The sequence below is a fragment of the Artemia franciscana genome, chromosome 21, assembly GCF_032884065.1.
Source record: "Artemia franciscana chromosome 21, ASM3288406v1, whole genome shotgun sequence".
Taxonomy (NCBI): Eukaryota; Metazoa; Arthropoda; class Branchiopoda; order Anostraca; family Artemiidae; genus Artemia; species Artemia franciscana.
The window spans coordinates 22738979-23027336 of record NC_088883.1 but is presented as its reverse complement, the minus strand read 5'-3'; the positions used below and the strand labels follow the sequence as shown (position 1 = coordinate 23027336).

The 288358-nt window shown below is 35.1% G+C and overlaps 5 protein-coding genes across 6 annotated transcripts in view; 2 read left to right on the top strand and 3 right to left on the bottom strand.

The window, feature by feature from the left end:
- LOC136040986 (WD repeat-containing protein 70-like) overlaps window positions 1-35495 on the bottom strand; it is a gene marked incomplete at its 3' end in the record, with an annotated part of 52694 nt that extends 17199 nt beyond the window's left edge. The window contains 6 exon segments of the mRNA XM_065725471.1: window positions 647-827; window positions 18151-18311; window positions 24243-24312; window positions 26379-26572; window positions 31940-32416; window positions 35466-35495. Of these exon segments, the coding sequence (XP_065581543.1) occupies window positions 647-827; window positions 18151-18311; window positions 24243-24312; window positions 26379-26572; window positions 31940-32416; window positions 35466-35480 (1098 nt within the window).
- Window positions 35496-45437: 9942 nt separating this feature from the next.
- On the top strand, window positions 45438-59236 carry LOC136041043 (V-type proton ATPase subunit F-like). The gene is made up of 5 exons (XM_065725575.1): window positions 45438-45597; window positions 52744-52825; window positions 54022-54104; window positions 57245-57367; window positions 59129-59236. The coding sequence occupies exons 1-5, from the start codon at window positions 45550-45552 to the stop codon at window positions 59147-59149; spliced, it is 357 nt and encodes a 118-aa protein (XP_065581647.1). The 5' UTR covers window positions 45438-45549; the 3' UTR covers window positions 59150-59236.
- Window positions 59237-74477: 15241 nt separating this feature from the next.
- On the bottom strand, window positions 74478-102464 carry LOC136040944 (YY1-associated factor 2-like). Its single transcript, XM_065725385.1, has 4 exons — window positions 102352-102464; window positions 99664-99792; window positions 95078-95200; window positions 74478-79265 (listed from the first exon to the last, which is right to left on the bottom strand). Exons 1-4 carry the CDS (start codon window positions 102375-102377, stop codon window positions 79058-79060), a joined length of 486 nt encoding a protein of 161 aa, XP_065581457.1. The 5' UTR covers window positions 102378-102464; the 3' UTR covers window positions 74478-79057.
- A 3950-nt stretch (window positions 102465-106414) lies between these two features.
- LOC136040559 (histone-lysine N-methyltransferase 2C-like) lies at window positions 106415-280363 on the bottom strand. 2 transcript variants are annotated; one of them, XM_065724776.1, is made up of 40 exons: window positions 280218-280363; window positions 267648-267858; window positions 263562-263690; window positions 260590-260739; window positions 249929-250041; window positions 243777-244025; window positions 241999-242118; window positions 233389-233555; window positions 230428-230615; window positions 227049-227197; window positions 223240-223328; window positions 220318-220557; window positions 210389-210586; window positions 207724-207905; window positions 204179-204343; window positions 201096-201250; window positions 198408-198584; window positions 194719-194904; window positions 192855-193177; window positions 188934-189062; window positions 183699-183894; window positions 181923-182065; window positions 178911-179013; window positions 175745-175877; window positions 173847-174076; window positions 170918-171051; window positions 161368-161598; window positions 156167-156401; window positions 152255-152402; window positions 149873-150035; window positions 144592-144825; window positions 141295-141582; window positions 140077-140235; window positions 136880-137725; window positions 131834-132098; window positions 122723-126478; window positions 118162-118590; window positions 112357-113149; window positions 109694-110006; window positions 106415-107056 (listed from the first exon to the last, which is right to left on the bottom strand). In XM_065724776.1, exons 1-40 carry the CDS (start codon window positions 280282-280284, stop codon window positions 106964-106966), a joined length of 12279 nt encoding a protein of 4092 aa, XP_065580848.1. In that variant the 5' UTR covers window positions 280285-280363; the 3' UTR covers window positions 106415-106963. The 2 variants fall into 2 exon arrangements, with proteins under 2 accessions (XP_065580848.1, XP_065580849.1); XM_065724777.1 differs by lacking the exons at window positions 106415-107056; window positions 109694-110006 and adding an exon at window positions 111742-111781.
- LOC136040560 (ankyrin repeat domain-containing protein 13C-like) lies at window positions 259214-260628 on the top strand. The gene has a single exon (XM_065724778.1). The coding sequence runs from the start codon at window positions 259234-259236 to the stop codon at window positions 260536-260538; it is 1305 nt and encodes a 434-aa protein (XP_065580850.1). The 5' UTR covers window positions 259214-259233; the 3' UTR covers window positions 260539-260628.
- Window positions 280364-288358: the final 7995 nt, after the last annotated feature.

Sequence of the window (288358 nt, the reverse complement as noted above, 5' to 3'; positions counted from 1 at the left end):
CGGAATTTTCATCAAATGATCATAATCGGATATACACAATAGCAGCACCAGGGTTTAAAACTGGTTCTGCTATTGTTAGCAGCCAGTGCTATTTCATTAGCACTGGTGCTGCTGATGAAAATCCGTATTACCAATTTTTTTTCCTCTTTGTAATGGTATCAAGAATAGAAAATCATTTTCGAACCTTACAGCTTTCCTAAATAATCCGCGGATAAATTCTGCCTCGAGGTTCTCACAATTGTAAGAATCTGATTTACACGTGTTTTTCACAAATAAAACACGTATTTAAGTATTAAGAAAGTCTATTAGGCGAACAAAGATGAGGCAGGGGGGATAAGATCTCTCTCTCAACCTTACTCCCTAGCTTAGCAACACTGTACAGCCAATTACAGACGTAATTAGCTAGACTTTCAATTAAACCTTTTGAATTTCCTTTTTTTGCCATTCCTCCTCGCCTACATTTTCTTTTAGCTAAAATGCGGTTTTACTAAAACAGAAAAAAGAAATCAGAAATTAGTATATCCAGAACAGAGTTTCTCGTTCTGCGAATTAATCTAATTCTCTGTAACAAGTCCAGAATTATTTCTTTCTATCACTATTATGGTAAAACTCATGGCCTTATTTAGAAGATAATTTGTAGACTTACATAATTTTTTCTATGATCCCACATATGGATTGATCCGTCCTGACACCCACAGGCAACTAGGTTTCCATCTCTGCTATAATTACAGATATTGGGAGCAATTCGTAGTCCACTCTGTGATCTAGCCTTAATCACATGCTTTTGTGTCCTGTCTGCAGATTCAATCTCCCAAATACGGCAAGTTCTAAACAGTAACGAACACAACATTAGTTTAACAAATTAGTTTTGCAAAACCGGATTTTGCAGATAGGCAAATGTCTTGTGTTTGTGTTACTTAACCTAAATTTAACTCAATCACAGCCCATTACAACCTATCCAATTTATTTTGTTAGGATGACTTCACCCAATTTCTTAATCAGAATTGTTCTGTAGAGCCGGTTAGCGCTGGTGTTTCAGGGAATTTTGCAAGTTTAACTAGTCGAACACCTTGTCCTTCACTTGCCACTTCTCAAACTTTTATTCCATGTATAACTTCCATCTCTTAAAAGTTTGCCAAATTTCGCAAATGTATTCCTATGACTATTCTATGCATTTTGAGTTCAGAACTGAGAAACTACATCCTACCACATATAAATTACTATCTCTTTTTCTTTCTCTTTCTTTGTCTCTCCCTCTCTCTCTCTTTCTCTTTCTCCCTACTTCCAGGAGAAACACAAGCTGTTCCAAAGTATATCTTGCATCTCTTTAGAATACACAAACAAAGTTAAGCAATCTACAAATTTTCTGATGTTAGAAATCTTTCCATTTCTACGTAACGCGTGTTTGACGCTTGATAGTTAAGAAATTTTTACGTAACGCAAAAATTAAGTAAATAGTTTAATTGTGTTTCTAATGAAATGATTCAATAGACAATTCCTATAATAAGTGTCTGAAGAATTATATATATATATATATATATATATATACTAGCTGTTGGGGTGGCGCTTCGCGCCACCCCAACACCTAGTTGGTGGGGGCGCTTCGCGCCCCCCCAAGCCCCCCCGCGCGCGTAAGTCGTTACGCGCCATATTAGTTACGCGCCATTGTAGTTGTGTCCCTATGTCCCACCTGTGAATATAGATAGATATATATATATATATATATATATATATATATATATATATATATATATATATATACATATGTATATATATATATATATATATATATATATATATATATATATATATATATATATATATATATATATATATATATATATATATATATATATATATATGTTTTTAACTACGTAAAACTTGCGAATATACAACATTCTTTGCTGTCCCATTGTCTGTGCATATAAATAGATTGTCAGGTTTACCGACTCTTGAACATGCAACATATATTGGTCCATGGGAAAACAATCCGTATTCAGATCTATACCTCATGATTCTAATGATTTCCTTGAGCTTTGTTGATGGTGATTGCTAATCGGCCATTCCCTGAGTCGCCATCGTCATTTATATATCCCCCTGTGCACCCCGGCGTCCCCTTTGTAGTTATGTCCCTGTGTCCCGGTCGTCATTTATATTCCCTGTGTCCCGGTCGTCATTTGTGTCCCGGTGTTCCAGTCTGTGATTTCTCTTTGAGTGTCCCGGGCGTCATTTATATTCCTTGTGTCCCGGTATCCCGGTCGTCATTTATATCCCCCTGTGCCCCCCGGCGTCCCCATTGTAGTTGTGTCCCTGTGTCCCGGTCGTCATTTATATTCCCTGTGTCCCGGTCGTCATTTGTATCCCGGTGTCCCGGTCTGTATATACATTCGTTTTTTAGTTTTGTTTTTCTCCTTTATTTTTTTCCTTTTTTCTTTTTTTTCTTTTTTAGTTTATTTAGATTTTTAGATTTTTTAGTTTTTTTATTAGTTTTTAGTTTTTTTGTAGTTTTTACCATTTTTTTAGTTTTTTTAGTTTTTTTTTTTTACTTATGTCCTGGTCGTCATTTATACTCCCTGTGTCCCGGTCGTCATTTGTGTCTCGGTGCTTTGTTGATTGCTAATTTATATTATATTTATATTTATATTTTTTATATTTATTAATATTTTTTTAGTTTTCTTTTTCTCTTATTTTTCAGTTTTTTCCTTTTTTTTAGTTTTTTCTTTTTTAGTTTTTTGTTTTTTTTTGTTTTTTACCTTTTTTTAGTTTTTTTAGTTTTTTTAGTTTTTTAGCTTTTTTAGCTTTTTTATTAGTTTTTAGTTTTTTTTTAGTTTTTGCCTTTTTTTAGTTTTTTCAGTTTTTTTTAGTTTTTAGTTTTTTACCTTTTTTTTAGTTTTTTTTAGTTTTTTAGCTTTTTTAGTTTTTTTTCTTTTTAGTTTTTTTTGTAGTTTTTACCTTTTTTAGTTTTTTTTCTTCTTTTGTATTAGTGTGAAATAATTCAGACGTCATATGCGGACAAACACGACGTCACTCGACAGACAGACAGACAGACATAACCCACAAACAACTTATTTTTATATATATTTATTCATATTTTTTTAGTTTTCTTTTTCTCTTTTATTTTTCAGTTTTTTCCTTTTTTTTAGTTTTTTTCTTTTTTAGTTTTTAGTTTTTTTTAGTTTTTTACCTTTTTTTAGTTTTTTTTTAGTTTTTTTAGTTTTTTAGCTTTTTTAGTTTTTTTATTAGTTTTTATTTTTTTTGTAGTTTTTGCCTTTTTTTATTTTTTTCAGTTTTTTTTAGTTATTAGATTTTTACCTTTTTTTAGTTTTTTTTAGTTTTTTAGCTTTTTTAGTTTTTTTTTTCTTTTTAGTTTTTTTTTGTAGTTTTTACCTTTTTTAGTTTTTTTCTTCTTTTGTATTAGTGTGAAATAATTCAGACGTCATATGCGGACAAACATGACGTCACCTGATCCATCCACAGATCCACACACAGACAACTTATTTTTATATATATAGATATATATATATATATATATATATATATATATATATATATATAATCTGATAAGGTATTTATAATATAAATATAGTATTTAAATAAATATAGTATTAAATAAATATAGTATATAATGTAAATATAGTATAATATAGTATTTATAATATAAGGATAACGTAACGCGTGTTTGACGCTTGATAGTTAAGAATTTTTTACGTAACGCAAAAATTAAGTAAATAGTTTAATTTTGTTTCTAATGAAATGATTTAATAGACAATTCCTATAATAAGTGTCTGAAGAATTTTATATATATATATATATATATATATATATATATATATATATATATATATATATATATATATATATATATATATATATATATATATATATATATATATATATATATATATATATATATATATATATATATATATATATATATATATATATATATATATATATATATATAATGAAAAGAGAAATCACCAATGCAACAGCACAAACAAACAAAAAAAAGAAAGAAAAAAAAGAGAGAGACAGAAGGAGAAAAGGAAGACTGTTTTCCTAAATTAGTGATTAATATAGACAAGCACTTGAATGAGGCCTTAACCCTACTCATCCATACAATCACATAGGTCAAACAGCATAGCCACACACAATCAACCATAAAGAATAATCCATGGACAGGCAGTCATGTCGTCAATAAGTATAAGTCGTCATTTACCAAACAATAGAAAAAATAATATAGACAAATAATTCAGAGGCAACACCCAAAATAAGGGCTCATCAGGAAAATACACTGGCCTATATAGGGTTTCGCCACTCTAAATTCTCTACCCAGCACAGTGTTGTGGCTACCACAGAATATCCATGGCATCCCCGCGTCAGGTATCACCCCCAAAATACATGCCTATGAAAGAAAAAAAAACAGCAAATGTAAAACAACCAAGTAAAACCAAAACAAGCTTATCCTGTTAATATATCCCTCCCTTTAGCAACAATAGGTAAACTAAATATTATAAATTTTACCAAATCACAAATATTAACACATTGCAAAAAACCTGAATAAACTAAACAATTATAGAATTCATCTTTACCATGTGGCTAATTTTTAAGAAAATCCGCTCAATTAGAAACACAATTCAAAATAAATGGCGCTGCGACAACATTTCTCGAACCTCCGAAATTAGTTGAAAATTTCTTTAAGTATTTCTAGATAATTCTTTTGATATTTATTTAAAAGTTCGTTATAATGAAAACTAAATTTTTTAAATTGCCAAGTTAATTTATTTGCAGAAAAACCTCGTGATATCAATTTAGTTAATAAATAGTGAATTGATTAATAAAATAAAATTAAAAGTATTAAATAATTAAATGGGTGTGGGAGGGGGTCTAATTGTCTTCCAACTTTTTTTGTTACTTAAAAAGGCCATTAGAACTTAAATTTTATTTATGAACGTTCTTATTATATGTAAATATACGTAACTTACAAATTAACTTACGTAATGAACTTCAATATTCGTATATTTTTATTTCGTATATGAGAATGGTTTGCCTCCTCGTCAATACCTCACTCTTTACACTGAAGTTTGAATTTTGTTCCAATTCTTTAAGAATGACCCTCGAATCACAAAAGCCGTTTAATTGGAATAAAACGCTCTATTGAAAAAAAAATAAAAATTCTTTAGCGTAAAAAGCAAGGAATTGAGGAGGGGAAGAATCATCTCAAATTCGCAATAATTTCTGTTCATTTTAAGTTTTAATGTTACTTCTTACTTTAAGTTGAAAAACTTGTTTTTTAATATAATCCTCCTTGGCTTTCTAAATAACGGTGGAAAATTCAGCCCCCCCGTCATGGAAATTCTCTTCCCCAATGATAAATTTCTCCATGGAAAGAGTCTCTATCGTCACAATTTCCCCCCAGACCCCGTCCCCCACCACCAGGAAAAATCCTCCCTGAAAACGTCAGTATACATCCCAATGACCAATGCTATATGTAAACAATGGGTAAAGTTCATAACTTGCAGCCCTTCCCCCGGGGACTGCAGAGGATTAAGTCGTACTCAAAGACATGGTTATTAAATTTTTCGACTATCTCAAAATGGCTATCTCAAAATTTTGATCTGGTAAGTTTGGGAAAAAATGAGCGTGGGAGGGGGCCTAATTGCCCTCGAATTTTCGGTCACTTTAAAGGGCACTAACACTTTCAGTTTCACTTAAAATAAGCCCTCTTGTGACATTCTAGGACCTAAATAATTTCTTAGACCACACTGCTTTTCCATTTACGAAACAAATAATTGAAGAAAAACGGGTTTAATTTTTTTATAATAAAGCAGTGACAACAAAATAAAATAAAAACTACACTTTAACTAACAAAAAATAAAAATACTCCGAATATTTCGGCCCCACCTCCGGGAGCCTTTCTCAACGGGAAAAAAAAACAAAAAAGGAGAAAATTACAACAATTTAAGACTATTTTTAAGACATTATAAAATTACCACGACAACTAAACCAAACTAAAAATATAAACAATCAAATATAAAAGAAACAAGAACTCACATTTTAAAACAAACACTCCCGCACTTGACTGTAACTTTAGAAAAAAACTGCAATAATTGTTTCATTTGGCACTTTCCTCTGCCACAATCGCTGTATAAATGGGGATCTATCAAAAATGAAAAATATAAATACTTGTAACAATACGAAAAAGAGGTCACCCAACCCCCAAATCCAATCAAAATCTTACAGGTTAATGAAACACAATTATGAATTATAAATTGAATGGATTTTTTCATTTGCTATTTTAGCTGCCGTCCGTTGACTTCTTACAGCATTGACCATGCTTTGACCTCCGTTCGCAAGGTTATTACTTGTTTCAGGACAATTATGCAAATCAATACTCATTGAAGTTTTTGACTGGTCTTTAATTAAACTATTATAAATTGAATTTATTTTAAATTCTCCCTCATCTCTATTTATACTAATACCCCCATAGATAATCTTTTTTATTTCTATAATTTCTCTGAAACTTTGTAAAAGTCCTACAGACTTATCAATAATTTTTGTCTGATCAAATAAAATACTATGATGAGGAAAATTATACACGTGACCAGCTATAGCGGATTCAAAAGTATCAGGTTTTTTATTTTGTCTTAGCGAGCAATCTATCGCATATTTGTGTTGTTGTAGCCTATTTTTTAAATTCTGCTGTGTTCTACCTACATAAAATTTACCACAAGAGCATGGAATTTTGTATACCCCCCTGTTGTATATTTCTTGGAACTTTATCTTTTCCGTTATTTAGCCATGAGCTTATATTTTGTCCTGATTTAAAAGCTGTTTTTATATTATGTTTTTTTAATTCTTTCCTTAATTTCTGTGACAACCTTGGGATATAAGGCAAAGTTATGTAATTTGGTTTTTGATTTGATTCATTTTCTTTTAATTTTACAGGTTCCAGTAACTTTTTTTTCCTTTTTTCAATTATTTGAGAAACCATATTTTCGGGATATCCATTTCCTACTAGAATATCCTTAATAAAAATTAATTCACTACTAATGTATTCTGGTGAAGCTAAATTTAACACTCTATCCACTAAAGAAATAACTACCCCCCTTTTTACTTGGATCGGGTGATTTGATGTGAAAGACAAATAGCGGTTGTTATTAGTTGGTTTGCGGTAAATTGAAAACACTAGTTTATTATTCTTTCTATGGATCCAAATATCCAGAAACGGTAATTTTTTCTCTGTTTCATTTTCAATTGTAAAAACTAATTCCCCTCCCAAATTATTTAAATGTTCCAGAAAACCTTCAATTTGTGCTTCCCCATAATTCCAAATAACTAATACATCATCCATATATCTGCCCCAAAATTTTGGTTTTAAAACATATGTATCAATAGCTAAATTTTCTATATACTCCACATAAATATTAGCTAACAGTTGAAATAATTAGTATACCTGCTAGTTATTTTAATTAGATTTAATATAGTTTCTATCTCAATCCCTGCAGACAATTCTTCCATTTCACTTTTATGCACATCAAGTTTTTTTGATAAAACAAAAACAGATTTATCGAAAGGTATATATGTATACATTGACTTTATATCAAAACTAAAAAGTCTAGAATCACTTGATATTTCAATATTTTTAAGTTTGTTTTTTAAAAATACCGAGTTTTTTATATAAGACTTTTGGAGATATAGTAAAGGTTTAAGCGTCTTTGCTACCCATTTTTCAATTTTTTCTGTTGGTGGGTTCCTTGTTGACACTATAGGTCTTAGTGGAATTCTGTTTTATGTATTTTTGGCAAACCATATATTCTTGGGCAAACCGATCCTCTTGGAAAGAACTTATAGTACATCTGTGGTGTGATATTTTGATTATTTTTAAGGTCTTCTAAGTCCTTTGTTAATTTTGCAACATAAGATTCGGTTGGGTCTGAGTTAAGTTCTTTATATGTTGAAATATCCTTTAGAATTGTTTCTATTTTATTATCATAATCGTCTTTTTCTAGGATTACTATCGTATTACTTTTATCTGCTTTCGTTATTATTAGAGAATCATCTTTTTTTAATTCTTTCAAAATTTTTGTATCTTTGTTTTTAAGGTTTTCTTGAAAATTGCCAAAATCTTTTAAAATATTTACGACTCCCAGTCTTAAATCATCCACATTTTTAACATCTTTTGAAAACATATGAATCCCTGTCTCAATCTTTGAAATTATTTCTTCTACCGGTACTTTTTTAGGAGATAGTCCAAATTTTATACCTTTTTCAAGGATTTTCTTTTGTTCTTTGGTTAACTCCTTTTTGCCTAGATTAATCACACCTGGTCCTGGGAAATGTTTAGATTTATACGTTGAAATATATTGTTTTTCATATTCCCTTTTTAATTGCAAAAATTTTTGGTTTAATCTTTCCCTTGATAACCTTAAAACGTGTTCAAAAGAATTTTTGAAAATTGATATAATTTGTTGGAAATCATACGTATTAAGAAACCCACAAAGTATATTTTTTAAGAAATCTATTTCTTTTACAATCTGTGATCTTTGAAAACGTTTATCCTTCAATACATGGTTTAAATTTAGTAAATTTACCTTTCTCGTGTGACTAGTCTCATTAAATGTATTTAAATGATACTTAAAACGAAATGATTTTGGAATGATTTTGTTTATTTTGCACTTTTCTAAAAACTTTTGTTGTGTAATTATATTGGCATGCTTTTTTTGCTAAATTCAAAATACTAAAACTGAATTGGTCTTTTGCCACCCGTAGGCTTGACGTAAATAATTTCTTAGACCACACTGCTTTTTCATTTACGAAACAAATAATTGAAGAAAAAACGGGTTTAATTTTTTTACAATAAAGCAGTGACAACAAAATAAAATAAAACCTATACTTTAACTAACAAAAAATAAAAATACTCCGAATATTTCGGCCCCACCTCCGGGAGCCTTTCTCAACGGGAAAAAAAAACAAAAAAGGAGAAAATTACAACAATTTAAGACTATTTTTAAGACATTATAAAAATACCACGACAACTAAACCAAACTAAAAATATAAACAATCAAATATAAAAGAAACAAGAACTCACATTTTGAAACAAACACTCCCGCACTTGACTGTAACTTTAGAAAAAAACTGCAATAATTGTTTCTATTGGCACTTTCCTCTGCCACAATCGCTGTATAAATGGGGATCTATCAAAAATGAAAAATATAAATACTTGTAACAATACGAAAAAGAGGTCACCCAACCCCCAAATCCAATTTGGGACAAAATAAAAAACCTGATACTTTTGAATCCGCTATAGCTGGTCACGTGTATAATTTTCCTCATCATAGTATTTTATTTGATCAGACAAAAATTATTGATAAGTCTGTAGGACTTTTACAAAGTTTCAGAGAAATTATAGAAATAAAAAAGATTATCTATGGGGGTATTAGTATAAATAGAGATGAGGGGGAATTTAAAATAAATTCAATTTATAATAGTTTAATTAAAGACCAGTCAAAAACTTCAATGAGTATTGATTTGCATAATTGTCCTGAAACAAGTAATAACCTTGCGAACGGAGGTCAAAGCATGGTCAATGCTGTAAGAAGTCAACGGACGGCAGCTAAAATAGCAAATGAAAAAATCCATTCAATTTATAATTCATAATTGTGTTTCATTAACCTGTAAGATTTTGATTGGATTTGGGGGTTGGGTGACCTCTTTTTCGTATTGTTACAAGTATTTATATTTTTCATTTTTGATAGATCCCCATTTATACAGCGATTGTGGCAGAGGAAAGTGCCAATAGAAACAATTATTGCAGTTTTTTTCTAAAGTTACAGTCAAGTGCGGGAGTGTTTGTTTCAAAATGTGAGTTCTTGTTTCTTTTATATTTGATTGTTTATATTTTTAGTTTGGTTTAGTTGTCGTGGTATTTTTATAATGTCTTAAAAATAGTCTTAAATTGTTGTAATTTTCTCCTTTTTTGTTTTTTTTTTTTCCGTTGAGAAAGACTCCCGGAGGTGGGGCCGAAATATTCGGAGTATTTTTATTTTTTGTTAGTTAAAGTGTAGTTTTTATTTTATTTTGTTGTCACTGCTTTATTATAAAAAAATTAAACCCGTTTTTTCTTCAATTATTTGTTTCGTAAATGGAAAAGCAGTGTGGTCTAAGAAATTATTTACGTCAAGCCTACGGGTGGCAAAAGACCAATTCAGTTTTAGTATTTTTGAATTTAGCAAAAAAACATGCCAATATAATTACACAACAAAAGTTTTTAGAAAAGTGCAAAATAAACAAAATCATTCCAAAATCATTTCGTTTTAAGTATCATTTAGATACATTTAATGAGACTAGTCACACGAGAAAGGTAAATTTACTAAATTTAAACCTTGTATTGAAGGATAAACGTTTTCAAAGATCACAGATTGTAAAAGAAATAGATTTCTTAAAAAATATACTTTGTGGGTTTCTTAATACGTATGATTTCCAACAAATTATATCAATTTTCAAAAATTCTTTTGAACACGTTTTAAGGTTATCAAGGGAAAGATTAAACCAAAAAATTTTGCAATTAAAAAGGGAATATGAAAAACAAAATATTTCAACGTATAAATCTAAACATTTCCCAGGACCAGGTGTGATTAATCTAAGCAAAAAGGAGTTAACCAAAGAACAAAAGAAGATCCTTGAAAAAGGTATAAAATTTGGACTATCTCCTAAAAAAGTACCGGTAGAAGAAATAATTTCAAAGATTGAGACAGGGATTCATATGTTTTCAAAAGATGTTAAAAATGTGGATGATTTAAGACTGGGAGTCGTAAATATTTTAAAAGATTTTGGCAATTTTCAAGAAAACCTTAAAAACAAAGATACAAAAATTTTGAAAGAATTAAAAAAAGATGATTCTCTAATAATAACGAAAACAGATAAAAGTAATACGATAGTAATCCTGGAAAAAGATGATTATGATAATAAAATAGAAACAATTCTAAAGGATATTTCAACATATTAAGAACTTAACTCAGACCCAACCGAATCTTATGTTGCAAAATTAAGAAAGGACTTAGAAGACCTTAAAAATAATCAAAATATCACACCACAGATGTACTATAAGTTCTTTCCAAGGGGATCGGTTTGCCCAAGAATATATGGTTTGCCAAAAATACATAAAACAGACATTCCTCTAAGACCTATAGTGTCAACAAGGAACTCACCAACAGAAAAAATTGAAAAATGGGTAGCAAAGACGCTTAAACCTTTATTATATCTCCAAAAGTCTTATATAAAAAACTCAGTATTTTTAAAAAATAAACTTAAAAATATTGAAATATCAAGTGATTCTAGACTTTTTAGTTTTGATATAAAGTCAATGTATACATATATACCTTTCGATAAATCTGTTTTTGTTTTATCAAAAAAACTTGATGTGCATAAAAGTGAAATGGAAGAATTGTCTGCAGGGATTGAGATAGAAACTATATTAAATCTAATTAAAATAACTAGCAGGTATACTAATTATTTCAAATTTAGAGACAATTTTTACCATCAAGTTAGAGGATTAGCAATGGGAGGACCCTAAGTCCACTGTTAGCTAATATTTATGTGGAGTATATAGAAAATTTAGCTATTGATATATATTTTTTTAAACCAAAATTTTGGGGCAGATATATGGATGATGTATTAGTTATTTGGAATTATGGGGAAGCACAAATTGAAGGTTTTCTGGAACATTTAAATAATTTGGGAGGGGAATTAGTTTTTACAATTGAAAATAAAACAGAGAAAAAATTACCGTTTCTGGATATTTGGATCCATAGAAAGAATAATAAACTAGTATTTTCAATTTACCGTAAACCAACTAATAACAACCGCTATTTGTCTTTCACATCAAATCACCCGATCCAAGTAAAAAGGGGGGTAGTTATTTCTTTAGTGGATAGAGTGTTAAATTTAGCTTCACCAGAATACATTAGTAGTGAATTAATTTTTATTAAGGATATTCTAGTAGGAAATGGATATCCCGAAAATATGATTTCTCAAATAATTGAAAAAAGGAAAAAAAAGTTACTGGAACCTGTAAAATTAGAAGAAAATGAATCAAATCAAAAACCAAATTACATAACTTTGCCTTATATCCCAAGGTTGTCACAGAAATTAAGGAAAGAATTAAAAAAACATAATATAAAAACAGCTTTTAAATCAGGACAAAATATAAGCTCATGGCTAAATAACGGAAAAGATAAAGTTCCAAGAAATATACAACAGGGGGTATACAAAATTCCATGCTCTTGTGGTAAATTTTATGTAGGTAGAACACAGCAGAATTTAAAAAATAGGCTACAACAACACAAATATGCGATAGATTGCTCGCTAAGACAAAATAAAAAACCTGATACTTTTGAATCCGCTATAGCTGGTCACGTGTATAATTTTCCTCATCATAGTATTTTATTTGATCAGACAAAAATTATTGATAAGTCTGTAGGACTTTTACAAAGTTTCAGAGAAATTATAGAAATAAAAAAGATTATCTATGGGGGTATTAGTATAAATAGAGATGAGGGGGAATTTAAAATAAATTCAATTTATAATAGTTTAATTAAAGACCAGTCAAAAACTTCAATGAGTATTGATTTGCATAATTGTCCTGAAACAAGTAATAACCTTGCGAACGGAGGTCAAAGCATGGTCAATGCTGTAAGAAGTCAACGGACGGCAGCTAAAATAGCAAATGAAAAAATCCATTCAATTTATAATTCATAATTGTGTTTCATTAACCTGTAAGATTTTGATTGGATTTGGGGGTTGGGTGACCTCTTTTTCGTATTGTTACAAGTATTTATATTTTTCATTTTTGATAGATCCCCATTTATACAGCGATTGTGGCAGAGGAAAGTGCCAATAGAAACAATTATTGCAGTTTTTTTCTAAAGTTACAGTCAAGTGCGGGAGTGTTTGTTTTAAAATGTGAGTTCTTGTTTCTTTTATATTTGATTGTTTATATTTTTAGTTTGGTTTAGTTGTCGAGGTATTTTTATAATGTCTTAAAAATAGTCTTAAATTGTTGTAATTTTCTCCTTTTTTTTTTCGTTGAGAAAGGCTCCCGGAGGTGGGGCCGAAATATTCGGAGTATTTTTATTTTTTGTTAGTTAAAGTGTAGTTTTTATTTTATTTTGTTGTCACTGTTTTATTATAAAAAAATTAAACCCGTTTTTTCTTCAATTATTTGTTTCATTCTAGGACCGCTGAGTTGACACAAACATCTCTGAGAAAAAAAAAATAAACACACATCCGTGATCTTTCTTCTGGCAAAAAGAAATACAAAATTCCATATTTTTGCAGATAGGGGCTTGAAACTTCTACAGTTGGGTTCTGTGATGCACTGAATCTGATGGTTTAATCTTTATTAAGATTCTATGACTTTTAGGGATTGTCTCCCCCTTTTTCAAAAATAAGGAAAATTTTCTCAGGCTCGCGACTAAACTTGACGAAAATTATATATTTAAAATCAGAACAAAATTACAATTCTTTTGATGCATATATTGTTATCAAAATTCCGTTTTTTAGAGTTTTGGTTACTATTGAGCCGGGTCTCTCCTTACTACAGTTCGTTACCGTGAACTGTTTAATAAAGATAAAAGACATTACTCTTGCATGAAGCCTTATCAGCCAGACTAATTAAGGCCCACTTTGGACACAAGCATGGTGAGATGACCATCATCGTATTCCAGACGCTAACCAACGATTCTGACGATACAACCAAGGAAGAGTCCTACTCAGCTCTAACTAGATGTCTTACGACAAAGTGTCCACACGATATAACTCTTCTTCTCGGTGACTTCAATGTCTCAGTGCGTAATGATATGGGTGTTTGAAATGGCACAATTGTTCCTGTATCACCCTACCCACTTAATGATAATGGCCTTCGCCTGCTTGAACTATGCTGTTCCCACGACCTTGTTATCGCAAATACCTACTTTCATCGCAAAACGATCCACCAGTACACGTGGTATGGTAATGACGGTTGCACAAAGAAGATGATCAACCACGTCATTATTTCTAACCGCTGGAGATCATCGTTGAAAACCCGTAGGACTTACAGATCAGCAGAGCTCAGGAATGCAGATCACAGGCTTGTGTGCTGAAGTTCATCTTCACCTCCAAGCAAAACAACCGAAAAGAAAGCCAATCACGGCAGATATTGGGAAATTTATGAAGCCAGATACTCACCCAAAGTATAGAGTATCGAGGTATCAAAACACTTCGAGCTCCTTAGCACAATTAGTACCAGCAAAGGTGTCAGAAAGTATTTTAAATCGCAGACAAGCAAAGCAGTACAACTGGTGCTTGGTGGGAGACGTTTTCCAAAGCAATCGTGGTTAACTAACGAAGCGCTGCAGGTCATAGAGCAAAGACGAAGGGCGAGACTCATTGGGTACATTGCCACTTACCGAAGGCTTAATAGGGCGCGGAACAGACTCATTCACTGGAGCCAAACTCAGTTCGTTGCCAGGAAAGCTGATGAAGTGAAACTAGCTACAAAAAAGAAAGACATGGGTAGCCTGTACAAACATCTCCGAGATCCAAAAGATTACAAAACTCCCACTTTGGGAAGTGTCCTGTTCAGGGATGGGACACTTCATTGTGACGAAGGTTCCCGTCTTGATCAGTGGAAGGACAACTTCTGCTCGCTCCTAGATAATGCCATCCCGTCTGTCCGTCCAAATGTTAGTCTCACCTAGTCTAGCAGTCAAAGAAACGTAGCAGCTGTTCCCCCAGATGAGCCCTTCAGCGCCTTAAAATCAAAAATGTAGTTGAAAGACTAATACAATTATAAAGCTACTGGTATCTGTGACTTGAATTTCGAACTGTTGAAATATGCAGGCCCTACAATTCTTCTGTTCCTCCCCACTCTGTTCTCAATAATCTGGCATACTCAGATAACCCCCGAAAACTTTTCTCATTGGTTTTGTTGGATCGCTGTCGGAATGCTATTCGTAGGATTTGGCAACCGGAGCAAGCTCTTTTTATGTCGGGCCGTTCAAGCATAGAATAGATTTCAATGTTCGACAGATAATAGAGAAGGATACGGGGTTCTGACGTAAATCTCTTCTTGCCATCGTCAACTTCCGTGCTATGTTCGATTCAGTAAACCAATAACCTCTTTTTCGGTTTCTAGAATCAACTAGCCTCTCTTAGAAATAATGCACGCTCTTCAAAGCTCTACACCATGGTACAGAAAGCTGAGTTCAAGTCAAGACCCGGCGCAGCCCGTTTTTCCCGAATCGCAACAGGAGTGTGTCAAAGATGTGCAATGGCCCCAGAGCTCTTCAATGCCATCACAGGCTACATTATAAAAAAAGGCAACTTCACGTCTCAGTTTTGGGCTCAAGTTTGGGAATCGTATCATGTTAGATGTTGACTTTGCGATGACCTTGCCATCCTAGCAGACTCCATAGATCAGTTGCTGTAAGCGATTCTGATCTTACGAGAAGAGGCCGCAAGCGTAGGACTGCAGATAAACTGGGATAAAACAAAAATTATGGCTATAGATCTGTCTTCTCTTACTGTTTAATTTTCAATTTGCCTAAACAGAGCAGCTAGCACTAAAGTTGGCCAAACGTTCACCTACCCGAGCTCTACAATTTCCTCACATGGATCGCTTCTCCCCGAGTTGCAAGAAAGGATATCCAAAGCTTCTTGAGCCATGGATAGGTTGAACCGCCATCTTTGGCGACAATTAAACATCAGTCGTTCAACAAAACTGCGGATTTTTAACGCTCTCATCGGTTCTGTATTGCTTTACGGCACCGAAACATGGCATGTACCTACCGCAACACTAAAGGCCATCAATATATTCCACACGAAGAGCCTGGGACGTATCGAAGGTCTAAGGTAGTTTGATTTCATGAGTAATGAGAAGCTACAGCAGCTCACTAAGCAGTCTCAGTTTTCTACCCAAGCAGATGAGCGTACCTTACGATGGTTCCTTAGATGAGCGTACCTTACACCTACTGCGAATGCCCTTGCACTTATCCGTAAAGATGATCTTTGACTTAGACTTTACGGAAACCGTTCGAAAGCGGTCCCGCGGCCGACTGAATAAGCGATACTCTGACAGTCTGTTTGAGTTTCTGACGATGGCAAACATCAGACCGAGCGAAGCACAAACGCTCACACTAGACCGAAGCGGATGGATGAGTTAGACGTTATTCCCTACGCCGAACGGCGCCCAGCAGGAAACCTAAGTCAGTAAGTAAGTAACATGCTACCAGCAGCATTGGCGAGAAGTTGGCCCTCGTCAACAATTATTAGTTTTAGGCTTGCATTGTCTTTGAGCACTATCATCACTGGAAATTTTACTCTGGTATATCAACCCTTATGACATTTAGACTTATTTGGTACTCCAAAGAAATTTAGTCTTTCACTGGCACAACAACGCTCGCGTACATTTTCAACGATGTCACCGTTAATGTTTGTTTCGCAATTCAAATATTTGTCCTTGTCAGCGCCCAATGCTACGACAACTCTATCATGTAAACACACCTTATTGAAATATTTCATCTCTACTTTTTAAAATAAGATGCATGTATTTATCCTTCCACAACACAATTCATATTGATCGAAAATATACAATGAACCAATTAAAGTCGATGACACAGAGTGCCACGGGGAACAGCTGTCCAAAACAAAATCTAAAACCATGTTTACCAAAGATTGCATGTCAATTAAGACATGAAAAAAGGTAGAAATTTCTATGTTCAAAAATAGTTAGAGGGGAGGGCAAAAAAGCTGGGGGCATTAGGGCTCTTGGAGGGGGACACGGAGACCCGAGTTCAAGCGCAAGCTCAATAATGGAAAACCTATGTGTTCAGGCCCACTACATTTCAAAAAGGATACCTGGCTGGCAGTAGTAATAAAAATTATTGGAATCAGAATAAGTGTCATTGACTTGTGAAAGAACCAGTGTGCCCGGTACTGTTAGAGTATGAAAAAGAATATACAATCATCTCAAATCACTGTGGCATGCATATTCTCAGAATGATACCGAAATGATTTACCATCAAAAGAACCAATGTGCCTGGTACCATTAGAGTACAAAAAAGATTATGTCTACCTAGCAATCATCTCAAATCACTGTGTTATTCGTATGTTTGGAATGATTCCAAAAACGTCACCCGGAGTCAATCCACTGATAGCATATGCCAAATATCTAACTTCAATGGAGAAATCAATTACGCAATTAACTTGCTACAATATAGTGACGCTTAACCGCGGTTGTCTAGCGCCTAAAACAAATGAATTGATTACCTAGAATGTATTTCTAGGGACATAATAGCATCAATGACTTGTTGGCTCGGTTGACTAAAGCACTGTTCTTTTGACATAGGGTATCTCGGGTCTCATGTTCAATTCCTACAGAAGTTGAAATTTCATAAATTCATTAAAAAATAGCTTAGAAGCTATAAAAAATGTGTTTTTGGAAAAGAAACCATGTCCCCATCTATAACTGTAGTTAACAGTAGCACCATTTATGATTTTGATTATATAGATGGCAGCACTGAGGGAATTACTATTCTGTGTGGTCTTATAAAAACAAGGTCCGATACCGAGGATCGAAGGGCTAGGGCTGCCATATGATTGGTTTACCTCATGCTACTGTTTTTATACAGAAGAAATCGTTTATGGAAAAACAGTTGGAAAATTTTTAAATAGAAGACGAACACAACATTAGCTATATATAATACAGCCAACTAGAAAGATAAATCAACATATATGAACTTAACTATTTTGAAGTTCCTATCCAATTTAATAAATGATTCACTGAGCGTATTATTGGATGAAGGGTATATTAGTAATAAAAAAAAATCGAGGTGGTTACAACAACTACCACTGAAACGCTTAACAATATTATGTTTTTCAACTCAATCATGGTAATAAATACAATGTTAAAAACACTGAAAGCCCCTGAACCTGTTGTTAATTAAATTTGATCAATACTGCAAATCGTAATGTATTTTTTTTTGTGTGTGTGTGTGTGTGTAAACCAAGCTAACTGTGCTAACTGATAGAAGTTTCAAAAAAGAAATATCAATCCATATTAGGATATACCCACAAAAAAACACATGCTAAGAATAACTAAGAAATACCCACCCGTCTAAAGAGCAAGTAAGAAACTCCGATTTATTCCTTGGATGCCATGCACCTGCACTTAAGCCCGATACATGCCCTGTTGTCTTTCTCATATCTGTTAGGTATGGGTCACCTTTCTTGCATTCAACTACCTCTATACCATCCCGATCATAAATTTTGGCCTGAAAAAAGTGGGGTCAAATATCTTTATCGAACTTAAAATAGTAACTAATACTGGTAATTATAATAGTAACTTAATAGTAACTATATAACTCTAACAGTAACTATATAATAGTAGTTAGCTAATAACTTAATAGTAACTATAATAATAGTTATTATAATAGTAACTTATAATAGTAACTTAATAGTAACTATATAACTCTAACAGTAACTATATAATAGTAGTTAGCTAATAACTTAATAGTAACTATATAATAGTAGTTAGCTAATAACTTAATAGTAACTATAATAATAGTTATTATAATACTAACTTATAATAGTAGCTTAATAGTAACTATATAGTAGTAGTTAGCTAATAACTTAATAGTAACTATAATAATAGTTATTATAATAGTAATTATAATAGTAACTATAATAATAGTTATTATAATAGTACCTTATAATAGTAACTGCGAGGAAGATCTAATAATAAAAGTAGGGACCGATTCAGATCTCTGCAAGATTTATGGAAGCAATTAAAGAACAACGAACTAAAGAACAAAGAACTGGAAGGAATTAAAAGATCAAAATAAACTATAAAAAGAACTACATGCGGATAAATAAGATTTGAAGTAGGCAAGAGTCTAGATGAAGAGCATTTCAAAGCATTCCAGAGCCTCAAGCTTACACAGTTTTAACCCAATAGTATCAAACTATGTTAAGAGATTTGGGATTTAAATTCTTTTCGCTGTATATTGCAATTGTGAAACTCCAACTTATGAATAAACATGTTAGAGCTTTGATTCCCAACGTGGGGTGTAGGTTCCACCAGAGGGGTATGGCAATATTTTGGTGGGTCATAAACAGGACGTGCACCCTTTGAATGACTATGCTTTTAGCTGACTATAATTCACAAAAAAAAAACATTTTTTAAGTGAATCACTTCACGTTCAGATGCATTTGAAGAGAAAGGAAGCTACCTGAAAGTTTTATAGACAATATTTTACATTAGTATAAAATAAGCCTACAGGACAACCCGAAAAAAATAGTATGGATTTCCAAGCTTACTTCAGCTAAATACACATAAAATCTTGAATAACAAAATTGAAATATTACGAGGATTTTAGAAATACCAAAGTGAGGCTTGGTCCAAAATCGGTTGGGAATCGCAGGATTAGGGGAACGACTTAATGAGTTGTTTAAAAGACTATTTAATAACATTATATACTAATATTAAAAGAAAAATTCACTGACAGCGATATCTCTCTGTTACGTCATATTCAAACAACAATATCTGGAGAATAATTATTTAAGACTGAAATTGACGAAAGATAAAAAGTACCTTTAATGACATCATTTTAACAATGTTTTACCTACTTTTGGGAGATTTGCACCCCGAATGGAGGTGAGATTAACTTGAGCGAATAAACGAAAAACTTTTACTTTTAAAAGTAAAAGGTTAAAAGTAAAAGTTTATTCAAATACTTTTAAAAGTAAAATTTCACTTTTTTTGTTGAAACATATACTTTTTTTTACCTATCTACAAGACATACAAGTATGGGGGGTGTCTTCGCTAAAAACCACATCCAAAAAATAATCCAGTTCTCTAATCTAGTACTTCTTAAGACTAAGTTTCCTATAATATGGCAGGCTTACTACCCAATAAAAAGCTGCTCAGTTATATGCCTAGTTCCCTCCATAGTTTTCCCACAACATCACTCCCTAAAACAATATCCACAGAAAAGCCGATATATTCTTTTTACTTATAATAAGACAATTCTTTCTTAATTAAATTCAGAAAATTTAATTTTCTAAAACAATCACTCCCTAAAACAATATCCACAGAAAAGCCGATATATTCTTTTTACTTATAATAAGACAATTCTTTCTTAATTAAATTCAGAAAATTTCTATTTATTGGATTGTCAAAGTTGCTTCCAGCATAACTGCTGGAAAATTTTACAGGGAATGTTTAAATATTCTCAAGATATGCTACTAAGAAAAAAATACTAATACGCAACTTTTACTTAGTTAATAACTAAAAGATATAACGACCGAAAAGTCATAAATAACCCTTATCCCCGTAGATGATGAGAGGGGGAGTACGAAAAATCAAAGGATCACATCACAGCACTATCTACAGTCATGACAGATTATTACCAAGGCACTATTCTTTATAAATAGAACTCGACAAGGCGTAATAACAGCATTATACTGAAAATTACAACTGAACAATACTACAACATGTAAATCCTTTTTTTTTCTAGTCAACAAAACAAAAGGTATGTAAATCAAGCAACAGGCTGTTGTAATGATTTTATCACAGCCAAAGAAATTCTGGAAAAAAAAGTAAAAACTTGTCCATTATAATACATTACAAGTAGAAACGACTGTTAAAAGAAAAGAACCCGATTCAGCACCTTTGCTCCTCTTTCTAAGTAGAATTAGGTACACTAAATGGTATAATAATTCTAAAAAATTCTAGTCAATAAATCAAAAAACAAGAGAAAATATTCCAAAAAATAGGTTGCTATAATGATTTTATCACAGGCAAAGAAATTCTGGAAAAAAGGTTAAAAACTTGCCCATTATAATACATTATAAGTGGAAACAACTATATTAAAAGAAAAGAACCCTAAGAAGAAAAGAACAGAAACATTTATCAATCCTTTGCTCCTCTTTCTAAGTAGAATTAGGTATACTAAATGGTAAATTAATTCTACAAAATTCTGGTGAGTAAATCAACAAACAAGGGAAAATATTCCAAAAAAGAGGTTGCTATAATGATTTTATCACAGGCAAAGAAATTCTGGAAAAAAGGTTAAAAACTTACCCATTATAATACATTATAAGTGGAAACAACTATATTAAAAGAAAAGAACCCTAAGAAGAAAAGAACAGAAACATTTATCAATCCTTTGCTCCTCTTTCTAAGTAGAATTAGGTATACTAAATGGTAAATTAATTCTACAAAATTCTGGTGAATAAATCAAAAAACAAGGGAAAATATTCCAAAAAAGAGGTTGCTATAATGATTTTATCACAGGCAAAGAAATTCTGGAAAAAAGGTTAAAAACTTACCCATTATAATACATTATAAGTGGAAACAACTATATTAAAAGAAAAGAACCCTAAGAAGAAAAGAACAGAAACATTTATCAATCCTTTGCTCCTCTTTCTAAGTAGAATTAGGTATACTAAATGGTAAATTAATTCTACAAAATTCTGGTGAATAAATCAAAAAACAAGGGAAAATATTCCAAAAAAGAGGTTGCTATAATGATTTTATCACAGGCAAAGAAATTCTGGAAAAAAGTTTAAAAACTTACCCATTATAATACATTATAAGTGGAAACAACTATATTAAAAGAAAAGAACCCTAAGAAGAAAAGAACAGAAACATTTATCAATCCTTTGCTCCTCTTTCTAAGTAGAATTAGGTATACTAAATGGTAAATTAATTCTACAAAATTCTGGTGAATAAATCAAAAAACAAGGGAAAATATTCCAAAAAAGAGGTTGCTATAATGATTTTATCACAGGCAAAGAAATTCTGGAAAAAAGGTTAAAAACTTGCCCATTATAATACATTATAAGTGGAAACAACTATATTAAAAGAAAAGAACCCTAAGAAGAAAAGAACAGAAACATTTATCAATCCTTTGCTCCTCTTTCTAAGTAGAATTAGGTATACTAAATGGTAAATTAATTTTACAAAATTCTGGTGAGTAAATCAACAAACAAGGGAAAATATTCCAAAAAAGAGGTTGCTATAATGATTTTATCACAGGCAAAGATATTCTGGAAAAAAAGTTAAAAACTTACCCATTATAATACATTATAAGTGGAAACAACTATATTAAAAGAAAAGAACCCTAAGAAGAAAAGAACAGAAACATTTATCAATCCTTTGCTCCTCTTTCTAAGTAGAATTAGGTATACTAAATGGTAAATTAATTCTACAAAATTCTGGTGAATAAATCAAAAAACAAGGGAAAATATTCCAAAAAAGAGGTTGCTATAATGATTTTATCACAGGCAAAGAAATTCTGGAAAAAAAGGTTAAAAACTTACCCATTATAATACATTATAAGTGGAAACAACTATATTAAAAGAAAAGAACCCTAAGAAGAAAAGAACAGAAACATTTATCAATCCTTTGCTCCTCTTTCTAAGTAGAATTAGGTATACTAAATGGTAAATTAATTCTACAAAATTCTGGTGAATAAATCAAAAAACAAGGGAAAATATTCCAAAAAAGAGGTTGCTATAATGATTTTATCACAGGCAAAGAAATTCTGGAAAAAAGGTTAAAAACTTACCCATTATAATACATTATAAGTGGAAACAACTATATTAAAAGAAAAGAACCCTAAGAAGAAAAGAACAGAAACATTTATCAATCCTTTGCTCCTCTTTCTAAGTAGAATTAGGTATACTAAATGGTAAATTAATTCTACAAAATTCTGGTGAGTAAATCAAAAAACAAGGGAAAATATTCCAAAAAAGAGGTTGCTATAATGATTTTATCACAGGCAAAGAAATTCTGGAAAAAAGGTTAAAAACTTGCCCATTATAATACATTATCAGTGGAAACAACTATATTAAAAGAAAAGAACCCTAAGAAGAAAAGAACAGAAACATTTATCAATCCTTTGCTCCTCTTTCTAAGTAGAATTAGGTATACTAAATGGTAAATTAATTCTACAAAATTCTGGTGAATAAATCAAAAACAAGATCAAATACATCAAACAATAAGTTGTTATATTGATATTTTCATAGCCAAAGAAGTTTTAAGAAAAGGAAGAGTGTTTTACCGAATGCTGCAAATTAAACAAAAATAAACATCACTATAATAAAAAAAATCAACAAAATAACTTACAACGTACATTATTAGTAATTCGTTCTTTCTTTTTCAACATAGAAATTAATTAGGAATATTAAAATCTTAATTTTTAACAAATAAAGCAATAACAAAAAAGATACGAAGCCACAGGTTCTTGAACTTATTTTGCACAAATCAAAGACACTTCTAGAAGGAGATAAACGATTTTTTCCAATGTTTTATATTAAATGAAAATATTAAAAGATTAATAATTTCACTAATAATAATAATAATATATTAGTAATATTGCGATGGATATAGATGTATTAATATTAAGATTTCCAGCAATATTACGCATAAAATTACAAAAAAATGATTAAAAAGAAAGGAGCCCTATCCAGCACAAGACACCATTATCAACCCTTTGCTCCTCCTTCTAAGTTAAATTAGGTATACTAAATGGTATATTAATTCTAAAAAAATCTAGTCAATGAATCAAAACAACAGAAAATATATTAAACAACAGGCTATTATATTGACTTGTTCACATCCAGAGAAATTTTCTGAAAAAAAGGAATATTTTACCGACTGCTGCGCATTAAACAAAAAATACGTTAGTTTAATAAAAAAAATAAAAAATAATCAGCTTACCACGTACAAAATTATTAACAAGTTCTTCCATTTTCAACATAGTTAGGGATTAGTTCTATTAAATACTTAATTTTATATATATAGCAAAAAACACAAAATATGAAGCCACGCATTCTTGAATTTATTGTGTATTAACCATAGGCATATCCAGAAAAAGAAAAAAATTTTGCATTGAATAAAATTGAATGATTTGAAAATGAAATAAAATTGAATGATTTGAAAATTAAATAAAATTTCAATTCTACTGCACTGAGTGATTCAATGAATGGTTGCATTTTTTCACATTGACTGATTTTGCATTTAACATTAAATGAAAACAAATGACTTTGATAAGAAAAAGAGTCGATTCACCATGTTAACTCAAGCATGGAAGAAGTGAGTGCGTAGCTGTACTGGTTTGAGGTGGCTTGATGGTGCGGTGACTTGTAAGTAACAGTAGTAGTAAATCAAGCATTAGAAAATACAAGTTTCTTATTACCTGTGCACTGCCAGCTACTATGAGGACAGAGTCACCAGTGCTTGAATATTTCACATCGTTAATTGGATGGCTGAAAACATAGAAAGGGATCAATTTTATTTTTCAAGATTATTTTCATTTTTTTCCAATATTTTTTTTAGATTATTTTAGATTATTATTTTTTTTACGTTATGTTATTTATTTTATTTATTATGTTATTTATTTATTTGCTACTTATTTATTTATATGTTATGTTATTTATTTTATGTTATTTATTTTTTATGTTTATTTTATGTAATATTTCAATATTATTTTTTCAGATTATTTTAGATTATTTTTATTTTCAAAGACCACTCATTAATATTAGAAATGTCCTGATTAAGAGCAAACTAAATAAAGCATATATATGCGTGTATGCCGGGGGAAAGGTTGCAAATCCACCATTATAGCTTTTTCAGTGCCTACCCCACACCACGAGATTGTTTTTCGCAATATCATAGAATATGCAAAATAGAGATATCCGGACCCACAGAGGCTGTTTAAATTAATAAGTCCTGACTAACTGGAAAATCACTTACCATCACCTCTGTCAAATTTTACAATTTGTGAACTATGTTATGCATAAATATGGTTAAATGTATTTCTTCATACAAAGTACTGGATTAACGTTTCCAAATCTTTTTGCCAGACTCACACCCTTTTAACCTTATGGCACGGTCACACGCTGACTGGAGAACCGGGTAGAGTATTTTGAGTTAGTTTTAACTATATACAAATGATAGTCATTTGACTGAGTACAGTATATTTGAGCATAGTATTTTGAATACATGTACAGTATCGGGCAATTATTTAGAAATTTTTCCTAAAATCAATTCTAGAAATATTCATTTTTGGAAATACCACGTTTTAGCAATCTATCGGAAGATTTCGAATCTATAGGGTCCGTTGCCAATCTTTGCAGTGAACCAGTGCAAAATTTTTAGAAATGTCAGATATGGCCTTTCGTTTTGAACATGAAGAAAAACGCTTCCAAAAAAAGTTTGTTGAATGGTTAGTTACCCGACTTGGCCAGCGAGTGCTATTATGCGCAATGTCTATTTAAGAGTTCAAAATTCCGACCTCCTCTCTGAGATATGACTTTGATAAATTAATATATTTAATCCGAAAATGCTTCAAATATTCCTTTTGAATCTTTGCATTATTCAAAATTAATTTTATTCGTTTCAAAGAAAGAATAATGTGGCCCTGTTATGGGGTGTAGCAAGCGAGAACTATTGGCATGAACAATGCGGGATAGAAATTAATTAAAAGATTTAGTAAAGACAAAAAGAGAAATAAAAATATAAAAAGGAACTTTTCGGAAAACGTCAATCCATGTTTAACTTTCTCGCTCACCGGTATTCTAAAGCCCTTTCGGTATCTTGTATTTACTTTTATTATTCATTATTATATTTATCACTTCTACATCAGATTTCTCTCTTTTGACGAAATCGCTCGATAAACGTGTTTTTACGATAGCTTTCTAAAAAATAGAAGGTCTATATTAATTAAGAATCATCTACGGCTTGTTAGTACTTCTCTACAGTATGGCCAATGTTCGGTGTTCTGTGGCCAGTATGGACATTGGGTGTATATACTGTTAAGTACCTGGCACAATGAATATGGATACAAGATTTCAAAATTTCAGAGAACATTGTCAAATACGAGAACTGAAGAAAAGGAGAAAGAAAACTCCTCTCTGAATGAATATTTACAAATCTTCCTATCTAGCTATCATGATTAATTTAGGAGAGTGGATACTTGATTGTTAGTTTGTTAAGATGAAGTATTTCATAATTATTGTAGATCAAAACTGACATAAACTACACAGAATCGACTTAACATCTATCACAGGAGTAGCCAAATTAAGTTGGTCTTTTAATTCCAGAGTTCAGGCCAGCAGCCCATGTGCCCTCAACAGACATTTAAACGAAAACCAACAGCATTACCCAAAGAATAAATTTGTTTTGACCCCCTAAGACACGGTGAGCCTTTGACTCATATCAGACGTAAATATTACTACTGCTACTACTAACAACTCACCGCAGCACCAATTCTTAAAATCTTATAATGCAGTAATAGCTTTTATTTCTATAAATCAAACTCAGTGAGACTTACCATTCACAAGGTCTTAACGTTCTAAAAGCTTTCAATGATGAGTCCATCCCCATAAAATCCCAATATGAAATATCATAGTCAATTGATCCAGACACTAATCTTGATCCGGCTGGGTCGACTCCAATTGCACTCACTGCTTTTGTTCCATGTTGTAAAGGTATTTCTTGAGATAATGGCAAACGATCCCCAATTGTCTACACAAAATAAAATTATAATAATAAACAATCATAGGTGACCTAGCTGTTGAACGCCAAAACAGCATCTTTGGAAAAAAAAAAGGTCTGCAACATGACTAGAAAGTATATAAAATATGGTAACTTTGGTATCAATTAAAACCACATTCTATTCACTTTCCAAATATTTGTTTGAAAAAGGTAATATTGCTTCTCTTAGAAAGAGGTGGTAAACCCTTTCCTTGAATTTCTGTCTTAAGGTGTCTTACCGTAATTTCTGTCTTTAGGTAAAAAATAATATGAAAAAAACTTCGTTTTCTTAAAGAGTTAAAGAGGCTGCGTCCCAAAGTCGAACCTTAAAACGTACAGGAATTAGAAGAGGCAGTTGGGGGGCTGCCGCCCCCCAAACCCCCAGCTTTTAAAGACTCTTTTGGACAGGTTTTTTTTTTGTGGGGGGACTTCATTGTTACTAATTACTAGTTTCGGCGCAATGGTTCTCCTGTCCTCTTGTGTTTAACATTTTTCGAAGTTATTCCATTATTCATTCATTTCAATTTTTTGTTAATTAAAAGAGGGCCTTTCCGAAGCCAAGAGCGGGGGGTTAGCAAAAAAACAAAAAACCTGTACAAAAGAGTCTTTAAAAGCTGGGGGTTTGGGGGGCGGCAGCCCCCCAACTGCCTCTTCTAATTCCTGTACGTTTTAAGGTTCGACTTTGGGACGCAGCCTCTTTAACTCTTTAAGAAAACGAAGTTTTTTTCATATTATTTCTGTACGTTTTTCTACAATCCATGGTGGATGTAATTTAATAATTCCTGTACTCCTCGTACAGGAGTACTCCTCGTACAGGAATTAGGAGAGGAACCCCCCCCCCCCGCTTTTAAATCATTGTATAAAATAGAAAAAAAATAGATAGAATGACCGAAATGTTTCTTTTGCTCATAAGAAGCTAATATTCTGTTATCTCTCAAATGATAAGCTGTCCAGGTGTTATCAAAATTTTTTTGATGTTGTGAAAAAAAACCGCCCGTAAGGGACTTGAACCCTTGACCCGAGGATTAAAAGTCTCACGCTCTACCAACTGAGCTAATAACTTGCATGTGTGTAAATATAACTTCTCAATAGCTTTTAAAAATTTCAAATTAACATGGGCTCTTATGGAGAGAAATCCGTTAATTAAATAGCTAATGGGTGGTTTCTGGAAAACAGGGAAGGAGTTATCGGATCAAGCTGAAATTTCGCGGATAAGCTCCTGGGCCGTAGGGGACCTTAACTTGTGAATTTCAGCCCGATCGGACAACGTTAAAAGGGGTGGGGGGGGGGGGGGGGGGGGTTGGAGGGTCGAAACTTTCGGGGGGTTAAGATTTTCCTACGAAACTTTCATGGGCACTTACTCGGAGAATTCCGCATCGAATGAGTCTTCGTACACCCAGATCCGATGTCGGATGTGACCTGTAGGCGTCTAGGAAAAAAAAGTAAATGAATTTTAAGTGGCTATGCGTGGTTTCTGGAAAACAGGGAAGGAGTTATCGGATCAAGCTGAAATTTCGCGGATAAGCTCCTGGGCCCTAGGGGACCTTAACTTGTGAATTTCAGCCCGATCGGACAACGTTAAAGGGGGGCTTGGGTTGACAGGTCGAAACTTTCGGCCAGATTTTCCCCATGAAGAAAAAGTTGGAGGGGGATGAAATTTTGCAGGTTTCTTAGTTGGAGCTCGGGCTACGAAATGCATCCCTCCCCATCCGTCTGCGACCACTGGAACCGAAGATCGCTTAACATTGTCGTGTGTCGCCTCTTTATAGAGGCACGAGTGTGCCTCCTTGATGACGCACAGATAAGCTTTTGGCCAGATTTCAAAATGTAGTTTTGAGCTTTTGAACCCTCAAAAATATACCTCTAAGGACAACATAATGTGTGAGATAAATTCTAATACATGAATTTAAACAAAGACTACATCCATCCTGACTGCTTCTAAGAGTACAATTTCTAGGGTTACTCCTTAGACCAGGACTATCCTTAAATTAGCTTTTGATTTGAAACTATTCCTAGCACAACTGCTTCTAACTAAACTGTGTCAATCGTAATTGTTGTAATCACGCCTATTCACTTGAACTTATACCATGACTACTTGCACCATCACAAGGGCTCTCCCTCATTATTCTAATAGAGAGGTTATCGGATCACAGGTCCTCAATCGACAAGGAAATGGGGATACACCAAAGGTTGATTCCGCCTTTGCTCAACACTTCCATGGTAACCTACACCACTTCATTTTATGTGATAACACGTCCGTTATTGTCCCTCTTAAAGTGCTCATGTAAGTTTTCAGGGAGGTAGTTGAAGTAAAAATAAGCACCTTCACCAATGGGTTGCCCTCAGTAGATGCACTGGAGAAACCTATCCAAGCCCCACTTATAATGAACTTACTCATTCCAATTGTTTTTATATCCATTCACGAAATCATTTTGCAACCTAACAGAATCCCTGAAAATACCATTACTGGTAAGAAATTAGCTTTTAAGAAGGCTCTACATAAATTAAAAGATTGAAATGCCATTCAGTACAGTATCTTTTATACATTTACCCTTTCATCGTTGCTTTGAGAGGTTCTTCCTAATTTAGTTTTAGCGTTCGTTTTTAAGTCTGGTTTTATATTATCATTTGGATTTTATCGGTATTTTCTTCTTTATTATTGTGCGCTGCAGTTCTGAAGGTCAAGCGGAGGTCTTGACCAAAATATTTGCACTGTCCTCTTCGTTTTCTTCACTGGTTGTTATTATTTTCCTTTCTCTCTTCTTTATGTTTTTTTTTGTCTTGTGATCAAATTAGACAGCACCCGCGCGCACTTTCACCCCGTCAGGGGCTTATTACGGTCCCAGGCGACACCAAGGCACCATTTGGTATTGGATCAAAATGTAAAGGCGGCCATATTAATAAAACGTATCAAGCCCTAAAAAATATACTTCTGAGCACAAACAGCGACTACTCCCAGTCCTTTAAGACCCTTATTCAGTAGCTTTGACTTGACACTAGTTCTAGAATAACTGCTTCTGCCATAGCTCCTAGAATCAGCATTCCTCAACAACGACTATTCATTACAACTCATACCGTGACTAAGGCTGTCACAAATGGTACTAACGTGCCATCTATGGTACGTTCCAGTGCTAATTATATGTTATGGCACTTTCTGTCTAGGTCAAAAATGAACATTACTGAAAAAGCAACAATCCACATTTACTTTTGATTAGCTTAGCAGCATATATCATGATTATCCATGATAACAGCCTTATAAAGTTTGAGTGCACTTCAGAAAAGTTGCATGATCCTGGCTTTTAAAGTGACTTGGAAAATGTTGGTCAACATTTAATGGCATATTAGTACCATTAGCAAGAACTTACAGAAAATGATACCTTTTGTTTTAGTTATTGTTTCATTTTTACTACTATATTCAACACAAATCCAGAATAAATATCTCCATTTCGATTTTTGAGCCACATCAAAATAAAAAAAAAAGTGGAAATTTGTTTCTTGTAGACAACAGTTGCTCATAATTAAAAATTTTGATCATTCATCTACTTAAAAATGGCCAAAAGTTGGTAACCATTTATCTTTCATAATCTAAACTAACGCTTTGTTGATCAATGTGTCCATCTATTAGCCTCTTCTAAAATATTAGAATCTTTTCTATGTCTATCCTGACAAATTCAGTTTTTTCCATAATGGTGAGTATATATTTTCTCTGGATTATTAGCCATTTTTTTCTTGGATGAATTTTGTTCTTACTACTGCTTTCGAATACGGTGTCTTTTAATGAAAAAACAATACATTTTTCACACTTTGATGAAACAAAAATGTATCTTGGTGGCAGTCCTGATCATCAAAGCTCCAATCCCAACAACTCTAGTCACTACTATTCAGTACAACAGCTATGAGAAGCAAAAGTTGTCAGTTTATTTTTAGAAATCAATTAAGTTCTACTAGTCTAACAAGCATCTAGTTTTCATTGATGTTTTCTTTCTTTTAAATCCATTCCTTTCAAGCATATAGGACAAACAATTGGATACACAAAATTTCAGTTCAAGGAATCTATTTAATTTCTAACCCAATTTAAATAAATTTAATTAGTTGTTTAATTTTGAAAAAAGCTATTTAATTTTGAGTTGGGCAGTCTGAACAACAACAAAAAACCCTAATTTTACATTTTATAACCAGTTCAATTTTACTAATAAGAACTTTGAAAGTTAGTAGAATTTAGGCAGTATTGAAATTTGGTCAAGAACTTCTTTTGTTTCTGGCCAGATTTCACAAAATCTACTAATCGCTTAGTTAGAAATCCTACTATTTCGCTCATATCGCAACTATTTTCCGGCTCCACAGTGTCCTTATAAATTCTGAAAGGGAAAAAAACTGGAAAATAAAGTATAAGCACAAGTGGAATTAGAATGAATTCTTGTCTGTCGTCTTTCTGTTGTACATCTCAAGTGCTTAGCGCATATCCTTTTTTCTTTTTTTTTACACACATAAGTGCTGTCTGGTGCTGAACAATCATGATTGTTTTCCATTTTTTTTTGTGTATCTTGTTTTAGTTCCGTAACAACCTTTCCTGGCCTAGTTTTACTAGTAATCTTTGCTATTCCTATTACTATTTTTTGATCGTTTACACTCTCATTTGGTTTTCTCATGAAATCCTGTGAGTTTTTTCCTGTCTCTATTAACGGTTTAACAGCAGCATTTGAATAGCTGAATTATATATTTTAATTTTTGTGAAATAAAAAAGAACTGAGTAATTGAGAATGAAAGCCAAAAGCAAAAAGCATGGGGATATAGAACAGACTGTAGGAAGATAACAACTAGTAAAAACAATAGTTGAATCATACAAGTTTTATATCTACCTTTGAGTATGGATAAATAAATGGATGACTCAAAAAGCATTAATTATCAATCCAAGAATTATTTAATTCTTTTTTCTTTTGCGAAAATACATCCAGTTTTGTAAAAGAGAAGAAAAAAAGGCATATTAAAGACTTTAAAGGAATTTTAGAACCTTTAGAAAAACAAGAACTATCTTGAGATTGTCAGTAATAAATGTTGTGTTCTACTCATTCCACCTTCCTCCGTATTTTGTGGCTTATCACAAAGATGAATTTAGTATGGTAAGTTTAATCTACATGTTGTTTATCGTTTCTTTTACTTTTTTGAAGGAATAAGGCTATTGGATTTACTCTGAGAAAGTTATAGCTTCTAGCATTTGCTTATTTTTTCAAAAATGAAATAGAACACATATTTTCCACTAGAAAAACTTCGAATAACCAACAAAAGGAACATGGAAAACCAGAATAAAATTTCGATTTAAATTGCAGCTACTACTAGGAATCTATTTTAAATTACTACCTCTTTGTCTTCTTCTTCCTCAGAAGAAGCTTCATCTTCTACTCTGCTAATTCCACTGGCGGCTGAAAAGCCAGGAGGCAGTGGAGGACCTATTTCAACATCAGATAACTCAGCTTCTTCTTCTTTAAAGCCAGAGGGAAAGGGGGTTCCAATGTTTTCTCCTTCCTCATCATTATTATCTTCTGTGTTTTCTTTTTCAGCCGTTTTCATTTCTGCAATTGACTCACGAGCTTGAGTAACAAGCTCATCAATGTCAAACTGTTTTGCCTTTTTATCCAAAGAAAAAGAGCTTGATGGAGTTTCTGTGTTTTTAGACTCTGAAGTTTCTACCTCAGCTTTTCCAAATGAACCAAACCCTATAGCGTCAGATGGGACTGTTGAACTTGGATGCTCTTTTTCAGGCTCTGTTTCATCATTCACCAATTTTGGCAAGGATATTTTGCCAAATTGAATTGGCTTCCCTTTTTTCAACATTTCCTTCAAAAAAAAAATTAAGTTAAATAAAAGTTAATTAAGTTAAATTAAGTTAATTACGTTAAATTAATTAATTAATTAACTTTAAATTAAGTTAATTGAAAGTTAAATTAAGTTAATTAAGCAAAATAAAAATTAAAAATAAAATCAATAAAAAGATTACTACACCAAGAATGCTTCATAAATAGCTATCACTAAATGGCATCAAAAAATCCTCAAAAAGGTTAAGGTGTCAAGGGGATTTTTTGACAAAATATAAAAAACAACATAATAACAATTAGCAAACATACCTAAAAAACAGGGTAAAATACGTTATTGCACAAGCGTTTTTTAAATCAGGGGATTGCGCTCCAACACCACCACTGCAAACTGATACCACTGGTAGGCTACTACAATCCTTATTCAGCATCTGACATATTTTACGGACCCCATGATATTCTTTGAACAGCTATGAAGAGGTTGGTAATCCTACCTACTGAAGTTGCGCATGATATACTCTTCAAGAAGTTAAGTATCCCTTTGAGGATTGTTTAGCACCTTTTGTGATGGCTTATACAGGGTAAATGACGATTTTTTGGGCTTGAAGGTCATGGTATGTATGGAGAATTCTTATCTGCTGTACAGGCTAGCCAGCTAACATTCTTAACAAACAACCAGAGAAAACAAACTTAAAAGGTCCTTTTGTTTCAAATACATGAATTGTGCTTAAATATAGGTAGTACTTGAAATGTGATACTTTATTTGAAGTCCAATGGTTTATTTTTGAAGCTTTTTTTAATTAGATTTGCTCCTGTAAGAACAGTTGGCATGCATATAGAAGCTTTTTCAGGGCAGAAGGAGCAAATTTGAAAGAAAAAGCCTGAAATAGCTACTACAGAATAAATATAGCTACTAAAAATAGCTACTATAGCTAATGTAGAAGCTTTTTAGGGGAGGGGAGAAACAAGAGCCAAGAGCTCATATGGCACTTGTGACGAGGTCGGAAGAGCCAAGAGCCAGTAGCTTCTTCTCACCAAGTTTCAATATGATCTCTCCACTCTAGGCGTTTTCCAAAATCTCTAGTTTCCCCCTCCAACTTCCCCCAATGTCACCGGATCCAGTCGGGATTTAAAATAAGAGCTCCAAGACACAAGATCCTTCTAAATGTCAAATTCCATTAAGATCTGATAACGCGTTCGTAAGTTAGAAATATCTCATTTTTTCGATGCCCTTTACCTTGGCTGCTTGGATTGGTCTTGTCATATTTCAAGCTCTAGATTGTTCATTATCACCTGTGTATTTACATGTATCATGTTGTCCTCTTGATCTTGTCCTATTTGATGGTTCAAAATAGCCCCAAATTTTTTGGGGAAAATTGGTATCTTGGGATATTCTCGCATAAAAAAACGATCTAGATAGGTCAGCAGTCTGAGAAAATTCATTAAGAGCATCATTAATTTTGGAAAAATTAGCTTCATTAATCAAATATCTTTGAACAGATTTAGTACGAAAAGACATTAAATTGCCAAAAGAGCAAAAAACAGGTAGTTGCAAAAATATTTGTATATATTTTAACAAGGGACTACAACAATTCAAAAACCTTAAAAAATAAAACCAGAAGTTTGAAGCTTAGTAGAAATTGGTGTTCGAAATTGGACCTGCTTTAATAATCAAATATCTTTGAAAAGAGTCAGTATGAAAAGACATTAAATTGTGTAAACAGCAAAAAACTGGTAATTACAAAAATAAACTTATTATATAAACTTCAAAAAAAATGTTGATAGTGCATGAGCAATAATTTTAATGTTTTCATTCAAACTAGAAAATGCCTGACAATTCTATTTTTTTTTTTTTATTAGATAAAATCCACTTGCTGCATGATTAAGCTTACAGGTTTGAATGCAACCAGTTACATAATGTCAGTAGGAATGACCAAGAACAAGATTTGCAATTATTACAAATGATGATTTAAAAAAAAAACATCATTATTGAACTCCAGTTTACATAATAACTTTAGCATTTCTTAACTGAACTTAAAATTGTTTTCGACTTTTTTTATGTCTGAAAAAGACATTGCTTATACTTATAAGAAAAGAAATTCAGTAATGATGTTTTTCTAACAACAATTTCTACTAAGCTTCAAACTTTTGGGTTTCTTTTTTAATGTTTTAGAATTGTTGATACCCTTGTCAAATATCAAATAAATCATTTGTAATAATTACAAATTTTTATTTTTTCTGCCTTCCTACTGACATTATGTAACTGGTTGCGTTCAAACCTGTAAGTTAATCATGTAGCAAGTGGATTTTATCTAACAAAAAATAAACTTATTTTAGAATTGTCAGGCATTTTTCTAGTTTGAATTGAAACATTAAAATTATTGCTCATGCACCATAAATATTTTTTGAAGTTTATATAATTATAGTTTATTATTATACAATTACCTGCTTTTTTCTCTTTCAACAATTTAATGTGTTTTCATACTAAATCTGTTCAAAGATATTTGATTATTGAAGCTAATTTTTCCAAAATTAAGGCTCTTAACGAATTTCCTCAGACTTCTGACCTATCTAGATCTTTTTTTTTATGCAAGAACATCACAAGATACAAATTTTCCGAAAAAAAAATATTGAGCTGTTTTGAACCATCAAATAAGAGAAGATCAAGAGGACAACATGACAAATGTAAATTCACAGGTGAAAATGAACAATCTAGAGCATCAAATATGACAAGACCAATCCAAGCAGCCAAGGTAAAGGAAATGAAAATGAAGAATAAAAAAATATGTGGTTAGAATACTTTCAAAAACAACAATAACAATGAGTCAAAACTAAATTGAAGAACAAAGAAGCAAGAAACAAAGAATTGTGCAATTAGATGACAAGCAACAGCAATTATCAGAAAGTTAAAAATTAAAATGGAGAAGAAAGAAATATTATATTAGAAGAATAATGCCATTGCAATCTTTGACACCAACAAACTTTGGTGCCAAATTATGTACAAGTCTAATGCATTAAACTACGCAAGTGCTGATTAAAAGTCATTGGGACACTTCAAGGTTGAATGTACTCACTGTGGAGTTGTCCATTCTCCCAAGGTAAAAGTAGTCAACAAAGGTGATTCATCTAGAGGTTGTTGCTTGCTTAGTCAAATTGCATTGCAAACTCAGCAATTTTCCAATGAGTTGTTTTCCGAATAGATCACTTGCTCTTTAAAGAGTCCCAAAAACGAATCCAAAACTTTGACAATCAATAGTTGTAATGTTTTCTGCTTCAAAGTAGCTGGACAAATTTATCAAAAAAATCAATTTAGCAGCAAATTGATCACAAACCCCTGAAGGTTATTTTGAACCATATTTATATAGCCAAATATACTTTTTAGACCCCAATAAAGCTGTTGCATAATTCCTAGCATATCCTTTAAATTATGGGATTTCTTGGAAGAAATATTGCAAGACCCAGACAACTATGCCAAAGGTTGCATGAAAATGCAAGAAGTGGAGGAAAGTATACATCAACCTGCTGATTCACTGCAACAACAGTCTTATTTAGAAGACAAGCAACAACAAGAATCGAGTATATAAAAGCCTGCAGTGTAGCCATGTGCTGAGGACTGGTGATGAAGCAATCAGTCTCCTGGTATATCCAGGTATATTATTTAAGCCTATATCTGACACTATCAGGAGAGTGCATTGTCAGATTAGCAAATATAATGGAAATAAATTTGGTGGTTTGCCTCTTCAGATGGAAACACTATAAAACTAAAAAAATACTTCAAAACAATTCTACAATGTATTCTATAATACTTATTCACACATGATTCTTATAAGCAAATCACTTTACTCTTACTCATTATGGTAAAATATAAAGCCCAAATTACATTCTCTACAAATTTTTTGAAAAATGTTACACAGATAAAAGTAGTACCATTAGATTACTTATTTTATACTATTTCTAAATATCATCTTCACTTTTCCAGCATTAACCCCCCCCTCCTTGTGGTCCTATATATAGCATCAACAATATATTTGTACTTTGACTGATCAGGTGATACATTATTAGTTCTTTCGCAAAACAGGTTTTTTATTTCAAATGGATATAATTTAATATAATGAAGCTACAAGGAAATGTGATTATTGGTGGTAACTTTAATCTCCCAAATCTTCAATGGGTTGATGGATTTGCTTTTTCTGAAGATGGTTTAATAAAATTATTCCTGGAGTGCCTGTTTCATCATTCTTTGTACCTGGCAGTTAATTTCTCAACAAGATTTAGAAATGGTCAGAACCACTTGCTGCTTGATCTTCTACTAGCCAAAGACCAAGAGTCTATAATAAGTACTGACCCCCTACCACCATTTGGTGCTAGTGACCACATTGCAATAAGTTGCAGTTTTAGACTGAATCCCCAGACTAGAATTTTAAGAACACATGTACACTGATTACATTCTACTTTGTCATGAACTGACTCAATGTGATTGGTCTTTCATTAAGAATACAGATGTTGGAAAGTCATGCTCAACTATGAAAAGAATACTATTGAAAGCTTTTGAAAATCACTCTTCTATAAAATGGAAAAGAAAACCAAAAACCCTCCCATATATTCCAAAACAAGTTAAAAGGGCTAGGAACAGAAAAAAAGAAATGCTGGAAACTATACATAAAGAATCAAAACCAGGCAGGCTATCACATGAAATATAAGCAGGTACATAACAAGCTGAGAAGTCTCATCTGAAGGACCATTGACAAATATAAGGAATCAGTGGCAGCTGCAACAACAAAAAAAAACAATCCTAAGAAATTTAGGAGGTGTACATCATAGAGTAAGCCAAGAAGGCATTCTGTCACTCAACTTGTACAAGATGGCTCAAAAATCTAAAACCTGAGGGCAATAACTAATGCACTAATTAAGTAGTTCATCTCAGCATCCCTAGCTGCAGGTAGTAGTCCACTTCCAGAGCCCCCACATTATAGAATTTTAAAAAGTAAGCCACCCATTAATATTACCAGAGTAGATGTAGAGACTCAAATAAAGAAGATTAACCCTAATAAATGAACAGGACCAGACAGAGTACTTCCCACCCAGATTTCAAAGCAGATGTATGCAGTATTATTTGATCCTTTCACCCTACTATTCCAAAAACCCCTAAATACAAAATCTATCCCACAAGATTGAAAGAACACTTATATAATATATATATATATATATATATATATATATATATATATATATATATATATATATATATATATATATATATATCTTTTCAAAACAGATGCAGCAGGGATGAAGCCAGCAAATATCAACCACATAGTCTTACTTCATGAGTGGGGAAACTCCTTGAAGGCATAGTAAACTCAGCCATTGTAGAACATCTAAATATGAATAAGCTAATGTAGCCTTGCCAACCTGGCTTTTGTCCTAGTCAATCAATTGACACAAACCTCATTGAAATTTGCGAGCATGTCAAAAAACTTATGGACAAAGGATCTCTTGTTAACATGATATTATTAAATTTAGCAAAACTTTTGATAAAAATGCCACAGGAGACTTAACTGTAAAATCCATGCCATAGGCCTCCATGATGAAGTCATAAATTCGAAAATGTCATTTCTCACTAACAGGAAGCAGATAGTAAAAGTATTTGGGGATGGTGGATTCATTTTCCTCTCTGAAGCAGCAGATATAGAAAGTGGGATACTTCAAGGTATGTTTTTGGGCCTAACTTTATTTAATATTTATATAAATGATGCATCTTCAGTCATAAAAAAAAATTTGCTTAAATGTGGATGATTACAAAAAAATGGTCTAATTTATGACCCCAAAGTACCAATGACCTCTAAGCAGATCTCAACACTCTTAATGTCAGCAAAAACCAGGCAGCTAGAATTTAATATCCCTAAATGCAACATCATGCATACACTTTGGAGCAAATAACCCCTAGAGACACTACTTTATGGACTCCAATGATGGTACCCAAACAGTCACTACAAAAGGACCTGGCAGTCTTGATTGATTCAAGTTACACATGTAAGCCTGTCATTGCCAAAGCTAATAAAACTTTTGGAATAATACAGATAATGTTCTGCTGTAGATTCTCAGTAGTGATTTCTCCACTTCTATAAGGCCTGATCCAACCTAAATTAGAATTTGGGATGTCCATTACTAAGCCAGTTAACAAGCAAGATCAATTGATTCTACAATCTGGTGCAGTGGTGAGTAACAAAATGCATAAGGGGTTTCCAAAACTTGGCATATCCTAACAGGCTCCAAAGACTAAAAAAACCTACTATTACATACCAGTGTTGGCATAAAGATGTATTAACAGCATGTAAACTGATTTGTAACTAAGACTTTATCATAAACATATTCTAGATGGACAATTTTTCAAGAACAAGATCTGAATCTTAACCAAATGAATCTTAACTGAACAAGTCCCTGAATCTTAACCGAAAATGTGCTAATAATAGGCTGCAAAACAAATTTTTTTTCTAACTATGTGAATGGCCTATTACATTAATTCACACTTCAGAGCAAATTAGTTGTGAGAACTGTGATGCTCCGTAGTTGATGATGGTGATAGATCTGGTTGCTGTGCTAAGGTCAAGCAACAAACCATAGGGACTAGAGAGTGCTAGAGAGATGCAATTTAAGCCCACTTGGTAACAGTGATCACATGGTAGGTATGGTTCAAGGACCATTCTCCAGCGATTTAGAGTTGGCACCACCACACAACAAAAACTTCAGATAGAGTGTGTGAGATGGTTGGGTATGACAAGCCACATCATCCTCCAAGCTAACTCTCTATTGTCTTCCACAACTGTTATGGTAGTGAGGGCTGGGAGGGGTTTTCCCACTGGAATCTCCATGGTTTGGCCTCCTATTCCTAGTCAAACCTCTTTTTGAATTCCTTGAGCGAGGTTGCAGAGACTGTCTCTTGGCTTAGTTGGTTCTAAATGTTCACCACTTTCTGGCTGAAAAGATATAGTTGGACTTTGGTGTTAATGCTGGATTTGAACAGCTTTTTGGAAAGTCCTCGTGTTTGCTTTTGGTGGGGAGAGAAAGTGAACAGCTTCTGATCTGCTTGCTGGAGGTACCTGTAGGTGAGCAGCATGTCATTACGCCTATGCTGAAAAACAAGTGTTGGGAGGTTAACAGATTGTAATCTTCTGCAGTAGGGCTGACTGCATAAACTGTCAATGCCTTTGGTGGCTATAGAACTCTCTCAGCCAAAATATAGTCATATCTCATAGTACTAATGCCTTTAAGTCAGCTGTTGATAAAGATTGGTGTGGCAAGTCATGGTTCACAATTTTGAATGCACCCAATGAGCTGAGTCATAATCATCATATACTGGTGTCTTCAGGATTTGTCCTTATTGCTGGAAAGGGTGATTTAATTTAGGCTAGTTTCACCTAGGCTAAGTGAAACTATGTGTCATGTATTATCAGCTCTGGAGCTTCAACAAGGAGTAGTTGTAGCTAACACATTTTCTATGCAGCCCTGCTACACTTTGTCCTCAACTCCCCTTAATAGGCTAAAGTATGGCCTAAGTTATGTAGCCTATTTGCAATGTTGGCCTATTCTACTACCCATCACTTTTTTTCTGGTTCTTGTTTAGTTACAGTTGATTCAGCTTATACAACATAGGTTGAAACAAGAGATAAATATTGGGAGAATAGATGTGAAATATATAATTTCAGAACATGTAAGCAACAATTAGCCTATTCTGCATGTTAGTCCATGAAGTGTGAATTGTTTTCTTAACATGTTTCCTTCTCTAAAGGTTATTCTCGTGGCATACAGCATTTATTTTTACAGTATTAATTTTAGAGAAGGAATCTCTAATCATAATCATCCAATTGTTTAGGCATAGGCGTACATCAGGCTACTAGCCTATTCATTATTTTATCTATATCAGAACTTTAATATTAAAGCCACAAGTAAACAAGAGAATTCATCATGGTACAGTTAAAAATTTGCATTTGCTGAAAAAAGTCTTTCTGGACTACTTAAGAAAGAATGTTAAGTTTGCTTAATTACTTCACTGTCAGTATTAGAAGAAAACTAAACATGCTTCGAAGATTCAAATTTTTATAATTAACATTGCCACAGCAATCTTTACTACCCAGGACAATAAAGGTAAAAAGAATAAAAGACATGTGCGCTACATTATGCTATTTATTTCCATTCTGCCCATAGGTAAAAGGTGTGGAGGTACTTTTTGTCATTCTTTTATGTTAAAAATTAGTAACTACGGATTAATGGTAAAATCAAACAGCCGAGTTCGTTAGAAAACATATTTTTGTCTCTCTACCTAGGACAATAAATAGTGTTAGCTGCCAGAAAACATTTTTCGCAATCTCAATAAACCTTCCATATTTTATTGCTTTTTTTGCCTTGTCTTTTTTACATCTTCAATAGTAGCCATCTCAAACAATAATAGATAGTCAAAAGATATTTTTCTCGCACGTAATTCTTAAAATAAAAACAAAAGATAACCGGATAGTCTTGACTAACTAATAAAGTCATAAGAGAGCAATACAAATTAAAGTATTTTGAAAATTCTTTAGGAACTAGCAAAAGTAGCTTGGAGATATTAGCTCGAGAATCATCCCTGCTGCTGCAAACAAGAAACCTGTACTGTCTATACAAACCATCGAAGTTGAGGGTCTTAATGTTTTTCTGAGGCATTGTAGATTTTACAGAGGAAAACGGAAAGTGTTGATTTTTCAAAATCCTGTGACCGGCAGAGTTGGAAATGATTTTTCCAAGTCAAGCAATAACAAGCAGTTTTTTATAGGAATAAAAACGTAATAAGAACAAAGAACCAAGAGATTTTTCACTAATCGACCAAAAGTGAAACGACGCTTCTTCAAATTTGCAAAATTTGTCCACAGCGCGATTAACCTCAATTTTGTTTGCTTTTTCAGCTTGGATGCTAATGATCAATTCAAAATTCAATATTTTTTTGCTAATCTTCGTTTAAATTGATGCAACACAATTGAATATGTACGATGTCTGAATGACATTGCTTGTCTTGATACAAGTTTGTTTATACATCCTGAAATTGCAAGTGCAATTGTGAAAGCATTACGTCTCAGAGGGGAAAATGATATATGCCAATGTCCTTTGTTTGGTCTTGTTTTTGATGGATACAAATAAAATATTATAATAGAAAACTAACCTGATTCTGTGGATGCTTGAATTATTCAGGCCTTTCTTATTTTGACTAAATTTTCGTAGACGCTAAATTTTTGCCTGGGGGGCAAGCATCAAGCCAGGGGGAAGTGGGTCTGGGGGAAACTTGCCCCCTGTCCCACAGGAAATTAAACGGAGATCACACGAAACGGAGATCAGCACCGCTGGTTTGGACCTTAAGGGTCTAGTGCCATCATGCTTACTTGCTTGCCATCATGCTTACATCATACTTACATCATGCTTACTTAAGACGAATTGAAATTAAATAAACGGTCATAGCAAGCAAACAAAATAGGTACTAATATAAATGAATGAACAAATCTTAAAACAAGTACAGCTCGAATTGAATATGCAAATCAAGTTTAAAACGAAGTATATAGAACTATACAGTGAAAACGTGTTTAATCAGCTTTACAATGAATATAAAGATATTGGGCTTTCCTTCAATGTTGAAAAAACTGTGTTGTAGCTTACAATTTTCAAGAGACAAATGGTCTTTGTCCCTTTCTCAAAAATTTGTTTACCTGGAATGCATATTGGAAAAAAAATATGAAAGAAACTGTGAAATTATCCCTTGAAAATTTGAAGAAAAAACTGAGAATTGCTTATGCTTCAATTGCATCTGATATTAAACACATAGATAAGTTAAATCTTGCGAAAATTTGTAATAGCCTAGTTGTACCTCATCTCCTTTCTCTTTGTCTGGTTTGGCAGTTTTTTAGTGAACCTCTGAAACTATCTGTTCGTAGAGTATTTTTTCGTTGTGCTAAATTCCTTATCTGTTACCCTCCTTGGACTAAAAATAGTTGCTTAACGATTAAATACCATTTAGATTCACCTATATGCGTTATTGATAACAGGCTACATGATTTTCGTTCTTCTATGTCGATAGTATCTCATCCATGGTCAGCATTATTTATTTAACTGTTTGTTGGGTTTGATTCGTATTTATTTGTAGCTTTTCTTTTCTTTTTTTCTCTTATTACTCCATCTTATGGGCGTCTCGCCCTCTTTTTTGTAGATGAATTATAAATAAATTGATTGATAACTATCGTTACTGTAATATACAATCTAAAGGTTTAGCTTTGATAGGTTTTGGAAAAGGATAATAATTAACTTTAGCGAATAAATGCCACTTTTTTTGTTAAAACCATCTTGTTCGGCATCATCTATCATCAATTATTAGTAAATACTAAATTTTTACAGATAAGACCTAACGTTGGTTTTGATTTCAACTCCCAAAGGGTGACTGAAGACAAAGATTTCTTAAAAAAGAAATATGATCTAATCAGAATGCATTATAATCATATGGTAGTTCACATCCCAATCTTTGGTGAAAAAAAAAGAGGACACATGGGCTAATAATCGTGCGTCTCTATTGCATGGACAACGCTATAGCGTTGCCTTTAGTAAAGGCCATAAGGCTCTAATGTTTTATTATTTATTTATCTGTTTTTTTCCAGAGGCACTTCATATGGAGGGGGGTCGTATGAACTTTGATTTCTTTACCCTCTTGGAAGATATAGCAAGAATTTACAATATTTAAAATAGCCTCTCCTTAGCTGAAGATGATTATTATCGGCTGAAAACTGGAAAGATTCAAAATAACAGATGATGCCTTATTAAGAACAAGAAGGGTCTGAATTTATGCTTTCTTTTTGAAGTGTTGGTACAGGGCAACAATAATTCTTGAAGTTAAATAGCACATTTACGCAACAGATTTCCATGGAGGAGACTTTTCAGCTTGAAGCATGTCGTAAAAGTGATTATCACAGTAAAAATCTTTCTTAATAAAATCTTCATAATTGAACTGACCAAAGATTCCTTGTTAAAGGGGCTAACATATTCATCCAATAAGCCGAATTACAAATCATAACTACAGACAAAATGTATGTAATACAAACGTCGAACTAAATAGTTTTTTCGTGCCAATACATTTATTTGGTGTTTTGCGCTTGTCTATCCATAGTTTTTCAGGCCCCGAGCACGCAGTAACGTCATCAGCTACAGACAAAAGGCATCCGGAATAGGGCTTCCACTTTTCTGTTTCAATTTTCCCTTTTTTTATATCAATTTTCCCTAAAATTCCTTGTCTTTAGATCTGATTTCTCCTTATTTTTCTCCCAAGAAAAAAGAGATATTTTGCCTTAGATTTGCATACAATCTACACGAAAAACGTAACGTAGAATCAAAGTGTTATTTTTTACTTCAGATAATGATATACATAAAATGATTTACACTATCGAGAACGCATAAAAAAGCTCAAGTAAGTGTCATCTCCAGCACTTCATCGCACGTAGCGTTTGCTTTCGTCTTGAATCGAATAAGTGAGACTAGTGTAACGTTCTCGAAACTATTTCGAATGTCTGTTTTGATTAATTTCAGGAGACTAAACAAACGCTCAGCTGGTACAGTGCTAAAGGGTAACGAAAAGATCATTGATATGCACTTTCGCAATTCTGGGTACTTGATTTCCCCAATGCGAGTCTTCAGACTAAGTATCTTCATCCAGTACTGCCCAACTGACAGGTCTTCAACTTGAGTGTCTCCCAAATAAAGCTCAATGACATTGGGCATTACCTGAGATCCCCATTCTATGTCAGTGTTTTGGACGCAACACTTTTCTGTTAGAACAGGAAGTCTCGCGAATAGTGGCCTTAGAGATTTTGGCTTCAAATTTCTTACACTCCTTGGTTTAACCGATGCCAAAATCTCATAAATTTCGTCTTCAAACTTGAAACGGTCTCGAACCTGATTCATTAGACTATATAATAGTTTCGACACGACCGGTAAAAAAGATAAATATTATCACTTGGCCTTTGAGCTTCTACGAGTTCTTGCATTGAATCGGTTGCAGCTATTCCCACATATGTCTGGTTTAAAGGCAGTTACTCACTTGAAAGGTAAGGATTCATTTGGTGAACAAACCAACACTGTAAAAATAGTCTAGTTCTATGAAGTTAGACGCAACATCATTCAAGTTTGCTGACACTTCCCTTTAGGGAATGCAGAAGTGGAAGCTCAGATTGAAAAACTGTATTGAGTTCATTAGAGAGGCCAAGAGAGTAGTCCATAAATTCAAGGTATGGCTTTGTCAACTAGCTTTGTAATGTTGACAAGATAAGGTCATTGGTTATAGTTGGGTCGTCAGATGTGGTTTCTATGAAATAATCAGTAGGAGCAACCCGGTGCTCAATAAGCCTCTTTATGCAGGCTTGAAGGGATAATCGACGGGTCTGTCCTAGTGAAAAAAATTGGGAGGGCTTTGCATCCAAAGAACTATTGAAATTCTGCATACTTATCTCGCCTGGAAGCACTCCTGGAAAAAGCGGGCATACATATTTCGTGCCAAGTCTTCTAGTGTCTGGAGAGGTGACAAGCATGCATAGGATGAACATGAGTGAATAAAATGGCACGAGCATTTCATATTCATGATATGAGGCACGATGGCTTTCATTAGTGCTTAAGCAGATTTATTGGCTCCAAACATAACGTTTAGCAGTATCTGCACAAAATCCAGCAATATTTTGCTAGGGAATCGAGCTTTTTTCAATGACTTGTTTGATGCAGTGACTTGTCCTTACTTTACCTCAGGTTTCCCTGAAAATCCTTACTTTACCCCAGATTCTCCCTATATTCAAAACAAATATCCCTCAAAAAAGTGATTTCTCCCTAAAAGTGGAAGCCCTGATCCGGATACCCAACCCTTTCTTAACATTGAAAGATTGGACTGTTAGGCATCTGGTTCATATACCTTTTGTCTGTGATCTTAACTTACGTCTCCACGTTTTCTTGTAAAAAGTTTGTTTCTAGACTCTCCCAAATTTCGATATGATTTCGCAGTATTGACACATTTTTTTTTCTAATACTACAAAAACGTTAATCACAAGTTCAAGTTCTAAATAGGTTATTTTTGGTGTTTTGAGAATCTCCAGAAAGAACAATCTTCTTCAAAAGATGGCTACAGTTGCTAGAGGAAGATTAATTGCAGTTATTGGGGATGAGGTAAAATTGGTAGAAAGAACGCTTGTTTGGTTAGGTTAAACGGTGGCTTAAGACAAACATGTTGTTAATTCCTCCATTCAGTTATCTTTCTAAATATAATAATTGGTGTCATTGCACTTACATATCTGCCCCCTATCTTTTATGGGGCTAGATATAGGTCTAGATTGGGGGCTATTGAGAAGGAAACATGTTTAAAAAACTATTCTTACTTCATAATATGTTATGCAGAATAATTGTAGCAAACACATTTTGCTTGCAGGCCTGCTAGACTTTACCCTCTTCCCCACTAGTGAGTAAATATTTAATCAAAATTAGCCTATTTATTTGCTATGCATTTTGCCACTTGTCACCTGTTTTCTGGATCTTTTTTGTTGTGGTTGTTTAATTTACTGGTCATGGGTTGAAACAAGAAAGACACATTGGGTGAATGAAAGGGAAATATCTAACTTTGGCTATATGTTTGTACTTTAGGGAGGTAGTAAAGTATAGCAGAGATATATCAAGAATGCATTAGCTATAATTATTCTGCATACTATGAAGTAAAAAGAATTATCTTAACAGGCTTTTATCACATAGCCACTAAACTAGACCTACACCCAGTAAAATTTCCACAGTTTGTATAATTTTCTTACCAATAAAGTGAACATAATAGCCTACTTGATGCCTTATGTTCTTCAATAATATAATAATTGCTTCCACTGCAAATTCAAATTTAAGCACTTTTTAAGCTCTTAAAAATGATGAATTTTCAACTAAAGTATGAGTAGCCTATCACTTATTTTTCTACAAAATAATACTATGTTTTCTCAGTGCTGTTTTCTTGGTTGTTCTTGACAAAATAATACTACATTTTCTCACTGCTAAAATTATTTATAATAAGGTTAGGTCAAAAAGTGCTTAAATTGGAATTTGCACCTAGAAGCAACTATTATATTTGTAAAGAACATAAAAATAGGCATCAAGTGGTATGTTCACTTTTATAGCCTATGAACTGCAAAAAAATTACCTTTCACCCTAGTATTGTGTAGCCTTGGCTTATATTCAAAACTAGGCCAATGCTGGTACTTTTTTCAAATTGGCTTTGTTTAGTGTTATGAAGCAAGTGCAGATGAGGAATCAGGATAAATTTGGCTGATAGAATTAAGAAGATAGCTTTTGTCCATCTTTGGAAGTAGCCCAGTTCAGGAAAGTGAATAAAACTCTCATAGAGCCTTAATCATACCTTTGAACCTCCATGCCTCTCCTCTTCATACAGCATTGACTATTGATGACCATTTAGAATCTTTGTTTTAAAAGTGAAACATGGAGAAATAGACATAAGGGCTACTACTGAAATGAGATACAAGGAAATTGTTTTAGCCTTATATCTTTGCTCAGTCCTCATTTAGCCTGTGCCTATTAGGTATTAAAGATCAGAGAATCAATTTCTTTAACTTAAAGGAAAAGACTTGATATTATCTAAAATTCTGCTGAAATAACAGAAACTATATCTTCAAAAACTTGTGCCAGTGAAAAAGAGACCAAAAACCCAAAGTTGAAGTAAAATGTTGTTTGTTTTCTTTTGTCAAAATTTAGATGGATTTAGACCTGTCATCTATGTAATCTTCTAAGCTTTGGAAATAAGGAAAGGGTAAAGATTGGATTAGCTTGATAGCAACTTTCCCAGGTATATTTTAGACCATAGATTCAGACCTAGCTACTTTTCCTAACCTTTTCATCACCTAACCTGGCTACTTTCCATGATTACATGAAGCCCATCAACTAGAACTTTATCAATTTGAATGACTCTCAAAATGGTCTTAAGTGGAGTTTATGAGAGTTTGTTGCTTTAAGGTTAAGAAAAAATATCTTTCAGAACTAATTAATAAAAAGTAATTTATTAACATTCTGAAGTGCTCAACTGTTCACTATATAATTAGTTTAATTGATTTCATTTTAAAACATCTAAACAAGCCTAGGAAAGGGATAAATTTGATTGTAATATATCTGAAAAATCTTTGATTTTGTTTATCCCAAGATTCTACTGAAAAATCTGACAAAGATACATATTCCTGAATATCTTATTGATATTTAAACAGTTTTTTTTTTAGATAAACTAGAAACAAATTTTAAAAATAATTTTCCCTCTATTTGCCAGTTTTAAGCAGTGTTTTACAAGGAACAGTGATTGGTTTCTTATGCTTTGTCCTCATGATCAATGAAATAGCTACTGGGCTAGACAAAAGATAGAAGTATGCCCATGATTAGGTCTGGCTGATGAGATCCAGTGTATTTTGGCTGAACAGATCTCAAAGGTGTACCCTAATCATAGAAAAATATATATAGATGGATCTGTCCAGAGGAAGAGAGATGGAGTAGGAGCGTGTATCCCATCCCTGAATTTGAATATCTATTCTCTGCTCCCATTTGGGATATTCTATTTTATTTGCTTAATTATGTGCCATTCACCTGGCCCTGGATGCACTTCTAAATTATAACATAGAATCTGAAAATATACTCTGTCTCTCTGACTGCAAATCAGCATTACTATTGCTCCAAAATATTAATAGAATTACCAATGACAAGGATTCATATAATATTAGAAGACAACTTCTTAATCTTAAGACTAATGGCAATCAGATTTATTTCCAACATGTTCCAAGTCATAAAGGCATCAAATATAATGATATGGCTGATTCTTTAGCAGCAGAGGCTTCCATGTTAATCCCTTGTCCTTCCTCTGACCTCAATTCACAAGATATTATCAGGCAAAGATCCAGTGTTAATTACAGTATATTAATTATCCCTGTTTCATACTAGATTAAATACTGTGCTATATTACTGGCTGAAATCAGGTGCCTTTCTTCTAAATAGCTTGTTATTTAATTGGAAGCTACATCATTACCCTTTATGCTGAGTCTGCTTCTCAATTGATGAAACAATTCGGCATTTATTATTTGATTGCCAGGTTCTGAGTGAGGAGACTATTTATCTAAAGCTTTTGTGCTCCTTGGTTAAGATTCCAAATACTTATACAGTTATCCTGAATTCTAACCTGTCCTGGGATATTGATCATAAGATATTTAAGGCATCTATTGATATCTTAAAGAAGAGAAAAACTGTTTAGTGATTATTAAAGAATGAAGATGTCAATTTAAAATAGATGATTTACTTATAGATTTTGATTATGCAGGAATGAGTAGGAAGAGCCATATTGGTACTGGCCAGCCTAGTGGCCTCAAACTGCTGGGGACAGGTAGCTCAGGTACCTGCACTTCCCATAATCAATAATAGTGTATTATTGTATATAATAGTGTATATTTGTTGTTTGCTGACTGGAGGAGAATAGTGATTCCCGTGGCTAGTCTGTCCAATGAAGGAGTCAAAGAAGTGAAAGGACTTGATGATAGTCCAAATACTTCTACAATTTTTTGAACTAGAACTGAAGTATGACAAATAAAAATAATGAAGAAAAGGGGAATTTTTGAATAATCTACCTATATTCCAAGTATAGGCAGAATATGTGGCAGAATAACCTACAGTATTTGTTTTACAATTTTCTCTTTTTTTTCATGTTTCCACAAAACTTGTTTCCTGGTCAATTTAAAAATTTGCTGCCATAAGTCCCTGGGCAAAGGGGATTAATGAGCAAAAGTAACTATGCAAAGGATTGTTTCCTTCTCTAGGAAAGAGGGCTCCAAAAAACGGCAAATTTTTCATTTGTCTGAAATTTATATGAAACATTAAGATAATGGAACCCCTATGGGGAAGGAGAATGAATGAAAATATTACTTCCTCTAAAAATGGCGAGAAAAGTGTCAAAAAACATGTTTCCACCCCCAATAAATAGAAAGGGCTATCTTAGAAACCATGGCTTCAATAGCTAATTCAGTTGAAAGTTGGATGTTCTGGTGCCCTTTCTTAAGACCAAAAGCTACTGGAGAGCAATCAGCCTTCATTCAGTTTGTTTTCTGCTATTTAGCAGAACCCTTATGATATTGAATCAAAATTTGAGACATTATTTTGTTCAAAATGTTTGCCTCTGAAGCTGATATCACACCCACATTCCCAGTATAAAACTTTATCTTAACCTTCTATGATAACTCAACCCCCCAGAAACATGAAAAAATAATAAATTGTGAAAATAAATAAATAATATAAGCCAGATGATCTATGGGACAACAGGGGTTGGCAACCTTTTTTTGGCTAAATTAGTAAAAATGAGGTACTTGTATCTTACAAATGGGTCAAATCTTAAAAAAATGTGATGTCTAGAAGGATCTTGTGCTTTAGAATTCTCATTTTAAATCCCAACCAGATCCAGTAACATTGAAGGGGGGGGGGGAACTGGAATTCTTGGAAAACTTGAAAATTGAAGTATCTCATGAATGGGTGATCTGATCTGAATGAAACTAGATATATAGAAGAATCTTATATCTCAGATGCTCCAATTTCAATTTGAATTGGATCCAGGGACATATAGGGTTGGAAGGGGAAACAGAAATCTTGGAAAAACGCTTAGAGCAGAGAAATTGGGATGAAACTTGATGGGAAGAATAACCACAAGTTATAGATTTGAGATTGACATAATTGGTATGGATCTGTTCTCTTTGGGGGAGCTGGGGGTTGTTAATTTGAAAAATTGAGTTATTTTTAACTTAAGAATGGGTGACTGGATCTTAATGAAATTTGATAATTAGAAGGAACTCATGTCTCAGAGCTCTTATCTCAAATCCTGACCAGATCGGTTGACATTGGGGAGAGTGTGAGGAGGAAACCAGAAATCTAGGAAAGCACTTATAAATGTTGTAGATATGTGATTGATGTAACTGGACTGGATCTGCTCTCTTTGGGGGAGTTAGGTGGTGGGGTTCAGTGCTTTGGCGAGTTTGGTGCTTCTGGATGTGCTAGGATGATGAAAATTAGTAGGTGTGTCAGGGAGCTGCACAAATTGACTTGATAAAGTTGTTTTCCCTGATCTGACCATCTGGGGGGTTGAAGGGAGAGGAAAAATTAGAAAAATTGATGTATTTTTAACTTACAAGTAGGCAATCAGATCTTAATGAATTTTGATATTTTGAAGGACCTCGTGACTCAGAGCTCTTATTTCAAATCCTGACCGGCATTAAGCCTGTGATTTTCCTTTTAAAGCAATCTATTGATTCTTAGAATTTTGCTAGAGCTCATACAATATGAGCTCTTGGCTCTTCTGACCTTATCACAAGTGCCACATGAGCTCTTAGCTCTTGTTTTACATTGTTTTCATGTTCTTTCTTGCCATTAGAAAACTTTTCATAACCGCATGCAACACTGAAAGAAAAATGGAAGTGATGCTAAAGGTCCCTTTTGGTCCAAAATTTTCAAACTTATGAGCCAAGCCCTTGACAACCCTAATTTGAAGCTTGTGGCTATTTGACAGACTTATAATTTATAGCTGGATTTTCATGTATGTGCTGATATTTGAGAGATTTGAAGTTTGAATTACATGGCTTGTTTACTTTCCAATTTTTAAACACATACAGAAATTGAGGGATTTCTATCTATTTGCTGGTTACTGTGTGTTTCTAATGAGAACTGTTTAATTAATTCTAGTTTTATTTTTGAATTCATTCTTATTTTGTACCAGTCCCTTTTCTACTCTGACACAGAAAGGGGTTCAACCTTCTGTGTTATGTATATATGTATAAATAAATACATTTGTGCAAATAGACGTCTTGGAGCTTCTAAAACAAACCTCGCCACAGTACTTCGATTCAATTTGTTTATAACATGTCAAAACAAAAAAGGGCACAGAGCCCCTAAATGATGGAAAACAACAGAAGGGGGAAAAGGAGAAAATAAAAGAAAACTGTTACACTAAAGAAATTAGCTCCCTGCAACACCAATCTGCATCAGCCTAAGCTACAGATGGTCCACCTTTACTCCTATCTATTCTAAGCTTTTCTTTTTTACTTGCCTGTGTGGTTTCAAGGTTTCTTTATATTCTTTCTTATGACCTCTTCCACAAAACCTAATCTTTTGCAATCGTCCATCCTTTGTCTGCAATGCATGACATATAATCTTTCTTTCATTATCAAACAGTTTGTGGTAACAAATCAAACAGTTTGTGGCAATGAACTGTAGTAAGGAGCGACCCAGCTCAATAGTAACCAAAACTCTAAAAAACGGAGTTTTGATACCAATAGTTATATCAAAAGAGAGTCGCATTTTAGTGCTGATTTTAAATATATAAGTTTTATCAAGAATAGTTTTACCCATCAAAAGTTACGAGCCTGAGAAAATTTGCCTCATTTTGGAAAATAGGGGAAAACACCCCCTAAAAGTCATACAATCTTAACGAAAATCACGCCATCAGATTCAGCATATCAGAGAACCTAATTGTAGAAGTTTCAAACTCCTATCTACAAAAATGTGGAATTTTGCATTTTTTGCCAGAACACAGATCATGGATGCGTGTTTATTTGTTTTTTGTTTTGTTATTTTTCCCAGGGGTGATTGTATTGACTGAGTGGTGCTAGAATGTCGCGAGAGGGCTCATTCTCAACGAAAATTAAAAGTTCTAGTGCCCTTTTTAAGTGACCAAAAAAATTGGAGAGCACCTAGGCCCCCTCCCACTCTCATTTTTTCCCAACACCCAAAATTCTGGGATCTCTTTACACTAAAGTTTCTTACTGTTTTGAAAAGTAGAGTTAAAAGAAAGAGTCAAACTTTAACGTAAAGAGCAAGGCATTGGGGAGGAAAAGCCCCTTTCATAAATGGAGTAATTTCTGTTCATTTAAGTTTTAATGTTGCTCCTTACTTTCATATAAACAAAAATTGTTTTTTTTTATTTAATAGCCATAGAAAGCAAGATCAAAGCAGCTTTTTCATACACCTTAATGTTTGATGTACAGTGAGTCATTCTACCAAAAAGCAGGTTTTAAAGAGACACTTTTTAGAAAATAGTTGTAAAGAAGCAGGAAATAAATACACTGGAACCTTTTAAAGCTCTAATGTTAAAGAAATCATATATAGGATTTATTCTGCTTTTTTTTTCTAGAGTTGCTGCCCAGAGTATTCAAACTAGCCATAGATTATTTTACATGTAGGCCTAATTGCCTTTATACAAAGTTGGGAGTGATAATGAACTGTTAAGAGTTTTCTCTTTTTAGTTTTTATTCTTTCTAGGACACTTGTGTTGGATTCTTGCTTGGAGGGATTGGAGAAATGAATAAACATAGACAACCAAATTATATGGTAGTTAATAAAAGTATGTCTCTTTACTACATATATAGTTTCACTGAAAATTCTAGTTTATCCATCACATTTTGCTTTTTTCAGTGTCATTGTTTGTATTTTTTTTTCTTTTTGTAAATATTAATTAAGATTCATTTGCATTTCGTGGTTTAAATTCTAATTTACTGTTGAAATGTGATAAAAGTTAGCTGTCAAAGGTTTCCCTATTTTCCTGCCTATTGTTTGTTCTTGCCTTGGCTTCTATTTTTGTTTCATAAGCTGTTGAGTAGAGAGAGGAGAAGCAGGGACCAAGATTTTTCCTGGGTGGGTAAGAATGCAGAATTCCTTTATAATTAATTCATTTTCCTGATATTTTCAAGTTCTCGAAGGATTTGTGGCTTTACAAAGCTGAGGAAGACATGGTTCTCTGGCCATCTCTAAAGTGGCGTTGCTGTGTTTTTTTTTATATACTGGAGCAATATTGATTACTTCTTCATGCTTGATTAGATGAAATAGTCCTTGATAACAAAACCATTATTATTATTTTTTTAGAGATAGCTTAGCCATAATAAGCAACATCTTGGGAATTTCAATTAACATACCAAGCCTATCTCGTCAGCATTGTTTACCTGGCTGGGGTCTTCCGAAAACCCCTGATTTTTTTTTTTTTTTTTTTCTCAAATATTTATTCTGCAAGATTGTTCAAAATACTTTTTTTTGTTGGTTGCCTGGAGATGCACTTCAATTAAAAAACTACTGTGAGTAATTTCAAAGCACCCACTCACATACCAAGCCTATTTTGTCAACGTTGTAACCCCTTTTTGTTATTTCCTAACTATTTGTCTGCAAGATGGTTCAAAATACGTTTTTGGGGGTCTGGAGATATATTACTTTATGTACAAAACAAAATGTCTGTTCATGTTCTGTAAAAAAATAAAAATAAATGAAAACTTTTGTAACGTTGTGTACCAAGCGGGGTCCAGGGGGAACCCTGAGTACTTTATATTTTTAACGATTTTTGAAAGAATGTAATTTATGCATATTTATGAAATTTTGATGGTTACCTTATCCAAGAGGAATTGAAAATCTAGGTTAAACTGATTTCCATAATGTCGGCGGAATCACCAAAACCCAACCTTTGGGTTCCTCCGGGGACCCTCCCCCCTTTGGTATTCTTTGGTAAAGGTGCAGTTGCAACCTAGTGTATCATATCATTTTTTTTTTTTTTAGGTACAAGTATAAACGATATCGAAGAATGTTTCAAACGTTTTGTCAAGCGGGATGACATTGATATAATTCTAATCAACCAAAATGTAAGTCCAATCATGTATATGTATTGAAAAATTAAACACTCCTTAAGGAGGAAGAGAAAGAAAATTCATATTTTATATTTTGCAGTGCACAAAATTTTGTTTATCATGTAAACACAAAAAGTGAAATCTGATAGATATTATACATTTTTATGTATATTTTACTTCGTTTTTTTGTGGTGGCCACAAAACTCTCCGCTACTCATCTGCTAATTTTTAGTTTGTGCTTGTTGTTTTATGCTTTATACTTTTTGTGGTTTTTGTTTTATACTATAATAATTTTCATGCAAGCCACTTGCAACAGAAAATGAAAAAAAAATTTTAATTACATGCAAAAACTAGCTGAAACCTCAAATAAATTTTTGATCTACACGAAAGTGTTTTGTTCCAACAGGAGATACTCTGTGCTGTCAGGTTATCAAAATATCACGCCTGCAATATGTTGGGATGGCTTTGGGAATAAAGTTGGATGTATCACGGGGTGCTTGGAGCAACAAGTGACTTGATTGACACGGATTTTGAACAAGATTTGACACGGATTTTTTTACACGGATTTTTTTTACACGGATTTTTGATTGAAAAATTTTGACACGGAGGGGGTTCCACTGCAGTGCACCCAACCAGTTAACATATTAAACATCTTGTTATTTGCATGACAGTCCACATTTTTGGTTTGTAGGTTGAAGTGACTAAAATTATAATATGAACATCCTTAAACTGCAATATAAGTTTTAATTAGGACTTCAGTTTTAGCTGATATTTTAGGCTAATTTTAAACGCTCCGAGCGTTTTAGGTGAGTTTTAAACGATCAAAGCATTTTACTACTGCTACTTCTAACCACTCACCAAAGCACAAAGCCGCCTGAGGCCAACAGCTACGCACGCTCCTCCTCGATCCCAGTTTATTCAAAGGCTCCCTCTTTACATCCTCCTACGTAGTTCCTATTTCCTTTAAATCTTTCTTTATGACATCCTCTCACCCCAACTATGGACGACCTGCTTTCCGTTTAGCCCTAGGTGGTTGGCTGAAAAGGAAAATCTTCGGCAATATGTCATCTTTTATCCGCAGAACCTGCCCTAGTCATGTCAACCTTTTTTTTATTATAGCCCTGAAAAGCGGAATTGAACCAAACTTTTCGTACAGCCTACTGTTTAAAATATGGCCAAAGAAATTTGACAATTTCTTCCATTCCTTCAGGATTGATCTCAATGATTTATTCTGATGTAAGAAAATATTACAGAATAACCTTAAATTACAAATTGGCTGACAGAAGAAAGAAGGAAACGTAGAATTAAACTTAATGGGAAGTATATTAAAGATAAGAAAAAAAATTAGACGAGGAATTAATTTTAAATGAGAAGTTTAAAGAACTTTGGAATTATGGGAAGACAGGATCAGCTTAGCACCAATGGATTTTTTAAGCCTGCTAAACAAAATCCTGGGTATTTTGGGCATCCTAGGTATTCCCCAAGTATCTTGGTTTTCAGTAATATAATGTCATTTTGCAATGTAAGTAGTCATGAAAAAATATTCTTTCATTTTCCCAGAATTTTCCCTGGGTTTTTACCCAGAGTTGGGGTGTATTTAGGCATCAGCAATGGTTTAGAATTCTAGAAAGACCAACATTGAATACTATAGTTCTGTATTATGAAAGGTGCTGATAATGTGGACCAGGCTGATTTCTTTAAGCTTAGTCATTACTCAGCCACTCAACAAAAATTGTATAAACTGTATTAGCTGCAAGTGCACAAGAAAATAGGTCAATGTAGCATTATTAACCGAGCAACAAAACTTCGGAATGAATTACCTGATACCATAGTTTCTGCGCAAACGGTGCAAACATAGAGTGGTCTCGTTGAAACTGAGTTCTATCAAAAGCAGTTTTAGGAATATAGTCAGTTATATAGTTGTTTTTACTTAAGAATATGTTTTGTTTTTTATTTTTTGTTTTGTGTTTGCAGTGTTGCTGTTGAGCTGTCATTTCTTGTGTTTGTATTGCGACAAGCCTATGGCTTTCTCCTGTTTTGAATCAAACAAATAATGATTTAATTTGGGCTATATATTTGCAAATTTAGGGGGTGGGGGTTAAGCTACCTAACCTAACCCCCATCCTCCTAATAAGCAAATATATAGCCCAAATTATTCAAATTCAATGCATTCTGTCACCCGTCATTTGTCTTCATGGCTATGGAACCCGTTTCTGAGATCTTACAGTCAGCAAACTTCATGAATGTTGCGTGTTAAAAATCACTTGTGAAAAAATCTTAAGCTTTTTCGATCCGATATCATCTTCAAGAATAGGTTCAATGCACCCTTAATACCTGAGTCTTGGGGAGTCTTTACCAGTCCAAAAAAGGTGCTTTAGGCCAGACGTAAGACCTCGACAAAAATCAGTCTGCATAGCATCCGTGCGAGCTGTATTACTGTACGCCTGTGAGACATGGCCACTAAAGCCTGAAGAGACTAGAGCTCTGAACGCATTCTATCACCACTGCTTTAGCTTTATAATCCAAATCAAAATTATCCGCTGTATTTTGATCTGTGAGCTCTACTACTGTACGCCTGCGAGACATGGCGGCTCAAGACTGAGGAGGTTAGAGCTCTGAACGTGTTCGATAACCACTGCCTTCCCAATATACTCCGAATCAACAGATGGTCTAGAATTTCCAATAGCGAAGTAAGGAGCCCCTGTGGTAAGGCTGAAGAGCTATCCTTTGGCGTCGCCTCAAACTCCTCGGTCATACCTTGCGTCGCCCCAAAGGTACGATACGTCGAGACGTTCTTATATGCCAGCCAATACCATCCTGAAGACGACATCGAAGAGGACAAAAAACACATATTTGGTAGAAATTCAAAGAGGACCTTGAACGATGGGGAGACTTCTGGAGGCATAGTAGGAGATGTGACAGAGACTGGCTGAAGGTCGCTTGAGAAGCTGCAGCCGACAAATTAATTCCTAAGCCCATTTTGCTGGGCAGGTCAGTTTCTTCTTCTGGTTCCCGTCGAAAGTAAGTAATACCTGTCTCCATTGGAGCTTAGGCCGTTTGGACACCTATATAACTTTTCTCTGTGGTTGAGATAAATAGACGTTTTCAAATATCAAGTATCCAAATCTATTAAGTAGAAAAAGATTCTATTTCAGGTAGCAGAAATGATACGATATGTAATAGATGCTCATACTGAGCCAATTCCAGCAGTATTGGAAATTCCTTCTAAAGATCACCCATATGATGCATCAAAAGATTCGATATTGCGAAGAGCCAAGGTACTTCTTTTTGTTTTTAGCTTCGATTTGCTTATAGTGTGTATGATATAGATGAGGAATTCTCAATGGAGGAATTTCATAAACTCGGAAGTCTAGGAGAGATCTGCAAGTAAGATTGATCCACCATTAACTAGGGGGAAACCACGTAAACTAAGATGAAAGATGTATACTATATGTTGTCCAAAAATTATTGAGACTTGCCATTTATATTACTAGTTGCGCAAATTCCGTTTATGAACTTATCCAAAACAAATATGCTGCAAGGTTTACCTCTGCTCAGACAAGAAATTTGGATTGACCTTAAGGAAGTAATCCTTGTCAAACAATTTGGGTTTTAATTCGGTTGCGGCTAAAAATAAATCTGTGACAAGACTTTCATCTTCCTTCAGGTCGTTATGTACATTCGGTTCACGTATCTTTGACAAAAAAAAATCGATTTTTGCTTCAAAATTCAATGTTTTTGAATTAGAAATTTTAGCCTCAGTTTTCTTTTGCTGTTGCTCAAACTTTTCGAAAAAGCTAAAGAGCTTAACTTTTTTCCTATGCCAATAAGTACTTTATAAAAGTTTGTCGAAGAAATTTTTGAATGACTTAACACACTTAACTGGTGCTTTGTTAGTGGACTATGATGGTTTCAAGACTATTTAGTACCAAGGATATCAAACTGATAAAACTTTTTGCCCGCTGGACTTATCTTAGGTATAAAAAATGTTTTGACAAATATTTTCATGTGAGACACATCATGCAATTGCATTTTATACGTCTATATTTTCTATTTGGCCATATAAGAGAAAAAGCGCTATTTTCAATGTAGCACATGCTACAGTGCTACACATGAAAATAGCGCTTTCGTGTTAAAGGTGGCAACCCTGTTGACTAGACCAGAAATTGTTCCAGGGGGGCAGAAGGATTCTTTATTTTTGCGTCCTAAATGCTTATAATCTATGATATGAGTTCTTTTTCAATGACCTTCTTTTTTTCACCGCGCTAAATTTCTTTTTCTTGGCAAATAAGTACTTTATGATAGTTAGTGAAAGAACTTTTTGAATGACTTAACTCACTTAGATGGTGCTGTGTGAGTGGACTATTAGGGTTTCACGGTTATTTAAGTACCAGGGATATCAATATAATGCGATTTTTTGCCCCATCTTAGCTCTTTTCTTCATCCCCCAAAAACCGCGCCTTTCTAAGATTTTTTCTTTTTATTGTTCGAAAATTATGAAGTTTAGGGCAGTCCCGAATTTTTGTCAGCGTTGCCACGTTGGACTGTAAAATAAATGAGCAAAATTAGTGAAATTTGACGACACTTTTCGTCACTAAAAATTCAAACGTTAATAGCCTCCTGATTCTCAAAACAACCAAACCTTCAAAGCAAAGTTGCATCTTCTTAAGCTCTTTCGCGCCGTATGTTTTCAGCTTTGTTTTTTTAATTCTTCATCCACGTCTCTAACAATTCGGCACCTGCTACTTCCAAAAACTGTATAGTTGTGTATGGAGCTTTTCTCCGTTCTTAATTGTTTTAAGGCCCATTTGCAAGGATACTGTACTAATACTGAGATTTAACTAGCGCTAATTTGACCCTTTTGGAATTTTTTCATTAATTTTTTAGCCAGTAAGAAATACTATGAGAAATCTGATTGGCTCAATTTTGCACTCACTAGATCTGAGTATTAATTAAACCTCATTGTGATAGACCCTATACATAATTTAAGCTATTGCTGTTATTATTAATTAATGCGTTTTTTTTGTTTTTTTTTAAAGGGTGTCTATAGTGCTGAGTGAAGTTCATCAAAGAAGATTCTTGTTTTGAAAATTCATCGTTCTATTATTTTGTTTTATTGGTGTTTAATAAAAAAATCCATCGTTTAATTATTTTTTACCTATTTCATGGTTTAAGTTATATTTCAAAAAATACTTTATTGAATTTTAATTCGGACAGTGGGGTTGGGAGGGCTGAAGGGATCTGGTCCATTATGCCTCCAATAATACAGACTGAACCATCCCTATGTGATCCCGTTTCGAACAAGACGGAATATGCCTATCTCTTTGAAAAAAGAGATGGCGGTGAGTTTAAAGGACAACAAGGATTGGATCCATACATCCGAACATACCTATTGAAAATCACTGTCCGTCTTCAAATTAAACAAGGTGCTTCCCCCCTGCATTTCTGCAATGAAGTTGGCAACGGGCCATTAAATTGGCAATAAGGGCCATTGGCGTGAATTAGGTGAGGGGCCGTGACTTGCTGAAATATTGAAAATGGTACAAATCCTGAATGCATTTTCGTATGAAAAACAGGTGTCATGTATATCAGCTCGTCAGAGATTTTTGATAAACATTGAAAAGATCTTGTCTATTCTGGTTATAAGTTTATTTTCTTGCCTCGGTCTTACTTTCTCAAGAGAAAAGTATCCTTTTACATAGCTATACAGTGCTTTGATATATAATGGTTTTATCCAGCATTATATGTAGCTTTCCAAAGAGATCTCATATCCATCATTCCGGTCTGAGGACCGAACTTTCCGTAGAAACTACAGAAACTAGACCTAAAATACTTCCAAATAGTAAACGAAAATCGGTGGCCGACAAAATACAAGGAGACAAATCCAAATTATTCCAAGCGCAACACAATACAGGGAAAATTTAAATTAGCTTCTAAAAATTAGTTGCCAATTTAGACATGTGATTGGCTTCTAAGTTTTTAGCTAATTCGGCGAAGCCCATTCTAGAATTAATTTTTAAAGCTTTTTCCACAAAACGGGTTTTTCAAAGAAAAGGAAAAAGGAAAGAAAGGGAAATAAGGTCAAATAATCTTCCAAGCGTAAAACTACCACAAATGAAACCCAAAACGAACAGAAATTACAATAAATAACCGAGACAAACTAATAACGAGCAAAAATTAACATGAGTAGTGCAGACAGCCCCCATGCCTTCTCAAGAGCAGAACATAATTTGCACTTTAATGAAAGCAAAATAATATGTTTAAATGTTTTCACTTTTTTGACTTTAATAAATAAAAAAATATTGAAACTTATGGAATAAATATCACAATATGTATATTAAACTGACAATCCACGTTTATCGTTTTTTTTTTGTATAATGCAAATTATGTTCTGTATATGAATGCTTATGAACAGTGCTCGATCATTATTGTTCACTTTAATTTTATACATCCTCAAGCTGACTAAAAAAAAAAAAAAAAAATATAATCTCATTCCAAAAAGTTCTTTCTGTGCTCTTTGACAACTTGTATACTCTTACACTCTTTTTTTATTTAAGTTGTAAGAGCAGAAGTAGTAATAATACTAGCCCGAAAATTTCAACTTAATACCCCCTATCGTTCAGATATGCACACAGTGCCTTTTGATTTATTTATAAAAAAAATTAGGGCCGATTACATAATTGTGGGGAGGGGGGGTTCAGATATCCAATATCCTAGAGACATAGTTACTGGACCATTCTACGATGCTGAATAAAATGACTGTCTTCAAATTTTGATTCGATGTGTATGGAAAATAAATGGGCTTGGGAGGAGTGTTGCTTGCCCTCCAATCTCTTTTGACTCTTAAAAATGACACTAGAACTTTTTTATTTAGTTCAACGTCCACCTAAATATTCCTTGAAAGCTTCCCTTTAATACTCTTAGCTTGTGTAGTAGCTGTAGTTGCATCAGCATTAGTAGCAGTATGCGCATAGCACCTTTAGTTTCTTCAACATCCCCTTCAACAGACGCTGAAAGTTTAAACTTAATACCATGAACCATTGCTGAAGCATTTCTGATACGTCGTCTTAACAACCTGTGTAGACATAGTTTCGATTTAATTCCATACAGTTTCAATATCTCCAAATTTTTGCCTCATTACCCTTAGTTTTGGTAGTACCAGTAGAAGTAGTGATAGTAGTAGCAGTAGTGTGAGTAGAATCAGTAGCAATAGGGTGTAAATATTTTCTCTTGGTTAATTAACATCCCCCACAACAAGACCTGTTAGTTTCAACTTCACACACTAAACTGTTTCAAAAATATTGCTGTTACACCCTTTTGACAACCCGCATACAGACGGCGTATTGTGATTAAGTTTACCCCCCCCCCCAAAAAAAAAACCTTCATACTCTTCACCTTCATACTCTTACGCATAGTTGTAATAGTAGTCATAGTAGTAGTATCGTATTCAGCGCTATACAACGCTGCCTAAGCAAAGAGCGATGTGGACAACAAGTATTATTATTTTTTTTTTTAGACCAGGGCACTTCGTATAGAAGGAGTTGTCGAAGAAACTCCTAAAAGAGCTCATTTGATTGGAAATTGAAGGGGCTAATGCGCTTTTTAATAGTCAAATGTGATTGAAGGCCAGCCAACCCCCCTATCACGCCTATCATTTACCCAAACACATCCAGTCGAAATTTCGAGACAGTCATTTTGCTTCAGCATAGTTGTAAGGTCCGGAAATTATGTCTTTGAGGATGATACCCCACCACAGCCCTCAGGGCAAGAGTTGTAAGTTATGCCCTAGGGGCATACAAGGTTTTTTTAAAGGGTGGTCGTATAAGCTTCAGAGGGGCTTATTGGATTGGTAATCAGAAGTCCTAGTTCCCTTTTTAAGTGTAAAACTGATTGGAGGGCAGATAATCCCCCCCCAAACGCCGTATTTTCCCGAAATGTCTGATAGAAATTTTGAGGTGGCCATTTGTTGCCGTAGAAACTTCAGAAAGGGCTCATACGGTTGGATAGGCATTACCACTCTGTAACAGCTGGAAATATCACTGAAACTTTTAAAGGAGCTAATTCGATTGAATGTCCAAAAAATATATTATCATTATCGTTAAGTAACCTACCTGTCGTACTAAAAATAATGTAATTTGTTTTAGATGCGTTAACTGCTAGGGAACTACCAACCGTTAAACTGTGCAAACGTTCAAGTGCTAAATTAGCCTTGTGTACAACCTGCACCAAACAACTACCAATTACGGTTATCGCAGTGTCGTCCGCGAAAGAGGTCAGCGCCTCCTCTCCAACATGTGAAGTCTAGGAATTAACATAAATAAGATAAAATAGAGGTCCCAGCACGGAACCTTGAGGCACTCCACACTTAACACCGAACTCTCTGCTTAACATATCTGATAAAGCAACTTTGATAGTGCGGCCATGCAAGTACGATAAAAACCACTTTACACAAGTACTACCTAACCCAAGCCCGCTTAGTCTACTTAGAAGAGTATTAAATTCAACAGTGTGAAAAGCCTTACGGAAATCTACAAAAACAGCGAAAGAAACCATATTATTTTCATGTGCATTATCAACAAAATTTAAAAGATGGTGCACCGCATGACTAGTGGAATGTTTACTTCTGAAACCAAACTGGCCATCATACAATATTTTCTTCGAATCAAAAAAAAATCATACCATCGCTTATAAATAACTTTTTCATAAATTTCACTAAATAAATGTAAAATGGAAGTCGGTCGCCAGTTACAGGGGTCCGAGGGATCCCCACCTTCATGTAAAAGTATGATTTTAGACTGTTTCAGTTCCGATGGTAAAATGTCCTTTAACAATTGACAGATGAATTAAATAAACCTGTACCGGCAAAAGATACACCGACACAAAATTAACAGCCTTTAGGTTCAATCCATCTACACCGGAAGAATTTGATTTAAGACCACAAACAATTTTTTCAACATCTTCAACAGTACATTGTACAAATTCAAACCCATCCTGCATGCTTAAAGGATGTGTGTTAATATTGTAGGCACCGCCACCTCTAGACACTTCATTCCGCATATCACTACAAATCTTCAAAAAATAGTCACCCATGTAATTTGCTATTTCCAAATTATCATCAATAACTCTATTCTTAGCTTTTAATCAGGTTATACTCGTATATTTTTTTTCACACCCTATCACTTTACGGACAATTCCCCAAGTATCTTTTATATTACCTTCCTCACTCTTCAAACCGTTTAACTAATACTCATTCTTTGCATTTCCTCTTGATTTATTTACGTAATTTCTCAACTCTTTAAACTCATTTAAAATCACTTCAGATGGGTTATCAAGGTGATTGTCAACCTGACAATACAATTTATTTCTCTGGCGTATTAAACTCAAAATTTCATCACTAATCCATGGCTTTCTCGGTTTAGCTTTCTTACGATTAATTTCTTTCAATGGGCAATTTTTCTCAAACACAGGGTAAAGGATATCTGAAAAAATATTAAAAGCTTTTGAAGCATCATCCTATTCACTGTAAACCACCTCCCAATCCAACGAACTAACTTCATTTTTAAATTTAGCCAGATTAACTTCTTCCATGTCACGCTCAAGAATTTTATTTTTTCTTTTAATTTTACATTCTGATTACTTCTGCAACGAACAAAGAAGCGGAAAGTGGTCTGAACCAGAATGGGTTAAATACGTCACACGTGCTATCTTCCACGAAAACTTAACTGACAAAAACATTATCAATCAAAGTTGCAGAATGGTCCGTTAATCGGGATGAGATAGAATTTAACAGGAAAAGACCAAATGAAAGCATGACATTAAGGAAATCCAACTTATTGCCTTAAAGATATAATAAATCAAAGTTAAAGTCACTCACGATTAACATTTTATCAAAATTTTGAATTTTTTCAGAAATTAGGATTTCAAATTCGTCTCGGAAAAAATCCAGGCTAGCACTAGGGGATCTATACACCGATGAAATAAGAAGTGGATCATTATTACTTGTCACTATTTCAATAGCAAAAGTTTCAATCTTAGCTTTAATTCATAAAGACAAATCTTCCCTTACTTTAAATTTTCACATCATCCTTGATTATAAATGCTAAACCTCCTCTTCCTATCGCTGACCAGCTCTTGGAAATAAGTGTGTAACCTGGAAAATTGAGTAACGAAGCAGGACACTGTTGATTAATAAATGATTCACAAGTACCTATCACTTACACCTCACTGTTAAGTTTGTTAATTATATCAACTACATCTTCATTTGAAGTAGTTAAACGGCAATTCCAGTTGAGAGTCTGGAATCTGGACAGCATAACGGGCGCACTCACATCATCTACTGCAACATATTTGCTAAGCCTTGCAGACTGTTTATCCAAAAATTCCGACCGGCTACCAACATAACTCGATGAAATGTTATCTAACGAAAAACGATTGTTTTCTAACTGTGGTAGTCGCGAAAACATTCATAAATAAATCATCCTACTTTCTACTGAAGAACTATGACTATGAAAGAATATAAATACTAAAGAACACATTTGTAACTACTATAATGAAAAAAAAACATTCAGATTAGATGTCATCAAAATCGGCGTGACAGAGTGTCAGTTCCAGATCGAGCGAAAATACAGCCGTCATCGGACCATACGTTATGGTTACCTAACCTATCACGAGCCAGTTGCAGTATTTCCCGTCGCTTCTTCGTTAAAAATTATGGATTTTGGGGGGAGGGGTTGCCCTCCAGACACTTTTGACTATTAAAAAGAGAACTAGCCCTTTCAATTTCCAATCAAATGAACCCCTTTTGAATTTTTTGTGACAACTCCTTCTATACAAAGTGCCTTAGTCTATCAAAAAATAAATAATACATCGTAATTCAAATGTTATCCTTTTCTGTCAAAAAGGATTGTTTTGGTTTTGTAACAACAAAAAACTAGAGACACCTTACCTTAGACCTTAGATCCTCCTGTGCCTCCAGAGGCGCCCAGGGCATCAACGAGAAGCTGCCAGCCATCCCTCATGTGCGCCGCAGCAAGGACAACTTCCCACGCCGGTTGAAGGGAAGCATTTATGTTTCGCAGGTCCGTCTGATAGGTGAGCCGCAGTGTATTGCGCGGCCTGTCTCTTCTTCTTCTTCCTTCTGGTTGCCTCTGGAACATCGCTTTCGGGATCCGGGAATCGTCCATACGAAGTACATGCCCCAAGTATTTCCACTGACGTCTCCTAATGATATCTGTCACTATGGATTGTCCCGTCATCCGTCTCACCTTCTCATTAGATATTTTTTGTGACCAATGGATGTTTAGTATTCTCCGGAGACATATATTCTCGAAAGCTAGAATTCGCCTTTCTTGCGTGTTATTCAGATGCCAGGTTTCGGAAGCATATAACAGGACGGGGATGACGTTGCTATTGAATAGACGAAGCTTGAGTCGGAGGGAGAAATTCTGCGACCTCCATATCGGTTTCAGTCTATTGAATGTGCCGGAGGCCTGCCCAATGCGGCATGATGTATCTTTTTCAGTTGATCCCGTATTTTACACTGTGCTCCCGAGATATTTAAATTCTAGAACCTGCTCAATGTCCTGGTTATCGCATCTCAGGTGTAGAGGCGAATCGGTTACTGCCATACTTTTTGTTTTATCAGCGTTGATTCTTAGTCCCATAAGTCGGCCTCTGCCACGTGCATCTTCTAGAAATTTTTGTAGTCTTTGTTTACGGGACTCAATAAGCGTGATATCGTCGGCAAAGTCTAGATCATTAATTTGGTGTTCTACGTTTAATTGTATGCTTCTGGTGCCAGTGTTACGGAGCAGATGGTCAATGGCTAACGCAAACAGGAAAGGTGACAAGACACAGCCTTGTTTAACACCGGAAAGGACACGAAAGTATCTTGTCCTTCCTTCTGTTGTTTTAACACAGCATTCAGATTCTTCGTATAGAGCCATTATTAACTTCTCAGGGCTATTAACTTCTCAGGGATCCCATAAAAGGTTAGTAGTTTCCATAGAGTCTCCCGATGCAGCGAGTCAAAGGCCTTTTCAAAGTCTATAAATGCCATGTACAATTTATTTTGCCATTCTCGGCTATCATCAATTAACATCCTTAGTGTGAAGATCAAATCGGTACCCGAACGTCCTGGTCTAAAACCATGTTGCTTTTCTCTCAAGTACTTGTCAAGTGGACTCTGTATTCTGTGAAGGATTATTAGTGAAAGAAGTTTGCCATGTGTGGATGAGAGACTAATACCTCTCCAATTCCCAGGTATTGTCTTATCGCCTTTTTTGAAGAGTTTTATGAGTGTGCTGCGCCTCCAATCTGTTGGTACTTTTTGTGTCATCCAAATTTTTCGGAACAAGGACAGCCATATAGATATGCATGAACTGATTGATGCCTTTATCAACTCCGCCGTGATACGGTCTTCGCCTGGTGCCTTGCCGTTTTTTAATTTCTTTGCGGCTGTTAGTAATTCGTCAAGAGTCGGGGGTTCTGTATTGATGTCAAGCTTGAGGAAAGCTATAGAGGGTACAACTAGAAGCTCATCAGGCGGTGGTCTATTCAAAAGCTGTTCAAAATGGTTGGCCCATGTTTCATCAATAGCCGATCGCTTGGTGATGAGAACGCCATCAGGATTTCTTACAGGTCCATCTTGAATCGGTTTCTTGCCTATTATTTCATTCGTTAGTTTATAAAGGGTCCTCGAGTCTCCTCTCTTCGCTGCATCTTCGGCTTGTGTTATTTTTTGCTCAATGTAGTTTCTCTTATCTGTCCATGCACTTTTCTTGATTTCTTTGTTGATCCTCCTATAATCATTTTGTTTGTGTATTTGTACACTTGGTACATGGGCATCCAGGAGTGGATGCCCATGTACCAAGTGGGAGACAGGTGGGATAAAAATTAAACTTTACAAATTTCCTGCGTAAAGTGCTGGCTAGATGAAAGACATGGTAATAGGACCGTACTACATAATGATCATACTACATATGACCGAAGTTAATCACTTTATAACTTAATTTAACGAATGTTGATCTGTAGATCTATATGAACTGTTTTCTTGGATAATACAATGTATTGGACTTGTGTAATTTGAGCTATATATTTGCATATCAGTAGGGAGGGGGGTAAAATATTTGGACAGCGTGAAGCTAGAAAACAATCCTCACTTCACTGTAGCTAACACATTTTGCATCCAGCCCCGCTATACTTTACCCCCAATCCCCTAATTTGCAAATTCATAGCTTAAATTATATAAGTCAAATGTATTCTGTCACCCATCACTTATCTTTGTTGCTACGAAACCAGTTTTCTCAGACCTTACATTCAGATCAAGAACTTAAGCGTGTTCTGAATAATTAACAAGTATAATAGCTTAAAACTTGATTTTCGCTTTCCTGCAAAATTACGTTAAAAACATACTTTCATTTTGAATGATGTTATATAAGATGGAAATCGCAAGCAATGCGAAGCATCATAACAGGCAAACTCTTGAGCGCAAGTAATTGACGCTGATTACGAATATCTTGGAAGCTTGCTCCAGATTTTTTTTTCCAACAGAGTGGCAACTCCAGCAACAGACTTTTCATGATTGCCAATGAAGCCTTGTAAGCGGCAAATTTATTGATCGCAACTAATCGACACTCGTTTCGAATTTATCTCAGAGGCCTGCTCTCGATTTTTTTTTCAGCTGAGTGGCAACTCTGGTTACAGTCTTTTCATGATTGCTTCATAAATTAACTAAAATTGCTAAAGTGGGCAACATCACTGTCTTGACAAGCAGTTCTCCCGTGAACATCTGTGTCTACTTGTATTGGAAAGAAGATTATTCATGCCCCTGGGACACCAAAAGGGCAGCTGTTTTTTTGGACTCTAATTTCCTTGAAACTTGTTTACATTATACAACTTTTTTATGAGGAGTCAGTAGTTGCTTTCGAGGCATTTTGTACTAGAATATTTTTTAGTAGTTATCGGAAGTTGAAAATTCTTGCGTAATTCTGCTTCAAACTGCACAAAGTGAGTATATAACCGGTAAAAAGTTAGCGATGGAAGAAGCGAGGCTAGTTGGAGAAGCCTGATGAACATAATTTCCAAAACAATTCACATTGAACAATGCTCTCGTACTTTTGCCTTACGCAAGATGCAACATGCATATATTACTGCTCACAAGTACTTTTCTGCTAAAAAGTTTGCGGGGTTAAGGGGCTTGGTTCACTCTACTGCTAATTATATCGACTGACCAATCCTTAAGTGATTGTGCTTACGAAAATATGGGAAATGCCCATCTTTCAGTGACAGAGTTAATGATGCGTTTGAGGGACAGTGAAGAAGGTCCACTTTGTGCATCCAATCAATTAAGTTTTCAAATAAACAAGGTCTTTCTTGCCTACATTTCTTCTAAACAATTCGCATTGAAGAATGTCTAAGTGCGGCTTCGACTTAACTCGTAATTTGCGTTGAATCAGGAAGTAGTTAGTTTTTTGCAACTATTGAGTGTTATTCAAACTCGTGTCATATCAGCTCGTCAAGGATTATTGATAAGTATTAAAAAGATATTATCTTTCCTTGTTCAAAAGTTAACTTTCTTATCATTGGTTTAACTTTCTTATACCACAAACAGAGCTTTCTACTCGGAGTCAAAACCGTAACTCTGCAAAGAAAGCTCGGCGGAAAAACTTTAGATGATCCTCTACAGCAGAGACCGTAAGTATAACAGTTCAAAATAGGGATGAAAACTTTTAATCGACAGTTAACAGATATGAAATTTTTTAACTGAATATTTCGAACACATACACAGTGTTCATCATCAGCAGTAAAACCTGCTGGAGTTTTACTGCTGATGATGGACACTGTATATGTGTTCGTAATATCCAGTTAAAAATTTTTTAAATGTGTTCACTGTCGATTAAAAGGTTTCATCCCTATTTTGAAGTGTAATACTTTCATCATGGAAAGGCAGTGTGGTCTTCGATGTTATTTAAGCATAGACCATAGAACTCCTCTTCAGTTCATACACTGTAGGCTCTAGATAAAACATGCAGAAACTATACTTTTTGGCCTCAGGCAAGTATTATATGTAGCTTTACAAAATGTAATATCACATTCATCAATTCGACCTGAGTCTCCGCTAAAACTGTGATACACTTTCATGTTACACACGCTGCACAATCAAAATTGAAGGCAAAGAAATGAGGTCAAAACCAAGACGTCCGCGTAAAACGATTCAGAGAAACTTTAAATTGGCTTCTTAAAAAACTTTAAAAACTAGTTCACTCTCAATAGCCAATTTGGATATGTAGTATGATTCCAAGTTATTGATAGATGGATTCTAGAATTTAGTCCATACGAAATCGATGTTAGGATTAAGTTGGGTTCTAAAACAGGTAAATAATGTGAAGAAATAACAAAAATTGGAATTCAAATCTGATTCTTTTCTAATAATTTTTCAACAACAAAAAACTTAAGATGAAAGATAAAAATTAACATGCACCAAGCATAGATAATTATCTGTATAAGTGTAAGCTTGATTAAGACTTGCTAGCACGATCCTATTTTGTAATTGAAGCTATATAACTTATCCAGATTTAATTACTAGCAATATATTTTAAATATTTGTCTGATTTAAACCACTAGAAGAAGAAACTATTCCCCAAAAAAGCTTGAATACTCAATTCTCATATAAATTACGAAAATGTTAGAAACAACCTTTAATTTTGGACACGGCAATAAAGAATGAAAGTCGTAAACAATACGAAGCATCACAAGTAGCTAATTTCTTGAATGATACTAATCGACGTTGGTTATGACTATCTTAGAAACCAGCTCTGAATTTTTTTTTTCAGCCGAGTGGCAACTCTGGCCACAGACTTTTTATGATTACCAATTATGCTATAAACAGTACATGCCACCTATGAGATAACCTTTAAGTTTTTGAGGATAATTTCATCGGCATTCGCTTTCTAGTTAGGAGGGGTGGGGCCCCTGCAATTTAGGACCTAATCTCATATTTCTTCTTTCGCTAATTGTAGAGCTTCTGTTTCTGTCGTAAGTTAAATTATGGCTGCAACTGGTACCAAAAATATCTAATTAAGATAGTCTAATTTCTTATAAACTAACATCGAGAGCGAAAAACATTGATCCATTCCTGAGGAAGTGTTGTCGGTCAGAACCAAGAAGTCGAGAGCCGATTACTCTTTAGAACGCTGATGCGTTTTTCACTGGTGACGGGTCAAAATATGGAGAAAATAAATTTGAACACTATGAGCTCCCCCCTCCCTCCCTACCTGTTTATAGTTTAGTCAACTTAAGTAATTTCGATTAGCAATTGGCATTATTTGTGAACTAAAAAAAGAGACCTTGCGTAGCAATGACCTAAAATTAAATAATAATTAACGTGTATCTAACAACGCAAGATATTTTAAATATCATCCCAATACCTAATTTTAGCCGTAAAACCATTCCCGAAAGTCTTGTTTACCCACGATAATTATAACGATCCTTTCTCGGAAGCATATCTCCCTACTACTCGTTGATCTACGTTGTAAAATATTTTCAACCCAACCCCCATGTTTCAATTTTTTTTCGCCACTGCAATGTTTTCTGCTATGATCCCTAACAACAAATATTGGATAAAGTCTAGGAGTTCCAAACAATAAGTACCAAGGCTATGTGTTATTTTTGCATGAATTAGCAGTAGTAACTAAAAGAATTGTTAGGTCAATCGATCATTGATGAGCAGTCCCCATAAGCCATGGAGAAAACTGAACATATTATTTGAATACAATATGTGCAAAGTGTTGCTGCATAAACAATACGTTATTGTGTGTGTGAATAGATCACTTTTCCATGCTTTTTTTCTTGTTATTATTTTATATTTGGTTTCTTCTGTTTTTACAGTTTATTCTTTCGCATCTTAGTAACTCGAAAATAAACTCTATAATGTTCCAATCAACACTTGGTGAAATAAGTATTTGTTCCAAATATTGCAATAGAGTTGAGCTCAACAGATTTTTTTTTTTCTCTTTTTTTAACAATAAAAATAATCTGGTCCTGTAGTGGTGCAGAGAAATTGATCTATGCTTGATAATACAGGAGTCAGAGTTGCAGCTGAATAGTTGCACTGCAAAGTTGCAGTTGAAGGGCTGTACTGCAGAGTTGCAGCTGAAGAGCTGTACTGCAGAGTTGCAGCTGAAGAGCTGTACTGCCGAGTTGCAGCTGAAGAGCTGTACTGCAGAGTTGAAGCTGAAGAGCTGTACTGCAGAGTTGTAGCTAAAGAGCTGTACTGCAGAGTTGCAGCTGAAGAGCTGTACTGCAGAGTTGCAGCTGAAGAGCTGTACTGCAGAGTTGCAGCTGAAGAGCTGTACTGTAGAGTTGCAGCTGAAGAGCTGTACTGCAGAGTTGCAGCTGAAGAGCTGTACTGCAGAGTTGAAGCTGAAGAGCTGTACTGCAGAGTTGCAGCTGAAGAGCTGTACTGCAGAGTGGCTGCTGAAGAGCTGTACTGCAGAATTGCAGCTAAACAGCTGTACTGCAGAGTTGCAGTGATACCCAGCTGAAGGACTTGAAACTCGATTTCAATGATGGGGTTATGCGAAAGCATCTTTATAACAATCCAAACAAAAAGACGACAAGAAATATGTATGTTATACCACTTTTAATTCTTTCAAAATCTGTAGATTTCCAATAAAACATCTTTCATAACTTACGACAAGTAAAAAAAAGGTAAATGCAATTAGTTTCAATTACACTATAAAAAGACATACATACAATTAGAATACGACATCTAAATAAATAAAAATATAAAACAATAATAAATCATAACAAAATATTGTTTTCGTCCAAAAACTATAGAATACAACATTTTTTTTTTATTTCGATTTGAACCTAACGTTTAATTATAATAAACTTAAGAACTTTCTTTATAATAACTTCAAAAAAATGGAACTAAACAAATTAAATCAGAAACTGTGTTCCACAAAGAGGTTGCAATTAGGAATTTCAAGACAGGGAAAAAACTCCCCAAAATAAATATAAAAATATCGTAATGGATACACTTTATTGAAAGCTTTAGCAAACTGTAAATCTAATTTCAAAGAAACGCCCGTTTCACGTACAAACAAAGAATCAACATACAAACCGAACAAGGAAATAAACCACCATAGCAATGCCTAATTCTGAAACCCTCCTTTCACATCTCTTTTTTTAAAAGAAGAGGAGAAGGGAAAGGAAAGAAGCGATAGTACAAAGTGCGTTTCAGCATGTTAGGTTTATTCTCTATAAGCCGTTCTAAAATTGAGTGTCGGAAATTAGTTTATACTTTTACGTTTGTACCTTCCCTTGCATAACCGCCAATCTATATAGATAAAAACGAATAGATGTCAGTCTCTCTTGTATGCATTCCTAGACTGTTCATCCAATCGCCAAGAAATGCAGAAGTTGTTTAATGAGCTCTTGCATAGGTTTAAAGCGTACCCCCAACCCAACGCCCTCTAAATCTTTTGAATACTTTTCACACAACAACGTCCAATGGTTAAGTTGATATCCTTATTTAATTTTTCAGATGCCTTTAAATTTAAAATACAATCGCTATTTAAACTAATAAGAGAGGTTCTTATCTTTACGAACCTCCAAATATGATTGTAACTAACAAGGACAATCGTTACTAGTGTTTGCAATAGATTTGGACAACCCGTGCTTCTCACATAGACAACTGTATATAGCGACTAAAAGCGTGGCAAAAACTTTCCGATCTATTCATGTACACATTAGACGAAAAAAAAATTAGTGAATATCCAAAAGCACACGAATAAATAAATAAATAGTTCTAAAATAAATAAATTTCAATGTGTTGTTGTGTCCTTGAATGTCCTTTCTTTTGAGATCGCAGCAGCGCGCAGAGTAAAGGATGCGTCATTAGACTTTGTCGTCCAGACCGGCGTTGCTGATCTCCGTTTCATGACTCTTCAGCCAGGAAGTGCGATGCGGGGTTGGGGGCAAGCTATCTTCCGCTTTTGCAAGCCCTTTCTGTTTACCTTCCCCATGTTTCTCTATGTACACCAGGAATGAAACCCTTCCCTTACAGACACATGTTTCCACGTCCAACACGCCAACCACTTGGTTATTATCTCTACTATTTGAATTATTACATTAAACAAAAGAAAGGTTGACGACCTACAAGTGCCAAATTATTTCCCAAAATATAAATAAGGATAACCCACATCATTTTGCTTTTGGGTTAATCCAAATTTCAGCTAATGGGAGGATAGATAAGCAATCGTAATTATCTCAGAAAAATTACATCCAGTAAAATGAGAGTTATACAAACTTCCTTAAAGTTACTCCTGCTGGGGAAAAAGCCAAGATTTAAAAATGATTTGCCATTTTCCTTGATTTAAATATCGCGGTTTTTTTGATAAGAAATTGGTTTGAAATCCTAAGTCAACACTGTCCTAACCATTATTTAACACAATGGCTAGACACATTCTGCCAGATTCATCAAACATTTTGAAAAATGCCATTCAAATCTTTTCTAATTCCATAAAGTTATTCCTTAACTCTTCACTATGATTGGTCAATCGTACAGAATGAGCTTAAAATTTGAGCATAACTCAACTCATCAAATTACGGTTGGGCTGCTGGCACGGTAGTCGTGCGATTTTCTCCACCCAGCTGTGTAATTACTGTGATGCTAATGATTGATGGATGTCACAATAATGCGGCACTGCATTAGGTGGATAATTAACTTTGTGGCGCTGTAACATGCTCATAGAAGACATAAGTTGTTAAATTTAATAAATTAAATTTAGTGGAAGTGAAAATGGTACATAATTTTATGTAGTACTAACTTTCGAATGCAGATTTCAGAGAGGAATTTTGAAATTTGACCTTTGATTCCTTCTTAGGCCATAATTAAGAGGGTAAATAGCGACGAAGACCACACCGCCTTTCCATAACAAACAAACACAACTTAGAAACAACAGAGAAATTTCCTCAAGACAGTGGTCTTCAGCACAAACCCCCATCCCAAATATATATATATATATATACATATATATATATATATATATATATACATAAACTTACATTAAAATGCGAATTTGGAAATGTTTTGAAACAGCCCTAACCTCCTTACTTCAACGAAGTTCAACCAGGATTGATAAATCAAATGATGTGAGATGATAGATTCATTTAAAAAATGATTAAATTCTAACTTTTAAAGCTAATTTTGCTTTTTTGGAAGCTTCTTAAAAGTTTTTTAAAAACATTTCTTGCTTATATATATATATATATATCTATACATATATGTATATATATATATATATATATATATATGTATATATATATATATATATATATATATATATATATATATATATATATATATATATATATATATATATATATATATATATGTATATATATATATATATATATATATATACAATTGTTTTTAAGTTGTGTTTGTTAATTAAAAGGGTAGAATTGTCTCTCTTATTTTTGTATTGGTTAAAAAATGGACTGTGTCCCATTTTTGTATATCCTTATTATCTTGTTATAGTGCAAAGGTTTATTTTGTCTCCAATATTTGAGTGACTACTAAGAAAAGCCCCATAAAACAAGAATTCCTCTACGAAGGGAAATACCTTTCCAGAGGCACTGATTTTGAAAGAGGAGGAATTAAGAGGATGGTCCTCTTACTCATCTTTTAGTGCTGGACATTGGACTTTCACCTATGTTCCCCGGTCTCCATTTGCCAGTCCAAAGTTTATTTTATCCCAGTTTTCCATATTATACCGGAGTTTTATGGCAAAAGACAGCACGGAATACGAACCTTTTCACCAAAATAAAAAATTTTCCCATAGAAATATTAAATTTGACTTTTGCTTTCCTTTGAAAAGACCAGAGGATGGTCTCTCATATTTTTTTTCGGAAGCGGACAGTAAAGTAAAAAGGTAAAGGATACGGCATTAGACTTTACAGTCCTTACCGGTGGTGCTGATCTCCGTTTCTTGGCCCTTCAGCCAGGAAGTGCAATGGGGGGTTGGGGGCCAGCCATCCTGTGCTTTCGCACACCCTTCCTGATTACCTTCCCCAGATTTCTCCAGGTACCCATTTAGAGCTGGGTCGACTCTGGCTAAGCTTACAGAGTCACACCACTGACCCCCGTCCCAAACCGAAGAATTGGGTACACTGGGATTCGAACCCGTGTCCTCTCATACAAAGGATCCCGAATCCAGCGCACCAACCCACTCGGCCAGGACAGTAAAGTGACTACTACAAAAACGGCTGTGCGCTTACAAGAGACGTTAGTATACTCGATACACACAGTTTTTTACGGAAATAGTACTTTTAATACAAAACCCTAAGCCCTATCATTGTGATTGAATAGAAATAGGTTAATAGTTGGGATATATCACTATCTGGACTATTTAAGAGAAAAAAACACTTGCAATAAATGAGAAATTCCTAAAAGATTGAAAGCCTTTAACAGCAGAGATTTTTGTAGCTTCCAAGCAGACATTACTAATATGGTTCGAAATGAAATTTTGCAGAATGAGGTTACAAAACCATATCGGGAAATGAGGCAGTGTATTCTCCCCACTGAAAAAGAGGAGACACTCAGATCTTTTTCGAGAAGAAGACAGAAGAGAGACATCAAAAAGAATACTTCGCTTACTAAAAATTCAGAAAATTATCTGAATTAATTCGTAGGCAAACTCGAGGTTCGTTCAATTTCAGTTGCAAATTAATCACATCAACACAAACAGAATAGAGTAAAGAGCATAATAAAATTTATTTAGGTGATTTCAATGATGTTTATTGAGCATTGTGCTATCGATTCTTATTATGTATTTTGACGCATTGGTTTGAGTGATGCACAGGAGAATTTCAATGGGAGAATTCGAAAAACACTTCTTCGATGAATTTAATTAAGTGTTCTTATAATTTTACTCATTTACTTGCTTTGTTATTTTTCACTTCTGAGCAACCACAAAATGTCCCCCCTACCATCTCTGTCCCAAAATAAATCACTAAATGCGTGCCAATATCTCATATTGGACTTGGTCGTATGGCTATATTTCATGATGCTTAGTGAGATTGATTTTTTTTTTTTTGACAAAAAAATGACGTTCCTTCAATTCTGACAAAACTATGTGACATTTTCTCAATTTTGACAAAAAATGTTATATTTTTTTTCAATTTTTGTGCCCTGAGTGCTTATAGCAGTTAAACATTGCCTATTGTGCGTGAGTACTAATGAAAGTACTTAAGCATGAATTTGAAACGTGGGCGCTTCGAAAAAGCTAAATTAAGTTTATTAGATGTCCTCCAGAGGAATTGTCTCAGGATGCCTTTAGAAATTCACTTGACTGATCATATATCAAATAATAAACTGTATGAAGGAGTTGGATGCTTCGAAAGGTAGAAAGAGATTTGTTAAATATTTTCCCGAGGAACTGTCAACGGGTAGTTTTCGATAGCCTTCTTATTTAACTGGCCATATGTCAAAGAGTAAGCTGTACAAAAAAGTAGTTTGACCCCATGTCCTGGGGCTATAATAACAGAAAGGTTAAGATGACTAGGACACGTTTTACGGATAAAAATGACCAATCACCAAATATTGTAGTTTTCGATAATCCATCAGGGCCCAAACAAAAAGCAGGTCGTCGCCAAATGCGAAGAAGTCATACGAAAGGAATTAAAGGAAACGGAAACTTCGTCGAAGGGGGGTAAACAGTCCAGCCTTGAATTGATTGGGGGAGGAGGAGCAGCGTGTCGAGCTGTGTTGGCCTTATGTGGCTTGGTGCCTCGGTGAGCTATTAGTAGTAGTAGTAGTAAAGCTTTGCTCGACCTCACTTCATATGCTTTGGAACGGGAGGGAGTAAAGAGTAAATCCTTGAATGGACTGGGAGTGAAGGTTACGTAACTATGCTCAACACACAGGATCTGCTCCCTCAGTGAACTGTTAGAAGTAGTAATAAAGCTTTGCTCGACCCCACTTCATATGCTTGGGAACGGGAGGGAGTAAAGAGTAAGGACTTGAATGGACTGAAAGCGGAGGAGGAGGTTACGCAACTGTGTTCACCACATAGGACTTGCTACCTCAGTGAGATGTTAGTAGTAGTCGTAAAGCTTTGCTCAACCTCACTTCATATACTTGGGAACGGGAGGGAGTAAAAACTTGAATAGACTGGGAGTGGAGGGGGTCACTCAACTGTGTTCACCACATAAGACTGGCTGCCTCAGTGAACTGTTAGTAGTAGTAATGAAGCTTTGCTCGACCTCTCTTCATATGCTTGGGAACGAGACGGACTAAAGAGTAAAGGCTTGAATTTACTGGGAGTGGAGGAGGAGGTTGCGTAACTGTGTTCACCACATAGGACTTACTGCCTCAGTGAACTGTCAGTAGTAGTAGTAAAGCTTTGCTCGTCCTCACTTCATATGCTTGAGAACAGGAGGGATTAAAGAGTAAAGGCTTGAATGTACTGGGCGTGGAGGAGTAGGTTATGTAACTGTGTTCACCACATAGGACTTGCTGCCTCAGTGAACTGTTAGTACTAGTATTAAAGCTTTGCTCGACCTCACCTCATATGCTTAGGGACGGGAGGGAGTAAAGAGCAAAGCCTTGAATGGACTGGGAGTGGAATGCGAGGTTACACAACTGTGTTCACCACATAGGACTTGCTGCCTCAGTGAGCTGTTAGTACCAGCAGTAGAGCTTTGCTTGACCTCACTTCATATGCTTGGGAATAGCAGGGTGTAAAGAGTAAAGCTTCGAACAAACTTGGGAGTAAACGGAGAGGGTGTGCAGCTGTGGTCACCTCATGTGGCTTTCTATCTAAGCGAGTTGTTAATAGTGTTAGTAAAGGTTTGCTCAATCTCAATTTATACGCTCATGCAGAAGTAATGTTGTAATTGAAACCGTAATAAGCTTCTTTTTTTTTACAGAGAGAAATCCTCACTTACTTTTTAACCTTTGTTTTTTAAATGCAAAATTGATATAGACTAATCCTGCCACAGATTTACAATTGTAATGGACCTGTAAGAATAACCAATATGGTTGTTAACCCGGTCTAGTATCAAACATCAACAATAAAATACAAAATTGCAACAACTGGACAACATATGTCATCAGCGTTGCCAATACGGTACCTTGTACCGTTTTTGGTACGATTTAGAGGCCGTGGTAGATTTGGAAATTTGTCGGTGCATTTTGGCTTTACTTGGTCCTTTCTGACTTGAACATTTGTTCAAGTTTCAATTTATATAAATTTTAGTTCTTGTTACGGCAAATGTTTTAGCTGTTGTTCAGATTGTAGAAATTAATCTTTTGTGGTACAATTTTAGTCATAAAACTGGAAAGTTTATTTCAAAGCACTGGCAGCGCTGTATGGTATATGTAAACATGATAATTCTCTCAAACCCTACGCAATGATCGTAAGGGAATACCCCTAAGGAAATAAAAAAAAAAAAAAAACTAAAAACGCACATTTTTTGTGTTTACAACCACACATGAAAACCTATAGGCCTACGTACTAGAGTCGGTAGTTTTATAAACCTAACTCCAGAAAAGCTTATAAAATTCCCCAAGACTTAGACCAGTATATTTTTCATCTTGAGGACATTCAATGACATCAAGATTCTCCTAGGTCTTATTTATCTTCTTCTTCGTTAAATAGTAAGCTTAAATTAAAAAAAAATCCTTAAAGCATTAAAAGGCTAAACAAAATGTGGGAATTAAAATCCTAAAAAAAATTAGCTAATTAGATTCTAGCATAACTTAAACTGATCACATGCATTAACACTATGGTTCACTTTATCATAAATAAATCGATAATTTATATCAAATCACAATCCATGGAGAGTTGTCAAAATGTCCCATCTAGATTAAGCACCAGAACAATATCACTCGGTAAATTACTGCACTTATCCAGATAGTTGTTGGCAGGATAAATTAAATTAAATAAGATACAAAAAAACTAAATATCATTAGTATCACTACTTGTATCAGAAAAATCTCCACTTGGTCCATCGGAATTCGCTCGACTACTACTCGAACGACTGGACGTGTCCGACTTTTCCTTTTTAAGTTTATACTCTGTTATTACAACTGTGACGTTATTCACTGTTATTTCCTTACTTTGGGCTGATTTCCTGTCGATATTTTTAAGCCGGGTTCTTGACTTTCTATAAGAACAAAACTTATTTTAGTGCATTTCTTAATAATACTTTATAAAATTGTATCCACAACATCTAGGTTATACAAAAGGCAGCTGAAGCCAACATTTATTAGAACTAGTTTTACAATCAAAGTCCAGTCGGTTTACCATCATTACAAGAGATTACACACTGTTTCCTTTCATGGCCGGGTAAACCAATTAAGAACTTTCAAGAAAGGTTTTTTTGGAGGAGAGGGGGGGGGAAAGAGACAATTTTTTCGTTTTTGTTATTCATGATAGTGTATAAGCTAGCAACTTCTTTCATTTTTCAGTAATCAGTCCTTGGGTACTAGGTAAAAAAATAATATTATATCGGATGGCCTTACCAGTTCCAGATCAGATATAAACATCAAGAAATGAAAAAGAAATTGTGGAGGGAAAAAACGAGGATATTCCCAGACAGTGAAAAAAAGGGCTTTAAAGAGAGAAAGGTTGTCCCGAACGAAAAGCAGATTGTCCCCGAATGAGGTGCGAGGAGCTAGTAAGGAAAGATTTAAGGGAATGAAAACTTCTTGGAAGGGTGTAAAGAAAGATTGGGATAGAGAAGGTTTGTTGGCATCACACGGCTTGGTGCTGCAGTGAGTTATTAGTAGCGGTAGGAGTAGTGAAAAAGGGAAGGATAAATATACAAATATTTCGGGCAAGACCCCTAATCGACCATCCTCAGAACAAAATAAAAACAAAAAGAGCCTAGAAAACGACCATTAAATTATAAAAGGCCCTCTCCATGCAACAGTGACAGAGCAGCTGGTGAGATCACCAGCAACGCTGAATATACATCAAATCACATTTTGACCTACACAACAAGAGTTTATGGTACACACTAGCTTTAAACACGGCGACATTATTTGCAAGCCTAGAAAACCGGTAGGAGGGGATAAATATCGGTAAGCTTTTCGTTCTCAAATCAAAAACTATGATAACTTTATAAGTTTCAACATTTTTTTATGTCTCTAAAGATAAATCTGGTGAAGAAAACCATTTTCAGGCTTTTATCGATTTTATATAATAAATAACATAATCAGTATTACTAATGCTCTTTTCACAATTTTGGCAATATTCATATGAACTTTCTCGTGATTGTTTGTTGTCTAATAGCACAGCCCCGCAAGCTATGCTTTTGCTGTTCTATTAATATGATATATCATTGTTTTGATGATAAAAGTTGTTCTACTACTAGTATATTTGTTCATCACAGCGACTGCGACACTACCCTTGAAAAAGTAAACCAACCCAAAAATTTCTAATTTTTTCAAACTCAAATCCTTAATCTTATATTATAAATATCTTCTATTTCATAATTTTAGATGGATCAAATGAAAGATTTGCTATCAAGCTTTGTTCCTTATTAAGCTCTGAGGGATCTTTGCTATCAAACTGACTCCCAGAACATGATGGTTTTAATAGTTCATATTTTGGCCGATATTGGCACCATGAGATTGCGTCCCATCTGTAGACCTTTACATAAACCACAGTTTATACTGGATCTTAATTGATCTGATTAATGGATCTTAATAGTGACCTTCAAAATGTCAGAGTTATTGCAAAGTATGACATAAAAAGATGAAAAATGATGCTAAGGATGATATTCACATCTAACAAAATCTTATACGTCAAGTCCTTGCAAAGAACTTCTACAAAACCTTTTCGGTGAACGTTCTCTTAAGAAAAAGAAAAAAATCACTTAGTTCTTGTCTAGTTTCACTGAAATGTTGATTCTAACTTTAGTGCGTTCTTCTTAAAAAAACAAGTCAATTGAACATTTTTTCAATTTTTTCATTTTTATTACTGATTAGGACCTTTCATGCAAAAGCTCTACCGTCAAATTTGGAAGAGATGACACTCTTATCAATGTGCAACCTATTTGGATTTGCTAGGCTGAATTAGCAAGTGTGCAATTTAAATATTCAGATGGCAGTGGGGTGTTTATTTTTAACAACAAGTTTCAATGTCTCTAATCATCTTAGACCGAATAATCTATGGATAATATTTAATAACGCCATATTCGCTAGCACATTATCGACGGTGTAGAGTCTCTGCACTGGAATTCAAGCATAATCTAATTTATTGATAGATTATGTAACTAACTAAAATAATTGTACTAACTGTAATTAATTATAAAACTTGAACATAAGTAATTCAAAAATATCTGATTTATTATAAACTAATAACTAATAAACTAAGACTAACTTGCGGTAATGAACTTAATAATGGTAGCAATCTCCCTCGTAGTAATGAATGCGATTGTGGTTTACTTTATCTATTGTTTCTGCTTTTGTTTTTTTTTTATATTTTTCTACAAAGCTCGCGAAACTGAATTTTGTAGTCGATAACGCGGTTTCGGGAATTAATAAAAAATAGTCTATTTAGACTAGAAAGAGCCAAAGCCAAGTAAATTCACCAGAAGAGCACAAACCTGAATTGTGCAAAAATTAACAAAAAGTCGTTGATTTTTTTCGGGTGTTGGGGGGAGTTTTCAACCAGTCCAACCCATACTGAGCACACTGGATCAAGCACGTACTCCCCCCTTGAATTTTCTTGGTGTACCGCCCACTTTTGACATACCAACTATTTTCTATTGTATACAGTCATCATTCGCTTGTTACTCAAAATGAATCCAATGGCTCAATCCGATCCAATCAGCCATTGTTTATTGCTGATTTCTACTGCTTTAAAATTTAATATTTCCTCTGAAAGTTTTTTGTACGTTTTTATCGTAGCAACGTACGATAAAAACGTACGCTTTTAACGTTACAACGTAAGAAAACAAATTTGCTATCAGTCGACATCTGAGATTAAGATTTAATGACTCAATCAATTGCATTTTCGAAATATATTTGCAACTTTTTTTTCATTGGAAAATACGTTGAGAAAGCATAAAAAACAGGCCAAAGTAGGACAATTTTACTATTGCATGCATGACGGTTAAACATATACAACATCATTTGATGATTTAGATTATAGATGTCAAAATCAATACGTGACTTTCAAATATTAAATGCATAACTGTCAAATACAAAATTAGCAAATATCATTAATGACTATCAAATATATAATGCATTGTTTGACGATTTAAATTATAGATGTCAAAATCAATACCGTAGAACGGGGTAGCTATGAACAAAATCAGTAACGAAAAATAAGCGCTCTCTTGCAGACAATAGTGGAATTATTTGACCGTACTTGTTACTAGATTATTCATAGATGGCATCTTAATCAGTTGGGAATACTTGCATTCAGATTAATACGAAACATTAGCTTTTCATTCTTAAAAGAATTTGAGCTATCCAAAATTGTTAAAAAGTCCTAAAAGTAAGTTACCCTTTTTTACTTATATAAACTAAACTAGGCCTTTTAATCTTAAGTTTTTCTATAGCCAAGGAGCCGGATGGTTAGGTTCTTAGGTTAAATCATTTACTCATCCCATGGATTCAAGATGGCAACAGTGTTCAATATTACCCGCAAATATTTTGTTTGTCCGGGGTAACTTTAATATTGATTTCAGTGTTCTATACTGGCCAATTGTTTAACTTTGAATTGAATTGAGGTTTACTCTGTTGTTTATACTTTCAGGAAACCCTTTTTATTCTTTTGATCCTAAGGAAGGCGCAAATCAAGCTCATATCTTTAGCTATTGTTAAAAATTTTGACCTTTTCCTAATACCTTCAGACTTACTTTTATTTCTTTTTGTGGGGAGAGGGGGAGTCATTTGACAATCAATAGAAGAGACAAAGGATCATAAAGTTGCTTATAGTTGCAAAATATGAAAAAGAAAAATACGATTTGCCTTCAAAAAAATATGAAAAATTAATTTAAGGCAATTTAATTTGGGTCTTTTATAATTTAATTTGATACATTCAAAATATGATGTTTTTTTTAAATATTATTTTCAGATAAGGCTCATGCCTTCTGCTTTATCGCTTAAGAGGTTTATTTATCAGGCCGCGGTTTATCACGCAATTTAGCAGAGTCAATACAGGGCAAGTGATATTATCTACGGGCACCCAAAATGGAAACAAAATTATAGAAATAATTTAATCCTTGGAACTGAGCCTATCAGTGGCAATGCTCTACCGGTGCCTGTTGTAAAGACCACAAGCCTTCATTGTGCAATTTTTTTTTCAGTCACTTAGTAGAGAAGCGATGGCCAAAAAACTGAGGAGGAGAGTCATTTGACTGGATTTTTTCATGTATTTTTTGCTTTGTTATTATTCGTTTTAAATTGATTTTTGATCAAGAATTTTTATACATGCCCAGAACGTATACAAAACCAGTGAATGCAATAAAGTATGCCAGCTATGATGAGGATGTGATGAAAAAAGCTCTGGAAGAAATAAAGAAAGGAGATCTAAGAATAAGAAAGGCTTCAGGGAAAGATGGGATTCCTTTGAGTACTCTTTCTCGCCGAATGAACAAAAAGCACAATAAAAAGGTGGGAAGACCAACTGCATTCCAACTGCAAGACCAACTGCATGGGAGATGATAGATGAAGCTATCATCTCCCATTTGTTTACATTTGCTGAGTGGGGGTTTCCTTCTGATCGGTTCGAGCTGAAACTCATAGTCAAAAGTTATCATTCAAAAGACAGTAAATTGCTTTAAGAACAATATACCTGGACAAGACTTTGTCAATTCTTTTCTAAATCGACATCGTTCAAAGCTTCGATTAAGAACCGTGGCGATCTACTCCAAAAAAAGAGCTTCTGTTCCATCTGATATGCTGAACGAACTGAACGAACTGCTTCCACCGTTTGTGTACTACAAAGCTAAAGGCATGTTTCGCCCTTGGCGTACAGGAGGCCCTAACGGAGCTAGGTATGCTGCATCTAAGTCAGTATGGTTTGAGAGAGAAATTTTTGAACAGCGTTTATGTCACTGGCACTCCCCCACCTAAAGAAAAGAGCAGGGAGGAAATTTTTTTTAGGTGACAATCTCTGTTCCCACTTTTCTCCTAAAGTGTTTAAAGTATGTAGAGAAAACAACATTCGCTTTGTATGCCTTCCATCATACGCAACAGATATACTGCAACCTCTTAATGTTGCATTTATTACTCCAATGAAAAGAGCGTGGGGGAAAATTCTTGATGATTACAAAATAGATAACCCAAAAGATACTTCAGTGAAAAAAAAAGCCAAATTCCCCCAGATTCTGAAGCTACTCCTGAAGGGGTAGCATCGAATGGAAAGAAAAATCTCAAGAATGACTTTGCCAAGTGTTTATCACGTACCAGAGACATCCAAGAAAATCCACTTCTCGCCCAGCAAACTCCACAAGAGGTTGTGAACAATGCCGCAAAGTTTTACTAGATGTCCTGCAAGTCCGCAGATTTGGAAAATCTTTAAGGAATGTCACGCGCAAACGTCTTAGCATAACACCAGGGAAAAGCATTCGGGATGCAGAAGATTCAAGTTCTGAGTCTGACATGACTGACGCATCAGGATGCTAGAGTGAGTCTGAAATTGAAGTTGATGAGTTGACGAGCTCTGGCCCTTCTAATCTGTCGAGCAAGGCAGCAGTCAATACGGGTTCAAAAATACACTAAAACCCGTGGATGGACGCTGGTTCATTGAAAAATTCTTTATGGGTCGTATTTATAAGCATTTTGTAGATTTAGAGGTAGATGCTCCTTCTTCTGACGACTTGCTAAACGTGATATGCCTGCGAAAAAACAAGGATGGATCCTTCTATTTTCCCAAGATGAAAAACTCAGCATTCATCCCTCCCGACCAGGTAGTGAAAGATCTTCCAGCCCCTCAACTCACTCACGGCGGAAAATTTTTATTGGATTATGACTTTGCTTATCTGATACTTCACTAATTTGACTTTTTGTTCGCCTTTTTATTTTAGAAGTAATGTTGTAGTTCTCTCAATAAACGATTTTGTTTTTCAAGTTTGATGCCATATGCCTTCCAACTCCTCCAACTCTTGTTCAATGTCTCCCGTCAAATTGTTTAGTATTTAAAGTTAAACACCCCATGAGGTGTTTTGGAGGTGAATGGAGTTCGTCCGGAATGAGGCAGACTCTGTCTGCTGACCACGTGCCTCTGGATATGGGATTTCTCCCCTAACTAAACACTCCGATCAGGACGGCCGCAACCTCATGTGGCGGGTGGAGCCCACCCCTGGAATCTCAGTACCTAGGTTTAACCTAGCTCTAATCAGATTCCAGGCCTAGGGTCGGTTGGGCTAGCGACCCTCCACCCGAAAATTAAGTGCTACGAAAAGTGACAATATAGCCTCGGACCCGGATTCCCTTTTAAGATCTCGACCATCGCGCGTCAATGGACATGCTGACGACGTCAGAAAGACTGATAGACTAAACCTTATGGACCAAAGGGGGCTACGAATAGCCACCTGGAATGTCTTGACTTTGAATGCACCTGCGTCAAAGAACCTACTCTCTGAAGAACTTCGCAAGAATAAAGTGTCAATTGCAGGTCTTACAGAAACACGTCTTACCGGAAGCGGAGAAGAGCGAATAGGGAACAGTGACTCATTGCTCTGGGCTGGAGGAAGCTCGAGAAGGAATGGTGTTGGCCTTGCACTAAATAGCCTTACAAGAAAGGTCTTACTTTTACACGAAGCTGTATCTGACAGATTAATGAAGGCCCGCTTTGGACACAAGCATGGCAAGATGACTGTGATCGTATGCTATGCCCCAACCAACGATTCTGATGATGCGACTAAGGAGGATTTCTACTCTGCTTTGTCCAGATGCCTTGCAATAGTACCCCCCGTGATATAACTGTTCTCCTTGGCGACTTTAATGCGACAGTGCGCGATGATACGGGTTTATGGCGTGGCACAGTTGGTCCTGTATCCCCCGACCCACTTAACGACAATGGGCTCCGCTTACTTGAACTGTGCCGATCTCACGACCTTTACATTGCAAACACCTACTTCCAACGCAAAACTATTCATCAGTACACGTGGTATAGTAATGACGGTCGTACAAAGAAGATGATTGACTACGTCATTACTTCCAAACGCTGGGGATCATTGGTGAAGAACTGCAGAACTTACAGATCAGCAGAGCTTGGAAACGCAGACCATAGGCTTGTGTGCGCCGATCTTCGGCTTCGCCTCCATGCACAACGATCGAAAAGAAAACCCGTCGCTGCAGATATTGGGAAACTAAAGGAACCAAATACTCGCCAGAAGTACAGTATCGAGATATCGAATCGCTTCGAGGCCCTTAGCTCACTTATAGCAGCGAAGATCTCTGGAAGCATTTTAAATTGCAGACCAGTGAAGCAGCACAACTAGTGCTTGGCAAGAGGAGTTATCCAAAGAAATCGTGGCTAACTAATGAAACACTGCAAGTCATAGAGCAAAGACGGAAGGCAAGACTTCTTGGGGACATGACCACATATCGGAGGCTCAATGGAGTGCGGAACAGACTCATTCACCGGGATAGAACCCAGTTTGTCGCAAGGAAAGCCGATGAAATTGAGCTAGCTGCAAAAAAAGAAAGACATGGGCAGCCTATTCAAGCATCTCCGAGACCTCACTAAAAATAAAACTCCCACCTTGGGACCCGTCCTGTCCAGGGATGGTGCACTTCTCTCTGACGAAGGTTCTTGTCTGGAGCGGTGGAAGGACCACTTCTGTTCGCTCCTCAACAATACTGGTCCGTCTGTGCCTCCTAATGATAGTCCCAGCCAACCTTGCAGTCAAAGACCTGGAACATATGTTCCTCCAGATGAGCCTTTCAGCCCCTCAGAAATTGGACATGCAGTAAAAAGACTCAAGAATAATAAAGCTGCTGGTATCTGTGGCTTAAACTCAGAGCTGCTAAAATATGGAGGTCCTGCAATGCTCCTGTTTCTACACACCCTGTTCTCTACAATCTGGCAAACAGAGATAATCCCCGAGGATTGGCGGAAGGGTGTCATCATCCCCTTATGGAAGAGAAAAGGCTCGAGAAGCGACTGCTCCAACTACCGGGGAATAACCCTACTGTCAGTCCCTGGCAAACTGTTTTCAATGATCCTGCTGGATCGATGTCGGAGCATCATTCGAAAAATCTAGCGACCGGAGCAAGCTGGTTTTATGTCGGATCGTTCAATCATTGAGCAGATTTTCACGATTCGACAAATAGTAGAGAAGACCACAGAGTTCCGACAGAAAGCATTTATTGCCTTTGTTGACTTCCGTGCTGCATTTGACTCAGTCGATCGAAAAGCTCTTTGGCAGATTCTAGAGTTGACTGGCCTACCCGAGAAATATTGCAGACTTCTCAAGGCGCTGCACCATGGGACGGAGAGCTGTGTACAAGTAAATGGTCGGCGCAGCCCGTTCTTTCAAATCACGACAGGGGTGCGCCAAGGATGTGCAGTGGCCCCAGAGCTCTTTAATGTCATCATAGATTACGTTATGACAAAAACCACTTCACGTCTCAGCTTTGGACTCAAATTCGGAGATCATACCATCACAGATGTCGATTTTGCCGATGACTTGGCCATTCTGGCGGACTCCATGGAGCAGCTGCTGGAAGCGCTCCGAATTCTGCGAAAAGAGGCTGCCAAAGTAGGACTGCATATAAACTGGAACAAAACTAAAATTATGGCCATAGACCCGTCTTCTCCTGCTGTTAACTCTCCAGTTAGCCTGGACAGCACCACTAGCATCGAGGTTGTTAAAGACTTCACCTACCTGGGCTCCGTAATTTCTTCAAATGGCTCACTTCTCCCCGAGCTGCAGGCAAGATTATCTAAAGCGTCTTCTGTCATGGGTAGACTGAATCGTCACCTATGGCGAAAACTAAATATCAGTCGCACAACGAAACTGCGGATCTTCAACGCTCTAGTCGGCTCTGTGATGCTTTACGGAGCTGAGACATGGCAAGCATCAGCTACAACCCTCAAGAAAATAGACGTATTTCATGCAAAGAGCCTGAGGAGGATTGAGGGCCTACGATGGTCCGACTTCGTCAGCAATGAAAAGCTTCTGCAGCTCACAAAGCAGTCTTGGTTTTCGACTCAAGCAGCCGAGCGAACCTTACGATGGTTCGGGCATCTGCTTCGAATGCCACCACATCTACCCGCAAAGATGATCTATGACTTCGACCTTATCAAAGTTGGTTGGAAGCGACCTCGCGGCCGACCGAAGAAACGTTGGTCCGACAGCCTGTCCGAGTTCTTGGCTATGGCAAACAACAGACAGGGCGAAGAGCCAATACTCGCCATAGACCGAAGCGGGTGGAGAAGGCAGACACCACTCTCTACGCCGAGCAGTGCCCAGCAGGAGACTTAGTCAAGTAAGTCACTCCATGAGGTAACTTTGAACACCATTTTAAGATTGGTGTTGCTCTCACAGCATGAAGACCAGCAGTTTCAGACAGTTGCCATTCGACTCAGAATGACATATTCCCCAAACACCAACAATAGTTTTGAGTAAATTCTGGTTTAAAAAAACATATAAAAATAACCTAGATTTTTCACAATTTTTGGTTCAGTTACCCTGTTCCACGCTACGTAATTTTCAAACATAAAATGCACGGATGTCATGCATTACTGTCAAATAAAAAATTCGTAAATTTCATGCATTACTATCAAATATAAAACACGCACAATAAGCATGACTCTCAAATATATCGCTTGACGATTTAGATTATAGATGTCAAAATTAATACGTGACTTTCAAATACAAAAAAACATGAACGTCATGCATGTCTATCAAATATAAAACACACAAAATTTATGCATGACTCTCAAATATATCATTTGATGATTTAGATTAAGGGCATCAAGATCAATGTGTGACTGTCAAATATAAAAATCGTAAATGTTGTGCGTGATTGTCAAACACAAAATGCTTGAATATCATGTGTGACTGTCAAATATGAATGCTTGAATGTCATGCATAACTGTCAAAAATAAAATTCGTGCTTGTCAAATATGCATGACCAGTCAAAATGTAAACAGCAAAGTTTATGAGGGCCACAATGAAATAGTGGCCCTCTATTTAGATTAGTGAAAATATGTTAACTTTCTTCTATTTAGATTACAAATATTAATAACAATAAATATACTAGCGTATAACATATTATATATAAAAATACAAAAAGTATACAGAGCAAGTAAAGCATTTATAAAATAAAAACAAACACCATATTTCTACTTCAATTCTGATTTACTTTTTCTTCCCTGACGCTGGATCTCTTTTCAATAGCCAAGTTTGTTCATTACTACTAATATACCTTTCACACACTGTACTTTAAGAGAAATGAAGCAAATTGTGAAGAAGAAAAAAGCGGATATTTGCAGCCAGTGAAATCACCAGTGTGGTTCAAAGAATTATATAACTTTTGGCTTGAGTGGGGACATCTACAGAAGTATCTCCTCGTACCAGTGCTTATATTCAAATATAGACATTATCTCATGTCCTAACTTTAATAAATAGCCCTCGACTTCCTGGCACACTGCCAAGAATACTATATTTGAGTCAGCTAAAAAGCGTCAATCGTTTGGTGCCTTCAGAAAAATTCTAAAACATTTTTTATTTTCTGGATTTTTTTTGTATGCCCTGGTATGGTGAATGTCTCTGGGTCAATTTGGAATTGACCCATATATGTTTGTATTATTGTTTGCCCAAGGTACTTAGCTCTGGCTTAGTTTTCGGCAGTGTCAGTGTGTATGCATTTTTTTTTTACTCTTATGTTTCTTCTGACTGCATTCCCAGCCATAGAGCTTTGCAAAGGGTATATGATGATGCATCTGCTTTCAGTGTTCAAGGTTATTGTTGAATTTTCGACGGTCGCATAAATCAACCTACCTAACTATCTAGTATTCCAAATTTTACAGGTTGATATCTGTAAAGTTCAGGCACACAAACTTCCTTGATTTTTTTTTTTATTTCTTTTAAGTCTAGATTACACTTACAAGATTACAAGTCAGTTTTTCGCCGATTTCTGCTTGCGAAGTAATATTATGCCCTGAAACTATGAAGCCTTGACTCTTCCCAAAAATTAAAGGAGCACCACCAGTCGCCACGGAAGACAACTTTAACAGTGGGAGATGACGCGGAAGCGCGTAAACATAACTAAAATCGTCCTTTTCACCGTAGTATCATCTACTGGGATAAATTTTTCGCAGTTCATGTAACTAACTTACCAATAAAGTGAACATACCACTCGATGCCTTTTTTATTTTCTTTACGAATATAATAATCGCTTCTACCGCACACTCAAATTTAGGCCCTTTTAGACCTAAACTAAGCAAACCTTATTATATATAATTTTAGCACTGACAAAACGTAGTATTGTTTTGTCGAAAACGATCAAGAAAACGGCGCTGAAAAACGTAATATTGTTTTGTCGAAAACGACCAAGAAAACGGGCGCTGAAAAACGTAGTATTGTTTTGTCGAAAACGATCAAGAAAACGGCGCTGAAAAACGTAGTATTGTTTTGTCGAAAACGATCAAGAAAACGGCGCTGAAAAATGTAGTATTGTTTTGTCGAAAACGATCAAGAAAACGGCGCTGAAAAACGTAGTATTATTTTGTCGAAAACGATCAAGAAAACGGCGCTGAAAAACGTAGTATTGTTTTGTCGAAAACGATCAAGAAAACGGCGCTGAAAAACGTAGCATTGTTTTGTCGAAAACGATCAAGAAAACGGCGCTGAAAAACGTAGTGTTGTTTTGTCGAAAACGATCAAGAAAACGGTGCTGAGAATACGTAGTATTATTTTGTCGAAAACGATCAAGAAAACGGCGCTGAAAAACGTAGTATTGTTTTGTCGAAAACGATCAAGAAAACGGCGCTGAAAAACGTAGTGTTGTTTTGTCGAAAACGATCAAGAAAACGGTGCTGAGAATACGTAGTATTATTTTGTCGAAAACGATCAAGAAAACGGCGCTGAAAAACGTAGTATTGTTTTGTCGAAAACGATCAAGAAAACGGCGCTGAAAAACGTAGTATTATTTTTCGAAAACGATCAAGAAAACGGCGCTGAAAAACGTAGTATTATTTTGTCGAAAACGATCAAGAAAACGGCGCTGAAAAACGTAGTATTATTTTGTCGAAAACGGCTCTGAAAAACGTAGTATTGTTTTGTCGAAAACGATCAAGAAAACGGCACTGAAAAACGTAGTATTTTTTGTCGAAAACGATCAAGAAAACGGCGCTGAAAAACGTAGTATTATTTTGTCGAAAACGATCAAGAAAACGGTGCTGAGAATACGTAGTATTATTTTGTCGAAAACGATCAAGAACACGGTGCTGAGAATACATAGTATTATTTTGTCGAAAACGATCAAGAAAACGGTGCTGAGAATACGTAGTATTATTTTGTCGAAAACGATCAAGAAAACGGTGCTGAGAATACATAGTATTATTTTGTCGAAAACGATCAAGAAGACGGTGCTGAGAATACGTAGTATTATTTTGTCGAAAACGATTAAGAAAACGGCGCTGAAAAACGTAGTATTATTTGTCGAAAACGATCAAGAAAACGGCGCTGAAAAACGTAGTATTATTTTGTCAAAAACGATCAAGAAAACGGCGCTGAAAAACGTAGTATTGTTTTGTCGAAAACGATCAAGAAAACGGCGCTGAAAAACGTAGTCGAAAACGATCAAAAAAATGGCGCTGAAAAACGTAGTATTGTTTTGTCGAAAACGATCAAGAAAACGGCGCTGAAAAACGTAGTATTGTTTTGTCGAAAATGATCAAGAAAACGGCTCTGAAAAACGTAGTATTATTTTGTCAAAAACGATCAAGAAAACGGTGCTGAGAATACGCAGTATTATTTTGTCGAAAACGATAAAGGAAACGGTGCTGAGAATACATAGTATTATTTTGTCGAAAACGATCAAGAAAACGGCGCTGAAAAACGTAGTATTATTTTGTCGAAAACGATCAAGAAAATGGCGCTGAAAAACGTAGTATTATTTTGTCGAAAACGATCAAGAAAACGGCGCTGAAAAACGTAGTATTATTTTGTCGAAAACGATCAAGAAAACGGTGCTGAGAACACGTAGAATTATTTTGTCGAAAACGATCAAGAAAACGGCGCTGAAAAACGTAGCATTATTTTGTCAAAAACGATCAAGAAAACGGCGCTGAAAAACGTAATATTATTTTGTCGAAAACGATCAAGAAAACGGCGCTGAATAACGTAGTATTATTTTGTCGAAAACGATCAAGAAAACGGCGCTGAAAAACGTAGCATTGTTTTGTCGAAAACGATCAAGAAAACGACGCCGAAAAACGTAGTATTGTTTTGTCGAAAACGATCAAGAAAACGGCGCTGAAAAACGTAGTATTATTTTGTCGAAAACGATCAAGAAAACGGTGCTGAGAATACGTAGTATTATTTTGTCGAAAACGATCAAGAAAACGGTGCTGAGAATACGTAGTATTATTTTGTCGAAAACGATCAAGAAAACGGCGCTGAAAAACGTAGTATTATTTTTCGAAAACGATAAAAAAAACGGCGCTGAAAAACGTAGTATTATTTTGTCGAAAACGATCAAGAAAACGGCGCTGAAAAACGTAGTATTATTTTTTCGAAAACGATCAAGAAAACGGCGCTGAAAAACGTAGTATTGTTTTGTCGAAAACGATCAAGAAAACGGCGCTGAAAAACGTAATATTATTTTGTCGAAAACGATCAAGAAAACGGCGCTGAAAAACGTAGTATTATTTTGTCGAAAACGATCAATAAAACGGTGCTGAGAATACGTAGTATTATTTTGTCGAAAACGATCAAGAAAACGGTGCTGAGAATACGTAGTATTATTTTGTCGAAAACGATCAAGAAAACGGTGCTGAGAATACGTAGTATTATTTTGTCGAAAACGATCAAGAAAACGGTGCTGAGAATACATAGTATTATTTTGTCGAAAACGATCAAGAAAACGGTGCTGAGAATACGTAGTATTATTTTGTCGAAAACGAGCAAGAAAACGGCGCTGAAAAACGTAGTATTATTTTGTCGAAAACGATCAAGAAAACGGCGCTGAAAAACGTAGTATTATTTTGTCAAAAACGATCAAGAAAATGGCGCTGAAAAACGTAGTATCGTTTTGTCGAAAACGATCAAGAAAACGGCCCTGAAAAACGTAGTATTATTTTGTCGAATACGATCAAGAAAACGGCGCTGAAAAACGTAGTATTGTTTTGTCGAAAACGATCAAGAAAACGGCGCTGAAAAACGTAGTATTGTTTTGTCTAAAACGATCAAGAAAACGGCGCTGAAAAACATAGTATTGTTTCGTCGAAAATGATCAAGAAAACAGCGCTGAAAAACGTAGTATTGTTTTTCCGAAAACGATCAAGAAAACGGCGCTGAAAAACGTAGTATTATTTTGTCGAAAACGATCGAGAAAACGGTGCTGAGAATACGTAGTATTATTTTGTCGAAAACGACCAAGAAAACGGTGCTGAGAATACGTAGTATTATTTTGTCGAAAACGAGCGATAACTCAAACTTTGTTTGAAGATTCGTCATTTTTAAGTGCTTAAAAAGTGCCTAAATTTGAATTTGCAGTAGAAGCGATTATTATATTTGTAAAGAACATAAAATAGGCATCAAGTGGTATGTTCACTTTATTGGTAAGTCAATTTTATGAACTACGAAAATTTTAACTCTACTGAATTTAACTCCATCAATTCTTCAAACGCACAGAAGTCTATATGACAAGAACACATACAAACACCTAACTATGAAATGCCTTTAATGTCGGGCTTCAACGAAATGCGATGGAAAGTATTTTCAAACTTGGTTATTTTCTTTTCATCTAATCACTTATACTTTCAGCCATGTCAATAATTCTTACGGTATGGTATTGCAGGAGAGCGAGATTGACTAAAGCAGCTTCATGTTTGCAGGACAGTATTTTGGCAGTCCCAATCAGGCATAATTTTTATAAATCATCTTCAGAAAAGAATTTGAATGCTTAGGAATAAGTTCTGACAAGATTTAACTTGTTTGCAGAGCTGCCTCGTTTTCTTGCTGGTTTTTAGAAAACAAAACTAGCTGTTTTTCAGCCCCCAGGTGAGTTCTTTCAACTTTTATTGTCTTAGGTACATAGCACTCGCCAAACTTGTAAAGGTAGTTCCTAAAAAAAGTAATCAATACTCCTCTCCACACTGGAGATGTAAAATTTGAGAATACGGCCCGTAGGTAACGAGTTTCATATCCCTGGTTTAAATTATGAGCAAATCCGGATTTTGGAAATTAACCCACGAACTTTTTGTTTCGGGTTCGAAAGAATATAGCCTTAAAGTTAGTGAGTGTTTATAGTTTTTTATTTTTGTAAAATTTGTTCCTGTCTTTTCTGAGGGTTCACCAAAGTGATGGCTATCATCATGTTCACAATCTTGTGGTCTCCAAAGTTAAAATTTGCCATTTTCTTTTTAGTTTTTGCAACAACTCGTGTAATTACCATCTGAAACACGAATATGCCCCTTCTCCCAACATTCAGAAACTGCCGTAAAAGGAACCCTGATATGCCCTGTTGTTTTCAAGCCTTCAATAGGCGAATTAACAGACCTTTTTTAAGGGAGTTATATACACCGTTTACTTATATTTTGAGCCCTTTCCTATATGGGTGAGCCAAGTCTGTGTGCCCTAAGCTTATACTCACTGGAGTTTAAAGAAAAGGTTACTACAAGGGGTATAAGAGGTTGAAAGGGGGGTTGCCTATCATTTTGGCAAAATTGCAATCATTCTTTATCATTTTCTTCTGTTGTTTGTATTAAGTTCCTGATTGATTTGCCAAGTGAACATATCCTACATGAAATATATATGTCAGTAGGTAAAATACTTACTGTTTTTTTGGAGCATGTGCTGTATCATCGAATCGTTTCGTCATACTATCTTTTTTAAAGTTTTTCGGTGGACTTGGACTATTAGACACGGTTTGGATTACTTGGGTGCTTGGCCTTGGTTTTCTAAAAAAGAGAGTATTAAAGAAAGAAACAGATATTACACTGAATCTCCAACCCTAAAACGTGCAGAAAAAAGGTCAATAGCTTATACGGATAAGGCTAGCCTACTTTCAATTAAAAAAAAATACTTGGCACGAAAAGTAATCACAAATTCTAAACACATTCGAAGAGGTGTCATCATTGCTCAAACATCCTCTTAGTCTCCTTCTGCTGCCAACTACAAGAGACCACAGTGAGCAGTCGCTCAAAGAAGGCTATGAAGACGTCCTGTAGAACACATCAACGAAGCTGCGTTATTTTCAATGGGGTTACCCACCTCTGCAGTTCATTCACAAGAGGAAACGATATCAGCAATTTGTTCCAATCCTTTCAATGACCTGAGGGAAATGGACCTCTGGAGCCTGAGCCTTATTTCACTTTAATGAGTTCACCCATTATAATAAGGTCATATTCGCCACCAAGTGAAATAATTTTAAGTCGAAGCGTGATTGGAAAGCATATAAGTAACAATTCACCTGTAATATGCATCATCAATGTCATTGTGGAGCCTATAAGGATATATCCTTAGATTGTTTTAAGCTGTAATTTAAAGCAGAAAAAATCAAAACAAAAGAAAAAATTTGATGTCTTTATTATCAGTAATAAGCAGTGATGGTGAAAATCCATCTTAAACCTATCAGAGGTTCAAGTTCATAGATGGACAACCCAGTGGTTCCCGCTTACAGAGCAGCTTGTAACAGACCTCGCTACACGAGCCGAACAAGTCTTAAAAATGCTCGATACAGGGCAAGGTGGAAATGCCTGATTCCCACCACAAGTACAAAGTAAATCAAATAAGCAACAAATAATTAATGTGGCTAAAATATAACATATTTCCTGGTTCTTAAATTTTATGTTTTCTGTGAAATTTTTGGTATTTTCCTTTTCTGCTCCTATTTTTACAATCAATCAACAAAAGACAACAAGTTTCCATAGCTGAGATTTAGCACTATCAATCTAATACTGCTACTACTACTGAATCACCCACTGCAGCACCAAGCCGCCTGAGGCCAACACAGCTACGCACGCTCCTCCTCCAACCTAAACTATTCAAGGCCTCCCTCTTCAATGTTCGGCAATCTGTCATCCTTCGTCCCCAGAAAATGGCCTAGCCATCTCAACCTTTCTTTCATTATAGCCCTAGAAAGCGAGATTGAACCACATTTTTCGTACAACCTACTGTTTGATCTATCAATCTACCAAATTATTTTTTTAAGTTTTGTGTATATGGTATTTTATATAGAAAATACGTTGGGTATTAGTTGACAATTGTTAAAAAGAGACTATTTTCCTATTTTCAATCAGTTTAAATCCTTCTCAGAGACAAAATCTAAGAAATTTCAAAATTGTGACTTGGTGAATTTACATATCTGAAGCTAATGAATCCAATAACATAAGCATCTTGTCATGTTAGCGCTAGTTACAGCTGCTGGCTTGTCAAAAAATTGCTTGCTTCAGAGGGAAGATATACTGTAACATATTGGCAGAACGAATGTTCTGAATTTAATGCAACATAAAATACAATCCAACTCTATTTTGTAAGTTTATTACATCACATAAAACCGCCTAAGTTACGTTGACTCTGAGGGCATAAAACACAAAAATATAAAATTACTTGATGGGCTACACAAGGACTGACGTAGTAATGTGAAGGCAACATCACAATAAATTCCAACCCCATATATTTTACTTATTTTACTACATCTTTGGCAAACACTCAAGTTCAGCACAGCCATAGAAACAAAATTCACATGGGTTCAAATCAACTGGCCTGGCAGGCCGACTGATGTATCTTGCAACGTAATGATATGAATAGAAAAAATCTCTTTCGAAATCTTTTTATGTTATATTCCTTCATGCTAACCTTGAAAGATTAGATTCTAGACTAAGCACTGTCCCTGTTTTACAACTGTTCTGTATACAAAGATGTCAAGTACACCCGCCGATAAAACCATATGGTTTCCAATCAGGTGATTTTCTGGGACGACTGGCTTTACTGCACATCAAGATCGTATGACTGAGATAAAATTGAATGAACTATCATATTTACCAATCAATCCAATTCAATGGTTGGTTGACCATTCCAATCAGTCGTCATCCAATCCAATGATTGGTTGGCCAATCCAATCAACCATTATGCAGACCAATCAATCCAATTCAATGGTTGGTTTAATAACCATTGATGGTGGAATTTTAATCCACCATCCAATCAATTCGACCATGACCCAATCAGACGTCAATGACAACGAATCACTCTCATTATACTTTAAAAAGTGTTACATCTTAAAATAGGATGCACCTAAGTATTATCAATCTTCAAACTACGTTTTATTGCATCCAGTGTAATGACATTGCGACTGGGACAATCCAAATGTGCTATGTTAAACAATACAACCATACGTTAGACCAGAAAGCCAAAAAATGCTTATCGTCTTTTTTGTCATAAACAAACAAATATTTATACATATAATTTTATTTAGCCATTTAAGGTGTAATTATAAATTATACCAAATATACCAGTTTCCAACTTCTCCGATTTGTGAGAAAAAGGATATAGCATATTTGAGAAAAATAAAACGAAAAATAGAACTGAAATAATCGGTAGAATGTGAGCTTAAACACCCAGGTTGTAAATATACACCTAAAACAAATTTAATCTAATTTATTCTGAAATACCCCAGCAAAATTACTAGGACATCATCATCATCATCAAGTGCAATTGTCCTTATATTTGCATCTCTTTGAAAACCTTTTTAAAAGAAGAGAATACTTAAGAAAGCATTATGTAGCAAAGAGTCTAAGTTTCTTTGAAATTCAGAATTCGAGAAATTTCACATTACTTATTTAATTAAGAACTCAATAAGTTAAATAAGAATGAATTCAGTGAAAAGCCTAAATCAATATTTTCTAGCACAAAGCACTGTAAAAATATGCAAGGTACACTTAAACCAGTAAATTTTCTTTTGAAAAATTTTCAAACGCATTGGTTAGGAAGAAAGATATAATTAATCTTAAAAGGCTGATTTAAGCTGCAAGGTAACAAAAATTTTCGAATTGGGATTAAGAAGTGTCACTTTCCCATGCATTTTTCTTCTTTCATACTTTTGTTTAAGATGGCTTCCAAACATCAGGATCGGGGGGGGGAATCAAGGTCTGGAGGGGAAACTGCCCCCTTCCAAATCAACTATGGGCTCTGTTTAAACACTATTAACTTAGAGCTGACTGCATAAGTTCATTCTGAAAATTATTTTATTTTCAAAATGTCTCAAACGACATGTTTACATTTCAGAGAAGTTCAAGGAGATGTTGTATAAACATAAAAGCACATTTTTGGAAAAAAAAGGGACAATTGGTATTTGTGCGCACTGACAATTTTTCGCCCTTCTATAAGAAAAACTGCTTTTTTTATGCAGAAAAAATTTGCCTACTAGGTTTTCTCAAAAGGGTTACTGCCAGAAAAAAGTACTACCCCTGGCAAGTGGCAATCCTGAAAAAGAAGCTGATGAGAGACTAAAAGGTAAAGGTTTTCATATTGGAGACCCATTCATTTTTTTACTCAAACTGAAGAGAAATTTCCAGACCTGCCAGAAACCACTCTGAAACATCTTAGCATACAACTACTAGAGTGTCAAGCAAACAGTCATTTTTTATCACCAATTATTTCTTGCAAAAGAAGTAATATGTGGACAATGTCCAAACAAGGGGAAAGCACAATTTTCAAATCATAAGCTTTAAGGCTTGAACAACTGATACAGTCCTGTGGTGGCGCAGTGGGTTTGACCTTAGCTTGGTAATACGGGACCCAGAGATCAAATCATGCTGCAGAAATGCACTGCAGGGCCAACACAGGGACCTTAGTAGTCAAGAAGCGTTGTTAGTCTGATACAATACAAACAACTGATACTATAATTAACTTTTTGATAATAAGCAAAAACTTATCATTTCAATTTTGTTTGTTAAATCTTTAAGTATTTGGAAAACAGCTGTTGCCTGTTTTCACAAAAAAAAAAACAGTCTTCTGTTTTTTGTTGATCTGTTCTATTTCATTGGAGCCCAGTTAATTTTATTTTGTTTCTTCCAAAAAACAGAACAGTACCTGTGCTTAATTGGGAACTCCCCCTCAAATTCTAAATTAATTTTTAAAGAATCTGGAAATTAAAAATTTCTTACAAAATTTCACTCTGTTTGAAATTTTTTTTTATTTACAAATTAACAGAATTTTCTCAAAATCTGTTCACTTACAGTAGAGCTAGCTTGCTCAAATCAATAGCCAGATCTAACAGCAAAGGCCATATCCTTTAACAGAAAATAAATGTGCAAAAAACAAAAATAGACAAAAAAGCCATATCCTTCGACAGAAAATAAATATGCAAAAAAATGTATTAGAAGGCTGAAAGGGTTAAAAAAGATAAACCAACAAGACTTACCTTGTCGAAGTTCCTTTCCTTCCATCACACATTAAACATTTAAAAGCTTCTGGTGTATTCTTGTAGGTACAAACACTGCAGTCCCAAGCATTGAAATCTTCATCATTTTTAGAAGGCCTTTTATTCTTTCTGAAAATGAATATGGCAAATAATCACAAATTTGTATTTTAAAGTATTTTAATATTTCAATTAACTTAATAGCTAAAAATGCTGAACATACCCCTGAAAATGTCTTTTAACACTCTTTTAGAACACACTTTTAGAACACACAAATAGCTACCAGTAAAATATTTATTCTGAGCCCATAAAAGTAGGTGGGTATGCATGGATTTGTTTTCAGCTGGGCCAAAAACAATAAAACATTTAATGGATAACCTGAAAAAGAGGCACCAAGAACTTTGGGAAATTTAGGACATTGGTAGGGAGGAGTACACACCACTGCATACATCCTTGCTTATAGGTGCTTTTGAATTAACATCTTGTTCCTCTATATTTCTTCCTTTTTGTGGCTAGTAGAAAAAAAAACATTCTCAAACAATTTTATTATCAAATGCCTGACAAAATCATGCTAACCAGTCACAATTCTTGTCACATTAAAAGAAAAGGCACTGGATATATAATAGTCACAGTCATAACAATCATCACATAAATTTATTTGCAACTCAACAAAAGATATTAACTAAATAACAAAATTCAAAATAACATAAACACTCAAATTGAAACCTAAAATATTTGAAATTCTGACTTCCTGAAAAAAATCAAATTAAAAAGCTTTAAAATCAACAATGAAAAAAGTATAATAAACTAAAACAAATATATATACAACTATTGATGAGAGAGTGTAGTATCAAAAATCTTGATAAAGATGAGAATGAAACTATTTGCATTATGCATATCTTAAGCTGTTACTGGTTGAATTTTAGGCACTGAATCAGCTACTTGTCACAGGAGTCATGGACATGAAGGGAGATGCTCAGGGGGGGAGGGAATTCACAAAGAAGTGGGTTTGCCAAAATATTAATATCAAACTTAAAGGCAATTCATCTTGGCATGTTGAAAGAGTTTCAATGAAAAAGTGTTTTAAAATGGAGCAATAAGGGATAATGGAGGATTTAGAAATGCTCAGAAAGGAAATGAAGTAGAAAGAAAAGCTCAGCACTGGATCCTTTCTAGGCAATCATTCTGATATGAAGTCAGGCAAAATGCACCATGTCTTCTTCTATAAACCAGAGTTGGGAGTTTCAGCTTGCACACCCTTGTAGGGTAAGGGAGTTCATTAAGTCCACCCACCATCTTAGTAGTTCTTCTCTGGACATCTTTGAGAATTTTTATATCTTATCTGAAAAAGGGGGATGCAAGGACCATGCATGTCTCAATCCTTGGCCAAACAAGTCCTTTATATAAAAGGCTCAAGATTTTAGAACAGGAGGAAATTGTTCTTTTTATGAGCCCTAGTGATGAGCTAGCTGATGCTACTGCCTTCTTTTCATGAGTGCTAGATTTGAGATGATTGTCAACAATTACTCCTAGGTCATGTTCTTCCAACACTGGAGAAAGGGACTGAACATAAAGAAAGTAAGTTGTATTGATGTTCTAGTGCCCAAAGTGTAAAACATGGCGTTTTCACATTGAAAGTGAGTAGCCAAGATCTTACCCACATGCTAAGGAGATCAAGGTCTTTCTGAAGTTGGAAAGCATCCTCAAGAGTGCTAGCTGAACCAATTAACTTAGAATCATCAGCCTCCTGCTTTTAAGGGTCTATTAGGGTCATCCTGCTTAAGGGTCTATTCTGCCAGACCCTACAGATTTGTTCTGGTTCAGGTTTTTCAGTCTAGTCTCTTTACTGACAGTAATTGGTAACATTGGTTTATCAACTTTATCTCAAGAAAACTTGGCCACCAGTGGTCTTCCTCTTCATATAGTATGTAGTTATGTTTGTTGATTGTATTCTCTTTTTTTGTTGGTTGTTTATTTTTTGCTTGCACTTTCTTGCATGTTTCTACTAGCTTTTTTCTTGTAGCAGCCTGTGTTAAATAAATCAATTATCTTGATCATTATTAATTATTATGGTCAATTGTAATATAATGGTCAAATAACAGGTCAAGGAAACTATTCACAAATAGCCTAGCCTATATCTAAACACCAACAGATGCAAAAGAACAGAGGAAAATGTTAACTAGGGCTATATATAGGATAACCAAGGGTAGAAGTGTAGTTGCAAATGAAATAATCAATATATTTAGACCTAGAAAGAGGCAACAAGTCTTGTGTTGAACTTAGATTCTAGGCCTATATCTGTATTAGTAATAGAATCTTGCATATATTTAAACCTTATAATTTTCATATATAACCCAGGGCCATATCTAGCCTCACAAGATTGGGAAAGGGGGAAGATTGTAGACTAGATACAACTAGGCTATAGGCTATCTGGAAAAAAGTGAACAGAAAATATAATGGTATGGGTTTTTGATTACTACAACGTTCCATTTAAAGGAGGCTTATCGGTTCAAAATACAAAATAGTCAAAGCAATTAGGCCTATATGAAGACACATTTGCTTTTGAAGTTGGCCCAGGCTAAGTCTACTAACTAGTCAAGGCTAATAGAATCATTCTTTAGCAAATGGATCAACCTAGAACAAAACTGGCTAAACCAGGTTTAAAAACACAACAACAAAATGGTATAAAACCTTTGTGACTGAGGACTTTTATCCATTAATTTTTAAATCAGTTGTGGGAAGAATCTTAACAGAGCTTTTTTGTTTTGCTTCTTCATTGAACATGAATTTACGTTATAGAGTTACATTCTGAATTTATGTTATCTATTAGAGCAAATCCACCAGTCGGCCTTATTCGTTATTAAAGATTTTGGCTTGACATCAGCCTAAACTATTTATCTAGATATCAAAGTTCCGAATGATCACTATTTTGCCCTTGTCGTTTCAAGTTCAATTGACCTGTTCTCTTACATAGTATTATATAATTATGTGAAAAAAATGTCTTCGGTGGATTCTTGGAATCAACTGGACGGACAAAATTACCAACTCATTCATTAGATAGAAGACTAAACAGCCACTCGTCATTGGTAAAATCATACCGAGGTGGTAGTGACATTTGGGTCACATGGTAATAATGGATAGCAATTGCCAATCCCATACTGTTTGATATTGGACTCCTCCCGCAGCAGAGGCGCCATTTGGGGGGGTTAGGGGTGGGCAAATGCCCACCCCAGATTTTCCAGGGGGGCCCAATCTTCCACCATAAAGGCCCTTTTCCGGCCATAATTATCCATTATGTCCAACATAATCCATTCTGTTCAAATGATTTGAACTAACTGCACGCCTATTAGCCAAAAGAGCGTAATTACCTGACGACCCTTGGGGTAATTACGCTATTTGCTATTAATCATTGTAAACTTTGAAAGTAGGTTAGATTCATAATAAAAGTCTCAAGTTCTGTCAAATACCCCATGCCCACCCCAAGATTTAGCCCAAATGGCGCCTCTGTCCCGCAGTCCAATGTCGGCCGGCACGGACGACAGAAAGCTACACTTGGGAGATGTCTTGAAAAAGATGTAACTCTCTCAAGAACATTCCTTGATGATTTTTGGCCAAAGACACAAGAAGGATCATCCTAAAGAGGCGTCGTTGCCACCTAATGCAATGATCGGAGTGGTAAGTCATAAGTCTAAGTAAATCTCACGTAGTTTTAAACGAGATGGCTAATTACATAAACAGTGCCGTTTTATGCAAATCACTACATACTGATTTGATTAACTCAATTTCAAAACGTTTGAGAATATTAATGAAGTGATCGCTATTCACGGTGAATACCGTCGAAGCAAATACTAAATAATGAACCGCGAATTCTCCGGAAATTCAAAGTGATAAACCTCAAAAAATCCAGCTAAACTTTTAGAAATCCTTTGAAAATCCCCAATCCCCTAAATGAAAAAGTTTAACACTAGAAGACCTGAAAATCCCTATTTTAGGACGCAAAAGCTTAAAGTGGAAGGATTAAAGCAAGTAGATAGTATAGTTAAATAGAGTAATCACATTTGTTTTAAAATGGGAGATAGCAAATCAAAAAGCATTTTTCCCAGCTGTTCTTGCCCAAAAAGTGTAAGGATATCGTATGTTTCCTGTGCAATATGCACTTGCCATCAATAATTATTTTTTCATATGCACTAAGGTGATAACAAGGACAAATATCTACTCATTGTTATGCAAAGCTTCCACTTTTTACGTTTTCCATGTTTTCATGTTTTCTTCAAATTTCCGAGAGAAAAATAAATTGTAAAAATTCTACCATTTCTTAACTTTCGATACTATTTCTTTAAAATTTGCATTCAGACATTCTATTAATATTACAGTCTACTTGCCAAGAGATCCAAAAGGCGTGGCATTTTGTATTGTTAGGTTATCGCCTGCGCTAAGAATTTTAAATAAATTGCTCTCACATTGACAATTCACCTATTAAGCTGACGCTTCCGTAATTTCCACAATGGAAGGTGTTGAACTTTTGAAAGATCTTGTATGCATTATTTGATTGTCTAAATAGGACCCGGGGTAACATTTTCTATAATATATTTTGGGAAGACTCTGGAGAAAGAAAAGAAATTCTTGAATGTAAAACGAATTTTATAGAAACATTGAGAACAGTTTTTAACAAAAAATCAGAGTAATGCTCTCAAACATATTGTCTTTAGTTCTTATGGTTTCGATGGATCTAGTGTGTTTTAAGTCTAATGTTGCTCTGGGAAAGCAAACAAATTTTACAGTATTTTCTTTTTCAGTCATAATTTTCAATTATATATGGTGAAGAGACAGGCCAAATCGAGACAGCTGACGCTAAAAATACAGAAAAAGTATCAAAGGGTATTTTTCTCCAAATATTTTTTGATTCAGTATTTAGAGGGGAACTACATATTTAAGACTAGTTAACTAAATGCTAGCCTCCAACATAATATGACCTGACATGACACTAGTTTATATGCAACAGTGTGCAGATTTTTGCCGTTTCAAACTGGAATCATTCACAGTTAAGAATCAACTATTATCAGTTGGGTAGTTATGAGTGAAAAAAAAAAAAAATGATGTAAACCAGCAAAATCGGAAAACTTTTCTATATAGTAAATGGCTACTTTTCTATATAGTAAATGGCTAAATGTAGGCATTGAAATGGAGGGGGAGGGGGCCATGCAGTTAAAAGAGAACAACTCTGAGAATTAAATAAATAAAAAGTTCTGTAGAATTTATTTTTTTGTAGTATTTCCTTCAGAGGGTGACATTAACTCTACTCTGGTCTTTTTTCTTTATTAAGATAAATACGCTTGGACCTGTAAAGCCAACTGATACAGTTTGAGATAAATGTTGTAGTTGCAAAAAAAAACTTTTCTTTTTCGCTGCCTTTTCTTAGAGATTACACCTCCGAATTACGATAGGACGAGGCTATTTTGTGTGAAGTAAGAGCTGTTATAAGACTGAAGCTAACAATATATCTTAGTTTTCAAGCAATGAACTAACACAAATTGGCTCGGAACAAAACGTTAATCTACGAAATCTATTCCGTAATATCCTAACGTATGTGTTGTGAATACAGAAGTAGTACTGCTTTATGGTTTTATTTTGAATATAGTACAGCTTGGGTGGTAAAAAAGAATCACTTACTACATAATCACAATTTTTTTCTTTCTTCAGCCCAGAGTTTACATCTCTGAATTACAATAGGCAAAAGTTATTTTATCTCAATGAGCAGATATTTCAAACAGAGCGGGGTAACAAACTACAACTAAAGAACGACATGTGTCAATGGTAGCCGAAACCTTAGAAAATGCAATTTTGATAATAATCATTGTACCAAAAGAATCACTTCTTGGAATCCTTCCTGGATTTGGAATCTATTGTCCGAAGGACGTCGGTTCGAATCCTAGTGTATCCAAGTATTTGGTTTGGGATAGGGGTCAGAGGCGTGACTCGGTAAACTCAGCCAGAGTCCATCCAGCTATAAATGGGTACCTGAAGAAATCTGGGAAGGTAAACGGAAAGGGTGTGAAAAAGCACAGGATGGCAGGCCCCCATCCCCCATTGCAGTTCCTGACTGAAAGGCCTTGAGACGGAGATCAGCACCGCCAGTTTTAAACTTTAAAGGTCTAGTGCCGTATCCTTTACCTTACCTTAAATCACTTCTTTACGGTAATGCCATATGTATTGAATTCATTAAATTGAAGTTATAAATTAAAGGCTACTGGCCAAAGAAAATTTACACAGTTTCAGAGACGAGGGGGGTGAGGAAACTCTAAAAGGGGTTCCAATAGCTGCATAATTGCAAGTTATTTTCACTTGAAAGTTACACTTCAGAATTACACCAGGAAGAACTAACTTTATAAAAAAGACGTGTTGTTTCAAACAGTGTGGGGTAACAAATTATAGCTAAGGAACGACATGTGCCAACGGTGACCGAAACTCTAAAAAATAGAATACATAATCTTAAAGAGCTAGATAACAATGAATATATCAAAGGAGTCACTTTTTTTATAGTGATCCCAAAGGTATAAAATTCATTAGATTCAAATTATTCGTGAAAAGCTACGAGCCTAAAAAACTTGCGTGATTTGAGAAAAGTGGAGAAATACCCCCTAAAAAGGGTTTCAAATTCCTATATGCAAAAACAGGGAATTTGCCCTTTTCCCCAGTGGTTAAGTCATTTTCTCAATAATTTCCAGTTCACTCCCTAGTCTTTCAAAGAAACAGATATATGATGAATTTTATTTTAAAGGAAACAACATATTAATAAAAAGACTGACAACAGCACTGCTTAGACGATAATAAAGATTACATGAAAAAAAAAGAAAAAAAAAGACATACACACATCTCACTAAATAATGAAAACTTTCTATCTACTTTTTATCATCAACACTTCAATCCTTAGAGCATAAATTGACTTATTTAAGCAAACAAATTAAACAATCGAATATACAAAAAATCTGAATAAATAGTGAAAAAGACAAATCGAGATAACTCTTAAACCTTAAATTCTGAAAAAAAAACTCTTATTTCTAGAAAAGTTTCTGCTGTTTGCCATAGCCAGCAAGACCATTACTGATTGAAGCTAAAGCCACACAATGAAGGATATGAGAAGCACAATCCTTATTTCTTATCTAAGGATATCTCAGTCACAATTCTATTACTGTGAAAATTTGCGTCATATGCAAAACAAATAAAACCATATTTTCTTTTTCAATAGTCCAACATTTTGAGGCCACGTTAACACTACAATACAATCAATTTTGTATTATGATTATCAGTTCATCCACTTGCGACAATTAGGTGCTCCACACAAACATGGGATTTTGTCTTTATTATCTTCCAAGTCAAATTTGTAGTCATAAGCCAACTGTAAAAATAAAAATAAAATAACGTTCGTGAGGAAGAGAAATTCACACAAAGAAATGAAGCGAGGATCAATGTAATGGTTAAAAGCTGATCTGCAATCAAAAAAGATAAAGCTAAGGTAAAAATACGGCGCTTCTCTCCGTTTCATGGCCCTTCAGCCAGAAAGTGCAATGGGGGGTTGGGGACAGGCCATCCTGTGCTTTAGCACTCGCGTCCTCAAAAATAGCTAAAAAGATACCACGCAGGAATCTTAAAAAAACAAATCGCGAATATCCCATTCAAATTCAATACAAATACAATGAACAAGTCTTGAGCGATTTTCTAATTTGACAGAAGTGACAGGATGACACGAGAGAAAGAAAAAAGGAGAGAGAGAGAGATAGAGAGAGAGAGAGAGAGAGAGAGAGAGAGAGAGAGAGAGAGAGAGAGAGAGAGAGAGAGAGAGAGAGAGAGAGAGAGAGAGAGAGAGGGAGAGAACATTTTAAAAGGTGGATACTAATTTCAAATGCTAGACTTTTTCGAAAGTGAATCATAATAAATATTTTTCATTGATTAGTGAAATAAAAATAATAAGAGGCTGTAAGGAATCGGTAAACCATATTCATTCGTACGACATTATAAGATGTTATCTAAAACTGATTGGACATGTGAATCAATTCTCTTTCCTCCAGTAAATAAAAAAAAAAAAAAAAAAAAAAAAAAAAAAAAAAAAAAAAAAAAAAAAAAAAAAAAAAAAAAAAAAAAAAAAAAAAAAAAAAAAAAAAAGTTAAAAATCATGTCTCTCCAGACAAATCAGTCTGAGCTGCCGACAGAAACCAGAGTTGCAGACGAAAAAACACGCATTAAAAGTATAAGTGAATGGTGGCTTAGCAATGCGGGTTATTAAACATTAATTGAAGCTTGCAGAAACCACATCGCTAGAAAAATTTTGCGAATAAAAAAAAAAAACAAAAAAAACAAAAAACAACGTACTGATATACGATTGATAACCCACGAGAAAGTCAAATAGCCAATTTCTAAATATTCATACATACTAAATGTATGTTATAAATTCAATTTATAAAATTGAATATTAATATTATTATATTTTTATGTCTGAGAATAATTATGGGAATAATCTTGGGGGATTATGAGAACAATCTTGATTATAAAAGAGAGATAAGTTCTATCACCAATGTTTTTATAAACATTAATCATATTTTATAAATATCAAATATTTATGCACATAAATATTTTAAATGCAAGGAACATGTCTTCGACTAGTTGAAGAATTAGAAAAGATGGTAGCGCAGAAGAGCAGTTTTCCTATCCGTTTCACGAATGCGGGGAAAGATGCATAGCATTAGTAGATAATACTTTTTCAGGCACAAATTACTGTTCATACAGTCTTTTAAACCTATTTTTGTCAAAATTAAATGTGGTAATAGTTACCAGTTATTACAAGACAAATTGTTTAAAATCTGGGGCATGGATACGAAATACAAAATGAAATTCATTGTTTTGAAGGAAACTCTAACTGATACATGAGAAAAATATTCGACAAACTCATCTCTTAAATGAACAATACACATGAAAGTATTCGCGAAGTGAAGATTATATACATATATTTGCTGGCTTTTCATACTGAAGTTTTGTCAAAGATATTTGATTATTAAAGCAAGTCCAATTTCTAACAGCGATTTCTATTAAGCTTCAAACTTTTGGTTTGATTTTTTTAAGATTTTGAATTGTTGTAATCCCCTGTCAAAATAGAGAATCATCATTTGTAATAATTGCAAATTTTCATTTTTGGGGCCTTTCTACGGACGTTATATAACTGGATACGTTCAAACCTGTGAGCTAATCACGTAAAGAGTTGATTTTTATCAAACAAAAAAACAAAATAATTTTAAATTTTCAGGTATTCTTCTTGTTTGTATTAAGACATTAAAATTATTGCACAGGCACCGCAAATATTTTTTTCAGTTCACATAATAGCTGTAGCAATTCTGAGCTGAACTTTACAAAATGTTTAAACTTTTTTTATGTCTTAAAAAGACATTGCTTATGCTTATAAGAAAAGAAATTTGGTAATGGTGTTACTAATTTTGACACTTTTTCGCATTTTATTAACTTCAGTCAATTTAGCAATCACCTTTACTTTAGCTGCCTGTATTGGTTTTGTCGCAAATGATGTCCAGGTTGTCGGTTTTCACATTCTATCACGTTTGATAGTTCAGGTGTTGGTTCCAAAGAATCATTTATAGCAACTGCTATTTTCGTTTCTATGCCTTCCAACAGACATTATATTTTAAAAATAACTGATGCGTTGGAAACTGAACAATCTTACTTATACTATACATGACACCATATAAGAAAATACTTATATGATGTCATAAGAAATGCTTATATGAAGTACTAACATAGTACAGAACGTCATAGGCAAATACCAAAATTAAGGCTCTTAACGAATTATCTCAGACTTCAGACCTATGTAGATCGTTTTTATGCGAGAATATTCCAAGACACCAATTTTCCCAAAAAACATGGAGCCGTTTTTCTAGAAAAAAAATATATAAATACATATATATATATATATATATATATATATATATATATATATATATATATATATATATAATAAATAAAAAAAACCTACCTCTTCCCCTTTCGAAATTCGCCTATTGGCAAAAATAATTATTTTCATCTCTCTGTCCACCTCAACTAGTTCGGTAGTACAATTAGGGTTGCAAGAATGGTTGATAAACCTGGCTAAACCTCCAGTCACACTGGCATCAACAACACGATCATCATCAATGCGGAACATATAAATCCCACGGTTATGTTCTTCATAGCGTTTCTCACGAAGTTCAGCCACAGGGTTCCTTATTATTTCTCCTATGTACTCGATGATCATTGTGTGTTTCTCGATGTCCCGCAAAGCACATAAGCCGAGACCTTGAATCTTTGAACTGAAAAGGAATAGCAATTGTACAATTACCAAAAAAGAAAATTAAAAGAATAACATTTTTTGTGTCCAAATAGGGATATACCCGTTCACCCTTAGATAGGAATGCACTCCTCAAATCTAGACTTTGAATTCTCGATTTATTTTGACTAAAAAAAAGAATAGCAATTGTACAATTACCGAAAAAAGAAAAAAAAAGAACAGGACGTTTTGTGTCAAAATAGGGATGTATTCCCTGAATTTTAAATAGGAGTACGTCCCTTAAATTTAGACCTTAAGTCTTTGAACTGAAAAAGGATAGCAATTGTACAATTATCGAAAATAGAAAGACAAATAAACAACGCGTTTTGTTTCCAAATAAGGCTGTATCCCTTCAATCTTAAATAGGAGCGAACTCCTTGAATCTAGACCATGCGTCTTTGAGCTGAAAAAGAATAGCAATTGTCCATTCAGCAAAAAAAAAGAAATGGAAAAAACAACAGGTTTTATATTCCAAAGAAATACATTTTGAATCTCAAACAGGGATATACCAACTGAACGATTAATTATGAAAATTTTTTTCCCCTGTTCGCAGAAATGGTAAGCTTTCACAATAAAATCTTTTTTTCCCCTTAACATGCATACACAAAAGAATTCTCATTTTTATAACTCAACAGTTAATAACCAAAAGCTGGTTTTATTTTTGAATGCGCAATAGTAAATTTTTTATTAAACAGTATAATATATACTTTTGTGAAATATATATTAGACAACTTAATATATTTCAAATTACACAGCCAAGTTAATCAACAATCAATGTCAAAATTACAAAAATTTCCGAGGACATTTAAAAAATATTTTCCAAGAGTCGTGAGATATTTGAAAAAATAACTTGCTTGTTTTTCTTTATAGAAAGAGAGAGAGAAAGCAAAAAAAAAAACGAATAGAAAGAGAAAAAAGCGTTGTTTATCTTCCTCGTTTAGATCTTGTCACAAACTGATGAAGTTACCTGCCTATTAAATGTCAGGTTAGATAATTCTTAAGGTTTGGGGGAGGGGGAGCAATACCGCTAGCTAAGGATAGATTAGTTAAAGTAGCATTTTAGAGAAATGAAACGTGATAATAGGACCGAATTTGGCCTAGACGCAGAAAAGAACTAGGCTCTGTGGTTAAGGATTTAAAGATAGAACTCCAAGAGCAAGAGATACAGTTTTCCGCAGACGGGTAGGACCAGTTATGACAGTTACTGGAGATGGCAGACCTTGAAGCGTTGAACTGAAGAAAAACAACAATATCCCATTGCCGAAAAAGGAAAAGAGCTTGATGTTGCAATAGAATAGATTCCACAAATCTTTGGACTAAAAAAGAATGGCAATGATCCAAACATCGAAAAAAAAAGCAAAGAAAAGAAAATTTATCCCAAAATAGATACATACCCGTTAAATCTTTAATTGCCTCTTGAATCTAAACATTGAATCTTTGAACTGAGAAAGAAAAATCGTGAAATTACAAAGAAAAGAAAAGAAAAATATGTTTATGTAAAATTTGGGATATGCACCTTAAACACTGTGACACAAACTCATGAAAACGTCGGAAGAAAAGGAGTAAAATGTATAGTTCAAAATCTATCGACGGGCAATTTCTTTTTTTTTCTGTATTTTTTTTTTTTTATCGACGTAAATACAACAAAAAAAAGTGTTTTACAATGAAAGAACAAAAAAAGTGCTCGAAAACAAGGGGGAGGGGCAAGACCCGCTTCCATTGGCACCACCTCTTCAATAAAGATCTTGAATCTTTGAACTATAATTAGCAACTGTCAAATTAAGGAAAAAAGAAAAACAGAACATGTTTTATGATTAAATTGCGATATTCCACTAAGTCAATGCAACCATAATATAAAAAGGAAAAAGAATACCAGATAAATTTTCCAAGGATTATGGGAGTGACGATTTAAAAAGCTTAATTGGAAGGTCCAATAATCCAAAACTGCACGCCATCATATATTTTCGATAATTTTATTCAGGAGAGTCCTTGGCCAAAAGCAAGTGGAAATATTCTAAAATGATCACCGGACTGAAGATGTCTCAATGTCCTCATCGACCTGATTCCCTTACAAAATCACACTTGAGTAAAAAAGAATAATAAAATAAAATAAAAAAATAGCCGTGCTAGATGAAAACACCTGTTCACCGGACTGAAGAAATGTCCTCATCGACCTGATTCCCATATAAAATCACACTTGAGAAAAAAAAAAGAAAAAAAAAGAACAGAAAAATACCGTGCTAGAAAACACCTGATCACCGGACTGAAGAGATGATTCCTTTACAAAATCACACTTGAGTAAAAAGGACTAAAGAAAGGAAATAAAAAATTACCGTGCTAGAAAAACCAGCGATCGACCTTCACTCTTCATTTTCTTATACTGAGAGCTCTTTGAATGAAGAAACTGCTTGGAATAAGGGGACTCGGATGCTGGCAGAGAAGTGAGGGCAAACTGAGATCGAACGGACCCTGCTCGTTGCACAACACGTTTAAAGTGGGTCCGATGTCTAGGCTCAGATCTTGCACATCCAGATGGATTTATAGCTAGTGGCATTTCTAAAATTGGGTTTCTTCCATATTTAAAATTATAGTCACTTAAAGATTCAACACCAGGAAGAGATTCTAGGACACGTACAATTGCTGGCTCGGTTAATCCGAACAATTCTTCACCAGATAAATATTTAGGAAAAAATCTGACGCCACCCCCTGCAAATCGAGTCGCTTCCGTGTAGGTAAGAATACGTTGCCACGCTCCTGTTGGTGTCCAGTCTGAAAAATGGAGGTCATCAAGCATTTTCTCTGGCTCAGAAACTGTGATGGAAAAATATGGCCTCCCCTCCTTGTCTTCAATAGTGCAGTAATACCGGGATTTTTTACTTGAAGCACGGAAACTCCAGTAAATCGATAAGGCCCTGTAACCAACAGGATAAATGTGATGTGGTGTATGAAATGCGGCCAGTTGATGTGGAAGAAGCTGCCCAAGGGAAAGAACTACAATGCTTCCTATTCGGAAAAGGTGACTGGGCTCAACGTGCTGCATAACAGAAGCAACTTGTCGGTTTTCATCCCGTTGTATGACAACACGACGGAAAATAGAGATGGATGAGAGTTGATCATCTTTTTCTCCTGAAACATAAAGATATTAAAGTGAGGTTTCAAGAACAGAGCCAAAGTGAGCACCCGAGTTTCTATTTTCTAGTTTCTCATTGGCTATTGCACATGAAATTCCACAACTCTTTTCTTTGGAATGTAAAACTATTTCTCCCGAAACTATTTCATTTCTTTTCTCCTGAATTACAATAAAAATACGAAGTGAGTATAAAACATCTTATATCCAATATACTGTTATTTCAAGGTTTATATACACTGTGAAATATATTATTTGCAACAAACCTACAGCTGTAAGTTGTACCGAAAAAACAAGATACCAAACCTTTGGATTTTTTAGTTTTTAACCTGCATATTAATCAAGCCAGAATTATAAAAAAAAGGTAAAGGATACGGCATTAGACTTCACAGTCCGTACCGGCGGTGCTGATTTTCTGATGTTGAGGTGAAGACGGCCCTTGGAGAAGGGGCCGATATATCCACTGAATTGAATTCCACTGTCTTGGGAAAAAAAAAAAATCCCTGTTGTTTCTACTTTGTGTTTGTTTGAGTGAGTATAACCCTTATTATATCCAATTTAATGCTATTTCAAGGTTTATATTCCCTGTAAAATGTATGATTTGCGACAAATCTATAGCGGTAGCTTGTACCGAAAAGACAAGCTACCAAACCTTTGGACTTTTTAGTTTTAAGCTTGCCTATTAATCGAGCCAAAATTATAAAGATACAATAGAAATACAAAGTGAGTATAACGAAAATAGCGATGAAGACCACAATGCCTTTCCATATCAAACAAACACAAAGTAGAAACAATAAGAAAACTTTTTTCCTTGATTGAACTTCGTTGAAGTAAGGGCTGTTTAAAAAAATTTCTAAAAAACACTATTAGTTTTAATTCTCATATTTTAATGTAAGTTTATATATATATATATATATAATATATATATATATATATATAATATATATATATATAAATATATATATATATATATATATATATAATATATATATATATATATATATATATATATATATATATATATCTATATATATAAAAATAAGTTGTCTGTCTGTCTGTGGATGGATCAGGTGACGTCACCTGAAAAAACTGGATCAGGTGACGTCAAAACTGAAAAAACTAAAAAAAGGCAAAAACTACAAAAAAAACTAAAAACTAATAAAAAAAATAAAAAAGCTAAAAAACTAAAAAAACTAAAAAAAGGCAAAAACTACAAAAAAAACTAAAAACTAATAAAAAAGCTAAAAAACTAAAAAAACTAAAAAAGGCAAAAACTACAAAAAAAACTAAAAGCTAATAAAAAAAATAAAAAAGCTAAAAAACTAAAAAAACTAAAAAAAACTAAAAAAAAACTAAAAAAAAAAGGAAAAAACTGAAAAATAAGCTAAAATAAAGGTAAAAACCAATAAAAAACTAAAAAAAAACTGAAAAAACTAAAAAAAAGGCAAAAACTACAAAAAAAAACTAAAAACTAATAAAAAAGTAAAAAAGCTAAAAAACTAAAAAAACTAAAAAAACTAAAAAAAGGTAAAAAACTAAAAAAAATAAAAAATTAAAAAAAAACTAAAAAAAAGGAAAAAACTGAAAAATAAGCTAAAATAAAGGTAAAAACCAATAAAAAACTAAAAAGAATAACGACCGGGACACTCAAAGATAAATTACAGACCGGACACCGGGACACAAATGACGACCGGGACACAGGGAATGTAAATGACGACTGGGACGCTCAAAGAGAAATTACAGACTGGGACACAAATGACGACCGGGATACTGGGAATATAAATGACAACCGGGACACAGGGACACAACTACAAGGGGGATGCCGGGGGCACAGGGGGATATATAAATGACGACGGGGACTCAGGGAATGTTCGATTAGCAATCACCATCAGGGAAGCTCAAGGGCAATCATTAGAATAATCAGGTATAGATCTGAATACGGATTGTTTTTCCCATGGACAATTATATGTTGCATGTTCAAAAGTCGGTAAACCTGACAATCTATTTATATGTACAGACAATGGGACATCGAAGAATTTTGTATATTCGCAAGTTTTACGTAGTTAAAAACACACACACATATATATATATATATATATATATATATATATATATATATATATATATATATATATATATATATATATATATATATATATATATATATAATATATATATATATATATATATATATATATATATTTATATTATATATATATAATATATATATATATATATATATATATATTATATATATTATATATATATATATATATATATATATATATATATATATATGTATAACTTTCTATATTCACAGGTGGGACACAGGGATACAACAACAATGGCGCGTAACGACTTACGCACGCGGGGGGGGGGGGGGGGCACGAAGCGCCACCCCAACAGCTAGTTTGTAATATAATTCGTTTTCAGTGAAGCACGAGTGACGTAGTAGGCTTTAGACTTTTTTAGGGAAGGGGGCAGAATCCGTACTCTTGTTTGTAGTGAAGCTATATTTGCCTTGAACAGTCTTGAATAGAACTAATAAAATTAAACTGAATATTTGATATACAATAATATTAATTGCTGAAAGCCCATCAGTTCAAAATTTAATTTTACTACAATTTTTTTATGATTCGTTTTCAGTAAAGCACCAGTGACGCAGTAGGTTTTACAGTGAGAGAAGGAGGCAAAACCAAAACTCTTGTTTTGCAGTGATTTTTGTTCATTTCAAGCTTGATTTGCATATTAAATTTTTCACTCGTTTTAAGATCTATTTATTTATTTATATTAGCACCTATTGTATGTTTATTTGCTATGATTGTTTATTTAATTTGTGTTCGTTTTGAGTTTCATTTATTCTCTAATAGTAATTTCCTGTAATTTATTCATTTATATTAGTACTTGTTGTATGTTTTTTTGCTATGATTGTTTTTTTTTTATTAATTTCTGTTCGTTTTGGTTTTTCATTTATTCTTTAATAGTACTTTCTTGTCGTTTCTAGTTTGAAATTAAACAGGTATTTGTATATACTGATCTTAAGTTTAATATGGCCTTTACTTTTCTGTGAAACACTTCTTTTTCTGAAAGCTTTTTTAAATAAATTTTTGCTCTTTTTTGATTACAAAAAGTTTCAAGCTTTATAAAATGCCATATTTCAAAATCATTTTTTTTTAAACATCAAACTTTCATCAAAGTATAACAACAAGTACCAAAGTACAAAAGTATCAAAGTAATAATAAGCAAGTTCCTTAACTCAGAGCCGTTTCACGGAGCGGGGGGTTCTAGCCCAAAAATATTTTATTTGGCCTTTGAAATATTTTGAACAAAATGGCTATCTCAAAATTTATATCGGATGGGTTTGGGAAAAAAGGTTAGGGGGGTGGGGGGCTAGTTGCCCTTAGATCTCTTTTGACTCTTAAAAATTAAACTAGAACTTTCAGTTTCCAATCAAATAAGCCCTCTCTGAACTTTATACGAGCTATAGGAACGATATATGTCCCAGGGCATAAATTAAAACACCTGCCCCAGGGCTCTTGGGGGTTGTGTTAACCGGGAATTTTAATTCACAGGTTAATAGATGGCATTGAGAAAAGCAGTGTAAAGTAACGCAAAATGTTTTTCAGCGATTTTTCAAGCAATTTCTTTTCTGTATAAAACCGTACATTAAGTTTTAAGCATACAACTTATGAAAAATCACACAGGAAAGTAAAATAAATAATTTGATCCTGGCAATACCAAAGAAAAACAAGAAAAACAGGAAAGAAAAACATAATACAATTATAAAACCGTAATAGCCTCATTGACGATAAAACCGAGGCAGTAATATAAACAGGAGAAAGAAAAACCCCATAGGAAAGCTACTTTCAAAAAAACCTTCAAATACCACAAAAGTTTTCTAAATTTAGCAGAGAAGCACAAATACTCTTGAGGTAGCGCTCTGGAGCAGGTCTGTTAATTAGAAAATCAGGACCCTGTTAATCAGGACGGTTAATTAGAAAAAATGAGGTATTTTTAACTTATGAACTGGTTTTCGGATCTTAATGAAGTTTGATATTTGGAAGGACCGCGTGTCTCAGAGCTCTTATTTTAAATCCTGATCAGATCCAGTGACACTGGGGAGAGTTGGAAGGATAAATCAGAAATCTTGGAAAATGCTTCGAGTGGAGAGATTGGGATGAAACTTGATGGGAAGAATAAGTACAAGTTCTAGATACATTATTGACATAACTGGATCAGATCCAATCGCTTTTGGGGAGTTGGGGAGATTTTTAGTGCTTTGGCACGTTTGAGAATAAGCACAAGCTCTAGATGCATGATTGACATATCCAAACTGGATCTGCTCTCTTTGGCGGAGTTGAGTGGTTCCAGTGCTTTGGCAATCTTGGTGCTTCTGGACGTGCTAGGACGACGAAAATTGATAGGCGTTTCAGACCTGCTCCAACCTGCTCTTTCCCCATTGAACTTTACTTGACAGAACTCTACTGACAGGCCTGGGGTTTGATTTCAGCTGCAACAAACATGGGCGACAGGCTATCGCCCTTACAAAAAGATCCGGCAACTGAAATATCAAAATTTTCGACCGAGTTTGGCTGAACAGCCTTTAACTTGTCACCGGGGCAAAGCAGTGCATCTCTAGCTGAAAGACTGATAGGACTAAGACCCCCTCCTTTCGTTATAAAAGAAAATCAACATTATCCAAACTGGTCTTTGAGGCAAATAAGTACCTAGGCTGTCAAGCCATAAAAACTCTAGAATAGCAGCTTAGCTTTTAAAATGCTCATTAGATTTCTAAGATGGCTTAAAGGTATCAATTCTGGGGAGGGGAGTAACACCAATGTTGAAGCCAACCTCACAATTTGCTGAGGAGTACGAGATTCCACAGGAAAACCAAACATCTCTAAACAAGACACCACCTGAAACTAGTCAAATCTTACAGGGTACAGCTAAAATCTTCAAGGAGTTATTTGAAAAATAATATTATTCAATCTTAAAGAGCGACTTGGCTTACCTTTGGATGCGTGTTCATTGCAGTAAACCAATTTATTTTTGTAAAAAATCGCCTTTTCCTTAACAGCACATCCAATATGATAGACATTTGTGCATCGAACTTTGTGACATTTGACAACAGCGCCACCTTGCTGGCAGACCGTACATATGGTATTCAAAGAATTTTTCAAAGCCGTATCAACATTCGATAAAAATCCACCAGGGGTTTCAAAAGTATCTTCAGCCCAAAGAGCGCAGTTCAGATGAACCCAACGATCGACATCATAGTTTAGAAGCCGCCCAGGGCCATCTGGCGCTGAGTCGCCATTTGTCTGGCAAAAAAGGCACTTGCGGTTGTCCCGGACAGTTGGCGACGGTACAACACATGTACCCTGACGGTAAAGCATTTCCATAAGCTCATTATCAGTGGATTTCTTGCACTTCTTTGAATCTAAAATAAATTAAAAAAATTAAATAAGGTCATACCCCCTGTTACTGACGGTTACTATCTCACTAACACCATATTATTTCAGTTTTTACCATCTATCATTAAAGTTTTTTTTCCGTTTTTCTATAGGCAAAGTTTGTTACCGTCAATATCTAAGTTCATCATCAGTTGATTTCTTACATTTTCTTTAGTCTAAAATAATAAGAGCTAAGAGCTCATATGGCACTTGTGACGAGGCAAGAAGAGCTAAGAGACAAGACATCATATGGTATGAGCTCTAACAAAATTCTATGAATCAATAGATTGATTTAAAAAAGAAAATAAGAGGCTTAATGCCGGTCAGGATTTAAAATAAGAGCTCTGAGTCACGATGTCCTTCTAAATATAAAAATTCATTAAGATCCGATCACCCACTCGTAAGTTATAAATACCTATTTTTTCTAATTTTTCCCACCTTTAGCCCCCCAGATGGTCGAATCTGGGAAAACGACTTTATCAAGTCAAATTGTACAGCTCCCAAACACGCCTACCAATTTTCATCGTCCTAGCACGTCCAGAAGCACCAAACTCGCAAAATCACTGAACCCCTCCCCCCAACTCCCCCAGAGAGAGAGCAAATCCAGTACGGTTCTGTCAATCACGTATCAAGGACATTTGCTTATTCTATCCACCAAGCTTCATCCCGATTCCTCCACTCCAAGTGTTTTCTAAGATTTCCCCCTCCAACTCCCCCAATGTCAAAAGATCTGGTCGGGATTTGAAATAAGAGCTCTGAGACATGAATTCCTTCTAAATATCAAATTTCATTAAGATCCGATCACCTATTCGTAAGATAAAAATACCCCAATTTTCACATTTTCCAAGAATTTCGGTTTCCCCCTCCAACTCCCCCCAACATAACAGGATCCTGGTCGGAATTTAAAATTAGAGCTTTAAAGCACAAGATCCTTCCAATTATCAAATTTAATTAAGATCAGGTCACCCTTTCGTAAGTTACAAATACCTCAATTTTCAAAATTACCCCCCCCCCCGCAACTCCACCAAAGAGAGCAGATCCGGTCCGGTTATGTCAGTCACGTATCTTAGACAGGTTTCTATTCTTCCCATCCAGTTTCACCCTGATCTCACCGCTTTAAGTATTTTCTAAGATTTCCGGTCCCCCCAACTGCCCCCTCCCCCAAATTACGCTTGATCCGGTTGAGAATTATGTAAATAACGTATCTAAGACTTCTGTTTATTTTTCTTCCACCAAGTTTCATCCCGATCCCTCCAATCTAAGCGTTTTCCATGATTTTAGGTTCCCCCACCCCAAACTGTCCCCAATGTCACCAGATCCGGTCGGGATTTAAAATAAGAGCTTTAAGACACGATATCCTTCTAAATATCAAATTTCATTGAGATCCGATCACCCGTTCGTAAGTTAAAAATATCTCATTTTTTCTAATTTTTCAGAATTACCCCCCCCCCCCCCAAATACCCCAAAGAGAGCGGATCCGTTCCGGTTATGTCAATCATGTATCTAGGACTTGTGGTTATTTTTCCCACCAAGTTTCATCCCGATCCCTCCACTTTAAGTGTTTTCCAAGTCTTAGGTTTCTCCCTCCCCCCCCCAATGTCACCAGATCCGGTCGGGATTTAAAGTAAGAGCTCTGAGACACAATATCCTTCTAAATATCAAATTTCATTGAGATCCGATCACCCGTTCGTAAGTTAAAAATACCTCGTTTTTTCTAATTTTCCAGAATTAACCACCACCCCCCAACTACCCCAAAGAGAGCGGATCCGTTCCGGTTATGTCAATCATGTATCTAGGACTTGTGCTTATTTTCCCCACCAAGTTTCATCCCGATCCCTCCACTCTAAGTGTTTTCCAAGTTTTAGGTTTCCCCCTCCCAACTCTCTCCCAATGTCACCAGATCCGGTCGGGATTAAAATAAGAGCTCTGAGACACGATATCCTTCTAAATATCAAATTTCATTGAGATCCGATCAGCCGTTCGTAAGTTAAAAATACCTATTTTTTCTAATTTTTCAGAATAAACCCCCCCCCCCACCCCTAACTACCCAAAAGAGATCGGATCCGTTCCGGTTATGTCAATCATATATCTAGGACTTGTGCTTATTTTTCCCACCAAGTTTTATCCCGATCCCTCCACTCTAAGTGTTTTCCAAGATTTTAGGTTTCCCCCTCCCATATCCCCCCTAATGTCACCAGATCCAGTCGGGATTTAAAATCACAGCTTTGAAACATACTATCCTTCCAAACATCAAATTTCATTAAGATCTGATTAACCGTTCGTAAGTTAAAAATACTTAAATTTTTCTATTTTTTCCGAATTCACGGGCCCCCACTACCCCCCCCCCCCAGATGGTCAAATCGGGAAAACGACTATTGCTAATTTAATCTGGTCCGGTCCCTGATACGCCTGCCAAATTTCATTGTCCTAGCTTACCTGGAAGTGCCTAAAGTAGCAAAACCGGGACCGACAGAATTTGCGATTGCTATATGTCACTTGGTTATACCAAGTACCATAAAAACTATAAACTCAAATAAGATCATGCACCAGTTACTGACGGGTACTTGTTTTATTGATATTATTTTAATGCCCTTTTTCATAATTGGTTAAGTTTTTTTTACCATTTGCTGTCAATTTTTTTGAAAACTAAATAAATTCATGCATCTGTTAATGACGGGTACTATTTCATTGATACTATCTATTATCGTTTTTTACAATTATTAAAGTTTTTTTTTACCATTACCATTATCAATAGCCATTTCACCATTTATTTTTGATATTTAATTTTTATTTGCAGGCCCTACTTCACAGATAATACCTATCGTGTTCTTTTTTTTTTTTATTACCACCAGTTAAGATATTTTACCATTAGCCCATAAGCTCAATTGCATTTTCCAAGTCAAAAATTAAAAAAATTAAATCCCGTGATGCATCTGTTACTGGCAAGTACTGTTTTACTCATATTATATATGGTCGTTTTTACCATCAGTCAAGTTTTTTACGCCCACAGGCCCTATTTCACTGATACTGTCTATTGTTGTTTTTTACCTTCAGTTAATTTTTTTTTTAACTAGTCCATTTGCGTTTCTTTTAAGTTTAAAACCACAAAATTTAAACCAAGTCATACACCTGTCACTGCTCGGTATCATTTCATTGATAGAATCTATTTTTTTTTCTACCATAATTTAAGTTTTTTTTAAACTTAGTCCATAAGTCCATTTACAATTTTTGGAGTCTAAAACTACAAACTCTAATCAGATTATGCATCCGTTACCGACGGGTAACGGATGACACTATCCGTTATTTCACTGATACTATTTATTGCTTTTTTTTTAACATTCATTTAAGTTTTTTATCATTAGTCCATAAGTCCATTTGAACCTTTTCAAGTCAAAAATTACAAGACTTAAGTCACGTTATGCCCTGTTACTGGTATGTACTGTTTTACTGATACGATTTATTCTCTTTTTTACCATCAGTTATCGATAAATTATTGTGAATTACCGTTAGTTTCTTCTAATGGATTTTAGAAGTGGCTGGTAGGTCGTCCACAAACAGCTTTTGGGCAATTAAAAAGAAGATACACACTGGGGCTATAAAAATACTGTGCATATCCAGAATTTACAGTGGTTGCAATTTAAAATGGCATATTTCTATTGAACATTAGTAAGCTGTAAGTCAAACTATCTTTAGTTGAAATAAGAACCATGTTTTATGATACTAATACCTGGCAAATAATTTAATAGGCTATTTGACAGATAATCTATATAATAATAAATCATTTTATTATAAAGGTGATATAATAAATAGGCTATTTATTTCCGTAAACTAGATGTTTTTCAGACCAGAAATTGCCAAAATCGAAGGGCATATTCCATACTTCTAAAGTTTTATAGTTAAAAAAGAAACAAGATTTTAAATTTATCGTGGAATTTTTTTTGGGGGGGGGGATTTAAAGATGAGAAATATATATTATAAATTAAAAAATACATGAGAAAAGGTAGAGAGAGAGAAAAAGAGAAAGAGATAGAGAGAGAGAGAGAGAGAGAGAGAGAGAGAGAGAGAGAGAGAGAGAGAGAGAGAGAGAGAGAGAGAGAGAGAGAGAGAGAGACTACTCACTTGCAAAACTTTCAGACCATAGGAGAAACTGCTTCCCTTGTTTACGTTTTGGGGTCATTGTCATCTCAGAGCCATTTTTCTTTAGATTGGGTTCATTGACAGGAGAAGATTCTGGAGGGGCAACTTCCACATTGCCTTCAGTAATTTGAACTGTCCCTAATTCTTTAGGATCAATACCCCCAGTTAATGCGTTAATTATACTTGTAAGTGCTGCATTTGACTTTATAATCTCAGGTGGTATTGGAGGCATTTGAACTTCTTCCTTGATCTGAACTGATGGGATGTTTATCTTGTTTGCCATCGAAAATTGTACATAACAAGATGTTCCACAGAAAAGAAGCTCTTCACTGGCAGGACTACTAGGCCACATTTGTTCCCATTTTAACCCAGGGAAGTCACTAGTCTTCTTACTTACTCCTTGGCCAATAACCACCATATCACAATGGCGGCAGAACTTTGCATTACCACCTTTCAGCAGGCTTTGAACATCTACTGCTTCCTCCTTTCCGTCTCTACTTTTTGTTCGATAGAGTCCTATCTTTTGACTAGGTGGTGTCACTGTCCTTTCAACAATTTCATATTCAGACGGAGTTGGACAACCTAGAAGGGCAGCAAGACGTCCTAAGACATTTTTTATATTCTCAGCAGCCTCTGCGTTAAGCGTAAGAGTAACTGTTACATTACTTGAATCACGCAAGGGCGGAGTTTGAAGCCCAAACCTAGCTTCAAGAGCAGACTTTTCACGGGCAAGTCCATCTTGATTTTCTTTATTCTCTTCTTGAATAATCAAAGGCTCTTGCTTGATAGGAACTGGAGCAAAAAGAGGAATCATTGGAGACAAACATCTTTTAGGCCTCTCATCATATTCCTCAGCTTCATCTCCTTCATCTTCGCTGATCACTTTAAGGCCTGAGAACTGAGAAGGTACATCTTTCAACACACATTCAGGCGAACTAGTACTTACAATCGAGTCTGGTGTATCAGTTTCTCTTTCATTCTTTAAATAATCATGTTTATATCCCTCACTGCCCAGGCGTGGAGCGGCGAACTCCTGATAATAAAAGCCCCTTTGGACTGTTGATCCTTTGCCTTTGTTACTTTCGCTTTCATCTTCTTTCTCAGAGGGGCGTGGAGACAAAGCTCCACTGAACAGTTTAGTTTCATAAAAGGCGACACCTTCTTTTACATTGGTCTCAAAAATTTCCCCTTCTAAGTCTCCTCGAAACCACGGTGGAGTTTTTCTATCATAATAGTTAAATGTCAGTTTGTTTAAATCCTGTGTATCGTAGGGAACAGTGCTCAACGAAAACTGTCCGACTCTGGGTTCGCTTACAGAGAGAGGCGTAAGGCGTTTTACTTGTGTGATTAAACCACCAACAAAGACATCATAATCTTCTTCTATACGAGCCCCCTTCCTAGGTCGCTTTTTCATTGATGGGCCAGACGGAGGCTGAGATGGAGATTCTGCCCCAGCTTCTCTAGTCAGCATTGCTTGTTGCCGTCTTTTCTGCTGGTATTCACGTCGTTTAGCTCGACGTCTTTCAAGGTCTAACGCTTTTTTTTCATCGCTGGTGTCAATGCTTTTTTCGAAGGCTTCAAGGCTATCATCCATCTCTGACTTGATTGAAGATACAATCTCATGAGGTTCTTCTTTGACCTTGAATAGAGGCGTTAATGTTCCTGGCTCTCTTTTTACATCAGACATTTGAATATGAGAAAAAGGGGGCTGAGTGGACATGGTGGCAGGCTTTGCTTCTTGTACTTTTGTTTGCTGCAACTGATTATTCAAATATGGTCGAGTTTGTTCGTTTCTATTCAATCCACGAGCTATTGCATGCTGTGATCCTGACTGCTGTGACTCCGAAGTTGTTGTAATACCTTGAGGAAGTAGTGGAGTCGGTTGACGTGCAGAAACTACTGACTGAACTCTAATCAATTGCCCTTGATGCTGCATTATTGGCCCGTGCAGCACTTGCCTTTGTGGCAGCTGATTCCTAACAACTAGGTGTTGCTGTCCTTGAGCAAGGGCTACCTGTGGGGGTCGTACTTGTCGTATTACATTAAGTTGTGCTCCCGGAGCTACAGGTCTTACAATATTACCTTGAGACACTGATAAGCTTTGGTGTTGCGTCATTGCTGCACGTATGCGTTGAATCATTTGAGACTGAATGGCAGGTGACTGTTGAGAAATCATTCGAACAAGATTTTCCGCTTGTTGTTGGCTTCCCTGAGATTTCTGTAGAAGTTGTTGCAAAAATTGTTGATTCGCAGCTATTTCGGCAGGGGACGGCTGAGGCAGCTGACTTACTGGGACTGCTTGATCTGTAGCACCTTGTGAGTTTTGTAAGTTATTTTGGTTTTGCTGATGATTCATAACTGGTCCTGGTCTTTGCACGGGCATACCTTGGGTTTGAACGAGCTGGGACTGTAGACCTTGAAGAGATCCTGATTGAGAAACCCTGGCAATATTAGGGCCAATAACACTTTGCACTTGTGGAATAGTCCTCTGTGCAATCACCGGCTGCTGATGTTGTTGTTGCAAAGCTGGAGGATCGGATTTTACAGAAGCTGAAGTCAATGGACTAATAATTGGTTTCTTTTCGTCTAAATTCAAGTTTAAAGGGGGAACTCTGTCACTTATCGGTTTAGCAAGAAGCTCAGAAAGCTGAGTGCTACTACTTGTAGGTTCAGGCAATTTACATTCTTCCCCGGAACGTGGTGTCAATTCTGAGATGTTTGTTCTACTCGAATGAGCCTCATTGGTCTCCCTGTGGGCTTGTTGTTGAAGCGCTTGGGCTCTCTGCTGTGCTTCCAAGGCTCGTCTTTGTTGGAGCGCTTGCAAAATTTCAGGCGGGATTGCCATTCTTTGTTGTATTACTTGTGGCTGCAGTACTTGTTGAGTGTCAGTATTTTGGTTATTTTGCTGATATGTTTCGGATTCATTCGCCTGTGTAGATACTAGTTTTGGGGAATCGAAAGGGGTGCCTCCACGAAGACCAGGCTTAAAATAACAATAAAATTCAAGCGGTACAGGAAGAATATTTGGATTTCTACCACCTCCACCGATACGTGGCTGATCTAAGTGGAATTCTTCCATTTGATGTAAAGGTGATTGTTGAGTTATTGGAAGCTCCGAGTTATTTAAAGGAGATTGGGACGGCTGATTTATGGGAGACTGAGGTGGAGCAGTTCGCGGACTATGTTGCATGTACGGCTGGGAGAGCGAAAGCTGTGGGGAGTGTAAAGGAGTGTGAGTAAGCTGCGGTGCCGGTGATCGAGAAACATTTGCTGGAGACTGAGGATAATAGGCAGGTGACTGGGGACGAAGTGCTGGGCTTTGTGGTGGAGCCATTGGAGACTGAGGTGGGAGGTGTAGACTAGGGGATTTAGGAGGTCCTTGAAATGCAGCCCCAGGGGATTTCGGGGATGTGTACCGCTGAAACTGAAGAGGAAGCTGAGGTCTCGATGAAAATCGCTGAACCTGGGCTTGATTATGTGCAGCTAAACGTTGTTGAAGAAGTAAATACTGTTCTTGAGTCAGCCCTGGCTGCTGCTGTCGCTCAACTACTTCAGTAGGAGTTGCACCACCACTAGAACGTAATGATTCTGGTTGCTCAGCCCTATTTATATCACCAGACTGACGGCGCACAGGTTGTAATAAATTCAACTGCTGGCTACTTGGACTTTGTGCAGGGGTGCTCGAAACAATCGGTGACATAGAAGGCCTGGGTGACCGCAACTGATTATTGACGTGCGCTGAAAAAAGAAAAGAATAATGAAACTGAACCACAACGAACAGGAGAAAGCGGCTCAATAGTTTAAACTAGCCTAAAAAAACAAATAGAAGAATTAGAAAATAAGATAGATAGTTTATATCTTGGGTCGTCGTTGGTTATAATTTTAGTAAAGTCTGGTCGGAAACCTTTTCGCCGTTTCGCGAATAGCATTGAATGATTCAACCCAGAACATCTGAAGGATTTTCATCGAAATCATCCAAAAACTGTCTCAGTTTCAGAATATCTGATAAATATCCTAACTTTTTCTACTCTTATAAGGAATTCAATTATTTATTTTTATATTTACACTGATCTACTGATTGAATTGTTCTGTGTGTGTGTGCTTTTTTTTTATTCTCAACCCCATTTTCCTTACTAAGAAATTACTAAATTCACTTCCTTCCTCATCAAGGATAAGACTTTAGCATGCAACTAACGACAGAAAATACATTCGACAAAATGCCTTGCAAAAATTAAATTGATTGCTAGGACTACGCTCATTTCCAGACAATAATTGTATGAAAACACAAGGAAGAACTCAGTGTTGTATAGCGGATCACACGTTTTCTTTGCTGTACGTAATTTAATTTTGCTTGTAAATCTTCGTTTCATCGAAGTCACAATAAACTAATCTAGTTTCTGAAGCTGAACAGAAGGACCTTAAATTATTCTTCAGATACACAAAATGACTTAGTGTTGACGATGCAACAGTTCGACATCGCTGCCACATATAGTAATTACAATATACTTAATAACCATTAACTATATAATTAATTAACCATATAATTATATAATTAATATAATTAATTAATCGCTGGTGGGAGAACTTCTCTGACTACGACCTTCCTGGTCTTCTCAGAATGGCACAGAACAGAGAGCAGTATACGCGACAAATACATTCTCTTGAGGGGAGAGACCCCAAGACGACCACCAAGGCCGGATGGGACTTAAGTAAGTAAGTAAGTATAATAATTCACCAAAACAACAAAAATGTAAGCAATTAATCTAGTCTGTCAGTTAGATTTTCTACTAAACGCCAAAGGCAACTTTTATTTAAATTAATTATGGAAGTTAAAAAAAAATTACAGATGACATTTCTAAAACTGGCAACAGTTTAGAAGTGAATAATTATAAACTAACGTTTCGACTGAACGAACTTTAGATTTTTTTTCTGGCAGCCTATACTTCTATAGGCATATTTTTACAATTCTAGAAGCTCAAATTAAAATAAATTCAGCATAATCGAGGTATAATGTTACAAAAAAAAATCGTTTCTCATGCACCTACAGAATAGATTCAAATATACAAATAGACAGTAAAAACTAAATTCTAAACAAACATAACGATACATCTCGTTCACAAGAAAGAGATCATTATCCATTAGAGTTTATTCTGATCATACACTCGCTCTTCTTCAAAACGATATTGTTTAAATCTCATTCACAACCAAGAGATCCTTATCAAGACAGAGCTTGGTTTGATCAAACCCTCGGTTTCGAACAAACCTTGTTCACGAGGGAATCTTTAACAACGACAGAGCCTGGTTTGATAACACTCTCGTTCCTTTTCAAATCTTATTTACAAGAAAGAAACCCTTATCAATGACAGAGCTTGGTTTGATTACACCCTCAACCTCTTTCAGATCTCGTTCAAAACAGAGTCTCGTTACCGAAAATCTCGTTCACAATAACAGAACTTGTTTTGATTACACTCTCGTTCTCATTTAAATCTCTTTCAAACCAAAGAGATACTTATCAATGACAGAGCTTTGTTTTGGTTACACGCTCCAACAGTCAAAACATCAATTCAGCCTGTCGATTTCCGTATAAAAAGTGTATCTCAATTTGTGGTCTTAGGTGTTTATGGCGTCAAATTCATTAAGTGTATAGTAACCATATGTTGTAAATATACCATTTTATCATTTTTTTATATCTGTGTAATCGTTCAAGGTTATTTCATAGCCTTATTAATTGTTAGTACTCATTTTGACATTTAGTCGTAGTTGATTTGCCATTCAGCAAAATCTCGTTGTTGTCAATATAATAAGTATTTTTTTTTATTTTTTATTTATTTCTTATCAATTTGTAAGGTAGCGGATTTAGTTTCTGATGTTTGCTATTGAGATGGTTCAGTTTGCCCGAGTAAGTCAAAGTATCATGTGATTTTGCTATAAGAATTTGGATTAGAAAGCTAGTTAAACTGCATAAGGTACTATTTCATTCATAAATACTATGTCCCACTTTCAGTCAATTATTTCATTTATTTCTAACTTCAAAAGAAATCTGCCTTAAATCTTCACTATGATTCTTTATAAATACTACGCAACAATTAAGTATAGCCGTACTCATCAGCTACAGATGAGATTGCTGTAGTCGTTCATAGTTTTATTTCATCAACAATTTTAGCTCTAAAGTGGCACAGACACTACTCACTAGGTCAGATTGGACGCAAGGTCAAAATTACTCATAAATTTGAAATGAAAATAATTGTATAAAATGAACCACGAAGCTCCCAAAAATTAAATGACTAGAGTCACCTAAGTAACTAGAGTAACCTAGTAAGCAACAATGCTTACTTTGTTTTTATTTTTACTTTGTTACTTTATTTTTGTTTATTCTACTTACTTTATTTTACTTTACTTTATTTTTGTTACTTTATTTACTTTATTTTTATTTTGTTTTTATCTTCTCCTTGAAAATTAAAGATTTTTACATTATTAGAATAATATTTTATTCTTCTTCTGATTATGGATTCATGACGAGCACAAAAATCTCGACTAAGCGAGTCACCTACGAAAATTTGACTTTTATGCTTTATAAAGTTTCCATAGCATATACAGCCTTTTCCCTGGAGATACCAACTCCGAATGGACTGATCTCACGTGGCGCTCCACAGAGCACGAAAATTGCAGCACTGTTGCCTTAGCAGTTATAAAGTTTAGTTCTTTTTGATTTTGAGAACTTAAGTACGTAGCCTTAAGCCTTGAGCCTTAAGTACATAGACGACTTATCAGTTCTTCTGAGATATCTCATTGAAAACCCCGAGGCAGTTCCCCAATCCAGTCATGCAATAATGAACAACTTTAAATGTACTATCAACGGCTTTCAAATCAACGAAGGAAAAGCCCAAATCCTTCGCTTTAATCCTCTTAAGAGGGACTTTGTCAGTCCTCCTCCACCGTATTCTAGTGTATCTTCGGTTGTAATTCTCGGTGTCACATTTAGCATTGACTGCTCGTTTAGTACTCATGTTGATACAATCACTAAAAAGGCAAATGGTGTAATGGTAAAATGGTGTAAAGGCAAAATGGTGCAAATGAATCATTTTGGGTCACCCTGTATGTACCCTTATTTTACTACGTCGTTTCGGTTTTTCTGTGGCCCAACTTAAGACGGCTTATCTTGTGTAAATCTAACCAATTCTCAAGTATGCTTGCCCTGTATGGGGCCCTCAAGTCAACAACACAAGTTACTTAAGCGATCAACTTGAGTCGCTACAAAAAGAACCTTTTAAGTTATTCTTTCAGACGTATATGAAAGTTATGAATTGGCATTATCTGTCCTACAACTACCTCCCCTTTACGGACGCTGTATGGTTTTGATCTGCAAATTTGTCCAATCTCTTCTCAGCAGTGAAAAACATAAGAGAGATTCTACCACCAGTTATGAAGAATAGGATAAACAAAAGGTCAGCTAAGAAAGTGAGACTGGAATTGCCTATCCAAGAACAAACCGTTTCGTCAATTCGTTTGTTCCTTTTTACATGTCAGCGTTTAACAAGTTATAGCCTCGTGTTTTTTTCTTTTTCTTGTTTTTGTTGTAAGTACTAGCTCATTTACTTGGAATTTTATTCCAAACAATGATTGCTTATATAAATAAAATTGTTCTATTCTATAACGAAACGCACGAGAAGGGCGCCTCTGGGCTCCCCCTGAAACCCTGAAAGTCTAGGCGCTTTTCATGAAATTACCAAATTATTTTTATATTACTCTAGGCTCATACGAAAGCTCAACAAAGAAAAAATTACATTATTAGAATATTATTTTACACAATATTTTAGGACAAAGTTACCAAGAGACGTAGAAGAAACTTCAAAAGCTGGGAACAGTTCCCAAAACAATTAGTCCACCCAATCCACCAAGTCGGCCAGGCCAATTAGGCCGACTGTTACTCCAAAAAGAAATGAGTTTTCCTACAAGAGGAAGCGGTACCTTGAAAATAATTTCGCAAGCTTTAGCGTCAGATGACAGTCATAAAGACAAAGGGTGCATTAGCAATTCTCTCAGGGCACTAGCCACCATCTAGACCTATTGAGAATCTGTTGATTTCACTACAGAATTTGATTGAAAAATAACAACGAAATTTTACGTTCCTTTTGTCACCAAGTTTGTCAACCAGAGCGGGTAGCACAACAAGTAATTCCCATGACTAACAAATTTTTCAAATTATATTTTCTGTCAGATGGTTTTTAGAGTTTCCCTAGAAGGTATAAAAAAGCATTTTTAGGGCCAAAACAACGAAATTTCACATTCTTTTTGTCACCAAGTCTGTCAACCAAAGCGGGTAGCACATCAGGGAATTCCAAAAACTGCCAAATTTTTTCAAATAATATTTTTAGATGATTTTAAGAGTTTCTCTTAATTTTAGTTTCCCTAAAAATCCCCCTGATTTTTAGGGGTATGCAAAAAGATTTTTAAGGACTGCCCTTTTCTGAACTTCAAAAAGAAAATTCTGCTCCGTTTAATCAAAAAACAAAATCTACAATTTCTAATGGCGTAAGTCTCATTAAAACTACATATCTCTATCTCCAACACAAAACAGAAGAAGTTTAACTGTTTTTATAAGATTTCCAGAATAATAGATACCAGCTTTTAGTTTTCTGTCCTTTATTCAAATCTTTTATCCTAGTTCTATAAGTTGAAGCATGATCGCCCCATCAATTCTAAATAGTTCGGCCACACAAACTAAATAAAAATATAATGAACAAGATAGGGTGCTCCTTTAAGGTACCGTATCACCTAAAAGGAAACGAAGAAGGATCTTCCTAAAAAGAAAATATATTTTTCCTTTTAGGAAAAAACAAGATAGGGTGCTCCTTTAAGGTACCGTATCACCTAAAAGGAAAAGAAGAAGGATCTTCATAAAAGGAAAATATATTTTCGTTTAAACGAAAAGGAAATATATACTTTCAGAATACTACGTTGTTACAATATAGCTATCTTGGGACACAGGTGATACTGAAACGACAAAAGTCATGAACTTGGTTAACTTTAACACCGAAACTTGCATTCTAATTTCGTTCCGTTTACAGGTGCTAGTAAAAATGAAACTCTTACATATTAAACGAACTTGCTGGACAGGCGAGCCTTGAGACTGATATGCTGAGTCTGATGATACAACTCTCTGTCTTTGAGCTTCAACTGGCCGAATTAGTCTTTGAAGTATTGCTGGATGAAATTTGGATGGGTCAATATTTCCTGGAATTTGAATTCTGTTCCCTTGCTGGTCAATATAAACGAAGTTTTGTCGTAAAACACCAGTGGGTCGCTGTGGTGACACCACTCCTGGTGAACCTTGTCTTTGAGCAGCCTCTTCAATGAGCTACAATAAAGTAAAATATGTTAGCACCAAAGGAGTAGATGAAACGTACAACAAAAAGAAATAACATTTTTGTTTTGAAGAATATTCCAGTATACTGTTGAATTTTCATCAGTCATTGTCCGATCAAACAATTTCTTTATCCACTTAGCTGGTAGCGCCTTTTCGCTAGCATATTTAAAAATATACAAAGCAATCCCGGGGATAACGATTGGGATAACAAACGGGGATATTCCCGGGGATAACAAAGCAATCCCGGGGATTTTCACATATACAAAGCCATCCAAGGGATAATGATCTTTTCTTAAAAACACTAAAAAAACACACTCCTAGATTAATCAACGATATGATCCTTAGCATATAATAGATATCTGAGAACAAAAAAAATTATATATGCAGTTGTACTGCTGTATTTGTATATGTACTGCTTAGAAATGGTGACATAATGAATGTGGATGATGTTAGCCTTCTATTATGCAATAAAGTCTTCCATTTTTTAGGCTTAGATCCTTCGACAGATATCTTAAAAGAAACATGTGAATGCCATTCCTAAGCACAGATGATATACTGCAAAAGATGTTTCCTGACCGGTGGTACTCACAGTCATAAACCCGAAGTTCTAGAATCTAGAACGTTATGCTTAGCTGCAACTTGTAACAGCCAAGCGCCAAAGTTTACATACGGACAGAAACTTAGTTGTTTAAGGATCCCTTTTCTCAGTCGTTTAGGAAACAAGTAAAACCTATTCGAAGGGCAGTGTTATAGAGTTCGACTATTTTTACCTCTAGGAGGATTTTAGCGTTAAATTAGAGTTGAAGAAGGCAATTTTCCTAAATCTAAGTTCTACTCGGTATCAAACAAATATATTTACCCTCCTCCTCCAACATGTGTTGTGGTCACAAAATAGAGTAATTCCTAAAAACGGAATGAGCACTCGGAATTTTCTGCTAAAAACGGAATGAGAACTCGAAATTTTCTGTTAAGCCGGAATGAGTACTCGAAATTTTCTGCTAAAAATGGAAAAGCATTCCAAAGAAATTCTGTGTCTAACAGCTGTAAAACTGAGAAAATGCAAGTAGACTTAATAAATAGACTAAGATTTTTTCTTTGCTACAGTGAGATATACCTAAAAAAAAGTGCACCCTTTAATTTGTAAAAACCGGAAGATTAAGATAGATTCAGCCATTAAAAATATACACTACTTAATTTTTTTTTCAAACCCGGTTTGAAGTCTAGTTTCAAAATTTTATTTGCAACATTTTGATTAATTTTATATGTTGCAATTAAGAATAAGTTAATTACTACCCATTTTAGTAAAATTTTACCCTGTAATTACAAAATGCAACACCATTTACTGGAACGGATCTCCATATTGACGACGATATTTATTACTGCAATAACAATTCAGCTTGATCAAAAAACAAAAATTTCCTTTTTGACAAGCATAAAATTATCTTGTTCCAATCATGGTTCTAAGATTCCCATTTTAAGAATAGATGTTCAAGTAGTCTTTAAAGAGGACTGAACTTGCACTTTGACCTACTGACGATACGGTGAATGAAATGAGGACAAATGTAACCTACTGGATATTAAAGATTTCACCAAAATTAAGGGGTATTCGCAACATCTGCGATTCTAACCAAACTAAGGAATATTCGCAACAATATATGTCCCAATAGTTAGTACCCACTCGTGAAAATCCAACAGAAAGCACCGTCTAGTGACCAATATGGGTAATATCAACTGAAAAAGTATATTGTTTGAAAACTGGCCACGTACACACTGTCCTATCAACTTGTCTCAACAATATAGTCATTGGGTTTCAAAACTAATATCATGAAATTATTGAAAAATCTAAAGCCGAACAGGCTAGCCTGACAAAATCAAAGAAAGTGAACACTGGGTCGCTTCAGTTTTCTCATTGAAGCAACTCTAGTTAGCTTCTGCGGTGCTCAATCGCAGTAGCAGCAATTGTATGCATAGATATTGTTTTATTTATTTATTGGTTTTAGATTTTATTTAATTTAGTTTATTTCAGATTTTATCTTTGATTCTTTTACCTTTGACCAACATCCCAACAATTGACCAACATTTGACAATTTGATTCTTTGACCAACATCAAACATGCTTGATGACTACTGGCATGTTGCTACATTTTATTTCTATAATATCTAGGATGTAATTATTTAATAAATCCATAGTCAAGGCAAACAGCAATTAGGCATATCGTAAGTCTTTTCATAATAGTGACAAATCAAAAATGTATTTCTCATACGTTTTAACCATCCACAAAACAAAAATCAGATTTTACAGTTAACAATAAAAAAAAAAATTTATAAATCTGACCCCACAGAAAACATAAATGTATTTGAAAAACACCCCCCCCCCCAACATTTTCTTGAATTAGCGACACTGGTCTGGCCTTAATCACTAATATCAACCAAAAACGAAGCTGGTAATCAACTCACGAATATTGATCTTTAGTAAATTGCGCAGAATTTACAAAAGTTAGCAAATAATTTCCTACATCATACTTAAATTAATTAAATACTTATATTATAATTAATAAAACAAGTTAACTTAGATTACATTTAATTAAATTTTTTTTTTCAACTGAAAGTAAGGACCAGCATTACAAAGAATAGAAATTATTACATATATGAAGGAGGTAGCCCCTTCCTCAACACCTCGCTCTTTGTTTCAGGAGCCATTCTTAAGAAAATAGGACACAAATCCAAATTCAAAATTTAAAACAAAATTCAAAGCAAAACTTTAAATAATAACGAAAAATCCAAATTGTTATTTAAAGTTTTTATGTTTTTTGTTCATCTTTTTTTTTGTCCCACTCATTTATTTAAATTAAACTCGTCTTTTCTCCTTAAAATTTGTAAAAGTTAGCAAAGAATAATAAAGAATCAACAAAGAAGTACTTGACTGAAACTTTCTGATATACCAAAAGCACCAGCGGCCCAGATTACCCTGGGGTCTTAAATTCATTAATATCTTAATAAAAGCACACCCCGCCCCCTCCCCAAAAAGAGGAATGCAAAATTACAGTGACAAGTATAACAGCAAACACAAATATTGTAAGAATCGCTAAATGTTTATTTGTGAAATAAGGGAAGTTTAGGGACGTAATTACTTTCTTTAAGTGGGTCATTTGTTTGGGGCGATGGCTACTCATGAGGATTCCGTGCCACTTGAACCAAGAAGCTTCAAGGTTAAATGAAGTAAAATATCTGGGACGGTTTAGGGCATAGAATGGTCCTTACTTTTGTCCAATGTGTGATAATTTAGAATGTTTTTTTTTTTGTCAGGGATTCAGAGTGGAATTATTTGGGATATATATATACATACTGAAGACTGGATACCCTGAAGAGTAATTGCCTCATTAAGATAAGTGATTTGGTAAGTTTACGCCGGTTTGCAGTAGATACAAATGTATATTTTGTGTTACACTTGTTTTTCTAAATCCACTTTATTGAATAGATGTTGCATTTAAAATGTTTATTTTTTATATCCAAAAGATTGACGTAAACAGATCCAAAAATTGGGAAGGACTTCCTTCCCCTTCGAGACAAATTATCCGTTAAAAGTACTTTCATTTGACAGTTTGGACCCCAAGTTTCGTCTGTTTGTAACTAGGTGATATACAAAGACACTAAAACCCGTAGAAATCTTTGATTTGTTGATAGAAATGGGGTTTGAGCAAACAAATATATAATGTATTTTATATTATGATCTAAACACACATGTGTATTGGAAACACAGATCGGTGTGTTCAGTTTACGAATGATCACTAAGGACCAGTGCAGAAGAACCTAACAATATCAACAAAATTTATTCATTAAATAATAGTGCTACTATTTTGAGTTTCAATAAATGTAATTAACACATTTAAAATGTTAATCAACAAATAGTTATTATTATTCACTTAGCCAATAGTCATACAATTCAGGAGTGGAGGGGCTAGGGGTCAGGAATACCGATGAAATGCTAAATTGGGGATTAGGGTCGAACTATAGCATAACCAGGTAACCTCTTTAGGATAAGCAATGACATTTTTACCGAAGTGCTTAAAAGGTGATTGCTCGTAAATCTTTTACAAATATTTTCAGCAACCCCACCCAGCAATCCTGTTTGGGAGCGCCTGCACTAGAAAAACACTGTTTCCTATAATCAGTTTTCTTTTACTGCTGTTTCCATTGGCATTGTGGTACAATGTGATAAATTCTACATGAATTTCAAGATACTCCAATATGCCCTTATAACGGTGCAGGAGAGCAAATATGAATTAGCAAAAAAGTAATTTGAAATCAATCCCTTTTACACCAGTAATTTCCATTCTCTTTTTACTTCAGTAAAAAAAAAAAAAAAAAAAAAAAAGGAAAAATAAATCGATAAAAATACAATGGCCTTGAAGAAAACTGAATTCACTACTGATCTATAGAGCAAACAAAACAGGAGACGAAAGAATGACAAAACTTCAGGGCGCCAATTAGAAGGGAGCCTTCTTATTTCTATTTCATAGCTATTTTCTATTTTATCATGGCTAACTGGTTGTTTTCATTCCCCCCAAACTGAAATCCTTGCCACCCCCCATATTTTCATGAATCGACGCCACTGTAGAACTTGAGAGGTATGTTTGGCTAACAAACAGCTGAAAAATAGCTTTGACAGCATAAAACTGTGGCTGTAATAAGAGTCAATTTTGTAAGAAAACATTTGTAAAGTCAGAAAAACACTAAGAGATTTTATATCATTTTAAATTATAAATAATTTACCTGAGACTGAGCAGGGGGTAACAGCCGAGGAGACGCAGCTAGATTTCTATATGGCGAAGCTCCGGATCCTGGACTTGGTGATGGTTGAAGAGCACCATAAGGGGACGTTACAACAGACATTGAGGAGTTAGATTGCTGCTCATCTGGTAAGGGTGATGGATGAGGACGTGGTGATTGTTGCTGAAGTACTTGCATAGGTGATTGTTGCATAGGCGACTGCTGCAAAGGACTTTGCTGTTGGAAAGGCATTGGAGATTGACGCGGTTGCATAGAAGAATGATGAGACATTGGGGATTGATGAGGCATGGGCGACTGATGAGGCATAGGAGATTGATGAGGCATTGGAGATTGATGAGGCATTGGAGACTGATGAGGCATGGGAGATTGATGAGGCATTGGAGACACTTGTTGCATCGGGGATGCCTGGCTGTTGATAGGACTACGTTGCATTAGCGGAGATCGTTGAACTGGTGAGTGTGGAGGGTAGCTCTGACTTACAGGAGATTGCGTAGGTAATTGTTGTCCCACAAGATGGGGCATCTGAGGTTGGTTTGACCTTGGCGTAGGTGATGTCATTGCAGGATGCTGTGGAGACTGAGGTACTTGAAACCGAGATTGCACAGGAGTAGGACGTTTTTGAGGTTGATGCATATTAATCATTGGGACAGGTCTTGGCTGTTGCAACTGTTGCGTCGTGGATGGAAACGTTGTAGATTGGGCTAAGAATAAAGAGCCTGGTTGAGACTGCGATAATTGTTGCAGGTTTTGACTGAACTTAAACTCATTGGGCCCAGCATTCTGCCGATTCTCCAGTGCTAGACGCTTCTGCTGCTTTGATTGATAATCCTGAAAAAACAAACAAATGAAAAAACAAGATAAAACAAAACATGTGGTGAAAAAACAGCTGTTTACTTTGTTATTAACTTGTCATAGGAGACAAACGAATTTGCATTTTCTTTCTTTTCTTACAGTCGCTTATGGCAAGAGGTATTCAGCGATAGTTTTGTGACAAACACTGGCTTGGCAAAGAACCAACAAGCATGGGACAATTTTGCATGAATTATTTATGATTCAAATACGTCACTTGCAACTTATAGAGCAAAATAAGCACGATTTCATCTCGGCAACATGAACCTTTTCCTTTTCTTTCTTCTTTCCTTAATTTTTTTTCTTCTAGATTCTCCCTGTTTGTATGGCTTAAAATTACACCTTTATTGAGTAGGTCTTCTGGAGATTGCGCCCCCCTCCCTTTCTATTTACCAAAACTCATCTTTTCTTGATGAGGACTTGACTTGTCTTGTGACTTATTCTCTTACTTTTAAATTATTTAATACATGCTATTCTTCTAATACCGAGTTTCGAAAATAAAGGATAATACAGAGAGTAAAAAACTGAAAAATAAACTGAATAATAGCTGAAAATGACAAAATAAAATATTAAATAAACATAATTAGTTGAGTAATAAAGTTAAAACTGCTAAAAAATAAAACCGAGAATAAAACTGAATATTAGCTGAAAATAACAAAATAAAATATCAAATAACCATAATTAGTTGAGAAAATTCTAGTGGATATTTACGAGGGAGACAATCTTAACCTAAAGGAAGGATAACTGTTAATATGTTTCTGAAGGAAGGAAAACTATTAGTTGTCAGCATTAATATCTTGCTTATAATCCATTCTGACAATGCGACAAATCGAGCCTTTTGATTATATTGAACACAGAACATAGAACGTTCGACATTGTTTTCACTGGAGAACAGTACACTTAGCGATGCCACAAATAGCCAGGATGGCAACCATGACAAGAATCGAAGATAACATAATAACAAATTAGACTACGACAATTTTTACCTGAATTTGCATGCCGTGTTGTTCAGCTTGTCATCTAATGCATCTCAAATCTATTTCTAAAGCCAAAAAATAGCCAAATGGCAACCCTGACAAAAGTTGAAGAAATCAAAATAACAAGAATACAATTTTTTGCCTGAATATGCATGCCATGTTGTTTAACTTGTCGTCTAATAGGTTCTAAGTCTATTACCAAAACCAAAAAAGCTAGGATGGCAACCCTGACAAGAGTCGAAGATAACAGAATAACAAATTAGAAGGGCAATTTTTACCTGAATTTGCATGCCGTGTTGTTCAGCTTATCATCTAATACATCTCAAATCTATTTCTAAAACCAAAAAATAGCCAAATGGCAACCCTGACAACAGTTTAAGAAATCAAAATAACGAGAATACAATTTTTTGCCTGAATATGCATGCCATGTTGTTTAACTTGTCGTCTAATAGGTTCTAAGTCTATTACCAAAACCAAAAAAGCTAGGATGGCAACCCTGATAAGAGTCGAAGATAACAGAATAACAAATTAGAAGGACAATTTTTACCTGAATTTGCATGCCGTGTTGTTCAGCTTATCATCTACTACATCTCAAATCTATTTCTTAAACCAAAAAATAGCCAAATGGCAACCCTCACAACAGTTGAAGAAATCAAAATAACAAGAATACAATTTTTTGCCTGAATATGCATGCCATGTTGTTTAGCTTGTCGTCTAATAGGTTCTAAGTCATTACCAAAACCAAAGAAGCTAGGAAGGCAATCCTGACAAGAGTCAAAGATAACAGAATAACAAAATAGAAGGACAATTTTTACCTGAATTTGCATGCCGTGTTGTTCAGCTTATCATCTAATACATCTCAAATCTATTTCTAAAACCAAAAAATAGCCAAATGGCAACCCTGACAACAGTTGAAGAAATTAAAATAACAAGAATACAATTTTTTGCCTGAATATGCATGCCATGTTGTTTAGCTTGTCGTCTAATAGGTTCTAAGTCTATTACCAAAACCAAAAAAGCTAGGATGGCAACCCTGACAAGAGTCAAAGATAACAGAATAACAAATTAGAAGGACAATTTTTACCTGAATTTGCATGCCGTGTTGTTCAGCTTATCATTTAACACATCTCAAATCTATTTCTAAAACCAAAAAATAGCCAAATGGCAACCCTGACAACAGTTGAAGAAATCAAAATAACAAGAATACAATTTTTTGCCTGAATATGCATGCCATGTTGTTTAGCTTGTCGTCTAATAGGTTCTAAGTCTATTGCCAAAACCAAAAAAGCTAGGATGGCAACCCTGACAAGAGTCAAAGATAACAGAATAACAAATTAGAAGGACAATTTTTACCTGAATTTGCATGCCGTGTTGTTTCGCCTGTCGTCTAATAGATTCCAATTGTTTTTGTATTGCACTCTGTTCAATGGAAACCCGTTCCAGTTCAGCCGCATCATTTGGATTTAATTCAGTACCATTTTTTCTACACTGACGCTGCTTAGAATTCAACGACTAAAAAAAAAAAAAAATACAAAAATTCTGCTTACAAAAATATAAAAAACAGAGACCTTCACCCAAAATCTAAATCTTTCGTTTATGTTAGGGTAAGCTTGGCTAGGATGATAAGAAAAATAAATTTGTTGACCCTTTTTAAGGTTATCAACCAATACGTTTCATCAATTTTTTGTCGTGAATTGGTTTCCCTTCACCCATGAGCTTCCAGATACATATTACAGGCTAATCAGGAAAAACATTTACTGGCAAAAGTGTTTGAGGCTTCATGTTCTCAACCTTTTTTTTTTTTTTGCAAGAGGGCTCCATTGAGCCAGGATTTTCCAGGTATAAGTTTCAAATAGTTGGAGAAACAGTTTTTGACCTGTTTCAGTAACCCCTAGTACCCACTTCCGCTCAGAAAAAGAAAAAAAAATCCTAAAAATCGGATAAAAATTGATCATTATTGGGCCCCATGCTTCAACTAAAAACAATTATCGAACCTTTTTGGGGAGAACGCATTTTTTCTTCAATCTCTTCTTGTGCTTTAAGACCCAATGATCTAAGGAGTTGAAGATACAATTTTCAAGCCGATCAGGGTGAACCTTTGCTCCCCTTTTTTGGGGCCTATTTATAAAGGAAGGGGGGCGTTCTCCTTGAAATTATTTTGAATGCTAGGTTCCTCCTGGCTGAAGTAAAGTAAAGTAAGTAAGACGGCACTAGACCCTTAAGGTCCAAACCGGCGGTGCTGATCTCCGTTTCATGGCTGAATTCATTCCTGGCTGAAGGAATTGTAGCTGTAAATTTCAACCTGATCAAGGACGAAAAACGTTTTGTTAGGTCTTTCTAAAATTACAAACCAAATGATAATCTTCAAATTTTGATCTGATATCACGGGGTTAAAGACGGTAATAAAAAAGGGAGAAGGGGATTGGTTAAACTCTAATCAATTTTAATCAATTAACTCCTAACTGGCGTTAGGAGCTTCAATTTCCGATCGAATGATACCTTTCGAAATGACTCTGACGTTCCATGCAGAATGGCGAAAAAAAGGAGGCACAGTATTTTTTTTTCGTTTACCTTTTTCTGTTTCCTAAATTGGTTTATCTCCGTCTCCAGCACAGTCTGATAAGATTTGATAATCTGCTGCTGCTTCTCAAGCCATTCTTCGTAGTTCATTTGAACTTGTTTCTCTTCTTGAGTAGAAGGGTTGTCAACAGGAAGAGCAGGAACTGGGAGAAGATTGAACTGAATCGGTTGTCGACTAGGTTGAACTTGTGCTGCTGTAGGCTGCGAAACAGCATTGACACGTAAGCTTGGTAATTGCTGGCTCCCAGCATGTTGTTGTGGGGACTGTTGCCACAGAGCCTGTAAAACACAAGAAAATAACATTATATATATATATATATATATATATATATATATATATATATATATATATATATATATATATATATATATATATATATATATATGTATATATATTATATATGTTTGCACCCTCAGGGATGCAAGAGGCTGTAAGAGCGCATTTTGTCAAGGGAGGGGTTCTGGAGACTTCAGGGGGCCAAAATCAATAATAGGACATTTTTATACCACATCCCGTCCAATAAAGGTATCTGCCACTTTTTTTTTTTTAGGAAAAACTGTTTCATTTGATTTTTATCAGAGTTTAAACCGAAGTCTTACTCTATTGGAGCCTGTTTGGGTTTCAAAACTGAACAGGCAATCTGTCATCCTTCATCTGCAGAACATGCCCTAGCCATCTCAACCTTTTTTTCATTATAGCCCTAGAAAGCAGGATTGAACCATATTTTTTGTACGGCCTACTGTTTGAAATATGGTCAGTCAGCCGGGTACCCAGAATAATCCGTAGGCAATTTTTCTGGAAAACATATAGTAGGTTTTCATCCGCTTTTCGGAGCGCCAATGGTCCAGAGCCATATTTGATCACTGTCATCACTGTACCTTCCAATATTCCAATCTTGGTTTGCAGACTTATCTTCCTATTCTTCCAAAATGTTTTTAACTGTGAAAAAACACCCTAAGCATTGGCTGTTCTACTTTTAATATCTTCACTATTCCCACCGTCTTTACTAATAATACTACCAAGGTAAGTGAAGGTGTTCACCTGATCAATGATTTCGTTGCCCAACGCCACCTTTTCCATCTTTACTTGTTCCGAGCCTTAGTGAATTAGTCTTCTTAACATTTATTTTCAAGATAAAAACTATACTTAATAAAAATAATATTTATTTCCAAATTTCAAATTATAAAGCGTTCGTAAAGTAACGTTCAAAACCTCTAATTACATTAATTTCAAGAGGGGTTTTCGAGCAGTAGAGCAGTTTCGCTCTCAGGTCATGAAACGAGAAAATATAAAAAGACTTTTAGAAATATGCCGGGCAATCCTTATTATTTGTAATATAGTTACAACAATCTTTTGGTTACCCAACATAGCATTTGATTCATGAGTTCATCCAACGATACTTCTTTTCGTCACAAAACGTTAATTATCATGACGCTTAGTGATATGCATTCCCGAATGAAGGTTTTGCTAAAAACTTTCCTCTATTATTGTTTTCCCAATTCCCAGTGATTGTCTGATTAGTTTTAATTAAAGGGCTAGACTGAGTTGCTACTCCCATAATTATATAATAGTAAATATAAAAATCACACCTCCAATAAACAAGCCCAATATCCACCCTCATGCGTTTTGCAAGCGTCACGTCATTTTGAATTGCAGTCACTCATTCACACAGAGTTTTTGAAATATACGACGGGTTACCGCGTGAGTAAAAAAGATTAGACTTGAATTGAATACCAAAAATAGAAAATTGTGTTGCTTCATTGGAAAGAGTTCATACAACAGCATTGCATATTCCTTGAAAATCCGCTGTATTTGTTTCTATGTTAGAAAAAACAGTTGCATGTACTCGACATACATTGGTGATGTAGAAACGAGTTATTGTCAAGCAATTTTGATGCATGAGTTTGACTAGTTTCAACCAGTTTTAACCAGCAATTTTGATGCATGAGTTTGACTAGTTTCAACCAGTTTTAACCAGCAATTTTGATGCATGATACAAAATTTGGGTTATATCGCTCCTGTGTGACCCTAGGTCAAACTCAGGTTAATTTTAAACCAGTTTTAACCAGCATTTTGACCAGTTTATATGAATAATTTTGATGCATGAGACAAAATTTGGAACACATCATTCCTGTTTGACCCTAGGTCAAACCCAGGTTAATTTTTATTCAGTTTTAACCAGCATTTCGACCAGTTTAAATCAGCAATTTTGATACATGATACAAAATTTGGGTTACATCGCTCCTGTGTCAAACCAACACAGGATTCCTGATTCCTAATTCCTTTGATTCCTAAGTCAAACCCAGTTTAATTTTAAACCAGTTTTAATCTAGGTTAACCTATGTTACCAAATCGTCCAAAACCTATGTTAACAAATCTTTAGGTAAATGAACCAAAGAAATGCCTGCGGTAAGGAACTGTTCTTTTTTTAATAAGCCAATGCTAGAAGTATACGTATTAATTAGTAAAAGTAGCAGCAAACAGCCAGCAGAAAGTAAACATACAACTAAAGTAAAAGAGTAAGTACATAGGGTAGGAGGAATAAATTGAAAAAACAAGGACTAAATAGAATGAGAACAAGTTAATAGAAATGAAATGACACGTGAAAAAATAGCAACCGTTTCCCATTTATTATATTATATTTTCACTATATTTATTATATTTATTTACATTTATTATAATTGTTTTCTATGTATTTTGATTTTACTGCCAAAATGGATTTGATTTTGGGGATAAAGGAGAAATAGGAACCTCTCCGAATATCAAAGACGATTAACATCAATTCTTTAGGATATACTATCAATTTACTATTTAGCTTGATATGGATCAGTACATCACTGCATTTTACACAGTGCAACATTACATATGAAATCGAAATCTCACAGCAAGAAACAAACAAGTAAATTATCAACTTTAAGACCTAATTATATTGCCATACGATTCAGCTATATTAGCATCAGAGTGTAAACTTTGTAAGATCTGCCTTTGGCACCGTATTTTAAAACTATACTATTAATAAGTTAGGGAAATGATTTACTTGGATTAAGGAGAGGGGGAGGATGTTGACAGCGGTAGATATGCTCTACTCTATTTGCTAACTAAAAGTACAAATCTTTTCAACACAGCTTCTCGAATTTTGCGAGGGGTGAGGGACCCGAGCCTCCTTAACTCGCAGGGCCAATGCCCATTACTCCCATTCTACTAATTTATATAGCTATCACCATATTGAAGATGCAAATTTGGAAAGAACAAAAGATGAAAAAATAAACATAGTAAAAACAACATGCCTGTGTAATTTGCTGAATCCTTAAATTTGCTGCAGGTGTCGGATTGATCTTAGGTCCTTGTGGAGGAGAAAGCACTAGGTTACCACCTCCTAAGACATCTGCTTTCAACTTTTCAAAGTCAACGTCAGAAAAAAACGGCTTTGACTGACCAGACATCAAATGTTCTTGACTTGCATGTCTTTGAGATGTAGTAGGTCCTTGATCTAAAAGACTTTGGAGAACACTTGGCTCCTCCTAAAAATATATTGAAATTAAATAAGTTGCTTTCGGCTCAGGCACTAAAATAATTCCAAGGGGTTCAGGCTCCATATTAATTTCGAGGAATTTTTTCTCTTAATATTTTAAGGATATTGCACTACGGGAAAGTAACACCTCTAAAGCTGCTTCACTATCCATAGATATTACAGCCGAACGTTCTTGGACAGGAACATAAGTAGGACAGAATTAGCTCCCCTAAAGCAACCTGATTTAAAGGAAAATTTCGGTATTTTTCGCACATTTTGTCGATTTTTTGAAGTTTTCACAATTTTCCCTCTCTTGGAGCAAATTGTGTGTACGGGCCAGGACACACCCGTTTTAATTCTCGCAAAAAAAAAGTTTGAGTTGATCACCATGAAGCTCATGGGCTCAGGGACTGTTTACTGAAATTTTATAGATTCTTCCGCATTTTCAAAAGAATTTACCAGTCTATTGTCATTTTTTCATAAATTTGAGACAAAAACTTGTGCTTCAAATCAATTTCATGACTAGAAAACAATTTAAAATTGATGAATCCCATCCCGATACAATTTGAACCCCCTCCCTTCCTAATCAAAATCCTGGGCATGACCATATTTTTATTTATTTATTTTTCACCCACACGATACATAAAGTAAATATGGCGGAGTAAGAATAAATAAAAAAACAAATACACACACAAAATAAACGAAAGAAACGGATAAGACGGTTGTGAGAGGATGGGCACACAGAAGCTGTACTGGAGTTATCTGTGTAGAATCTCCAACTTTAAAGCATTATCAGGAACTGAAAATTTGCTAACAAGAATCCGGTTTTTTGTCCAAAGTGGAAGATACAGAAGAAATTTGCAAAATTTGAAATAATTTATCCGGATTCTTTTTAAATTACCTTTCTTAAGAAGGGGGAAAAGACCTGAAGCAAAAAGGACAAAATGATCACAGAAAGTAGAATAAAGTTTGGCCAGCGCAGGTCTATTACACTTTCCTCTGTTTGCAACAATCTTTGCATGGCTAAATCTGGATCTTTTTACTTATATCACAAACAGTACGCTGGCGTATGCTAGAAAGGTTGTTAGTAATCGAAGTGAAGGGGAGCCAACGAATACAATCAACAAGAGGGATAGTGAAGTTATTACAGTGAAGGGGAGTAGCAGTAGTATAGTTATAGGGAAGAAACTCACATTTATTTATATTAAGAGAAAGGCCAATATCAGAAAAAGCATCAGAAACTATAGAGACCATTTGGGAAAGACCCTTTTTGGAACGGCTAATCAGAAGCAAGTCGTCAGCATACGCAAGATAAGAAACATCCGCAAAACCAGAGAGCTATGTACCTGAAATCTTAGCCAGCACACTAGAAATACAATTCTTAAAGAGTAGGGGACAGAACACCGCCCTGCCTAATTCCTCTTCATACCCTTATAATAGTGTCAGGTGCAGATCTTAATTCAAGAAAAGAATTTGAATACCAAAATCTAAGAAGCATTATAACAGAGATTGACCCCAGAATTATACAGAGAAAAAAGGAACTGACTATGGACCATACTATCAAACGCTTTCGAAAGATCCAAAGCAAAATTACATAGAGCATTTCCCTTGGAAGAATTACCAGCAAGTAGAGATGACAGAATCTTATGCGCATGCTGACAACCCACCCCATGCCAAGAACCCAATTGGTTCTCACCTTTATTGATATTTTTAGTCAGAAAAGGTAGAAGGATATACTCAAAAATCTTGTTAATATTACAAGAAACAGTAATAGGTCGATAGCAGGAACAATCTGTCGGTGACTTTCCCCTTTTTAAAATTGACGAAACAGTGCCACACAGAAAACTCTCAGGTACGCTTGAAGTACATAGACATATTTGAAAAAGAAGCTGGAGGTGAGATATGTTATACAGGAAACCTAATTTTATCTAAGCATACCCAAATAGAGAATGCTCTGGAAAAAAACCAAAAACAACCCTTTTGTATGGCTAACCGAATTCAAATAGAAAACATTTTGAAAGATAAAAGAATAAAAAAGATAAAAGAATTTGGCATAAAAGCTTTTTCTTTTGAGTACATTCAGATAATTCGTTTGTATTTTAACCTGAATCAACTATTTCAGTAGTCAGAAGCCCAGTAATACCAGATATGTAGTTTCAGCTCTGAATGGGCTGTACAAATTGCACGGCCACTTCATTCTAAATTCGATCTCAAGGTCTTTTATAGTTGAGCCTCGACTTAATCTGTGGGTTGAGCCAAGACAAAAAAATAATGTACATAAATATTAGGAGTTAAAACAGGGACTTCTTTTGGTGACACGGAAAGTCCCAACTTTCACGGACACCTAAATTAAGACATGGAACAAAACCGAAAGCTTGGTCCGATCAAAAGACTTCAATGAGGCAAAATTTGTAGACAAAAAAAAAACAACAAAAAAACAAAGAATTATAACTAAAGCCACAAGCTAAAAACATGTAAGAAAGATACAAAAGAAAGACAGTGACAAACTAAAATATTTCTAAAATAACAGCAGAACTAAGACCAAATATATAAAATTGAATTACTTCTCTCCAATCCAAAACATGTTAGTAAGACGCCTTATTGATTATAACGGAAGAAAATAGTCACTGTGTAATTTTTTTTTCAACACTGACATTAAGAACGTTTCTGGTTTCTTAGTTGCTCCTTATTTTCTAAACTTTATAAAACATAAATTTTAATAACAATTTAAACTTCCTTTGTTCATAATTTTGTATACCATGTTACCATGAATAACCTTTCCTGTATAGATTAATGAACTCACATTAGAAAATAAAATTTATTTTCATGTTTTAGAGGATACATTACAAGCGACTCGAATTACAATTACAATTCGAGTTACGGATTGATTACAAGCGGCTCGAGCGACTCGAACTTTAATCCTCATTCTCCTCTCGATTTCTCAAAGTTTCTTGGAAAAACTCCATGAGTGAATTTGTAAGCTATAATAGAAAATACTACGGTTTATTTTGAATGATTATTTGAAAAAAATACGTTTATAAATTGTTTCGCTTTTATTAGTTGAAAACACAAACCAAAAAAAAAACTGACCCGCCCCCCCACCATCAAAGGTTTCAACCGAGCAGCCGCAACTATTCCTAGGATATTTAAGATGGGATATTAAAATTTTGCGTCTTCTGATTTTTGATCTTTGGCTTCTTTTGATTTCCAGTTTTAAAATACCTACTCAAACAATTTGAAACCTATTTAACCAAATACCTAACTTAAAAAACCACCGAGAAACTTTTTTTGGCTGTTCTATGGAATTGCGGTTCTTTCACACGATTCATGCCGTAGAATATTTGACCTAAAATTACTTTTTCTATATTTTTCTACACAGAATGAACTCCATTTATAAATTTCTTCGCTTTAAGAAAAAGATCGCACAAAACTAAAAGGAGAGAGCGAAAAACGATAAGCAAATCATATACAAAACGATAAAGAAAAGGATAAATAATCAAATGAAGACAAGAGAGAATCCAAAAAATTTAGCTTTGAGAGCTGAATTTCAAACTAATCGCAACAACTTTGCTACTATATCTGACAACTCACTGCAGCACCGAGATGTGGTTCTGGCCTCTTTTGCGCCCAGGGCAGAATCTTGATCAGCACCCTTCTCCCCTGTCACCCAGAAATTTTCTGGTCACGTTTTAATATAATTATCTTTTATTCAAACAATTTTTCAGTCACTTAAATCTGACTTTTTTAAACTTTATATGGGAAACGATATAAGCAATAGAGATTTCGGATTCAATTTGCTTATATTTACTGACAACCAAGCCTTCTACTTTATATTAATAAAAATAAAGTTTCAAAATTACAAAATTATTATCAATGTTAGATTATTTATTTGAAAGTTTACGCCCACAAAATTTCTGCGCCCGGGGCAAGTACCCCCTCTTTCCTAAAACAACCTCTGGCACCAAATCATCTGAGACCAATACAGCTGCGCGAGCTACTTCTCTACTCTAATCTGTTAGAAGCTCCACTCTTCACTCCCTCTAATTAAGTCTAAATTTCCTTTAAACTGCTACTACTACAACTACTACTACTACTAACAACTCACCGCAGCACCAAGCCGCCTGAGGCCAACGCAGCTACAAATGCTCATCCTCCGTCCCAATCTATTCAAAGCCTCCCTCTTTACACCCTCCCAGGAAGTTCCATTTCCTTCAAATCTTTCTTTATGACATTCTCTCACCCAAACCATGGACAACTGTTCTTCTTTATAACCTCTTCCCAACTTATTCAGGGACATCCCCGGGGATGACTTAGCTAAAAGGCCGGAAGGCAGAATTTGGGTCTATATCTATCCTAACATTTTTTCCCTGTGTAGTTGATAATCCTGTAAATAAAAAGCCACGTAAAATAATTAGATGTACAGGCTACTGTTTCTTAAAAAAAAAATCCAGAAGTGGTTTATATAACTATTTTACCGATTTTGCTAGACTGTCGTTTACTAAAACGTTTCTGTTACGGTTAACACTAGCACTAATACTACTAGTACTACTAACAACTCACTCTAGCACCATGCCCCCTGAAGCCAAAACATCTGTGCATGCTCCTCCTTTACCCCATTCTATTTAAATTTTCACTCTTTAGCTTTTTCTAAAAAGCTCTAATTTCTCCAAATCCTTCACGGTCTCTTCTCATCCCACAATTTTTGCATATATTTTTTGCCATGTCATTTTTGGCCATATATCATCCATAAAACGTGGCATAGCTAATTTTTTTTTTCATTTTAGCCCTAGAAAAAAGAGATTGAAAGACATTTTTCGTACAACTTATTGCATGATGATATGATGTTTCAGAAGAGTATAAACAGAAACATGAACTGTAATAAGCGAGAAAGAAAATATAAAAGAAAACAAAATAAGAACAAATACAGTAGAATTCAAATTAAAGAAAGTTTAGAGGTTAAATTAATAGATATTATAGTCAAATTTTCTAGATTTCTATTTTAGACAAAAAGGCTCTAGTGACTGACGGAAAAAGTTATATGACAATAAAATCAATACCTTCGGCCTTGTTCCCGGATATGGAGGAGGAGGGCGGTAGGGAGGTGGGGGCTGTGAGTACACAACAGCAGATGCTCCAGGTAACTGGTTAAGATCAGACGTTTCTACACCAGGCTCTAGCTTCAACTGATTATCTTCAACATCGTTATCTTCAACCGATGGCCTAAAAAAACAAAGCCTTTTAATTAACAGCTGCAGGAATCTAAAAAAAGATTAAAAAAGTGGGTTCAATTGTCTCAACATTCATCTTCTTTTTCTTATAGGCTAAGAGATTAATCTACCCACAAATAATATTAAGGCAAATAATTCGGCATTCGACTTAACAGACCCTACTGATGGCGCTGATCTAAGTTCCATGGCCCTTAAACCAGGAAGCGCAATGGGGGGTTTTGGGCCAGCCATCCTGTGCATTCGCGCACCCTTCCTGTTTATCTTCCCCAGATTCGTCCAAGTATCCGTTTAGATGTGGTCGACTCTGGCTGAGGTTACAGAGTCACGCCACTAACCCCCGTTCAAAACCAAATAACAAGCGATAGCAGGACTCAACCCCCAGTCCTTGCTGACAAAGGATTTTAGGTCTAGCGTGCCAACCATTCGGCAGTGGTTGGCATAAATTATAAGTTATGATTTTGTCTATACGCAATATCATTTTTAATAGAAGAAAAACAAAAACAAAAAGACACACACAAACACACAGACAAAGAAAAAACAGGAATATTAGTAGTCAGGGTCCCTCCTTTTATTACTCCTAAGTCACTGTCTGCACTCCTCACTATCAGGATGATTAAACACGGGTTTTTATCAAACCATTTCAAAATATTCTATTTGCCTAGCTGAAATTATATTTGCCTAGCTGAACTACTTATCTTTAAAATATTACAGAAAGGCTGTCCACCGTTAACTTCAATTTAATTACCAGTAGGCCTACCATTTTGGCACTGATATTTGAAGTAAGATTCTAACAGGAGTCAAATTTTTGATGGTTGGATTTCACATCACTCAATCATAACCGAATGTTTTAACGTAGGCGGATATTCGCATCGATTCCGTTTCTGACGAAAGATGACAACTTCCTATCTGTGGTTGGCAAAATTGCGTTAAAAATAAGGATAATACTTGGTTTACTCCTATTTCTGGAGCTGACAAACTCATTTTACCAATTGGCAAAGTTACATCGAAACTATATAAGAGATAACAATCAGTTGGGCGGATATTCGCATAGATTCCGTTTCTGACGAAAGAAGACATCTTCGTTTCTGTCGAAGGCAAACTTGTATACTGGTAAAAATTTCCTATTTTGTTCATTTTTATACAAGTGATCATTCCTTTACGATGGATTTTTCAGGAAAAGAAATTTGCTTTCAACCAGATTTCAAACATTACAAAAGGCAAAAACTGGTGCACCAAATTTGCTAAGCACAAAAGGTACTGCATTTTCGGCTTCTGATTTACAATAGGGTGACATCACTTTTGCCTAAAGAGGATTTAAAACTTGTGGGCACAATTTTGACTTTTTATTTTTAGTCTACACTCGAGCGATGATATAATACCATCTTCAGTCGCACCAAAAACATTTTTATTTCAACCTCACTTTAAAGGGTCACGCACCGGGTGGGTTGGTGCAAAAACAAACATCTACCGCACCGACTTGACGGAATTTATCATACGTTAACAAATTATGACCCGTGAAAATCTCGTATCTGGAAAGTCCACATTCAGCTTTAGAAAGTTTCTCCATTCTTCTGAGATAATTAAAAAGAAAAAGATCTTATAAAAGCTTACCTTTGTCCACCGATAGCATTAATGAATGCAACAACACTTATCAAAGCTCAGCCGCCCGTCAAAAGCCCAGTCTTCATGTGGATTAGAAAAAAAGGCACTTCTATGAAAGTCTCCCCTAAAATGGCTAAACACACTTCCATCTTCTCTAAAATGGAGTCCCTGGATAATTACTTTGCTTTCAATAGCTTTAAACATGTTGGTTTCAATACTGTTTGTGAATAACAACACCAATTTAATAATACTAAAAATTCACTTAACCTTATGCTTTGCAGTGTATTTGTGTTTGAATTTAGTATAAAAGGTTTCTGTTTGTTGCTGTTTGTTAATATATCTCTAAATTACTGTTTGTTAATATATCCCCCCTCCCGAAAAAAAAATCCTTAAAATATAACTTTATTTTTTCAAGTCCAGTCTTTGATTCTGTTTTTCTTAAGAGTTCTAGCGCACACAGAAATACTTATCATCCGCCAATTGTTATAATCAATAAGCCAGTTTACTTCCAAATTTAAGCGAAAACGCAAAAGGGTTTTCACTTAAATCGAATATATCTGAAACCACAGGTTAGAACTAAAACAAAAGAAGAGCCAGAATATAGCTTACGGAACAGACAAGTCCTTCTTCACATCTGTATCAACAGCTTCCGTTGTAGACGGTAAATGACTTTCAAGATCAGTGTCAGTATAGTCAAGTATATTGAAGTTGTCTGCACCAGCACCGTAATCAAATATATTGAAATCACTCCCCAAACCTGAAAATACAGTACACTATAAAAAGAATTGTTAAAGACCGAGTCTTGCTGTACACACGGATCGACCATAATTCTACAAACAAACTTTCAGTTCCTCTCAGGTCAGAAGTTATATATACTACTACTACTACTACTACTACTAATAACTCACTGCAGTACCAAGCCGCCTGAGGCCAACACAGCTACGTACGCTCCTCCTCCAACCTAATCTATTTAAAGCCTCCCTCTTTACACCTTCCCAGGAAGTTCCTATTTCCTTTAAATCTTTATTTATGACATCCTCCCAACCCAGACAAGGACGACCTGCTTTCCGTGTAGCCCCAGACGGTTGGCCAAAAAGGACAATCTTCGGTAATCTGTCATCCTTCATCCGTAGAACGTGGCCTAGCCATCTCAACCTTTCTTTCATTATACCCCCAGAAAGCGGGATTGAACCACACTTTTCGTAAAACCTACTGTTTGAAATACGGTCAGTCAGCCGGGTACCCAGAACAATCCGTAGGCAATTTCTCTGGAAAACATCTAATAAATTTTCATCTGCTTTTCGGAATGCCCATACTTCAGAGCCATATTTGACCACTGTCATCACTGTAGCTTCCAATATTCTAATATTGGTTTGTAGACTTATCTTTCTATTCTTCCAAACTTTTTTTAACTGTGAAAAAACACCCTGAGCCTTAGCTATTCTACTTTTAACATCTTCACTGTTCCCACCATCTTTACTAACAATACTACCAAGGTAACTGAAGCTCCCAACCTGATCAATCTTTTCCTTACCTAATGTCACCTCTTCATCTTCACTTATTCCTAGCCTTAGTGACTTAGTCTTCTTAATATTAATTTTCAAGCCTATTTTAGCACCCTGAACTCGCAAAACCTATAAAAATTCATTCATTTTGCTCACACTTTCATCTAATATGCTTAAATCATCAGAATAATCTAAGTCCAGAAGCGTTCTTTCTCCCCATTTGATTCCATGGTCTCCAATTGCCTTTCCTGTGCTCCTTAAGACGAAGTCCATCAAAATGATACATATAAAGGGGGATAGAACACAACCCTGCTTAACTCCTGATTTAATACAAAACCAGTTGCTAACCTCATTTCCTACCTTAACCGCAGCAGTATTATTCTCGTACATAGCACAAATCACTTTAATGTATTTTTCTGGTATACCATATAAAGATAAGATCTTTGTTAACGCTCTTCTATCAACAGAATCAAAAGCTTGCTCATAATTGATAAAACTGAGGACCAAAGGTGTTTGACAACGATGCCCTATATATGAGGCCGTATCCAGGAGGAGGTTTACCTCCTTTAAATTTTTTTGTCCAACCCGTAAAAACGCAACAAAAATGCATATAAACAACTTTTTGACGCGTTTTTAAAAAATTACCCCCCCCCCCACACACACACAGCAAAAAGCATGGATACGTGCTTGTCTATATACTTAGATATGCCTGATGATATACAAGCTAACGGCGTCCTAAAAGATTAGCTCGTTTGGAATGGTCATAAATGCATCTAAAACAGAAACCAATGTGCTGCTCACAAAAGCCGCAGATTGATGTTAAGCCAGACTTGAAACTTAATAGAGAGAGAATTACGTAGGTTAACGAGTTCCTTCCCTTGATAATCTGATCACCAGCAGCCCCAGCCACTCAAAATATACAAAAAGGAGGCTCTCCCATGCAAGTTCCAGTCTCAATCCCTTACACCCACATGGCGTTGAATGGATCAGTCCCTACGACTAAAAAACGACTTTTCGATACCTTCATCAGCCCCATCGCAATCTAGTAATCTGCTAAGATCTGATAATATATTTTTGGTAGCTTTAACTTCAGAGAAAATATATTCATAGAAAAACTGCTTTTATATATATATATATATATAAAACACTTGACTGGTATGGTGGTAGTGGTACTGTGGTAGGCACAACACTTGACTGGGTAGAGAGTTTAAAGTGCCGAAACCCTATAGGCAAGTGTATTCTCCTGATGAGCCCTTGTGTTGGGTTGTTGCCTCTGAATTATTTGTCTTTATTGTTTCTATTGTTTGGTAAATGACGAATTATACTTATTGACGACATGACTGCCTGTCCATGGATTATTCTTTATGGTTGATTGTGTATGGCTATGCTGTTTGACCTATGTGATTGCATGGATGAGTAGGGTTAAGGCCTCATTCAAGTGCTGGTCTCTAATAATCACTAATTTAGGAAAACAGTCTTCCTTTTCTCCTTCTGTCTCTTAGTTTGTGCTGTTGCATTGGTGATTTCTCTTTTCATAATATTAATGCATAAAAGTTGTAAAAGTAAACAGCAAGCCTGACCAGCTCATCCGGTAGAATCAGACTCCCAACATCGAGGCAATGGATTCAGGGACTTTTTCAGTCGATAAAAAGCACAACATTGAAAATACATTCCTTTCTGGACGAAAGTTATGGAGAAAGAACTGATACCAGACTATTTTAGGCAGGATGGGAGTTTTTCTCTTCATAAATGAGCACTTCCAAGGTTATACTTTTAATAAGGGGTTGTATGACCAGCCATGTCATGACATTTTTTTGACCAGCCATGACATTTTTGACCGGGACTTAAAAACGTAATAGGCCAATGCCCACCTCCCAATTGACGCCACAGGTGAAGAAAACAGAACTTTGCCCCTATTAGAGATATCAGCTTAAAATCAACTAGCCTATTTAATTTGTTAAGACTTTCCCAAGCTAACCTGCGCCTACTTGTAGCACAGCAAATTTTGACTTGAATGTAATTCTTTAAAATAAAAGCGTTCAATGATTATCACTTACAGAGAAATTTCAGCTTTAAGCCTTTTTGTCCTTTAAATATTTATAGCATTTTAGCTCAAATACATCATGTACTTGTATGTTCTATATCCCAAGATCTAATTATTTATAATTATATTCATAATTTATGGTCACTTAACATCCACTTCAATGTTGAATTCTCTCTCTTAAATTAACAGTTAGAGCTAAAACTACTGTCGTTTTAATTAACTAACTATAATCAACTCCCATCTATGTTCCTTATGTAATTTGGTCACACACTGTGACCAAATTACCAGGTTTCTATAAGGTTTGTCACCAAATTTCTAAATTCATATCCAAAGCTGCTAAAGAAAAAATGATGTTTTGATATTTGGAGATGAAAAATTCGAGGTGATATTGAACTTGTTTCGTCAAAAATTGAATTCTGAATCTAACCATCTTAAATAGTAATTCAAAGTCCCCGTCATTTTATTTCAAACTCCACTGTAAATTTTACAGTGTCTAAGGTAGAGCCGGGAATTATGGCTTCTATTGACAAAGTCGAGGCACCCCAGGAGCTTAGAGTCGAGATCATAAGGAAACTAAGCACTTTTAACATGAGAAAAATTAAAAATGATATCACAAAAAATGGCATTAATATAATATCAGTGCTCACCCCAATTTAATGTAAAAAATGACATTGAAATAATAGAAGTCCTGAAGTCCCCGTCATTTTATAGTTGAATAATTTTGCCTATGTGTGAATATTTTTATAGATTTGTGCGCGTAAGTGTGGCAATTGAATTATTTTTCATGCACTCTCTGGATGGTATTTTATTATTGTAATATTGTTCTAATTTACTGTGAAAGTAATTGCTATTTCTAGCCACGTAGGCTTAGAACAGCCTAATACTTATAATGTTTGAATTTTGATTGTTTTCACGCTTGAAACAATTTTTATATTATTGCTTAAAAATAGAAGAAGAAGCAGAAAGACATACCGAGTAAATCCTCATCATCCATATTAATGTCAGCAAAATCAGCATCGTGATCAATATCAGGAGGCGGGGGTCGTTGCTCTTGCGTTTTAGGGACGTCTGGAGTCGCAATTTCTTCAGTAGGTTGCGGCTGCAACACGTTTTGATTTGCTGAAGCTTGAACAATCAGCTGATGAATTTGGGCTTGGCTTAAACCTCTTTGCTGCAGCATTTGGCGAACTTTAGGATCTTGTAATGCCTGTGAGAAGGGATGATAATCAGTGTAAAATATCAGTATAAATCAGTATAATATAAATCGGTATGTTAAACGTAGTAACATACGTTTGTTAAACGTAGTAACAAACATGTGCACATAACCAATAAGAAAACTTTTTTTCAGAATATAAACAGAGAAGGGGGGGGGGAGTGAATGTCAAAAAGATAATTTATAACCTGATATTTCTCAAAAGAACACCGATATTAGGAGGGAACGACCCCTCCCCCTTACCAGATATATTTGATACCTTCTACACACTGAATGGCTGAAGGTTGTCGACAAAAAATATTAAAGAGATTGAAGCAGATCCCGGTTTTGTAAGCAGTAGTTATTATTCTATCTTACTAAGCAAAACAAAACTAGTTTAAAAAGAGCAGAATGAAGTAGTACACCCTCCTCCCCTTCAGTGACTCAAGACTTCAAAAACTAGACGCCTTGAAAAACAACAGAATATAAAAAGTTCGGTGGTGTGACCATTTTTCTAAAACATAAAAGACCCACAAAATTAGTATTAAATTTGTTTTTAAAATTAGATATGAGTATTTGAAACAAATAAAAAAATGTTTTTGAAAGCTTGAATAAAACTTGAAATAAGTAATGTGTTGAACATTACTCTCCCCCATAGGCAGCGCAATAGTGCTGCCTAAGTAAAGAGCGATGTGGAAACAACGTAACTTTTTTTGGTTTTAGACCAGGGCATTTCGTATCGAAGGAGCTGTCGTAGAAACTTCGAAAAAGCCCCATTCGATTGGAAATTGAAAGGACTTGGGCCCTTTTTATTAGTCAAACGTAATTGGAGGACGACACCGCTCCCACGCCCACCATTTCCCCAAACACATCCAATCACAGTTTTGATATATCCATTTTGTTCAGCGTAGTTAAAAGGTCAGAAAAATTATGTCTTTGAGGATGATACCCCCCACTGCCCTCAGGGCAAGGGCTAAAAGTTACGCCCGGTGGGCATATAAAGTTTTTTATAGAAAGGGTGGTCGTATCAACTCCTCCGATAGAATCTACCGTTTTCAGCCTGAATAAGATAGGATCCTGGGGCAGAAAATGACATCACTATGCCTTTTGTCCATCTTGCATCTCCTTTGATAACTTTACTCAGATGGGCTGGTTGTCTTTCAACTTCGTTAGGTCCGTAGAGTCCTTGTCATAATTCTGTTTCTGTACTTCTTGGCGTTGGGTTCTGGCTGCGCAGAACTTTGTTTTCTGGGCTGTCTTTGGTTGCAATTGCTGCCGTGTGCAGGGGAGAAGGAACTTAAACTTCTACTCATAAGTAGCTGTGCCAAGGATGCGATTCCATCTGTCGGTGTATCCTAATATTCTAACAGACCAAGGTACGGGTCTGTGTTGGACTCGATAGCTTTCTGCATGATCCTGCCAGCTATATTCACGGCCTTCTCTGCATGGCCATTGGATTGAGGAACATTCGGGCTTGAAGTCACATGTTGGATATCCCATTTCTTCAAGAAGACCTGGAATTCATCTGATGTAAATTGCGGTCCATGGTCCGACCATATCTTCTCTGGGATGCCGTATCTGGCGAAATGAGCCTCGAGCTTGTTTATTGTTTCTTCAGATGTCGCAGGATTGACTCGATCAATTTCTATGAAACGGCTATAGTAGTCACTTGTTATCAGGTAGTCTCTACCTTTGACCTAGCTGAAATCAGGACCCAAATATTCCCAAGGACACTTGGGTATTGGCATCAATATCGGTGGTTCCTTCTGATTATCGCTTGAGAACTTTCCAAAAGTTTCCTCAATAGCTGAGTTCATTTTTGGCCAGTAAACCGATTTCTTGCTCTTTGCTTGGTTTTTCCATCCCTGCAACTCTTGCAGTATCTCCTTCCGCAATGCTTCCGGGATGAAGACTCTGCTTCCTTTTAAGGTGATGCCATTGATGCTGAACAGCTCATCTCTCGTGTTACAGTAAGGTTGTATGGCATCGGAACATTGATGTCTCTGAATCGGTCACCTTTTTTGTATGACTGATGCATGGCATCGGAACATTGATGTCTCTGAATCGGCCACCTTTTTTGTATGCCTGATGTAAGTTTTATCATAGACGGTTCACTCCGATTTTCTTCACAGATGATCCCCATCTTCTTGTCACTGACAGGAATACTTTTCAAAACAAAGTGGACATGAAATTCAATATCCAGTGAGCATTCTTTGTTGACATAGGGTGGATGCAGTCTTGAGAGTCTGTTGGCAATGGGTAAGTCCTTTCCTCTAACATATTGAAGCATTATGTCATATGGCTGCAACTGCAACATCATTCATTGGAGCCTTGGAGGGGCTTGACACAGAGGCTTTGATAATATAACCTCAAACGGCTTGTGATCTGTATGAGTAATGATTTTCCTCCCATAGACGAACTGATGGAACTTCTTACAGCCATAGAGAATAGCATACAACTCTTTCTCAATCTGGGAGTAATTTTGTTCTGTCGGTGTAAGAGCTCTTGATCCGAAAGTAACAATTTTCCCACCGACACCTAGCTCTGCCCCGAGGCCGTGCTTGGAAGCGTCAGTTTTCAGCTGAATATATTTTGTTTTTGTATCAAAAGTTGCGAGGTTGCTACAAATCGAAGTTTTGATCTGCTTCATAACTTCAGTTTGCTCACTGCTCCACTCAAAGTCGTTTCGTTTTCCTAACTCTCGGAGCGGATAGTTTAGAGATAACAAGTCATTCCAAGAAGCGTGACTAGTTCATCTTTGTTTGATGGCTGCGGCAACTCTCTTATGGCTTGAAATTTCGAGGGGTCTGGTTTGATGCCATCTGCGGTAACCAGGTGGCCGAAGTACGGTGCGCTTGTTGATCGGAAGATGCATTTTTCCAAATTGAATTTTACTCCAACTACTCTGGCCTTTTGTAAGACTTCCTTCAGGTTTTCATCGTGCTCATCTTTTCCAGATACGAGGGTGTTATCAACAATGATAATCGTACCTTTTAAGTTGCCAAAGGTCTCTTCCTTCTTTCGTTGGAATTTGTCTTGTGCACATATTATACCAAATGGCATTCTTTGTATTTGTACCTGCCAAATGGAGTGTTAAATGTTGTGAGAAGTGACGATTCCTTGTTCAATGCCAACACCCAATACCCAGACCTTACATCAAGTTTAGAAACTTATTATGGCTATGAGTATTGGCTGAAGTATCTTCAAAGGTTGACATTGGGTACTGGGGCCTTTGTACTGCTTTATTAAGCTCTCTTGGGTCCAAATATAATCGTAGCAATCTGTCTGACTTTTCAACTGGCATAATCGAATTAACCCACTCAGTAGGGGTTGTCACTTTTTCAATGATGTCTAAACATTCCAGGCGGTCGAGTTCACTTTTTACTCTCTCGTGTAGGGCAAACGGGATTATGCAGACAGGATTAACGGATGGAACTGAATTCTCTTTAACGTGGATGGTCACTTCAACTGGAAGTTTACCTATCCCAATGAAAATATCAGCGAATTTTTCTTGAATCTGTGTCTTCTGCTTACTGTTCTTGGTAAACAAGACAGAAATAGATGCAGGAACGCTCACCAGTCCCATCTCTATGCACACTTGGTACCTTAGTATTGGGTTCGATTGTGTTCCCACCAAGAAGAAACTGTATTTTCTGTTGTCACTTGCATTCTGTCTCCAATTCAAGGAACAAACTCCAGCAATTGGAATGTGGGTTGGTCCCTCCATAAGCTACAAGGATCTGACTCGTCTTGTTTAATTGTGGTCTGGGTTTAAGCCTGTCATAGATAGATTTCGGGATGACATTTGCTTCCGCTCCCCTGTCAATTTTGAATCGACTCTCCCATGCTGAATTGCTCAGTTTGATAGCCGCAGTCGGTTGGCTTACTTTCTCAGCTACAGATCCAATGAATAATATATTTAAATACACTTCATGTTCTTTATTCCCATGAATTTCTGTCAAATCTATTGTGTCAATTGGTTTTCTACGGCAGACACAAGCAAAATTGTTTGTATTTCCACACTTTGAACAAGACTTTCCTCTTGCTGGACATTTGTGACTTGGGTCATATATCCCACCGCAGAAGTAACACTTCTTACTTGTTGTGGGCTGCTCAAACTTCCTTTGTTTTTTCACAAATTCCACTTCTTGTTTTACAATAGACTTCTTGATTGTTGTAGACAGCATGGACGTGGCTGACATGAACATGAGCTGTTCTTGATTTGTTTCAAGATCTCTTGCAATTGTCACCGCCCTGTCAAGAGTAAGGGCTCAACCCTGAGACAGCAGTTTTTCTCGAATTATGTGTAGTTTCAGCCCACATATCAATCTGTCTCTCACCATCTCTTTCTGAAAGTTACCAATAAACTCACAGTCTTTGACCAGCACCTTGAGAGCTGTGATGTAATGTTCAACTGATTCATGCTCTAACTGGTGTCACACTTACGGAATTTGTACCTGGTAAATATAGGATTGTTCTCACGAGCAATATGCTCTTGAATTTCTGGAGATATACATCAAGATTGTCTTGTTTTTCTGAAGTTAGTGTCCACTACTAAAGACATCTCATCCCGTCCTTTTTCTCCTAGCCACAACAAGAGGTATGCGCATTGTTGCTTGGAAGTCTTCCCGCTCAATGGTCCATTGAATATGAGAGTTACATGCTGTTCAAATTTTGCCCTTGCTTGTAGACTGGCCGATTCCCAGTTGAATGATGGGTATGGAAGTAGATTGTCCATTTGTGACTTCTGACACCATGTGTTGATTTCAAGATGATTCTTTGTTTACGCCAACCGACCAACAACAAAAGCACATAAGCAAGGCAACAAGCACAACAAAAGCAAATAAGCAAGCCAATAAGCACAGCATATGGCAAACACCATAGTCATATACATGATAATATTACAAAAAGTAACTAAGTTAATGCAATTGACAGGAGGAGAGAGAAAAAAATTCTAAAAATTATAAAGAAAAGACAATACCTGAAGACGAAGTTCCATCAATTGTTGTGGTTGAACAATTGGTCTAATAGCTTGTGGCTCTAGAGCGCCAAGTCCTTTAGTTATAGCAAGACTTGGAATAGCGGATGGACTGTGCTGTATAGCTAATGCCGCAACCTGTTGCGACTGCAGTTGCCTTGCAGCTTGTAACTGCCGCCATTGCTGTTCCTGCTCCGATTCAGTCCTTTTTTGCCTATTATCGAGTCCCTGATCCTGCAAAAAATTTTGCATATTACTCAAGATATTTAATATAATTATTCAGAAGCGTTCTTTTAAATATAATTTTCAGATATGATAATATTATAGTTAATTCTAAAAAAAAACATTGAGAAAAATAAATCACTTAATTTAAAAAGACTAGAACTCATAGACCCGATTCTAAATAAATGAGAGCTTAAGTCCAGCTAATAAACTACAATAATTCTTTATGCAATATTCTATAAGCTATCAATATGCTTATAGGCTATCAAGATTAATAGAACTGACAAAAAATATAATATGCACAGTTCAGATGATGGAAACTTCATGTCAAAAATTTAGAACATTGGCCTTCCTAATTGCAAGAGAAGGTAAAAAAAAAGTCATTTCTTTAAATTATTTTAAATTAATATTGAAACTATTTTGAAGTCACTGTGTTTGACGTACAAATTTACTCTCTGCGAGCAAGCAAAACAAGCTAGAGATAGGTTAAAGTGATAAGTCCATTTTAAAGTTTGGAATGAAACTACCCTATCCTAACGTTTTGGGAATATTCTAATAAATGTGTCTTATTCTAACGTTTTTAATGTTAGGCGTTAGAACTAACCCATTTTAACATTCTACAAACTACCATTTTCGTTCCGTTCGTATTTAAATAAATTCACGTCTTTCTGTTATAGAAGCTTACTGCACTTTAAACACCCCTACAGCGTTGCCAATGCTTTGAAAGAAACTGTACCAGTTTTCCAACTAAAATTGTACTACAAGAGATTAATTTGCAGGTTAAAAATTTGCCGCAACAAGAACAACATTTTTGAGAAAGTATAATTTGAACAGATATCGGAAGAAAGGAACAAGAAAACTAATGTGTACCGGAAAGTTTGATTATACCGAAAAATTTCCAAATGTACGGCATTGCCAACGCTATAACGCAGTTTCAAATTAACATTTCTGAACTATACGTCAAGAAGTTTAAGAAGTAAACCAGTCTATGATTGGTAAATTTAATTTATTTGGCCAATCATAGCACAGTTAAAAATGTAGACTACCTATTGCAATCCTTGTGAAAAGCTAGTAAAACGTAGAAAATTATTTACTAATAGCGCTTTATATCGTTAAACAGAGTCAATCTTGTCATTCAAAAAACATTATACAAGTAAAAATTACTAAGCTGAGACACAAAAAGGACACAAGCACAAAGAAGACAGCTTGGAACCCAATATGCAGGACAAAATAACAAAATTTAGAGTAGAAACAAAATGGAATCAAGCTTCGGCCACGACTTTTCATATCATCAAAACAAGAGACAATAGTAGCAAAAAGGCAACAGGGACGAAAGACAAAGCAAACAACCTTACTGGGTTGCTTAAATGAACAACAAAAAAGTACAGTTAAACAAAACGCGGTACCTCAAAATGCAGAGTGACATTTCGTTTGAGATTCGTAGCACATATTCACCCCAAAACACTTAGCAAATTGGTTCAATCTGTTTACCTACACCTTATATGGTTTTCAAGATGTTTAGAAGCTCAAGTTTTTCAAAAAAATTCTTTCATTGAAAGAGAGGCACATTCTTTCATTTGTCTTTCGTTTTTCTTCTATAACACCATGATGTTCCTGCAGCCCTCAGAACTAGTTCATCTCATGTCTCTGACTATTCTGCCTACCGTTTCCATAAATCTGACAAGATTCAAATTACATTTAGTCCATCGGTCGGATCAGGCTTCTTCCCCCATAGCTGTTCTTCATGCTGCCAGATTCATTACAAAAATTCCACTTGTTTGGTGCCTTCAGGATTCTCCAGTCATTGCTGCCGCATAAGGCGTCGAGTCGAATAAAAATTCTCCAGTCATTGCTGCCACATAAGGCATCGAGTCGATGTTACAGTTGCTGAGTATTTTTCAAAGGGACAGGTAACAAACCTAATCACCCAACTTTGCCACCACATGGATCAATCTCTGCGCCCGGCGCCTTCGGAATAATTGTATAAACATTTTTGACTTCTGTATGAGGTTTTTTATTAATTTACTTATATTCTTTTTTTACTTATTTTATTTTAATCCAGAGACATTAATCCGTGAGGCTAATGTCTCTGGATTAAGTAGAATTTGTATTTTGTATTGTTAATTGCGCATGACACTTAGCTTCGCCTGAGTTTTCGGCGGGTAGTCAGTGGACGGCTGTTTGCCCTTTTCTTTTTTAGTGTGTTTTTCCCCCTTTTTTCCTAAAAAAAAAGAAAAAGTGAAGTATATGCTTTAATTACTTATTTGAACTTGAACTTATTATTTACTGTTACTCTTTTATTCTGTATGAATAAATATACAATCTAGATTCGAGATTCGTTGGTTTGCCAATATCTTATTCGGTAGTCAGGATGCTTAGAAGTTTATTTCTACGAAAAAGGAACAAAAATAGGTGGACATTCTTATCTGAAAAGATAAGATTTTAAGTGCGATACGGGGCAGCTGACGGAGTATAATGACTAAGAAGATTTTTTTCTCCTTTTTTTTTTACTAAACTAAAACTAAAAAATATTATAAAAAAAAAAAAAAACTAAAAAAGCTTTGAATAGTGATGATTTTATTCAAAATGGTGCAAATATACCAGCCACCAGAATGCAACTGAAAAACAGACAATAGATTACATGGACACCCTCAAAATGCAAAAATTCTGCATTGCTTGATAAATTCCGCAATAAGTTCAACTTAGTCCCTATTAAGTGCCCAACTTAAATCCAGACTGGGGCGTTCATTTCACATTAAAAAAATCTAAAAAATATTTCGGTGACAGAAAAAATTATTTTTAATGGTGGTCTCCTTAAGATTACACGAGAAAAAGCCCGAGAAACAAAGAAAGGAGTTATATGGCTAGCTTTTTTTTCCAACTAACAAATTAATGATTTAATTAATCAGAAGAACAACACCCCAAACTAGAAAAAATAGCGACATAGAAATCGATTTTTCTATATTTCGACACCCTCCCACTCCAGTTTTTTTTTTTTTTTTAGATTCCTTCTAGAACTGGCAGAGTAGCTTAGATAAATTTCAAAGAAAAATACATAAACAAATATAGAACTCCAGATACTTGTTTTCAGAAAATTGATAAAGGGAGAAACCCTTTACTGATTTTGGATGTCCATCAAACAGATCAGCGATTGAACTACTCCCCCCCTAAAAAAAAAATAGCAACGACAATGGTGACATGACCGTTCACTTTTCCCGTTTCCGGTTTCAACCCCCCATGGCGACTTCATAAACAAGAGCTAAGAGCTCATATGGCACTTGTGACGAGGTCGGAATAGCGGAGAGCTCATATGGTATGAGCTCTAGCAAAATTCTAAGAATCAATGGATTCATTTCAAAGGAAAATCAGAGGCTTAATACCGGTTGGGATTTAAAATAAGAGCTCTAAGACACCAGGTCCTTCTAAATATCAAAAATTCATTAAGACCCAATCACCCCCTCGTAAGTTAAAAATACCTCATTTTTTCTAATTTTTCCTCTCCCTTCAGCCCCCAGTTGGTAGAATCGGGGAAAACGACTTTATCGAGTCAATTTGTGCAGGTCCCTGACACACTGACCAATTTTCATCTTCCGAGCCGAACTCGCCAAAGCACTGAACCCGATTTCCCTCTCCAACTCCCCCCACTGTCACCAGATATGGACGTGATTCATAGTAAGAGCGCTGAAGCACAAGATCCTTCTAAGTATCAAATTTCATTAAGATCTCATCACCCGTTCGTAAGTTAGAAATACCTCATTTTTCTAATTTTTTCGAGCCCCCCTCCCCCCGCAACTCCCCCAAAGAGCACTGATCCGGTCCGGTTATGTCAGTCACGTATTTTATTACAACGCCTGCCCTCAGGCCGGAGAGGGTTGAATGGACACCGGTGTTTTTCTGATCTGACCTTTATTATCTGACCTTTTTATCTGACTTTGGACTTGTGCTTATTCTTTCCACCGAGTTTCATCCTGATCTCTCCACTCTAAGCGTTTTCCAAGATTTACGGTTCCCCCTTCCCAACTCCCAACAATGACACTGGATCCGGTCAGGATTTATAAGACATCTGAGTTACGAGGTCCTTCTAAATATGAAATTTCATTAAGATCCAATCACTCATTCGTAAGTTAAAAATACCTCATTTTTTCTAATTTTTAGAATTAACTCTCCCCCTAAACTCCCCCAAAGAGTGCGGATCCTTTCCGGTTATGTCAATCACGTATCTACGATTTGTGCTTATTTTCCTCACCAAGTTTAATCCTGATCCCTCCAATCTATGAGTTTTCCAGGATTTTAGGTTTTCCCCTCCAGCTCCCCCAATATCACTGGATCCGGTCGGGATTTTAAGGAAGAACTCTGAGACACGATATCCTTTTAAATGTCAAATTTCATTAAGATCCGATCACCCGTTCATAAGTTAAAAATACCTCATTTTTTCTAATTTATCCGAATTAACCGTCCCCCACTCCCCCCAGATGATCGAATCGGGGAAACGACTATTTCTAAATTAATCTGGTCTGGTCCCTGATATGCCTGCCAAATTTCATCGTCCTAGCTTATCTGGAAGTGCCTAAACTAGCAAAACCGGGACAGACAGACAGACAGACCGACAGAATTTGCGATCGCTACATGTCACTTGGTAAATACCAAGTGCCATAAAAACCCAGTAAATTCAATTTGAAACTACATTAAAATATTGTACTACATTACTTACACATTTAAAATAAAAAAGCTACGAAAATATACAGAATTCTAGATGCTTTTTTCCAGGAAACTCTCAGAAAGGAGGGAATTGTTTCTACAGAAAGGGGGGAAGGAGACACAAATATTGATTGTAATGCAATGATTGATTCCCAAATTCCCAGATTCGAACATAGAATGAATTTCATAATGAACATACAGTTGAGCAGAGAATGGTTAAATACAGGTTGATTTAATATTCGTTGAATTAGCTACGAACACAAATCCTTTAATATTCAAGTGATCAAAATATCTGGGGTCATTTGGGTGATTTTGATATAATTTTTGTTATATTGGCTCCGAACACAAAACCTTTAGGCTGATTCTAAAATGGTTAAGTGGTATTAAAACATAAATGGTTAAATACATTTTGATATGAACTTTCTTGTATTGGCTACAAACATAGATCTTAAGTACTCAGTGGCCAAAATTTTTAGGGGTTGATTTTAGGTAAATTTTAAGTGAATTTTTTTCATTTTTTAGGGTCATTTTGTTATCCCTAATTTTGGGGGCTATGCTGGTGAACGTAAAAAGCTAAGAGTCAATTAATTATCTGGATAGCCAAAAAAGAAGGATTGATCGAGTTCAAGCTCCCGAGTTCATCTAGTTTCCAAATTGGTTATGCGAGAAAAATTAAAAAAAATTCCTTTTGTTATTATTTACTTTCAAGATCCTCAAAATTTTTGCAAGCAAACTAAGAAACAACAAGTCATATAGAAAATTAGTACTTAATAATACAGATGAAACCAACAACTTAAAAAACTACTAAATTACAGAGATACTCTTCGGGACATTGAATGTGGCATGCTTCATGCATATATTTAATTAAAAAGTTACTAATTACCGAATCTTTGCTATCATATCTTGTATGTTCCAGAGACGGTAAAGTTCTCATAATCTCAGAAGGGGTAAGAACTCTTATATGCGAATCCACCTCAACTACTTTCTCAACTTTCTGGATATCTTTAACTGACACTTTTTCAACATGTTTTACAGACTTGTGATGAGGAGGAGGGGGGATTGGGATCGTTACATTTTTAGCGCTGAATTCCTTAGTTATTGTCACATTTGGAGCGGGGATACGGTCTAAAGAGCGCAGTCTAATCAGTGGCTCTGAGTGGATTTTCTTTTGTTCACCATCTTTGGATTTGTTTTCGTTTGATGAGATTGCACTTTTCTTTTCTCTTGATTCCTTTAACTAATGTAAGCGTGCGGGGAAAAGATATGAGTGTTAATAAATCAAACAAACCAAAAAAATCTGCGCATAATAAAGTCTGTCAGCATCTACAAGCAAAAAAGGGGGCTCAACCATAGAAATATTAAGTATTACTAAAAAGTAGACAATATACATTGTCAGTATTAGCAAACCCCATGCACTTTTACTTCTGTGTAATGACAGGAACTCCAAGTGACAACATATTTTTTTTTCAAATTAAAAACATAAAGATATGAAAGAAATGATTTTTTTTAAATTCTAGGAGGGAGTGTTCTTCTTTTTCAACCGCAACTATGTGGCGCAAAGGGGGGGGGAGGAGGGGGAACATATTTTTTCCAACTCAAAAACATGAAGATATGAAAGAAATATTTTTTTTTAATTCTAGAAGGGAGATCATATTGTTCTTTTTTTTCAACCATAGACTCGAAAAGATTCTATATGAAAATTGACAGGCCTTCTATATGCCACTCATAACAGAGGCTGTTCGATCCGTGAGGATGCTAAGTGAAAGACAGAAAGGTTAACGCATCTACTACACCATTTCTTTTGGGGGGGGGATAAGAAAATAAAATAAATGGGTAGAGGGAGAACAAATTAATAGTAGAGTATTGTGGCTATGGAAAGCAGAGGTGATATATTCTATAGCAATAAGAAGTTTTTTTTAGAGGGGGGAGGGGGTATAAAAATATTAAATTGAAAGGATAGGGCAAATGGGTAGAGAAAGAAAAAATCAATTATAGAGTATTTTGCTATGAAACGCAGAAGCAATGTGTTTGGTATCAGTGAGAAGCATTTTTTTTTTAAATGGAGATTTTACACGAGCACTTTAATGTTAGGAAAGATAGAGTAGTGAAAGAAAATGTAGAAAAACTACGCGAGAAATACATGAAGGTAACGAATTTATTTTCCAGAAAACGAAAAGAAGGAGGAAATGAGGAAAGGAGTTATATCCAGGATACCTCAGTATGGACCAAATACCATAGGATAAAAGAGATAAAAGAAGAAGACAAAAATATGTATTAGGAAAGAATTTTGTAAATTTCTTAATATTATAGAGCTTATTTTTGAAAGAATAAAAAAAAATCATGATTAGGATCAGGAAGTTCACTCATCTGTTTTTGCTGCATATTTCTAACATAAACACATTCAGTAATACGGCGTTACTTCTTTGTAAATACAGTTATAAATCACGAACGAAATAAAGATTTATTAGTTGTTTTTTTTTTTAAATTATGTGCTAATTTCAATCTAGTCCATCAATTTCTACTGATTTCATATATCATCTCTAAATTCGAAATTTGTATGCTAAAATTGGATTAATTTATTTATTCTTTTAACTAATTTGGAGTAATTAGTGAATGCTTTCTGAAAAACCATAGAAAAAAACCTCTTCTACACTACTTAGATGGAGCTATCTCGGTTTTGTGCCATCTTTCAAGCTTCCAGAGGAGAGGGGGTGCTACCAACAGGAACACGCCCCTCGGCACACCTCTGTCCTGGCATTTTCAAATCATAATATGGCTCAGTGCGAAGTCTGACTTTCTTAAACGCGAGACAAGTTGGATCTCCGTTGGGAATATCAAAATAAATAGCACGAACAAACTGCTCTTCTTATTGGCTATTTAGTGATTGTAATCAACGCGGCCCACATTACCACGGTCAACTCTGACGCGCCACAGACTCTGCGAACTCTGTTCTTGCTGATTCGCGCTGTGGGCTTGCCACAGCTATAACCAGTCTAGGTACAACAAGTGCACTACCTATGGGAGAGTAAGTGCCACACTATTTGGCCCACGACGCCAAGATCTGTACCACCAACATCCTATACATAAACATATCTTTGGAAGGTGAAGAGCAGCCCAATGGATACTACAATAACAGGAAAATCCAAATGCTCTCTTTTTAACCCTACCAGGGTTCGGGAAAATAGCCAACAAAACCGTAGAAGTATAATTCCCTATTATTAGACATGTGTCCAATCCAACACTATCTCGATTAACTCTAAACAGGAAGTAACTAAACAACGTATATACAGAAAAAAGATGAGTTTACCTCTTTTGTCATCACGTGATGACGTGGACCAATAAAAACCAATGGAACCTCAAAATTGAAGTAAATTTATCCGTAAGTTATAAATTATTGACAAGATTTAGCTAGCTCGTGATAGGACTTAAATAGAACTCCTATACAAACAGATTTATTTCCTCTTGCGAAATTACTGCTATTGAAAATAGGCTAACTTCTACGAGAGATTAACATGCAAATAAAAATTATATTATAGGAAAATCTATGTGTTAGAGAAAAGTGACTTTTATCTGATGATAAGGGGCACGGGGCCTAGCAGTGATACATTATATTAATTCAAAAGGGTGAGAAATTGTAAGCTTTAAGATTTAAAATAGAAAGTATCGTTCCTATTTATACAATTTTTAGACAACAGTAAATTAAATAAAAAACAAGAAATTTTTCCTCGATCTTCCAGATATTATCCGTTTTACAAATCTGACAAAGAGAAGCAGTCTAAATTGTAGCCTTTCAAATTATACACCCGACAAATGTGATCTGCCTGAACCCCTACATAAGACCTTGAAGAACCCTATATAAGACACTTGTAAGACCCATACAAACAATTGTTTCAGATTGGTCGCTACTTTCTTGGTCCAACTACTCTAAGAATAAAATTCTATTTACGCAGTTAGTACTCAAAGCTTAACTCGATACTTATTCACAAGACCCATACCCATTCATCTAACATTCCCACAAATGCTGATGATAGCAAAACCTCAAACTGATACGTTTAAGTCAACTGCCTAAATAAATGGATATTCACCAAACCTAAATACCTGGAAACATCAGCATATTTGGGTTCCTTGAAAAGGATGTGTTATCGTGTTTGATATTGAATTTTATACCAGGGAATTTCGCGTAGGCCTAAAAGTCAGTACAGAAAATAAAAGGAGTCGAAGACCTTGGATTTTGCTTCTAATTTTGCCCGGAAGACTCGTATCTGCTATCAAATTTTACATAAAGGGAAATTAGCGTCCACCTAAAAGCCTACAACTTAAAATGAGAAAGTAGAAATGAAACCTTAACCATACCTGGGTGCCTATAGAAGGACGAGAACCCTTGGTTGCTGGTGTAAAAAATTACACCATCGCGTATTTGCTATCAAATTTTACACACAGGGAAACTCACGTAGACCTAAAAGCACATAACACAAGAGAAAGGAGAAGAAGACATGGAAACATCAGCATATTTGGGTTCCTTGAAAAGGACGTGGAATCGTATTTGCTATTAAGTTTTGCAAGAAGAGAATTAGCGTCCACCTAAACGTCTACAACCTAAAACGAAAAAGTAGAAATGAAAACTTAACCATACCTGGGTGCCTTGAGATGGACGAGGACCCTTGTTTGCAGATCTATTCTCCTTTGCCTTCTGGAGGAATGGCGTCTTCTGATCGGACGGCAGGGCTCTCCAAAGTTTTGCTATTTGCTTCACTCTTTCGTTCCATACTACATAAAAGTTATGGTCAGTATGAGTTAAAAACCATTCCAATTCTAATGAGAAGTTTTTCAGTGTAAATTATATTAACGTCTCTTTTATTTTTTTAAAAAGTGTTTTATAGTTTGGAACCTTACCTTAAATCCTACTGTGCCTCCATAGGTGTCTAGGACATAAACAAGGGAGGTTCCAGTCTTCGAGATATCCTACTGCCGCCAGTGAATATTCCCACTAGGGTTGCTGGAACGTGTTAAGAGAGCGGAGATGTGACTGACACGTGTGACATAGGGATGCTCTTGGAACGACCTCTACCTCTCAATCCTGCAGGATGCCACTGGAAGATTTCTTTGGGAGTTCTAAAGTCTTCCATTCTCGAGACATGGTCTAGATACTGGCATCAACTTGGGCGGATGATATGAGGCTGGTTGGTCATTCTTCGGATCTCAACAATTAAGACTCTTTTTCTCCAGTGTATGCTCAGGATTTCGACATATGCATTTAGTATGGAGGAACAACCGCAGTTGAAATTATTTCAGCCAGTGATTTTCAGAAGTTAAATGTAAGCAAAAGCTTAACAGCGTAATTTTGAATGATAAGTTTAAAATATGAAGAAAAGATGCAGCACTGAATAGATGGGTGGTAGCATTGAAAAAAATAAAAACCAATGGCCAAAAAAAATTGGTAAGTTTTGACCAAACGGTTTAGAAAAAATCACTATAAGTTCGCTATCTATTTATTAAATGTGGAAACTAGAATAAAAGAAAAATAATTTGGATAAAATAATTTTTTGAAATTTATTTTATTCAAATGCAAGAAGTAAAAAAAAAGTCTGCATTGCCGAGACTGTCAGAAAAAATTATAATATAAATTTATAAAAATTAAATTAGTAATATCAAACATGAATCGTGAACGTAGGGTGCAAAATCGTCAGAGCCGACAACACGCAGTGAGTAGAGAGGGAGGGAGGTCTTCGCACATTGAGTGACAATGAAGATTAGTTTAATGAACAGGGGGCCGGATCAAATACTAAAAAGAGATTTGCCCACAGAGCAATTTCAAAATTTTAGGCCAAGAGGTAGTGTTATACAATTTAGTAGATGGATGTCTCATATTTACATTAATTCCAAATTTAGTAGTCATCCCAGTTTTCGCATAGGCTATTACTCAAGCGCAATTGAATCGTATTTTGCTAAAAATTTGTTATGGGCAATTTTTTAGACATCTAAATGTATCATTCCAAACGCACACTGCACGTGGAAGACCTATACGTTTATTTAGTAGCAATTTCTTTCAAATGAACCATTTTAATTCAAAATAGAACCTAAAATTAGTTCAATTTAATGTATTCTTTTATGAACCAAAATTTACCAGCCTGATGGTAACTTAAAACGCACTGGACAATAGCACGTCGTTTTTCAGTCTAATTATACGTTCAAACTATTTATTTTCTTAGAGTAGAATTAATAGAAACAAGTCAAATGAATCAAACGAAAATATGTCTACATTGCCGCAAGAAAAATAAATATAGTGGAGGCTATTGTAAACCATCAAAGCTCAGAACTCAATTCTAAAATCCAAGTACACCTGTCTATAACATGTGCCTGTCTTATCTTAGGATGATCTTTTTGTGTTATTACCCCCTTGCAGTGGATTTCCCCAGGCCAAGTTAGAATGGGGGGTTTTCTTGTTTATGGCGAATGGAACTATGCCACTGCTTGGTTTTCGACGGGCTTCCGAGGTTTTCGAAGGGCATGAGTTATTTGCACTCTCATTTTTATAATTGTTTATTGATTGTGTATGAGTAAATATCAATCTCTATTTATCTCACTTGACATATCCTTCCAAAATAGCCTGAATGCATTATCGTCTTTTTTGTATGAACGTTGCACGACTGAAGATTTGAAAAATAGTCTCCCAGCCTATTAAAACAGCTACTTAGACTGGAAAACCCAGCTATACCTGGTTTCGTTTTCAATAATAATAATAACAATAATAATAAAACCACTAGCTGATGATTTTTCTTATCCTGTTTCCGAAATCACGAAACTCGTCTCTATTTCGCAGAAAAAAAAAATCCAAATTAAGAAAGAATTGATACAATAGGGTTGTTGTTAAAGAATCTAAGGGTATAATAAATGATTTTAAAGCACAGTGCCCTATTACGGTTGCCATTATATCTACATATATGAATATATCATTGCATATGCTTTTTCGTTGCATCTACATATATAAATAAGCTTTTCGAGATCTGAGAGCAAACTTATCCTATTCCTTTAAAACAATAGTTCCCAAAATTTCTTTGTTCTTTCTTATGGCCTATACGGGGACTCAGTAAGGAACTATGTTGCTCAGCAGCATATAATTCAAGCAGCAAGGAAAACGATGAACAACAAACATGAAGTTTTATAAATTTTGCCCTCTGAGAGCTATTTTGTGTTTTCACCTTTTTTTTATTTCTTTCTTTTGTTTTTCTTGTCTATAGTTTAAAGTTAACGAGTGAGCAAACATATCCTACTCAATTCTGACTTCAAAAAAATTACTTCGAGAAACAGATTTAGTGTCCTTTTTAATTTTACTATATAATTCCATTATTTACTGTTTAATCAATAACTTAAATTATTAAATTCGCTTAAAATAGTTTAGATCATTAGTTTTGCATTGCCATTGATACTGTATATCACCGTTTCAATAACAATATAATCCTGTTTACCCTCACAAACTAGTGTCTTGTCCGAACTTGCAACACTGGAAAAAATTCCACATTTAGGCCATCCAACCAAGCAAGAATTAGAAACAAAATTCTTACCTGGAAATTTCACTTTCAAATCAGGCTGACAAATATTAGCATATAGAACAGCCGACACTGTTGCATTTTCCCCAAGAGCTTCGTCTGCCTCCCATTTTTGGGTATTGTTGCGAGGAGTCCCACTCCCAGACGAATGATCAGAATCAATCATAGAAGTTAAGCCCTGGGGATCTCCTTGAGATATTTGATGGAGTATCTGTTGGGAGTCATTTGACTGATCTTGCCAATGCCTAAAAAATTTTCTCAGTATAATTTCTAAAAATAAAAGAAATTGGACGGTACAGACAGATAATATTACCAGACTCAAAACTATGGTATAATTTTTGACTATAAATCAAAATTACACATTGAGTGATCCGCAGACGATTTAAATTTCCCAAGGACAGAACTGTTAAGCTCGGACCCGAGCTTAATTCTAGTTCGTTTGAAACTTACAGGACTAAAAACGCCTATCAATCTGTGGAGTCCATTGGCTTTGAACAAAAACAAATAATTAGTTATGGCCAATGATAACTCAGCTCTGGAACATATCCAAGTTTCATTTTTCCCACAAATAGAAGACGCATGGAAATCGCTTAATATATCATGATGTGATGTCTACAGTATTCTTAGATCTTTATATAGAGAACTTTCATTGATGTTTATAGTGTTCCAAGATCTGAACATTTTCATAAATAAGCAGAGCTAATGCAGATATGGCATTAGACTTAAAAAATCGTTCGATCGTAATTGTAAGGCGTTATGAAATTGAATAGCGCTTAAACCAAAAAAAGGAGAAAATTAAAGAAAGGGCACAGGGCAAATAAAAAGGGAAAATTAAATAGAGGGATTAGGGATAGGGGAGGGAGTTAGAATTACTAATAAAAAGAGAAAAGAAATATCAAAAATTATTTTTATTTTTGGCATCTGTTCGAAACTGTTCCAAATTTAAAAAAAAAAAAAAAAAAAAAAAAAAAAAAAAAAAAAAAAAAAAACCGACAGCGAATTCACACTTCTGATTAGTGCAACCAGCTTCATTTTCGATACAATATATCGATACATTTTCGAACTACAATTGCCAGAGAGTATGTGGGCCCAAATAGCCTATTTACGGCCTTCCAATCATACAGATTGCAAATACCTGCATGACTTTAATTTCAGCAATGTCTGACATGTCCATCATTAGTTTTTTTTTTTTGTTCTGGAACTAACGTAACTCTATATTTGTAATAACCAGGCTGAGAAACCCTTGAATATCATTTTTGGCAAAATAAAAAGAAAAGAAACAAAATTTAAGGGGGCCAGGAAGATGGAGGCACAGGGTCAGGGAGAAGGGTTCATGAGCCCTTCAGCCCAACATATTGAAAAACATTGTGTGACCTAATCAAAAGGACCAAGATCGCAAAAGGACAAAATAAAAAAAGGCACAGGGCAAATAAAAAGTGAAATTAAATAGAGGGATCAAGGATAGGGGGGGGGGAGTCAGAATCACTGATAAAAAGAGATTATAGTGATTGTCAGAATAAAAAACTGATTATAAGGACATAGCAAAAATTATTTTTCATTTTTGGCATCTGTTCGAAACTGTTACAAATTCCCCCCCTCCCAAAAAAAACCGACATGGAGGATTCAAATTTCTGATTAGTGCAAGCAGTCGATACAATGAGTGGTTGCTTTTAGTCCGCTTTATAGGAATCGAGTGTTCTCACTACTATAACTGATTGGTGGCTATAGAACCTGCCTATTACTGATAACGTCAATCCGAGATAGTCTGGGATAATAGTATGAAAAAACGTTACCAAAAAATCGCTAAAACAAAGATAAGGAAAACCATAAGAAAGAAATGCAACCCGAAAATAAGAATAAAGACATGAAAGGGATTTACAACAACAAAAAAAGTAAAAAGTAGAAATACTAACCCTTGGAAAGACTGAATAAAAGGCAATTGCTGGCGATCGACATGTTGGGTAGGATTAGAGATTTGAGAATGAGCTTGCATATGTTTGCCGGCCACGTCTTCGTCCACTTTTAGGATATTTTCCATATTGACGACTGAAACAAAATGAGAATAAAAAAAAAAAAATGATATCAATCTCATTTGAAAAAATATTTTTAAAAACATTATAACTTGAACAATATAACATGTATAAAACCCAAAAACGGAAAAGAAACAGAAATAAAAGTGTGAAATAAAAAAAAAAACCAATATTTATGCTTTTTAGGTTAACTGAGCCATTAACATGCCATTTGACTATTCATCAATAATATTACGACTATTAAGCCTAATACAAAATTTAGCCATTTAAGCCAATATAAAATAAGGCATTATCTTGCACTATCAAAATATGCATTTCATTATTTCTCCACACTCTAAGACTTTGCATTGCAAGATTTCGTATTAGAAAAACATATATTGTACTATTTAAACCTCCAAATAGACATAAATCAAAAAAAAAAAAAAAAAAATCATGTTCACCAGATGATCGGGAAAACAGCTAAAACTAGGATTGTGGATTCTTCATCTTCTTAGTGTTTGCTGAGATAATAAAATTGGCAAGTGATTTGCTCGTTTAGGAAGCCCAAAAGTTAAGAATAAATACTTACAGAAGACTTTTCGATTAAAAACAAGAGACTAAAAGAAATTATTTATGAAAAATTATATAGGAGACTAGGATGAAATTATTTTGCAATAAAAAGAAGACTAGGAGAGATTATACAAAAGACTATGAGGAAATCATTTTGCAACAAAAAAGAGACCAGGAGAAATTATATAGGACGCTATGAAAAAATTATTTTGAAATAAAAAGAAGACTAGGAGAGATTATGCAGGAGACTATAAGGAAATTATTTTTAACAAAAAGGAGACTAGGAGAGATTTATATTTTGTAGGTAAACACTGAGCTATCAACATGCCATTTCACTATTTAGCAATAATATTCCAACTATTAAGGCTAATATTATTACATAAAAGAAGGCACTGTTTTGCATTATCAAAATATGCATTTCACTATTCAAACAAAGTCAATGCACCATTCAAACATACAAACATACACAAATGCAAAAATCTCCACACTCTAAGATAAAGCATTGCAAGATTTTGCCTGAGTAAACCATGCATCATACTATTCAAATATCCAAACAGACATAAGTCAAAAAAAAAAAAATCTAGTTCACCAGATGACCGGGAAAATACACTTAAAACAATGATGGTGTATTCTTTCTATTCTTAATGTTTGCTGAGATAATGAAATTGGCAAGTGATTAGCTCATTTAGGATGCCCGAAAGTTAATAATGAATACTTATAGAAGACTTTGCAATTAAAAACATGAGACTAGGATAAATTATTTATGAGAAATTATATAGGACACTATGATGAAATTATTTTGCAGTAAAATGAGACTAGGGGAGATTATACAAGAGACTATGAGGAAATTATTTTGCAATAAAAAGGAGACTAGGAGAAATTATGTAGGACACTATGTGTAAATTATTTTGAAATAAAAAGGAGACTAGGAGAGATTATAAAGAAAACTATAAGGAAATTATGTTTAATAAAAAGGAAACTAGAGAGATTATACAGGAGACTATAAGGAAATTATTTTGCAATAAAAAGGAGACTAGGAGAAATTATGTAGGTAAATTATTTTGATATAAAAATGAGACTAGGAGAGATTATAAAGGAGACTATAAGGAAATTATGTTTAATAAAAAGGAGACTAAACAGATTATACAGGAAACTATGAGGAAATAATTTTGCAAAAAAGGAGACTAGGACAGATTATACAGGAGAACATGAAGAAATTATATTGCAATAAAAAGGAGACTAGGAGAGATTTTATAGGAGACTATGGGGAGATTACTTTGCAATAAAATGGAGACTATGAGGAAATAATTTTGCAATAAAAAGGAGACTAGGACAGATTATACAGGAGAATATGAGGAAATTATTTTGAAATAAAAAGGAGACTAGGAGAGATTATACGGAAGACTATAAGGACATTATATTTAATACAAAGGAGACTAGGAGAGATTATACAGGAGAATATGAGGAAATTATTTTGCAATAAAAAGAGACTAGTAGAGATTATACAGGAGACTATGAGGAGATTACTTTGCAATAAAAAGGAGACTAGGACAGATTATACAGGAGAGATTTTATAGGAGACTATGAGGAAATTAATTTGCAATAAAAGAGAGACTAGATGAAATTATATAGGTGACTGTGAGGAAATTATTGTGAAATACAAAGGAGACTAGGAGTGGAGTAACTTTTTATTTACAATAAGACATAAACACAGTTAATCGACAAAAACGCAAATGCCTTATAGGATAATTAAGCACATTACTTCTTACAGAGAATAGAAAAAGTCTTCCTAGAGATTAAGTTTTCGATATTTTAAACAGCTACATCTTACCAGAGAAATTATATAAGAGAAATTAGAAATTATTTATGGTAAATTATAGGAACCTAGAAATTATATACAGCAGACTAGGACAAAATTACTTTGCAAAAAAAAGGAATGTCAGGAGAATGGCCCAAGCCCTTAGGAGAAACCCAAATCCATACACGAAGTGATGTACATCAAAGCTTTTAGTATATTCCTATGGTTAATATTACATTATCAGTTTTCTATTTCTTCATCTCAATAGTATAAAATAATAAAAAAAAATTGGAAAAAACAAAATTTTTAACGTTTAGTTATCTAAGAAAGTTCTTTTCTTTTACTAATAGTATAACTTGTTCCCTAACAAATCTAAAATTATCAAAACAAAGTTGCAATACACAGTACAAAAAAAAATTGAAGCATGAAAAATACGGATAAATGCCAAAAAATTACTTAGGGTAATAACCATATAGGCCTGGAAATTGAATATATTTTTAATTGTCATGCCTACCATTTTGTTTAACCTTTTAGAAAAGCGTTTATCATCTTCTGTAGGAAAGGAGTTTTTATTCTGTTCAAGAATTAAAAAGTAAAAAAATTGTAAGAATTACATTACTGCGGCTACTACACTTAAGCTTCAGCTGGATCACCAACAAAACCTACTTTGCAGGAACAAGGAGAACAAAGACCTGAACATACCTTGCTGTGTAAATTGCTGTCCACCAATTCCGTGTAATGTAATTGTTTGATGTTCATTATCCAATGCAGAATTACTAAATGCTTCGTCTTCAGCCAATACATCCTAACATATTAATAAATATAAACAAATAATAATAATGAATACATTATATATATATATATATATATATATATATATTAATTATAAATAAAATTAAATTAAAGTAATTAAAATTTCAGGTCAGTGTTTAATAAGTTATAGTCTCGTGCTTTTTTTTCTTGTTTTCATTGTAAGTACTAGCGCCATTTAGTTGGAATTTTTATTATAAACCATGATTGCTTGTATAAATAAAAATATTATATAATCATGGACAGTAATATATAATAAATATATGTTATTATAATAAAAAATATATCATCAAAATAAATTGTAAAGAAATACTTACCAAGTGTAGCAGAGAAGAAAAGAAAAATCCCACCGACCCTGCTCAAATATTCTATTTTAGCTGCCTCCCATAAAATATAAAGATATAAGCCTTAATCTAGGGCAAAATATTCTTAATCTTGGGCATAATTAATCTCAACTTTATCTTGGGCATACTTAATCTCAATTTAATCTTGGGCATACTATTCTTAATCTTGGCCATACTTAATCTTAGGCATACATAATCTAAACTTAATCTAAGGCATACTATTCTTAATCTTGGGTATACTTAATCTCAACTTAATAATGGGCATACTTAATCTCAACTTAATCTAGAGCATACTATTCTTAATCTTGGGTATACTTAATCTCAACTTAATCATGGGCATACTTAATCTCAACTTAATCTTGGGCATATTTAATCTCAACTTAATCTTGGGCATGCTATTTTTCTCCCTTCTCATTCTCATTTTTTTTTTTTTTTTTTACTGTTTTGTGAAAATATCTATCTTTTGGACTCTCGATTATTGGATTGGTAGCACGATCCCCGTGACAGCAAGGCTGGACGACAGACTTGCTACTTGTCTTTTAAAAGAGCTGAAACGCCGTTTTGGCAGAATATGCACCAACCATGGCTCTGGAGGATCTTTTATCACTCTACAAAAGAATTGCTTAGGACGATAACAATATAGGCCTGGAAATTGAATATATTATTAATTGTTATGCATAAGAGTGTTTTTTCTTACAAGTATATATATATCATGAAAAGAGAAATCACCAATGCTACAGCACAAAAAAAAAAAAAAAAAAAAAAAAAAAAAAAAAAAAAAAAAAAAAAAAAAAAAAAAAAAAAAAAAAAAAAAAAAAAAAAAAAAAAAAAAAAAAAAAAAAAAAAAAAAAAAAAAAGGAGACAGAAGGAGAAAAGGAAGACTGTTTTCCTAAATTAGTGATTAATATAGACCAGCACTTGAATGAGGCCTTAACCCTACTCATCCATACAATCACATAGGTCAAACAGCATAGCCACACACAATCAACCATAAAGAATAATCCATGGACAGGCAGTCATGTCGTCAATAAGTATAAGTCGTCAGTTACCAAACCATAGAAAAAATAATATAGACAAATAATTCAGAGGCAACACCCAACATAAGGGCTCATCAGGAGAATACACTGGCCTATATAGGGTTTCGCCACTCTAAATTCTCTACCCAGCACAGTGTTGTGGCTACCACAGAATATCCATGGCATCCCCGCGTCAGGTATCACCCCCAAAATACATGTCTATGAAAAAAACAGCAAATGTAAAACAACCAAGTAAAACCAAAACAAGCTTATCCTGTTAATATATCCCTCCCTTTAGCAATAGGTAAACTAAATATTATAAATTTTACCAAATCACAAATATTAACACATTGCAAAAAAAACCTGAATGAACTAAACAATTATATAATTCATCTTTACCATGTGGCTAATTTTTTAAAAAATTCCGCTCAAATAGAAACACAATTCAAAATAAATGGCGCTGTGACAACATTTCTCGAACCTCCGAAATTAGTCAAAAATTTCTTTAAGTATTTCTAGATAATTCTTTTGATATTTATTTAAAAGTTCGTTATAATGAAAACTAAATTTTTTAAATTGCCAAGTTAATTTATTTGCAGAAAAACCTCTTGATATCAATTTTTGGCTTAAGATTTTACATCTATTTTTAAAATCAATATAATTACTACAAATCCTTGCATAACGAAGTAACTGTGAGAAAAACGCTGAATATGTGATATTTGAGTGTATATTACTTTCAGGGAATGGGAAACTAATCACTTCAAAATCAAAATCATCCGTTTTATTATACATTTTAAAACTTAATTTATTATTATCACAAATATTAATATTTAAATCTAAGAAATGATCTTCATGACCAGCGCCATGACTAGGCTCAAGAATAAGCTCTGATGGATATATATTTTTAGAAATATCAATGAAATCCTTACAATTTAAGACCAAAATATCATCTAAATATCTTTTATTATTTGACAAAGCATGTTTTAAATTAATTGGATTATTCTTATCCATCATATATTTATATTCTAGTTGACTTAAAAACAAGTCAGCTATAAATGGGCTGGCATTCCAGCCCATATATACATATATATATGTATATATATATATATATATATATATATATATATATATATATATATATATATATATATATATATATATATATATATTATATATATATATATATATATATATATATATATATATATTTAAAGAACGTATTTATATTTAAAGAATATATATATATATATATATATATATATATTATATATACATATATATATATATATATATATATATATTAAAGAACGTATTCATATTTAAAGAATATATATATATACATATATATATATATATATATATATATATATATATATATATATATATATATATATATATATATATAAAGAATATACATATATACATATATATATATATATATATATATATATATGTGTGTATTAATAAACTTTAACCTATCCATGCACAAATTATCGCGATCTTGTAGTACCTGCTTTGCTAGCCCTTGAAGATATCCTTCTTACCTTGAAAATATCCTCCACATCTTTGCTGTCTACACCTGAGAGACTGGCTTCGGAGACTATGGCATCAACACTAAAATGAGGGCTTGGAATATCACTCAGTTCTGCTTTTGAATCCAAGGCATTGTCGGCATCACATTCCAAATCTGTAATTAAATATGATTCATTCTAAAGTCTCTCAAAGAAAAACTCGAAATAGTCGTGCAAAATTTACCTATCAATATTTTTATTCGTTCAACAAATTCCTTACATGAAACAGAATTTACAAAAATTTAAAACAAAATATATCCTATATATCCGGCTGAATGAATGGCTAAATGTACTCCTTTTTACAAGGTCGAACCAACAATAAATAACACGTGTGAAATTGAAATATTGGCTAAAACAGATAAATAGAAAAATCAGATCTTACAATAATCAATTTTTGATTTCATATAAAACTCTTTTCTGCTATTTTCTATTGAGAAATCATCCTTTTGTACTGCTTCCAGCCAAATCTTTCATACATTCTAATATTTCAAGCGAAACCATAATTTTAAGGTAAATAACAGCAATGAAAGCTGTCGAAAAATTAATTTACTATGGTGCTTTTCTATGTAAGTTAAATCGAATCTATATTTGTCAGTGTGTTCTGTATGCATTACTATACTGTTGATCCGATCGTCAAGAAACTTTAGGAATTTGTAGAGTCGCTCTTTCGAAGGTTTTAGGCATAATTGTTTTAGCACCCCTTCCCCCAAGACTCTTCTTAATATTTTTTGTGCTGACTGAAATTAGAGATTCCTCAGCTCAAATAACTGAGAGATTCCTTAGCTCAAATAACTGAAGCTCTTTCCAATCAAACTACATTCCGGATATTCAACTGATGAGCTAGTTAATTATAATTTCTGTCATATAACTACTAAATTAAAAAAATGCTACCGTTATTTTTTATATTAGGAGAAATTCCCCATGGCGACAGGGGGGGGGGTGATTTTCCGTATGAAAATGAATTTGATTTGCAATCTTTTCCCGAGCCTTCATATGTAATGAAAATAAATTAATTAGGTAACTTATATAAATCTAGGGTAAAAGACAACTTTTTTCAGTCTGCAATTAACTATATTGTTGAAATCATTGTACAGTTGTAGTGGTGTATAAGGATACATAGAAATTGATTAAAAGGGAGTGGAATTTGTTTTCTTCAAAAAGGGAAGGGGGATTATTTCGGATGATATAGAACAGGGTCGTGTATCCTCTTTTTTTTTTTTACGGAAAGGGAATGAATTAAAAATCTACCTAGACAGTTCCTGGGGGGGAGGGAGGGGAGCTCAATTTTGAGCTGGGGGAGGAGTAATTTTATCCAAAACCCCAAAAGAGTATACAATATGTTTTTATACTTGTCGGGCGTGGCTTCGCCGCTAATCCACCTCTCGATCTGCTAGGTTATTGTCCTACGAGTTAAGGCTGATCAGTATGAAAGCATGAACTTGTTTTACATTTCGACTTCCTCCTAGGACAATCCTTACACCCCCCTTCCCCCAACAAACTCGAGCTTCGAATTTATGCATCCCTTAGAATTCTAATAGCAGTTTGTTTGCAAAACTAGGTGGCAAATTTACGAGAATTTTTATATCTAGCAAAATTTGAAAAACAATACACCTTTCGATATTACAAAATTTATTCCCTTCGTATTTTGTTTCATAAAAGAAACAAAATTATGTCAAGGGCAAGACAACAACTATCTGAAGGATTAAAAACCTAAGTTTTTCTTATTGAAGAAACATCATAATATATCACCTCCGGGATCATCCAAGCCATCACTGTTCCTTGACAAATCTTCACTTTCATTCATCAACGTATCTACATCAAGGTCTAAATCTGTTGGCAGTGGGATATCAAAGTGTAAACCTTCATCTTCGCTCAGGTCACTATCATGTTTCGTAGGTGAAACAAAAGAGGCTCTGCTAGTTCCTGGTGTTGTAAAACTTGTTTGCTGAAAATAGATAGATCGGTACTTTATTTGTAAATGAACTGAAAAACCAGTGTTTCACATTATTACAGTAAATAAGAACTTGCACAAAACGAAAAAAAAGCAAACAGAGTGTAATGCAGAAAAATCCATACTACGGATTAAGAAGAAACTAGAAATTAAATTATAAGCACGCAGCTTTAGTATTCCACTGCAATCATTAGCTGAAACGGTTTGTATCAGTGAGAAATTGCTTTGCAGTAAATATGTTTTTTCTTGCTTACATGTAACATCAATGCAAAAAATAATGGCGTTTACGGTAGTAACCAGGAGCACAAATCCACGAAAAGGTAGAGGGGAGGGAATGGGGTAACATTTCCTCCTTACACCAGTTTGTAGCCCCTCCCCCTTATACGTGCATGTATATTTAGAGTAGCTCTAGATAGGAGAGCCCCCCCTCCCTGTATACAGACAGGCAGATAATACATCTCAAACCATGTCAGTCGGTCAATATTCTTTTCATAAACAAAATAAAGTGAGGAATTGGCCTGTTACGAGGAAGAAAAACAAGATTTTATAAATAAAAGCTCGTGTTATCATGAACATGAGAAAAAACTATCTTCCACAATTTTGTGGTTTTGGCACTTTCAATTTCGCCTGACAGAAGGGACAGCAGCGATATTTGACATCCATGATATTATTAGTACTCTTTCTTGACTTGGTGCCTTTAGCAGCAATCCACGAAACCTTTAAAAACAAAAACTGAACATTTAATACATAAGGTTGGCTCAAAAACCAGAGGTTGCTGATAATTATTAATTTTTTTTCTCTGTGGTAATTTGAAACATTTGATTTAAATAGTTGTCAGGCATCCCTCTCAAATCCAAATACTTTTGGCAACCAAAAGGTTGGCTCAAAAACCAGAGCCTGCTTAGAATTATTTAATTCTTTTCTCTGTGGCAATTTGAAGCATTTAATATAATGGTTATCAGACATCCCTCTCAAAGCCTAATACTGTGGAAGTAATTGTCAACACAATAAGAGGTCAAGGAAATATACATCAGCGCCAACAGATCATCAACAGTTTTTCAAATATAGTATTCATCAACTCATTTGTTGATTCAAAAATAAGTTTTTAATATTGTTAGAATTGAGTCTACAAGTATTTCAGACACTAAAGTTTCACATTCTGGCCATAAAAAATCAACAGTGTTGAACAAAAGTTCAACATTCTTTGTCCTCATTAATCTGTCCGGAAGACAACCAGAATCTGTGCGTCAGCAAAAAGAGGCACTGCAAGGATCACCTCAACAAACTGTGAACAGAATGTGTTCTGAGGGTTCATTTTTACGCTGAAACATATTCTTTTTGACTGTATTTGCCAGAAGTTAAATTACAAGTTCCTATCTAAAATACTTTTTATTTACAAGTGTTTTATTAATGGAATAAATATTTATCCCACCCAATCAGTTAAGTAACAATAAAACACCCAACCAGTTAAGGGTTAACTTTGGTAGATCTTGTAAGAAGAAGATTAAATAGTATCTGAATTTGAATTTTTTTTTGTAAACGGCAGAGGTGGAGACACTGTTCTTACAGGGTTGTGCTTTTAAAAATTTAACTTATTTGAAGAATAGTCACAAAAAGAACTTTCGTACTAGTGATATTGTTGTAAATGAATTAATCTTTGATTGCAAAAATGTTGAGATTATTTCTTCAAATCTATACAAAAATCTCTGCCACAGCACAAGAAGCCAATGTCTGGACGTTTTCTTCACATAGGTGATGATAGCAAGTAGTTGGAGTTGTGATGTCCAGAAGTTTCTTAATCTAAGATGGCTTATACTTTGACAAACTTATAGCTGTATAAGTTTACCAAACTGTCTAAATATTTCTTGAAGGGGGTATGTCAATGGAACCTGTATGGATTATGTATCATTAAAACTAAGGCCAAACTGTGTAAATTATGGTAATGGCCCCTGTACAATTAATTCTAATAATACTATAGTCTGTGAAGTAAAGTTGTGGGATGCAAGTGGGTAAGTTTTGAGGTATTTTAGTAAACAAATTATTAGAAATATCCAGGTAATTGCATTTGCTTTGAAGTAAAAGTAGTCACTGCAATGAAAAACATACATTTGTCATTGTCATTGATAGGGATTAAAAAGTAAACTCTATGACAGCTCAAATTTGGGCTTTTCAAGAAATGATTTATAAAGTAATGGTAGGTCCATGCTTATAACCACTTTTCGAAACCTCTACTAGTGTTGATAACTTTTTATGTGGTCATAAAAATAAGGTACCTTTAGTACCCCTTTAAAGGATAAAAATGCAATTTGCTTAAGAAGTAATTATTGAATTGTGAAACAGCATAAAAAAGCAATCATGTAAAATATTCAGTTTCATTTTAACTAAATTATATTAAATTATTTTAACTAAATAAACGACAAAATTTACCAAAGCTTGTATTAAATATTTGTAACAGCCTGGTATTTTGGCAAGAAGATTTACGCATAAAAAAAAAATAAAAGGGAAAATAGGTTCTGGGTACACCACTCTATATTCAACATAATTGAAGGAAGATTTACGCATAAAAAATAAAGGGAAAATAGGTCCAGGGTACACAACTCTATATTCAACATCATTGAAGGAAGATTTACGCACAAAAAAATAAAGGGAAAATAAGTCCAGGGTACACCACTCTATATCCAACATCATTGAAGTGAGGTGTGAGACACAGCTGTGGTGGTATCAATTAGTCTAACAGACTATACTGGCTACATTCAGCAAGAGCATTAAAAGGCTTGCCTATGTTCAAGTTTTAGCTAGCAAATCAACAGAAAAAGGCAAAAATTTACCAATTAGCCTACTTTCATACGGAAAGTCTTAATAAACTGCCAAAACCACAATAGACAAACCTGCATTATATTGAAGTTCATTTCCACTTTTAAATAAATTCAAAATAGTTTTGATAGTTAGTGCTGATTGTGAAACTGAATCGACTGAATCAACTGGAATCCTTTTAGCAATTTACAGGTGGCGAAATTTGCTTTAAAAGACACACACCGAAAAGAGCTATCGATTGCATTTGAAAATACAGCCCGTGATTCAAAATACTGGTCACAAAGCTACCCTGGATTGTCACACAAACGACTATTCACATGCAAACGCGGTTATTTAGCTAGATATGAGAATACCGCAGCTGTTTGCGAATTTTGGTTAAAATCTATCCAATTTTCCAAAATACCATACATCTCAAGTTCTCCGATAATTTGGACGAATAAATCGCATTAAATCAATAGGCTAAGCAAGATCAAAATGGATATTGAAAGATTGATTTTGTCAGTTAAAAATTACAGAAAACTATGCTCTAAATCTGATAAAGACCATGGGAACAGGTTGCTTGTAATAAAAGTAAAGGAATAAGTCTCAGAAGAAGTTTGAGTTGAATGTAAGATCAGTATATCAATTTAGACGATTAAGCGCAATTTTAAAAATACAGGTCAGTTTATTTCGCATTGTGTAGTATGGCCTGGGTTCTGCCCAAATAGGCCGTCGACGGGAATTGCAATTAAATATCTAGACTAACATGGGGGAAGTTAAATTCTAGCAGTTATACTTTTGAGTAGTAAGTTTTCTTTCTAAGTTAGAATAGAAGTAAAAAAACAAAAAAATGGAATATAACATTTGATTCCTCACTTAAAGCAACTTTTAAATGTCATCATTACTAATGTATTTTTTTTTTATCCATCTCAGTCCCTTACCCTAACAGGACAAGATATAGGCCTTGCAGTAGGCTATTTTAAAAGCTGAATCAATATGTTTTTTGTTTTTTTTAATCGGAAGCAAATAAATTATCTAGTGTGACCCTCTATAATAATTATCCTATTAACATCCAAATTTCATGTCTAATTTTTTAATTCATTGGCTCTAATCCATGAAAATATAGGAGGGAGGGAGGGGTTGGGAAGGATTATGAAGATAAAAAAGGCATTATTCAAAATATAAGAGGGAGGGAGGCAATTTGGTGTTTACCAATTTTTTGATAAAGACAACGAAAATAGGTATTTTTCTAAATCTAGGAGTGGGGATTGCCCCAACTACCCCCTAAACTGGCATCCCTGATACCGACCCAAAAGCAGAAGAAGACAACCATATAGCATTGAAATAAACTAATGGCGCCGCATTGAAACTGAAATAATCCTATAAGCTCCTAATAAATGACAAATGACAACGAATAAATGACATAAATGAAAAATGACTATGACAAGGCAAATAACTGTGATCTACAAATGTAGATGACATCTATAAATCTACAAATCAAAGAAATAAAATCTACCACAACGTCCGACCTAATTTTCATTAATGTATATGCTCATTGCCTCCCAATACACTCCCCGAAGGGCCATGAAGTCTATTGCCGTGTCTTTACCTTTTTATGACCTATACTTATAGCATTGTGCTTGCGTAAAGCCAGAGCTACGAGCCAATAAAGCAATTTGACGTTAAAATATTAGAGTTTTGTAAAATAAATAAACAAAGGAGACGAAAGAAAGTTGTATAAATATTTGTTTTGCTTCTGCGTTGACTTAGCAAAACGAGAATATTTGCTCTTATTTCCCAGCCGTAAGCTTCTGGCTGACGGACGAGCATTAGGAGATCGACACACACGCTGCACGGACCACATCGGCCCGAACGCAAAGTTTTCTTTTTATTATTTGCTTCCATCAATCACAGCCCTGTCTGTCCCTACCTTTTCTATTCTATTTTTCTATATTCTTAGCTTTATATTCTATTCATTGCTTTTTTTCTGCTTTTTATTGGTCCTACGTGTAATCATGTTAGCTTAATCATATAAATTTCATTTCTTCCATTTTCCACACTTAAAATTCTGTTTTTGTTTTGTGTTTCAATTAAGTCTTATAGAATACACATAATACTTGAAACATTTTCCCCTATGCTACAGGCTATTTAGCTATGCAAAGAATCGTAAAAATGTTTTTTTTATACGACCAATTACTTGTAAATAATTTTTTTTTATTTCTCTTACGAAGGTTACTTACACTCAAGTTTGACGACGGGCCGGGTCTTATTACTTCAACTTCTCTTTTTTCTTGTTCAGCTTTCAATTGCTTCACTAAATCCACCATTCCTTGTTGTTTCTTCTGAGCTTCAATGGCAGACATCACCTCCTAAAATATACACACATACACATAAAATTATATGCATACACAAATAATCAATAGATAAATACATACACATAATCAGAAAAGAAAGCACAAATAATGTCAGATGTGATACCACCTACTGTTAACAAGTGTTTATTAACAATACGCCCCATTATGTAGTACCGATTAGCAAGCAGACTATACTATACCCCTTATAGTCATTAGAAAGTATCATATATTAGGACTTCCCAATACATTCAATTCTTTCTCATACCTGTCACTTTCTTATGAGCCTCGTCTGCCGTAGAACTACCACAGAATATACATTCATAGTGAACATTTCTTCCATCAAATTCTTCTTGCATCTTTCTTCAATTCATTAGACCCTTCCCACACAATTGAACCAATTAAAAGAAATGTAGGAGTGGAGGGAGAGGAGTTAATTTTGATATTTTTTATTTTCTTTTTAAATGGAAATACAGTCAATCAACTAATTTAATAAGAAGAAACAAGAAAAAAATTACAGAGCTTTAGACCCCCCCCCCTTCACCAAAGGCTCTTTGGCCTGTGACAGTGGGAGACTGGACATAACATTACATAATAGCAATAAGATCAAACAAAAGGACAGGAAGAAAAAAGAAATAAAATTAAACAGCAACAACAAAAACTACCATGCCAATCAAAATAAATAAATTAAACAAATTGAAAAGGAAAGATAGAGGGAAAAAAGAACGGAGGAGAGAAGTAACTGTCCAGGCAGAGGTGGTTGGTTAGCTCTTTTTTAGATTGCCCATAAGAACAACATAGCCAAATTTTAACTGATAGGCAATTCCATATGGAGGCACAACATAAAACTGGATTGAAACCTGATCTTATGATTTTGGTTTTATGAATGAAAATATCCATGTCATTTCTGAAAGAATAAGAAAAACAAGATTCAGCTACGTAGTTCAGAATTTAAAAGATATAAATGTTGGAAGGAATTAGGGAGGAGTCCATGACAATACTTAACAAGAGGAAAAAAAGATGTATGTGGAATGACGATTCAATAGATTCATGCTGAACTGGCCTGTAACCTTAGACACTAATTTAATCGCTCTGTTATATATTTTGAAAACGGGGAAGGTAAAAGAAGAGAATATCGAATGAGAGAATGAAAAAGGGTATTTATTATTGAACCAGGGAAACAATGACCAAGATTCCGAAGAATTCCTAAGCTTCTTAACTTAAGAACTTAAGTTTTACGAGAGCAGAGTGATGTCTGAAAGAATGGTTTTCGTCCAATAGAATACCCAGAAATCGAACATGTCTGTCAGGGGGACGTTTCTACCACCATGAGTGGTAGAAATAGTTTGGACCTAAAGACAAAAAGTACCTGATCTGGAAAAAATAAGTAGACTAGATTTAGCTAGATTTAAGGCAAGGTGATTTGCATCGAACCAAGCAAAAATTCTTTCGAGAACAGAATACACTTTCTTGACAAGGAAAGATTCCTTAATTCCTGAATACAAAAAAGTCTTTCACCTGCAAATGCAAATAGCACTGGGTCTTGAGCTGCCTTATAATGTGGAACAAAATTGTGATCACAAATACTACAACAACTTTGTTTAGTTTGTTCAGATAAAGCAATAAAAAGATCATTGATGAGTATAAGGAATAAAATAGGTCCTAGAATAGACCCCTGAGGGACACCAAAATCAATACCAAATTTGATCTTCTAGATTAGGGTCAATACTGAGAGACCTTTCAGATAAATAAATTTGAAACCAATGATAACTGTTTCCCCGTATCCCTATGTGTTCTATTTTGGAGTTTCACATGTATCACATGCTCCATTTTGGAGCATGTGATACGCTGTCAAGCGCTTTTCTGATATTAAGCAAAATTGTAGCTGGAATTCTACCCTCATCAAATACCTTATAAATGAACTTCAGCAAGACCATGCAAGCATGTTCTGTTGAGTGTTTTGGGCGAAAACCAGACTGATTTTAATGGAAAAATTGTTTGTTTTGTTTATTATCAAAAAACGACAAAGTCTAAAGTACATACATTTCCTAAAATTTTACGAAAGGCTGATAACAGAGAAATTAGTCGATAATTAGAAGGATCATTTCTAGAACCACTCTTATGGAGAACAACTAATCTAGCAGATTTTAGGGCACTAGGAAAAGTTCCATTCAAAAATGATAGGTTAATAAGAATTGTGAGAGCAGATGGAATGAACTCTAAAGCCTTGGCAGGAATTTGGTCAGGTCCAAAAGAGGAAGCTCCTATTAGCTTAGAGACGATTCTCTAGACTTAAAACTCGGAAACAGGATCCGAAGCCATCAATTTTTGACAGGAAGGACCGAGGTACTTTTTAAAGTCAGTGGTAGAAGACGCACGAACCAAAATATTTTCAGAAATTGATTTCCCTATGGATGCAAAATAAGAGCAAAATTCATCCATTATTACCTTACTATTAGTTATTACTACCCCCTTAGAAATTAGTTGATTTGGCAAGTCATTTCTTTTGGAATTGGGGTAAAGAACTGTGCTTATAAGTTGCCAGGTTTTTCTCATATTCTTGCCAAATTTAGAGAACATCTGAAAATTTCTATATTTTTTATACTTTTCAAAATGATGATGGAGGGGGGGAGGACCTTGAGGGAATATGAACCCTTCCTCCTTATTGACTCCACTGCCCATGAAGGCTGTATGCTGTCCTCATTTCGAAACACAAAAAATAAATACAAAACAAAATTAGAAAAAAATCATTTATTTTCTTTCAGGTTTGCAAAATACCTGCTGTAACTCCCTCTTTAGGCACCATGAATGTTTCAGGGTTTCAGAGTAACTAGCTCCAAGGAAACTGCAATTTCAATAAACGTAAAATATACCATAGGCATCGAGAGCCATCCTCGGTATCCCTGCTAATCACCGTATATAGTTGATAAATGTATATATAATATCAATTTAAACTTTCAAAAATTTTTCACTGATGTAAGTCCAATTTCGATTTATTTGTTATGAAGTCATTTTTCTTGTTCTTTGTTTCCCGTTATGTAAAGTGTCTACTAATACATCACATTTTGATAATAAAAATAATAATCATACCCACTCAGAAAATTGGAGGGGGATGTCTGAATTCCCCCTAAAATTGTCAAAAATATTTCTAAAAAAGAAAACTTTGAAAAATCAAAACAGATTCTGAAAAATTTGGGACTCTTTGGCTCCATTAAAATAATATATTTTTAAAAAACTTCAAAAGAAGATCTTTCAGGCAACAGACCTTCCTCCCCTTAAAAAAAAAACTGTGTTTAAAAAATAACTATGTGAACCGTATATTATTTTCACTCCACGCTAAAAAGCTTGTCTTCACCACAAAAAAAGCAAATAAAAGACACAATATATTTGGCTAATGCTTTCAGGAAGCACTAGGATTGGGTCCTCCTGCGTTAAGCAAGTCTAATTGTATGGCAGGAAATTCTCAGCACTAATCTTATAAATCAGGTTAAAGAAAAGAAATGTACAACCATGTAAACGTTTAGAGTCACCTATAATGAGTTATACACTACCCATAACGTATAAATGACTATAATGAATGTAATTTCAAAGATTTCAGGGAAATAGCAACTTCCTGGGAAGCTGTGTTGCCCTCAGGCTGCTTGGTGCAACAATTAGCTGCTGGTAGTAATAGTACGATCTATTGCAGCACTTCTGCTATAATGTATTAGTTCTGCTATATAGTTCTTCTATATAGCAGAACTTCAAACAACAAATACCATTAATTAGACTACAGATAAAACTAAACAAAAAACTGAAAGGAAAACGCACCTGAGACAGCGTAATCGTAGAAGCCAAAAAAGGACTTTGTCCCGTCTCCTGGTCAGAATCGCTTGTGTGGCCCCCTTCCCGAGAAGCTGACAGACTTGGTCCTAGTAAATCCTTCCCGAAAAAGGCTTCTTGTATATAGCTTGGGTAGTTTTCAGAAATTTTATTCTTCTGTTTTCTTTTTTGAAGCCTCTTCTTCTTTATTTCAGCTTCTTCAGATTGAGACAGAGGAAAAGCGGATGCCCCAGGTGGTTGAGAAGATTCTAGTCCTTCTTCATTGAATTCTCTGCGGGCCCATGGACGTCTAACTTGAAAACCACCAATTCCTAGAACCCCAGAATTACTATACAGTGTGGAAAGACCAAAGTTCGTGACCATTAAATTAATTTATGTGATCATTACATGATCATTAAATTATTCTTAATTAAATTACAGTAGTAAAAGAGAGATGAAAACAAGAACTGAAAAAATAACTAAAAATAGAAAAATATAGAGTTCACGGAAAATAACACTCTTAAACTGGTATATCACAAACTACTCATGCGACAACAGCCAAATCAAAATACAAACAAAAAGGATTAAAAGACCCAAGGAAAATGCCAGCAGGAAAATATAGATTAGCTTTGATCAGTAGTAGAGAGTGGTCAATGGAGGGGGAGAGAGGGAGGGTAAGGAGAGAAAGTGAGAGAGGGAAGGGTAAGGAGAGAAAGACCCAGAGGGAGAGAAATAGTAAACGAGTGACTAAAAAAGGAGAAATATAAAATTAATGGAAAACCACACATTTAAACCGGATAGGAATGTCTAACTGTATCCATTAAATGCAAATTTAACACATTTGATCCTTCAACGACAAAGAGAAAAATATTTCATTACCGAACGTGAGCAATCGAGTTACAAAGATGGCTGCAGACGCATAGATAAAACCAATATATTCGATAATTCTTCGAGGGACAAACTCGTGGCATCCCCAAATTATACATTTTATGCAAAACTTCCTAACAAAAGTTTAAGACCCATCGATGCTTCAAAACATACCAAACCTGATATACCACTCGAAAAACTTCAGATAAGTGACCGCATATTAAACATTAGACTGTACAAAAAAAAAACGATCCCACTTTCTCGGGCTTTAAGAAAGTTAAGATGACTACGCCCCATCCTATGGATGAAGGATGACAGACTGTCAAAGATTGTGCTTTTTGGGCATTCATCTGGGATAAAACAAAAAGAGGGTCATCCCGAATAACGTGGGGGGGAGATCACAGTTAAGAATAAAAAAAAATTGGCTCTTCATGGGAGGAGGTAAAGAGTTAAGCTTTGAATGATTGTGTGTAGAGGAGGTGAGTGCGCAAGTATGATAGCTTCAAGGAGCTTGATGCTGCAGTGAGTTGTCGGTAAAAGTAGTTCATCATTTAAACTGCAGGCCTTGATCATTAGTTTGGTTAAAACTAAGCAACAAACCAAACATGATTTTGGTTGAGTGCAATTCCATCAGAAAATGAATAGTTTATCGTAGTCATCATGTGACCACAACAATATCATATAATTTTTCTCGTTCTGTACCACCAAGGCCGTATCCAGGGCTCTAAAAAAGTTAAGATGACTAGGCCACATCCTAAGGCTTAGGTTTCACTTGTTCACCAGTGAATCCAAGCAAATTCAGTCCCAGATTTTGCATACAAGTCCAGTGGACATTGTCCGTCACGCGTCAACCCAAATTGTTTATTATATTAACTGTTATTGTATTAACATTGTTTATTATATTTACTGTTATTATATTAAAATTGTTTATTGTATTAACTGTTATTATGCTAAAATTGTTTATTATATTAACTGTTATTATACAACACTAAAATTATGAACTTACCAAGTTTTTGGAGATTCCTTTGCCTCTTCTTTTTTACAATAAACTTTCCATTATCCGGGATGAGTGCATATCCCTCTGGAATTTCAGGCGGACGGCCATCAGGCCTTGGTGAAAGCACAGTGCCTTCCTTCAAAAGGTCTGAAGGATCTTCAGACTGTTCCGCTTCATTTGATTCCATACCACATTCTAAAATAAATTAAAACATTAGCAACTCTATAATCACCTAACCTGCTTAAACTCTTGCTATATACAACAAAGAGGTTGCAACTAATCTAATAGTAAGTAATATGAATTTCGGCATCCGAAAAATTTTGATATTTGGCTTCTAAAAACATCCGAAATGTCAGTCCCCAACCCCTTCTTGTAGAAGGGGTCTGAGCTCACTGACGGGGATAACTAGAATATTGGTATTTGGATAACCTCATATTTTCAAACGGAGTAGTTCACTGGAAACCAGTTGGCTCCCGTCACAGAGGAGGACCCACAAACACCATTTTGTAAAACCAATTAGATTCATCTAAGAAATCACCATAAAGTCAATCGTCAGAATGGGGGAGACACCCTGGCTGGAGCAAATCAGACAAGCGACTAGAGGCTCCTACCCTGGGTGCCTCAGAAGTCAAAGCGGCTCTAAAATCTACGGTAAGCAGTCAGGGTCAATGATTTTTTGAAGTTAGTTTATTTAAACTTAAAATATGCTCAACAATAAAATAAACAAGAGAAACATACACATATTAAATGTAAATTAATATATTCCTAAATAGAATAAGCACTTAGTCTTGACTCGTGATCTATTTTGATAGATAGATGAGCACTACAAAAATTAATGTTGATGTTACTGATATCAGCGAAAATATCAGCAAGATAGGAAAATATCTTGAGAAATGTCTAATACCCCTTTGATTTCACAATTTAAAAATTTTCAAAATTATAGAATTTGAAGGCCCACTTTACGCCTCAAAAACCAATCCATAAATTGATTGAAAAAAAATCAAAATTGTTACGACGATTTGCAACAAGATTATGACCTTTAATTTAATATCGAGATATAAACAATATGTATTAATATATGTGAGTGCTTATCTTTCAAGATGAAAAACAGAAAAAAAACAGATGATAAAACAATTAACAGTCACATTTTAGTAGCATATTGTCAACAACGTACAAAATTAGAGACGATTAGATTGATAGATAGCAATATGTATTCATATAAATAAACAAACAATAGTAAAAAAACAATACATCATCGTATGCCCCACCCCAACCCACAACATTCTAAGGCTGAGAATACACGAAGAAAAAGAAAAAAAGAGTAAAAAACAGAAAGACCGAGTCCGTTTATTCTGAATTAAAACCAAGTAGTCGTGGGCATCAAGCCATGGTTAATTGTAGAAAAAGCCCAGACAGATAGTCCGAGTGAGTGAGAGGCAAATCTGGCATAAGCCTTTCTTAGGACTGTATAAAAAATGATGTCAGTTCATTTGTTGATAGATAAATCTATCTAAACTATTAAAATATAATACTAAAATCTATAATACTAAAAATTATAATATTATAAACTAAAAACTATAATACTATAAACTAAAAACTATTTTACTAAACTATAAGTCTATAAAAACTAAAACCTAAAAAAAAATCGCTTTAGATCTGAACTTTTTTTTTATTTTATGATTGATCATTGATAATTATTATGAAAGTTTAGGATTGATTATTTACATTTTATTATTGATTATTAAATAGTCGAGGCTAAATCACGCTAGTTTCTGAAAAATATACACTTTTTATCAATTTGAAGAAAGCAGTTCTTTAATCATTGCCTAAAGCCAAACAAATGTCAAAAGAGAAATTGAAATAATATGAATAACATTTTTCTTTACATTTTATAATCAACTTCCTGACTTTTTTGGGTAACAATAGATGGTATTAGTCGTTTGTCTCCGATTCATTTCCATCCCTACTTTCTTTGAGTTTCTTTCCCTATTAGTATCTCGTATTTAATACATTCTAAATTTTGAGCTTTTATTTTCAGAAAAGAATTGTATCTATAGTAAAGAGATTCAGCACAATCTGTAGTAAACAAATCTGCAATTGGCATTACTACAAAGTTACAACAAAATTTCAATTCTAGCCCACAGAGAGCAGAACTAGATGTATCATCTAATAAATAAGTAACACAAGAGAAACGCAAAGTAACTCAAACATCTTGAGCCAAAACACGAAAAATCATGACAAGCACTAAAAGGCAAGAAGAAGAGACAGCAAACAAACCCCACACCCCGCCCCCACAGTCCCCACATCCTGATAAGGAATAATCTTCAAAATATATTTTTTCAATGATAAGCGACTCTTGGAAACCGGAGTACCGAGTCTAATTTTAGGTTCCAGCCTCGTCACAAGTGCCATATGAGCTCTTGGCTCTTCCGACCTCGTCACAAGTGCCATATGAGCTCTTGGCTCTTCCGAACTCGTCACAAGTGTCATATGAGCTCTTGGCTCTTCCGACCTCGCCACAAGTGCCATATGAGCTCATGGCTCTTACGACCTCGTCGCAAGTGCCATATAAGCTCTTGGCTCTTCCGACCTCGTCACAAGTGCCATATAAGCTCTTGGCTCTTCCGACCTCGTCACAAGTGCCATATGAGCTATTGGCTCTTCCGACCTCGTTACAAGTGCCATATGAGCTCTTGGCTCTTCCGACCTCGTCACAAGTGCCATATGAGCTCTTGGCTCTTCCGACCTCGTCACAAGTGCCATATGAGCTCTTGGCTCTTGTTTCAATGAGAAACGACTCTTGGAATTGTCTCAGGCAAATGAAGTTCATTTGCAACATAAGGAATCTGGCACCTTGATCTAAATTTTGGCCATATCTAACTTAATTAGTGGATGATAATACAGTCACGCCCAAAACAAAAGGGTGCATATGACACTTTTCACGCATCTGACATAAATCAGTTATAGAACATGAAAATTTTCTAATGGTTGCGCTTGAAAACATGCATAGGCTGTCCAATCTAATGGTTACACTTGAGAACGTGCATATGCTGCATGGTCTAATGATTGCATTTGAAAACGTACACAGGCTTCATAGGTGAGACCAATCCTGACTGGAGAAAAAAGGCTTAAAATACCTCTAGTATCTCAGAGACTGAAATTTTAATAAAAAATGTAGTTAAGTTAGATTTAGTTAGTACTTAAGTACAGTAGCTTAGTACTTAAGTTAAATTTAAGCTACAAATAATCACACTTATAATACAGTTACTGAGAACATAAAAATCTTGTCAAGCTTGGGAGTTTATGGAATGCGTACTAGAGCGTCAAAAAGTTCAACTTTTTTAGTCTAAGGACTTAAGTCCTTAAGGACTTCTATATGCATAATATGCTTAAATGTGTGTATAATGTAAATCAATTAGATAATATCTAGTTTGTTTCATAATCATCAGTGTCACAAACAAACAAATAAATAAAGTCTGGTAATTCCCTTTATTTTCCAGCCTCTAACATGGGTCCTTATCAACTTAAGCCCATAAGGCCATACAATGACAACTTTTACTCCTCTGAGCCTGGAAATACTAAACAAATTTGTCCGTGAAAAAAAAAGTAAAAAAAAAAAGTTGGACTGACTTCTAGATACTCCCAACTTAGAAACACATAAAGAGTAAAATTATGACAAACAGAACATTTTAAACTACCTTGATTTCCAGGTCCAGACTCCCACCCTTCATTTTCTCGGCCCTTCCTCATGGCCCCTCTGCCTCTTTTTGACGGAGCCTCTTGTGGCAACTGAGCTCTCAACATAGACATCCCATTTTCTGACAAGTATATCCCATCCATGAGGTAATCACTTGATGGCTTAAACCGATATGGCTCTGCAACAAATACACAAATAAAGTGACGAAAAATTTTTAAGAGGGTGGTATTAGAGTTTTTTTAAAGGAGGGTGCTTGAAAAAGCCGTAGAGGGTGTTTTCATCTTAGGGTGAAAATTCAATGTTGGCATGTTAGCTTACACTGGCTTTCACAAGTTGAAAACTTGACAAGTAACTACAGCTTTCATTAACTATATCAATAACTATACTTAGTGACTAGAATTATCCATAGCTATGTTTTCAAAAAAATGGGGTTCATTCCCGATATCAGTGCATAGCCAAGCTCTATTAGGTCGTTTTTAGGGTTGGTTAGAAATCGAGAAAAAAAAATCCGTTGTGTGTAAGTCACCTTTCCCTACCGCCATGAGACGACCTTGTAGACCTTGTTGAATACGTATTGACCCAGCAAATGAAAGCTAATTTTTTTACCATTTGTGGATATATACCCTTATAATAGCTTATAGTACTCGGCAAATGTAAAATAATAACAGAATATAAATGCAACGTTTTATGCCATTGAATGATTATGCTGCATGCAATATGATGACTATATCATATGGATGTAATGCAATCTCTTTGGAAAAAATTACAAAAAATACAAAAATGTGATAGAAAATAACTTGTACAATAACCAAACCACTCGGTAAGTATAGAAAAATACTTTAAAAGTTCGTGTGAAGTCACGATGCCAATACCGGATTTTCACCCTCTATTTTTTGGTTATTACACACGTATAACACACACACATAAAAAACAAAAAACAAAAAAAACACTTTACAAAAATAAACACGTTTTAGGCAAAATACAAGTAAAGTAAGTAAGTATGATGGCACTAGAACTTCAAGGTCCAAACCGGCGGTGGTGATCTCCGTTTCGTGGCCCTTCAGCCAGGAAGTGCAATGGAGGGGGGCAGTCATCCAGTTCTTTTGTACACCCTTCCTGCTTACCTTCCCCATACTTTTCCAGGTACCCATTTAGAGCTTGGTTGACTCTGATTGAGCTTACAGAGTCCCGCCACTGGTCCCCATCCCAAATTAAATAACTGGCTAGGACAGCGATCGAACCCGTGCCCCTTGGACAAAAACAAGTATGTACACATTAACCTCTTGAAGATAAAATATTGTGTGCAGGCTGCAACCACCACTTCTTCCAGAGACTTTTGAAAAACTCAATCTTCATCTATATGGCAAAGGCCACATACAACGTCTATATGACATCTACAATGGCACAAAAAAATAGATACACCGTACATTTTTTATAGATATGCATACACGTTAAAGATTCTTTAAACTGTTGTGCAACTTTTGGAGTGTTTTTTTGGTGTGGGAAGAGGTCATAAGGAAAGATCAAGGGAAATGGGAACTTCCTGGGAGGGTGTAAAGAGGGGGGCTTTGAATAGATGGGGATGAAGGAGGAGCATGCGTAGCTCTTTCGGCTTCAGGCGGCTTGGTATTGCGGTGAGTTAGTAGTACTAGCAGCAGTGGTGATTGAAATTTATCAAGTTTTGATGTGAACCGGTATTATACATCATTTCATATCAATAATGCCATTTCAACAGTGGCAACATCAGACGTTAATCAGGGGCCAACCGGAAAGCAGGTCGTCCCCTAATGGGGTGGGATCACACGAAAATATTCAAAAGAAATTAGAACTTAGTGGGAGGGGTTGAAGAGTGAACCTTTGAATAAGTTGGGGTGAAGGAGGAGCAGACACAATTAAAACTTAGTGGGAGGGTTGAAGAGTGAAGCTTTGAATAATTTGGGGTGGAAGAGGAGTAGATGCAGCTGTTGGCCTTAGGAGGCGCAGTGACTTGTTAGTAGTAGTACTAGTAGTGACAATGATGTCACTTTGAATTGCTACTTGTGTCAGCGTAATCTTAATGCACACACAGATCACTTGTCCTGCAACAGACCCAGAAATTGTAACGTCGACTCGATGGCGATGGCATTGGCGATGGATGGCGCCAGGAATGGCGATGGAGGACCTTCATTTTTTGTTAAGTACATACATATGTATATTTATAAGCCAGTTGCCATACACAAAAATAAACAATAAAAGCAGAAAAAAGTAATAATACTCGACAAATTGAAGTTACTGCCTTACGGGCTTCCACATTCTATATAAAAATATTCTAACGTAATAATTAGGCCCCTCGAAGTAGACCCCAAAATATTCCCTCAAAAAAATTTATCCGTTCAATTCATCAATCTTTGGCGTCTACAAAAAAAAAGCATTAGTTAGATCAATAAACAAACATAGAAACTAACAACAAGAATGCAGTGTTTTGCAACAATTTTAGTACAAAATTAAGAATTGGAATGATTAATGAATTGATAACTTTATTTTCTACAATTCACAAAAAAATCAACGAAACAAACTTTGTCACTATTTGAGGGCCAAACAACATAGGCAGAGTTTCTCGATTAACTAATTAAATTACATAACTAATACAATTAGTTAAATTATTCACCCTGCATCTTGACTAAGCAGGAATGGAACGAATTACTCTTACCTGGACTTGTTGGAGGCGAAATTCCCTTGAGAGATGAGGACATGTGGGACGGAGTGAGTTCCACAGGACGACACAGAGGACAGGTATAACCCTCGGTCACTATATTTTCAGCTTCCTGCTCTGATGATATGCCGTCACATTTTCCATGGGACCATCTGAAACAACCACCATAATTAAAATATATTTCAATATTTATTTAGATATTTTGAATAATTATTACACCATATTTTAAATATTTAAAATAAAAGTAAATTCGCATACCATCTACACCAACATGTTGGTATCAAAGGATCATCCCCAAATAGAATATACTCATTTTATAAAATCTTTTTCTAATAAAGTCACACCCAAAACATAGGTTTTATTTCTTTCTAAAACTTAGTTTTAAATTTATTTCTAATCTCCGATCCGAATGTTCACCTTACAACAGCGCAGCAATTGACGTTTCATTTTCTTTCTTTAAGTTATTTGTTAGTTTTGTCATATTAAGCAATTTCTAATATGGGTTAATAAAATCAACTTTAGGAAAAACTAACCCATAGCCTAGTAGTCTCAAAACTTAAGCGTAGTTTCATTTAAGATGTGATCGCGACGTTGATCTTTGTTATCGGACAATTCGAAATCAAATCGATTATCTTTTTATCTTTCCCATTTTTACAAACACAACGCAAGGGTTTGATGAAAGTGATGAAACTGCAGATCTGCAGTTTCGCAGCTTCTGTTATGCAGAGGCTATTTTGCGTTAGGAAAATAAAATTACGTCTGTGTCCCATTTTCAAAAATTCTGACAAAATTTAAAAAATCTTATGCTTTCCAGAATTTTTTTTTTTGGTCACTGATTTTTTAAAGTTTACGCCAGCAAACAAACTTTATGCATGAGTCATTAAAATGCGTAATCAGTCATTGCCATTTTTAATCGATTTCTTGTTTTATTACAATTTATGATTTATGTAGAGGCGATTTTAAGTTATTGAAAGCGATTTTGCGTCAGGAAAATAAATTTACGTCAGTCTCATTTTCAAAAATTCTGTCAATATTTTTCATACTTTTCAAAAATTTTCTATTGGTCACGGATTTTTAAAATTTGCACCAGCAAGCAAACTTTGTACATGAGTCTTTCAAATTTGCAATCAATCTTTGCCACTTTTTATTCATTTCTTGTCTTATTATAATTTACGATTTATACTTGGCCGGGTTCATAAACTCCACTTCCAATATTCTAATCTTAGACTGCAGACTTAGCTTCCTATCCTTCGACACTTTTTTCAACCGCATGAACACACACGTCTTTACTACACCCATCATCTTTACTTAAAATACTGCCTACGTATGTAAAACTGTGTACTAGATGCAGTTTCCTCTTACCTAACACTACTTCTTTACCCTCATTTATTTCTAGTCTAAGCGACTTAGTCTTCTTAACATCAATTTTCAATCCTATTCAAACACCCTGAATTCTCAAAACTCAAAAGTTCGTTCATTTCGCTAACATTTTACATCTCGGGCACTTGAATCATCTGCCTCTTAGAACTCTATACGCCTAATAATGAAGACTATACGAGTTTGATGATTCCGACTTAACTTTCAAGACTGTTTCGTATGCATATAATGATCTGTGCAGGAAGGGTAGTATTATCTTGATTCACTGCCTTTCGTCGGGAGTGCTATGCGTGGTTGGGGAAAAAACAACCACGTGTCTTTGTCGAACACTTCTCAATTATTCACGAAAGAGTGAAAATTACGTCAACGCATTCTCTCCCACTCCTTAAACCATGATGTCCTCCTCTTAAAGCTTTATCTACAACTCCCCTTAGTCTAATAAGTATCCTCATGCTATATAGTGCGTTTCCTGCAGAAATCAAGCTAATGCCTCTGTAATTATCACACTCACTCTTAATACCTTGCTTATAAAGGTGTTCGAGTAAATTTTTCTTAAGACCCTGGTGCTTTTCTTTTTACAAGGTCATATTCATCGTCTTTGGCATCTTATCTCTAACTTGGCCATATTTTGAAGATTCACTTATTGCGTAATTACCACTTAAAGCATCATCATTCTTCAATCATTTTAGTACTATCCCCAATTCCTCCTCGCAAAATAAACCGTCATTCCCTTTCAAAACTTCTAGCTCCTCGCAAAATAAATTGCCTTTTACTGAATTGTTGAAAATTCATTCTTTTCTATATCAATTCCAACAACCTTATCAAGGTTTAGCATATTCCCAAATCGTTCTGCCAGTCCCCTTTAACACTTTCTTGATCCCTACTTGAGTAATCTATCTCCAGGCCAATACAATATAAAGTAAAAAAGAACTTCGAAAAGGTCAAAATCCGAAGACAACTAATATTAACTAAAGTATTTGAAATTAATTTAGTGAAATTTGTAGGTAATGCAAGACAGCTTAGCTAGACGGTTTACTATTTTGTTTTGTTGTTCTAAAACTTTGGTTTCCTCTTTTAGATTTCTTTTAGATTAGGTTTCCTCTTTTGGAGAGAAAAAATAAGAGAAAGAGAGAAAAAAGAGAAAGAGAGCGAGAATAAACGAGAAAGAGAGAAGAGAGAGAAAGAGAGAGAAAAGGGAAAGAAAGAGAGAAAAGGGATGAGAGAGAGAAGAGAAAGAGAGGAAAAAGAGAAAGAGAGAGAAAGGAGAAAGAAAAAGAGAAAAGGAATGAGAGAGAGAGAAGAGAAAGAGAGTGAGAGAAAGGGAGAAAAAAATTTAGATAGAATAGAAAAAGAGGGGGAAAGAGAAAGAGAGAGAAAAAGAGGAAGGGAGAGAAAAAGAAAGAGAGGAAAAGAGAAAATGAGAGAAAAACAGAAAGAGAAAAAAAGAAAAAGAGAGAGTATTTGTGTATATGTGTGCGTGCGTCTGTTATAGAGGGGAAGGGCTTGAACATTCTTCAAGTTGAACCATAGAGTGTATAATCTATTTCTATGTTTCCATCGCGTTGTGGGTATCAGGTCTACTGTAAAGTTAAGAAGTCTGCAGCAAAATCGATTGGTCTGCTTTCATTATATTTTTAACTTTGGCTTTTCTGAGTGACCTCAATAAAATATTGCAACTAAGTAATACATCACAAAAGCCATACCTATCACACTGGGAACACTGGATAATTAATTCTCCCTCAGTATGGTTGAAATTGCACTGAGGACAAACGGTCATTGACTGGCAAGGTGCACAGAGTGTAAAGTTATTGAACCAGGTTCCATTAATACCAGGGTCATTGGATCCGCAATTCTGACAAACTGTGCACCTAAAATATGTAATATAGTATATATAACAAATTATTATTTTATAACATAGACTATAATATAAAATATATAATATAATTAACAAAAATATATAAAAATATAATAGGAATTAAAATTCCCCTGGAATTATTTTAGGTAGTATTTCCAAATTGCTTTAATTTGTTTAAATTTTAAATCAGAGCAGAACTACAAAATACAGTAAATTTAAATATAAATAAATATTCAATTACGCCAAGCTAAGAAATGACTTTGAAATCAACTAGACAACAACGAATGATAGAGAAGCTCGATTCAAAAAAGGGGGAGGAGTAGAAATTGCTCCCCGTTTGGGAAATTTCAACTGCAAGGATTAAACGTTATCTATCCATTAACGGAACGTTTATGGGACCCACAACTCTGACAAACTATGCGCCTTAAACATAATAACACAGATTAATGAGCATATACAGACACGGTTTTTGTATTTATTATGGATCAAAACTAGCTAAAAAATCTATGACTATAGTTTATTCAATTTCATAACAATTAAGTTGACTTAAAACAAAATCTTTCTTTCGAAACTGTAAATAAAAAAAATGCCAGAAGTAAGAACAAAATCAAACAATAAATTACATAATAACAAAAACATAAAAACAAATAAAACTTTTAATAATACAAACCACTCTTTATTTTTTAACCACCATTTGAAATACATGATAAAACCAATAGAAAAAAAACACGTTAGATAGAAATAAATAAATCTGTTTAACTGGCCCCAAGAATCTTTGCCCACACATTCATGTTTTTAGGGAGGGAGGGGGTAATAAGAAAATTATTTAAGAAAAGACGATAGAAATACCAAAATAATGCAGTTTTCCAATAAATAAATCTTATAAACTGATCCCACAAATATTCACACACACACATTCACGTTTTTAGGCAGGGAGGGGGCAATAAGAACTTTATTTAAGGAAGGGCGCTAGAAATACCAAAACATTCTTTTGGGGTTTTCCTGGGAGGAGAATCCTCCTGACCAAACTAGGTAGCGTTAATTATGCCCAATCTCTTACTGAGGATCTAAACCAACACGATAACAAACAATTAAACAGTCAAGCCCAATAGGCTCCAAGGATATCGCAACATCAATCCATTTCAAAAACATGAAAGAAAAAAAACATTACCCATGGTTAAATATTCTAGTTTGAATAAAAGAGTATGGGTATCTTATAGAATGGAAACTAGCACTAGTATCGACAGAAACAAAAACTATCAATGCCATCCAGCGTTTGGGGACACTTGGTATTTTTCAGTGCAATAATAATAATAATTAATTTAGTTAAATTAGCGTAGTAATAAGTATCTGATCTCAGTTCCTGACAGAAAAATGCATACAGAGCTTAAACAAACGCCCAGCGTCACAATGTGGTAGATGGCGTTTGATAGTATTTTTCTGTTAACACTAGCCCCAGTTTCCACTCGTGTGAGTTACTCATGCTCTTTGGTTTGAATTATAACTTTTCAAGCTGTAACTTTTTTCTTGTATAGGCCACATTACATTTTACTTATATATTTTTTTTTATATTTCTACATTTACATTTTACTTTTTCATATTTTACGCTCTCTCTCTCACATTTAAATTTTACTATTATTGCTTTGTAAATACTAATTTATTGTTTTATTTTCCTTTTCATTTTGTTGCAGACAAATTTTCAAACGAATGACATGAAATATAAGTCCCCAAGCAGAATTATAATACTTTTGTTCAAAAGAAGAAGGGACTGGAAATACCTTAACCCAAAACAATTAACCTGATTTTTGTCTTTTTATACAAGGATTGTAAAAGTCCAACTGTTTTAGTAAGTGATCCTTAGTAGGTAATCCTATTAAACTTCACGCCTATTAGTAGGAAATCCATACAGTATTTCTAATCAAGGCCAATCCGTGGAGAGTGATGTCTACCCATTACAAATTTAGCCTCCACTTTCTGACTGAAGAACTAGTCACCATATAGTCCATATCAAGTTCTCACGTAGAGGTTCTTAATCAAATAAAAACAATTTAATGTGACAAAACTCAAAAGTACTTTCTTTTAACATAATTTTTAATGGTAACACAGACCATGGCTCTTGCAGTATCAAGTCCCCTTGAGGGGTGCTTAGCTGCAAAGATTGCGTAGATTATGTAATGTCTTAAAAGATCGACCGCTTTACAAAGCAACTCTTTCTTGCGAACATCTAGCTAAACATCGCCCAGGGGACTCTGAGGCTCATTTGGAAATAGCACAATAAAAAAAGAAAAAATAATAATATTAAAAAAAATATAGTTCGATTGAGACTTTCTCTAGTTTCTTACATTATAAAATAGCTTCTGGCTCCAGTTTGACAAAGATTTGCCATAAAAGATTGTAATAATCAGGAAAGTTCCGTTTTCTGGATTTTATGTGAGGCAAACTTAAACCTTTAGCAAAATTAGTCTACAGGCGACCAAATTAAACATTGATGCCCAATATTTAGTTATTATCCTTTCTCTACTTGGATTCAATCAACTTTACCAGTCAGCTTCATCAGTCTTATGCAAGGTTTGATGGTAAAAATTAAAGCTTGGTTGGGTTAGTTTAAATTGGGTTATAAATCTCAGAAATGGATTAAAAACCTAACCTGACCTGTCACCATCAAACCTTCCATGAAATTAAAAAATCTGGCTGGAAAAGCTGACTAAATACAAGGAAAAAACAGTAATTTCGGACATTCACAAGTGAATGTCGACATTCTCCATCCAATTTCGGTCTTTTAAAGTAACATTTGCCCTCAGGAGACAGACATACAACGGTAAAAAAAAAAACACGACCAGAATTGCCAGAAAAGAATTAAGGAACATTAAGTATATATAGACCAAACACCAATAATAATATAAAAAAACTCGAGTATAAGTACCTTCAATGACAAACAATAGAATAAAAGGAAAAATTAATAAAGCATAATAACAATTAAGGAGGAGAATAATAGAAAAATGTAGATGAGAAATTAGAAAGAGAGAAAGGGGAATAAAACGTTAAATAAGACTAACAGAACACTCATAATTCCTATTTCATTAACCTGAAAAAGGTACACCGTGAAGACAGTGAGAAATATATCATCAGTAATAGAAGCCAATACAAGTATCACTTGATCAACTATCTTAGCAGGTGATAAACAAGATGCAATAGAGTAGTAACCTAAGCAAGCCTACCCAAAATCCAATTTTCGTCATATGTTCAAGCATTTCTTATTTAAATTATCAAATAATTTTTTTTTGTTACTCCCCTCCCCTCCCGAAAAAATCCTGCACAAGTGCCTGCACTAGAGAGCCAGCAAGGGAACGTCCGTATGATAATTTAATTTGGCTGCAAATACAAATAACTTACCATTTGCATTTCCATCCACTAGTTGGAACATAGTCTAAAGGAGGATCGGTGCAGTAAATGTGGTAAGTGATTTCACATTCTTCACAAATAATAAGTCTAGCTTCATCATTCTTTGTTCCACAACCCTCACAGATGGTGCACTCGAAACAGCGCCAACCCTTCATTATCATGGTCTTCGTTAACTGAAAACATAAAAGAGTAATTACAGTTATACAGAGATGTTTTTCGTTTTGTAAGGGACTCTACTAAGAGTATTTTGTTTTTTATGCCGAACTTTTTTAATTTCTGTTACCAGACTTCTTCTTCTAGATCGTATACTAAACTTTTAAAATTTCATGATTTTTACTCACATCTTTTGGCTACCTGTATTTTCAAAATAAATGATTTAATTGTTTGATTCTCATCTAAGAACGAATTGTAAAAAAAAATATTTAAAAAAAATTAATTTGAAGTCTAGAACAGTAGACTTTAATATTTGCAAATACTATCAAAAATAGTACTTGTATTTATTATTGTACTTATTTATTTGTAAGATAGTATTCATTATCTTCTTCTAGATCAAATACTAAACATTTATAATCTCCTGTTTTTTTACTCACATCTTTTGGCTACCTTTAGTTTCAAAATAAATTAATTCTTTGATTCTCGTTTACAAACGAATTGTAAAAAAAACTTTAAAAAAAAATTCATTTTAAGTCTAGAAGAGTAGACTTCAATATTTGCAAATACTATCTAAAAAAGGTACTTGCATTTATTATTGTATTTGTTTATTTGTAAAATAGTATTTATTATTTTCTTCTAGATCAAATACTAAACTTTTACAATTTCCTGGTTTTTTACTCATATCTTTTGGCTACCTTTATTTTTAAAATAAATGATCTAATTGTTTGATTCTCATTTAAAAACTAATTGTAAAAAGTAATTTGAATTTAGCACAAAAAACCGCTAGTCAGAAGCATTTTTCACTAGCAGGCTGGATTCGCTTTCTAAGTCTAGCCAATTCTTGTTTTCTCACAATTAAGAGTCATTGAAATATTGAAAAAAGGCGCAGGAATTTTTCCCCTATAAAAATGGGTAAAGAGCCAAGTATCTTAGCATTTCATTCGTTTGGTACTCCGTTCACCCGACCAAAACTTAACGGGTCTAGCCCAGTCTAATCTTATATGTCAGAAGATTGTCTGAAAACAGGGATCAAGTTTCTTACGGCAAATTGTCATAGATAATTAACTTTTCATAGAGCCTTGCATCTTAATTTTTCTACACATTAAGGGTGCGTCCCAGAAAACAATCATCCTAAATGATAACTATTTATTATTTATGTTCAAAAGACACCAGCTCATCAAAAACACAGTAACTTGTCCTGTGGTGGCGCAGTGGATTTGACCTTAGCTTGGTAATACGGGACCCAGAGATCGAATCACGCTGCAGGAATGCACTGCACGGCCGACGCAGGGACTTTAGTAGTCAAGAAGCGTCGTTAATTCTTAAATAAAAAATAAATAACAGAGTAACTTCAAATTTTCATATTTTCAACGTAACACCTACGAAAGTAAAACAGTTCAAAATAGGGATGATACCTTTTTATTGACAGTGAATAGATATAAAATTATTTAACCGGATATTTCGAGTTTTACTGCTGATGATGAACACTGTATATGTGTTCGAAATATCCAGTTAAATAATTTTATATCTATTCACTGTCAATAAAAAGGTAACATCCCTATTTTGAACTGTTTTACTTTCATCATGGAAAGGCAGTGTGGTCTTCGAAGTTATCAACGTAACACCTTAAATTAAGTATTGTTTTCTTAGATCAAACTGCCGTTCTATGACGAACAAATAAACTTTCAAATGGGGATAAATGGATTTATTCCTATTTGAAAGTTTATTTGTTCAAATTTGGAAAAATTCTCAAATTTTTTTATTACAAATACAGAAAGAGCTAAAAATGTTACTCTCTTGCTTTTTGTGAGAATACAAGGGCTTGAATTTGTAGCTATTTGCTATTTTGGGTAATAACAGATAATTTATCATATTATAACTAATGATAATTAGTTTCAACGCGACAAAAAGTATATGCAACTTAAAAGAGCGGCAATTGGCAATAGTGACGACCAAAAATCACCAGAGCCATCTAAAAATTGGCATTCCTCGTCAATATTTTCTAGCTTTGAAATTGTTAATTTTTCAGAAACTGAGATCAGACACTAATATCTACATTAACTTTGGCAAATATGTTAATTACAACAACTTTACTTTATTATAAAACTGAAAAACTGCTGAGAAACTCCAAACACTAGATGGCGTTGGTGATTTTGTTTGTGAATACAAGTACCAATTTCCAATCTTGTAAGTTACCCATACTCTTTAGAACGTAGCTACCATAGTACAATGTTAATGAAATTTTCTTAAGAAAGAAAGAAAGAAAGAAAGAAAGAAAAAAAAAAAACAACTAGGATATGACTTTAAACTTAGTGGCACAGTGGGTTTGATCTCAGGGGACCAAGAAATTGAACTCAACTGTAGCAACAATGTGCAGGGCTCAGAATTTGATTCCGGTGTTAAAATTATACAAAAGCATCTCCATACTAATCTAAACAAGAAGAAGAAGAAGAGGAAGAAGTAGAAGAGGAATAAGAAGATTAAGAAGAATCGCTAAATTCACCTTGATTTTGGCACAATATGTATGATAGCATTGGCCACACTGAGCGCAGGGGATTAATCTTCCTTCCAGATCGGCGCCAAATGAGCCACATAACACACATATGTCATGGTTCAGTACAAATTCATCTGTAGCAGAGAAAAGAACAATGGCTCGCTCATTAACTAGATCATCGTCCTTGTAGATATCTAATCCAGTACGCTATTAGAAAAAAGTTTTTTTTTTAAAGAAAGAAAATTTAAAGACATCGTTAACTGAAGTAAGGAAATTTGAGCCAAACCGAATTTTGCATAGAATTTTAAACCAATCAAAAAATTCTATGAGAAATCTGATTGGCTCAAATTAGCACTACCTAATGATCGGAATTAGTAGAATTCAATTGAAAATGGGCTTTTTCAGAGCCTTGCAAAAAGTGTTCTTTCAAATGAGGGAAAGTAGAGAAATTGCAAATTGTAGAAAGGGAAAATGTCTAAATATCAGATTTTCTCTGGAAGAACAAAAAACTTATTCTAGCGGATAATTTGAATCTGAAAATAAATACAGAATTACTTTTAATATTGAGTTTCAAATATCCAGTGCTTGGACAACTATTTAGTTTTGAACATATTATCCATAAAAAAATCAGTCATCCAGTAGTATCTTGATTTCTAGATGTTACCTTTATGAAGTAAGCGATTTAAATTCAAATGCTAAAATATTAAGCAGAAAGTCTAAAAATCTTAGTCCTACTCATCAAACTTTACAAACTTACAAAACTAAACTACTCATTCGTTTCCCACGCACTGGCGAAAAGCTGACCAAATAGTCGAACCCCAACAAACCACATACAATCTTCAAGGGAAAAACAATTCAAAAGTTTGCTTCATTTCTTTGTTATAATCGACACCAACTGCTGTGCCAATTACACCACCGACAATTCTTGTTCTTAAATCATCGATCCTTAATGCGGAGTACAAAGTACTAATTTATTCATTTTCGTGGAGATTCCAATTTTTTATCGCGGATAAATCGCAAAATTGGGGAACAGTCAATAGTGAGGGTTCGTCCCTCTCTTGCACCCGGGTTAAAATCTTGATTAGCCCCTCTCCCCCATCGTTTCTTACAAATTTTTAGGCCAAATTTTAACAAAATTTTAACTTTTCAACGAAATTATTTTCAATTTATTAATAAATTCAAAATTTATGTTTAATTGTTTTTTTAGTTTATTTATTTAAATTATTTAATTATTATTAATTATTTTAATTTCAATCATTAAATTATTTTTACTTTATTATTTTATTAATAGTTTATCAGCTATTTTCATTGATTAACTGCGTCCTCTGCTTTATTTAATACGAATAAAACTTCAACATTACGAAATGATTATAACCGATAAATTATTCATTTAAAATTTTGCGTCCCCAAATTTCTGCACCTGGGGCAAGTACCCCCTCTACCCCTCCACTAAAATCACCTCTGATAGTAAAAGCTTTGAACACCATATATGTTACTTGTAAAAAAAGGTTTAAATTTAATGCCTTTAATCTCCCTTTACTAAGCTTTCTAAAAATTTTATCAAGGGTTTCCTTTCCTCTTTCAATTTAACTGGTGCTATGGCAAACAACCTGTCCTCTGGTGACATCACAACAAAGAAAGCTCATACAAACCAAAGTTCAATCTTTGGAAACACAGCCTAGAGTAGTATCGGCGACAATCGGATACACACCGTCAGTGTTGTAACAGAGAATTTAACATGTCCAAAAATCACTTACAGAAAATACCAAGGTTTAGAAAAAATTGTAGATATCATTGCTCATCAAAGTGCGTCTACTTGGACGTACTTATTAGAAAACGACGAGACCTCTGTTTCCTTTTTTCAGGCCATTTTGTATAGAAAGGGTGGTCGTACACGCTAGGGAGAGGGCTTATTCAACTGGAAATTCTAGTGCCCTTTTCTAAGAGCCAAAAGTGATTGGATTAAAAATGAGAAATTTCACCAAAAAACAGCATTTCTTGCCATTTACTTACTTTAAAAAGGGTCAAAATGTTGGGGAATGAAGATTCTAAGATAGCCAATAGTTTTCTGATCTACAACCTTCAACAGGAAGTTCAGAGCCATCATCTTGTTTTTTTTTTTTTTTTTTTTTTTTTTTTTTTTTTTTACAAAAACGGGAATTTTTTATATATTTTCTGTGTATATTAGTAGAAGAAAGTGGTACGTGTTTTATGTTAAGCAAGGCATTATATCATCAGCTATATAATAAGGTATAGGAGAGATATTAAGCTCAAACTACGAAAAGGGCTGGGTTCAAAAGGTCGAAAAAGCGTAGATTTGGCTTGCCGAAAGCCCGTCTTTTATTCTTGCCCCTAAACACCTGACTTACTAATGCGCTCAGTTTCCTTGACCTTCTGGGAAGTCTATATACCTTTATCAAATAAATGGACAAAAATATGATACAAATTTTCTTACTTTTTAACCCAAACTTGTAAAGACACACCCTGTTGAAACGCTCAATATGAATTAGCATCAACCATTCTAAGTTAGATGGCGGGATGAGCAGCTCAAGTCTCGCTCGCTACGTTGACAAGGTCAATTACTTTTTCTACCTGCCCGGATCCCTAGACGACCCATCTTCATGGCTTGGAATGATTCCTGCTCATTAGAAAAGAAACTTGACAACCTGTCAAGGGACTTTTGGGGTGAATAAAGAGGCCAATAGAGACCAAAGTGGAAAGGAATTTTGATTGCCATTCATAGTCAAGACATTCCTTTACTCATGAATCAGAAACGGTTGTCAAGCCATCCTAAGCATCATCATATTTATGAGCCTCGGCAGAAACTCATTTTCACTGGAGACGGGTCAGTTTTCTTTGTTTTCCATTTTCTTTTTGTTCAAACTTTCAGTTATGTTTACTGAAAAAAAAAATCAACTTCCAGACTAGAAACAAGTGAAAAAAAAAATCCATAAGACATCAGCTTGCGCAAGCTAACCTATTCCCTTCTTCGACTTCTTTAAAATATCTGTGAACTTGCTTATCAGGTCCAAGTTCCTCTTTTGTACGTCCCTTCAGTTTGCTCTTTTACATCTGTTTCATTTATTTCATGGCATTCTCTAGTAAGGAGTTGACCAAGGTGATGACCACGAAATTCTTTGGAGCCACCGCGCTCGGTAAGCGATCGGTGGCCTCTTTCAATAGGGCATCAACAATTGTTCGTTTTTGTTTTTCAGAGGCCCGCTTTTTTGCAATGTTTCCTGAAATCTACCTAGTTCGCTTTGTTGCTTGAGATATAACTTGGTTAAGCTCCCTTTCTTCTTCTTGGTCTTGGATGCTTCGTTCAGCAGCTGTTTGTTTTTGCCTCTCCTCTACAGTCTTGGTATTTTGACAAAGTTAACCTAGCCGTAGTCGAAAATTCTTTAGCAATTGGAAACATTTCGGATTGGCCTCCATGTGTTAAATTTGTCAGTCACACACAGTTTCGCATTTAGAACCCTTTCTGAAATGGAGGCTCTGTCTGACAGAAAAAGAATTCCTGGGAGCGAAAAATCCCTCTCTACACTAGCACATCCGTGTGATAATGTCAACGCAGCTTTTACAAGCTTCGACAAAAGCATATACTTGTGCTAACGAAAAGCAGCTGTCATAGAGAAGATTTGATGTTAGTAATGGTCAGCACATGATGGCGTTGGTTCTACTGATTTCTCGGCTTGTACTTGTACTTACTAACTTGTACTTGGGTCACGTTCGAGCCTTGTCCAGGCCCATCGTGGCATCCAGAATTTGTCGACATGCGTCTCTCCATTGCTCTCTTTCAAGTGCGATTGGCTCGATCAACTGGATCCATTGTCTATTCCATCGGTGCCCGTGCTTCTTGAAACCTCCCATTGGCTCGAGGTCGGCTCTAACTGTTGATAACCATGTCTTTTTTTGTCCTCCAGGCTTCTTCTTCCAGTGCGCAAGGGGTTGGCATTTCAAGGACTGTTTGCTGAACGAGTCATCCGGTCGGCGCAGTGTATGCCCGAACCATCGTAGACGTCTCGCTTTGACAACATCAGAGACAAGTGGTATATCACCACATCTTCTTCTGATGACATCGTTAGGGACGCGGTCAGAGAGACGCAGGCCAAGAATACAGCGAAGAAACTTGTGGTGGAAGACATTCAGGTTATTAGCTTCCCCAGCTCTGAGGGGCCACGTTTCGCAACCATAAAGAAGCACAGAGAAGACCAAAGCGTTATATATCCGGAGCTTTGTTCGAAGGGAGATTTCATTTCGTAACCAGAGGCACTCCCGAAGCTGGATTAATGCTGCCCAGGCTACGGAAATGCGGCTTTGTATTTCGTTTAGAGCTTCGCCCTTGGGATTTATTAGGGAGCCTAGATATTTGAAATTCTGGACGTCCTCGATTGGGATGCCATTCAATGTAATTGGAGTTTCATCTAGCCCAGAGGTGCGCATCGATTTTGTTTTCGATTGGCTGATCTTTAGTCCAGTAGCAAGGGATCTAGCAGCAATGTCGTCTATCATGAGCTGTGCTTCTATTATCGACTCAGCCAAGATATCCACATCATCGGCGTAATCAAGGTCTGTTATTGATAGTGCTGGACTGATTGTCACACCTTTGTATTTGTCAAGAGTCTTCATGATCTGGTCAATGACAAAGTTAAATAAAATAGGCGATAAGGCACAACCCTGTCGCACTCCTTTGTCAATTGATATTTCTTTTGAGATTTCTCCGTCAGCTCTTATAAATGCCCTCGTTCCCACGTAATAAGCCTAAATTAAACGGAATATCTTTTCGGGCACTCCATCATCCCTCATTGCATCCCAGATGGCAATTCTCTTTACCGAGTCAAAAGCCGTTACAAAGTCGATGAAGACTTGCATCCTGCTGGTGTATAAGGCGGTGTTCCAGGATCTGTCTCAGGCTAAAAATATGATCGCAGCATCCCATACCAGGTCTGAATCCTGCTTGATTTAGCCTCGTCCCATCATTTCTAATATTTCTGAACCTATTTAATACTATTATTGTGAAAACTTTTGCAGAAATGGGTATCAGGGAAATTCCTTTATAATTTTTACAATCGGCTCGATCCCCTTTCTTAAATACAGGAATTATTATAGAGGTCCTCCACTCTTCAGGAATGTATTCGTTGACCCAGACATCCATGAGTAAGTTGTGGAGCTCGTCGATAGCCGCTTCTGGAAGGGCCTTGAGAAGTTCAGCTGGTAATTCGTCAATGCCAGGGCTTTTATTATTTTTTAATAGTTTTACGGCATGAATAATTTCTTCTCTGCTTGGAGGGGCGATATTGCAATCCTCATACACGGATGGTGACTCAGAACTGCTGTGGGATGGAATGGGTTGGCTGTGGTCATTTTCTGATGGGTGAAGAAGCTCCTGGAAGTGAGCACGCTATCGTTCGATGCGATCTTCTTTGCTCGTGAGAAGCTTGTTGTCCTTACTAAGTAGCGTGGGGGTAGATCTTTGCTTCTTTTTCCCGGTTGATTCTCCTAGGAGCTGGTAGAGTTTCCACGAATCATTGCGTGCAGCAGCTTTTTCCATTTCACAGGCTACATTAGACCAATATGCTTGTTTGTCCGCCTTAGCAGATTTGTGACATTCTTGGCGGAGTGCTTTAAAAGAAGCAGAGTGTTTATCAGTCATTTGTTTCTTCCTTAAAGAGAGTTCTATTGTCTTCTGAGAAATCCATCTTTTGGGTTTTTTGTCCCTTACTCTGAGAATTTCTGTAGCTGCCTCTTTCACTTGATTTCGGAACTTAATCCAGCGCTTTTCTATATTTAGTGATGGGTTAAAATTTTCTTGCTCGGTCATGGCACTTGTCTCGGTCTCAGAAATTGCTTGATTGGTCTTAAATTCTCGGTCATTATCTTGCAACGCCGTGAAACGGTTTGTAATTTCGAGCATAAAGGTCTCTTTGATTTCAGGGAGTTTGAGTTTCGCTGTGTCTAGGATGCGTCTAGGTGCAGATACTTTTTTGGAGCAAATCTGCTAGTCGGATACTGTTTTTGAGATACTTTTTTGGAGTCGGATCCACTTTCTGATCCAGCGTCCGCCCCTCTGTATACTCTTGAGTCTTTAATCATTGACTTCCAGCGACGAGAAACGAGTAAATAGTCAATTTGGGCGCGGGTTCGACCATCTCGGGATCTCCAAGTGTAAGTGTGGCAAGGTTTGTGTTTAAACCATGTATTAGCCACACTGAGATTATTCAGCATAGCAAACATGAGAAGTCTAACTCCGTTAATGCACCGGTCGCCCAAACCGTGGTTGCCAATGGCCCATTCAGAATCGTTTAGTCTCGTGCTAATCCTGGCATTGAAGTCACCACCGATCACGAGGATGTCCTTACGAGGAATTTTATTCATAGTCAGTTGGAGGTCAGCATAGAATTTGTCTTTCAAGTAGTCAGGGGCGTCACGAATAGGGGCATATACAGATAATATTGTCAGGTTATTACTCTGACCTTTTAAACGGGCCATCACAATTCTGTCAGACACTGCTTCATAGTCAAGGAGTCCCGATGCGATCTTGGGTGTCATGATTATTCCCACTCCTGCGAGGCCAGATCCATCCATTAGGCCAGAATTGAATAGTATGGCCTTTTTACCCGAAGGGGCTATTAGGTCAAGTGTCGTTTTTCCATTTAATCTTGTCTCTGAAACACAGAGTATGTCCAGGTTATATAAATAAAATTCTTCAGCTACGAAGGCTTGCGTTAGTGAACATTTGATGGAACAGAGGTTCCAGCAGCCGATATTCAGGCCATGTCTCCTTGATAGTATGGTAGCTAGCTCACTTTTCGACGAGGTCGCCAGCCTCGACGCATCGCTTAATGCCGGGAATGCCGTAGCCAAATTCACTCTCATATTAGACATATTCAACATAATTCTGGATGTTTCTTGGGTATGATTAACCGCAGGGGCCCCAGTCCTACGGGTCACCCGGAGCACGTTGGCCGTCACTTCGCTTGGCGTGAAGCTAGGTGACGTTTACACCCTCTCACCGCTATGAGGTGATTTCTCGGCTTGCAGCAATATCAACACTTACTACCACTGGGAACGCTCAAACAAGCACAACTATATCTGATAGAATTCTTGGCTATAATGTTGAACTATTTTCTATTACCTATCTGGTGGTATCTCCATTTATCTTTACTTCTTTCCTTGTGTTTCCTGTTTTTTATTCCATTTTTTAATATTTGTGTCTATTCTCTAAGTTTTGAAAATTCTTTATAAACAAACACCTAAGTGCCATCTAACTAATCTAACCTAACCTTGCTTAACCGAAATTATCAGTATTTTCTATTAATATGTTTTTGGTAGGTGGCATTGATGATGTCTACCTACAAATTTAGATTATTTGAAAACAGAAAATGTATAGTTTTTCAACTATCATGTTTATTTTCCCAAATTTTGATAAAATAAGTTGTACAGCAGTGAAAGAAATGAAAATAAAGGTTATTTCCTACAACACATGTTGTATAGCTTAGAATAGCTTTTTTTGTACGTAGGATCCAGGCACCTAAGCACTTCGAGAGGGCTATTAGAAGAGATGGGGTACTTCTTGATCAAGTTTTCGGCAGCTGCCTTGAAATGTCTTCTTACCCTTCGACGGATCCCTTGTCTTTATGTCAAGGTGAGTTTCTGACCATTTAACACAAACTGAGTCGGCTCACCTACAATAGTGTCCTGAAAATAGTTGTCCAAGTTCTCGAGCAATCTGGTAGAAATTTCTTCAGCAAACATGATAATATCGGGTTTCAGAAGTCTCGCCAAAACAGTGAGAAGAAAGTTTTCAGCAGTGCATGGACAGCGTACAAAAGGGGTTCGTTCTTCTGAAACGCTGCTGTGAATTTCGTAAAAAGCTCAGACGATGAATACACAAACTTGAGCTCTGCATGAGTATCTTCCCTTTTTAGGTAGCTTACAATCTTGAGATACTTAGCTGACAACGCGACATTCGTCAAATGTTGCTTTAATGGCACATAATGCAATAAATGCTCCACAAATGTAGGCCACCAATCAATCTCTCAACGAACAGCAGGACCCAACATCAGTCACCTTGTTGGGACGTGCTGAACGAAACTATTTTATGGGACCCTTTTTTCTGGCATTTTCTGAAATCGTCACATCGTATAAGCCAGCCAAGGAAACAATGCCTCAAGATGATAGCTCATCGTCAAATTCCTGAAGTCTTTTCATGAATGCGTTGTGCACAACAAAGATGTTACACGTTCCAATGTTCACAGACTCTTTCGAAGATTTTTCTTCTTCAATGCATTTATTTGCGACTAGACCTTTTTATTGACATTAGGTCCATCGTTACCTACCATTATTAGTCTTCCAAGAAATAAATTTTCGCTCCCAATGCATGTCATCAGCTTTTTTAAAATATCCTCACCTGTTGCATGTCTCATGAATTAGGTCCGCCAGATGACAACTCACATCTTGATCTCTTAAAGAAGACCAAAAGCAAACTCTAATCTGCAACTCGTTTTTCCTTTGCTGTTTCATAGCTTCGTTGTATTTAAAAACAAAGTGAACTTCACCTATATCCTTCATAAGATTCTGTCTATAATGTGGGTGAAGTGCATCGCTTATTTAAGTATATGGCTTTCTTCGCACCCACTGAAATCCCAAGCGGTGGCTTACCAAGAACATTGTTTCAAAGACATAAGTGATTTTGTCACAGGAAGCTACAGACACAAAAGATTGCAAGGACTTGAATATCCAGATGATTTCTACGTTTTATGGTGCATCTTTGTCACTAAACATCTAATGAGTTTTAATTCCATTGTTTGGTGATGGCTCTTCTGATTGGAACTGTTGCCTAGCAGGTCCAAGCAATAATAACTGTAGTAGATTGAGGGTTATTCACTGCCTGTTTCTTGTGCTCGTCCGATGAAGCATGCTGATTCAATGTGTAAAGTTTTTGCGAAAGTTAAGGTTTTCCCTGTATATTTCGCAGTGAAAAGAAAGCTCATCATCACCAATCCTACATCACTCGTTTGATCTTTCTGCCACTCGTGTCTTCTTTAGTCAACCAGAAGCGACTGGAAGTTAAAAGCGATTTTATGAAGCTACTGGAAATTATCTATCCTTGAACGCTATCACAAGATGACCCCTCTGTCCCACTCACCCTAAAGGCTAATGTTACTCTCTATCCTTGAAGGGCATCACAATTTGACCCATCAGCCCCATGTACCATACAGGTCAATTTTGTGCCGTTAATAGCTAGCTATATTTACAATAGTTAAGACACTTTTGCCATAAACAAAGTTCCAACTGTTTTGTTTTGCTTCTTTCTGAACCGCGAGAGCGTAACGAAGAGACCAGTACAATCGGATTTGTGGAGAAGCTATACTATCTAAAAAGGATCTTTCAAATATATCCATGCTCCAAAATAGGGAATTTTAGGGATCTTTGGGGGAATTTAGGGACTTTTTGCATAAAAAGTTACAAACGGCTGAACGCACCCAAAAGGTGGACCACGCGTAAGATGGGCAGATGTCATTAACGTCGATTCCCAAATAGGAACATTGAACACAATGAAGATGCAACTCTTGCTTAGGGCAGACCACTCTGAAGATAAACTAACGTCGCTGAAGTACTGGTCCACCTCGATTGCCGCACAAGAGACCACTCTGAAGATAACTAACGGCGCTGAAGTGTTGTTCCACCTGGGCTGCCAAACACTAGATCACTCTGAAGATAACTAATGACACTGAAGTGTTGTCCCACCTGGGCTGCCGAACAAGAGTTTAAAGTCAAAAATATGTAAGTAAGTCAAGCTAAATTATACTCAATCTAAACTAAGGTATTAAACTTGAAGCTAACACTCAACTGTAGCCTCTACCCTCAATTGGAGATAAACAATGGAAAAGACGGTTCAAATTCTTTTGAAATATCATAATAAAGAATGAAATTACCTGTGAGCTAGATGTGAAGGAGGTTCTTGCCCGGCCTCTGAGCAATCGTCTCCTCAATACTTCAGACATGGCACCAGGTTTCTGAGACAAAGGTGGAAAAGGTATCATACCTCTTCCTCCTCCTCTCACCCTTGGGAAGCCTCGAACGCTGCTGGAGAAACTGGGACCTAGCCTCTTACGTTGGAGGGCGGGGTGAAAAGGTTTTCCTCTTCCAGGAGGTTTAGGAGCTTTATCATCACTCTGAAAGGAAAGACAAAATAAAAAAAGGTGAAAATCGATCTTGAAGAAAGTTCAAGCGTCCACATTTTAAGATATCAGGGTATTCTTAAGGCAAAGGGTCTTTGAAGCATGCCAAGGAGATATTTTTTTCTTGAAACGTTCCAGTAAATCAGTTAAAGCACGAAAAAATGCTTTCGTAGAGATTCTTTTAATTGGTTCAGGCAGTAGGGGGGAGGGGCAGCTATATTGGGACATCCCTACTGTTAGGTATAGGTGCAACTGAAAACCTCTAAAAGGGCCCAACAACTCTTTTTTTTTAGTCAATTATTGTCTAAATTTCAATAATGCCGCTCTTAAAGATATCATTAAAATAGATTAAATATTAAATATTTTGAATATTTAATATTCTTAATATTTAATATTTTGAAAAAAGAGATTAAATATTTTTTCGAGGGATCAGTGGAGGACAGCCTGAAAAACAGCCGAATGTCCATACGGTTGCTCTTACACCTAAAAGTATTATTTGACATTTTCCCCATTTCTTAGATAATTACCGAAATTACTAGCCAAGATGTCTTCAAGAAAAGAATCACCTTTTAGATAAGGAGGATTGAAGTATGATAGTGGGATTGACATAAGGAGGATAAACTACATTACCCTCCCTAGAAATCCTCCCCTAGCTATTCCTCCCTAGAAATTATTTCAAAAGCTTGATAATGTCAGATTCGACCTTTAAGCCTAGCAGCGATGATATTTTGACAGTTTAAAATAGATTTTATATATATATATAATACAGGGTAGTGTCAGAAGAGCCATATATAATACTGGGTAGTGTCTTTGGAATATGTTTAGGAGACATTCTTACTCCGATCAGTTCTATGAGAGAAGATCACCGGAATTGTCAACCGAGTTGGCATTTTGAATTATTCAACTAAAAACAATTCAATTATTCTTCAATCACTGACGAAATACAGTGGTCAAAAACATTCATGTAGTTTACCGTTAAGAGCAGGCCACTCTCTCAAGGCTCTCTTAATCTTTACCGTCAATCACTGACAAAATTCAGTGTTCAAAATGCGAACATGTTGTTTACCATTAAGAGCAAGCCACTCTCTGAACAGTCACCGACGAAATACAGTGGTCAAAAACGTACATGCAGTTTAATGTTAAGAGCTGGCCTCTCTCTCAGCGGCCTCTTAACGTTTACTGTCAATCACTGACGAAATTTGGTGGTCAAAAACGTTCATATAGTTTACCGCTAAGAGTTTTCTGCTTAGAAGAAGAAAAGAAGACATGAAGTCAATTAACATCATTTTAAAATAGAAATGCGACACCTCACTTAGAAAGTAGATTAAACTATAAACCGGATATGATGCATAAGTGGGTCCAGTAGACGAATTCATTCAAAGACAAGAATCGAACTGACGTGATTCGAAAATACGAAGACCACACCTCATTTAGAAAGCATATAAAATTAAAAGCCAAATGAGATGCATCTTAAGTAACAGCTTACTCAGAAAGCATAAGATTAAAAACCGAATGAGATGCATCTTAAGTGGATGCGGAAGGCGGATTCATTCAAAGACAAGAAGCCAATTGGCGTGATTCCAAAATAGAAAGGCCGCAACTCGCTTAGAAAGCACATAACATTAAAGACCGAATAAGATGCATTTTAAGTGAGTGTGGTAGATTGATTTATTCAAATACAATTTGCCCTAAGCTAAAATTTCTTGAAATTCAGTTTTTAGACTAGAGATGAGTCGTGGAGTCAACCTAAAATATTAAAAAGAAAATTTGCTGAAACTGGAAGCTTCTTTTTTGATTCAAAGAGTTTTTTTCCGGTTAGGGAAATTATATTTTCAATCTCTGATCTGAAACAGAAGTAAATGAATATTTATCGACATGGCATTTGCTTACCAACCAATCGAGCACAAGTGACAAGGTGACGGAAGATACTGCAGTTTATCGAGTTAAAATAACCAAGCGACGTCAAGATAAGAATTCCAGTTCGTATTCCAATTGAAATAGAAATTATGTAGTATTCTTAGAAAAAAAAAACATAAACTCTTGAGTAAAAAATAACGGCAATAGTAGATTTTCACTATTATGTAAACAGGTTTTTATTTCCAATCAACAAAATTTTTCTAGTCACGAAAAGATTTTTCAAATATCTGATCCGAAATAGATACGAAAAGAATATTCGCCAATACAACATTTGTTCATCAGACGGGCTCAAATTTGGCTACCCCATCGGAGTTTAGTCATAAAAGCATTATTTCTTAGCAGAAGAGCTGTAAATCGTTCAAAAATAATTTCAATGACAAACAAAAGAAATAAAATATTAATTAGATGCTAAACACGGTGGGTATTGCTTCTTTTAGACGAAGTTTAGCATTAAAACAGCCTGATGTATTCAGTCTTGGAGGGGGGAAAAGCCCCATTCTCATGCCTCCAAACAGCTAGTAAAATAAGAGATTAATTTTCACTCAACCCTTTAACCAGTATAACTGTCAGTTTTGAATTTTTACCTAATTTTACTGCAGTTTTCTGGTCATTATAAGCAGCCAGGCAATAAATAAAATCCCCCCCTCCCGAAAAAATGGCTAGTGACACTTTTACCTGCTGATTACTGAAGTACATGAATCAAGAGGTGGAGTGACTTCTACGAGAAAAATCTTTGCAAACCACCTTACATAAACTTACCATAATTGAGTCAAAATCATTAAACAGATCTTCTCCGTAAGAGTCCTGGGAAAGACCAAGATTTGGAGAAAATTCTGGTTCTTCTTCACCTGAAATAAATAGAGACACTTAAAAGAGAGAAAAGCACATACTAGTTTCTGAATTTAAAAGCGAATTTCGCATGGTTTCATACTTGGAATCACACCCCCCCCACTTATAAATCTCCTACATGATATTTTACAAATAGCCTTCTCGAGAAACGTTTACGTAGATGCAGTGTAAAGAAATGGAAAACAAAAAAACTATATGAGATAGCTAAGGAGATATACACTGGCAGAACACATAATTACTTAAAAAGCCATAAATCTTGGACAGACATGTCTATTGGAGGGGAGGGGGCTAATTTACCCCCCCCCCCCCAAGATTTAAAAAATATCCTACTGGTATGTTCATTGAAAAACACCCTTTTTGTTAAGTTTATTGAAAAAAGCCCCCCCCCCTCCTGATTTTGGAAGAAATACTTCACCCTTACACTAAATTTTCGTGTATTGACGCCCCTGATCCCTTACCAAATGGTATCGAAAACTTACAAGAGCAGCACTAGTGTCACAAGGATGTGAAAAAAGATTTGTTTTTGAGGAAGAATTAGCGACAGAGCTAAAAGGGTTAAAAAATAATAAGGCTCCAGGTGCTGATAGTGTGGTAAATGAGTTTCTTAAATATAGTGGCTTTGAGGTTAGAAATAAGCTACTGAAGATTATGAAGATGATTTTTGAAAAAGGGAAAGTACCCAATGATTTTAGGAAAATCTTAATTAAACCACTGTATAAGAAAGGTGACAAGAGTGAGTGTTGTAATTATCGACGCATTAATCTGGTCTCTGTATGTAGCAAATTACTGAGTAATATGATACTTTTTGACTAAGAGATACTATAGACAAAGTTTTAAGGGAAGAACAATGCGGTTTTAGAAAAGGTAGAGGATGTGTCGACCAAGTTTTCACTCTTAGGTTAATAATTGAGAAGTCCCTTCGTTATCAAACACCTTTGGTCCTCAGTCTTATAGATTATGAACAAGCGTTTGATTCGGTTGATAGAAGAGCTTTAGTATAGGTCCTTGTAAGGTATACTAGACAAATAAGCTAAAGTGACTAGTGCTATGTATGAGAATAATACTGCAGCAATTAAGGTAGGAAATGAGGTTAGCAGCTGGTTTTGTATATAGCTGGCTTATGCGTATCATTTTGAAGGACATTGTCTTAAGGAGCACAGGAAAGGCAATGGGAGACCTAGGAATCAAATGGGAAGGAAAAACTACCCTGGACTTACATTGTGCTGATGATTTAAGCATATTAGATGAAAGTGTGAAAATAAATGAACTTTTAATGAACTATAAATGAACTTTTAGAATAAAATAAATGAACTTTTAGAGGTTTTGCGAGTTCAGGGTGATAGAATAGGTTTGAAAATTAATGTAAGGAAGACTAACTCACTAAGGCTACGAATAAGTGAAGACGAAAAGGTGACGTTGAGTAACGAAAAGATTGATCAGATGGGCAGTTTGACTTACCTTGGTAGTCTTATTAGTACAGACGGTGGGAGCAGTGAAGATTCTAAAAGTAGAATAAGCAAAGGCTCAGGGTGTTTTTTCACAGTTAAAAAAAAGTTTGGTAGAATAGGAAGATAAGTCTGCAAACTAAGATTAGAATACTGGTAACTACAGTGATGACAGTGGTCAAACATGGCTCTGAAGCATGGGTGATCCGAAAAGCGGATGAAAATTTACTAGATGTATTTCCAGAGAAATTCCTTACGGATTGTTCTGTGTACCCGGCTGACTGACCGTATTTCAAACAATAGGCTGTACAAAAAAATGCAGTTCAATCTCACTTTCTAGGGCTATAATGAAAGAGAGTTTGAGATGGCAGGCCACGTTCTACGGATGAAGGATGACAGATTGCCGAAGATTGTCCTTTTCGGTCAACCTTCTAGGGCTAAACGGAAAGCAGGTCGTCCTCGTCAGGGGTGGGAGGGAGTCATAAAGAAAGATTTAAAGGAAATGGAAACTTACTGGGAGGGTGTAAAAAGGGAGGCTTTGAATAGATTGGGTTGGAGGAGGAGTGTTCACAGCTGTGTTGGCCTCAGGTGGCTTGGTACTGCGGTGAGTTATTAGTAGTAGTAGTAGTGTCGCAAAGAAAAATTATCAGCACCATCTACCGTTTCATACTTTTGTTCTTTATTTAGCCTACAATAAACTGCAGCATAACCGTCAATTACCACTACTACTAACAACTCACCGCAGCACCAAGCCGACTGAGGCCAACCCAGTTACTCTCTTTACAGCCTGAGGCCCTCTTTACACCCTCCCAGGAAGTTTCCATTTCCTTTTAATTTTTCTTCATTGCATCCTCCCATTCCAACCGCGGACGAGCTGCTTTCCGTACAGCCCTAGACGGTTGGCCGAAAAGGACAATCTTCGGCAATCTGTATGGCTTCATCCAAAAAATCTGTCTATTCACTTACTGTAAAATTGTAAGGGAGGGTAGAGAAAGCAGGATTGTTTCACATAGTGAGCCAATCAACGTAAGGTCAACTGACGTACATAACCTGCCACGTCAAACGGAGACACGTCTCATTATACGCCACTTTCTTCAATATTGATATATTGTCCATGTTGATACGAGGCTAGACCCCACGTACTATACAAGAAATTTTGCAAGGACGCTATTAATAGAAACCTAGAACGTAAAATTTTATTAAACAATCCTTAGAAATGAAAAAAAGCTTCGGTGAAAAAGTCATCTGAAACTTTGCAGCTATGAGAAAGAGTCCAATCTGCTCTAAGCATTCTCCTTAGGCTGCTCCTCGAAACTGAATATGCAAGAAAACACTGATGAATTGAAAAAATTGACCATACAGAGAATATAATACATGATTAGGTCATTTTGAAAAGCCATATAGATCAAAAAACTCATTTAGAAACCAAATTAAGACATCCTTCTTTGTTAAAGTACAAATGACATAAAAATAAAAACTTGAAAAAAGTTTCTTCATTGAAGAAGAAAAACAATTTCTCTTCGGTTATTTGGAAATATGAAATTTTTAGGGCAAAAGTGTGAAATCGACGAGGGCACTCTTAATCACACGTCTAAGCGAGAAACTTAGAAATGCATTTGGCGTGCTAGTCCGCTGTAAAGCTTACTCTAGCCCGTGTGTACAATACCTTTGCCATACCTCATATCCTCACCATTGCCATTTCCATACCATCATATCCTCGCACAAAATAACTCCATTTCGGAATATGTTTACGGCTATTAAAAAAAATATCTGGTCTGTACTTTTTCGTTTCGCGATGTTTCTCTTATGTATGCCTCTATGGGCTAAAAACAAACCTCTATTTTCAGTTCGTGGGTTCAGTCTAGTGGATGAGGAGCGTCAGAATTCGCTTTTTGTTTAAGATGGATAAGTCGAATAGTTCATCATGCCATGTATCAGTAGATTATTCGTTTTAATTATTCCTTACTTGTATTATTTTAAAAGATATATCACTCGAATTAGTATGTTTTCTATGTGGTGTTTTTTTTCCTTTCTTTTTTATTTTTTAAGACACGTCTGGCAGTGTAGAGACACCAGAGTCCCCTATACTAGACACACCAGATACTAGAAACCAGATAACTTGACACTAGGTTAATTTTTCACTTAACCAATCTTAACAACCAGATATCATTTTTACTCTCCTTGGTGCTTTAAATCGGAATTTTGAAAATGTATGGTTTTTACCGAAAGTTCTAGAGGGTAGAAAAAAACATGTGAGATTTAAATATAAATTACCTTTAGTATCGAAACTCGATTGAGACCAATAGTTTGACTGTACTCCCCCCTTGCAAACGGAACAGACATACTCGTAATCAGGGTTCACATCTCGGCGTCTTTGGCATATTGTCTTATCAGCTTCCATATCGCAGGAACTGTGAACGTACCTTGTGAAGGAAAGAAATATAAGAAACTTCCATATCAGAGATTAGATATACAAAAAAGCGACAGTTACGCTTTTGGGAAAAACTTTTAAGCTTTCAAGTAAACCTAAAAAAGAAAACGCGACTTGGCGCCAGTCAAACCTAGAGAAGAAAATTATTTCTTAAATTATTGTCTACATAAGCAAAATGAGTAGCATTAAAAAAAAAAAGAGAGAAAATACAACTGACTTAAAAATTACAAAATAAAATTGGAGCGAATATATATATATATATATATATATATATATATATATATATATATATATATATATATATATATATATATATATATATATATATATATATATATATATATATATATATATATATATATATATATATATATATATATATATATATATATATATATATATATATATATATATATATATATATATATATATATATATATATATATATATATATATATATATATATATATATATATATATATATATATATATATATATATATATATATATATATATATATATATATATATATATATATATATATATATATATATATATATATATATATATATATATATATATATATATGGCTTGCTAAAGAGGATCTGCAGCAAATTGCTAGTTAAAGCATACTTCACAGTCGGAAAACATAAAAAAAGATTTGGTAGGAATTTCTACTAAACATATTTTTTTAATTTTACAAGCGCATTCCTGTAATTCCATTTTAGTCACTACATTAGCTCCTCCCCTGTCTGTTTCTTTTCACCTCAAGTCATAAATTTTGTTTTCCAATCCCCTCAATACTAAAGGATCCATTTTAAACAATTGTCAGCCAGACGTACAACAGATGGCAACGCTTTCTTTTATACTTCTTAAGCAGTTTTAAATATATTATCCAAAAACTCTTACGGCTCAAAAATCACAGGTAAAATTGAACGGAATCAATTTGGCATACTTTAAGTACTATTTCGACATAAACTATTGTCCAATTTCAGGACAGCACCTATTCGATTCCACTATAAAGATTCGTCACCAGTAAAAAAATAAAATAAAATAAAAAATTCAAGTATGGGTGCCTGATAAAAAGGATTACGTTGATACTGTTGGAGCAATTCTGGCACTTAAAGGCAGTTCACAATGAACTGTTACAAACACCAGGATTTGGCTAGACCTCATTTGAAGCAATCACGAGTTTATATATAATTTCCTGATTATTTGAAAAATTGTATGTATAATTCTGATTGGCTCAAATCGGCACTACCAGTTCCAGGTATGAGCAAAATCTCATTGTGAATGGTCCCTTAAGCAACCCTTGAATAAAAAAAATAAAATAAAAAAACAATCCTCCTTTTTAGAGAAACCGAGAAGTTGATTTAAAAAAAAAAAATCCTCGTTAGAATTTTCTTTTTCTTTTCTAAGTCTTGACAATGGTATCTAAATTCATCCCAATCTTCAAAGGCTTAAATTCTTAAAATTTTTAGAGGCTAAAGGCTGAATTTTAAAAAAATGTGCAGCGGTGAAACTCAAAACGAAAACTTCCTATAGGATTTGATCTAAATGCCTTATTAATCTTATAGAAATAATGTCTAGATTTGTTTATGATTGGCTATGTACTATTCAGGAAATATTATAAAAATAGAACATTTTAAATGTATTTTCATTTTGAGAGGACTTGAAGAAACTGGCGAAAAATTCTTTAGCAGCCAAAGACAAGATTTTCCCATTCTACTTTAAAATTCGACCATTAATTATATTTAATCAGTTATAATTAATTATACTTATATGATTTTAATTATATTTAATTAATTATATTTATTATACCATTTTAATTATATTTAATAAATTATATTTATTGCATTTAGTTATATAAAACGTTTATTATATTTATTTATTTAAAACCTATAATCTAATTATATAAAACCATTAATTATGTTTAATTATATTAAACTTACTTTAAAATTAGACTATTAATTTTATTTATTTTTACTTAAATCTAGTTTTATGCTTTTATTATAATTTTTTTACTTTTTTTATTGGGTTTTTGTGTTTTCAACTTTTTGAGAATTTTCTTTCAACAGTAAAAACTAAGAGGCTATCTATCTATCTACGCGGTAAAAATAACGGAGTAAATCTTATCGTTCAAGCGAAACAATTGGGACAGCTCTAGGACAATTAAACAAGTCCAGTCGATTAGGGGACAATAAAGTAGAGGCAGTTAAGTCATTCTCTCTATCCTTAAAACTCCAGTCAAACTCGGCTGTTCGAGGTCATAAAAGTGTGTTTTTCAATATGTTTTTCTGTTCCTTGGATTCGTCCACGCTGATTCAATCTACGGATGTTTAAGTTGATTTACGTTGATTCGATTTGCGCTGATGAAACTAAGAAACGGAAAAACATGGGAAATATTTGGGTAAAGAATATTTGGTAAATATTTGGGTAAAGAATAGTAAAAGCGGCTTCGAAATGTGCTAACTATTACAACTATATACACCTGTATTACAACTATTACAACTGTATCGTCGAAAATTTTCCTGTGTTTAGTAGAGAATATGCCGAAATTAGTCTCAATTTTAATGCTTCGAAAAGCAAGGTCCTTGCTAGCGTTTGGTGTAATAGTTCGCTGTAAACCTAGCTACAGCAGGCGTGTTCTCGTTCGGTTCTACAACGCTTTTGCGATGCCTCATGTCCTCGTATTGACTCCATTTTAGAATATGTTTACAGCTACTGATGTGATTAGATCCATATATTTTTGTTTCGCGAAATTTCTCTTGTGTATACCCCTATGGGCTAGAAACAAAAAACTATTGTCAGCCTATGGGTAAAATGCCTACGACCAGCGTCGCAGTCACTATTTCTCTAGGCTTGATAGGACAAACAGCCCCCATCCTGCAATGTGTTAGTAGAAATAATTGAATCTATTGTTTGTAGCATAGATTTCTTTGTGAGTGTCTTTTTCTTTCTTTTGTTTTGTTTTTGTCCTCTCATCTACTCCATATTGAACCCTTGTTTGTTTTTAGGGCAATCAAGATACTGACTGATTGATTATGAATCAAGAATTGTTTTCTTCCCATGCGGTATTCGAGCTCAAATTGCCAATCAATAGCCATTATTTGTCAAATTCAGCATTACAATTATACACTAAACACAATTGAACTGCAGAATTGCCCCATCATAAATACCTAGAGATTTTCATTTGAAATCGTAAGGAAAGTAAATACTTACTTCCGACAAGAGACACACATGGACATCTCTCTAGAACTATATCGATAAGCTTTTCCACAGATGGGACAACAAGCCCCCTTATTTCTCTGTTGATAACAGGAATCACAGACAGTGAAACAGGCATGCCATCTCGAAGATGGTCCAGCGCCGGGGGCTCGAGAACCACAGTCCCCGCATATACGGCAGTTCTAAATATAAAACAATGATTAGTATATTATTAATCGTAGGAGATTTTGTCTTTATAGGGTGAAGAAGCAAGAGGGTGTCCAGGATTCTTGTTCAGGGCGGGAGCTGTATTTTACAAACAAACGTTAAACAACATATCAAAAATTTGTTTATAGGCATTTTTGTTCCGTTTTTACGAGTCGGACAAAAATTTCGAGGGGGTAGGGGTTGGTTTAGACCCTTTTCATGGTTTTTTAAGACTTTCCCGTTCCATATAAACGGTGAATTTACGGAAGGGTATTGGTTAAGTTTTGTTGATTGTATTATGTGTAGGCACGTGTCTCCAGAAGTGGGACTACTTTGTAACTTTAGGGGATTGGTTTGCACTTGTATGATTGAAATACCTAATTCTACCTTAATAAGACCTGATTAAAGGAAAAAGAAAAAAGAAACGAAACAAAAAATAACATAAAACAAAAAGAAAACAAAATATTTTATAGAACATGACGACACATAGTTAAATAAACAATAAAACAGGAAAACAAATTGTTTTTTACCATTTGTTTTTATAGACACTTTTAGGCGCAAAATTCGCTTGCATACTTTGCAACTTACTGCAACTTAGAATAAAAAACATTAATGGAAATAATTGAATGGTCCAATAATTCCAAATAATTGGCATAAGCTTTTTTTTTATCTAATTTTTTAAGTGTGTCTATTAGGGATAATCATGCACTTTCAAATTTTAAATTAATTTTATTTTAATTAAAATTTAGTTGTTTATTTTAATTTTAAGCGAATCATGCACTTTTGTCATATTAAGAATTTCTTCTTTTTTGCAGTAAAACTCGTTCATGTTTTACCATTTGTACATTAGAGCAAGAATAAAAGAAAATTTAGGAAAAGAAATTAGATAAAGAAGAACAATAAAAGAAAAAAGACAAAAAAGAAATCGTTGAGCAAGAATAGAAGAAATTTAGGAAAAGAAATTAGATAAAGAAGAAAATAGAAGAAACAAACAAACAAAACAAATCGTACAGCAAGAATAGAAGAAAATTTTGGAAAATAAATTAAATAAAGAAGAAAAAGGAGAGAAAAAAAAACAAAAAACAAAACAAAAATCTTAGAGCAAGAATAGAAGAAAATTTACGAAGAAAAATAAAATAAAGAAGACAAAGAAAAGAAACAAGACTTGACAACAACAAAACAAGCGGGGAATAAAATAAAGAAGCATAATTTCACATAGTCAAACTCACCCCTAAACAGAGGCTTTTACTACTATTGCTACTCAGCGCAGCACCAAGCCACCTGAAGCCAACACAGCTACCCACACTCCTCCTCCATCCTAATCTATTCAAAGTCTCCCTCGAAACAACCTCCCAGGAGGTACCCATTTTCTTTAAATCTTCCTTTATAGCATCCTCTCCCCCCAACCGCGGAAAACCTACTTTCCGTTTAGCCCTAGACGGTTGGCTAAAAAGGACAATTTGTCATCTTTCATCCGCAGAACGTGCCCTAGCCATCTCAACCTTTCTCTCATAATAGCCCTAGAAAGTGGGATTGAACCACACTTGTCGTACAACCTACTAATTTCCCAGTGGAATAGCAACTTCCAGCCAAGCAAAGTATTAGCGACGTAACACGTATACTTTGGCCGCATAATTATATATAATAACACTTCTAAGTCCATGCAAGTATTTAGGAGAAAACGAAAAAATCCTTTGTAATCGGAATATATTTAATTACTTTTTGATAAATATTGCAGCTGTAGTTGCAGGCAATGGAAAAGCAAACTCCGTGTCAAACAGTTCGTGGTAACAAATTGTAAGTAAGGAGCAACCCGGCTTAATAGTAACCGGAACTCTATAGAACGGAATTTTGGTACCAATAGATAAATCAAAAGAATCGGATTTTCATGCTGATTTTTAATACATAAGCTTCATCAAGTTTAGTCCAGCTCATCCAAGGCTATGAGCCTGAGAAAATTTGCCATATTTCGAAAAAAGGGAAAAACACCCCCTAAGTCATAGAATCTTAATAAAAAACACATCATCAGATTCAGCCTATCAGAGAACCCTACTGAAGAAATTTCAAGCTCCGAACTGCAAAAATGTGGAATTTTGTATTTTTGCCAGAAGAAAGATCAACGGATGCGTGCTTATTTATTTTTTTTGTAGTTGTTTTTTTCCAGGGGTAATCGTATCGACCCAGTGGACCTAGAATGCTGCGAGAACGCTGTCCCCTTTTTAAGTAATCAAAAAAATTGGAGGGTAACTAGGCGAAGGGCTGCAAGTTATGAACTTTGCCCATTGCTTACATGTAGTATTGGTTATTGGGAAGTATACAGACGTTTTCAGGGGGGATTTTTTCTGGTGGGGGTTGGGGAGAGGCGGTTACGTGGGAAGATCTTTCCATGGAGGAATTTTTCATGGGGGAATTTTTCATGGGGGAAAAGAGTTTTTCATGAAGGGGGTGCCGATTTCCAAGCATTATTTAAAAAACGATCAGAAACTAAATAAAAACAAGTTTTTTCAACTGAAGGTAAGGAGCAACATTAAAACTAAAAAAGAACAGAAATTATTACATATGTGAGGGGGTTCGCCCCCTCGTCAATATCTCGCTCTTTACGCTAAAGTTTTTTTAGTGCTTTCAAAAGAGCTATTTATTCTAACTAAACGGCTTTTTTGATTCAAGGGTCGTTCTTAAAGAATTGGAACAAAAATTCGAACTTTAACCCCTAATGGTATTTTCCAGTAAGACGGAAGGAGAAAAATAAAATTAAAAAAAAGGACCAACCTTGCACTTCCAACCCGTCTTTGGTATATTAGAAAGCAGTGGCTTAACACAGAAAGGATGATAAACTTTATCACAGGTGTCACAGACAAGCATCTTCATTTCTTCTACAGAATTTCGACACGCAACGCAGGTTCTACAATCAGAACACTGCCATCCTGTGCGGACGTCTAAAAGAAAAACGCAACTTGACAAAGCATCACTAATGCTACCATCTTACAGGTTTTAGGTACAGAGTGTCATGACATCAAAACACCAAAGGTACTAACTACAATAAAGTCATCAGCGCTATCTAGATACTTTCAGCATGTGCAATGTACATTGTTACTTAAATGGAATCCAGTTAAAGCGTATGTATAGGCCCTACTTTAAAAGCTTTATTTAGGCTAATGGGAACTGGTGTAAAATATGTACAGCCTTACATCTATATAGAGGATGGGATAGAGAAGGGGAACTTACTATTTCGAAAATTGGTTTGGTCGACCCCTCCCCACTTCCAGCGGAACTGCAACTATTAACGACGTCGTTTTTCAGGTAGGCCGTTAATTTTCTTTAAAGGAAAAGCACAAATTAATTGTTTTGGAATCGTTGTGTTAGGGGATAAATTTAAACTGGGTCACGCTGCCACTTATTTGGAGTGTTGAGGGAAGAGGTGGGGGGGTTGATAATTTTCATATGTCTATTACAAAAATCAGAAGGGATGAAAAACCTTCCCTAATCAAAGGAAGAAAATTTATGGCGAAAAATACCAAAGTACACATTGACAAAAAAAGGCCATAAGGTTTCTGCAGTGCGTGAAGGTAGAAGTACTTTTCAAGATAAGATTTACACCGATGTCTGACTGCATGACAACATTTAAAAAAATCACGTGACAGCAAAAGAAAACCTTACAGGAAGATGTAAAAGAACCTATTTGATTGGTCGAATAGAAGTTACTAATATGAGTTATCACTAGTTGAGTTATTGTGTCATTTCAACGAGAGTAAGTAATAAAAATTTAAATACAAATAAGCAATTACAATTATTATTATGGCAAATACTAAATAATAAGGTTAGTTTTGTATGAAAAAATCAGCAACAAATTCGAAAATAAATCCCGATACAAAAGAAAGGCCAAGAATGGAAATATCAGAGAAAACTATAGAAAACTATAAGTGGCTATAGGTCACCTGATAGCAGGCTATTTAATAGCAAAACTTTTTAATATACTTGTTAATTGAACGAAACACACCCAAGAAGTGAAGTTAGGTTAATCCTAATGAAATATACCTTTAATAATTTATATAATAATATAATTTGGGGGATATATTAGCACATTAGGTGGGGGGGGGGTAAAGTATTTGGACAGAGCCTCCAACCTAAACCCCACCTGCCTAATGTGTAAATATATATCGCAAATTATATAATTCCAATGCATTCTGTCACCTGTCATTTGTCTTAGTGGCTGTGAAACCACATCGGCAACATCAGCATCAGAAAATCAGCAAAAAAATCGAAAATAAAGGCCGATGCAAAAGAAAGGACAAGAAGGCAAATATCAGAAAAAAACTACATCAACAATATGTATTTGATCTTATTCGCGCTTTGGAGCGACATTAAGGACGATGCTGGTAAAACGAAGGTCAAGGCAAACAGCATTGCCTCTTCTATCAACCATAAGTCGCAAAGTGCAGAAGCTAGGGTGAAATCCCCAGTTTTTATAGGCGTGATCAAAAACATTCCGACTACATATGATGCCGATAAGGTGAAAAACTGCGTTTCAGGTTGCGAAAGGGCAGAGCAGTGTGGTAGAAGTCGAACCTATAAGTTGTTTTCTTCCCGCTATCAGCTAGGTCTGGCCATGAAAAGTCCGCCAAAAATAGAGTTTGAACGTTTTCTGATTGATGAATTTGTGTACCTTCCAAAACGATGCTATAACTGTCAGAAATTTGGTCACGTTTCAGCGGCGTGTTCCGCTCCCCAGGTTTGTCCCCGTTGCGGTATCCTAGGCCATACGTCAAATGCTACTACCCCCTGCACGAATCCAATTGGCTGTGCAGCATGTAAATCGACAAAACATACCTGTCAGTCATTCCAATGTCCTGACATGAAAAAGCAAATTGGAAAGCAAAAACGCTCCGATGAATGAACAGCATGCAAGTACTAAGATCGTGTCGTTGAACATGAACGGAGGTGTATCTCACAGAATCCCCTTAATTGAAGAATTATGTCGGCGAGGCAATATGCAGCTCTGCAGTTGATTCCGAGAGTCTTCATACAGCTGAAAACTTTATGGTTATAAGAGCTGGGAATCTTGTGATCGTCAATGTCTACCTCCCCACAAACTACAGCGACGAAGAATCAGATAACCAATTTTCAAAGGCAGTGCGTGCTCTTGTTAAGTGCCTCAAGACCATTATGTTGTCCAAACTGGAATGCATTATAATCGGAGACTATAACTGTGTTCTAGCCGACGACTCGTCTCCTCGGTCCCAGTTGATCCTAAGCACACTGGAAAATCGGTATCGTGTGCTTCCAAAAGACAATGATTTTACTTTCGTACACACTAGTGGCTCAGTCTCAAATATAGACCATGTCGCATGCACATTAAACGTGAGTGGCACAGTTAGCGTGCTAATGGGAAGTCACTTCAACGACCATATCCCCATTGAAGCATGTGTTAATGTGTGTATTCCTAAGGAAAAAAGTTCTTCACAGTGGTACGAAATAAAGGATTGGTTAAAGGCCGACTTTCCTCTTTATCAGACAGTGCTCGACAAGACGCTGCAGAAAATCAATGTACCATATAATCTCCTACAAGCCAACGTGCAAAGGAATATCCAAGAAACTAAAATACAGGTCAATAGCTTTTGTGCTGAAATCACCCATGCACTACTAACCGCAGAAAAGGCTGCTATTCCCGTTAGGAAAATTCGTAAACATGCTGAAATCCCTGGGTTCTCAAAGAATCGAGAGCTAGTGAAAGCGTGTCAAGATGCTAAGTTTTGGTTCTCGGTATTGAGGGAAGGCGGTCGCCCAAAATCCGGTGTGTTGAATTGTCTCCGTAAACACACAAAACGTAACTTTGAGAAAGCCCTCAAGCAGCATCGTACAAATGTGAAACATGAATATACAGAGAGAATAATCAACGATCCAAGTCGTCTATGGAAAGATCGCGTGAAAGACCACCAAGAAACGCCTAAGTCCATGCCTTGTGACCCAAACGACTGGCGAGCTTACTATACGAGCTAATTTAGTGCCCCAGATCCCAGTGTAGCAAGGCCATATATCGACCAACTTGAATCTGTGCTATCAAATTCGAGTCTTCCGGACCTTACCGTAACTGTTTCAGATGTAACTGCAAATGTCTTTAAGTTGAAAAAGAAAACATCGCGCGGAGTTGACGGTTTGTGTGCACTTCACCTTGTGAATGGTACTCGTCTTTTATATGAAATGTTAACATTATTGTACCAGATCATATTCGTAGTCGGTATTGTGCCCGATGTTTTCTGTAGAGGACAACTTACGCCCATCCTGAAAAAAGGGAAGCCAGCTAATATATGCTCCTCCTATCGCCCAATTACTGTGTCGCCAGTTTTATGTAAGCTTTTTGAAATGCTAACATTGCCGAATGTTAGAAACTGTTGCCAAATGCCAAACTACTTGTTTGGCTTTACGGTAGGTCTTGGTTGCGCTGATGCTCTGTTCGCCCTTGCTGCTATTTTGTCTGATTCTGAGGCAACGGGTGACCCATTAGTTATTGGTTCTTTTGATGTAAGCCGGGCGTTTGACTCGTCGGTGCATGCGCAGATCCTTTTAGAAGCATATAAACAAGGGTTAAATCTGTGTATTGTCAGAGTTGTGTATTATATGTACAATAACCTTAGAGCACAAATTAAAATACCTTCGTGTTCGACTGAATCCATTGTTGTACCAATTCGTAAAGGGGTCAGGCAAGGCTCAGTTGTGTCTCCAACTTTGTATAACAATAGCGTTCTGCCGGCACAAACCCAGGTAGCTACATCTTGTGTTTCAAAAGGGATCGATGTTTCGTTGATGGCGTATGCTGACGACCTACTTAATTTGAACAGGTCTGCCGATCGACTATCGAAGAATTTTGATGTTTTGAGTAGGGAATATAATAAAATAGGTTTATCATTTAATGTGTCTAAATCGGCCGCACTGTTCTTCAACGCGGGGTATTATGAGAAAGAAATTCCTTTAGGTGATTCAGCTGTTAAGCCATGTGAGAGCATTACCTACCTTGGTTTACCAATCGGTCGAAGCCTCTACTCGACAGGAACGTTGCTTTTACGACACGTAGCGGTGAAAATCCGGATTGCTTACGGATCAATCATTGGTAACAGACATCGATTCTGCCGTAGATTTCTTGCGTCGCTGTATAATGCCATTGCCCTCTCACATGTACTGTATATAGCACCTTTTTGGAATTATTTGTCGTTCGCCCAATGTACAAAAGTAAGAATTCTGTTTTTTCGATTCGCGAAGTTCCTTCTGAGACTTCCTCCGTGAACGAAGAACTCGTATATCATGCGTAATTACGGAGTGTCCGATCCAACAGTTTGCATTAACCGGGTCGTAGAGAATTTCCTGGAAAAGGCTAAGGGAAGGACGAACCTGTGCCTAGCTATCATGTGTCAGTAGTTTTGTTAGTGTACATAGTGTTTGTTTACTTATGGTTATGTTCGTAGTGTGATTTTCTTTTCTTTTTCCATTCGTTCTCCGAAGTAATTCCAGTGAATTTTCGGGTAATAAAAGTACTTACTTATTTATTCTGCTGAACTAATAGGGTATATCGATATCGATGTTGCATGGCGAAATATTAGTCCATAAAATTTACATAATTCCACACTTGCTAACGCTCTGATAAATAACACAACGACATAACGTCTAAAGGCCGTCTGTAACATTTTCAAATTTCTGAGACGTCTACCGAAATCTATTTGTTAAGCTGTTCTCAACGGGAGGACGAGAAGGGGATGTATGGATCAGAAGGATCGAAATCTGATTTAAGGTGTGGGGGGGCGATATCCCCCGTCTATTTTCGTGATTTTGGAGCTGCTATATACCCTCCTCCCAAACCCACATTTTGGAAATAAAATGGGAGGTATTTTCTTTGAAAAAAAGACCAATTCCTCCCCCTCTTACACATAATAAAAATACTAAAGCCATTGGAAATGGCTAAGATTAAAACATTCTTTGTAAATCTGAAGATATTCTCTCTGCCTCTTTCCCCTCTTTTCCATAATATCAAATTGAAATTTTAGTCTTTTTAATCATTTTTCGTAATTTTTATTCAATGCATTTTATTTATTTATTTTTCTAGGCCTTATGTGTTTTTTTTTTTCAAATGGTTGCTTTGTTTGATTTCTGGGAGCTTCACAACTTTATACAGAATAATTTGAATAGGACAATAAAACTAAATAATAAAACAATGCTAAAAGTAATATCAAGCATGTAATGGTAGATAAAACCTAGAAACACCAGAAAATACATAAAATACATCCTCATATTAAGTGTCAATTAATATATATAATCCAAAGATCTTATGTCATCTGGGTTTGTAATGATTGTGGGCGCTTAATATAAATATAATCCAAAGGTCTTTTGCCATCTGGGTTTGTAGTGACTGTGGCCACTTAATATATATATATATATACTAGCTGTTGGGGTGGCGCTTCGCGCCACCCCAACAGAGATTGTGGCCACTTAACATATATAATCCAAAGGTCTTTTGTCATCTGGGTTTGTAGTGATTGTGGCCACTTAATATATATAATCCAAAGGTTTTTGTCATCTGGGTTTGTAGTGACTGTGACAACCTACTAATACTTGCTGTGTCATAAAGGCGTTTTTTAAATTAACGTTTTCCATTAAGTGATCAGGTCATTTTTTCATCTTGGTTGCAGAGTGTCACAACCTAATAACCATTGTTGTGTCATAAAGGCGTTTTTTTAAAGTGACGCTTTCACTTAACTGGCCAGGACATATTTGCATCTCGGTTGTTGAGACTGCGACAACCTAAAAACCCTTGTTATGTTTTTGAAGGCATTTTTTTAAAGGCATTTTTGAAAGTGACGTTTTCCATTAACTGACCAGGTCATTTTTCCTCTTGCTTGTTGAGACTGTGACAATCTACTTAACCTTGTTTAGTCATAAAGGCATTTTTGAAAGTGACGTTTTCCATTAACTGACCAGGTCATTTTTCCTCTTGCTTGTTGAGACTGTGACAATCTACTTAACCTTGTTTAGTCATAAAGGCATTTTTGAAAGTGACGTTTTCCATTAACTGACCAGGTCATTTTTCCTCTTGCTTGTTGAGACTGTGACAATCTACTTAACCTTGTTTAGTCATAAAGGCTTTTTTTAAAGTGACGATTTTCCGTTAACTGATCAGATCATTTTTTTTTTCATCTTGGTTGTTGAGATTGTGACAACCTACTTGCCATTGTTGTCACAAAGGTGTTTATTATAGTTGCATTTTCCATTAGCTGGCCAGGTCATTTTTTCATCTCGGTTGTTGAGATTGTGACAACCTATTAACACTTGCTATGTCATAAAGGCATTTTTGAAAGTGACGTCTTCCATTAACTGACCAGGTCATTTTTCATCTTGGTTACTGTGTTGCGAGAGCAACACTTCGGTTTTGTCCCGTTTTTTTTGTTTTGTTTTTTTCTATGCCACCGATGTCGGCTTATTCCTGGAAACTGGTAAGGGTCTAACCTGTGCGGTTTTTACGGAAAGTGTGGACCTCAGGCCGGATTGATGAATATGGCGTTACATTTTGGAAAGCTCCGCAGAACTCTTGCCTGGGGCCAAAAAAGATGGTTTTTGCTTGTCCACGAGCCAGAGCCTATGCTGTGCGAAGTGAAGTTATGTAGCCTATGTCAGAGAGGAGTATCTGAAGTTGTGCAGCCAAGCTTTCGTTTCATCAAACCATGTTTCTGCTTTCGAGTGGAAAACTCCGTTCTAGCAGGCAAGCAGGCAAGCAGGCAGGCACCACTTTCAAATTGAAGATGGACTAAAATCTATAAGTGTTAAGTATATGCGGAAGTTACCCGGCCCCACAGCCAATATATTCTTTGAGTGATAAATAGAAAAATTTACAGAAACAAAAAAGCGGCATTTTCCCACGGGTCCGAAAGTGCTGCCGGGATTTTGGCTGGGTTTATCATTTGTTTTTTCGGACTTGGGATTGAGGTAGAGAAATGTTATCAGATGTACCTCTTAAACTTTAAAAGTTCTGTCATTGCTAAAGAAATTGGAGCTTATCCTTTGCTCCTTTCTAAGTGGTGACATTAGAAAGCTGATCAAAGTATATGTCAGCCATTTTTTGATACAAAAATTCCTTCATGAGATATACTAGTTTGAAAGTTTCAAGGGTTGACCACTTCAGTAGTAGGGTACAAACTGAAACCAAAAATAAGCCGATACCAATTGTGACACATGTAGGGGACTTGTAAGGAAAGGTCGGCTGTTAGCTCATTATCATCTTCGGCAGTGAGGGGTTTACAAATTTTCCTATTTGGTGTACCTATTATTTGTTTCCAGTGTAATTGATGATAAGACCGAGTTGGTTCCAGTGGTAAGACATGTAAGGGACTTGTAAGTAATAATCGTCTGTTAGGCTACAATCATCTTTAGTGAAGAGGGCTTTCTAACTTTTGCTAGTTGGTGTAGCCTACCCATACTCATTGTAACCAAGAATTAAGTGTTTACGAAACGGGTACAAACGGTAACGTAAAACAACGAGGCAGTTTCGTAATAATTAATAGAGTGTCATCTATGGTATTTTGATCCTGAAAAGTTACGGATAGCTTTATATTACCAACTAGATCATATAAGATACTGTTCCAAGTTTCATCCGTCACGATGTCTACGATTGATAAGGATAACGTTCAACTGGCTGCAAAGTCAATTTAGTCCCTTCTTTTGGTATTATTGATAGCTCGTGATGAGCTAATAAAAAATATGTTATAGTAGTTTCTTCATAATTAATAGTTTCATTTATGGTATTTTGATCCTGAATAGTTACAGATAGCTTTATAATACCAACTGGATTATATAACACATTGTTCTAAGCTTTCATCCGTCACGATGTCTACGATCGAAAAGGATATAGTTCAAATGGCTGCAAAGTCAATTTAGTCCCTTCTTTCGATATTCTTTTGTTATTGTTGTTTTTTCAACGCTGAGGAATAGCCTTTGATCATGTGATTACTGATCGCGTTCTTCTTTGAACATAGCGTTTCAAAAGCTTCGATAGGCTGACAACTTCAGCGTTTAACCGATAACAATCAAACGAAATAAGTGTTGCTCTCGCAACACTTTATTCGGCGAAGCCGGACAAAGGTTGCCGCAACACTTCACGTTGCTCAGGCAACGTAGGTCTAGTTGAGACTGTAACAATCTACTTATCCATGTTGCGTCATAAAGGCATTTTTAAAGTGACGTTTCCCATTAACAACCTACTAACCGTTGTTTTAAAGGGATCTTTAGAAACGACGTCTTTATGCGTTAAGGATTTTTATCATTAGTGACGTAATTAAAAGTGATATTTAAATATTAATTAATTTTTAATGACATTTTTATGTTATATGTTAAAAGCCTTACTTGATGTCGTTGAGATCCCAACACACGAGCCATGAAAATGTCGACCACAAGTGATGCAATACACTAGGTTTCCAACGTGACCAGGAGAATTGCACGAACAGCACGCTCCAGCAGAACCAGCTAAACAGACAATAGATTAAACATATACATATATTAGACAAGTGAGCTTTAAAAGATCTAGCTCTTAGTTCACACTGCTGTGAGCACGGCCGCTAATTTTGCGTGATCCGTCAAATTTTATCCATTTTTTGCCGTAGTTTTATAACGGTTCATAACGGTCATAAAGCCTGCGTCGAACGGCTTTGTTTTAATTATTTTTTTTTTGTGCACGGTTCTTGTTTTAATTAATTTTTGCTCGGTTTTAAAAGGATTTTGTGTCTAATCCGTGTTTCCTTTGTTAATTGGTTTAATCTACCTTAGTTTGTGTTCGGTTTCTGGTTTCATTAATTTGTGCTTTACTTTTTCGTATAGTAAAAATATGGCAGACGAAAACAAGAAAAAGGATCAAACGCAAATATTTATTCGAATTATTTATTCGATCTAATTATTCTATTTTACTTACATTTATCAAACAGTTCGGGGTAACGAACTGGGGCGACCTGGCTCAATAGTAAACGAAACTAAAAAAAACGGAATTTTTATACTAAAAGATACATCAAAAGAATCGGATTTTTATGCTGATTTTAAATATATAAGTTTCATCAAATTTAGTCTTTATCATCAAAAGTTACGAGCCTGAGAAAATTTGCCTTATTTTGGAAAATAGGGGGTGTATAAAAGGGGCTGTTCCCTTCTCAACGCCCCGCTTTTTACGCTAAATTTTTTTACTGTTGAATACAGTAGAATTGAGAGAAAGATTCAAACTTTAGCGTAAAGAGCGGGGCGTTGAGAAGGGAACAGCCCCTTTCATACACAGAGTAATTTCTGTTCGTTTTAAGTTTTAATGTTGCTCCTTACTTTCAGTTAAAAAAAACAAGTGTTTTTTCTATTTAATTTCTGAACATTTTTGAATTAATGCATGTTTGATTTTGGCTTTCCACACATAAATTATTAAAATGAAATTTGTATATTAATTCTGATATATATATATATATATATATATATATATATATATATATATATATATATATATATATATATATATATATATATATATATATATATATATATATTAATTCTTACTGTTTTCCTACATTAGTAATTAATATAGATCAGTACTTGAATGAGGCCTTAACCCTACTCATCCATACAATCACATAGGTTAAACAGCATAGCCATACACAATCAACCATAAAGAATAATCCATGGACAGGCAGTCATGTCGTAAGTAAGTATAAGTCGTCATTTACCAAATATGAAATATGAAAGTTTCTATATCGAAATCGACACCAAATTTTTACTAAAAAGGATGGGTACTGAGAGGAGAGGAGGGTTTGGCAAACCCTCAACTATAAGTTGACTTATAGTTGTGACCACGACTATAAGTTACGTGATGATTTAAGAGGCTCATCATGCTTCGTTGTACGTTCGTTCCGAGACGCCACTAATTTTCTTTTGGGCCACGCATCAAAATTATTATGGAGGAGGGGAGGACAGACTTGTGTTCTAAGACGTCATCGCGACTTCTTTTTTTTGCATCAGAGCTGCAATTTTTCCAGAGGGGAGAGGGGGCCAAACCTAAAATGAGGCACTCGAAATCTCTCTCCCCACACATAGATGACTTCCATTCAACTATGGATTACAAGTTCTGTCGTAAAAAGAATGAAACAATTACTTACCAAGGGCAGAACCTTGATGAATATGCTCAGAACAATGTGCCGTTGTGTTTCTTATATCCATAAAAGCCCCAGAGGCAACAGCACATGGGAAGTGTAACGTTCTGCCACAGCCAGCCATTCGACAACCAATCGATGCACCAAACTTTCCACAAAAAGAACATACTTGTTGCAAGGCACGAGCAATATTTACCTCTAAATCAGTTTGTGCTTTGCACCAAACCAAGCAAGACTGGTGGATATAATAGTAATCTAAAAAAGTTAAATATTTTGGATTTGAAATGAAGGGTTATACTTGAAAACAACTTTCTTGAAAACAAACCCATCAAATACAAAACTGAATAAATCCTCACGCCAGAATGGCATATGCTTATTGTATATTATATAATTGTTTAATAAAATATACTTATTATTATATTATACACTTAGTCTAAATTATATAAAGCGCAGTGCTTTTGTTTATACTAGCCAACAAACCTGTCAGATGAAAGGCTTAAAAAAAGAAAGAAAATTAGAGTATACTCTTTCCTTAGGACCGAAAAAAAATGTTTTACCCTCTTCGGCGAACACGAAATTCCAATTATCCTCACTCCCCCCTCAAAAAAATTCCAGGGTTTCAACTCGATCCTCTCGCCACAAGACATTACAAGGTATACATACAAAACTATGAATAAAATTCGTCATTTATATAAGAAACCTAATGATTGTATTCAATTTCTTTTTGTCTTCAGACAAAACAAGAGCTAAGAGCTCATATGACACTTGTGACAAGGCAAGAAGAGCTAAGAGCCAAGAGCTCATACGGTATGAGCTCTAACAAAATTCTAAGAATTAATAGATTGATTTAAAAGGAAAATCAGAGGCTTAATGCCCATCGGGATTTAAAATAAGAGCTCTTGAGTCACGATTTCCTTCAAAATACCAAAATTCATTAAGATCCGATCACCCACTCGTAAGTTATAAATACCTCTTTTTTCTAATTTTTCCTCTCCCTTTAGCCCTCAAGACGGTCGAATCTGGGAAAACGACTTTATTAAGTAAATTTGTGCAGCTCTCTGACACGCCAACCAATTTTCTTCGTCCTAGCACGTCTAAAAGCACCAAACTCGCCAAACCACTGAACCCCCCCCCCCCCAACTCCCCCAAAGAGAGCGAATCCAGTACGGTTACGTCAATCAAGTATCTACGACATTTGCTTATTCTATCCACCAAGCTTCATCCCGATTCATCCACTCTAAGGGTTTTCCAAGAATTCCGATTTCCCCCTCAAACTCCCCCCAATGTCAAAAGATCTGGTCGGGATTTGAAATAAGAGCTCTGAGACGTGAATTCTTTCTAAATATCAATTTTCATTAAGGTCCGGTCACCCGTTCTCAAGTAAAAAAAACCTCAATTTTTCTAGATTTTCCAAATTAACACCCCCCAGCTCCTCGAAAGAGAATGGATCCGTTCCAATTATGTCAATCACGTATCTAGAACTTGTGCTTATTTTTTACATCAAGTTTCATCCCGATCTCTCCACTCTAAGCGTTTTCCAAGATTTCTGTTTCCCTCCTCCAACCCCCTATGTCCCCGGATCCAATTCAAGTCGAAAATGGAGCATCTGAGACATAATATCCTTCTATATATACAGTTTCTTTAAGATCCGATCTCCTATTCGTACGATAAAAATATCCCAAATTTTTATTTTTTCCAAGAATTCCGGTTTCCCCCTCCAGCTCCCCCCAATGTCACAGGATCTGGTCGGAACTGAAAATACGAGCTTTAAAGCACAAGATCCTTCTAAATATCAAGTTTCATTAAGACCAGGTCACTCGTTCGTAAGTTACAAATACCTCATTTTTCCGAATTACCCCCCCCCAACTCCACCAAAGAGAGCGGATCGGGTCCGGTTATGTCAGTCACGTATCATAGACTTGTTTTTATTCTACCCATCCAGTTTCATCCTGATATCTCCGCTTTAAGTGTTTTCTAAGATTTCCAGTCCCCCCGCCCAACTGCCCCCCCCCCCCCAATGACGCTGGATCCGGTTGAGATTTATAATAAAGAGATCTGAGTCACGAGATTCTTCTAAATATGAAGTTTCATGAAGATCCGATCACTCCTTCGTAAGTTAAAAATACGTCATTGTTTCTAATTTTTCAGAATTACCCCCCCCCCCCCCCAACAGAGCGGATCCATTCCAATTATGTCAATCACGTATCTAAGACTTCTGCTTATTTTTCCCACCAAGTCTCATTCCGACCCCTCCAGTCTAAGCGTTTTCCATGATTTTAGGTCCCCCCGAACTCCCCCCAGTGACACCAGATCAGGTCGGTATTTAAAATAAGAGCTTTGAGACACGATGCCCTTCTAAATATCAAATTTCATTGAGATCCGATCACCCGTTCGTAAGTTAAAAATATCTCATTTTTTCTAATTTTTCAGAATCCCCAACAGCTAGTATATATATATATATATATATATATATATATATATATATTATATATATATATATATATATATATATATATATATATATATATATATATATATATATATATATTATATATATATATATATATATATATATATATATATATATATATATATATATATATATATATATATATATATATATATATATATATATATATATATATATATATATATATATATATATATACTTAGTCTATATTATATAAAGCTCAGTGCTTTTGTTTATGACAAGCCAACAAACCTGTCAGATGAAAGGCTTAAAAAAGAAAAGAAAAAGAAGTAGAGTATACTCTTTCTTTAGGACAGAATTTTTTTTAACCCTCTTCCGTGAACACGAAATTCCAATTATCCTCACTCCCCCCTCATAAAAATTACATCCAGTAATTTTATAGTATTAACAGACATTTCAGGGGGGATTGGACAGGAGAAAGAAGGGTTAGTTTTAAGGAAACTAATTGTTAAAACTGTTGACTTTAAAGGGTTGACTCTCATATCACTAGCAACAACTTCATCTAATATTGATTCCAAGATGTCCATCGGGTTACTTTTTAGATTTTTGAAACATGTTTTTAAGACTGTTAAATCGTCAACGAATTTCCATCTATCGGGGGAATCGACACCAAGACTATCATGGTAAGAAATAAAATTTGGCCTCAGAGGGTTCCTTGGTGCAAACCGTTATAAATTGGGAGGGGATCAGAATATACATTCAGATATTTGACGACTTGCGTTCTATTAGAAAGGAAGGACGAAATTATTCTTATTAAATAGGGGTCAATTAGAAAGTCATTGGTTAGTTTTTTTACTAATGCATTATTGTTAATTCACTCAAAAGCTTTTTGTAAGTCAACTGCAATAACATTGAGTCAGGTATTGGGTTTATTACATATAGTGTCCAAAAGGTGAACCAGATAGTGTGTGGTAGAAGTAGAGCGCAAATTTCCGAATTACCTTTGGTCAACATTTGGGATTATTTTTACTTTCAACCAATCAGCTAAAAAGCTTTCATATAACTTGGAAAAAAACCGGAGCAAGAGTAATGGGCCAGACACTAGCAAAATCTTGTTTCCTACCCTTCTTTTTTACGGGAGCTATAAAACCTAATTTCCAACAATCAGTGAACTTACCAGTAGATGTATTTTCATAAAAAAGTACAGAAAAGGTTCTGAAACAATGTCTAATTAGTGCAATTAGGATGTCTAGTGGATAGGTGCTGCACTTTTTAATGTTTTTAATTTTTGCCTTTACATCTGAGGGCAAAATAATAGGAGAATTGGGAGAGCGCACACCATAAGAAATAATGACAGAGAGGGGAGTGAGGTTTTGAACTATGGAGGAAAGAAATTTATTCAGATCATTGGCTGTAACAGGGGGCTCTTCTTGTAAATGGAAATCTATATTCCCAGAAATTTTTTTTTTCTTTTATACCACAGTTTTGGCTTAGTAGTAAACACATCCTTGACTTTACATTTGTCACACACAGAAGCAAATTTATGTATTTCTTTAGTTATGTTTCCACAGTAGGTTAGCTTCAGATGTTTTACCATTCCGAAAAAGATTAATTTTAAGCATAATTAGCTTTTTTTAACTGACTAGTAATGTAAGGTTTGTCATAAGAACACTATTTTACTTTTTTCTCATGGAAGTATTCTAAGCATTTGGTTTTAATCATATTTTGGAAGTAAGGCTCTTTAACATTAATGTCATTATTCCCCTTAAGAGCTGGTCAGTTTTCATTAGTAATCTAAGATCCAAAGTCGAAAAGGCCTTCATTGGAAAATGGACGATAAGAGAATTGGTTAACGGAAAATGTATGATTAAAGCTGGAAAGAGGCTTCATTAATAAACAAAATGGTAGCTTCCTCCTAAAAGAGGAAGCTACCAATTTTGTATATTTACCATTTCATATATCTATATATATAAATATACCATTCAATTTCTCCCGTTTTCTGCCAAAGATAGAGGTATTCATATTTAATGAAACTCGCATAATTAGAAAGTGCATTTTTTTTTTTTTTTTTTTTTTTTTTGAATGGAGCCGAATTTTCTTTCTAAAGTTTAGAAAGGGCAATCCCTAAAATTACCTTAGTATACCTGGTAAGAAAACATTAAATTTCTGCCCAAAGAAATCATCATTTGAGCCATTTGACAGTATCACATGAATCTTTAAAGGGGCTCCTTGTTCGACTATCCACCTTAATTGACACCCTTACCGACACATGATGCATACTATCTAAGATGTAAATGCATTAAATAGACAACGTTTTGCTTAACAATTCGTAAAATATTATACGTTTTCTTTATTTTAAGCTAGCCTCTAGATAATTTTTCGAATTGATGACACATTTAAAATCCACTATTAATTTTTATCATAATTGCTTCGGGAGTTCTCTATGGGAAAATTAGTTAATAAGCCCTTTATCTTTAAGACACTGAGACTCGTCAAATGATTTTAAGGTATCGAACACCTTAATGCTTCAACAATCATAAGCTAAATTTGACAATGGTGTCAATGGACTAAGCTCCTCCAATGGATTGAGCTCCTTCGGAAGTTTCCACAATAAGACCCTCTATACGAAGTGCTTCAGTGAAAAAAGAGAGTAAAAAAAAAAAATACATTGTGCCCATATCGCTCTTTACTTAGGCGACGCTATTGCGCTGCTTATGATTAATCCTGCACAAAAGTAATTTGCAATTTAGCTCCTTCACTCAAAGAATTTTGTAATTCAACGGAACACTAAGAGTTACTGGTTTACATGGAGTTGCTGATCCTCAAATGGAAGTCTAAGAAGAATTTTGTAATTCAACCGAACACTAAGAGTTACTGGTTTACATGGAGTTGCTGATCCTCAAATGGAAGCCTAAGAAGAATTTTGTAATTCAACCGAACACTAAGAGTTACTGGGTGACATAGAGTTGCTGATCGTCAAATGGAAGTGCAAAAAAGAAACGAGGGGAACCCGAACTATTGAAGGTACCATCAAAACACTTGGTGTTTTTATCTATCAGCATAAATTAAAATCTTTCCTGTCAGAATCTTTCTTAAAAGGTGCTATGGTGCTTTAAGACGTTTAACTCTATTTATTTTTCCCATTTTCAGCTACCAGTGAAATTCGGAAATAAGACATATTAGAATGAACCAAATTATGCTTCTCGGTGAAGATAGGGCCAAAACATACGAATTTATACCTTTTTTTTTTTACCAAATAAGCCTTCAATATTTTTTTTTTTTCATAAAGATACAGAAATCCACTAATACCCCTATTCCTGAATTAAATTACTTAAGCAGTTTTACCAAGTCACTCTTAGTATAGCCGACATTACGGTTATCAGCAATTAAAATTGCTTAAAACATCTCCAAAATAGACAATATCAGTATTTCTTAAGTTATTACCAAATAAATCCAGGTATGTTGCCAAGCAAAATAAAGGTTGTGACAGTATATGAAATTGAATTGAAAATTATTTCAGTGTTTCGACCCATTATTTGCATTTTTTTTTATTGCTTGTGGGGGGGGGAGAAACTGGCACAACTTTTTCCTTCATTTTTTTTTAGGGGCGGGGGGGGGGTTGAAACGGCATAACACTTCAACGCTGTTAATTACATCTTCAAACACTCCACTGTAACTGCTTATGAATATATTTAATCATTTAGACTGCTAAGCTTTAGAATATTACCTGAAGTGTCTAATAACTGTGTAGGGTCGGGGCGGTCCAAGTACCCAACTTCACATAACTCTTCTTGCAACTCAGACATGTGGTGGGTTTGTCCGTCGTTCATTAGCAGCAACCTAAAGAGAGATTATTTATGATATGTTGCAGGCATTACAGAATTACTTTTTATAAACCGGAAGCGCGTGGGAACATGAAATAAAAAAATAAATACTAATAAACTTCGTTAGAAGCGTTTTGGAAAGTACTATAATTACAGCACCAACCAACTGAATTTTTCACTAATTTTAGTTCTGAAACAGGATTGGCGGTGACCTTCCCATGAAGGCTATAGGTTTCCGGCAAGAGTAAAACCGACAGCTCCTCATTGGCGTCAATTCAGGAAGGCAGGGGCGATTCCAAGTGTCTTCCGATATGTTTACCTCCCCCCCATCCCCCTAGGTTCTTGAAAAAATATATTGTTGGGGTATTATAAATTGAAAAAAAAATATTTTTATAGAATTTTTTTAAAGAAATGAGAATTTAGTCCCCCCCCCCACCCTAATACCGAAAAATATGGAACTTACTCTGAAATTTTGGCTTTGAAAAACACGGCTTAAAGCCCCAAAACGTACTTAAAAATAAAAAATGATCAAATTTAGTAACTTACAGCCCATTCCCCAGAAGTTATGGAGGGAGGTAATGTCATTCCCAGAGGCATAGTTATTAGATACTTCACCTACACAAAACAAAGTAGATATCTCAAAATTTGGATCTTATGGGGATAGTAGTGAATTTTATTTACAGCCACAGGAACAAATAGAGAGGGTCCCAGGAGTAACATGGTATTTTCGTTAGGTAACTATAAGAATCAAAAACCCCTTGTTTATAAATCTGACATTTTTTTTCCAGGAAAGTCTGGTCACACATGTCTGTTTTCTCCTTAGGGTGATCATGTCGAATCAGTAGTCGTAAACTAAAAGAAGAAAGTTCAGTGGTAGCCACAACCTAGTAAAGAACGAACTTTGGCCTGAAAAAAAAAGGTTGCAAAATGGTAGGAAATTAGCCAATTATGGGAAAGGATTTCCGTTCACGATTTGGAATTCACGATTTGGACGATTTGGAAATTCACGATTTCAAAAATTTCTGTTTTCATTGATAATCGAACACCAAAAATTAGATTTTCGCTGGTGATCCTAGAATCAGATTGAGGAGAGCCTTTACTCGACCTTCTTTTTCCCGAGGGAAAGCAATCTCAACTGAGAAATTAGGTGATTCTTATGAATGGTCTCTATCCTAGAATTAAATTGGTTTACTAGAACTTCTTTTTCCCGAGGGAAAGCAATCTCAACTGGGAAATTAGGTGATTCTTATGAATTGTCTCTATCCTTGATTCAGATTGAGGAGAACGTTTACTCGAACTTCTTTTTCCCGAGAGAAAGCAATCTCAACTGAGAAATTAGGTTATTCTTATGAATGGTCTCTATCCTTGAATCAGATTGAGGAGAGCGTTTACTCGAACTTCTTTTTCCCGAGGGAAAGCAATCTCAACTGGGAAATTAGGTGATTCTTATGAATTGTCTCTATACTTGATTCAGATTGAGGAGACGTTTACTGGAACTTCTTTTTCCCGAGGGAAAGCAATCTCAACTAGGAGAATATTTAATTCTTATGAATGGTCTCTATCCTTGATTCAGATTGAGGAGAACGTTTACTTGAGCTTCTTTTTCCAAAGGGAAAGCAATCTCAACTGGGAAATTAGGTGATTCTTATGAATGGTCTCTATCCTCGAATCAGATTGACGAGACGCTTACTAACTTCTTTTTCCCGAGGGGAAGCAATCTCAACTGGGAAATTAGGTTATTTTTATAAATGGTCTCTATCCTTGAATCAGATTGAGGAGAGCGTTTACTCGAACTTCTTTTTCCCGAGGGAAAGCAATCTCAACTGGGAAATTTGGCTATTTTTATAAATGGTCTCTATCCTTGAATCAGATTGAGGAGAACGTTTACTCGAACTTCTTTTTCCTGAGGGAAAGCAATCTCAACTAGGAGAATAGGTGATTCTTATGAATGGTCTCTATCCTTGATTCAGATTGAGGAGACGTTTACTCGAACTTGTTTTTCCCGAGGGAAAGCAATCTTAACTGGGAAATTAGGTGATTCTTATGAATGGTCTCTATCGGTGATTGAGAATGAGAAGAACGTTTACTCGAGCTTCTTTTTCCCGAGGGAAAGCAATCTCAACTAGAAGAATAGGTGACTCTTATGAATGGTCTCTATCCTTGATTCAGATTGAGGAGAGCGTTTACTCGAGCTTCTTTTTCCAAAGGGAAAGCAATCTCAACTGGGAAATTAGGTGATTCTTATGAATAGTCTCTATCCTTGAATCAGATTGAGGAGACGTTTACTCGAACTTGTTTTTCCCGAGGGAAAGCAATCTCAACTAGGAGAATAGGTGACTCTTATGAATGGTCTCTATCCTTGATTCAGATTGAGGAGAACGTTTACTCGAGCTTCTTTTTCCAAAGGGAAAGCAATCTCAACTGGGAAATTAGGTGATTCTTATGAATGGTCTCTATCCTTGAATCAGATTGAGGAGACATTTACTCGAATTTGTTTTTCCCGAGGGAAAGCAATCTCAACTAGAAGAATAGGTGACTCTTATGAATGGTCTCTATCCTTGATTCAGATTGAGGAGAACGTTTACTCGAGCTTCTTTTTCCAAAGGGAAAGCAATCTCAACTGGGAAATTAGGTGATTCTTATGAATGGTCTCTATCCTTGAATCGGATTGAGGAGACGTTTACTCGAACTTGTTTTTCCCGAGGGAAAGCAATCTCAACTAGAAGAATAGGTGACTCTTATGAATGGTCTCTATCCTTGATTCAGATTGAGGAGAACGTTTACTCGAGCTTCTTTTTCCCGAGGGAAAGCAATCTCAACTGGGAAATTAGATGATTCTTATGAATGGTCTCTATCCTTGAATCAGATTGAGGAGACGTTTACTAACTTCTTTTTCCCGAGGGAAAGCAATCTCAACTGGGAAACTAAGTGATTCTTATGAATGTTCTCTATTTGTAGGGTTTAGTTTATTAGAATTTGCAATCAAAATAACTCTAGGTGAGATCAGCACTTCTACCGAATCAATTCAGTAGCAATCCGTCAAAATGGTTGGCTATTCTAAGCTCAGAAAATAGGTGAGGTTCTAGAAAAGCGACTCTTTAGAAAGAGATATGCTAGAACAAAAAAAAAGCACTTTCTAAACTGCTAACTTTATATTCATTTTTATGGTTTTCTTCGCGATTTGGCAATTCTTCCCCACCCTCCTAATGGTTTATTATAACCCTAGATTTTGCGAAAAAAACTAAAGTGTGATTTCATCAACAATAATTAATGAAAACTTATTCAAAAACAGATAAAAATAAAAAAAAGAAACAACAAAATATGCTTGCTACGAATCATAATCATGGTTGCAGCAACTACTGCAACTTGGTAAAAAGCGTGCAATAGCACCTACTAACCAAAAGTTGAAAAACTCGGTTTGAAAAAAGTGTGTTATGAGAAAAATTTGCTACCTGACAGTGATTTAGGAATAGTAAAAATTGTTTCGGTTAATTTTTAAAGTAAAAGTTTATAACGAAAAGAAATTTATGGTGATTTTGAATAAAAGCCTGAAGCCCCTCGAAAATGACGCCAGATCAAAATAAAAAGTGTATCATTACAATTAGCATGGTCGAAGGCCTTTTACACGGGGATTACAGTTCCCCACCTTGAACAACAAGGAAAATTACCTTTTTGTATAGGTAACACAGACGTCTTTCCTTTTTTTTCCATCAGAGTTAAGGGGTTATCAGAACATCATAGTTTAAGAGCTTATTCTAAAAAAAATTGCTTTTTGTAATTAACAAAAATAATTTTTAGAGTAAAATCAATTTGTTACGAAAAACTGCATTTCTGATTGACTTCGCTGCCTAGTTCTCTGTGGGGAGTCTTTTACTATTCCAAGTAAGAAAAGACCATAGACTTTTTTATGTGCGTTATCAACATCATGGTTGTAACTGTAGCTGCAACCTAGCATAAAGCAAACCATAGCCCATAGTAACCAAAAGTTAAAAACGCGTTTTGAAAAAGGAAAAAACAACTGCATAATGAGAATTATAGTAAACAACCCCTTCTAACCCATCGTAACTAAAATCAAACAGTTCGTGGTAACAAACTGTAACAAGAAGCGACCCGGCTCAATAGTAACCAAAACTCTAAAAAATGGAATTTTAATACCAATAGTTACATAAAAAGAATTGTATTTTTACGCTGATTCTAAATGTATAAGTTTCATCAAGTTTAGTTTTATCCATAAAAAGGTACGAGCCAGAGAAAATTTGCCTTATTTTAGAAAATAGGGGGAAACACTCCCTAAAAGAAAATCACACCATCAGATTCAGCGTATCAGAGAAACCTACTGAAGAAGTTTCAAGCTCCTATCTACAAAATGTGGAATTTTGTATCTTTTCCCAGAAGACAGATCAAGGACGTGTTTTTGTTGTTTTTTTTATTTCTTTTCCCCCAGGGGTGACTGTATCGATCCAGTGGTCCTAGAATGTCGCGAGAGGGCTCATTCTAACGGAAATTAAAAGTTCTAGTGCCCTTTTTAAGTGACAAAAAATTAGAAGGCACCTAGGCCCCCTCCCATGCTAATTTTTTCCCAAAGTTACTGGATCAAAATTTTGAGATAGCCATTTTGTTCAGCATAGTCGAAAAACCTAATAATTATATCTTTAGGGACGACTTAGTCTCCCACAGTTCTCGGGGGAGGGGCTGCAAGTTATAAACTTTGACCATTGTTTACATGTAGTAATGGTTATCGGGACGTTTTCAGGGGGACTTTTTCACGTTAAAGGGGGGTTGGGGGAAGGGGTTACGTGGGAGGATCTTTCCATGGAAGAATTTATCATAAGGGAAGAAAATTTCCATGGATTCTCTAGCATTATTAAAAAAAACAATGAGAAAAAAATTTTTTTTTCAGGTGGAAGTAAGGAGCAGCATTAGAACCTAAAAGGAAATAATTACGTTTATAAGGGGGTTTGTCTCCTCCACAATACGTCACTCTTTACACTGAAGTATTTTTTAGTAGTTTCAACTATTTATTCTACGACCTTTGTGATTCAGGGGTCATTCTTAAAGAATTGGGACCAAATTGAAGCTTTAGTGTAAAGAGCGAAGTATTGACGAGGGGGAGAACCCCCTTATATACGTAATAAAAATATACAAATATAAAATTGCTTTACGTGAGTTAATTCGTAAGTTACATATATTTATTACTAATAAAAAAGTTCGTAAAAAAAAGTTCTAGTTGCCTTTTTAATTAACGAAAAATAAAAGTGCAACTAGGCATCCTCTCCTACTCCTTTTTCTTATCAAAATCATCCGATCAAAACTATGAGAAAGCCATTTAGCCAAAAAAAAAAAAAAATGCAAATTTCATTTTTATTATTCATATGAGGTGAGCCAAAATCAAAACATGCATTTATTAAAAAACATTCAGAAATTAAATATAAAAAAACGAGTTTTTTAACTGCAAGTAAGGAGCAACATTAAAACTTAAAATGTACAGAAATTGTTCCGTATATGAAAGGGGTCGTTCCCTCCTCAGTGCCTCGCTCTTTACGCTAAAGTTTTTTATTGTTTTAAAAAGTAGAGTTGTGAGAAAGAGTCAAACTTTAGCGTAAAGAGCGAGGCGTTGAGGAGGGGACGACCCCTTTCATATACAAAATAATTTCTGTTCGTTTTAAGTTTTAATGTCACTCCTTACTTGCAGTTAAAACAAAAATTTTTTTATTTTTATTTAATACTAAACTAAAACGAAATTTTCAATTGGAATAAGGGATACCTATAAAGCATCACTCTTTTTAGTTGAAACTATTGCATTACCATGTTTTTACAGTTTTTTTTATATAGATAAAAAGAGTTATAGCCAATCATTGGTTGCAGCGGTAGCTGGGGAACGACCCATGGCCCATAAATACAGAAGATTTGAAAACATGTTTAAAAGTTACCACTACAACTACGATTCGGCCAAGGCAGTTCTTATGAGACACTGTGCTTTCGTTCCAACAACATTTTTAGGGGTTCCAGGATATTTCTTTGTTACTATGAGCCGTGTTCTTCTTTTAATTCGTTACAAATAATTCATTTTAATATATCATTGGCTATGCACTGGAACTCATTCTTTAATATAACGACTTTCTTTGTTTTTCAGGCCAATGGATTTTCCTTGCTGTTCAACCCAAATAATTTTTTTTCATAGGGTTATTGGACAGGCAGGTTCTAATGGTGACTCTGTGCTTTGATTTGGCATCATTTCTATGGGTTTTGAGCTATTTGGTATGGTTACTATTGACCGTGTTCGTCTTTTACTAGATTAAAGCTATCACTACAACCACAACCTTGTATACGAAAAAACATTTTTTACATAAATTAATTTTATTTTAAAAATTTTTTAGAGAGCGTTTCCTTTAAAATGAGTGACTAAACAGTTCTCTGATGCTCTAGTGACCTGCTAATAGTGGAGAAACAGAAAGGAAAGGAAAAAACGATGCTTCCTATGCAGAATTTTACAAAACTTGTAAAACAGAAATGAAAAGAAAAAAGGAAAAAAGGAAAGTGGCTGTACAAAGGTGTACCTTTGTGTTTCGACCTGCCACCTTTTTTAGGGATTCCAGGGTGTTTTTATTTACTATGAGACGTGTTTGTGTCTTACTAGGTTGCAGCTGCCGCTACAACCACGGTTCTACAAGCCTGACTACACTATTAGAATCGCCATGTCCGAAAACCCTATGTCCGAAAACCCATATAATAGGTTCTATGTAGAACCTGTGGTTCTCCACTATTAGAACCACAACCTTGTATACGAAAAAAAAACATTTTTTATCCAAATTAACTTTATTTTAAGCATTTTTTAGAGAGCGTTTCCTTTAAAATGAGTGACTAAACAGTTCTCTATGATGCTCTAGTGAGCTGCTAATAGTGCAGAAAACAGAAAGTAAAGGAAAAACGATGCTTCCTGTGTAGAATATCGTGGTTGCAGCCACTTTCCTTATTTTTCAAGCCAATGGATTTTCCGTGCTATTCCCGCCAAGGGACTGTAAGTTTCTTTTAAAGAGTTTTCGGACAGGGCAGCTTTAATGGTGTACCTTTGTGTTTCGATCTGCCTCCATTTTTAGGGGTTCCAGGGTGTTTTTATTTACTATGGGACGTGTTTGTGTCTTACTAGGTTGCAGCTACCGCTACAACCACGGTTCTACAAGCATGACTACAGTACTAGAATCGCCTTGTCCGAAAACCCTATATAGGAAACTTACAGCTCCTTCGCTTGAATAACGAGGAAAATTCATTGGCTTGAAAAACAAGAAAATTGGTAACAAGCCAATAAAATTAGCAAAATTCAGCATCCACGACATATTCTTTCTTTTCTTTCTCTTTTTTTCTCTGCAGCTAGCGAGGCAATGCGAAATCATAGAGAGGTGTTTAATCATTTAAAGAAAATCACGTCATCTATGCGCTTTTGTAATTAGATTTTTTTTTTTAAATAACATTAATTTTTACAAAAAACTGCATTTTCGTATAACACTTGAGTAACAAATGTTACAAACATCTTCTTGCATAAGAAGATCAAAATGGCAAATATAACAGTTCAAAATAGGGATGAAACCTTTTGATTGATAGTGAAACAAATATATAATTTTTTAATTGGATATTTCGAACACATATACAGTGTCGATTATCAGCAGTAAAACTAAAAGATATTAATAAAAAACAAAATTTATACCTAATAAAGTAATTACATATAGTTTATTGCTCTTATTTTTTTTTCAATGCAACAGCGGAAGCAAATCTCTTTGACCTTTTCGGTTCCAGTTCATTAGATTTATCTGACATATTACGTGGACAGAGGTCATAACTCTTAGATGAAATAAAATTTACTTTATCTGACTTAGTAAATTATAATAAATTGAATTCAATCCAAATGCACATGTATCTCAGTTTCAGTAAAAAAAAATATATATATTTGTTGATTAAAAGGTTTCATCCCTATTTTGAACTGTTATATTTTCGTCATGGAAAGGCAGTGTGGTCTTCGAAGTTATCTACACTAAAATAGAATTTTTAACATTATAAAATGCATGTCAAAATAGTTGTATAAAATGCATTATTTTTTTTTAAGGTTTTAATAAACAATCTGATTTTTCAATTGAAATGATAATTACTGAAAAATTAAAAAAAAACTGATTTTATTATCTTATCTTTATTTTTCTCTCAGTTCAAAGTTATAATTGCCTCCCTGAACCAAACGTTTTTTGCCTTAACTTTTATGGTGTGCGCATCTCTATAACGTTGTGCAAAAAAAAACAACTTTATTTTGGTTCACAGTTCGGAATCGCCAAAGTTATTACATAAACTGCAAACATATTTATGGCGAAAATAATAATTATGGCAAAAATATTAATATTAAAAATCTGATTTGTCAATTGAAACAGAATAATTACTGAAAATTTTAAATAAACTGATTTTATTATCTTATCTTTATTCTCTCAGTTCAAAGTTATAATTGTCTCCCGGAACCAAACTTTTTTCGCCTTAACTTTTAAGGTGTGCGCATCTCTATAACGTTTTGCAAAAAAAAATTAATAAATTTTACTTTATTTTGGTTCACAGTTCAAAATCGCCAAAGTTATTACATAAACTGCAAAAATATTTATGGCGAAAATAATAATTATGGCAAAAACATTAATATTAAAAATCTGATTTGTCAATTGAAACTAGAATAATTACTGAAAATTTTTAATAAACTGATTTTATTATCTTATCTTTATTTTTCTCTCAGTTCAAAATTATAATTGTCTCCCGGAACCAAACTTTTTTTGCCTTAACTTTTAAAGTGTGCGCATCTCTATATTGTTGACGTAGATAAGTACGTCAACTGCTGACGATGAACACTGTATATGTTTTCGAAATACCCAGTTAAATAATTTTATATTTATTCACTGTCAATAAAAAGGTATCATCCCTATTTTGAACTGTTTTACTCTCTATATTGTTGAAATTAATAGATTTTACTCTATTTTGGTTCACAGTTCGGAATCACCAAAGTTATTACATAAACTGCAAAAATATTTATGGCGTCTCAGAAACAATCGTAATTTTTTAATTCAAACTAGAAAAATACTTAAATTCTTAAAATTAGTTTTGTTTTTGTTATGTTAGATCTCCTCGATACATCATTCTATTATCGAAGTGTAAGAGCCATATATAAGAGTGAATTTTGTGTTTAAGTATGTCTAGGCTTCATAGAGCTGTTTTTGAGAATGACATAATGTTGTTACCTTGTTTGGTTAAAAAAGAAGATGTTAATAAAAAAGATAAATTTGGTAATACAGCACTCCATTTGGCTGTGATGCTGGGAAGAAAAAAATGTGTTCAACTACTACTTGCTCACGGGGCACAAGTTATAACTAAGAATAACCAGGGATGGACTCCACTGGATGAGGCTATTAGCTATGGAGACAGGTCAACCATTACGTCACTCTATAGAAAATGGAAAAAGCAAACGAAAGAAATGAGTTTACGGGTGAAGTCTCGTACTCTCAAAACTTTAAACTCTACAGGAGACTTTGAATTGGAACTAAAATGGGATTTTCATACATGGATACCATTCCTCAAACAAATCCTTCCCACGGTCGTATGCAGAATAATGAAAAAAGGAACCAAGATCAGATTAGATACAATTATTGGTGGTATAATCTTAACAGGACATTATTCATATCTATTTGATCTGGAGGGAAATGCTGATAGACGTTTCATTATAGTTAACCATAAGAAAAAAAGATATGAAAAAATTAATAAACGGGTGCCTAAAGACTTTGATGAAAAATTGATTGATGAAATGATGAGAAACAAAATAATAAGAATCGAAATAATAAAGAATAACGTTCAGTTTGAAAGAGCACAGCGAGGGTTCTTTCGGAAAGGAAATAAAAAAGAAACAATAGGACCCTATGGATGTGATATATATTCTATCCAAGGTCTAACCGTAGAAGAAAAGACGAGAAAAGAGCATTTGTCTGCAGAAGAACTAAGCCAAAATAATACACTCGCTGATGAATTGAATGCGGGAGAGCCAGAATTAATTGAAAAATCAGTTGGTGACAAACCACGAAAGTTCTCTTTGGCTCCTCCTCCAGCAACAGATATAACCTTTGAAAACTACCTGAACAGTACATCAATACCTCTCCTTGGTCGCGAACATAAAGCTTCATCCAAATCAAAAAGTTTTAAAGCAGAGGTTGCAATGACTGAATCATTCCCTTTAAGTCTTGAGACGTTATTAAGCATTTTAGAAGTAGTAGCCCCTGTAGGGCAAATAGGAAAGTTGAGAAAGGTTCTTAAGCTGAAGCTACCTCCCGGTTTCCCTGTGAAAATAGATGTGCCAATTGTGCCCAGTATTGGAGCAAGTGTCACATTTCAAGACTTCAGGTTCTCAAATACGTTGACCGACTCCGATTTTGACATACCTCTTTTTTATACGGAGGCTTTTAACATATCAAATACGTTTCAAAATATGTTGGAAGAAATGTTTTGAAAATACACAAATAGAAAAGGGATTGTTGTTTTACCTGAGCTCAAAACTTACTTGAGTTTATCCAATTTCTTGACATGCTGCAGCTGGCTTTCAGAGTACGTTGCTTCTAAAAGTGGACCTGTTGCTTGCTGCTGTAATAAAGCCCCTTGACCAAGTTGAGATTTCTCGCCATGACAGCACAATATGCAAGTTTTTCCTGGCCTATAAGAATGTAACAAAATAAGTTATTTAATAATTATTAAACAAAACCCATTATGACAACACTTCTCTTGTTGGCTAACCAAAGTATCGAAGTGACAAGGCACAATTCTTCAACTGCAATGAGGAAAAGGTACCTGTTCTCTCTCTCTCCACTTGAAAACAACAATCGCCAGGACAAATAGCAAAATTAAAGGTTAAAAGATTCTATATTACCTAGACTCCCAACGGCACTGAAATTAAATTAAAAATTAGAAATGAGGTGGATTTTTTATGGATGACATTTACGTCACTAGCCTCAGGATCAATCCAAGGGGTGGTTTTAGGGGCTTGTATGCCCCCCGTCCCCCATAAAGTCAAAAGTTGCAGTAATTACTTGGGTGGGGATGGTTTTGGGGGCTTGTATACCACCCATCCCCCATACAGTCGAAAGTTCCAGTAATTACTCGGGTGGATGGGCGAAAAACATCAAGGAGGGAAACCGAGTTTTGGTGGTGCACCCCCAAACATTAATTCTGTCTCCGCTCCTAATTCGCCTCATGATTATGTAAATCCATTAGACTTCTCACTGTCATTCATCTCCATAATACGAACTTCTTTTGAAACTACATCTAATTAACATATGAGAATATAAAAGCGCCGATTGGTAATTACTATCGAAATATCAACTTACATTATATAAGTGGTGAGATTGAATGGACCTATGTTACAAGAAACCTTACATCTGTATATATTAATACACAGGGGGGAGGGAGTCAAACAGTTCGTGGTAACGAAATGTAGCAAGGAGCTACCCGGCTCAATAGTAATCGAAAACACAAAAAAACGGAATTTTGATACCAATAGTTACATCAAAAGAATCGTATTTTTATGCTGATTTTAAATATATAAGTTTCTTCAACTTTAGTCACACCTGTAAAAAGTTACGAGACTAAGAAAATGTGAACAAACGAATAAAAAAAAACTCACATTTTAATAGGCCCAAAAAAACTGTATACTATAAAAGCCTGAATAAGCACACAGAAATGACAAAGGATTGTCTCTGGCTTTGGAGATCATTAAGATGTTAGTTTTATTTATTAGTTTATTGTATTTGTTTTTTCTTTATATTTTGCGTTTAATTTAACTTAACTTTTTTTCGTTTATGAAGGCTCCCAAATGTGGAGTCGAAAAAATTCAGATTTTTATTACTTAAAGTTTGTTATTTATTTTTTCCACTGATTTGTTTTAATTATACCCGTTTCTCTCATAAATTCTAAGAATGGAACAGCAGCTGTTCAAGAAATTATCAACAAATAGCCAAAAAGCTGAATCTTTGGCAATCAAACATCCTTCGTATAAAAAAAAAACTAGATTATCTTAACCTTTCATTACAGCCCTAGAAGGATAGGTCAAATCATGCTTTTCGTTATATTACTATTTGGCAGGCGATCATTCGAACGAGACCATAAACTTTTCTTCGGACAATTCCTCTGGAAAATATCTAACCGATCTTCCTCAGGCGTTCCAAGCCCCCACGTTCCAAAGCCATACTTGACCATTACCATTACCACGACTTTCATTATTCTAATCTTAGTTTGAGGACTTTTTTCCACTGCAAAGAAACAACCTGCGCCTTGGGTATTCTACGTACAACCTAAACTTGAAAAACCTTTGAAAAGGTTTCCTAAATGGGTAAGAAAAATGGGATGTCAGAGCTCAAAATAGTAGTGAGCTGGATATCTTTGATCACAACTGTCTTCGTCGTATTCTACGCATCCAACACCATAAACTAGTTTTCAACAAGGAGATCCATTGTCCTTCAACCAACAGGGCCCAGTCTCGGAAATTGCAAAGAGACGACGGCTATTATGGCTGGGCCATTGTCTTCGCCGTGAAGACTATCGATGCTTCTCGAAGTCAGCTATTAATGCACAGCCACTTGAAAATTGGACACGTTGACCTGGAGGACAGAAGATAGATTGGTGGTCAGTGATAAAAAAAATAACATAGAGCCACTTGGAGGCTTCCGCATCTTCGATCGGCTCTTGGAAAGTGATTGGCTCTAGCATGCCGAAGGCGTTGCACATAACCGTGCCACATGGAAAACTAGTATTGGAGATATTATGGATGTATGGATAGGCGAGGCGACATGCCCCATAATACCAGCACATAACCGTGCCATATGAAAAACTTCTATTGGAGAAATTATAGAAGAATGGATGGGCGAGGCGGAGCAGCGTCTATTTCCTATCAACAGTAAATAAAGTAATGGATGGAGACTTTGTGGAAGCCGTGGCGTATCTTGATCACCACATCGTTTTCAGAACTTGTTCATGCATTTTCATCACTGAGATTCAACATCCTGTACAAGCGATCTCAGGTCTATTAGCTCCAACTCATTATATGCTTATGCCAGCAAACATACTGCAATGAAGGGGTAGTCCGTAAAAAATAACATAGCTAAGACGTTGTTATCCAGCCCCCCCCCCCAAAAAAAAAAATTATCTATTAGGCTACTCCAAATACAGTCCACTGCTGTATTGTTTACTACACTATAATTTTCTCGAGGATGCTACTCAAGACCATCCTGTAGTATTGTTTGCAGTCACGGTTCTAGTCAAGCAAAGCTGTTAAAAATCCGCCCCAACTCTAACATGAGAGCGGGGGTATAACCTTAATTAACGTGGAATTTTCCTATGAAAAAGTAATGAATGTAAAAGCGTAAGATTGGCTCAGATAAAGTATTGACTCTCTCTTCTCTCCCACCCACACAAGGCAAGAATAAAGAAAATGTAGAAGAAGATAAAAAGGTAGATGTGGAAAAGACAAAAAAGAAAATGTACCATTTTTCTTCAATACCACAAACATCTTCATAGTAATACGAAGGTTTTTCACCAAGTTGGTCTGCATCATAATGACTAGGAGAAGCAGATCCAAAATTGTCTTCCTTTCTTCCAGGAGGTCGGCCTAGCCTGTAAATTAAAATAATGGTTATTTTTATCTTATTTTACAAAACAAAAGAGATCGTTCGATTTCAGTGGAAGCCTAGACTATTTCAGAGAAGTATAATTAAACAGATAAGTATCAAAATTATAAAACTAAATAAACAAAATAAATCACACGTGTGAATCACAAACCACACTTTCTAGAACTATGTTACAAGTTCTAATTTTGATAAATAAAAGTTCAAATGTGGATAAATACTTTCATTAAACACTGACAATAACAATCACAAAATATGCTGGATTTTTTGGTTGCATGTACAGAGACCATTATTAGATATTCAGTATATTTTGTGATTGTTGTTGTCACTGTGACATTGTCTCACACTGTTATTGTCTCTTGTGAGGGCTTAGTCATTTTTTCTCTCTTTCTTTCTTCTTTTTATCTTTTTTTGTATATTTATATATATGTTATTGATAATGTCAATTAATTAATTAATTGAGTCACTACACACAGGATATTTAACCTTCTAGTATTGGCTATGTTTGTTAATTGATTTTGTTGTAGTGAAATTAATAAAGCTTTTTCTCTCTTAAAACTGTCTAATAAAAGGATTTATCCCTATTCAAGCTCTTATTTATCGCCATTGAAAGGTAGTGCGTTCTTCGAAATTACCCAAGCCTTAATTTTATTAAGATGTTCAATTTTTTTCGTTTTTATGACATTTTCCATGGTGCTAGCACCAGGAAATACGTCAAATGATCTTTAAGGAAACAGTTTTGTCATTATGGTTCCAGTCTGATATTAATCATTAGATATCCAGCATATTTTGTGATTATTATTGTCACTGTCCAATAAATGATTTATCCCTATTCAAACTTTTATTTATCGTCATTGAAAGGTAGTGCGTTCTTCGAAATTACCCAAGCCTTAATTTTATTAAGATGTTCAATTTTTTTCGTTTTTATGACATTTTCCATGGTGCTAGCACCAGGAAATACGTCAAGTGATCTTTAAGGAAACAGTTTTGTCATTATGGTTCCAGTCTGATATTAATCATTAGATATCCAGCATATTTTGTGATTGTTATTGTCACTGTCCAATAAAAGGATTTATCCCTATTCAAGCTTTTATTTATCGTCATTAAAAGGTATTGTGTGCTTCGAAATTACCCAAGTCTTAATCTTATTAAGACGTTCATTTTTTTTCTTTTTTATGACATTTTCCCTGGTGCTAGCACGAGGGAAAATGTTAAGTGATCTTTTAGGAAACAGCTTTGTCTTTATGATTCCAGCCTGATTTTACTCTGTCCCATGCTTGTCAGTAAATAAAATAGTAGAAAAATGAAAGAGAAAAATAATAGGAGAAAAAACTTCTCGTATGTGCCACATGGATTGTTGGCATATTTTGGCTATTTTCAAAGACTTGTTTTCAATTACCAATTAAAAACGGCCTATAAGCATTTTCCAATCAACTTTAATTGCATTCATTCTCTTTTATTTTATCGATATCGTTTGCTCAAATAATGGCTGATTACAGGTGACTTGTAAAATGACCATCTGATGTGTCTTAATTCTGAAATGAGGTCTGAAAAAATACTTCCGTGTATGACCTTTGCCCAGCAAACTGTAAAAATTATGAAATGAAGTTTGCAAAAATACTTCCGTTTATGACCTTTGCCCAGCAAGCTGTAAAAATTTTGAAATGAGGCCTGAAAAAAATACTTCCGTGCATGACCTTTGCCCAGCAAACTGTAAAAACTTTGTAATGAGGCCTGAAAAGATACTTCCCTATATGACCTTTGCCCAGCAAACTGTAAAATTTTAAAATGAGGCCTGAAAAAATGTGTCCGTGTATGACCTTTGTCCAGCAAATTGCAGAAAAATTTGGCCTGAAAAAATACTTCTGTGTATGACCTTTGCCCAGCAAACTGTAAAAATTTTGAAATTAGGCCTGGAAAAATACTTCCGTGTATGACCTTTGTCCAGCAAACCGTATAAATTTAAAATGAGGCCTGAAAGAATACTTCCGTGTATGACCTTTGTCCAGCAAACTGTAAAAATATTGTCATTTATATTTGGTTAGATAAAATGAAGTATGAACCCACATTGTCAGGTTGGAGTAAAATTGTTCCAATTTTTTTTTTCGTTTAAAGTGCCAAACTTTAAAACAATAAAAAAAAATTGCCACTCTGGATCAGGGACTTGCCCAGGGGGCATTTACCTTGGGCTTTTCCCTAAATAAAAGTGAAACTTCCTTTTAAAGGAATCAAAAGACAGGATGTCTTGAATAACCTGCTTCAGAAGGTCACTTCAATGAAGGTGCAGAGCATTACAAAGTTGTTTTTTTACATGCTTGCTTCCAGTGTCTTTGTATGGAAACTTGTATTTTTCCTAAGCCAATGGCTGGGAAATTTTAATTTATTTAATGGAAGTACCAAAAAAAACATTTTTCTATAAAATATGGGAAAAAGCTTTTTTAATCTAGGAGGAGGGTAAAAGACTGGGGGGGGTGGGCAGGTAACTTAACCATTCCATGTTTATGTAAGTTTGCTGTATAGTTGGAAACAGTCTACTAGTTGATAGCTTGCTAGAGGGAGGGTGGTGAATGTACTTGTAGGAAACAGCAATTGAAACCATATCAAATTTCCCTTTTAGAAGTTGTAAAACTGCCAATTCAATATTACAACTCGCCCTTCAGGCCCTATTTTGGATCTTCTATGGGGTCAAGGGCATTAACCAGTATCTTTTTTAGTGAATAGGTGATATTAGCAAATTCCAAGTGAGATCTACAAGTGATACAGGAAGCATTCGCAAGGCGAGTTTACATTGCAAATATTCACCTAATTACCAATATTACATAAACCAAACTGGACTGACTAGTAAGTGATCTGGCATTACAATTTTGCCAAAAAAACAAAGAAGAGACAAACTTCCGGTCAATGTCCCTCACCCCCCCCCCCTTGGATGTGTTGACACTGAACCTATTCTTCTTTAGATTGTGTGATTCTTCCCATTATAGTTTCTAATTTTGTCATTATAATTTGTCAGATTTATTACCTTGCTTCGAATCTGTACCTCCTATAATTAGTCCAAAAGTACACCCATAAAAAGTAAACCCATAGAAAACTAAAGACAAAATTAAGGCCTAAAACGGTTTTTCCAAAGTTCACAAATTGTCCAAAACACACCAAATTTCACCAATTCACAGGATGTTAAATCCATTATAGTATAATTAAACATAATACAAGGTAAGGTTTACCAAGTAAGTTAATATCTTATCTCAAAAGTATAACATGTGGTCTTCGAAGTTATCTATATCTCATCGCACTTACATCCAACATCTGGGACATTTAGGAGGGGCTTTACCTGAAATAGTGAGGATGCTGCTAATTTGTTACAACCATCTGATATCTACTAGGCTATTACAACTCAAAAAACAAGTTCTAAAAACTTGAGGTTTGGTTTCTATTATTCCCATGATATCATCTTTTCTTGCTCACATGCAAAGTTGGAGAATGAGCTTTTGATAAAGAAGTATTTTCAGAAATTTTTTAGATTGCTTTGGAACATTCCTCTATAAAATAACTGGCTTTTAATTACAGTAAAAGAAGCAAAGTACATTATAACTGACATATATAAAGTATCAGAACTTCCTGAAGCAAATAGACCTCCAAATAAAACAAGACGTTTTCTTCATGTGAATATTAACTATTAAACAAACAGTCAGATCCTACAAGCATAATAGAAGGAGAATATGTCCTTCAGAGATTTCTCAATTCAAGTGATTTTTTCCATCAAAACATTGGAAATATTATCTCCTAAACATGTTTTTTTGAATTTCACCCCCCCCCCCCCAGTCTAAGGATTGGACTCGAGCACACCTTTGAGTTGAAAAGAGAAATGAATTATTCAATAAAAATAATCAAAATATTTGAATAAACATGCTCATTTTTAAACACAAATAAATATTAAAAAAAGACTTACAGATTAAGACGTTTCAATTTCACTACTGGATTTGAATGTTTTCTCTTGGGGGTAAGAGATTGAGTCTTTTTTAACTTCAATTTTTCACCAGTTTTCTCATGAATCTTTTCAGAGAGATTAATTGATTGTCTGTGTTTTTCTAATTTAGAAAGATCCAAAACTGTAGAGCCTAAATTTGATGAAAAATCCACCAGCTGTGATGAAGATTCATCTGAAAATGAAATATGTAAAAAAAAAATTAAATGAACATAAAAAGCAAAAAATTTACCCAGAGCTCTAAAAAAGAATTAGCCTACTCTTTCATTGATTTAACATAAAACAACATATACATGTCAACTTACTTCAAGACATACAGAGAGGTAAAACTCAAAACATCTCTTTTAGCACAAGAAATAAACCAATAACAAAAATTCGCACTCCCAAGAAGAGAAAGAAGAAGAGGATAAAAGAAAAGGGGGAAAGGGGGCTAACTAGAAAAAAAAAGGTAACTGGAGATAAGGAAGATAATCACCACAAAACATACAAAATATTAGAATTGATTGCAACTGTAAGCTGAAAGAACCACCTTCTTTAAATTACTTTCAAATGTGTATAAAAGGACATGATTTACAAATCAAGTGGTTTGTATTTACTTGCAATAAGAGGAAGTTGATGTCTTATACTTAATCTTTCATTCTTAATATTCTGGTCTACCTGTATATAGGAGATACCTACCTAACATTGGAATCAAGAATCCTGTCTCTAAAAATAAAGGCCAAAGACTCACTTTTGAGGTAAACTCAGACACCTAATTTTAGCTGCAAAGGACTTCTGATATCTCTAAAACTGTACGTATTAAAAAAAAACTTCAAACACCCATGCACAGATTTTCGCTCATGAGTACAGCATAAACCTATCCCCTCAAAAAAAAAAAAAAAAAAAAAAAAAAAAAAAAAAAAAAAAAAAAAAAAAAAAAAAAAAAAAAAAAAAATACAGGTTACCCACAAAATTCCTTTAGACCAACATTAACAGGATCCTCCTACAAGAGGCATAAAAATAAATAAAAGTGTATGCAGCCCAAACAAAAATTGATTAATTTTAAATCAGATGTCAGATCTTGCTGTTTATGTGAACTGGATATTAGGCTGTCAAGTTTTTTGTGCTGATATCTTGAAAAAAAAATTTAATGTTTTGCATTCAAGAATGTTTTGTTTTCATATTTTAACAGTTCTCTTTCACCTTGAAAAAAATCTTGTACGGTTCTGAAATTGTCTTAATAGCTTAAGAATCATTCGAATTGGAAAACCACTGGCAATTTCATCAATCATCAATGAAACAGGATAACTAAATGAAAGCTAAGATAAATTATAAGCAGATTTTAATAAAATTATGGAGTTTCAGATCCTTTTAGCCTAGAAATCCTTTTAACCTAGAAATATAAGTTCCAACTCAATCCCTAGTCATTATATTTCCTGAGAAGTCATTTGCCTTCCATTTTAGTCAGCATTATAATCAAAAATTATATGACAAGCATTTGGTGTTTGATTTAGTTAATAAATGATTCTAAAAATGTTTTGGACATACCTGCATACAGAGGAGGGGGATTTCTCTAATAGAAAACTTGCAAATTGCAGGCAAAAACCCTTTTTTTCCATACCCTCATAAAATTGAGCCCATGTCTTAAACAATCAAAATTATACATCATGTTTGGTGTCAATTATTTCTACTAGCCTTCTTAGGAAAAATTTTTTAGCCCTAGATTTTCTAAGATACTTCATGGTATTTTCTAGACTCTCGTGAAATGAAGGGAGTGATCAAATCAAACTTAGAGGAAATCCAATTAAAAAAGAATAACAACAATAAATCTATCACAGATAAACCATTCAAGTGCATCAGCTGAAAAACTAAGCAAAGCCCTTGGGGATTATGAAAGAATAAGAAATGAAATCACTAAATGAATTCTTAAAATGATTTAATATTATATATCCTTTCCATATATTGTCACTGTTGTGTGCATTAGTCACTGTTTGTGTTCATTTTAAAATTTAATCACAATAAAAAATTGCCAACTTTTTCACCTAAATATTTGAATCAGCTGATAACCCACGTTGTTAAAAATCTGCTTACTTAAAAGAGAGATCATAATGCTAGAAATGCATATAATTTGTGGATTTAGGAGCACCATTTGGGGATCACTTGCAATTTGCCATTATGGTCCTTATGCTTCAGTTCAGTTCAGTTTATTAACATCAAAATAAATGGACAACAATAACTCTCTACCCCTACAAGGCTCCATGGTCTGTTACAGAGGGGTTAAAACAAAAACAAATATCAAATAAAAAGTCTCTTCTTTAAAAAAAAAAAAAACAAAAACAAAACAAAAAACAAGAAATCCAATTAAATAATTTTGTGTTATTTTTCACAGGAGTAATTTTGTAAATAGCCTTCTATAGGCTATCATTGAATTCAAATCCTCCACTTTTTTGTTATTTGATTTTCTACTGTTAGAATAGTTTGATAATAGTGTGTTCAGTACTTATCCCTGAATAGTCCCACCTGCAATCATAAGCTTCATTCCCTTTCCTGATAGGCAAACACATGTAAATTGTTTGTATGTTTCAGTAAATTTGTTTGTCTATCTAATGGGGCTATTTAAGGTCTTGTAATTCTCATGGAAACTATACAAAAAAAAAGAATTATACGTATTCTTGGGATGGTTTTAGACTTGGGGTATCAATGTGGAACGGGGATTAGAACTAAGAATATAAAAATTGTGACAATCATGGTTTTTCATGGGATCTAAAATCTATCAGGAATTGAGTAAGCTTTTCAGACTTGACATGATTCCAATGTCTAATCCAGTCTTTAATATAAAAAATGCATTTTATTTTTCAAACAAAAATAAAACTTGAACTCTCTGAAACTAGATGTGGAAACAGCAATTTGCATACAGTAGATTTGATTAATTATCCAGCTAATTAGGAAACAGGTCAATTAAATTACAAGAGAAAGATTCCTATTTGCTTGACAATTCCTTCTTTTTTTTTTTTTTTTTTTTAGTGTTGCTTATGAAAGTTCAATGGCAGCAACTTTGGAATGAAATTTGGCTTATTATTTGTCACATGGGACCCAATTAATCTATTTAAAGAGATATCTCTTGGAGATGGGGGGGGGCTGTCATTATTAAAATAATGTCAGTGCCAACTATTAATAATAATTATAGTTTTAACCCACTACAAAAAATTAGCAAATGTGGAGGAATGAATAACAAGAAAAAAGTTACTGAAGCACAGTGGCAAAGTGACTCTGAGTAACTATGAAGTATGTGAGTTCAAGTCACTTCATGGCAACGATGTCACACATGAATTCTTAAAAAAAGAAAAAAAAGAAAAAAGAGAGACCTAAATGAAACAAAACAATCAAACTAGGACAAAAACATGTGATAAGACCATGAAATGGCTGAAACTTTGAGCAGACTCAAACATGTAGCAGGGGCTGTAGCTCCTTGTGTAAAAGAGCCAGTTTTATTGTTATATCTAGAGCATTAAAATTATATGCAACTTTTCTGTTCTTATATTATAGTGGCAAATAAAGTAAAGATCTCAAATGTTGAAAATATGCTGAGCAGAGAGCTTGGACATCTTTTTTAGATAAATTTGAAACAAACCAAATAAAGATAAAAATGGAATGGTTGCAGTATGTCAAGTACAGTTTCACTAGTGCTTTATAATTATATTTGCTCCTGTTAGCAACAATTTCTGAATGCCCAATCTGGAGCTTAAACTTAGCACAGGAAATCGTATGCAAACAAAATGACCTTAAATCACTTGTCATCAAAATACACAACCATTTAATAGATTCAACAAAAGGTATAGAAAATTTTGACCACTAAGTGGTGATCTAAAAAGAAGACTTAAAATTAAAAGAGGGAGCTTGAGCTTATCAAAATTCTGAGAAAGTGCAATAATGAAAAAAGAAGAGGCAACAAAATTAACAGAATCAGAAAGCCCCTTCCATGTAGAACTAATTAAAAGAATCTCATCTCCATAAGCTAGGCATGAGACAAATTAGGTATGACAAATTAGAGTTTTTAAATGAAGACCATCACTAGTTTTAAGATGAAGGAAATAATTTCTATACCAATACTTTAGATGATAAAAGAATTTTCTACAAAGCAAGTTGTTGGAAGATTATTCAATACATTAGATACACACAGTTTAAAAATAGAGAGGGGTACCCCCTTTGTCTCATGCCTTGCCTTAAACAAATTAGAGTTTTTAAATGAAGACCATCACTAGTTTTAAGATGGAGGAAAGAATTCCCATACCAATACTTTAGATGATAAAAGAATGTTCTACAAAGCAAGTAGTTGGAAGACTATTCAATACATTAGATACACACAGTTTAAAAATAGAGAGGGGTACCCCCTTTGTCTCATGCCTTGCCTTAAACAAATTAGAGTTTTTAAATGAAGACCATCACTAGTTTTAAGATGGAGGAAAGAATTCCCATACCAATACTTTAGATGATAAAAGAATTTTCTACAAAGCAAGTAGTTGGAAGACTATTCAATACATTAGATACACACAGTTTAAAAATAGAGAGGGGTACCCCCTTTGTCTCATGCCTTGCCTTAAACAAATTAGAGTTTTTAAATGAAGACCATCACTAGTTTTAAGATGAAGAAAATAATTTCCATACCATTACTTCAGATGATAAAAGAATGTTCTACAAAGCAAGTAGTTGGAAGACTATTCAATACATTAGATACACACAGTTTAAAAATAGAGAGGGGTACCCCCTTTGTCTCATGCCTTGCCTTAAACAAATTAGAGTTTTTAAATGAAGACCATCACTAGTTTTAAGATGAAGAAAATAATTTCCATACCAAGACTTCAGATGATAAAAGAATGTTCTACAAAGCAAGTAGTTGGAAGACTATTCAATACATTAGATACACACAGTTTAAAAATAGAGAGGGGTACCCCCTTTGTCTCATGCCTTGCTTTAAACAAATTAGAGTTTTTAAATGAAGACCATCACTAGTTTTAAGATGAAGGAAATAATTTCTATACCAATACTTTAGATGATAAAAGAATTTTCTACAAAGCAAGTAGTTGGAAGACTATTCAATACATTAGATACACACAGTTTAAAAATAGAGAGGGGTACCCCCTTTGTCTCATGCCTTGCCTTAAACAAATTAGAGTTTTTAAACGAAGACCATCACTAGTTTTAAGATGAAGAAAATAATTTCCATACCAATACTTCAGATGATAAAAGAATGTTCTACAAAGCAAGTAGTTGGAAGACTATTCAATACATTAGATACACACAGTTTAAAAATAGAGAGGGGTACCCCCTTTGTCTCATGCCTTGCCTTAAACAAATTAGAGTTTTTAAATGAAGACCATCACTAGTTTTAAGATGGAGGAAAGAATTCCCATACCAATACTTTAGATGATAAAAGAAGTTTCTACAAAGCAAGTAGTTGGAAGACTATTCAATACATTAGACACACAGTTTAAAAATAGAGAGGGGTACCCCCTTTGTCTCATGCCTTGCCTTAAACAAATTAGAGTTTTTAAATGAAGACCATCACTGGTTTTAAGATGGAGGAAAGAATTCCCATACCAATACTTTAGATGATAAAAGAATTTTCTACAAAGCAAGTAGTTGGAAGACTATTCAATACATTAGATACACACAGCTTAAAAATAGAGAGGGGTACCCCCCTTTGTCTCATGCCTTGCCTTAAACAAATTAGAGTTTTTAAATGAAGACCATCACTAGTTTTAAGATGGAGGAAAAAATTCCCATACCAATACTTTAGATGATAAAAGAATTTTCTACAAAGCAAGTAGTTGTAAGACTATTCAATACATTAGATACATAATAGAGAGGGGTACCCCCTTTGTCTCATGCCTTGCCTTAAACAAATTAGAGTTTTTTAATGAAGACCATCACTAGTTTTAAGATGGAGGAAAGAATTCCCATACCAATACTTTAGACGATAAAAGAATGTTCTACAAAGCAAGTAGTTGGAAGACTATTCAATACATTAGATACACACAGTTTAAAAATAGAGAGGGGTACCCCCTTTGTCTCATGCCTTGCCTTAAACAAATTAGAGTTTTTAAATGAAGACCATCACTAGTTTTAAGATGGAGGAAAGAATTCCCATACCAATACTTTAGATGATAAAAGAATTTTCTACAAAGCAAGTAGTTGGAAGACTATTCAATACATTAATTACACACAGTTTAAAAATAGAGAGGGGTACCCCCTTTGTCTCATGCCTTGCCTTAAACAAATTAGAGTTTTTAAATGAAGACCATCACTGGTTTTAAGATGGAGGAAAGAATTCCCATACCAATACTTTAGATGATAAAAGAATTTTCTACAAAGCAAGTAGTTGGAAGACTATTCAATACATTAGATACACACAGTTTAAAAATAGAGAGGGGTACCCCCTTTGTCTCATGCCTTGCCTTAAACAAATTAGAGTTTTTAAATGAAGACCACCACTAGTTTTAAGATGAAGGAAATAATTGCCATACAAATACTTTAGGAGATAAATAATAAAAAAAACTCATATCATTTGAAAGCAGGGGATACATAATAAAAAGATGGACACATCTTAAATTTATCTCCTCTTTGGGAGATAAATAATAAAAAAAAAAACTCATATCATTTGAAAGCAAAGAATAAAGAGCTTAATAATGCACAACAGAGTCAAAAGCTTTGACAACTGAAGCCCTTCTGAAACCCAAACTGATTTGTCCCAAAATTAACATTAGAATTTGCAAAAGATACTCAAGCGCTTTGTCAAGATTACAAGAAATACTTATAGGATGACATGAAGAACAAGAAAACAGATCCTTGCCTAACTTTAAAACCCATCTGACCATGCCACAGAGGAAGCTATCCACAACTACTGAGCAACAAAGTGAAACTTAATAGGCTGGCATTTAAATGGTAATTACTAACCCATCAGAATCAATGGACTTAGATTTCAACATAAGAATGGCATTATGCACAGCATCAGCAGAAATAGGTATAACTTGGCACTCAGAAAGACTCTGTGGGATAACATTTGATAATAACTTGTCAAAATGTTGATGAGCATTTTTGCTCACACAAATAAATATAAAAGTAAAGTAAGAAACCTACATAGACTCACTGATCAAATCAATGATAGTATTGCTAGACATTTTATCTAAATTTAAAGATTTTATAACATTTTGCCAATCATGTTTACCACAAGGAAAATGCAAATCCTCATAGTCCACCACACATGAATGTTTCTTATATGCATGCTTATTATTATTTTAATATTGCACACATTGCCCCATTTTGCCCAATCACAATCCAAACATATTCTTTTTAACCAATTTGAACTCAGGATCAATACATCAAATATTCTGATGGGCTCCAATTTTCACACTTTCTTGAGGTACAGAAAAAAAACTCTGAATATTTCATAGCAGAAAGAATCTGAGCATAATATGACAGTTCAGACTTAGCATTCAAACAGCTAACTCCCAACTGGAGTAAATAATACAACACATGATGTTCTTTGTTTTCTCATGCATGCAAAATTGTTACATGCAATTACTACACACAAAGAAATTGGTAAGTGATCAATATCATTCTATCAATATGCACATCAACAGAAGAAATTAGAAGTTATGAGGAAATTATGTGGTCTAAATAGGGCCCACATTGTCCAGCATGTATATTAACAACTGTGCAACTCACCTGAAAACCAACTAACATTGTATGCTGATGATTGCAAGCTTCTAGGACAGGCTGAAATTAGCCCCAATCACTCAATGATGCAATAAAATTTAGATAAACTATCTATCTAGATATTCATCTGAGTGGGGCCTGGGATTCAATGCATCAAATGCATAGTCCTGCATCTTGGACACAACAACCCTAGACAACCTTACCATATTGGAGATGACTTACTTGAGGCTATAAGTGAAAAGAAGGCTGTAAGTAAGAAATCTGCAGGTTACTGTCAATGATGAATTCAAGTTCCACAGCCACAAACAAGCTCAAGCTGCTAAAACAAACCAAGGCTCATAAAACAAATGTTTACCACCAGGAAGCCATGTGTGGTCAAGATTCTGTACAAAGCTATTGTATATCCACACCTAGAATTTGTAATGACCCTGGCATCTCCCCAGTATATAATGGCTCTCAAGAGTGTCCAAAGACAAGCAGCCAAGCTCATACCAGCTTTGCAAGACCAGCCATTTGAGGAGCACCTTATGTCCCTCTAACTCCTTGCCCTAGTCTACCAAAGGAAGAGGATACACAATCACTACTTGCAAATTGCTTGGAAAACAACCTCTTGAGTGAAGAATTCTCCTAATCTCTCACAAGTACAACAAAAGGTCACACAAAGAAGCTGCAAGTCCCCTATTGCCATGAACATGAGCATCAGCACTTCTTCTCTGCACATGGTATCTCTCACCAGAACAGCCTCTCCAAAGCCACCCTCCAGCCCCAAATCATGGATGCATTCAAGAAAAGAGTTAATCATGACTGGGCAAACACATAGTACAGACTAACTGGGGATACCAAACCATAGTCATGTCAAACCACCAGCAAGATGTTCTACAGGAGGCTCATCATCAATTTATCTTGCTGGACAAACAATTGAAGGTAATTTAAGGTTAGGGTAAATCAGAAATAATACCAGAATTCTAGATACAGCTACATCCACAGTCTTACTTTTACAATCTTAAAAGCAGTCAAATAATTAAGAAGACATTTTGTTGTAGTAGTTGCAAGGAATATTTGTGTTGAGGTCATCAACAATGATATCATTCAGGGATTTATCACAAATCAACATCACTTGTGAGCCAGGGGCTGAGCAGGCTTTAGCAGAACTATTTAGTGACTACCCTCCCTTTGAGTTATGTGGAAGATAAGAGTTAACAATGACACTGTCTCCACACCATGTATAGCTCAATCATCATAGTGAATGTAATTTGCTGTAGCCCAATTAGTATTTTATGTACAAAACATGTAGGACTGCCAAAAATGATTGAGTGTTAGTACAAAACAAAAAATTATGCAAACTTTGCTGTAAGAGATTTACACTGATAGTGGTAAGAAGGTGTTCTTGTAGGCAAACAATGTCATAATTACTAATTAGCTCATCAATTAGGAGGCCTTACTTTTTGTCCTGTTTATATTCAGCAAAACTATACAGAATGATAGCCTATGTTCATCATTTCTTGCTAGACCAGACACTCTGCAAAACATGGCACTTACAGTCAAAAGAGATATACCATTTGCTGCAATTTGCAAGCTGACTTCATATAACTGGGAGACCTGCAGTTAAAGCAGCAAAACAGGATTTCAATCAATTAAGGAACTCAAATACATTCAGAGCCCAATTTGAGCCCTTTCTTGAGTATGCAAGCTTTTGCATATAGATTAAACAATCCTTACTTTGTAATATACCAAGAAACTGTACTTAAAACATTTTGAATATGCTTCTACTATAACCTTTATAAGAGCCCAAGCACCATTAAACTGAATCAATGCTGATGACACCAAAAAAACAGAAAACACATGTAAAATTTATAATGTAGACTATAAATTTGCATTTTAGCTGAAGGGGTCTGTATTCTATATTTATTACCTTAATTAATTACCTTAATTTGCACTTCGGAGCAAATTAAGATCTGTAGATCTGTTGAATGCTCCTGAGTTGAATCAGTGATGTCTCATAGCAGGTATGAGCAGGACGGAATGTCCCACTCATACTTCCAGTCTTTTGTGGCCCACTCTTTATCCAGTGCCTTCTTGAATGCTTCGGGGGTGGGGGCTGAGACTGTTGCTTTGCACAGTTCATTCCAGGGGTTGACGACTCTGTTGGTGAAGAAACTTTTTCTGGCCCTGGTTCTGACTGACTGCTTGAACAGCTTCTTTGAGTGTCCTCTGGTGCACTGTGGGGGGCCTGGGTGGATGGGCAGGATCTTGGCATATGATGAGTTCAGCAATTTGCGGGTCATCGTCATGTCGCTACAGTTGCGCCTGTACACGAGGGTAGGGAGGTTGAGAGCCCATAAACGATCTTGATAAGGTTTGTCTCCAAGGTTTGTGATGGCCTTGGTTGCTCTCCTCTGGACTCCCTCAATTAGCCTGACATCTCCTTTGTATGTTGGGAAGGCAGTGCACATGCCAAAATCCAAAACGGGTCTGACTAGTGCCTTGTAAAGTTTCAGGAAAACTAGTGGGGATCTGCTGGTAACTGTTCTTTTGATCAGACCTAAGTTTGTGTTGGCCTGGGACACGCTCTTGATGGTGTTGGCATGGAACTTGAGAAGGCTGTCAACAATGACCCCAAGGTCGCGTTCCTCTGAGCTGGTCTTGATGGGTGAATTGGAGTTGGAGGCATGTTCATGCATATGGTATTGGGCGCATGGGTTTGAGGATCCAAAGTATAGCATGCTGCACTTGCTTATATTGAACGATAAGAGCCATTTGTCTGCCCACAGCTGGATTTTCTGGACATCTGTTTGCAGGGATTTTACATTCACTGCTCCAAATAGCTTTGAGTTGTCAGCATAGAGAGACAAGTTGTTTTCCACCTCGCTGAATATATCATTGATGTAGATGTTGAACAGTGTAGGACCAAGAACAGTTCCCTGCAGTACTCCACTGATGACATCACAGGGCTCGGAAAAGACCTTTTCACCTCCAACACCAAATAGCCTGACACTCTGGGTTCGTCCTGACAGGAAGTCCATAAGCCAATCAACCAGGTTGGGGTGTAACTGGGCAGCAGTAAGCTTTTCTCTTAGCCTTTTGTGTGGGACTTTATCAAAGGCCTTAGCAAAGTCTAGTAAAACTAGGTCCACTGGCAATCCTTTGTCAAGCAAACCTGTAATGATGTCATATGTTTCCAGTAAGTTTGTTTCAACTGACTTTCCTGGTTGAAACCCATGCTGATTAGGGGATAGGATATTGTTGACTTTCAGATGTTCCAGTATTGCATCATTGACCACTCTTTCAAGGATTTTTGCAACTACTGATGTGAGACTTATAGGTCTGTAGTTTTCTGCTTTAAGTCTGCTGCCTTTTTTGAATATTGGGGTCACAAAAGCAGTTTTCCAATCAGATGGGACAGATTTGGCATTAATAGACTTTTGGAATAGGTCAGACAGTGGTCCTGCGATGATGGTTGCCAGTTCCTTCAGCAGTCTTGGGTGCAAGTGATCTGGTCCAGCTGATTTATTTGTGTCAAGATTTTGAAGCTGTTTGAGGATGTTGGAGGGGTTGATGCTGACTTGCTCCATCATTGTGGGGGCTTCATAGCCCGGGCAGTTTGGCAGGGGGCCTTCCAGTTCACAAGTGAAAACTGAAGCAAAGTGCCTATTTAGTTCATTTGCTACATCAGTTATGTTGGTTACAGTAGTGCCACAGGGTTTCACCAGTCTGGAGATAGTTCGACGGGAGTGGTTCTTGCTAGAGACATAATTCCAGAATTTTTTAGGATTTGTCTTACTTTCTTTGGAAAGATTGGACTCCAGATTTTCATAGAGTTTTCTGGTGAGGTTTCTCAGCTTGTTTCGTGCCTTGGTGAATTTTGTGTGTTGCTGCAGGTCTCCTGACTGCCTGAACTTTTTCCATGACCTCTTTTTCCTGTTTATTTCTCTTTTGATGTCTTTTGTCATGTAGGGGAGGGATCTAGGTTTTGGTTTGAAACTGGTCTTTGTGTGGGCATCCTGAGCTTTCAGTAAAACACCCTTGAATTTGGTCCATTGTTCATCAACTGTGCCACTTAGTACATTCGGCCAGTCTGTAGTGGATAATTCATTTTGAATAGCAATGTAGTCGACAAACACTTTTTTGACTAGCTTGTTCTTAAGTACCTTCACTTTCAGCATGAGCTCTATAGTTAGGTGATCACTTTTACCAAGGGGTGGTGAGTAATCAATACTTTGAACTAAGCTTTTGTCATTCAAGATAACTACCTTGTTTCATGCTTCTTCTTTTTAGTTTTATCACTCTTTGTTGAATAAATATAGAATACCAATCTTGTCCTACTGCCTGCAGGGCTCATGGACTAATATGTTTTGCTCTGTAGGTAATGTTACCTGTAAGGAAGCTCACTTTACACATTTTTAGTTTGCCTCAAGAAGGAGGAGGGTCAACCAGAACTGGATGTGCTTCTCTAATAACAACAAGGAAACAATATGTGATTCCCAACTAAATTGTATGATTATGTATATTTACCATGTAGTCTTGGCTAGTAGGCCTGAGTAAGCAAGTGGGATAGCCTAATTATATAAAAAAATAGCCTAATTAGATTATATAAAATGAAATCATTATTCCAGAAGCAAAAGAGTTCAAAGGAAATTCCTAATAAAGATAGTCTAGCCCAGGCCTAAACAGTGACCAGAGGTTGATTGTCTTATTTTCAAAGACAGGAAAAACTTCCCATCTAGGATCTAAACCAATTAAATTTCGTATTTTGCCAAATCAATCTGAATATTAGTAGCTAGCCTACAGGCTGGTCTCCTTTTAGTCATGCAGAAGGAAAAAGGTTTACTCTGTATTTACCTTTGACTGAAGATTCTGTTGATACATCAGGGTCTGAATGCTCAGTTTTTGGTAAACTCAGATCCATAGCGAAGTTTCTATTAAAATAACCATTTCAATATCATTTTTTGTTTAATTCTAAATTAAAGGCTGGGATCTATTTCATGTTTTCTTCAACGAATGAATGAAAGCGACACATGAGTTTGGGTTTCTATAGCCGTTCTGAAATTAGATGTCAGAGATGGCGGAATATCAAGACCCAATTAATTCTCTGTAGACAGCTTATATTTTCAGAACAACACAAAAACTGCTAGACAATGGTGGCCCTTTACCTACTTACATTTTGCATAGCTTTGTTTATTCATGGAATACATTTTCTGTGCAGATGAAATGGCAGTTTCAGTATACGAGTCTAATAAGTCATGAGCGCACAAAAAGGGAAGTGCCTCTAACATCTTATTCCCAACCATTTTGTACGAAAGTGGTCGTTGTAAACCTGCATAGGGATTTCTTTTCAAAAGAGTTGAAATTTTCAGTAAATGATTTACTTGACTAAAGTCCCTTCCATCCTTGAAAGTTGTTTTGGGACCTCTTCATTCACTATGTTAATGTTGTGGCGTCTGTATGAACATCTATTTTTGGTCAGACATAGAATTTGTGGCAGGTTGATTGTATAGAAGTTGTCTTTCGATCTCTTTTGGGGCCGACCTCTGAGTCGACAACCATGCACATGACCCTGGAAGACTGTTACCGGAAAACGGGAATTTCCCATACGCTGGATGTGGATTGCCACCTTAGTCGTTGAAGGGTGTGTTTGATCTTGAAGCTTTCAAACAGCATAATATTAGAGATACTGTCCAGGTAGTAATGCCCACTACGGCGAAGTGAATTTGTTTCGAATGCGGCTAGGCGACATTAGTCATTTGTTTTGAGGGTCCATGATTCCCAGGCATTAATAGCAATGGGCATAATCAGCATGTTGAAGCATGTTTCTAGCAGTATCGGTGAATTCTTGTTCCTCCAGATCGGCATCAAGGTTTTAAAGCTAGAGTTGGCAAGCGCTATGCACCCGGTAATTTCTTTTGAATGGGCTACCAAGGTAGGTGAAATCTTCAACCCATTCTATGTTGTCACCACCGAGCTGGTGGCTTAATCTTTCTTTTTATTTTTCCGACTTTCTTGGAAAGAGCACGGCTTTCGTCTTAGAGGAATTGACAGTCATTCCAAAGCGGATGGTGGTTGCCTGGATGTTATCGGCCTAGGATTGAAGATCTCCAAGGTTCTCATTTATTTGGTCCATTTGTCTGTATAAGTGAATTTATCAATCAATATTCCCTCGATGAAAAAACCTGACGAGTTTTCAAGGAGTGAAAGAACTGCGGTTAGACAGCCAAAAGGAGTGAAGGAACAGGTTAGACAGTACCGATGAAAGTAAGCAGCCCTACAGCACACCAGTTGATGTTTAAAGCTATAAGAAAGGCCTTCTCCCGTCATGACGCAGATTCCGAACTTTGAGTATATATCTCTGATCAATGATACTAAGTTTTGTAGTATACCAAAGTCGAAAAGAATGTACCATATACCTTCTCTCCATATGTCATCGAAAGCCTCCATAAAGTCAATGAAAAAGTGGAAAATACTACGTCCAAGTTCAATGTATTTTCTATAATCAGACAGATTGTAAATACCTGATCAATCGTTGATCTTTTTGGGTGGAAACCGGCTTGATATTCTCGAATGGTAGTTAAAGAAATTACTTAACCTATTACATAACGTAAATAATTATTACATAGCCTATCTCATCTCCAGATATACAAGTGATGACCCATGTAGTCGAGATGCAGAAGTTTACGCTGTTCCAAATGTCCATTGTTTAGAAATAGGTTTTAACAATTTCTTCTATTTTTAATTTATTGCTCTATGTGATTTTCAGGACTCTCCATTGGTGTCTTATTGTTTTCGCTTATATCAAATAAACAACATCCTGTCAGATTTTTTGTGCAATTTTTGGACTTGATAGAGCAATGGAGGCCAATATTAAAAGTTTTTTAGCTACATCAAGCTGATATAGAACTCCTCTTACGATATTTTCTTTTGTCAAAGTTTACTTCGGGGGTATGCAAATCCCGGTCTGCTATAAACACTCAGGGGTAGCTTACTTGACTAAAACTTCACTAATTTTGAAAATCTTCAATTTTCGTGGAAGTAGGAGAGTTCTAAAAGGACGGATAATAGACTAACAAATAATTCGCTTCGGTTGATTCGAAAATTACAACCATAAGCTTGCTAAGTAACTTTAATGTGCAAAACAAATATTGGTGCACGAACTCCCAATAATGTAAATTAAGACTATAACTTCTTTGCTAAGTGACTTCAAGGTGGAAAAAAAGATTAGGGCAAGAACACCCAAAAACAGAGCAGTAAAAAAACTTTTTGCCCGATTGGCTAGTAGTTTCCATAAATCCTCGATTCAAGGACAAGAATGGTTACTAAATATTGGTTTTCATGAAAATAGAACTAAAATAAAGGCTAAAAGGACCTCAATACACAAAAACAAACGATTAGGGGGCTATCCCTCAAAAAAGGCCGAAAAATGGCTTTTACCACATATTCTTAGGTACTTTGGGACAAAGAAAAACCAGTAAAGAATTTGGTACCGATAATTTGATTTTAAGAATTATTTTAATATCAGCTTGAGAGTGCCAGGAAGAAGACGTTTTGACCAAGACGACCAAGAAGACGTTACATTTTTGTAAGGAGATGAAGCGCGCTGTAAGGTCTAAAAAAGGGCCAGTCACATTTGATTCCTAATGGGTTTAAACTTGCTTTTGTAAGTTTTTGGGACAATGAAGCCCTTATGTTGAAATACATTTAGGTTGGGACAAAGGGTCCTCTTAAACAAAGCCCAAAAGCGTCCAAAAAAATTTTGGAGGACTCATTTGTAACTCACATTGATCAGCTTTTCGGTCAAGGAGATTTCACTCCACACAAAAAAAAAACAAAAAAAACTGAAACCTAATTCTAGTTTGACCAAAAATAAGCCTAGAGAAGGGCTCTTTTTTCAATTGGTTTGGAACTTACATCCATTTATTTACGGGCAAAGGAGCCATAATTAATACAAATATATTTGCTGACTCAAGTCCTTTGAAAATATTGCAATGTTCTTCGAAAGAGAGACAATCGAGTTTTAAAAAAGAGAAAAAAATATGAAAATTCATGTGGAAATGGAGCCCTAAAAGGTCTTTTTTTCTCCAAATGGCTTTAAACTTTTTTCGTAAGTCTTAGGCCAAGGGGAATACCCAGGCTTGAAGAAAACAAATTATCTTACTGACGATCTTTGAAGGCGCGGACAACGTTAAAATTGGGGCCTCAGTTATTGTTTTTTCGGCTTAGAGCTTTTAATTGAAAGTCTTAGGGGCAAAGAGACTCGTTGCATTGATTCCTGACGCCAACAATTGCGCTCAAAATTTATTTCAACTAATATCGCTTGACCCTTCTGTGGCATTCAGACAGTGTCTGGAAGACTTCAACGAGAACAAAAATTTGTGACAAATTTGCTTGTACTGATTCAAGCCGCCTAACTTAGGCCTAAAGTTTTTAGTCACTGGCCGTTCTTGGGAAAAAATACCTACCAACACTATTATTTTCAACTAACTGTAGTAAGAACTCGCCTGAAGATAACATTGTTACGAAAACTCTTTCTCCTTCAATATCTTCAAAGCCTCCGTATTTACACTCTTCCAAAAAGTTCCAATTTCCTTTAAATGTTTCCTTACGACATCCCCCGACCCATTTGGTGATAACCTACTTTTTGTTTGGCCTTATACGATTGTCCACCAAGGTACGACCTTGGGAAATCTGTTGCCCTTCGTCCGCAGAACGTATCCTAGCCATCTCAACCGTTTTCTCATTATAGCCCCTGAAAATGGGTTGGCCCGTATTTTTTTATGCAGCTTACTGCTTGACATGCAGTTACTTTTTGCGTATCACGTGAAAATTAATGGTGACGTCAGCAAAGCCAAAAGAAGCCTTAACGAAGACAATATATTTTAAAACAGAATTTCGGTTACCTCTGAAGTTAATTCGAAGACAATATTCAATGCCCTAGATATATATTTATTCAAAAACGTCCTTTTAACAAAAGTAGGACAAAAACGTCCTACTTTTAACAAATTAGAACACGACTAAAAAAAAACAAAAAAAAACAAAACACATTTATAAATTCAGATATGCCTGCATTCAACATTGACGACAAAATGGAGGTCAAAGATGGCTTCAACTTCAACTCCATAGATTGCCAAAAATAATGCCAATTTTAAGTCCAAATTGGTAAACATTCCTTACAGTTATGCGGAAAATTTTAGACAAAGAATGATGTACAAAAATATTGCACAAATCTACGGGCAATAGAATATTTTGAATAAATATTTTAATTTTGCCTTATAAATATAAATTACAATCCAATATTTTAGTTCTTGAGCAAGAAGGTTGGCAAATTATTTACTCATATTCTGGCAATTAACTTCCAATGAAACTAGAACAATTGAAAAAACGAGGAGAAGGAAATATAAATGTAGTCCTAAAAAAAGTTCTTATAAGAAAACTGAAGAGTGATTTTAAATTATGAATGAGAAGAAATGGAGCCAAACAATGAAGTCAAACCAAAAACGAACATATTAAAGAATGGTGTACAAAGGCAAATCCACCTAATACTTATATCAATAACAACAGCAAAGCAAATCAATGATATAATTCGTAGCAACACACAAATCGATGATATTGTTCTTCTGAGCCTTTTTTGTAGTAAGCTACCGTGTTCCATAGCAAAACTACTGCGTTGGGAATTTTTGTCGGAAGATCAGCCAAAGTTCCTTGAGTTAAGTTCAGCCAAATACAAAAAATTAAGTCAAAGCCAGTATGTTATGACAAAATTAATGAAGATTGTTTGAATACCAAAATGAATAGTTGTAACTTTATTGTAATTTCTGGTATGAAGAGAAAGTAAATTAGATTTGTTCGTTTATTAGAAGCAATTTTTGATAAGGAATTATTGCTTTTAAAAGAATGTCTTCTTCAACTCTGACCAGTTGCATTATTAATTTCAACAAAATTAATTATTAGTTACAACAAAAAGTATATGTCTAATAACATTTACAACTTAGATGTTAGGCTTTGAAAAAATGTTTAGACGCCTCTTGTAACTGTTGGATGAAGTTTGGATTTAGAAAAGACTTAACTGCTATTTTATGTGATCTTTCTATAAAACACGTTTAAGAAATATGTTTTATTTTTATTTTGACTTTCTAGAGTAAGTTGCAAGTTTTCACATAGTTTGATACACATTTACTCGCAAGTTGGGACATTACATGGATAATATATTACCAATTTGGAATTATGGGAATGATGACATCAGATACTTTTTATATCACCTAACAACTAACCACATACAATGAGGACTGTATTATTAACAATTTTAACGTTAATTTTCTTTTTTACTTATTGGAAGTTGTGTTTTATCTCTATTTAATTTTTTTGTTTTTCTGAGAACGGGAAGAGACAAATTGCCGAAATACACGATTAATTGTCTTCTACCATTCATTGTCTTCAAAATATCATCACTGCATCATTCGCTTTATCCCTTTTTTTTGAAATTTAGGTATCATCATTATTTAAAAAGGCATCAATCTGTATTATTAACAATTTTAATGTTAATTTTCTCTTTTACTTATTGGAAGTTGAGTTTTATCTCTATTCCATTTTTTTGTTTTTCTGAGGATGGCTAGAGACATATTGCCGAAAAATACAGTTAGTTGTCTTCTACCGTTCACTGTTTTCTAAATATATTCATTGCGTCATTCACTTTATCCTTTTTCTTATGGAAACTTATTTTCTTCTAGCTTTTGAAACGCTATCTATATTTATCCAGGTATATTCATTGAATAGATTTATTATATTCAAATACTAATCGTATAGAAAATATTCACTAGGAATTCGCTTTTATCATTAATGGGGAAGGCGTCTCAAAGAAAGCATGCCAATTCAGTTTCTGACTACGAGGATCATTTTCATACAATAAATGAAAAGCCAGTAGACGACATATCAATTGACTATTTTTACAAACCCCATACATTAACGCTTCTTACAGCATGCTTATCTGTACTTATTTACTCTTCTTTTACTAGGTAAGTTTGGTTGAATGCTCCTATTTTGGTAAAATTGTAGATGAGGGGCCTTAATGAATGCGCACATGATTCCATTACTGACAGAAACAAGGTGAACATTACTACTTGATGCTGTTTTTTACAAACTTTTAGTTTTCTATAGCCTAGGCCTAGTCTATAATTTAGTGAACACAAAAGAAGCATCTAGTGAATGTTTCAATTGATGTCTTTTTAATTCTCTTTACAGATTCAGGTAAATGTTTAGTTTCAGCACAAGCTGTCTAAAGTGCATATTACTGCATATAGCAAGATTCTAATGATTACATATTGTTTCTTTGTCATTATTAGAGAAGCATATCCATTTCTGGTTGACCCTCCTCTTTCTTGGGGCAAACTAAAAATGTGTAAAGTGAGCTTGCTTACAGGTAATATTCCTACCCATAGAGCAAAGCAGATTAGTCCATGAGCCCTGCAGGCAGCAGGGCAAGGTCTGTATTCTATATTTATCCAACAAAGAGTGATAAAACAAAAACAAAGTAAAATAAAAAACAACCTCAAAAAAGGTTTCTTAAATAAGTAGGGAGAGTGGGGTACCTCAAACCAGGAGGTACCATAAACCAGGAGCATATCACCCACTTCCTATTGCTGAAATTTCTCCTCCCTTTTACCCCATATTGGCACCCAGTCTCTACATTCTGATATACTTTTGTTCAGTTTGTATCAAGACTGTGGCACTAAAAAGATTGTTTTCTACAGGAAAAGTAAAAATTTTGTTTTTTACCAGCTGTTTACTTATCCACTGAAGAATTTGTTAGATCCTGCTGATTGTTGGATATCTAATGAATTGATATTTTGGCTTTAAGACTGTGGTTTGTGATTTATGTTCTGTTTAATACTTTTTTAACTAGCCCTTTTTTTTAAAGAATTATTATGCCATGGGGATCAATGAACCAATTGCCATGGGGAACAATGAACCAGTGGTTGATCATGCCCCATGACCTACCTAGTATTTTGATAGGCCTACCTTTTACTCATTAAATGAAAAAACAAGTTTTTTAAACTTCAAGTAAGGAGCAACACTAAAACATTAAACAAACAGAAATTATTCCATATATGAAAGGAGTTGTTCCCTATGCCATGCCCTGCTATTTATGCTAAAGTTTTACTCTTTGTCACAGCTCTACTTTTTAAAACAATAAGGAAACTTTAGTGTAAAGAGCTGTTGATCCTGTGCAGGAAGAAGGGAATTCTGAATCCTTTGCTCAAGATGCTCCTTGCACAAATGCAAGATTTGTTTGTCTATCTAATGGGGCTATTTAAGGTCTTGTAATTCTCATGGAAACTACACAAAAAAAAAGAATTATACGTATTCTTGGGATGGTTTTAGACTTGGGGTATCAATGTGGAACGGGGATTAGAACTAAGAATATAAAAATTGTGACAATCATGGTTTTTCATGGGATCTAAAATCTATCAGGAATTGAGTAAGCTTTTCAGACTTGACATGATTCCAATGTCTAATCCAGTCTTTAATATAAAAAATGCATTTTATTTTTCAAACAAAAATAAAACTTGAACTCTCTGAAACTAGATGTGGAAACAGCAATTTGCATACAGTAGATTTGATTAATTATCCAGCTAATTAGGAAACAGGTCAATTAAATTACAAGAGAAAGATTCCTATTTGCTTGACAATTCCTTCTTTTTTTATTTTTTTTTTTTAGTGTTGCTTATGAAAGTTCAATGGCAGCAACTTTGGAATGAAATTTGGCTTATTATTTGTCACATGGGACCCAATTAATCTATTTAAAGAGATATCTCTTGGAGATGGGGGGGGCTGTCATTATTAAAATAATGTCAGTGCCAACTATTAATAATAATTTTAGTTTTAACCCACTACAAAAAATTAGCAAATGTGGAGGAATGAATAACAAGAAAAAAGTTACTGAAGCACAGTGGCAAAGTGACTCTGAGTAACTATGAAGTATGTGAGTTCAAGTC

Excerpts from the sequence above, each read along its gene's own strand:
- LOC136041043 (XM_065725575.1), top strand. The coding sequence starts at position 45,550 with ATGGCTACAGTTGCTAGAGGAAGATTAATTGCAGTTATTGGGGATGAG. Across the intron at positions 52,826-54,021 it reads TTATATGGTAGTTAATAAAA|GTACAAGTATAAACGATATC; the intron begins GTATGTCTCTTT and ends TTTTTTTTTTAG. Across the intron at positions 57,368-59,128 it reads CGATATTGCGAAGAGCCAAG|GGTGTCTATAGTGCTGAGTG; the intron begins GTACTTCTTTTT and ends TTTTTTTTAAAG.
- LOC136040944 (XM_065725385.1), bottom strand. The coding sequence starts at position 102,377 with ATGGATAAAAGTCCTCAGTCACAAAG. Across the intron at positions 99,793-102,351 it reads AAAAGTCCTCAGTCACAAAG|AAAGAATAAAAGGCCTTCTA; the intron begins GTTTTATACCAT and ends ATTCATTTTCAG. Across the intron at positions 79,266-95,077 it reads GCACATGCTCCAAAAAAACA|AAAGTCAAGAACCCGGCTTA; the intron begins GTAAGTATTTTA and ends TTGTTCTTATAG.
- LOC136040560 (XM_065724778.1), top strand. The coding sequence starts at position 259,234 with ATGTCTAGGCTTCATAGAGCTGTTTTTGAGAATGACATAATGTTGTTA.
- LOC136040559 (XM_065724776.1), bottom strand. The coding sequence starts at position 280,284 with ATGGATCTGAGTTTACCAAAAACTGAGCATTCAGACCCTGATGTATCA. Across the intron at positions 230,616-233,388 it reads AGACGGGTTGGAAGTGCAAG|AACTGCCGTATATGCGGGGA; the intron begins GTTGGTCCTTTT and ends TTTTATATTTAG. Across the intron at positions 179,014-181,922 it reads ATGTGGAGGATATTTTCAAG|GATGTATTGGCTGAAGACGA; the intron begins GTAAGAAGGATA and ends TTAATATGTTAG.